Source organism: Podarcis cretensis (genome assembly GCF_951804945.1).
Source record: "Podarcis cretensis genome assembly, chromosome: 13".
NCBI classification, from domain to species: Eukaryota; Metazoa; Chordata; class Lepidosauria; order Squamata; family Lacertidae; genus Podarcis; species Podarcis cretensis.
Genome location: NC_137182.1, coordinates 33190807 through 33477657, shown reverse-complemented (window position 1 = coordinate 33477657; position 286851 = coordinate 33190807). Strand labels below are relative to the sequence as shown.

The window sequence follows — 286851 nt, the reverse complement described above, 5'->3', positions numbered from 1 at the left end:
ACTGAAAGATGTGAGGTTACAGGGAACCAGGCAGAGGGCCTCCTTGGTGATGGTGCCCACCCTGTGGAACGCCCTCCCATCAGATGTCAAGGAAATAAACAATTATCTGACTTTTAGAAGACATCTGAAGGCAGCCCTATTTAGGGAAGCTTTTAATGTTTGATGTTTTATTTTGTTTTTAATCTCTTGGGAGCCACCCAGAATGGCTGGGGACACCCAGCTGGATGTGCGTGGTATAAGTAATAAATTTATTATTATTATTATTATTATTATTATTATTATTATTATTAATTCTTCCCAATTTAAGTATGGAGGCCCCAACTTAAGAGATTCCAAAACATGAAGTCATGCATGACAGAATCACTTCTTACTGTTGTTATAGACAACACCTGTGTTTTAAAATATACACCCACAACCAAGAGGATTAGAAACTGGTTTATTTTGTTTCTGTAAATGAAAGCATATGTTTTTTAGAAATTTTTGTTTTGCACTGGTTAACAGTTTTCAGAAGAAAACTGAGAGAAGGACAAAAAAATTCTAGGCAGAATAAGCAAAAAAGGTGGAGCTAGCCAGAACCCTGATCAGAGGCAGAACTAGAACTGAGAGGGACTTTCTCCCTTGTATTGCAGCTAATTTGAATAGCCCTGCATATTGGTGTGTGAGAGAGGACCAACCCATCTGAAGATTCCCTCCTCCTTGTAGGAGAATAAATAATTCTGGAAAAGAGGTAAACACTCTGCTGAAGGCAATACATTAAATTTCCTTCCACCCACAAGACAAATGTTCTAGGTACCTGGTGTGATCTTGCAGTGATGAGGCAGACTCTCCACACCATGTTCCAGAAGGACAGGCACAATAGTATCATAATTTGGCAGCTCACTGAAAACAAAGTAACCAGAATGACTTAAGATTTCTGCTAAGGCCTTAGTTCCAAGCCAAGGTCTTGCAAAAGAGTAGTACTGCTTGCAGCCCTAGGCTGCTGATTCAGAAGCCAGCACTGCTCATGCAGCACTCCCTATGGCTATGTATGGCTTCTCTGGCATTTATTTGCTCTTGCAGAAAGTTCTATCAGGCTCCAGGTTGTAGGAAAGAAAGGCTAACGTGAGAAAAACCCACATTTTACTACTAATTTGATAATTTGCACTCCAATCTGATTACAATACAATAAGAGCAACCCTCTCCCCTTCTCTCCCCAAAACAAGGAGTGCATTTAGGCATTGGGTGGGGTAGGCTGAGTTTACACATAAAATGCAAACTAGCAGATTAACAGTGCCCACAATTACTCTTTTACCACACATGGTTATTCTTATCATCCCAGAATGGATACACTTATTTATTTTAGTCTGGAAAGGCCCACATACACGTGGCTGAGAGCAAAAAGATCTGATATTCCTTGAGGTCCCATTGCTCTTTGAAACTTTAGCTATTTCAGCCTCTGAAGACAGAGAACTAGGGACAGATGAAAAACAATTGGGTCTGAACATTAAGCAGAATGTTACTTACCAGAAGGCCTGTTTAACAATCAATGCTCTCTCGTCCAACCAGTTTTTGCGCACTTCTGCAGACTTGCCCTTTGAAGCATCCAAAACTCCTGGGGGAAATTCTATAGAGGGAAGAAATATATCTATTCCTAGTGGCTCACATATAAACTGCTAAGGTCCCTGTAGCTGGGATGTGCGCCTCTTTGTTTATGATTTCACTATGAAAAATACAGAATCTGTTAAACAGTTTTCAATTTTAATTCCTAACCCTTAAGCTTGCAAGATAACAAGGAAGTTTTTATACATAGACAGTATCTGGAAACAGATCAGGAAACAAAGGGAAGCTGAGCGTGCTTAAATATATTGCAAAGTTCCGTATCATTCATGGCTACCACAGCCCAACTTTTTGTCTTTCTCCTATTCCTTCTCCTCCATGTCTCAAAGCTTCAAATTCCACATTCTTACAAAATCTAATCTTTGGAAATAAGATACCCATTTATTTGCATTTAATTCTGACCAGTTGCAAAATACACATTACTCTTGTCCTGTGGATGGCACCAAATTCTCTACATGCAACATCCAAATGCTTGACACTGGACACTAACTATTCCCAGCTGCAACACAACACAGCTCCAACCCTCACTGCTGTACTGTATCCTGTACTCACTTTGTCCTGGAGGAGTGAGTGATGCTGCCTGGGCCAGAGCAGACAGGACAGACTGCTCTGCTAACCCAATCCTCAGTTTTCCTTCTAGTGACCTGTGATACAAGAAAAAAAAACCAATTGTAACATTACAAGGCTGGAATTGAGGGCTCTAGGAGAACTCTGTGTGTGAATGGGTCTGTGTTTGTTGGAAGCAGGGATATTAGGCGTGGGGACTGAGAAATAGGGTGGTGTGTGGCAACAATAAACCAACGGGTAAGATAGGAGTGGGAGAAATAACTTACAGTATAGTTTTAGGGAACAGAATGTTACAGGAGTGCAGTATGGAGGTGCTAAAGTGAGGATATGAGAGGATGCACACTAGAAGAAGATATATCTCACTCACCGAGCAACGTAGCGAGCCTCTGAATAGCGACAAGCAACAAACAAAGTCTTGATAATGTCAATCTTCTTGTTCATTGACTGAAAGAAGCACAAATGGGAGTTAATGTTGAGATGCATCTGGAGGGAAGGGCAACCTGGCACATACTTCAGGAACTCTTTTTAGTGTTATACAGTGGAATCCCCATTCCTCTGCCATACATGAAGCATATATCTTGGTTGCTTCAGACATCATGTGAAGACATATATTTTTGCCCAGCTTTCACTGACCTGAAAGAATGGACCCTGATGTTTCTGAATTCCTGTGTTTAACTGCTCCTCTTTTTATAATGCTGTTTTACTGCTTTTAATTGTTTTTATGCTATTTTTGTATACTGCTTACAGATTTTTAAATATTAAGTAGCTTAGAAATGCTTTTAAATGAATGAATGAAGATAGCAAGCTCACAAAAATTGTGTTCAAGTTAATGCTTTTATAACTCCCCTCCCAGATATTAGCTTATAGCTATGTTCCCTTGGGGACTCTGCAGCCTATCCTTTGTATGATTTGTAGTAAAAGAACAGCCCAATCTAAAAGTACAGAGAAAAACCCTCTGCTTTAGAATCCTTGTACTTTTTGAGTACCACACATGTATACTCCTTTAGCACAGCATTATCTGTGCTTTCTTGGAAAGTATCACATCAGATATGTTGCACCAAATGCACATTAGAGGAGAAACGCTTTGGGGGTGGTGAACTAGATTTGGATGGTGGGCCAGAATTATTATATCTCTTCATTGTGTAAGACAAATTTGGTAGGTGGGAAGGATGGTCCACCTGTCAATCATCTGGTGTTATAACATTAGCTGATCTTTGTTGCCTGCAGTTTCAAATCCAACTGTGCAGGCAAGTGCACTGGTTGCAAAGCTCCTTTCAAAGTGTTTCACTGGTGGTCAGGTATTGCAAAGCCTATTGCACAAACCATAGCAAACCTCTTTTGCCTAAGCCAGGTCTTTACATGCTCCACAGATGAGTGTGGCTTGACAAAAATGGGCTAGCAGAGGTTCTAAGTCTCTGCTTTAGGCTTAACCTGACCTCAGTCTTGCCCCTTCCCCAGATAACCCAATGCTTTCTCTTGGCTCTTGTCCCTGACCATCCGTGCCCAATCATCCATTACTTACAGAGCTTCCTGTCATACGCCCAATGGCCTGAAGTTTGCCAAAGACAGAAGCAGCATCAAGCTTGGGTGGGGCAAACATAGTACCCTGTGTAGTGCGGCTACTTTCAGCAACCAAACCCAGGTCTCCCTTTTCTGCTGCTTCTGCCTTGATCTGGTCCAAATTACGACCTACAGAAGGAAGGAAGGACCACAATGATCATGAACACCATGGTCTAGCTCAATCGCCAATTTCTTATGAATTCCTGACAGTCTCATCATTTAGATAAGGACAGAGGCAGCCATTATTACATTGGTGCTGAATGCCTGGAGATTAGCAGTAACTGTAACTGGGCAAACTCACCTGTAGCCTGAGCCAAAGCTTTCATGAGGATGGTTTTACCAATGCCCAACTCTAGGCCCTCATATGCTGGGCCTAACCGGTTGAGACAGAGGTAGACACAGGGCAGCAAGTCTTCTGGAGACAGAGCAATCACGGAGCGGAAAAGATTGCTCAGGGTCTCTATAATTTTCAACCTGGCAACATAGATCAGAAGCGTATTAGAACAGCTTGTGGTCAGATAAAATGCTACCCCCATTCATTCCATGAATTCTAGAAAGTGACCTTACCGGGCAGATTCCTCCTCAATCTTCTCAAAGGTACGAGCTACTGCCAGGTATGGTACCCTGTCAGAGGAATGAGGACATGACACTGGTTCAGAGCCATGTAGCTAAATAAGGATCAGGCAACAGAGTCAGTTGCTGCTTTCTTGTACCTTTTACATTGCCTGGCAAGGGCTGTGGTCATAGAATATGAGTATTAAAAAGTCTTAAGTCATACCAAAATATCCATCCACCTTCTGCATTGACTGAAACAAGTAAACCAAGATACACCATAGAAGAAAGCCACTTTTCCCCTCCAACCAAAGCAAACATGGAGCGACAAACCAATGACAAGAGTGCTTTTTTGGACCGTTTAGAATCTGACCTCAGGGCAGGAATTGGATTAGATGATCAATGCAGTAATTTTCAGCACTATGATTCTATGGTCAAGCATGAATGTGGCTAACATGAAAACAGACTATCCAAACAGGATGGCTAATCTTTAGCCTTCCTGATGTTGCTGGCCTGCCATCTTCCCTGACTATAGGCCATGCTGCCTGGAGTTGATGGGAGTTGGGAGTCCAACAACATCTGGGGGTCACAGGTTAACCACTTGTTAACTATGCTCTCTAGTTCTTGGATTATAAGGGGTGTATGAAGGTAGACTATGGAAACAAGGGTTGCGACTAACAGCCTTCTGTCACACAAAAAAGGCCCCCACCCTAGCAGCACTTACCTCCTGCCAGGGCCCCAACAAGCATCATTTATAGGATGATAATTTCCCTTCATTGGGTTGTAATTTGTAGGCTCAAGTGTAAGAGATGGCTTGGCAGAACTATAAAAGCAGGAAATAGGCATGCAGTTTGACTGTGACCGTCATGTATGTGTTCAGGCAACTTAGCAAATAAGTCCACAAAGGTTTCAAACCATTAACCTTTTTCTCTTAAAATAAATTAGTTCACCTGCACATGCATAATCCACTGTTACTTTGTTTACAATAATTCTCCATCTTCTGATGCTAATTTCTGGCTCTGCACAAGCAAGTGGTTATTTATAGATCTCTCCTAAAGACAGACTGATAGGATCCAAAATGGTTCAGAGTTGGTAATCTTATTTAGACAAACTAGCGCTGACAAGAGCTGAAACTTTCTAGCATTACTAAATCCACATTAGTTAGAAAAAGATAAAAATAAAATAGTCAAAACCATTTTAGACCCCACATGTGACTAGGTACTTGAGGGTGTGGAATTCAATGGCACCTTGAGAAATATTAACAACCCCAACTCTTCCCACAAAGCCAGCCAAGACCTAGGTCAACACATATTATTTCCCCAGGCATTCTTTACCCAGTCTGGGATTGGAGTTACTAGCTTTTCCTTATAATCAGTACTAAGCTAATCAAAGCTCTAGGGATAGCCTTCACAAATGTGAGAAGGAGCAGAGAAGACAACTAAGTAAAATTAGCAACTCATCAAGTGAATGAAGGGGCCAATAATGACCACAATCAGTGCTTTTTTTTTTTCAGGGAGTACTCAAGGGTACACATTACCGACACCTCTCCTTTTTTGTTTTGTTAAAAAGTGACACTGTAACAGCTTCATAGTGAGTACCAGTACCTATTTTTCTAGGGAAAAAAGGACTGATCACAACCATCAATTCAACTGTCTCATTGGACAAGGAGATTCTCAAAGTATGCCTAGTTTATGCAGGAGAGAAGATGGGTAAGAATGAAGGGTGATTGTGGTGGGATTCCTTACTTGGGAATGAGCAGAAACATAGACCAATTCCTCTATACAAACAGTGAAACAGAAAGTTCAAAGTTTGTCAAGGCACTGTCTGCCAGCCCTAACTTCTTATCACCATCATTACAGTTGTTAGAAACAACCAACATAACATGTACAATTGTGGGACTTCCATACAGTCCAAAACAGAAATATTTGAATTTATTGTCATCTATGGTGGTTTTTTTCTGTGGACAAAACACTTTACAGTCTCTCTTACTGTGCTGCTACCATTACCTTTGGTTTTCCCTCCAATCAACTCTCCCAAGTGAGCAAAAACTAGCTTGCTTCCATACAGAGTGGCTGGCAATTGTATGAATTCCTGCAGGCTACTCTAGAGTTCTAACCTGGTGGTAACACAAAAGAAATATAGTGCCTCAAATGGCACTGATCACTTGCCAGTCAGATTTGCTATTGGATTCATGGCCATTAAGGCTCTTTGGTGCAGGCATGATTCCTCCTATCACCGGCACTTCTTTTTTCTCTGTCTTCATAGAGGCTTTCCGAGGGGCTATAAGGCAGAAATGAGACAAAAGTGGCAGTTTCCCTCCATAGGCAGAACAACTATTTTGGAGTACTGATGAATCTATGAGAATTACCACAAACTTGGGAGGTACTGGGACCAAGTCTAAGACATTGGAAGCATTCTGCAGTAGGCCAGACTCTTAGCCCCTTCTTGGACTATCAACAGTGAGATTTCAGAATCACTTCTTATTTTTCCTTTTCCTTTTTTATTCTATTAAATTTGTCAGTTGCTTTATCTTGCCTAGGGCAATCCAAAGCAACTTCCAATCAAACAAATAGACAATAAACCCCACATAGATACATTGAAACCAAGATGAAAGAGGAATACATTAAAAACATCCCACTCACTTCTAAAAGACCACAAATAGTTAAAAGTGAAAAAGGCCTGGTTATAAAGGGAAGTTTTTGCCTGGTACCTAATGATATATAATAATAGGGCCAGGTGAGCCTCACTGGATAGAGCATTCCACAAATGAGGAGCCACTGCAGAAAATGCCAGTTCTTGTGTTGCTGACCTCTGGACTTCTTGCAGAGGAGGCACATGAAGAATGGCCTCAGATGAAATGTGCAGGGTCTGGGTTGGTTCATATGGGGAGAGGCGGAACTTGAGGTATTGTGGTCCTGAGTAGGCCCAGAAGCTAATAGCAGCTAGTGCAGTCGAACCAGGATTGGTGTTATATGCTCAAGCCATCTTGCCCCAGTGAGAAACCTGGCCACTGAATTCTGCACCAGCTGAAGTTTCCAAACAGTCTTCAGAGGGAGACCCACAAACCTCCTGGCATCTGTTATCTCCGTGTTATGCAGCACAGTACTGGTGTAGAAGGTATTCTTTCTTCCACACAGTTCTTTGTCAGTCCCTTTCAAATTTCCTTTCACAACCATTCTGACTATTTTTTTTTTTAAATAAAATCCTATATTTTCAAGAATCCAAAACTCTCATAATATAGTGGTTTCTAAATGGGGCCATGGATACATTCCCACACAACATTCTCAGTGGGGATCTAATAGAAGTACTATCATTTGAGCATGAATATTTGCATCTACCATATGCTCACCAAAAAAATTAGAGATGGGCTTGCTGGATGGTTTAGGGGGTGCTGGTGTTGTCTCTTCCTCTGCATCTTGCTCAATTTTTACCTGCACCACTTCTGAATTATCATCGTTCATTTCTTCTGTCTTGATGGACCCCTCATCTGGCTCCCCTTTTGTGCCTACACAAGAAGGATACATTCCCACACAACATTCTCAGTGGGGATCTAATAGAAGTACTATCATTTGAGCATGAATATTTGCATCTACCATATGCTCACCAAAAAAATTAGAGATGGGCTTGCTGGATGGCTTAGGGGGTGCTGGTGTTGTCTCTTCCTCTGCATCTTGCTCAATTTTTACCTGCACCACTTCTGAATTATCATCTTCCATTTCTTCTGTCTTGATGGACTCCTCATCTGGCTCCCCTTTTGTGCCTACACAAGAAGGAGAAGACAAGGTCTAACAGAATTCAAAGAAGGTTCAGTCTGGATATCTGGATATCATCTTGTACCTTTCTTCAGCCTTGCAACCAGGCATCAGAAAGTACTCACCCTCTCCATCCTCATTATCTCCTTTCCATCTTTTGGTACAATGTTCCTGCTGGATGCTATCATGGTTAATGACTTCTTCCTCTGCTTTACGTTTAGGGAGCTGCTTGCGTGCTGAAGGCAGAGATAAGTCTTGCTGATGGACAAATTGGCACTACAATTTTCTTAACAATTAAGATAATTTCTTGTTGGTACAAACTAAAGTAAGAGTTAGTTGTCACCTCACTAGCCCCTCAGCCAAACTGAGATATGAGACCTAGGAGCTAAATGTCACCTTAAACCTAGGTTATGGGTGCAACAATGGAATGTCACATTCACAGACATTAATGATGTTCAGGTCCTATGGGTTCTGTCTCTGCACTTGTCTAGCCATAATACCACACACTGATGTGTTAGCCTGAGGGAATTTTCCCAAAAGGGTTAAGATGGTAGGCTGCTGAAAGGGAAGTGAAATATTTTAAGGGAAGCCTTAGAGAACACCATGTTGGAAGCCTTAGTTCCAGTTTTTCTTTGCCTGCATTTACTATTTGAAAATTCTTTGCATTTTTCTAGGATTGCTATGATTGAAAACTACTTCCCCAGGCTCTGGAATCTAGTGAATCCCCTATGTGTATCTCAAACTGCAAGTTGTCCTTCTGTTCAGAGCCAAATTTCTCCAGTTAAGAGGAAACAGCCTGGTGATAAAGCTATTCTATTACTTTAAAGTGTGCAAGAAACTTTTCAACACATTTGTGATTTCAAGCTGTTCTGCTGCATCAGAAAAAGTATTTTATTGCAAGTTGTGGGTCCATCCATCCTTGCCATCTTAATTTTTCAAATGTGTAACACAGGGAAAATTAGGGAATTTAAATATGTGATGTGCATGTATGTAACAGTCTTTCCAAGCAGCTAAAAGAACTAGAAGTGGCACTGATCAATAAGCCCATATTCTAAACAGTGCATGCTTACTTAGAACTAAACCTCTCTAACTTCAAAGAAACTTACTTTCTTATGTGTTTAAAGAATAATTTCAAAACAAATGCCACTAAAGAAGTCTTACAGCAGAGAGGTGAAAGTTGTAAGATAAGAGCCAGGTCAATATTCCATTATACTATCATGTACAGAAGAAGAAAAAAACCTAAGATTTTATGGTTGCTCTTGATGACCAAATGGCTGGGTACCTACCTGTTCTACGCCGGGGAATGTAGGTGGGTGAGGGAGAATTAGAGGTAGCTGGGCTGGTGCTTTGTGAGGTGCTCTGCGCAGGAACCTTTTGCTCTGGAACACAGTCAGAAACCTAAAAAGGCAGAACTGCACAGTAAAAAGGTGTCGGCAGAAGAAATAACTCCAAATAAAAGTTGCATTCTTGGGGCTGGGCAGGACAAGAAAACTACCTGAGAATCAATTTAATGTTGAAATGAAAGAAGCACTACAAAGGATGCGGTTTTGAGGGTAAAAGGGGGATGTAGCAGTCTTTATACATAGTGATGAACCAGGGCACCCTAAATACACTAAGTTGCTGGAAACTGAAATCACACCCAAAAGACCAGGGCTGCAAGACCTGAACTACAGTTTTCAGAGATGGATTGATTTCTGCATGAATAGTTATTCGAAGATCAGGACATGTCAGAAAGGGGGCCTACCTGCTTGTTATTATCTGCCTCTGTATCCTTTTGTTTTGGTTTCCCAGAATCCTCTTCACTTTTAATAACGGAGGTGGTTTTTTGGGCTGCAGTATTCACTGGGGAATTTGCATGGTGTGTTGTACCATTTACCTGTGGTTCAGAATCTACAAGTTTCCTGAAAAGAGACAGAATGCTTAGCAACAGAACAACTGGACATATTATTATTATTATTATTATTATTATTATTATTATTATTATTATCCTCAACTTTCCTCCAAAGACCTCAAGTTGGCAAACATAGTCTTCCTCAATCATTTTATACTCACAACAGCCCTATAAGGTAGGTTAGGCTGAGAGATAATTACTGGCCCAAATTCATGAAGTGACATTTATGGCTGAATGGGCATCTGAATTTGGATCTCTACAGTCCTAATCCAAAACTCTAACCTCTATACCATACAGGCTCTCCCATGTATGCATAAGCCCATCATCCATCCCTAATGCGGACTCTTTGAGCTGGATTCATTTCAAAATCCATTTTAGTTTATGTGCCATCAGCAAAAAGCAGGAGCAAATGTTCTAGTAGAGAGGTTTAGGTAGCAATTACACTTCAGGCACACTGTGAAGAGGTAAAAAGAATTGATGGTGTGGCAAGAATTTACTTTTACACCACCTGTTACCCAGGTGAGGGGACAGCTTTTAAATAAAACACGGAACCAAGAGAATTACAGCAAGATTCAGCAGATCCAGTTAGGGACTTGGAGTTTATTAGATACTATTGCAAAAGGGCCAACTTAATGCGGCTATTCTAGTCAAACCACCACTTAAGAAGGTCTGCCATGAGAAGAATTAAAACAAGGGTTTTATAGGCACAGCACACAAAGAGTCATAAAACACCTAAGCATTCTCAAAACATAAACATCCTTCTACATACATCAAGAAAGGTTACACGACAAGTAAAACATATATGGTTCTATATATTCACCCCCGCAATCACCTTGAGATCTCCCAAGAGTGTCCTGGCTTTTTAGTCTCAAATGTTGTATTTCTATCACAATTTCCTTGCCAACCAGGCCTTCAGAAGGGTTGTTTACATTCCAGTCCCTATCTCACTTCCCTTGTCCCTGGGACATTTCAGGAAGCTTCAAGGAGATGTTTGTATTTACACTCTGATGTTAACTAGAACAACATAACCATTTGTGCCACTTTCAAGGTTAGATAGGGTCTCTTGTTTATGGCCTAGAGAGCACAGGGGTTATAAAATATAGGCACACAGGAACTACACATAAAAACTATTCAGTGATGCATTCTATCTTTCTAAACATTAGATGTTATTAATATCTGAAACATAATTAAATCAAAATGTACACCCTGGGTCTCTGATTCTTATATCAATGTCAAGGAACTTGTACATAAAAAGTGAAAAAGCAAACAGTAAGTAAAAGATCAAACTTGTTCATGTTAATAGTTACATTAAATCCTGACACTAAAACGCCTGTGAAGTCTCTCTTTCCATATTCTCCTGTTTTTTTTTCACTCTACTTGGACTACACTTGTCTACTCAGAATTAAGCCCTATGGATGGGCAAGAGTTTATCAGATTGCAGCTTTCTCCTAACCGATTCTAACTGCTTTGGAATGCTCTTGTCCATCACATGATACAGTTCCTTACCAGCCTTCTAAGAGGGTCAACTCTTTTCAGTGTTGGAATGATAAATGCTCCCACTCTATAATAATATAACAAAACCCATGACATAATTATAACAAAAATTAAAATAGCAAGCCAATAAAAATATATTTCATATTTAAACAGATAATGACCATATTGGATTGCTGAACAGTATTTTTGGTTTTCCTTTAAATTTCATTTTTAGCTTCAACAAGAAATCTGTTATCCTAAAAAGTGGGATATAAATATAATAACAGTAATTAAAGCTTCTTTGCTTCTGAGAGAGAAACATGTGGTAGAACTGAAAAGTGCTGCTTGGAAGTATAAAATTGTTTTACATTAACACTGTTCCTAATTTGTACTTCTTCACGTGTATTTATCTAATATCATTAAATGCATTTTAAATATTTTGAGAAAATACAGTGGTACCTTGGTTCTCAAACACCTTGGTTCTTAAACGCCGAAAACCCGGCTGTCGGCTATTGTTTCCAGGGCATCTGCACCAATCAGAACCTGTGCCTTAGTTTTCGAACATTTCAGAAGTCAAACGGACTTCCGGAATAGGTTAAGTTTGGCGCTTTTGTTTTTGCTATTTATTTTGCATTTTTGTTTTTGAGGCTTTTTCAGTTCACTTGTTTTTGTTACTGTGTGGAACCCAGTTCAGCTACTGGTGGATTGTGTGACTGCGGAAATGGATAAAAGCCCCCTATTCAAACAATGACTATCATCCGTGCAGGTAAGAAAAAAATTATTATTATTTTTTCATCTACGATACTGTCTTATTTATTTTATAGTACAGTATATTGATTATTGGGGATGCAGGTGGCGCTGTGGGTTAAAGCCTCAGCGCCTAGGGCTTGCTGATCGAAAGGTCGGCGGTTCAAATCCCTGCGGCGGGATGCGCTCCCGCTGCTCGGTCCCAGCGCCTGCCAACCTAGCAGTTCGAAAGCACCTCCGGGTGCAAGTAGATAAATAGGGACCGCTTACCAGCGGGAAGGTAAACGGCGTTTCCGTGTGCGGCTCTGGCTCTGGCTCTGGCCAGAGCAGCGATGTCACGCTGGCCACGTGACCCGGAAGTGTCTCCGGACAGCGCTGGCCCCTGGCCTCTTAAGTGAGATGGGCGCACAACCCCAGAGTCTGTCAAGACTGGCCCGTACGGGCAGGGGTACCTTTACCTTTACCTTTATATTGATTATTGGGACGCAGGTGGCGCTGTGGGTTAAAGCCTCAGCGCCTAGGACTTGCCGATCGAAAGGTCGGCGGTTCGAATCCCTGCGGCGGGGTGCGCTCCCGCTGCTCGGTCCCAGCGCCTGCCAACCTAGCCGTTCGAAAGCACCTCAAAGTGCAAGTAGATAAATAGGGACCGCTTACCAGCGGGAAGGTAAACGGCGTTTCCGTGTGCGGCTCTGGCTCTGGCCAGAGCAGCGATGTCACGCTGGCCACGTGACCCGGAAGTGTCTCCGGACAGCGCTGGCCCCTGGCCTCTTAAGTGAGATGGGCGCACACCCCAGAGTCTGTCAAGACTGGCCCGTATGGGCAGGGGTACCTTTACCTTTACCTTTATATTGATTATTGCTTTCATTTTATGGATCAATGGTCTCATTAGATAGTAAAATTCATGTTAAATTGCTGTTTTAGATGTTGTTTTTAAAAGTCTGGAACGGATTGATCCGTTTTGTATCACTTTCTATGGGAAAGTGCGCCTTGGTTTTGGAATGCTTTGGTTTTAGAACAGACTTCTGGAATGGATTAAGTTTGAGAACCAAAGTACCACTGCATTGTAAGAGTAAAACCAAAAGGCTCTTACTTAAAAGCACTGGTCTTCAGCAGATTTTATTGTGCATGTGTGGAATCTGATATTCTGTGAAAATTTTGCATCCTGAGAGTTTCAAACTGCATTAAAAAGGGGGAGTAGTGTACAGTTTTGTCCATATATCAGTGCATACCCCAATGTGACTTACCTTTTGGGGGCAGGCTCCTCTTCCAGGTGATTCTTCTCTGCTGCTTCTTTTCCAGGCTTCGTTTGTGCCAAGGGTTGGAAGAATGATCTGCCCAGATACAAATAAATATGGTTATGTCTGTTATCTTCCTCTACTCCTGGTGACAGAGTTCACCCACTTCTTTCAACAACAGGACTGAGGTTATCAGTACTTCTGGCTGTTCGAAAAGCCAATAGCTCCCCCCAATACCGAATAGAGTCACATATTATTACATGGGTATCTTAGGCAGAAATAGTACGCATGATGATACATGGCAAGTCAGTGGTGGTGGAGTGGTTAGAGTGGCAGACTAGGAAAGCAGGGTTCAAGTCCTCCCATGCAGTCATGAAGCTTGCTAAGTGATCTTGGGCCAACTAGTCTCTCTCAGCCTGACCTACTGCACAGGGTTGTTGTGAGGATAAAAATAGGGAGGAGAACCATGCACACAGTACTGGTGGGTTGGAACCCACTAGTGGGTTGTGGCCTGATCCAAGGTGGGTTGCTACAGGAAAACTACCACCGTGCAAATGTATGGTAAAAGATTAAGAAATGGGTCCCCAAATGCATGTCTGGGTTAAAAGTGGGTACTGGGTCTGAAAAGGCTGACAATACCTTCTCTAAAGAACGAGCACACTGTTCAGCTCAGCAAAAAATATTTGACAAGCAAACATTTCCCCAAGTTGCCAATTTCTATGTTTGAACATTTGGGGGGAAAAGTTCTCCTCATTCCCACATTCCAAGGTGATGCTTACCTTATAGTGCTTTGCATTGTGCAGCTTTGGATAAGGGTAGTACTGAACCTGCTGTCAGAATAACAACTCGGCTGGCCACTTCCACAAGGCAAAGAGAGCACAAGCGGTTGTTGGATCCTATCCTCTCATGGCCTATAGCTGATAAAAATGAAAAGAGGAAGCAGATGAACAAACAAGTCATGAATGAGTTCGAGCCTGAGCTACTCCCAGAAGTATGGCAAGACCTCATCTGGGTTGATTTTAAAGCTCAGACAAATAAAATATAAATATTAATCCATCTCAAGATGCAGTACTTTATATTTTTCATGATCTTGCTTTAAGTGTTGATATCCATTCCAAGTCATTGTGATATGACAATTAGAAATGTGTGTGTGCATGTATGTATGTGTGTGTGTGTGTGTGTATATATATGTATATATATGTGTGTATATATATATATATATATATATATATAAATAAAGGCATGACAGTGGGAGCATGCTATGTAGTAAACATGGCACCTCAAACATCCACACATACATACTTGTGCTGTGGAGGAAACCCAAAAGCGTAGTATGAATAGCTAGTCTTATGAGACACAGCTGTCTGGTTCACAAGACAGTGTCTCCAGTTACAGCTCCAGTTCCCTCCTAGGATGTCAGCTGAGAGACAATGCTGTGAGCCTCCACAACCCTTTCGCTAGGTACAAAAAAGAGGATGGAGTTGGTGAGGGACTGACAGAGGCACCTTAGGAAAAAGGAGAGCACTTCCTGTAGCATCAGTTGTCCTTGAGACTAAATTTAAATAGGAAAGGGTGGTGGGGAAAAAATGCAGCTAACTTGTGCACCCTTCTACACATAATCTTACATGTATATAGTGAACTAATCAAGAATGACTACTGTACTAGCTAATGATTTTATATCCCCCGTCACTAACATGGATTAGAACTGTTTTACTCAACTGTGCATAAAACACCCCAACTACAATTGTGTGTGTGTGTGTGTGTGTGTGTGTGTGTGTGTGTGTAAGTCCCCCTGTAAATCCCTCGTAGTACTATGTGCCACCGCCTGCCAACCTAGCAGTTCGAAAGCACCTCCGGGTGCAAGTAGATAAATAGGGACCGCTTACCAGCGGGAAGGTAAACGGTGTTTCCGTGTGCGGCTCTGGCTCGCCAGAGCAGCGATGTCACGCTGGCCACGTGACCCGGAAGTGTCTTCGGACAGCGCTGGCCCCTGGCCTCTTAAGTGAGATGGGCGCACAACCCCAGAGTCTGTCAAGACTGGCCCGTACGGGCAGGGGTACCTTTACCTTTACCTTACTATGTGCCACAGGACAGGATAGAAGGGGATGGCAGCTGCTGAAGATATGTGTGTGAAATTGGAAAGGCTTTCTTTTTTAAAAAAGAAATTATGTTGAAACGCTTCCTGTGGCACTACACAGCCAAGAGCATGTAATCTAAAAAAAGGAAAGATCTGTGATGTAAAAGGGACAGTGGAGAAGCTACATTATCTGGTGCCATGTCTTTTTCAGGGTCCAGAGGAACATCCTTGTGCTTCAGCTGCATAGCAGAGAAATGCTAGACCTCTTAAGATTCATCGACTTACAAAAAACACAGTAGGCAAAATTCCTTGCAGCTGCTACATATGTTGTCTGATAGAAAGCAGGGACAGGGTTCCTGTGCCTTTAAAAGTTGTGGAAAAGGAGAAACTTCAGCAGGAGAGGCTTTCCGCTCTTTCCTAACTTTTGAAAGCGCAGGAACCTCAGTACCCAAACAGGCGTCCATGGTGACGCTCACGTGCCCCACAGTTTTATCTAGTTTCTCGTGTCCTGCCACATTTTAAATGACCAAGAAACAGAACTCCGGATGTGGCAGGATTTGTTTCTTTCACCAGGAACAGGCTGGTTGGCACAATAGTATCTCTGCCTGCGCCCCTTAATTTTGTATGAACAAACATCGCCACACCTTCTGTTGAAGAAAGGCGTGCGGGTGAGGGAGGGGGAGGGCAGAGACAGAAATACGCCGCCCTCATAACGGCGAATGAGACAAACAACGAACGAATAAACCGTTTTTCGTTTAAAGAACCCCATCCACTGAGAGGAGCGGAGGAGGTGAAAAGTATAGGCCGCCCCCCTCAGCAGCCACCTCCAACGGAGGAGGGAAGGAGCCAAAGAGAATAATACCCGACGCCCTCTTGGGTCCCTGGGAAGAAGAGTAAGAAGAAAAAAGGGGCAGGTGAGGGGGCGCCTCCTTGGAGAACTGGGGTGGGGGGAGGGGTTGCCACATTCCCGCCATTCCCCCCCCTTCGCGAAAGGGGGGGCCCACTCTCTGTCTCGCGCTGGCCAGTGAATTCCCGCCAAAACTTTACCCCGCCCCTCCCCCCTCGTTGCGAAGGTTCCTTCAACGGCCTGCACGCGACAGTTACCTGCACGAGCCTCTGCAACGTCGATATCGCTGTCTGTCTGTCTCTCTCTGCCGCTTTGCAAACCTTTCTATTTTTTTTCGCGCGAAAATCCAACTCTGACAGGCGGAGCTACGTCACACACTCGACAACCCTCAGCACGCTGGGAAACGTAGTTTTCTGGTGGTGGTGTGGTGGGGAATCACTCTTCCCCCGTTTCCATCCTTCATTCCGTGGGCATGCTGGGAAATGAAGTCCGATCTGAGGCAGCCAAAGCGCTTTGTACTACTCGTGGTCGGGTGGCGGCATCCTAGAAAATGGATTTATTATTTTTTTTAGATCGCATTCCACTTTTTGATGTCCTGCACTCAGAACTGCTTAGTGAAGTGCGTGCTGGGAAATGTAGTCCATGTTTGTGAGTTTGGGCAAGTGCTGCTGCGGTTAGTGAAGGCACAATTAAATGATTTTATTCCAGTTTTCAGTACTCTTTATAGGACTGTGGCAGTTGCTCCTCTTATTGGGAGAAAACAGACACTACTGATTTGAAGGTGTGTTAGAACATTCGGTATTAATGTAAAATAGTGGCATATAATCATTTTAACACTTTAGATCCAAACCAAATCCACTGTTTTTCTGCTCAATCTTAAAACTGAGAAGGCTTAAGATCTTCTGATCCTGGAAACCTTTATTCCCAGTGTATTTTTCTTCAGACATTTTACCAACAATATGAAAACAGAAACACAAAATGGTTCAAAACTCTAGCCTAGCCACTAATGTGCAAATAGTCCTGCCTCGCAACGTGCCTTTTAACTTAGATCAGCCCATCCTTACCTTTTGGGGCCAGGGGGCATCTTTGAAAATCTAAAAAAAAACTGTTGTGGAAGCCACAAAATATCCATTCCACTGAAGAATAATTGATGGTGCTTGGAAACTGCAATTGGTGCAGAATGCAGCAGCAAGAATGTGGGAGCTGAGATACATTCCACATGTTCTGTACTGGTTACATTGGCTGCCTATTTGCTTCCATGTGCAATTCTATTTGCTGGCTTTGGCCTTTAAAGCACTAATGGTTTGCAACTGTGTTATTGGAAGGATTGCTTACTCCTGTTATGAGACTGCTTGAGCATTACATGTCTAGTTCCTACTCTCCAGAGCTGTTAGATTGCCAGGTATCAGAAACACGATCTTCTCAGTGTCTGTTGGTTTTTAAGAAGCTTGAAAAAAATTCAGTCCATTGTGGGTCTGAAATTTTTTAGTTGCTGCTGCCTATAAGCAAATCAATGCTTCATTTCTAATTGTTATTTTTATTTTTTAAAACTGTACATACATTTCCTTCTGAGGACACAACACAATGAAAGGCAATATATAAATCTCTGAATGAATAAATAAATGAGTGAATTTATTAGATCAGATAGTCAGATAGCATGGTATACATCCATCTATTTAGATACATTGCTTATTCCTAGGGCTCTGTGCATTTGGCTACTAGGAGAACTAATACGAGACATAAAATCCAGGTTCTGGAGTCAGTGGGCGTATTTGAGGTGGGGTAATTAAGAAGCTTAGGGGAGAGCTGAGCAGGACTGCTGTTGGTTAGAGGATGGGCTTTCAGCGACTTCCACTACTTTCTGCCTCCTCTTACAACTAACAAAATTAGAATATGCTTAACACCCTATCCTAGGCTGAGCTAGGCACACCTTTAGTCCACTGATTTCAGTAGATGGGTTCACGGAACTCTGCACAGGATTGTGCTGCAAATTGCATAAAGTAATGTATACAGAATTTAGCTTTCCTCACAAAAAAATTGAGCTACCTTGGTGCACAATCTTTATATTTTTTTTAAAGGCAATGTGTACACAGATCTGCTCACTGAAAATGGTCAGAACTTGGCTTTTTTTAGCTGTGCTTTGACTTGCATAATGAACTAGCATCCTGGGAACACTGGAAGCTGCCTTCTACTGAATAAGACGATCGGTCCATTAGTATTGGAATGTGGCAGTGCTCATGTGATGTTTTGTAGTACCCACCAAACTTTGGGCATATGGCTAGGTACTAGACGTCTGTCCAGCGACAGCTGGTCAGTAATCTGTCTAGTGCCCCAGGCTGGATCACTTCCACCCAAAGAAGTGTGGCAGCCAGCATCTTCCTCGTGCCGGCGTGGCAATTACAGAAGTGGTCACCGGGACTGTGTTCTGCCACTTTAATGGACCGGCACTTGGGCAACATAGCTAGCATTCCTCCTGGCCTGTGCAGTCTTGATGCCTATCTGGTGAGGTGGGAAGCAGGCAGGGGTCAAAAAGAGGCTCTCCAACCCAAAGGCGTGCGGCAAAGATGTGCCGGCAGGGCAGCTGGTGAGCCATGTAGATGGAACAGCTGCAAGTGGCCAGATCCTGGCTCACCAGGAAAGAGCAGGTGCTTCCCTCCAAGAGGTAGCCCTCAGGCGTGTCCTTGAGCTCATAGTGCGCATGGGGCACCAGGTCCAGTTCCTCGGCCACCAGATCAGCACTGTTGGGCAGGCAGGCGGTGTGGTACAGCTCAGCCACAGGTGCCACGTTGAACGTTGAGGTCTCCACATGCAGGGCTTGGAGATCTAGCAGGCCCTGAACGCAAGTGGCCAACACCATAGGAGGGGTGAGTACTGTCAGCAGCTTACGGCGGTGAGTGCTAAGGTGATCGAGGAAGGAACATTCCCAGTTCTTCTCAAAGGCCCAGCACTCTACCCACATGCCCTTGTGAGGGTGCCAGTGCTCCAGGAAGTACTGCAAAAAGGAGAGTGGGGCGACATCCTCCAGGTCGCTCAGGTACTGGCTGTAGACCCGCGGTGAGTCAGCATTTGCCAGGTTGAGCAACAGGTTACGGATCTGGTCCTCCTTCGGCACAGCCAGCTCGCAAGCTCTGCGGTAGAGGGCCTCCAAGACCTGCAGGCGGCAGATCTGCACCCGGGCACATGGCAGGACCTCCTCCACCGCGTCCAGCCCTGTGACCCCAGCCCCTACTGTGACCACCTTCACCCTCAACTTGATGTCCGGGGCACTCTGCACCAGCGAAGCCACAATGAATATAAGAAGGTCGGGCAGCCCCTGGCGTGCCAGGCAGTAGGCCACCTCACGCCCGCGCCCATTGGCATCTTGGCAAAGCACGGTGTAGAGCTCAAAGTCTGCATCAAGGCAGGCAGCGCGTTCCAAGAAGAGGCGAGCCGGGAAATGTTGCACAAGGTTGCACATGTGCGAGGTGGCCAGGAAGATGCTGTTGAGGACAGCCACATCCTCCTGGAAGACAAGCTTGACTTTGGCCCCTGGATCTGCCTTGAAGAGAGCGTCCAGAACAGCCAGGAGGTCGCACATGCCCTTGTCTTTGGCTTTGCTGTAGTCCTCCAGGTTCCAGATAAGGTCAGGTGCCAGAAAGCGCTTGGAGATGCTGTTGGTGATGCGGATGGGCAGCCCTAGGCTGGCTCTCAGCTGGTGCCGCTTGAAGTGATGGGCAAACTCCAGCTCTGACAGGCGGTGGTTGTGCTCCAGGTTGGCCTCAATCACCACCAAGCGGTCCTTCTTGGGGCCCAGGCGCAGAGTGATAGAAGCTGGGCAGTCGATCTTCTCACTGCTACAAAGGAGGAGATGGGGGGGGGGAATGGGTGTTTGTTTAGTAAGAAGCGATAGCACTATTGACACTGGACTCCAATGGATGCCAATAGTAACTGCTATCACTGCCAATCCCTCCCTGTCTGGGGCCCCGTCCCCCCATGGAGGAAATAGTTCACATGGAGTTGGGGAAAATAAAAATATCTCAAGCATATTGTGGATTTTTCAAAAGAAATCTTCTATGGCTTCATTTTTTGAAAAATAAAAAAATGAATGTATTGTAGTTTAGCCACCCAGAGTGGCTGCGACAACCTAGCCAGTTGGGCGGGGTATAAATATTATTATTATGACTATGACTATTATTTGCAGTGCTTATGTCAAAAAAGGCAAAAAGGGCCAACCAACTCTGTAGGTTTTATTCAGAAGAGCACGCCTTAATTCACTTGGGATTTTTAATTCAGGAGTAATTACAGCTCAAGGAATATCTTGTTCGGTGAGGCCCTATGAAGAAATCCTAGGGTTTTGCTTTCTATAGAGCAGGGATAAGCAACCTGAGCCCCACCAGAGGTTGCTGGACTACAGCTCCCATCATCCTTGCCCACTGGCCATGCTGACTTGGGCTGGTGGAACCCAAAAGCATCTGGAGGCTAAGCTATAGAAGAACAATCAGTGTCTCTTTGAGGGTCTCAATGATACTGGGGGAATGGGAATCAGAGAGAATTTTAGCATGTAAACAACTTGGAGCATGGGCCTGTGCAGCAGCATGCACACAGACAGCATTATATAATCAAACACACAATGGACTTACAGGCGGTTGCGTTGCACCGTGCTCTGCCCCACATAGGTCCCGCTGTGCTTGCAGATGAGACGCACAAAACGGAAGCGGAGTGTCTCGGCGAGGCTGGGCTGATAGTGCGGTGGGTTCTGGCGCAGTGAGATGAGTGGCTTCAGGCTGGCGATGATGAAGAGCACTTTGTGCTTTTCGCACCAGTCGTCGAAGAACGTGCTGAACTGGTGCCAGGTGTGAAACTCCCGGCCCAGGCCGAGGTCCCCCATGGCATCTGTGAGCAGAGGAGCACAGTCATTCAAATCATAAGAGAAAGCAGAAGGAGGAGGCAGTAAGATTGGCGGTTCCAGTGATAGCATTTGTAGCCAGCAATTTCCACCCAAAAAACTTCATATGTCTCTTAAGACACCTTCTGCAACCTAACCTTTCCTACAAGATGCATATCTCCATATTAAAATGCAGGCTTTTGTATTTTGTTTAGACACATTATGTAAAACACTATTTAGATTCCACAAATCTGGACACATGTTCTTGTTAAGTAGTTGAAGTTGTAATCCTATGCACACTTTTCTGGGAGTAAGTCATATAGGGAACTGGACTGCAAATTTGGTACACAATTAAGGAAGCTAGTACAGTACCTGCCAAAGTGAATATGCTTAAAGTCTTTTCTTTACAGAGATCCAGTATCCACTGGCAATCATGCCATGAAGACTTGTTGCCACTCTTTGGAGAAAAAGTAACCTGAAGAAAAATATATATGAAGATTTATAAAAGTACCAAATATGGGAATATTTTGAACTACTAGTAATTACCATGCCCATGGGAGGTTGTTGGTGCCTCTGAATTAAGACTGTAAGTAGCAAGAGATGTGATGCAGTTTTGGGGGTGCCCATTGCAAAGCTGAGGCAGGGCAGGAGATGCACTGCAGCTGTCAGATCTAAGTTGTGACAATGTTTATGTACTACAAGAAGTATGGCATGTCTGCGTATGGGTGCAAGAATGGAAAAGTTAATGGCACCTGTCACTTGGGCTCACCCAAATGGACTGAAGTTAGTAGGAAACTGAAAACAGTTATTCCTGGGCTGGCACATGATGGTTTGCACAAATCTGAGCCCGCTCACCCACCCACCCACTAATACATGCACACTCACTCACTCACACTTATTCATGCATGCAGACACAACAAAAACATGCATCATATGCTGCAAGAGACATAAATGTGTGCATTTAATCCATACAGCAGTAAATGCAAAAATATATATGCCTGTATGATGAGGAAGGGGAACATGCTTAAATGAAAGTGCACGTTTTTATGCATGCATTTTATAAGCTCGGCCAATTCGGAGCTGTGCGCTCTGGGGCCCCGACTCCCACCCTTCCAGCTTCAGAGAGCGCCCCCAGCTGTCTCTGGGAGTCCCAATCCCGTGTTACTCTTCGCACCCCCTCCGCCCGGCAAAGGACCCCGGATCGGACCCATACCTGGCCGGCTGTCTCCTTACCCCCTCCAGCCACCTTGGATCTCTGCCTGTCCGGGATGCGGCCAGAGAGCCAGGCCCGCTCCTAGCGAAACAAACCCGGGCGCTCCGTCTCCCGCTTGCTGATTCCGGCTGGGCGACGGAGGCGAGCCGCGAGCTCCGCCTGCTGGAGCTTCCAGCAACGCAGCCTGCTCCGTGGACGGCAGCACTGCGTTGCCAAGAAAGAGCAAAGTCTAGGTGGCTGGAGGAGCAGAACGGAAAGGATCACGAGGAGGGCTGACGAGGGAGGACGGCGCGCGAAGAAGAGGGTGCCTCTGACCGTGTGCAGAGTGCGTTCCCGTCTCTTACCTGGCCAACGCCAAGTCGCGCACTCGAGATTAGGAGCTGAATTTGGCTTGGAACTGGGAAGTCGCAGTAGCTCGGCAATCCCAGCGCGCCAGGTGATGACCGGGGAAGAGCTGGGTTCGAACCCCGACTTAGCGATGGGGGTTCAAGTTAGGCTAGTGACTTTCTCACAGCCTTACAGACCTCAGATAAAGAAGGAAACTGCTGCGCCCCCCTGCGCTTCTCAGAGGAAGAGCAGGGCAAACATGTCACGAATTAGCAACGCATGCACGCACACACACACACACACCCACACACCGGCTTTTTGCCGGAGGTAATGTCCTTAAATGAAATATTGTTGAAGGGAGGCTGGCTAATGTTCCCTTACTTTGCACGTGCTCACGAGGACCTCTTTATTACCGTGGCGCGAAACAAGTTTTGTAGCTGTAGTCTTCTCTACAAACAAACTAGGGGGAAAGCTGCACTTGTTGAACTTCCGCCTGAGTGTCAGCTGCTAAAAGGCACAAGAGAAAAGATGGCATGGGCGTGTTATTGTGTGGCCCGACTTTACTGAGGGTGGTCCTCTTGTTTGAAAGGCTCTCTTGCCCTCGCCTAGTTTAAAAATTGCTCATCAGCGCAGGGCCAGCCGACTGAGCGGGTACTCAAGCCCCTCCCTTGAGATGAATTTTATTTCCATTATAGAAACCATTTCTAAATGTAGGCCAGTATAAATGAGTATATCCAAATCTGTTTCCTTCCTTTCTGAATCGTTAAGTGGCCACCTAGCGCATTTAGGAAGTGCCTTCACTTTGCTCCTGGTGCAGAAGCGCTGTCGTCCTGACGCGTTGCCGCACGGCAGCTCGGACCCCACGGCACCGGGGCGCACCTGACGAGCCAGGGAGAAGTGTCCGGACTGCAGCTGAAATGAATGGAGCTGGAGCTGCCGATGGAAGAAACAGCGCGCCAGAGCCAGCGAAAGGGAGCGAAGGATGAGCCTCGCCTCCCTCCCTCCCACCCACCCCAGCGGATTGACAAGCATCTCGGCCACTCGCGAGGGCGCATTTGGGAGAAAGACGCGCAATTCTGCTCTGGCCGGGGCGCAGCTCGCCTTGGCTTCATTACTACGCGAGCAGCTCGGGAAGGTGGGCGCGTGGAGAGATTCCTTAATGGGCTGCCAGGGCTCAATCTGCGTAAGGTTGGGTGCCTGGGCAGACAGACAAGATGCCCCCTTTTGTGCCAGAGAAGAGAGAGCTGTGGTTGATGGGGGGAAATGTAGCATTTGTGCAGAAGGGTTATAGGGGTGTGTAAAGGAGAGGCTGAGTGTATGTATGGGCAGGACCACAGCCATCAAACGTGCAGAGTCCCTTGGGAAAGGCGTTTGTTATTCGTTAAAACAATTCCTTCTCTAACGCTGACAGGAGACTTTAAAATAAAACAGCATTTTTAAGGAGGAGCAGTGGCGTAGCGTGGGTTGTCAGCACCCGGGGCAAGGCAAGTAATTTGCACCCCCTAACCCATGGATTTGCGCCCAACGCGTGGATTTGTGCCCCCTAACCCTAACCCCCAGATGTTGTGCCCGGTGCGGCCGGCCCCCCCTGCACCCCCCACGCTACGCCACTGAGGAGGAGGATTTGGTAATCATCTCAATATTTCTATTCTTAAAACACTTTGGCAGCTGAGCCCCGTACAGTGCAATTCTATATGCATGCCAACTCAGACAGAAGTCCATGCTCAGTAAGTTGAGTGGAACTTATTTCTAGGTAAGGTAAGTGTATATGGAATTGGGAGTCTTAATTCTGCTTTGTGAGCTCTTTTCACGACAACAGTTATGTAACACAGGTTCTATTCATTGTCCATGGATTATAAACTAAGAGATAACAACTGAAGGATGGTTGTAGCCATGTAAAGCAGGATATGTAGAATTAAACATTGCTATTACAACATTAAACTTTTTTTAATGTGCAAACTACACAAAAATAAAGCTTTAATAAAAAATTTTTACGAAAACAATTCCTTTTTTTCTTTCTCTCTTTTTTAAAAAAACCCTAAAATTTACATATGCAGCTATAACCATTGCAGGTTTCCAAACATGCAATTTTGGTGTATCAACAGTGTTACAGGGGTTAAAACTGGTAGTGTTAGAAAGGCTTGAAATACTGAAACGTGTTTTGACAGGCTTGTACAAATAAACGGAGGCAGAGTTCCAAAAGCTACGTTAGCCATACGCAGTAGGATTTTTAAAAACTCCCCCCATCCTTTTGAATACCAGACCTCTCATTTCTTATCACAAACTACTTCTGAAATGCTTTAGTGGTATGGAAAGCTGTTATTTGAGGGGAAAAACACGAGTCCAAGGTCCCCTTGGGCATGTGAAACTATGGAGACTCTTTAATTCTTAAAAGTAAAAAAAAGTAAAAGTAAATTAATTGGGCAGGGAGAAAACTAGCGGAAGAGGGAGATCTCCTGCCACAAACTGTGAAAGGAGAAGTTTGAATGGACAACACATTTTTTTTAATGAATTGCTCCACTTCTAAACTGAGAGGCTATGAAAAAAGAAACACAAAGAAAAGTTGAATGTCAGTAAAACAAATCTCCTCCACGTTGCAATAGTGAGTATGTTTTGTTAAAGACCACCATGAAGGAGGAAGTGGTTTGAAGGCCTTTGAGGTGACACATTACCAGGAGTTTGCTCCAAACTAACAGAATTCTATGTCACTTCTTAGCCAAAATATGATTGGTTGGCACCCACCCACATGGCTTTCCAGGTCATCCAATACAGATACTTTGAGCTTGCATTCCTATTTATGATAATAAGTTATGAGGGTGAAGCTTATCTTTTCACTGCTCAGATTTCAATATTTAGACACCTATTCTGTCAGTTGAAAAGCGTGTGTGGATAAGATGCCGTTCAATCACATTGCGTTTGTGTGTAGTTTTTACTAGTTCTGCATGTAGGTCCTGTGCAACTGACACAACAGGGATCCTTGTCCATCTTTCACTCTCTTTCACAACGGCATTAGGAGGAGCAAAGATTTCCCACTGTAAATGCAGGTTGGGGCTTCTTTGCCTTCTTCCACCCCACTCCCCTCCATAAACTGACAAACATCCAAAGGAAAACAAACAAACATACAACCCATCTGAGCTGCTGAAGGCATTCTTTGCTTCGATTATGTTAAAGGTAACTATCTCATCATCAGAAGGCAGTTCCTGCTTCTAAAGAGTTCCAGGACAAAAATAAAAATAAAAAAGATCCCCTAGGTTTAGAGTATTTCCTAAAAAAAAAATTCTCTACATTCAAGTCAGCTACAATTCCCGCCTTTGCCTTCAAGTCAGCTGAAGGGCTCTTCTCTCTCCTGCATGCTCTGCTCTGCACTGAACTGCAGCCCAAAACTTTCTGTGCATTCGCAGCACCCGGCTTTCCTGTCGTGGCCCCCCTGGCCCGAATTCCACTTTGCATTCTTCCCGCAAAGTGAACAGCGGCTCGCTTCCTCCCGCAGGTGGGTTCTCATGTGGTTCACCAGGTTGAATTTGTGCAGGAACCTTTTCCCGCATTCGGTGCACTGGTGGGGCTTGACCCCAGTGTGGACCCTCCGGTGCCTGGTGAGGGTGGATTTGCGAGAGAAGTTCTTCCCGCATTCGGGGCACGGGAAAAGCGCGTCTTGCTTATTCACAGGCTGCTGGCCGTCAACATTCTGGCAGGCAAACTGGGCTGGCTGCAAGGTGGGCAGCATCCGGCTTCTCTGCTTCTTTATGCTTTCCTGTATTAGAAAGCCCCCCTCGTTTTTGGTCTGGATCTCTTCACCTGCTGGGTGGAAAGAGAAATTCCCATTTTAAGCAATCTATCAGACTGGTAGAAACGCTTGATAATTTCGCTGTTGGAAAGAAGGTGGTGTGTGTGAGAGAGGTGCTAAAAGCTGAAGGGTTGCTGCTGGAAGACATGCAATCTGATCCATAACGTATTGCTTCGCCTCCCTTCCTAAATATGTGGGAACTAGTTAAGATTCTGCATTGGCAAGGGAGGCAGAAGGTTATTTAGGGTGGTCTACATGGTTCTTCTCTATCCTTTATAACCTCTCAATTAAGCATTTTAATTGCGCACTATTTTTTTAAAAAAGGAAATACTTATTACAGATTGGTTTGCTTTATCCTGAATTTAAATGTTGTTGTTGGTTTGCTCCTGTTGTGGAGCAGCTATATAAATGCAGCAAGTGAAACAAATAATCCTGTAAAGTAGATTGGACTGAGAGCTGGCGGCTCACAGTGACATAATGAACTTCATGGCCAAGTGGGGATTTGAGTCCTATTTCAATACTATAACCATTACTGAACACTGGCTGTCAACTCTGCACATGCCCTGGAGCTGTCACCTCCAGTTAGTTACTTATTTACATAATTTATAACCTGGACCTTCAACATAAATTAATGCAACCAGGGTGGTTAACAAAGTAGCAAGGAAAGTATACTTTAAAAAATAATAAATCAAACAACAAACCATTCAAATAGACAGGAACCATCCAAAATTGTACAGTGTTAAACATGCTAAGATTAGCAGCTCTTAACAGTCTGGGGAAACAGAAATGTTTCTGCCTGGTTTCTAAAGTATAGTACCAAGGGGGCTGCCTACGGAGGATATGCCAAGGCTAGGAGCCACCACTGAAAAGGCGCTCTCTCTGGTTGCCACCCTCTGCACTTCAGAGGATGGGGGAATCCTGAGAAATGCCTTATATATGATGATCTCAGTGGACAGGCATATTGATGCAGGAAGAAGGCAATGTAAAGGTATTTCAATCTTTAACCGTGGAGGCTTCAAAGGCTAGGACCAACACTTTGAATTGCGCAAAGCGTAGAGAGAAACACTTAATATCATGCTAACACAATGAATGGTACTGGGTTGGATCCAGACTTGGGCTGCAATCTTATACCCACATCACTTGGGAGTAAGCCCCATTGAACTTAATGGGACTTACTTCTGAGTAGATGCGTATAGTTTTGCACTACAAGCTAATTGCACTTGGTTCCCACAGAAATCAAGTGGACCTAAGTCTAACTGACTAACTTTTCACTTGGCTTTTAATGGGAACTGAGTAAAACTAAGTTTGTCTGGATGCAGCCCATTACAAATATGAGTCTTAGCACTGAAAATAGGACTTCGCCTCATGATCTCTCTCAAATGCATTCCACAAAAATATGCCATTTTAGACATGAATAACTGAGGCTAAGTGTGACTTCCTTGAAGTACAGAATGAATGCACAACAGAGGTGTCACGTGAGCCTATTTTTCTCCGATCCAAGGTACTGCACAACACACTGGCTGCCTTGTGTTGATAATCCCAGAGCTGGGAACATAGAAAGGGAGGAAATATTCCAAGCGGGTGGGAGTCGGGAGAGAGAGAGAGACAGTGAAAAACAGTATAGGAGAGCAACCCGTTAATACTCTCACCTGTACTAGAATGCTATTGCAAAATCCTTACCCAACGAAGTGGCATTTTCGTTCACCTCCTCCTTGGCATCTCTGCAAAGCATCGTCTGCCTGGTGTCCAAGGGCACTTGATCAGTTTCTGGGAAGCTCACAGCCTCCTCGAGTACAAAAGGCCCCAGCACCTGAAAAAACAGCAAGGACCCCATTCAAGCCAGAGAGGGGTATGTTCATTGGAGAATTGGAAACGTCAGTTCAAAAATATAAAGGCTACAGGTTCAGTCTCCGGAGCCATCACTTTAAAAGGAGCACAGATTTGAAGGCAAGCAAGGAAAGAGCTCTGTCTGGAAAGCAACATTCAGTTGAGGAAGAGAGAGAGAGAGAGAATGTGCATGTGTACTGGGCTAGGTGAGCAGAGGCCTGATTCAGGGCTCATTCAAATGTGCACAATGAAGGGGAGGCTTGAATTAACAGTGCAGGAGTTAAGGCATGGCTCCTGTTGCTTCCTCACATGCACTGCTGTTTCATTGTGAACAAGAGAGAAATGAATCGGTTTAGCAAAGGACTTCACATTTAACAAAATGGAAGTTTCTACGTTGATGTTAGCCATTTCGTTTGCAAGCCACTTTTAACCACAGCGTACAGAAAAGTTAAAATGAAACAAACCTTCCCCACATACCCTTCCTGTGAATATAGCTTCCAAACGGGACATGATTCCACACCTATCACACAAACCTCTCTGTATGTGCAGCTTGTAGTGGTATAGTCCCTCTGTCTGTGAGGACTGCACCACCTCAGTTATGTACATTCTGTTATATTGGTGTGTATTCTGGGACTGTGAGGATGCAGTACATACCAAGTGAAAAATTTAGAATCATGAATCAGCTTATAGTGGTTTTTTTTTTAAAACTATGCGTAAACCTTACGAGATTTGTCCAATACTGAATGAAATATTACAAGCTCAAAAGAAAAGGCAGAGTTTCTAACCTTCGGAGCACAGCACATCAGCACCCACATAGCAACCACTACTTTTAGGGTTTTATATGCATTCTTGTGTACAAATGGCAAAGAAAAGCTTTTTAATAAATATAAAATTGATATTTCCCAGGGTTCTGTGCAAGCATTTCAATCTTGCAGTAGACCTCAGCAACATGATCACAACCCTGTAGCTTCCTAAAACATCCTGTTACTACTACAAAAAGTTCTCACCTGCTGATCCCACCTCTCGCCTTCCTGCTGCTTCAGCAGGAAATGCTCTGCCAGGGTCACGGCCTGAACGCAGGTCTTGGGGCGATACTCCTGAACCCAGTCCTGCATTTCCTCTGGCAGGATGGTCAGGAACTGCTCCAGGACCAACAGCTCCACAATCTGCTCCTTGGTGCGGCTTTCTGGCTCCAGCCAGCGGTGGCAGAGACCCCGCAGGCGGGCGCAAACCTCGCGAGGGCCCTCGGCCTCCTGGTAGCGGAAGTGCCTGAAGTTCTGGCGCTGCCTCTCCAGACTGACGGCATCCTCTCGCAAGATGGCGGCCTTCACTTTCCCATAATCCCCGCTCTCTCTGGGATCCAAGTTATTGTAGGCCTGGAGCGCGGCTCCATTGAGGGCGGGCATGAGCCGCGTCACCCACTGTTCCTTCGGCCACTTGCAGGCCTCAGCCACGTCCTCAAAGGTAGCCAGGTAGGTCTCAACGTCTTCCGTCAATGTGAGTTCTGGCACTTGCAGGTTCCTCCACGCAGGCGACTGAACTGGCGTGAGATCTGGGGTTGGCAATTCCTGTTGCCCCTGAATCTCCCACCGCTGGGGTGTTTCCAGCCGTTCGCTCCTGGTCTGCTGAGGTGTTATCAGCCTCAGGCCGCCTCCAGCTGTCCCAACCTGCACAATACGGTAGGTTTTAACTGAACCCTCTGATATTCCCAGTGCATCAGAACCCATTGGGTCTGGCTCCTTCTCCATTTTCACCGATGGCTGCACTCTTTGCTCCAGTGGTGCCGGACACTGGAGATACTGGGCTACCATATTCCGCTTGGCTGCCATTTTCCTCCTCATTTTTGAATCGGTTTATGTGAGTTTATGTGGCCTTTCACTAGGGTTTCCAACACCCAATTTGCCACCAGGAGAGCCTATCAGCTGCGGAAAACTCCTATGGCTGTTTCTTGATGCCAACCTGGAGGGGTGATAATCACACAAAAAATGGTAAGAATTAGAACCATTTAAATTGTAATTTCAGCAACATTATTAACAAGGCAGCAGGCTTCAATCAATCCATAGGTCAGCAAGGGCTCTAAAAATCTACCAGTTTGCTAGTCTTGTGAAAGATATTTCTTATGCTTGAAATATCATATTAGCTAGAATGAAGGCACAAAAAGTTCAGGCAAAACAAACAAGCAAAAACAATCTGATTCTGTCTTCTGAAAAGGGTGTGTAACAGCGGTATTTGAAAATAAGCAACACATTTCTTGCAAACCTCTTAGAGGTTTTACTACAGTCAATCAGTATACGTTTTGTAAAATAAGCAAGCACACATTTAGGCTCCTTCTGCATCAAAAAGCTGGCTTGGTTACATTTAAAACTGTCTTCAGAGGCAGCCCTACATATAACACATTGCAGTAATCTATCCTAGAGGTTACCAGAGCGTAGTCAACATTAGTTAGGCTATCCTTGTCCAGACAGGGGTGCAGCTGGGCCACCAGCTGAAGCTGATGGAAGGCACACTGTGCCACTGAGGCCATCTGAGCCTCAAGCAACAGCAAGGGATCCAGAATATGGTCACCAGATTTTTTTCAGTAAATCTGGGGACACTTTTTTTTGAAGCTGAATAGCAACAGGAAGCCAGTAGTGGGGATGGTGAGGCAAAAAATAAGATCCTAGGCCCAGGCACACATGCATATTGTATAAAGGTGCAAAGCCCTTCTTTTGCACCCTGTGAAACATAAATGCACAGAGTTTTTAAAAAAACTGGGCAATGGCCACTCGCCTGCAACTCCCGAGCCTTCCCCAATCAGTCAAAACAAAGGGGGAAGGGGGCAGGAGATCTGTACCGCTGGACGTCCCCGGTTCCCCTTCAGCAGTGGCAGCAGCAGTCAGCAGCCCAGAGCCAGCCTGGTAGCGCAGTTGGCTCTGGCTGGCTTCAGGAGCTGCTTGCCTCTGTGGCACCCGCCAGTTTGCCTCCCAGAAGTCCCCATATGATGAGTTTGTGTGCAACACATCAAATAGAGACTTCCGGCAAGGAAAAATGGCAGGCACCATAGCAGCGAGCAGTAAGTAGCTCTTGAAGCCAGCCAGAGCCAACTGCGCTACTAGGCTGGCTCTGGGCTGCTGCTGCCACATTACCTGGGGACAGATTTGCAAATCTGGAGACTGTCCCCAGGAACCAGGGACATCTGGTAACCCTAATCCAGAAGTACCCCCAAGCTGGGTACCCGCTCCTTCATGGGGAGCATAACCCCATCAAGAGAAGGCAAACCTATTACTTTTTTTACACCAGAGAAATCTGGGAACACGTAGTGCGATTCTGAGCCAGATCTTGGGCTACTTTCCCTCCCCCTGCCCACACACATTTGTTCCCATCAGTACCTGCAAATGTATTAACTGATACACTTGTTAGACCAACATATACTGTAGATATATATATATATATGGCAATCCTACTATGCCCTGTTCAAAAACCACTGCAATAAAATCAAACAAGAGAAGCAAAGCAGGATGAAGTCAGGAAAGGACAGAAAAATGAAACACAGGGTATTTTTTGAGGGGTGAGTGGGTAGATCTTACTGGTCTGATTTCTCACGTGCAGTGGTGCTTCTTGCCAACCAAGAAGTCCAGCGACTTCCAAGTCCACCCAAGTGTTCTCCACAGCTGCCTCAGATGGTCAATGCCTTACCCACACTTCTTGCCTTTGCAATTCCCATTGCTTTCTGGAATGGATGGCACCACTCCTCTCCGCCCTCCCCCTACCCACCCACCCTGAGCATGCTCAGATCAAATGGGCTGTGCAACTGACTAGGCCTCATTGCACCCATGTGGTCACAGACCACTTTGTATTTCCCACAAACAGTAGAGCACTGTTAAGAATGTATGCAATTGGCCGAGCATTGCAGACAAAAGGCCAGCCCAGGAGAGAGCATTGGCTTCACAAAAGAAGGCCATCAACTTAGCCGGACTGCCAGGCTCCTTTCTTTTCCAGGATTCTGCCCCCACCCATGCACAATAATCACCTTCACAAATACATGCGCATTATTATCTGCCCACAGTGCTTAGTTTCTATGGCCACATGCATACCAGAGTTTATACTTTTTTAAAAGTTGTTTAAGCCTCTAGGCAGGCCTAAAGTGTTGGGGTTTTTTTAGCCATCTATGTGCAGGGATTAGCACATTCTTAAGAACATTATCACTTAACTACAGAAAAAGATAAATTCTGTGCCTTTTAACAACAACATTAGAAGCACTTTCCTGCTATTGGGAGACTAAAAGTTTACCAGTTGACTTCTGTTGGTCATGCAGCTGTGAAATACCTGAAACATTCACTTTTAAAAAGAGGGAGTATTGTTACCACATACACAACATCACATCCTTCTACTTCACATAATTAAACCTGAGTATAAATACCAGCCTCTGGTTCCACAGGTTTAACACAGATTTAAAAAAAAACACCATTTCCCCCCCTTGCCCATAAGCACCTATTCAAAGGGTGAGGGAAATGGCAGGCTTTAACCACCCATTTTGGGATTCATAGGGGAGAGCTGCTCATTCTAAATACACTTGGGAAGGAGATGGAGGTCACCACATACAGCAGAATGAGATGGGCTATCCTGGGTCACTAGAAAGGGCAATATCATTTATGATTGTGGGAATGGGCAACATTTGCACCTCGAATAATAAGAAATATAAAAGGTCAAAACAACAATAACCCACTGACACCTGGGAAGTTGACCCAGTAGGAAATGGTCTGAGATCGGCTCCTTAAATTGCTAAGGTTTTTTTGTTTTATCTGCAGGAAGCTTGGCAGTGGGAGAGCCAACAAAAATGTCCCCACCTTTGGTCTGAAGTGGTGTAACCCACCCCACCATCTCTAGATTCTACCACCAGCTCATCCTGCCACTTGAGGAGACCCAGGTCCTAGTGACAGCCTAATTGAGTTCAGCAAAACACCTGAGAAGCTGCACACTGGCTTGGCTTGTGAGAGCTCCTCAATGATGGATGCTGCATAAAGTGCTGGAGCTTCCAAGATTCCAAGAAACCTTTCCCTCCACGCGTTGAAGTCAGCTGTTCCCCTCTGGGCTCCAGTGCTCTTAACAACTACATGACAGGAAGCAATTGAACAGGTGCAGCAATTCAGAGCCAGGGGAAGAGGTCGATAGGGAAAAGTTTATTCTGCCAAGTTTCTGCCCCTTATGCAGCTGTTGAAAGACAAAGAATGCCTGCCAGATGGTGGCTGCCCTAATGCTCAGGAAAAGGCTTTTTGCACATGTTCAGAGGCACCCTCTATAATTTTCTTCAGTAATAATAAGTACTAAATTACCTCAGCATAGCATAAGTATGATTTCCAGGTTCCAAATTTAAAGCCTGGTTTAAGCTCTGAATGTGACTATGACTGGTGGGTTAATCAGATGTATCAAGAGGGAGGCTTTATTTACAAATAGTTAACATTTTAAACTTTCTGATGGTAAGAGCTGTTCAGCTGTGGAACAGACTCCATTTGAAGGTGGTAGACTCCTGTTTTGGAGGTTTAGAAGCAGAGGTTGGATGGTCATCTGTCATGGATCCTTTAGTTGAGATTCCTGCATTGCAGTGGTTGGACTAGATGACCCTCGGGGTCCCTTTCAACTCTACAATTCTACGTTTCTATAACTGTTTGAAATATAGCATGGTTTAGCTTCTTATAAGACATTGAGCCATTAGTCAGCATATATTCCCTCTGGAAAAAAGGAACAATATTTGAGTTACATTGCATTATGGCTGAATGAGTTTTAATTGATTGTTTGATTTGCATATGAATAAAACAGTAGTTTTGGAGGGGGAAAGTATTCTTCCTTTGTTTGTATGTGACATTTTAGAAGAGGGATTAACTTCTGTGTGGGTGTGAAGGGGGAAAGCCCACCATTTAATATCTTACCCCTATTTGTCAGGGATGCCTTTGCAGCTGATTAAACTGCAGTTAGTTAATCAATTACAGATTGCAGCTTTAGCTAATATCGCAAAAAGAAACACGAAATTCTAAAACACTTTGCATGCAGTTTATAACAAGGCAGGGTGCAAAATCTCCAACCCCCTTTCTCCTTACCTCATTTCCTTACATCTACCTGCCCCCCCCCCCAGTAAACAGCGTGACTCGCTTTTCAGTGCCCAGATTTCAAAACGGAAGATACAGTAAATGATTGCCATGCTGTGAATCAATAAATAATTCTCCATACTTTAGGTGAGCTCTGCACATGTATTAATTGTAGAAAAGGACATTTTCGCAGGTGCAATTCTTCCAACCCCTTCAGTACTATTGCACCAGAACACCCTGTCCCTGCAGAAACTTCCAGTCCAAAGCTCACAAGCAATCCTATGCACGTTGACTCAGCAGGAAGCCCCACCGTGTTCAGTGGACCTTACTCCCTAGTAAGAATGTTTAGGATTGCAGCCTCAGTTTATCAAAACGCTAAACCAAAGAAAAAGTGCATGGTGTTCACTCTACAGAACACATAGATGTAGCTACCTAGTCTTCACACCTTATTAAGGCTATAGTCTAAACATATCTGCCTGGGAGCAAGTCTCAATGAACCCGAATCTGATTTACTTCCGAGCAAGCGGGCGCAGGATCAGGCTGCACAGACCTAGGCGACCGGTTTAGTGGGGCTTGGTCCCAAAGAAGCGTGCATAGGATTGCGGGCATATTTATTTAATGACTTGACTGAAGCCGCTTTCTTGCCAGCGTTACTGGCGAGCGCCCTTAACTCCTCCCATTGCTCCCGCAGGGTCATAAAACAGGCTATTAAGAAGCATTTCTAAACCCTCCTTTGACAGCCGAAATAAATTAACGTTCTGTTCCGCAAGATTTTAAGTGGTCTGGGCTAGACTCTCTCTGTCTCCCCACCCCGCTATCCTATCTCGTCAAAGAGAAGCGAGCGAGCACTTTTAAAAAGCGGCAGGTATAACGCAGGTAAATTAGGGACAGATGGTTTCCGCCTCCCCCACCCCACCTCGCTCCCCGGAGAAGTCATTTCTCCATGCAGCAAGTTTCCAGGTTACGCAGAACTCTTCGCCCGGCAGCTGATGCGCTGCTCATTTCTACGGTCTACGACTGCACAAAGCAAACGGGGGCAGAGGAGCAGGTGCAACCAGGTACCCAGAACGTTGCAGCAGCTCAGGACGAGGCAACTATACCTTTGGTGAGCCCTGGCTGAAATTAAGTTCTGCCCGGCAGCATGCACTAAACACAAATCACGGCAGGGTGGCTAAAGGGTGCAACTCTCATCTGTGTCTAGTGGTTCTGAAAATGCAACTTTCGCCAGGGCGGCTGCTGCGGCTGCTGCTGCGGGCTGTTCTGCTCGAGCTTCTGCCGGCGGTTAATTTCCAAATAATAAAAAAAGAGGTACCGGGGCTCAGAACTGCCCGGAAACCACATCCCTCTGACCTGGGAAGTCCTTCCCCCTGGTGATCCCAGATGTGTGGGAAATTGGCCGTGGTTATGCAGTGGCGTTGGCAAAGCACGTTGTCTGTGTTCAGAGGCACTTTCCTCTCGCTCGCTCTTTCATTTGTTCCCGGCGATGAGCTTCCCGGCGTTGGAAAAAAAGGCACTCGGCGCTCAGATCCGTTTCAAACGAAGCCTTAAATTTTTGCTAAGTAAGACGAGAAAGGGTTAACGGGCGGAGCTCTCTGGGTCCTAGAGCCGCCTTGATTGTTTTGGAAGTAGGGGGTTCCTTTTCCCGCTGCACAGCTGGGGAATGCAAGAGCTTTTCAGGGTGAGTTGGGGTGGCTGTAACCGGGACACAATTGGTGTGTGTGTGTGTGTATGGATAAAGAAAGCCAAACAGAATAGATAAGCTACAGCTGGGTTTTTTTGGGTTTTTTTACCAGTATGGAACAAACTACGCTCCGATTTTGCGCATATCGACTTGGAAGTTCCTCTAAGCTCCTTGGGACTTATTCCCAGTAAATGTGAATAGGATCGCAGCCTCAAAGCTATTGCTCAAAAAACAAACACACCCCTCCTTGTTTGTGCTTGCTTTGTAAGTTTGCTGCCTAAAAAGCGAATGTCCTACTTCCGTGCACCAATAGTTTTATACAGTGCAAGTCGAGTTCAGAAAGTCTGCAGATTCTACCGTTTGGGAGCTAACTTTTAAGTGGAATTGTTTTCCCACACACCTTTTTTTTCCAGGAGCAACGTCAGGTAGAATTGCCAACTTTTCAAGTGGACTCTTATGCAGCTCTGCCTTTCATAGCGACTTCCTGTGCAGACATCATCTCCTTGATGTGTTTTGGGTGCGGGCAGCCTGGGATCACCTGTTGGATTGTTAAAGGCCACAAAAACCGCCAAGGCTCATTAGTTGGTTTGCTGGTGCGAGGACTCTGGTCTGCCTAGGGAACCTGGAAGTCTCAGAATATGTAATGATCAGAACTGTGGTTGTTCAGTGGGTGAAAGAAAGGTCCTCTTTGCATGTTCAAAGATAAAACATTTAGGGACCAATTGGGAAGCTGACCCCACTTGTTTGTTCTTCCACTAGCATAATGTTCTGCTGTCACCTGCCATCCCAGTTTTGCACCGTGAATTGCAAGCAGAGGCTCTGTAAAAGTAATAATAATGATATATGCTACCCTGTTTCCCAAGTAGTTCAGGGCATCATCAACATTAATTTCATTTAACACTTCCCTTTTGCAATGAAGTCTCAAAGCGATTTGAAAACAGTGAAATACAGGATATAAAAACAATTTATAACCAGAGAAGGTTTAATCACTAGTAACAGTATACATAGAATGCTCATCCAATAATAAGTGAATAAGGATCAAGTCCTACCCACCCTACTAAAAGATGAGCACCACCACATGAGGCAAAATGAATTAACCGGAGGCCTGGGTGAATGGAAAAGTCTTGGGCTGGTGACTAAACGTTGACAGAGATGGGGCCAAGTCTGTCTCTCTGAGAATACATGTTTCCCATCCTTTAGTACAACAGGAACCCTGTGTAGTAGGGTAAACTGACAGACCATCGATCAAGTGATCTTTAATCACTCCCCCACCCCCAGTCAAGCTTCCACAGCTCTAGCCTTTCCTTGTAGGGCAGGTGTTCCAGCCTAGCCCCCAGCCCCCAAATCACTTTGGTTCTCCTTTTCTCCCCCTTGTAAGTTTTTACAATATCCTTCTTGAGATGAGGCAACCAGCACTGTACATAGTGTTCCATGTGTGGCTCATCAAAGATTAGTATGATATTGGCAATGTTCTTTACTGTTCCTTTCCTAATAATTCCTAGTGTGGAATACACCATCCTCATGGCTGCTATACATTGCACTGCCATTTCCATGGAGTTGCTTGTCACAACAGTCCCAAGATTTCTTTCCTGATCAGTCGCTGCCAGTTCAATATATGTGAAACTAAGATTGTGGGGGGTGGCTTTTCTGTTTGCTTTTTGCCCCAGTGTGATCACAAAGCACTTAGCTTGCACTGAACATCATTTGCCATTTATCTGGCTTTATTGTCCACCGAGCTTGGAGAGATCTGTGTTGGGAGCTTTTCATGTTTGCCTTGCATTTTCACTTTAAATAACTTTGTTAGCAAACCTGGTGACCTCACTGCTCACTTCCAGCTCCTGTTCAATTCCTAAGAAGTTTTGCAAAACTGAAATAAATAAAATCTAATAAAATCTCCTATTATTTACATACACACAATATTGCCAGCACTATTCGCTGTTCAGTGCAAGTTGTGCCAGTACCATACACAAGTTTCTTTTTTGACTTGCTGAGGCACAGGAATATGCATTACAAGCACAGTCCAGCTCTTACCAATGTTTACTGCACCGTTCCTATACTTCAAAATCACCTGCCAAAAAAAGCTGTAAATACACCCTGCCCGGCACCTGCCCATTAAGTGTTATTGTGGTTAATTCTCCAGGCAGTGTCTGTTTCCTTATTACTAAACAGCTGTCAAGCATTACCATTTCCTAAATATTTATATGCATGCCGGCTAGTGTGGAGAGACTGGCACAGAACAAAGGGCCCAGAGCTAGTTGCAGAGTGTAATTTGATACAGGTGCACTCGCCAAAACAGCATACCTGAGGCTGATAAAAAAGTCCTAGCTGAGTTTGGCACTGCCTCCCAGTAGTTCTAGGGACATAGTTCTTCCTTTTTCAAACTCCTCAATTGTTTCTTTGTTTTATTTATTTATCATGTGTATATTGCACCATTCCTCCAGGATTATCCCATTTTTATCCCCAGAACAACCACAAGATAAACTAGAGCATTGGCCATTGATGTATATGTTGCATTTTTAGCCCATATTTTGGGTGGCATTCATAGGACTTCCTTGCCCCTCCTCATCTTCACAACAACCCTGTAGGATCCCGATTGGCCCAAGGTCGTGCAAAGACCTTCATGGCAGGGTGAAGCTTTGAACTGAGTTCTCCATGGCCCAAATGCAGCACTGTTCCTACAGCACACTGGCTTTCAATAACTACTTGTTCAAGACCAATCAACAAGTACAGATTTGAACCTAGGTTTCACTGCTCCCAAAGTTCCAACATCTGATCTACCACAAGTTTCTCTTGCTGTTTCTTCTGCTGTTTGCATGCCTCCTGTTTGGATTTATTTCTTTTTAACACTTTCCTGCTCTAAAGCCAAATTTGCCCAGAGGCAGCTGGTTGCCATTACTGTATTAAATATGTTCAACTTTATGTTTGCAAGACTCCATCTTTAAGGGGTAGGGATGGAGGAAACTTTTATTTCTGTGGGATTTGGAAGTAGATGGGGTTACACAGCATGTGTGATGGGGGACAAACAAGAAAAGCAGATACAGTGGTATCTCGAGTTACAAACGCTTCAGGTTACAAATGCTTCAGGTTACAAACTCCGCTAACCTGGAAAAGTTACCTCAAGTTGAGAATTTTGCCTCAGGATGAGAATGGAAATTGTGTGCCGGTGGCGCAGCGGCAGCAAGAGGCCCCATTAGTGAAAGCACACCTCTAGTTAAGAACAGTTTCAGGTTAAGAACAGACCTCCAGAACGAATTAAGTTCCATAACTAGAGGTACCACTGTAGTTGAAACTGAGGAATAGGTGAATATGCGCAAGAGATTAGAAACAAAAGAATGCCCAGAGTAGAATGAGAGTAATGGAAAGGATGAGGAACATCTGCAGGACAGCAGAGTGAGTGAGCTTAATAAAGAACATTACAAAGTTAGGACTTTTTTAATTTGACAGTCATCTGTGTTAGTTTCCCAGAAAGGGAGTAAATAATCCAGGCAGGACACAGTGTGCAAGCTATCCAGGTGCAGCAATCTGTGTGCAGAAAAGGTGGTGCAAATACTTTTTTTGAATTTTATCCTCATACATTGGTGCGACATCCCTTCCTAAAAAAAAACACCAAATCTCTAAGTGTGTGCCTTGGGACTACACTGACTTCACAAAACTGGCTGCTTCCAATTGCTTCTTCCCGTGGTTTGTGAATGTGCTCTTTCACACGCAGCTGCTTAAGCGGGTTTGTGTGGCTTGCAGCCTTGCAGCTACTACGAGCCTTTAAACCTGCACAGGCTCTTTAACTTCTTCGGTGGGTGGGGGCTGAGATGCCTTCCCACAAGCCCCTGGGGCTGAACATGAGATCGCCATAGACTTGGAAGGGTAGACTGACGCGCAGGGTTCATTTCCTGGTTTAGATGCTCGGGGAAAATCTACAGACCTTCGGATGTTTGCTTTGATTGGGCAGAAATGTTCATCCCTCCCCGTCAAACGATAGTAGCATAGACAGGAACTCGCATCTCTTTTTGTATTTAAATTGTTTGTTTAGCTTTTGAACATTGAATAGGACCGCATGCCTGCATTTAAGTTAAAGGAGCGCAAGGTTTCTGTAGGCAATTAAGTGCTGGATTTGGGCTGGGAATCTGATGGTTGGTTGTTTGTTTCCTGGCTACAAATCAAAACCAACTTTAGCCCCACGTTTGGCTTGCAGTATTAATAGTGGGCTATGTTCCTCCTTGGTAACAGCCTGCCATCTTGCATGAAGTAAGAACTAAGTTAGAAAGGCACAGTCTTGTGTCTTTGCTCTTATCTTTTGTTTCTGGGTGGGCATGCTGCTTAGCAATCATGACTATACTAAAATCTTGGATTTCTTCATCACTCCTCCTAATATCAAACTCAGGTAGTGTGTCCTAACAGGGTTGGAGCTAAATGATGCCACCAAGAAGCAAAAGAGAAGTATGGATATGCTTTAGGGAACCCCAAGGTATGGAAAACTATTATTATTATTAATAATAATTATTAAGCCCCCCTCCCCCCGAGAAACAAACACAAACAGCCCAATGAAGACTGGGTAGTAACCACAGAACCTTGAATGTCTGTTGGAAAAGAAAAACCGAGTTTCTCCCCTGGGACAGTAAAAGAAAAAGATGAAACTAAAGGAACTAGGAAGTTTCAAATCTCTGTGATGGTAAAGGTAAAGGGACCCCTGACTGTTAAGTCCAGTTGCGGACAACTCTGAGGTTGCACACTCTATAGGCCAAGGGAGCTGGCGTTTTGTCCGCAGACAGCTTCCGGGTCATGTGGCCAGCATGACTAAGACGCTTCTGGCGAACCAGAGCAGTGCATAGAAACACCGTTTAGCTTCCCGCCGGATCAGTACCTATTTATCTACTTGCACTTTGACGTGCTTTCGAACTGCTAGGTTGGCAGGAGCAGGGACTGAGCAACAGGAGCTCACCCCGTTGCGGGGATTTGAACCGCCAACCTTCTGATCGGCAAGCCCTAGGCTCTGTGGTTTAGACCACAGTGCCACCCGTGTTACTATCTATTATTATTATTAATAATAATAATTTTATTATCTCCCGAGCAGAGGTGACATGATTTCTAAACCACCTATGAGGGCATAGGAATCTTGCTCTTTTTAAAAAGTGACTGAATAAGTTATAAATTGAAGGATGAGGTGGGGCCATTGGGGTGTTGCTGCAATTTCACATTTGAAATGTGGCGAGGGCATGCATGCAGGTTAAGGATTAGGCACAGTCTCTTTTGTGCTGGGTTTTGATCCAAATTCCACTCCCTGCTTTAAAATAAAAATAATTTTGGACTGTTACAGGTGTTTTCATATACACAGTACTTGCCTCCTGAGAAGTACAGTCAGATTTGTTAAAAAATAAAAATCAATTCTGCAACAAGCTGTATGTGTTTAGCTCCCTCTGGTGTTTAAGTTTTAAAATGACAGGCTGTCAGGTATTTGATGTCAACTACTGTATTTGCTGGGGACGCAGGTGGCGCTGTGGGTTAAAGCCTCAGCGCCTAGGACTTGCCGATCGAAAGGTCGGCGGTTCGAATCCCTGCGGCGGGGTGCGCTCCCGCTGCTTGGTCCCAGCGCCTGCCAACCTAGCAGTTCGAAAGCACCTCCGGGTGCAAGTAGATAAATAGGGACCGCTTACCAGCGGGAAGGTAAACGGCGTTTCCGTGTGTGGCTCTGGCTCGCCAGAGCAGCGATGTCACGCTGGCCACGTGACCCGGAAGTGTCTCCGGACAGCGCTGGCCCCTGGCCTCTTAAGTGAGATGGGCGCACAACCCCAGAGTCTGTCAAGACTGGCCCGTACGGGCAGGGGTACCTTTACCTTTACCTTTACCTTACTGTATTTGCTAAATGGGAAAAAAGTCAGATGGAAAATACATCGGAGACGTTTTCCAAAGTAAAGGTGCAAAAAACTCTCATGGTCTGATTAGCAGTGTATTATTTTTTTTTTAAATCTCTTGCAGCCACAGCTGGTCTTGGTCATGTAGCTCCATTGTTGCTCAGCCACTTAGCATCACTTCTTTTATCTTTGGCCCAGACTCCTTCTGTGAAATGTCACAACAAGCATGCACAGAGTGCCTTTTCCTCGTGGCCAAAACTTGATCTCACAATTTCAGTGGTGCTGTTTAGGTAATTTTAGACCCTGGACTCCCAAACCCTGGACTCACTATGGAGAATGCCTGCTTTTGGGGTGCTGCTGGATGATTATTTGATAATCTTGGTGATCTTTCTGGTCTTATGTGTGTGTGTGTGTGGGGGGGGGGAGGTACTTTAGGTAACTGTCAGACTTTTAATATAATTGCACCACCAACCAGAAGTTAGGTAGGCTAACATACTCAAATGAAGGCCAAGGAATACAAGAAGAACATCATAATCATTTCATTGTTTATACTCCACCTATCTGGTTGGGTTGCCTCAGCCATTCTGGGCAGCTTCCAACACATATTAAAAACATAATAAAACATTAAACATGGACTGAGGAATCTACACACGTATAGTTTTGTGTGTAGATTTTTCTACATTTGAAAATCATGATCTTGAAGGACTCTGTAACCCATCAAGAAACTTATGCATGTTCAGAAATTCACTTTGTTTGTGCTCCTCCTTCAAACCATCACAGAACACAGGAGTCACATGGGGCCAGTGACATTATTGAAAGGAGTGTTCTTTCCCATTTAAGACTCCTAAGTATCAGAAGGTGTTGATTTTTTTTGTACATTACTGTCAATGAATGTGTCTTATTGAAGCTCAAGACTATTTGAGTGTGTGGTTTAGTATTGTCCATACTGATAGGCGATAGCTCTTCAGGGTGCTAAGAAGAAGGTCTGTCTTACCAGCTTCTCCCAGATTCTTTATGTACTTCCTTGAATGAAATATACCTATGTATCTTTTGGAGCAAGAGAGCCCTGAAATTAGCTTGCAAGATGTCATTTTAGAAACAACAAACCAGTGAATAAAACATCAATTTAATATAAGCAACAAAAACAAAGAATAAGTTACATTTACCCCATCATTGCTCTATTTATTAAGCTCAGGTCATGTATCTTTCCACCACAAAAAAAGGAAAAAGTGAGGGAAGCTCTATTTTGCAAAAGGTATACAATGGAAATTTAGAGCTGACTCTTCCCCATCCTTTATTATTTATGAAGTGAACTGAATAATGCTTAGTGGACTTAGTGGACTTAGAATTTAATTTAATTAGAAGTATAATTGCTCATATATCTTCAGCTGGGAGGAAGGATGAAAGGAGTCTCTAAACTGCCAAAGAACTGAGAAGGTTCTTTACTGAGTCACTTGCAGTTTGACAGACTGCTCTTCTTCCCAGGCTGAGAGGGAAAATGGTAATATTTACTGGGTAATATTTACTGGGACAGAGTGACTCTTGCAGCTGTTGTTAAAGTTGCAAAACAATGAAGCACGGGAAGGAGCAAATGAGAAATTTCTGGAACAGTGGGATATCAGCTTCACCCAAGGCAAGACGCATAACAGCAACAACTGGGGGAAAGAAAGACATAACATCTTACAAGGACAGGAAGGAACACCATGGACAGAATAATTGCCACACACAGAAAGATATAGGATATAGTTTGAGTTCCTCACTTGTAGTTTTATAAATCATTTAATGTGTCAGCACAAATAGAAGTTATTAATACTGCAGTTGTTGTATGAGGGATTATTATTATGACTGGAATGTACTGTAATTAGAATTAATAAGATTTTGAATGCAGAAGTAAAGAAAACCATGAAACCATCACATCTAGCATGTGGGGGGACGGACTTTCTCTAAATTATATAATTTATATAATTATATAATTATCTAAATTTATATAATTTGGTATTTGAACGATTGGTATTATAAATTGGTATTGTTATAATGAGGCTGTTATTGGACTGTAATTGAAAATTAATAAAAAATTATTAATTAAAAAACACACAATTTAATTCCCAAAACATATACAGTTGTACCTTGGTTCTCGAACGGCTTTGTTGTTGAACAAATCGGCTCCCGAATGCTGCAAACCTGGAAGTAAGTGTTCTGGTTTGTGAATGTTTTTCGGAAGTGGAACGTCCAACGTGGCTTCCGCTTGAGTGGAGGAAGCTCCTGCAGCCAATCGGAAGCTGCGGGTTGGTTTTCAAACGGTTTTGGGAGTCGAATGGACTCCTGGAATGAACTAAGTTCGAGAACCAAGGTACCACTGTACAGACTGGGTTAAAAATCTCCAGTTACAATGTTTGCTGGATAAGTCTTACTGTCAAGTAAATTGAATCTGTCATGAATAACTGTCAGGATCCACAAGAAATGCACATTCTTTATGGATAATCTCACACATTGTGGTTCATCGAGGCAAGTCAAGACTTGCTTTGCTATTGGGGTTTGAGAACTTATCTGTGAGAAGTATATGCAAAATTATTCATCCATGATGCTGATGGAACTAAGGTGTGGCACTCCCTCCTCTCATCTTTCTGAACAATCTGCTTATCTTCAAACAAGGGAATACGGATTTTTCCAGCGATCTATCTCTGCAGTTACCGGGCCCATGGACAGGACAGGATAAAGCTTGTCAGGACAGAAGATACAGAAAGTGTGCAATTTACTTCTTGTGTGGACGTCATAAAAAGATAGGGTTCTGGAACTTTTCTCCTTATTTAGGAACATTCCTATATTTGTAATATTTCCAGTCACTTCTAGATGGGTCCTTGGTTTTGTCTGACCCAGTAATCTTTCCCACCATTAAGTCCTATGATCCTCTGACCCAGTAGCCATTCTCAGGACGCAGTTTTGCCTTCCTTTTTCTATGAACAGAATGAGAAGCAACCCCTAAGTCCCAATTTTCTTTTTGGCCAATTTCCACTTCCCAGTAATATTTGCCTTCAGGAAAAATGTGTGCTGCCACAATGAAGGTATGAAGGGTTAACATATCACTGTAGTAAAAAAGCTTAGAAATATTTCCTGTGACTGAAACACTTCCGGTTGTGAGGGAGCTGACTCGGAGTCGAAGACCACGTCAACTGCAAAGTAAAGAAAACAGATTTCATTAATTTGACAACGACGCCACTTTTAGCAAGCTGCCATTGTACCATGTGATAAATAGAAATTTCAATTCAACATCCCATTGCTAGGGATTTTCACTCAGAAGTAAATCCCATGGAGGTCAATGGGACATATTTCCTCACGATCTCCAAAGTGCCTTCCAGGAAGGTGTCTGCTGACTGGAAAAAGGATGCATCAGAGCAGAGGAAGGCGCTTTTGAGATTGTATAAGGATTGCGCCAAAGTTCCTCTGGGAGGCCGTTCCTGCAAGGCAGCGGTGGTGGAAGCAGCAAGGTGTGTATGGGAGCAAGCAAGTGGTGGGAGAGCAAATGGCGCTGTCAAGATGGTGGCTGGGGGAAAAGAGGTGGCAGTACAGTGTACCAGTGCATATCGCCTCAAAAAAAGCACTGATGACAAATGAAAGAAGCATCCATCTCTGAGGGCCTTCTGGCGGTTCCCTCATTGCGAGAAGTGAGGTTACAGGGAACCAGGCGGAAGGCCTTCTCGGTAGTGGCACCTGCCCTGTGGAACGCCCTCCCATCAGATGTCAAAGAGATAAACAATTATCTTGACCTTTAGAAGACATCTGAAATCAGCCCTGTACAGGGAAGATTTTAATCTTTGATCTTTTATCACGTTTTTAGTGTTCTGTTGGGAGACACCCATTATTATTATTATTATTACTAGTACTACTTTTAATTTACGTATATTTCTCCTAATTTTTAGAATCCTATCCACTGAATTGGAGAGAACATTCATGTGGTTTTAAACACAAAAGCACACACAAGCAAGGCAGATACTAGTACAGTGGTCCCTCGGATTACATACGCTTCAGGTTACATACGCTTCAGGTTACAGACTCTGCTAACCCACAAATAGTACCTCCGGTTAAGAACTTTGCTTCAGGATGAGAACAGAAATTGTGCTCCGGTGGCACGGCGGCAGCGGGAGGCCCCATTAGCTAAAGTGGTGCTTCAGGTTAAGAACAGTTTAAGGTTAAGAACAGACCCCCGGAACGAATTAAGTACTTAACCCGAGGTACCACTGTAAGATGGCACCAACCTGCATCCAGCAATTCACTATTTCACTATTTAACATAAGTGTTTTGTTGTTTTTTTTATAAAAAAAGTCTGGACATTTTCTTCAGTGCTGCAGAGGAATCTCCTCCATTTACATTTTTTAAAAAAACAAAACAAAAACAAATTCACCTGCAGCTTTTGATGGCAAATAAAAGCATTTCCTGGATCTTTATTGCATCCTTTTGGGACTGGAAGGATGATGACAAAGGAAGATTTGGGTTGTGCTTTACAGGATCATCTGAATAAGCGGCACAACACAAAGTGTGCAGAACTTTCTGATTCCCTCCCACCACTAAAGCCCATTGTCTTTGCTTGTATTCTGCTACTTATATTTACAAGTATGTCTATTGCAGAAGCGTCATCTTCCAAAGAACATGGAGGGGGCTCTGACATGAAGCTTGCTCTGTGCCTGGCTCCACATTCGGCCTCAACAGTGGGAGAGGGGCAGTCCCCTAAAAAAAAGATTGGGAAAACTCACAGAGCCTCAGCCCCCTGGAGCTGGAGCGTTTGGTTTATTGACTATTTTATTTAGGAGACAAGTGGTTCTTCCCATATTTTTTGTTTCGTTTTGTTATGTTATGGTGTTCTGTTTTGTGGTATCTCCCAAAGTACCTCTGCAAATACTCAATAAAGTCTAATAAAAGAAAGAAAAAAGTACGTTGTTCTCACGTCTGAAGGAACAGGCCTCTCAGAACTCTGTGAATAAAGGAATGAAGAAAAGTAATTCTTAGTAAGTAGTTCTTTTCACATAACAACCAGCAATGTTGGCACAAGCTATCCAACGAGCTGGCCCACAGCACTTCTCCACACACCACAGAGGTGATCATGATGGTGTGTGTGTGTATGTGTAATTTGAATGTGAATATGACGAAGACTGAGGTGAATCCAGGTAGTGGCAGGTGGTGATCAAGGGAATCTTTAAAACTCCATGCCAGCATCATCATTGTGGCTTAATTGAAGGCCCTTCACTGAATGAATGCCCACTGCTGAGCACCTTAACCCTCCAAACTGATACCTACTTTTTTCATGTGTTTTGCCGCAAACAAAGAGAAATGGAATATATGGCTATATTTTAATTGGATCAAATGGTTGTTTGAAAGCAGAAACATTTTATAAGGCATACCTTGTTCTTCCTGCAATTTTCTGTTTTCTTGTAATACTGTAGTCCTAAAAAAGAGAAATGTATATGGTTTTCATTCTAAGCAATATCACCTGCCAATCCCCTAATAGAAGGAATGATTCAGGTCCCTTGAGGTGAGTGGCATAGATATGACGGGGGGATTTCTACAAATACCACTGAGTGTGGTATAGGCATTATTTGTATATGTCTTTCGATGAATTGACTGGAAGACTATGGACTCGGCTAGATTGGTAAAGAAAAAGCGATTTGTATTCATAGTATATGCAATATAACACTGTGACACCAGATGGCGATGTGGAGTCCCGTTTTTGCTAAGCCGATTTCTCATTAAAAAGTTTACAATGCACTTAACTGAAACTTGAAGCTTCTTTGATGCATATAGATCCAGCCTGTGAGTCAAGGGGGGTGGGGCAGTGTGTGTGCATGAATTCAACAGTGCTTAGTTTCCTTTTGCTGTTTGTTAATGTTGTTAATATTGTTTTGTGGATTATGAGTGCTGTCATGCTTTGTGAATTTTAGATTATGACTTCTTTGTGGTTCTGCTGTTTAATCTGTTTTGTTAGTTATTTTGTTGTTTTGTTAGTTGTTATAGAAAGTGGTTGTTTTACTGATGAGTTGTAAATTATTTTGTGTGCTTTATGTTGTGATTGTGATGTTCTATTACGTTATTGTTTGTAAGCGACTTTGTGACTCATGTGAGTGAAAAGCAGCACAGAAATATAATGATGAATGCATGAATTACATCATCTAACATTTAATTTAAAATCTAAAAGGTACGTGAAAAACAAAGGTAACTCTGTTAGTGCATCAAAAGAAACAACCAGATCTACAATTGGGCAATACTTTCATTAAAGGTAAAGGTAAAGGGACCCCTGACTATTAGGTCCAGTTGTGTCTGACTCTGGGGTTGTGGCGCTCATCTTGCTTTATTGGCTGAGGGAGCTGGCGTACAGCGTCCGGGTCATGTGGCCAGCATGACTAAGCCACTTCTGGTGAACCAGAGCAGCGCACAGAAACGCTGTTTACCTTCCCGCTGGAGCGGTACCTATTTATTTACTTGCACTTTGACGTGCTTTCGAACTGCTAGGTTGGCAGGAGCAGGGAACGAGCAATGGGAGCTCACCCCGCCGCGGGGATTCGAACCGCCGAACTTCTGATCAGCAAGTCCTAGGCTCTGTGGTTTAACCTACAGCGCCACCCGTGTCCCTTAATACTTTCATTAGGACCAGCCAAAAAGAAATGGCAACAGCTGCAGGGTTTCTTTTGTTTTCTCAGCTGTGGACCAGAGCAGTGGACAAGGAAGTCCAAGTAGAGTAGTTATGTGGCAGTTAAGAGATCTGAATAAGAAGATGCAGTAGATACTGGGGTGTTGGTCCTTAATAGGTAAGACAGAACACCATAGAAACTATGCATGGAGTGGGGCACCCAATCAGACTTAGCTTAGTCTCTCACTACCAACAGAGAGTCACAGAGGAGTTGATCAAGGCTACATTCAGCAGGGGACAGTGTTTCCATTCAGCTATAATGATCGTCAGCAGCGAACAGTCCAGTAAGCATGGGAACGGTTATCAGTTCAACTGAGTTTTATTTACAAGCATATTCACAGAGCTGCTCTCACACACATCCACCACACATCAAAGATGTTCGAATCTGAGTCTTTCTGGTTATGTTTCCAACAAGATCCATGCCAAAACCTCTTAAGCCTGCCTCTGTGTTTAAGTTCTTCCTGTAGGTGTGCTCAACATTGGGACTTTGGACTGAGAGTGTTAATTGGCTCTCCATCACTGTCACTAGAGAGTGGTTCCGGAGTCGAGTCACCCGACCCCTTGGCAGACTGTCTTCGTCTGGGCTCTCTTCCAGCCCTCCATCTCCCATTGATAAGGGAGTGCCAGGTCTAGAAACGGGGTGTCATTTTGAAAAGACAAGCTTCCTGTCTCTTCTGGTCGCTGACTCTCCTCTCCTACCCCATCTCCTGCCTCATTTGCTGGGTCCTGGAGAGCCAGGTTTCTGACATCAGCCCCTAACCCACAAATCAGTTAAGGGAAGAGCTTGGAACACTCCACCCCAGATAATGTCCTGTGTTTAATGTTTGGCGCAGACTGGCAGAAAATGCTTCATAGCACAGGAATAATCTTGATGGTTTATTTTTTAATACAAAAATGACAAAGGCAAGCTACAAAACTGAGGGAAACCTAGGCAATGGCAGATGGTGATTGAGTGATGAACAAAACCTTCAGGCCCAGCGATCTTTAAAACTCTGTGTTGGTGTCATCATTGTGGCTTAATCTAAGGCCCCTAACTAAAGGAATGCCTGCCAATGTGCACCTTAACCCTCCAATCTTCATGTGTTCTTTCATGTGTTTTTTCCACAAAGAAAGAGAAATGGAATATGTGGTTATATTTTAATTGGATCAAATGGTTGTTTAAAAACAGAAACATTTTATAAGACATACCTTTTTCTTTCTGCAATTTTCTGTTTTCTTGTAATCGTACTAAAAAGAGAAATGCAAACAGTGAAAAGCTTATTGTTTTCATTCTAAGCAATATGGCCTGCAATCCCCTAATAGAGAGAACGATCCAGGTCCCTTAGGGTTAGTGGCATGCCTAACAGGAGGGATTTGCCCGACAGGGTTGCTTCCCCTGCTGACAGCAATCATTAGCTGCAGACACAGGACAGGCAGACATCTAGTCTGTCTCTGAATCTCCTATACTTCTACAAAATTAGAATTCCAGAATACTAGGCATGAAACCCCCCCCCCCAAGAGAGAAAAGCAGCCCCGAAAGGGCTATTTGTGCGTGCTCATAATGCTGATATTTACTGGCTGGAGTAACACAGGGGAAAGTATGGGCCAGGGAAGACATTCACGTAACATTTCTCAATCTAGACACCAGTTTCTTAACATAACTAAGGTATTCATAAACAATTAATAGAACATCAACGAGTATAAAACCAAACCAAACAATTCTTCATAAGATAAACCATCACAAGATCAACAATCATAAGATACAAAACAAAGATACAAAAAACCTCCCATGAATGGCGAAACGTCCCTCCCCAGCAACAAACCCCCCCTAAACAACACCCCAGTTCAATAGTCCAGAGTGTGAGAATCTCGTAACTAGATTTTATAAAAGGAGAAGATGGAGTTAAGGTATATCCACGTTCAGATTTCACCCTCCAGATGTGCTTTTGGCATTACACATATAATTACAAATAAGAAGAGTGCACACTCGCTTCTGTGTTCTCACTGAAAGATGATTACAAAGGAAGATTTGGGCTGTTCTTTACAGGACCATCTGAATATGCTGCATGATACAAAGTGTGCAGAAATTTCTGATTCCCTCCCACCACTCAAGCTCATTGTCTTGTATTCTGCTGATTATAACTAAAAGTATGTTTATTGGCAATTTATTTTATTCAACAGGCAAGTGGTGTTCTCTCTCTCTCTGGTGTTCTGTTTTGTGGAATCTCCTATTGTACCGCTACAATAACTTAGTAAAGGTTAAAAAGAAAGAAAGTCTACCTTGTTTTCATGCGTTTCAAAGTACAACTATGCAGAACACAACGTGTTTTGTCACAAACAAAAGGAAAATGAAATATAGGGTTATATTTTAATCAGATCAAATGGTTGTTTGAAAGCGGAAACATTTTATAAGGCATACCTTTTTTCTTCCTGCAATGTTCTGTTTTCTGGAAATAGTCCTAAAAAACAGAAATGCATATGGTTTTCATTCTAAGCAATATGGCCCACCAATCTCCTAACAGAGGGAATGATCCAGGTCTCTCAGGGTGAGTGGCCTGCCTACAGCAGGAATTTGACTGACTGAGGGACTTTCCACAAATACCATTAGGAGTGGCATAGTTGCTGGGTGTATACAAGCACCATCCTGCTTTAAGCGTAGAGTGGGTTGATGGTGTGATTCTGGAGACATTGTTTCACACCACTTTGCTCTGATCAAGCAGAGCTGATCAAGTCTCCATTCAGCACAGGGCATTGTTTCTATTCAGTCCCTAACCCATAAATCAGTTACAGGGAGGTGCTTGGACCACCTACCCGCACCCCAGATAATGTCCCAGGTTTAATGTGGGGCTCAGGCTGGCAGAAAATGCCTCTTGGTTTAGCAAAGGGGTAATCTTGATGGTTCATATTTCTCCTTTTAAATACAAAAATTGAATATGTGGCTGTGTTTTCAGTTGATCAAATGGTTGTTTACAAGCAGACAGATTTTACAAGACATACCTTCTTCTTCCTCTATTTCCCCTTTTTCTTCTTTAACACTCTGCTCTTCATTCCGTGAGAGAGTTTCCTTTTCTCTGGCACCTTGAGATGTGGGGCAGGGGTCGGGGGGAATCACAAGGAAGTCCAATTTAGCTTGGCTTCTAAGGGCACCACCAGAATAGAATACCCTAATGGATTTTTGTATTTGCAACTAACTACGGAATATAGAGCTGTAGGACTCTACAGTAAAAGTCCCAAGGCAAGGATGTAGGAGTGGATAAATTCTGTGGATTGGGGTAGTCTACTTGTGCCTGTTCAGATATTGCTGGACTCTAGCCTCAGCCAGCATCATCAGGGATGATGGGAATTGTAATCAAGCTACAGTACTGTTAAAATCACAGATTAGTCATCTGTGCTATAAGCCATTTGTGGGGGATTGTACCCTCCGTTGAATTTTTTTTGTACATCTGCAGACCTTGTGCAGAGGCAGATCTAGGGGAGCATGACTGGTTCGGCCACACTGGGCACAGAGATTCTGGGACACTGCAGCAGGTGACACAACTATGAAGTCTTACAGAAGGCCGGATTTCGGTGTCACACGGGAGACTACTGAAATGTGAAAAACCAAGGTCCACCATTGCCTTGTAATTACTCTGATCATGTAGATAAATCTCTCTTGGGTCTCTGCTTTGGCTGCAATCTTATCTGGACTCATAGGAGCCAACTCCTAGGGGCTGAGGCTCTTTGCCCCCCAATAAAATATTTGAGGGGGCTGCCCCCCAATTGGTAGGCATTGCCATGCAAATGGTGTGTGTACACTGCGTCTTGTGATCAGTTATGTGGAGAGGGGCTTACCTGGAGCCCCCAATATTTTATGCAAGTTGGCCCCACTCCACTCCTCACATGAATTCACTATTAGAGAGAGTGAGTTATACAGTACCTTTGTGTATGAATGCCCAAACAGTGACTGCAAGAGCGAGAAGAGCGAGAAGAAGAAAGACAAACATCACCCAAAAGGCAGTGCAGGAACAATAATTCTCTGAGGTACTGTTGCCTGAAAGAAAGAAATGGCAGAGAATAAGGGATGCCTTTTTATATGTTATGATAGTCAGACAATCAGGCAATATGATTAATCAACTGAAAACCTTTCCATTGATTAAAAATAGGTTTCTAATTGATCAGGCAGCAGTTATTTTAAAAATGTTAACCATTTTAAATGGAACCACTTGAGTTCTGAGATTTTTGGAGTCATTGACATCTATCCAGGGAATCAGTATCAGTTGTGGCAGCAGGAACTCATGGAGGACAATGGAGAGGACTATGGTAACACATTATTCAGAAGTTCAGCCAGGTCCTTTCTTTGCTGATTATATTATGATGTCGCAAAGAGAGTAGTGGGAAATATAGTTGTAAGGGGGCCTGTTTTCATTTGTTACCCCCCTCCCATGCCCACATGAACCAACCAAAAAAGATAAAATACATTGTGCAACTTTATAAGCATAGATGCAAATTTGGAACTAACTGCTAAAATTTAATCAGAAATAGTATCCAATTCACCCTAGTGAATAGATGACCCAGGTTCCTGCTCAGTTTGCTGAGCAGTCACTAACTGTTAATGATCAAATTCAAGGCCACTGCTTTCCCTCTTATGGCTCTTCATCTTTAAACCAGTCTTGGGCTGGGAAGCTTTTCAAAGAGAGGGTTTGAAAATAGGACTGTCATCTGTGAAGGAGAGGTCACCTCTGGTGATTTCTGTAGCTTTAAATTTTACACCAGAAATGCAAAGTTAGGCCTGAGCTATTTCCTCTGTGCCCGTCCTACTTTGTGATTCATACCTTTTGAAGATTCAACAACCAGAACAGTTTGGGTCTGAGCACCCCAGTCTTTGGTCTTGACAATGCAGCTGTAGCTTCCTTCATCAGACTTTTTGGCCATTTTCAGCATCAAGGAAACATTTCCAGTGTCCAGTCCCTCTGTGGCAAACACTGCCCTGGATTCATAGCCTTGACCAAATGTTTCCTGGCCAGTGAAAGCTGTAAACTGGTAGATGTTCTCCGTGTTGTCATCTACGGTTTTTTTCCACTGAACTTCCACGTTTTGTGGCAGAGCCCCAGAAGAGCTCTGGCATGGCAAGATGACATCTTGCCCCACATACCCAACGACAAATAGAGCAGAGTTCAGTTCAAAATGGTCTGGAAAAAAATCACAAATATTGAAGGCAACAACAGCATCACCATGTCTGAGGTTGAAAGGTTTTCCCAAATGGTACATCTTGGGGTTTGGATTCCTTACAGAAGGGGCAAATATTTTCCCTCCACATGACTTTGTGTACATGGAGGTGAGCGGTGAGATTGGGGAATATTCTGATTGAGAGGAACAGGCAGCCTTTACAAGTCTCTCACTGGATGTATGGGCCAGACTTGTCTACAGACGTTTGGTGCACTTGTACTGAATACCATTTTTAAGGTTCATTTTGAGGTTATTTGCTGATGGCTACACTATCTGATTATCATTATCGGGGAAGGTATGAATTAAATGGCCTCGGCCCAGTATACCTGAAGGAGTGTCTTAACCCCCATCATTTAGCCTGGACACTGAGGTCCAGCTCTGAGGGCCTTCTGGCGGTTCCCTCACTGTGAGAAGTGAAGTTACAGGAAACCAGGCAGAGAAGAAGAAGAAGAGTTTGGATTTGATATCCCGCCTTTCACTCCCCTTCAGGAGTCTCAAAGCGGCTAACAATCTCCTTTCCCTTCCTCCCCCACAACAAACACTCTGTGGGCCTTCTTGGTAGTAGTGCCCGCCCTGTGGAACACCTTCATGTGAAATGTCAAGGAAATAAACAACTATCTGACTTTTAGAGGACATCTGAAGGGAGCCCTGTTTAGGGAAGTTTTTAATGTTTGATGTTTTATTGTGTTTTAAATATTCTGTTGGGTGCCGCCCTGTCAGGGAACTGCCATCGGAAAGACAGGAGGTGGAGGGGCTCTCAGAAGTCAGGAGAGACCCAGCAGCGGAGGAAGGCACCAGCAGGGGGAGAATGGGTGATCAGAGAGAGAGGGAAGCGAAGGGATGGCTCAGGGAATCTTCTAGCGATAACAGCGGAGAAGTCTCAGGACCTCCCATAGGTACACCCACTCCTCGCCGGAAACTGTCGCGCCGTGAATCCAGACGACGCGTTTCCGTTAAGGAACTTTTATGCTGGAGTAGATTCCGTAGACGCCCACTGTCGGATTCTGCCAGTGATTGAAGGAGCCATGCTTAAGGGCTCCACTAAAGACAAAGCTTAGCTAAACTGAGCAAACTCTGAGGGACTAAGCTTTTACGCACAAGCAGCTCATCATCCCATCACAGCAATCCGACAGTCTCTGAAAGCAGCTTGTGCAAGGAGAGGCATCATGAGCAACCCAGCCGGAGCTGGAGCAGCGGGAGGAGCTGGAGCGGGTCCAAGCCTGGAAGAAAGGTACAGGATGTTGGAGGTCCAGCTAGTGATGCAAACGGCTAGGCTCGAGGAGAGGAGGGCTCAGGATGCAGAAAAGGGAAAGGCCACCCCACTCTCAAGGAAGGTGCCAGGATTGGTGCAGAAGTTTGGGGGGATCCCAGGAACTATCAAGCCTTTAGGACAGAGATGCAATATGCCCTCAATCTGCAGTTTGATGACTTTCCTGATGAGGAATCGAGGGTAGCGTTTGTGATTGGCCATCTCGAAAAAGGGGCGAAAGATTGGGTGAGACCCCTGATGGCAGCTAATAATGACGCCCTAAAAGACACAAGGAAGTTTTTTCGCGCCATGGATCTGATGTTTTCCAGCGAGATTGAGCAGGGAGTGGTGCGCAGACAGTTAATGGGGTGTAAACAAGGGAGCCGATCTGTCCGTGAGTACTGGACTGAGTTCACCATGCTGATCCATAAACTGGGTTGGGATTTGTCGGCGGAACCGATACAAATGCTGTTTGAAGAAGGACTATCTTCGGCAGTGAAGGATGAACTTTCCCGGGCGCCCAGGGCGGAGTCTATGGACCAGCTGACTAAATCCGCGCTGACCATAGGAACACGCCAGGAGGCGAGAGCCTTGGAGAAGCGGGAAGGGAAGGGGGAACGTTGGAGGGATTTCCGCATTCCAGAGATTCCCGAGCAGCATTCCCCGCCAGCGGAGCCGATGGAAATTGGAACAGCGCGCGCGCAGTTTCAAACCCCAGTGAAGGGCGGAAGAAGGAGGGAAAGAGCGCCAAGAAATGTTTTCTCTGCCAACAGCCAGGTCACTTTGCCAGAGTCTGTCCGTAAAGAAAGGAATGGCAAGGGATGGCGGGAGCTGTTGGGGGGGAGGAGGAGGGAGCTAAAGAGCAAGTAAAAGCCAACGCTTGGCTGCCAGCATCGGGGCACAGCAGCCAGGCCAAAGAGCAGTGAATGTGCCCACGCCGGAACCCCCAAGACCAGCGCTTGTCGTAGAGGTGTTGCTAGAGCTGCCAAACGGACACCCACTAAAGAGAAAGGCGCTATTGGACTCAGGCAGCTCCTGTAATTTTATGAGTAAGGAGTTTGCAGCAGAACACCAGATACAGACTATCCCTTTAAGTAACCCTTTGCAGGTGACCACGATTGATGGGAGGGCGCTGTTGGGAGGAGAAGTGAACCAGCAGACTGTCCCAATGATAATGAGGGTGGCAAGGCACACAGAACTGATAGCGTTTAATGTGGCCACCTTGGGAGGAGCGCCCATCATTTTGGGGATGAGCTGGCTAGCGCTACATGATCCGCTAGTGGGATGGCACCAGAGAGTAGTCTCATTTGGGTCAGCGCATTGCCTGGCACACTGCAAGGAAAGGGAAGCCCAAGTAGGAACCCAGGCCACGCTAGCAGGGGTGGAATTCCTGGGGTACCGGTTGTCAGACAAGGGATTGGCCATGGATCCTAGCAAGGTTCAAGCGGTACTGGAATGGAAGACACCGAAAACTAAGAAGGACGTGCAAAGGTTCCTGGGTTTCGGAAACTTCTATCGGAAGTTCATCAAGAACTTTGCCCACTTAACGGCACCCATCACTGATTGTCTCAGCAGCAAGAAGAAATTTGTTTGGACAGAAGAGGCGCAGCGAGCGTTCGAAAGATTAAAGAAGGCGTTTGCGTCGGAAGAACAACTTTTGCACGTGGATCTACAGCAACCGATGAGAGTGGAGACTGACGCCTCAGACAGAGCGGTGGGGGCCGTGCTTCTACAGCCGGGAAAAGATACTTCGGAATGGAGACCGTGTGCCTTCTTCTCGCGGAAGTTGAACAAATCTGAAAGGAACTACACCGTATACGACCGAGAACTACTCGCCATTCATGAAGCGTTCCGGAGATGGCGACACTTGCTGATTGGGGCGCAGCACAAGGTCCAAGTGCGGACCGACCACAAAAATCTAGAGTACTGGAGAACTGCCCGAGTACTGAACCAGAGACAAGTGAGATGGGCCCAGGAGTTCTCTAAATTCCATTTTGAAATCCGTTACGTACCAGGACCAGAGAACGTCAGGGCGGACGCTCTCTCCCGAAAACCTGAGTATTTAGAGGGGGAGGGAGCGCCTGAGGAAAGGCATATCATCCCCGAGGACCACTGGGTGTGTGGGGTGGCATTGGTGGGGCAAAGAGAACTGGTAGAGGGTACCGAGAACGATGAATATGCCCAAGCGAAACTCAGAGAACTCAGGGGGACAGGGGAGAACACAGGGGGGTTTGAGGAAAAGAACGGAGCGTTGTATTACAAAGGGGCACTGTACATACCCGATGGGGAACTGAGGGGCAAAGTGCTCAAGCAGTTACATGACAGCCCCACAGCGGGGCACTTCGGGCAGCACAAAACCATGTGGTTGGTTACCAGGGAGTTTTGGTGGCCCAAGGTGAGGGAAGACGTACGGGAATATGTTAGGGGGTGCGACAGGTGCCAGCGAGCGAAAGGGGAGAGGCTGGCACCAGCGGGGCTATTGGAACCCTTACCCACACCAGAAAGGCCATGGGAGGCGGTATCCATAGATTTTATGACGGATCTGCCAAAATCCAAAGGGAAAACAGCTGTCATGGTGGTGGTAGACCTATTAACTAGGATGTGCCATTTCATTGCCTGTTCACACGCAGTCACAGCGGAAGAAACCGCCAAGTTGTTTGTAAAGCATATTTTCAGATTGCATGGCGCCCCCTTGAGGGTGGTCTCAGACAGAGGGAAACAATTTACTTCCAGGTTCTGGAGGAAGCTAATGAGCTTACTGCACGTGGAAGTCAATTTTTCAACTGCCAGGCACCCAGAAACAAATGGGCAGGCAGAAAGGGCAAACGGGATTTTACAACAATACCTGAGGTGTTATGTAAGTGACAGAGAAAATGATTGGGTAGATAAGTTGGCCCTGGCGGAATTTGCCTACAACAACGCGGAGAATGTGTCCACAGGGATGAGTCCCTTCCTGGCAAATTATGGGTGTCATCCCAGGGCATTTCCAGGAGAAGGAGGGGAGAGGTGGAGTGTCCCGGTGGCGGAACACTTTGTTGAAGAGATGGAAGCGATCCACCGGCAACTCCAACTCAACTTAGAGAGAGCCAAGGAAGAATACAAGAAGCAAGCAGACAGAAGCAGAAGGGAAGGTGAAACCATAAGGGTGGGGAACCGGGTGTGGCTATCCACCCAAGGACTGCCGTTCAAGGGAGGGTGTAAGAAATTGAGACCCAAACAGCTGGGACCCTTTGAGGTCATACAACAGGTCAACCTGGTAGCATTCAAACTCAGATTGCCCAACCATATGAAGCTGCATCCAGTATTTCACAGGTCCTTACTGTCACCGTACCGAGAGGGGCGAGAGTGGGGAGAACGTGAGAGGGAGGTTACACAAACACCAGTCATAGAAGAAAGGGAACGCAACATGCATGTGGCAGAAATCATTGATTCCAGGTGGAAAGGGAATCAAGTAGAGTATTTGGTAGAATGGGAAGGGGAAGCGGAGTCAGAAAACACATGGGTACTGGCAGAGGAGGTCAATGACGAGGTTTTAATAGAAACGTTTCATCAACGGTTCCCGAGGAAACCTCAGCCCGTGGCACGGTTCAGGAGGGAACACTTCGGCACCTCCGATGAGGAGGGGGAGTTTGAAGGGTTCCCAGAGTCAGGGGTGGAGGAGGGAGTAGACTCCGACGAGGAAGAGGAATTAGGGAGAAGAGACGGGAGGCAGTGGCGAGAAGTGTTTGAGTCCTCGGATGAGGAGGAGTGTTCCTTCAGGGGTTTTCCATCCTCACCGCCCGTAGGGGAGGAGGCGGGAGGGGGTGAAGGGGGCCCTGGAGGGGAGGTGGATGTCAGGGAACTGCCATCGGAAAGACAGGAGGTGGAGGGGCTCTCAGAAGTCAGGAGAGACCCAGCAGCGGAGGAAGGCACCAGCAGGGGCAGAATGGGAGATCAGAGAGAGAGGGAAGCGAAGGGATGGCTCAGGGAATCTTCTAGCAATAACAGCGGAGAAGTCTCAGGACCTCCCATAGGTACACCCACTCCTCGCCGGAAACTGTCGTGCCATGAATCCAGACGACGCGTTTCCGTCAAGGAGCTTTTATGCTGGAGTAGATTCCGTAGACGCCCACTGTTGGATTCTGCCAGCGATTGAAGGAGCCATGCTTAAGGGCTCCACTAAAGACAGAGCTTAGCTAAACTGAGCAAACTCTGAGGGACTAAGCTTTTACGCACAAGCAGCTCATCATCCCATCACACGCCCAGAGTGGCTGGGGAAACCCAGCCAGATGTGCAGGGAAATAATAATAATAATAATAATAATAATAATAATTTATTATTAGAGTTCCTGTATTTACAGTAGACTCTCTTCAGCTGGCTTTTGGCCTGTTTGCACTCTTTGTCAAACCAGCTGGAAGATCCCAACGATCTTTGTGAGCCACTACTCTTGATCTCAGTTCTCAAGTGGTATTGCAATCTGTCAGTCAAGGTCTTAAATAAGTTCATAGCCTCAGCAGCAGAGGTAGCTGAGATGACAGAAGCAGGAAAAGCCTTTAAATCATCTGTATGAAGGAGGTGAGTGTGTGTAGCTCAATAGTGGAGAATGCAGGTCTGAGATCCAATCTCCAGCATTGGCAGGTAGAGCTGGGAGAGAACCCTGTCTGAAATTCAGGAGAGCTATTGTAGCACCCTGCTTGTGGTTAACGCTTAGCTGGAATGAAATATTCAACGCAGCAATAGAGAAATTAAAATAATAATTTATTTGTCAGACAAATAAATGTGAGGCACAGTGGTATATGGTTACCAAGCTCTGGCCTGGCCTCCTGCCATTATGGCCAGCACTTATATTTCCTTAATCCAGCCCCCTTGCTCCTCCTGTGGCTGCCTCTGTCCAATCAGCCTGGTTGAAATTCCTATTGGCTGTTTGCTAGAACCAATCACAAAAGATACACCCATTTCCTTTTTGCCTTTTATGGGAAACAAAAAGCTATATATTCTTCTATCTATAACTGACAAATAAGTAGTCATATATCTTACATTTGTCTCAACAAGGAACCTTAATTACCAGCTCACCTCTTGCCCTCCTTGCCCTATTGCCCTCCAAAACAGATGGTTAATAGTTTTAAATTTCTTAAACAGATGTCAAGGATCTTGAGTTCACATCATCATTGAAAGATCTCCTTCTTTTGGAGGTCTTTAAACAAAGGCCTGACAACCATATGTGTGCTCTAATGGTGTTTCCTGCTTGGCAGGGGGGCTGGGCTGATGGCCCCTGTGGTCTCTTCCAACTATATGAAATAAGAATCTAGCATAAGGATTTAACATTTCTTAGTTTCTAAATCCTTTACATAATTACATTTAAGCCAATATATTTCATACATTATCATAGATAGCTTTTTAGAAGAATAAACCTTCTTCTCCAGCCAAGCCAGCTGCTTTTCTATTTGCTCTTGGCCTTTTAACCTTAGGAAAATATGGCTCAAGTTTAATGGGAGGCACATGGTTTTATTTTACTATTTACCAACTCCTAATTATGTTTTCTTTTCAGCTTTTTTATATTCTGTAATATGTAGGGTCAGTGTAACCTTGGCTCCCAGCCTGTAATTCCCTTTTTACGACTTTGAGAATTGTTTTCTGCTATAAATCAGGGGGCCCCCTTGTCCAGGAGGATAAACATCTTGCCAAAGTACTTAGGCAGCTGGTCTTCTGCCTGGCATAAAACATTTGAAAATCTTTAAGCTCATTTTAAAATACAGGCCCTGATCAAAATATAAGCCTTGATAAAATGATAAAAATGCAGGCTATGATTAGATGCCTCACTATTGCCAGTCAGTGCAAACAATATTGAGATAGATGGATCAGTGGTCTGAATTCAGTATAAGGTTAGGCTGCTACCAAGCAAAACTGCAGTTTGCTCACTGAACTCTTCTCACGCCTCATCCGTTACTGAGACATCCTCCTGCTTAACAGTGACTGCCCCACCTTGTCTTTGAACATGTCATTGCTTACTCCTACTTGAAATGAGAGTAAGATGTAGGGAGGCAAAAAGAATTAATTAGCTGTTCTGCAGCTCCTAGTTTCCCCATGAGAATCAGTTGTATAATGAGAACACAACCAAGATGGAGGCAGACACATTTCCAAATTCTGCTACTGCTTCTCCACTGTCAAGTAGGAAAGGAGAAATTGCAAAGATCCACCAATGAGAACCCCATGCGCACATTGATTTCTGTGTCACAACATGCCTAAAAGTCCTTCTTGGCTAAGTCCATGGTAACATAACATTATGTTGCAGCTGCTTCTCTACACTTTTTACCTGATGAAGGGATCAGTGCCAGGACTACAATGTAGAAAGAACCAAGAATGAGATGGACAATTTCTTGAGGTTTATGGACCCCCATTCTTCTTTAGACAGCTCCAATCTGAAATATGAGCAACAGCACCAACAAACATAATTAGGAGCAAATGCTTTGTGTTTTGAAGCCCCTCTCTGTTACATCCCCATCTACCCCAACAAATCATAGCAATCCAGGTGTCAAAGTCAAGGAAAATAATATGTTTTAATTCTGTGAAGTTTTTGTTGTTGCTTGTTAAAAAAACTCCCTTTTGTCAATAGCTACTTCCATGTGGAAATTTAATGTAGCAGGGATTTAGAAGTCCTTCTTGCTAATATGCACAACAAGATACGTCTCTTTATCTTGGCCTTTGAGGCTTCAGATATTTGCTTTTGGGGCTGATCTTATTTTCTGGTTGTAAAATGTTTTAACTGACTTTTCATAATGCATTTTTACATTGTTGAAATCTGACCTCAGACCATAGGGTAAAGTACAAGTGGGGCGGGGCGGGGGGAGTGAAGAGAAATGTAAAATAATGATTACGACAAAAGTATCAAAATCAACGACAATAATATCTGCTGGCATTCCACAGCTAGGGAGGTTTTGGATGTTGAGGGGTTTTGAAGAAGAAATCCTGTCATGCACTTTCTGAGGTATTGCCGTGACAATAAAGGACATTACCACATGAAAAATGGTGACCTAAACAATATTTTGCAGAGCATTCCTGCCCTCTAACAGGACTGCTGCTGCTGCTGCTGCTGCTTAGGAATCCAGTCAGTCTGGAGCAAGAGCCATGTAAAGCTTTTTTTTTTTTTTTTTTTTTGCAGTTTATAGAGGGAGGGCAGCTTTCAGGAGTTGAAGCGAAATGGATACATTTTTATTTTCTGTCTTCCTGAAACCATGCAGTAAATAAATCTACAGGGATTAGGTTTGTAGTTGGTTGCCTCCCTCAATCTGATTGTTTTATTGTTATATAGTATTGGGTAGGGATGGGAGAGAAATTTGGTTTGGTGCATATTTCAATGCAAATTTACTTAATCTGCACTTGCTAAAAAGACACACAAACTGAAACGCAGCCATCCTTCAAAATTCACACTGACTCTTGTGATGCAGTTCTCCAGCCAAAACCTGTGTACAAAAATGCACACATTAGCGAGCACTAAAAGGTCCGGTTCTTGTTGGCTGTTAGAAAACATACTGTAATACAAACCTCTGCAAAGTACACATACCTCACACCAGTACTGAGAACTGCACATTCATCCATTGGGAAAATAACTACTTCCTGGATGCTTTCTCAAACGTAACTTCTATGTATTTTGCTGGGGAAAGAGAGAAACGAGAGAGAAAGAGAGCAATGCATTAAAATGCAGCATTTTATACAGGATAGATATGGATAGTGGCTAACATTGTGTGTAGACCACCTCCCCAACCAACAGGGGTAGTGTACTAGATGCAGAGGAAGTGGGGTGTGTGAATACAGCCCTCCCCTTTGGTATCTGTTTCAGTTCCTCCCACTAAAGAGTTGTAGGTAGCTCACGTTCTTCAAATCTGTTCCACATATCCTCTCTTTCATTTCTTCTCTCTCTTCTACAGGCAAATTATATATAAAACTGCTTAAGAAATTCAGAAAAAGGTAATTTGAGACATAATCTAATCACATTTTTAATCCAATTTGATTTCAGGTTAGAATATCCAAGTATACATTTAATGTTCCTGCTGACAACAATGGGGGTTATATTAGGTCAATAATTTTGACTGTATTGTGTCCTTACATTGTGTGAATGGTGAAAAAGCTCAAGGGGATGATCATGTGAAGAAATCCCACTTGCTGACTGTGATAATGCCCTTTGAATTACCCATAAAAGCAGCTATGCTGTCACACCCTTCGACAATAAAATAATATTAATTAAAAAAAAATACAAGGAAGAAGTTACCTTTTCCTGGATTTAGAAGAAATCACGATCGTGATTAAAACACTCTGTCCTTGACTACCAGAAACCCAACTGCCGTTGGTATTTGTTTCGCTTTTATTCTTGGCATGGTGAGAGCAGGTTCAGTACTGCTGAACCTTGGCCAGAAAAAACAGATAAAATTACAGATTAATTTAGGGGAAGGGCTGAAGCTCAGGGCAGAGTATTTTTCTTGCAAGCTGAGTTAGCACATGCTGATTTTATGCAAACATGTGCCCTCTTTTGCCTCTTTTCTGGTGATGTGTAGGTAGCTACCCTACATTTCTTCTGCTTCAGTTGAGCAACCACCTCCCAGCAATAAAACGTAATGTTTGCATGAGCAGAATACTTGCCAGTATGATAAATGGTGTATTGTAGAGGTAGGGTTTGCTTACTGCTAAGATCACTTAAAACTTTGGTTCACTATGAAATTCCTGCTAGTAAAGACACAGGTGGGGGTACCTCCTGACAATGCTATTTGCAAGTACAATGTTTTAACTGGAGAAAGAAAATGACAACTGCTGCAGAGAGGTTCTGCAAAAGAAGCAAATGGACAAAAAACATGCAGTCTGGGCAGGGCAGATCCCTAATTTGGAGCGTTCAAGACATTCCCTACTCATGGGGGCATATTTGCAGGCATCGGTGGTGGTAGAGGAGAAAGGGATTGCTAGGAAACCTTGCTCCGAGCACCTTGTGTATATGAACATGCCCAGTGTCCTGTGCCCCTGCTGCCCTGATGTTCACCTCAGCATGCAAGCCAATAATCAGAGCACCACCAATGATACCCCAAAAGTGTAGGCTGGCCAAAGGTACTAGATACGACCTCATTTGATTATCCCATCACTCCATCCAGTTCATGTCTTCTATAAATAAAACCAAAATTCAAAAACAGCCCGCTGCAGATCCTCAAGAAATAAGTCACAGCCTGCCTTGGACAGGTGGATCCCATCTTCCTGAAAAATGGTGGGGAAGATCAACGTGGATCCTGCCATGAGGAATGTACCCCAAACAAAGTCCTTAATCAGGCAATTCACCTTCCTGCGGGCCCTATTGTCCTTGATTGGTAGGCCACACACAAGGCTCCAAGAACTCAGACCAAACCAAGGAAAGAAAGTATGGATCTAGCAAAGACCCTTTGTAACTCGCTAGGATGTTAATTCCTGTCCATTGGATGAAATAATTCTCACCCAAATGGATGCGTAAGATGTTGGGATTCAGAACTTACTGGGTTAATTTTGTTCTGAGTTGTGCCTCCCATTCTGACGTGTGGAAGGAGGGAGGAGCTCTACTTGTTGTTCTCTCTTGGTCTCTGAGAGAGACGGACGCCATGAATGCTAGCAGTCCAGGAGACTCTGAGGAATGCTGAGCTGTAAATATTTGCTGCAATAAAGAACTGATGAATTTGGACAAACAGGTGCTTGGTGTGTTTGTCTGGATCTGAAGCAGACTGCAACAGTTTTGATCCGCTGTGTTTTTACTCTGCAAGGCGAAACCGGAGATAAGAAGGTCTGCGCAGCTTGAGACCTGGGAAGTGTGCCGGACCGCATTATACTGGGGCTAATTGGGGCCATAAAGCAATTAGCTGGCCAGTGGCAATTAAGATCTTATCACAGATTTCGTCACAGGTTATAGAGGACCTAATTACCGCTAATAAAACTGTTGCTGAAAAGTCTGCCGGTGCTTTGAAGTCAGCTTTGAAGAGCTGGGAGGACGCTAGACGAAGCGGAGGTCTGCGTTCTGTGTTTTGCCTGCTGTTAAGAGGCAAGAGAGCTGAGAGCTGAGAGCAGCTGGCTGGGACGCTGTGTTTTGCCTGATGCTGAGAGGCAGAGAGCTGAGACAGCAGCTGAAGAATCGGGTGCCGGAGAGCTGACTGGTGAAACGTGAGTACAGCAGCTGGGGCCCCGGGAAAGAGGAGAGAATGGCAGACAGCCAGGTCCTTGAGGACGTTCCGCTTGAAAAGCTCACTTTAAGAAGTTGGGCAACCTGGTCCAGAAGAGTAAGGGGTTGGTTTCTGGTTACTGGGCTTTGGGATGTAAGCCAGAAAGAGCCACTTCCCCGGAATCCAGGTCCTGAAGGGACAGACATTACAGGCTTTGAGGCTGCGTTGCCTGAAGATAGCCAGCAGAGAATGCAAAGAGAGCTTGCTATGCTGAAAGCATGCGTACATGCATCATTTTTGCCCAGTTTGGAGGGCGTAAAGTCAGCAAGGGCTGCCTGGGAGGTGCTGAGAAGTTTGTGTGAAACTTCAGCAGGAGGCCAGAGCCCTGGAGAAGTCATGGAGAGCCTGGAAATGGCTGTAGCCCCAGTCCCTGAGGTGCAAGTCGGGGGGGCTGAGAATTCCAAAGGCAAGTTTCAAAAGTTTTCCACTGTGAGTGCTAAACGCAGTTTCAGCGAGGGCAGGGCTGGCACAGAGTGCTCTTCCGGAAGAAGGGGGGCCAGGCCAGCTGAAAGGAGCCCTGAGCAGTATTTTTCCACTGGGGATTGTTGTCGTCAGCCAAAGTCAGGAAGGCTGCGGAGAGCTAGACGCTTCAAGGTCGGCCACCTGGACAAAGTGAAGATAAGGCCTAAAGAGTCGCGTGGGAACGCAGAGGCCAGGCCGGTCTCCAAGGCAACGGAGGAGGCTACTTCTACGGAAGCTGCCAAGGTCCTGAGCAAGGGGGAGTTGGTTGCCAAGACAACCAGAGAGAACTGCTGCAGAAGCCCAAAGAGAGGGGGCAGCGACACGTTTATTGCTATGGCTTTGTTTGAGAACAGCTCTGAGAGACACACGGACTTTCGCTTTGTAATCGACTCAGCAGCTAACTGCAATCTGATTCCAGAGACCCCTGCAGTCGAGATGTGGAATTGCACGGCAATTCCGGCTGGGAAAACTGTTCAGTTTGCAAATGGGACAAAGAAAAATGTGAATAATATTGCAAATGCCCTTTTTTCTGTTTTGCAGGAGCAGATGGAAGTTTGCATTGTGCCAGGAGTGCAACACTGTATTTTATCTGTGCCTTATTTGTTGAAAAAGGGGTTTAAGGTTTGCTTTGAACACGATTTTTGTACAATCTCCAAAGGAGGGAAGCAACTGGTCAGAGTTGCAAAGGGGCAGAATGATCTCTTCATTCTTAAAACGTCTCTGGAGGGTGAGGGGAAGGTTGAGAAAGCACAAGCCCTGCGTGCTACAGTTCCCACTCATGTTTCATGTTCTTGTGCGTGGCATAAGAAGACAGCACATGCTTGTCTTGAAGAACTACAGGTGCTACCTGAGGTTTCCAAAGGCTGTAGAATTGAAGAATGTGCAAGAGTCCTAGATTGTCAGGCTTGCAGACAGGCAAAGGTAAGAGGGTGCAGTTACCCCAGGGTGGAGAGGGTAACCACAAAACCTTTTGATCTTGTGCACATAGATCTGTTGGGTCCCATGAAGGAACCAAGTCTGGGAGGGGCCAGGTTTCTGCTGACGCTGCAGGATGATTTTTCGCAGAACACCTGGACACATGGTCTCAAATCCAAGGAAGATGCAGCACAGCTGATTAGACGTTGGATTGAGGAGGTAGAACTAAGGTTCTCCACGAAGGTGCAGGAAATTGCTAGTGACAGAGGTTCACAGTTTACTGGGTCTGCTTTGCAGAAGTTCTTTCACAAGAAAGGGATAAGTCACACAGTGACTTCTCCTCAACAGAGGGGGGTGGCAGAGCTCAGAAGTGAGGCTTTGGTTAAAGCTGCACAGGTGATGCTGTCAGATTCTGGGTTATCTCCAAGGTTTTGGATGGAGGCAATTAAATATGTGAGCTTCACCTGGAATCGGTCCTACAATTCAGTGGTAGGAGACACACCGTTTTTCATGCTTCACGGGAGGAAACCGCAGGTTCATTTCCTCCGTGCGTTCGGATTAACGGCCTCGGTGCCAGTGCCTGAAGCTTTGCGAAGGCCAGGTGAACCCAAGTTCCAGAAAATGATCTTCTGTGGGTATGAGCCAGTGGCTCGTGCATGGAGGTTTGCATATCCGTCAGGTGATCAGAGTAAGCTGCTGATCAGTAAACACGCTGAGTTCTGTAAGCAGGAGGAAAAGTCAAAGACCCCTGCCAGACGCGATATTCTTTCGGAATGTCTTTCTGATTCAGAGCAGGAAGGTTCTGATGAGGAGGAAGGAGAGCCAGGGGCTGAGTCTGCTGATGACGATCAGCTCACTGACCAAAGTCAGGAGCAGGATGGGGCATCTCCGCAAGTTGTAAAAAGAGAGCCCAAGAGTGAGCCTAGTTCTCCTGTGAGGGTAATGCCAAGGGTTCGAAGACGTGTTAAGTCAGAGGGGGAATCCCAGGATGCAGAGGACACACCTGCTGACCGCAGTGAGTCAGAGGCAGTGCCTGAGTTTGTGCCCAGGAGGTCCAGTCGCACAACGAAGGGAATTCCACCTGAGAGATATCAGGCCACAGGTGCGTGGGTAAGTTTCGCACAGTGCGAATCTGAGAGTTGTGAGGATGTTCCACAGATGCCTGACAGGAACGCCAGGAGAGGGCGCAAGGCATTGGGGAAGGGATTGATCTCACAGAGGTCTGCAAAGGTACATCCACAAATCACCTCAGGAATGGAGGCAAGAGGGGGTGTTGGGATTCAGAACTTACTGGGTTAATTTTGTTCTGAGTTGTGCCTCCCATTCTGACGTGTGGAAGGAGGGAGGAGCTCTACTTGTTGTTCTCTCTTGGTCTCTGAGAGAGACGGACGCCATGAATGCTAGCAGTCCAGGAGACTCTGAGGAATGCTGAGCTGTAAATATTTGCTGCAATAAAGAACTGATGAATTTGGACAAACAGGTGCTTGGTGTGTTTGTCTGGATCTGAAGCAGACTGCAACAGTTTTGATCCGCTGTGTTTTTACTCTGCAAGGCGAAACCGGAGATAAGAAGGTCTGCGCAGCTTGAGACCTGGGAAGTGTGCCGGACCGCATTATACTGGGGCTAATTGGGGCTATAAAGCAATTAGCTGGCCAGTGGCAATTAAGATCTTATCACAGATTTCGTCACATAAGATGTGGGGGAAGAACCCAGGCACCTCAAGGTGAGAAAATGTGGCCAGCTGCTCTTCTCAAGGCATGCTTCTCCCAGTTACGCCCTGGAAAGTAATATGCACAGGCAAATATAACTGCATACCAACAGCCGATGATGCATCCCTCCATTGCACACAGAACAAGAGGGATTGCTCTCATAGTGTAACTCTGGCAGCCTCTGGCAATTGGCCCAAATCTGTCTAAAGAAAGGAGAGAGTTACCAGAGAGTATCTAAAATGTAACTTGTAAACACTGGAATGCCATCTCTTGATGTCCTTGATAAGATCTGTAGGGATGCCCATCAAGCCACAGCCATGGCTCCAATACGGAATGAATGCATTCCAAACTGTCACATCATCTGGTGATGTAGGGCCTGGGAAAACAATGCCCCAAATTGAAACTGCAACAGTGCTGAGGAATCCTGATTAACCAAAAGATAAACATAAATCATAGGCCTATTGGCCAAATAAGCCATGAGGGCCATCATGGGCCATATGTACAAATGGGCAGCTATCAAGCATGACCTTGGTGCCAAAGCCTTGCTGGTCCGTCATGAACCATTTCAGCACTATGTGCCTCTATCTACCTGTAACAGGAACATCCCTAAACAGCAAGACCTGCAGGAGGTGTCTGACTGGGATGGAGGGAGCAGCTCATCCAGCCACATTTTAATAGGAAGCTTACCTGTCTGTCAGGCAGTTTTTCATTTCAGGCTGTCTGTCAGTGTACTATGTTTTTATCATTGATGTTCTGTAATGTATTTTTAATGTTTTAATGTTGTACAACACCCTGGGATCTTTAGATAAAGGGTGGTATATAAACTGAATAAATAATTATTAGTAATAATAACAATACCTAAATCTCACTAATTACATGGATTAGGAGAAAGTATGAAAGTTGTGTTGGCAAAACCCTCAGAAGGGGAACAGTAAAAAACAAACAAACTTTAGAATGTATTTTAGGCTGATTGTAGAACTGACCACATTGCTACAACATAACATTTATTTTGGGACATTCGCTCATTTTTTCTCTTCCTTTGAGGTTTTTGTTAACGTACTGTTTAACCTCTTAGCGTAATAATTTTTTTAATAGCTTTTGCAAACAGATACTATCCAGACTCATCTCTGCCTGTAATGTGGTCACTATGTCTGCAGAGAAGGGTATCTGCTCTTGCACTCTGCTTCAGCTTGTGGGCTTCAAACATGTATCTTGCGGTTGGACACAGTGAGAACAGAAAGCTAGGCTAGAAAGGCCTTTGGTTTGATCCAGCAATGCTCTTCTTATGTATCTGTACATGACTTATATAACAGTTCTTGAAAAAGGAACACTAACAGCTACATACATTGAACGATTATGATGAAGTTGAAAGAAAACTCCATGTGGCATTGGATGGAAGAGTATCAACTTCTTCAGTGGTGCTTTCTCAGGTGGACTCGGCAGAATTTCCAAAGATTCTTTTTAAAAACCTAGTTTTACAAGATAAATCCAAGCTGTGTTTTAATGTCTCATATTTTCTCCCTCACCTCAGATCCACAGACTTGTAACAGGTGGTCCAAGCAGGCTGAAAGTCTGGGTGTTCTTAATAAGGCCACAGTTGCCTTCTTTTCCAGGGAGAAAAATATGGTTGCTGCCATCATTATGCCCCCTTTCCATTATATGCTTGAGAGAACAACAGTGTTTTCACGGGGGATCTAAGAGTTAGAAGATCTGGTGCTAGTCAAGCTTCACTGAGAAGGGACATTCAACCAGGGATGCCAGCAGGATTCCCTGGCTGAGTAGCACTGCTACACAAGCATGGGTGTAGCCAGGATGGGTGTAGCATGGGGTTTGGCATTGCAGAACCTGAGTTAGTTAAGTATTTTTTATTGATTTACTTCATTTGGAGCTACTTCTATATACATACAGATCCTCCAAGAGTCCCTATTTTCCAGGGATGTCCCTGATTTAGAGAAGCCATCCCAGTTTCTGATTTGATCCTGGAATGTCATGCTTTTCCTTAGGATGTCCCTATTTTCATTGGAGAAATGTTGGAGGGGATGGAGTTATACGACCCCCGAGCTGTCTGAAGGAAATTCTGTATAGGGAAGTTTTTTTTAAAATGTTCAGTGTTTTATTATGTTTTTATATACGTTGGAAGCAGCTGGGGCAACCCAGTAAGATGTGTGGGGTATAAATAGTAAAAATTTAATTATGGAATGGGACATCCCTATTTTCATCAGAGAAATGTTGGAGGGTATGTACAGTATATATATAAACTTAGGAAAGCCTGCCTGTTGCAAAGGTAAAAGGGAGAGGGGAGAATAATTCATAGACCTTGAGCTCCTGGGTGGAAAAACAAGACATTCTGAGCACATGCAACTTCACAACTCTTGCGTGGCGAGTCCTCCCCCTCAGGTGGAAATAATGACACATGACACAATTATTAAGGTTAATGGGCTAAAAAAGGCCACAACTTTGTTGGTTACAGGTGATGAGCTTAAGCATTGGTCCTAACTGACTATATCTGACTTCAGCCTGTCCGCTTGAAGTCCGGGAAGGTTTAATCACCAGTAGAGGGAGTCCTGCTGATGCACATCAACTAGGAACTCCCCCATGGTCACTGATAGGGGGTGTGCCTTAGGCCCTCACCTCCCTAGGCTTCGTACAGGGCCACGCCCCCCGGAATCCTTTATCGGACTAATAATTCATAGACCTTGCGCTTCTGGGTGGAAAAACAAGACATTCCGAGCACATGCAACTTCACAACTCTTAGCAGAACACACTCAATATTTTGCCCTCATTGAGTAACAGAAAAGTATCATTGTTTATAGGAATTTTAACTTTATGCTTGTAATTTATGCCCTGTAATTTTATGGTTGTCTCTGCTGACAACCCCCCCCCCCCCCGCAACTTGTCACTCTGTATTAATACACCACAGTCCACTGATAACCAACTAATTAGTAGCCGCTGTGTGGTAAGGTAAGTGGTGCACTACAATATTAACTTTCCCCTCTGATTTCTTTCAAGTGTGTTATTGTTGAGTGAAACATTCAAAGCCAGCAAATTCTCTTTTACACTGCAAAGGGTTCACACTTGGGGAGTGAATGGAATAATGTGAACAGTAATTAAACAGACATACACAGGGCAGACTCTCGTCTTCAATGCAGCCTCAGGCTACCAGGAACAGCAAAGGTGCTTCTGGCGCCTTCATCATATAGTGGTATCTCAGGTTAAGAACTTAATTCATTCCGGAGTCTGTTCCTAACCTGAAACTGTTCTTAACCTGAGGTACCACTTTAGCTAATGGGGACTGCTGCTGCCGCTGCACCGCCATCGTGTGATTTCTGTTCCCATCCTGAAGCAAAGTTCTTAACCCGAGGTACTATTTCTGGGTTAGCAGAGTCTGTAACCTGAAGCGCCTGTAACCTGAAGCGTCTGTAACCCGAGGTACCACTGTACAGCTTCAAGCAAATGCTGAATACCCATTTCTTTATCCTGGTCTTTGACATTTGAGGTGTATATTTTTAGGAACCACCTCATTTTTGTGGTTGTAAGTGGTTTTAAACTGTTTTTCATGTTGTTGTTTTTAATCTTGTAACCCATCCTGTGACCTTAGGGTGAAGGGCGGGTAAATAATAATAATAATAAATAAATAAATGTTATATTTGTCATTGTGGTGTTACATTAGTCACAAGAAATACTGTTTGTAAAACTCATCTCACCACATTTTCCTAATGCTAAGAACCTAAAAGAATGTAATAAGTTTAAAACATATAGATTTCTCTTTTCATTTTTTGGGGTGAAATTTTTAATTATTATTTCATTTTATAAAATATATAAAAAAGAGAAGACAATGGTAATGAGAAGAAAACTAACATATAAGAAACATAACTATAAAATAGGCATGTAGAATGAGTAGTTGCGCATGAGTTAAAATAACAAAGTACAAGGAAAGAATATCCACGTTATCAGATCATATATATATATATATGTATATATATATAGTTCCAAATTTGATGACAGTTGTCTTGAAAATGAGCACAACCGGACACCTTCATCTGCCCCAACCGCAACAAAACACGTCTCTCCCGTGTCAGTCTCTACAGCCACAGCAGGTACTGTAACTCTCCAGCAGTTTGACCTCAACCCTGAAGGCACACACTTCAATTGTCTTTTGAGACAGATGTTGTAAAATACCTTTAAATATTTGGGAATTTACATTTGAATGCATTTTACCAGAACTCTTTGATAAAACCATCTTCTTTGGCCCTGAAAATGTTTCTTCCCAGAAGAAATTGTTGAAATCTCGGGAGTATATTTGAATGCCTTGCGAAGGCTATAGCACCTTGAAAGACTTTAAAATCCCATTGCGTATGAAAGTTAAAAGCTATAATATCAATTTGGGCTGACATAATCCATACTTTACCTTTAGGATTAACTGTCACTGGGATGTATAGGAATGTTCTCCAAAGGATTATGGCCTAGATTTCTCCATAAAACACCAGTACATTCGCTTTTCTCTTCATAATAACTTCATATATTCCCTGAAGCAAGTCTGCTGTATTCAAAGCTTTAGAGATAAAAGTGAACCCAGGGAGTCTGTTGATGAAATCAAAACAAATGCCCTTATGTAAAAATAATGGGAGTGCAATTTGCAAAAATCTTTCTCCATCATCATCATCATCCACAGCAAGGATGCTAATCCAGATCCACCTGAAATGCAGAAGTAACTGCAGAATCCCCATATATTGATGGGCTTCCTTGGGGACCATCTGGAAAGTGGGAAAAACTTGGGTTTTCTCACTCATTGCTGAAGTAGAGCCATACGAAAGCTAATGATGAAAGTGAGGAGGAGAGAAAAAGGAAAAAGTGGTGGAGAGTCAGAAAAACATTAAAAATGCAAAATGAAATCTCATTCTGTGTATGCCGCTAATAAGAGTTGTTATCTGGAACGTTTTGTTCAATATTGGTTCAATATTGGTTTGGATAATACGATCAGTTTTGGTTAAGCAAAAATGGCTATGATAGCATCCAGATTCCTACTTTCATGAGCTGTCCAGGAGGAAAAGAGGTATGTGTACAAGCCTGAAGTTCACCTAGGCTTGTTCATCTTATAAGGAACAGAAGGGAGAACATGGGACTTGCAGTCTATCAAGTTAGACAGGGGAGCTGGTCACTGACTTTTCAGTTGTATTTTTATTTCTTTTATAGTAATTGTGTCTCAATTTACATCTATACATGTAAATTGGCCCATGCACACTAATTCAAATCAGTGTGATCTTTTGTTTTTTTCCTTTTTGGGGGGGGGCAATGAATAAATAAGAAGAACAGAGTTTCCCATGTAGGAATGAACTATGATGACTGTTTTGCATCATTCTCATCCTGCTCATTTCATTCACTCTTGTTTCAGACCCCCATAACCAAATTGTAAAAGGCAAGCAAATGGTGAAATTTGTTAATATCCCCTTCTCTTCTTACCTGTGAAATCTTGTAGATTTGCAGGATGCTTGCAATGTGTAGAGAAGTTTCAGAGCTAAGTCCCCCAATGACAGCGACCAGATTACTCTGAGTGTCACATTTGTAGTTGGGCTTAAATCTGTTCAGTGTGGAAAGAAACTCGATGGTTGCATGACAGGTCCACATTGTACTGAAATAGCTGTCATAGATGTGGAACCGCAGGGTGACATTGGGTAAGATCTGGCGGTTTTCATTGATCTCCTTTACTGCAAAGGCCAAGGCCAAGACATGCTGGTAATGTTTAGTCAGAAAGCTACAATGACAATGACAGGTTATCTCAAAGGTGCATTTCACTCTTGATAAAACAATTACTGCTGTTTTGCATGCCACCAAGATCATCTGCTTTGGAGTAGGACACCAATACCACCCCATTGCTGCAGATAATTCATTTATCAGATTTATTTAAAACAGCATTGGACAATAATATGATGGACAAAATTGAACACACTTCAAGGAAGTATGCAGAAAGAGCTGTTTCATTTTTCTACGTAGCATTGGTTCCATTGCATGAGTAGGTGCTTGCTGAGCCATTCATGAACATGCACACCCAGGGCTTCCGGGTTAGCGCGATCTGGTTAATGGCAGATTCCCTCCGAGCTCCGGAGGGAATCGGCTCCACTGGAGAAGGGTTCTACCGCGACGGCGATGTGGGGACCCTCAGAAACCGCAGGCGCGGAAGCCTGCGGACTTGGTGACTCGGCGGGCACCTTAAGCGCCCCCCGACCCACGAAGAGCCTTTTTAAAGGCTGCGGAGAGGGTACGGGGAGCGGCGTGGTGCTGTGAGTGGACCGCTACTGCAGTGGAGTGAAGCCGCGAGCCATGGCCGGAGAGCGCTGACTTTTTTCCCTGAAATTCGGACTTTAATTAACCCATGAGTAGAATGGAATTTGGACTCTAAAACTTTTACCTTTGAATTCGGTACGACCAGGGGATGTGCTAAAGGGAAGTCCGCACCCCCCCCTACCTACAGAAGATTTAAAGCAAGGATCGGAAAACTAAGGTGGAGAGTTCTTTCTTTTCGGTGTGTCTTAAAAGATAATATTTCCATGAATTTGACAGAAGAAGATTTGTGCTGGAGAGTAAGAGCGGAATCTTAGAAGTTTTTGTCTAAACCCCCCCCCCCGGACCCGGGAGTGTCCTGTATGTGAGCTGGAGAAAAAGGAACAAGGAGTTTGACAGCTGTCAAAGGAGCTGTCAAACGGGCAGTGAAAGTTAAAAATCTTATTATTTAACACCTCTCTGGACTAAATTTGTTACATTTGAATCAAAGTGGTTGGGAATAAAGTAGTGAAATAACAAAGTAGCGGACTGTTGGGAAAGGACTATTAAGTAACCAGAATCCCCCTAGGGGAAACACTGAAACATTACAATGGCTGCAGATGGAAAATTACAGGCAGAGATAGAAAGAATGTTTTTTCTCGTGGGAATACTGCAGGAGCAGAGTATGGCTATGAATAAACAACTTATAACCTTGAACTCTAAAACAAGTAACTCTGCTCAATGCACAAAGGATTTGACTGGAAAAAAATCTGCAGCTGAATTAGAAGAGACATCTTTGGAACTGGAGGAGAGGGAAGAAGGAGTGGAGCAAGTACAGACGGAGAGTACCAACCAGAAGCCTACATTGCTAGAACATAAAGAAGAAGACCTTTGGATCATAAATCTGTGAAAGATGCGAAAGAGGAGGGAGGAAGCCCCCAGAACACTTGGAATATCTGAATTTAAAAGAAATAAGAAATATGATTGGGGCTTCCTCTTTGAGTATGGGAGATCAGTTGACCTTTCGCAGCAGCTGCTATCAAGTATTTTGGATGGAAGAAAATCTGATGGGACTGTGCTAGAGCTCCTTCAAGACCCGATGACCAACGAAGAGGGTTACCAACAAAATCAGCAGAGAGAGACTGACAGAGACTTGAAGGCCTCAGATGTGAGGAATCCAGGCTAAAAACTGTTTTTGTGGACATTTATTAGGGAAGGGACAGAAACCGGGGCAGGGAGGGGGGGGGAGAAAGAATTTTAAAATTTTTAAGACCTTTGTGTTTGATTATTATGATCTATTTTTAAGATAAAAAGGGGGAAATTTGTGGAAGGAATTTGGGTCGACCTTAGAAAAGGATTTAATATTTATAAGAAAATTGGATAAGTAAAATTTGGCCAAGTAATAAGAATTAAGTTTTTTTTAAAAAAAAAAAATATAACAACAATATGTAAAGGATGAGAGATATGAGCTTGCTGAGCTAATTCAATTGAATTAGGATGTATGAAGGGGGGGGGGTGGGGGGAGGTCAAGAAGTGGGGTTAGGAAAGTAAGGATATGAAATTATATATGTGTTGTCTTTGTCTTTTTTTTGTGTGTGTGTCTGTGTCTATAAAATGTGAAAATCCAATAAAAATTTAAAAAAAAAAAGAACATGCACACCCATGTCCAAAGGAAAGTTGAAATGTGGTTTTGATGGGGATGGGCTACCATTAGAATATTAAAAGGAATTCCACCCTCCCCACAAGTTTAAGTCCATGTGTTGTATTTCAAGGCAGGCACACAAGGAAGGAGCCATTCTTTGAAGAGGTTGATGCTCTGTGTAGTTACTTAGCTAAAGGAAAGGAAATGCATGTTCCCCATGATTTCCTTCCACATTTCCAGAATGTAGGGTTTGTTTGCTTTTTAACTACAGTATTGTTCTTTATTACTATTTCAATGGAGGAGATATATCTCAGCTGTAGCTTGGAATTCATTTTTGTAGTGAGAAACAAGACAATTGGAAATACCATCCCAGTTCCCGTCTGTACAAATTATTCCTGCTGCTAGTCTCCTAAACTAATGTATTTATGGAACACCTGTAATCCAGTGGAAAGGAGCAGTGGGAGGGAGAATGAACTAGAATATTGTGCAGAAGCATTTTTCATAGAATCATAGAGTTGGAAGGGACCCTGAGGATCATCTAGCCCAACTCCCTGTAATGCAGGAATATGCAGCTGTCCTATATGGGGACTGAACCTACCACCTTGGCGTTGTCAGCACTGTGCTCTAACCAAAATAACTGGAAGGCTGGAACTCTGAACACGACCCCTCCATATTTCTGGCACAATTTGTTGTAAGCACCACATGTCAGATTATATATTTCCTAAAATGTTCTTTACACATTTTTTCCCCTTACACAAAAGCAAATAACCAACAAGGGAGCATCCTTACACAGGTTCTCGATTCTGTTGTTGAATGGGGCCTTTTTCGAAAGTTTTCTTTTCAGAAAGCAGGATCATTTGAGAAACAATGCCTCCGATGATGAAATCACCTAGTTGATAATATTTGTGAGGAATAGGGATGGGCTCACTGATGGCACATTTAAGAGGACGCTGCTGGCACACTGAAGGAGGAAGCAGCGCTGCTAGCAACACTGCTAATATCACCATGCTGAGGGCAAATTTGCGCCCTTGGCAGAAATGCCTTTGTTGTCACATTATCTCAGCCAGGTTTTGAACAGCTGCTCCTTGAGTCCTCAGTTATAAAATATAACATTACTGAGATCTGATTGATGCCCTTCTTAGCCCCTAGGTCCAATTCAGAATGCAGCACATTTTAAAAATGATCATCCAGCCTTAATCACAAACTGAGCTAGTGACCGCTGGAGCTTCAGGGCGACATATATTAAATTAACATTAATCACAATCATTTTGATAATTACAAAGGAAGCCAGTAATTTCCCAGATGTGGGTTCACTGTAGCACTACTGAAGAAAACATGTTTGTCACATCTCAGATCTCCTTATCCTCTTCTTATTGGCCCAGCTAAGTGTGTGTGGCAGTGGAATGACAAATGCAAGGTAAGACCATTGGAAATTTGATAGTTTGGTCAGGAGTCAGATCAGGGTTAGCAATTTAGATACTGAAGGAACTCTGCACCAACCATCTCCAATAACTCCATCTCACCCAAATCCTGGTAAAGGGAAACACTGCTGATTTGCAGATCCTACAGTGGTTGTTGGAGAACCTAAGACACTTATCAACAGTGCCTAGCTTAAAAGTGTTGGTCAGACATTCATAACTCTCACTATCCCTAACTCTGGTGCAAAACGTAGATTGTACTTCCCCTCCTCTGTATTGTTACTGACATCTATTTTAATTATAATCAGATACCTAGAATTAGAATTAAATACAAAAAGTTACAATCAGTGGCAACTGATAACATTTTGAGTTGCCAGGCCTGCAATTTTTAATCTTCTTTTTTTCATAATGGTAGGGCTTCTAGTGTTTATTTAGTATGCATAGTTCCATTGAAACAAACAAACAAACAAACAAACAAACAAACAAACAAACAAACAAACATTTTGTGCACATATTTGGACAGGGGAAGACCGTCCATGTAAGGGGGCCCAAGTATGATTTTCAGACAAGAGTGATTCCATATATAAAGCTTAGCACAAGACATAATTTATTGAATTTGTGTCTCCCTTGTCAACAAGTTCAATACAGTGTTTTAAAATGTGCATGGAACACTTGCTTCCAGTTGCATGCAGTTCTCCTCTCTACTAAAATCAATTTAACATTTCAATATCCAAAACACTTTATCCCCTCCCTCTAGATTAAAAGAACAAAAGTCTTCCAACCAATAGATGGCACACTGGTTGAAAACCAATGGATTATGGCATTAGTGCAGCTAGCATGAGTTTAATATGAAGTATACCTCTCATGAACTGTCTCTGATGCTGGTACAAGCTCCTATCTAAGACATGACTTGGGAGGTATAGCAAATCCCTGACCCTTAACAGTAGCAGTAAAGATCAGCGTACAAATCCTTGTATTTACAAGAAAGCTTAATTGTCACTTTCCTATATGCAGGAACCAGACTTCAGACAGACAATGAAATTCTGTTTCAAAAGTGAATTTATGAATCACATGCTTTACTTGACCACAAACCAAGGAATGAGTGAGAGACACTGTTGCCTTGAAGGGGAGAACTTTACTTTTTCAAAAGGCACAGATCTCAAATCCCTCACATTGTGTTCTGCTCGCTTCTGGATCAGGAATACCCCTCCCTTTTCATTTAGTGGGAGTCTGCAGCACACAACTACACCCAGTGTCTAGTTAGGGACTCTCTTTGCTCTTTAGGATTAAGGTGTCTTTACTTGCTGTATGAAGCAGCATCAATCTGCATTGCCTCTTTTCATTTCCATGTAATAAACCAATATTTCCCTACTTCCTACTGTGACAAGTTCTTTTTGTTTTTGTTAAAATGATAATTCTAGTCACATATTGACTCCACACAAAAGGTACTAATCCTCATAGACCTGTGCATTGAGTTGCTGTGTGTGGTGGACAAGCATGTTTGCTCAGTCATATATCTCATAACACTCTTTTTACCTTCTGCCCAGTTATGAAGACATCATCGCCTCCTCTTCTTCAGACAGTTGCATACTCCTGCTTTAATCTTTAACCCAATTTCTATGTCTCCCATTCCCTCCTTTTTTGCAATCCTTTTTGTTTCCCCATTTTCACATTCGCTCTCTTTTCCCTTTCACCTTCTTTTTTATTTATCTCAACTCTTCCTTAAACACAGTTTGCCCCATTTTAATCTCAACTCTACTGCCTGCTTTGCACATGAACTCTGCTATGTAAAGGCTTTCACTTGTGTGTGTGGGGGGGGCGGCGGCGGTGAGGACCCCACTATTAGCATTCAACTCCCAACAAACTCTGTTTTTAGTATTTTTTAATTTTTTTAATTACAAATATGACAAAGGCTCATACACAAAAATGAAGGAAAATATATAGTATGGTGGTTGAGTTGGTGCCGTAAATGTACATCCATAGCAGTGGTTTTTAAAAACAAATAAAAGAAAAAGAATTGGCAAAAGCATAGCAAAATATCCATCAGTTCAATCGTGCTAGTACTGTTTCCATTATTTTACCATCCTTGTGAAGCCTGGGCATTTCATGCCAACAGTTCTTCCCTGAGAACTCTTCTTTTCTATAAGTGTTTCTTTACAAAGTTTGAAATTCTTTTCTTTAATGACTTGGGACCACTGTTTTCTGAAGCACTGCAATAATCCAGAAATGGGTACAATTTGTCCCTGGATTCAATGGGGATAGAATCTATAAGGAAACAGGAACCTCTGGAGTTATAAAATGAGATTTCCCATTTTTCTTGATCCAGTAATAAACCAATCACTGAATAAGACACATTTTGCTTCTTTTCAATCTCTTTCTCACATGGACTGGAAAAGAATTTTCCTTGGCTGCTTCTCAGAGCCCAGCAGCCTCCCTGAATGGGCTTAACAACCTTCTTCTCTCGGAATTTGTCCCTTTCAGCCTTAGTCAGCACCCCCAGCTCCCAGTCCAACCTCTCTCCCACCTCCACCTCCCAGTAGTGTTTCCCAGCAGCATAACCTTCCCCCCCCACAAAAATCTGAGTTCCCAGAGCAGTTTCTTCTTTCTCTGGGGGGAGAGTTTGAAGGCTGGCTCTTTCTTTATCCCCACTGATGCTGATTTCTGGATGTTTATAATATGAATCCAAAGTGACAGCAACTATAAGGGAAGCAATCACAGGGAGAAAGGAAACCATGTTTAGTTCAGGAGCAATAGATGTTTCAATCTGCTACAGAAAACACATTTTGTTTCATAGCTGACCAATCATAGTTACTGCACAACTTGGATACAGAAATTTCATTTGTTTGTCTATATAGAAATGCCAACACACTTGTGTAGGAACTCAGTACAATAAGAAGACATGGCTGTAGAGGTGTCGTCATCACCCCTTCCCCTGTTTCAGAATGTTTTGTTTTGTTTTTAATTTTACATTGTGTATCTGTTTTCTGCCCTGGGCTCTTTTGAGATTAATAATAATACACATGAGAAAGAGCTCAAGTGCTGACTTCTCTATACAGACAGCCACATGCAAAGTGCAGTCCTAAAGAAATCTGTTAGCTCAGTTCCTCTCTGGTCTGTGTGCATGTCAGCTCTGCACTTTCATACAACTGGAGCAAGGATAGGACAGTTTTAGACTCCCTGCTGTTGAATTCTGATTGCCTCAGACTTAATTAAAACTATGAAAGCACAAATTGAATTAATCCATTGCTGTTGTGATGTTTTCATATGAAAAAGGACCACAAGTGAAAAGTCACTGAGTGATGACATTTGAGTCATGTATGCACATCCATGCATTAAGCCTAATCATGACAGTTTCCTTACCTGCGTGTTGAAGAACTCTTCTAACCTCTAGAAGCAGAAGAGAAAATTTATCAATCATAGAGAACAGAGAAACATCTATGAAACAAGTGAACAACCCAGAATTTTTCAGAATTGAATAAAGTGATTTAGACCCAATTAACATACTAGAAAACAATACTTCAATACAGAACTGTGATGGGATGATGAGCTGCTTGTGCGTAAAAGCTTAGTCCCTCAGAGTTTGCTCAGTTTAGCTAAGCTCTGTCTTTAGCGGAGCCCTTAAGCATGGCTCCATCAATCGCTGGCAGAGTCCGACAGTGGGCGTCTACGAAATTTACTCCAGCATAAAAGCTCCTTGACGGAAATGCGTCATCTGGATTCACGGCGTGACAGTTTCCGGCGAGGAGTGGGTGTACCTATGGGAGGTCCTGAGACTTCTCCGCTGTTATCGCTAGAAGATTCCCTGAGCCATCCCTTCGCTTCCCTCTCTCTCTGATCTCCCATTCTCCCCCTGCTGGTGCCTTCCTCCGCTGCTGGGTCTCTCCTGACTTCTGAGAGCCCCTCCACCTCCTGTCTTTCCGATGGCAGTTCCCTGACAAGAACAATCATTGCCTCATCAAAAGCCATCTGCCTTACCCAGCTCATTGGAGAGTTGACCTGAAGTGAAATAATATTCCAATTAGTGATATCATTGTCAAAATATATGGCGTTGTGCATCATGACAAATTTAGTCCACATTCTCAACTTATATTTATAGCATTATTATTCCATGAATACCCCTAAAGCATCCTATAAACTGCAGTTAAGGATCCTGAGAGCTGTTAGGAGATGCCTTATAGAACTACAATTCCCATGGTGGTTTAAGCATCAATCCTCTGGAAAGTGCAGCTCTGTGAGGGGAATAATAATAATAATAATAATAATAATAATAATAATAATAATAATAATTTATACCCCGCCCACCGCCCATCTGGCTGAGTTTCCCCAGTCACTCTGGACAGCTCCCAATCAAGTGTTAAAAACAATACAGCATTAAACATTTAAAACTTCCCTAAACAGGACTGCCTTCAGATGTCTTTTAAAAATAGGATAGCTGCTTATTTCCTTGACATCTGATGGGAGGTCGTTCCACAGGTCGGGCCCCATTACTGAGAAGTCCCTCTGCTTGGTTCCCTGTAACTTGGCTTCTCACAGTGAGGGAACCGCCAGAAGGCCCTCGGTGCTGGACCTCAGTGTCCGGGCTGAACGATGGGGGTGGAGATGCTCCTTCAGGTATACAGGACCGAGGCCATTTGGGGAAAAGTGGTTGTGTGTGTTTCCTCACAACTCCCAGCACCCTTAACAAATAATGGTTCCAAGATGCTTTGGGGAAAGCCAATACTGATAAAGTGGTATAATATTGCTTTAAATGTATGGTGCAGATGTGATCTTGGTCACCCTTAGGTCCTATTGAAATTAAAGTAAGCAATTAGTCATGGTGACCTATTTGTTCCATTGATTTAAAGGTGGACTAAGTGCAACTACCTTAATCTGGATCCAACCTAAGAAAAATATATTGCTGTGTAAACTCATAATACTATTATATATTTGGAATTCTATATAGTACTAACTATACATGAAATAAATGTTAGCAAAAAATAATTCTGTTCCTAATTGCAAAATACAGTACTTTCTCCTACCAAAATGGATTTCACCGTCCTACTCCTTCCCTATTAATTCAATCCCTAATCTCTGACTCCAAATCCATACATCAAATTTTGTCTCACCAACACGGCGTTCTAGTTCCAAAACACCTATAAAAGAATGATTTGAATTAATACAATGAAGAGTTAAGAAAATAAACAAGAAGAAGTGAATGAATAAGATGTGAGATCAAGCTACACAACTGAAAATCCATATAGGTCATACGTTGCTTTCAGTGCATGCTAGATGCAAAACCCACAATGCTATTCCCCATGACCCCCTGATTCCTTGCCATTGCCAGGCATCCACCCCTTCTGCTCACCACTGCTGGGTGTTCATTTCCTCCTTCCCCACTGCAGCCATATCCCTCCAATGTATATATTGCAAACTGTTGTTATCACATATAAACTTTTATGATAATGAGTTATTTCACTGCCTCAAGAACAATGAATGATTCATCAGCACAACATCCAGTAAAGTTATTGATTTAGCAGTCAATAGGTGAGCTTGTTCCCCATGCTCTTTATTCTACTAGGAACATGGATTTGTTTATTTCATTTTCTATTTTTAAAATAATTTTAATTATTTAAATTTATTATATTTATTTTCTATTTTGAAAATAATTTTAATTAAAGATTTTCTTGGGTTATAAAAGTAGGTACATTGTCTCTATTTTCAGCTCGTAGACTCATTTTGAAATGTATATCCAACCCTTCCTCCAAAATTCCTATCTGGAGATCTGGAAGAGAGAGAAAACCCCAAGGACTCTCTCAGCTCCAACCCAAGTCTGCTGGCCTTTGGTTGTGTATCAAGGAGCTGGTAAGAATGGCTCACGTAAGTGCAGGAAAAAAGCTTGCAGTTTATCAAAGACAACAGGCACTTTGTGGCTAGTTATTCATTCAAAGGATGATTTAGCAGTCAATAGGTGAGCTTGTTCCCCATGCTCTTTATTCTACTAGGAACATGTATTTGTTGATTTCATTTTCTATTTTTTAAAATAATTTTTATTAAAGATTTTATTGGATAAAAGTAGGTGCATTGTCTGTATTTTCAGGTTGCAGAGTCATTTTGATATGTATATCCAACCCTTCCTCTAAAATGCCTATCTGGAGATCTAGAAGTTAAAAAACCCCAAGGGCTTTCTCAGCGCCAACCCAAGTCTGCTGCTGGCCTTTTGTTGTGTATCAAGGAGTTGGTAAGAATGGCTCACATAAGTGCAGGAAAGAAGCTTGCAGTTTATCAAAGACAACAGGCACTTTGTGGCTAGTTATTCATTCAAAGGATACTCACTTGCTTGTCCTGTGCGTTTCTCAGTTTCTACAACAATAAATGAAAAAGAGTAAATCTTAGCACACATGTACCCAGCTTTTCATTCAGTTACTGGGATACTTGGTGCAATTTGAGCAGAACACTAGCCTGGAGCAGCCCATCCTCCATTCATCGTAATTTTATAGCCTCTGTCCTCCTGCAATTGTGCAGATTACCTTCCTATGGATACCTGTATGATGTGTGCTATTTTCATAATAAAATTTGCTCTCAAAACCACAGACAGGGAAGCAAATTCCTTTTAATTTGGTTTGTGCCCAGCACAAAACAACCCTGCACCTATTTGTCCATAATTTGGAATATTTCTTTCCCAGAAGTACAGTACTTCTCTCATATATGCTGTTTTCATATATGCCTGTAAAACAACAAGGCAATTTATGTGACTTTTTGTTAGCTGCCTCAAACGCAAAGTCTACTCTTGCAGAAACTTTGCAGCAGGTATTCTTTTTAATTTTGGAACGATTCATCCCAACTGAATGGGGGGGGGGGCATGCCTGACAATTTCATCCAATTCTTCTTCTTCTTCTTCTTCAAAAAAAGAGAGGTTAAAGACGAAAAGGGGAAATAAGCAATGTAGAAGTTTTACACCGAGCACAGAGGACAAAAAAAAAAAAAAACAAAACCAAAAAAAACACCAACCAAAATCAAAACAAAATCTTGGGCCTCTTTGCTTGTCATTTGGCAGATGTTCTTCACCCTGGAAGCTCTGGCTGTGCTCCATTGGATGTGCTCCAAAAGGCATGTTGTGGATCTGCCCAGAGACTCACATGGGAGAGAGAGGAAAGTGATGACCAGCTCATCAGCCAAGCTCAGGAGAGCTGAAGCCATCGGCAGAGGGGAGAGGCAGTGGGGAGGGAGATGGGCTGCAATCCTGCTGGGGTGGAAACTGCTCTTCCTGACTTAGCTTCTGCACATGAGAGTTATCTCTAGCAGTGGATCTGAAAAAAGCAGGAGGCAGAAGATGGCTTTTGGCAGATCTGCCATGAAAATTACTGGAGCCAGTCAATGCTTCAGTTGTGACCATACATAGGCAGTGGCAGGGCTTGCCCGTGATGTTTTGCCACTTGAATTCCTGGTACATTATAAGGAACACGTTAAAACCAGAGCAATACATATATTATTCTCCCTCTTTTTATGCCCCCCTACAGATAAACATGATCACATTATCTCCTTCTCCTTGGCTTTCTCTTCTCTAGCTAATAGATCTAGTTTATCTTTTACTATTTTTTTGATATATCTGGAAGACCCTTATCAGCCCAACTCCAAGTTGTCAGCATTATGGAATGCCTCCAATTTGAAATGCCTCTTGCAGTTGTCAATTTGAACATGGTTCCAGGAGTAAAACTTCATAGCTATCTGAAATGCCTAGACAGGAGATGAATTAATGAACCTATACAGTGGTACCTCGGGTTATAGATGCTTCCACTAACCCAGAAATAGTGCCTCAGGTTAAGAACTTTGCTCCAGGATGACAACAAAAATTGCACAGCTATGGCGCGGCAGCAGCAGGAGGCCCCATTAGCTAAAGTAGTACCTCAGGTTTCAGGTTAAGAACGGACCTCCAGAACGAATTAAGTTCTGAACCCAAGGTACCACTGTAGTGCAGAAAGTTGGGCTTTTGAAATCCTGCAAGGAAAGAAGAAATCCTGCCAATATAAAAAAGGGACCTTGAAAAAAGGGAAACAATCTCATCTTACCTATTGCTTCGGTTATATGATTTCGGTCTGAAAAGAGTGATAGCAAAATGTTAGTCATATACACTCTATACATACAAGTAAGTATAATTAATCAAGGATTTACTTGCACCCATATAGCTAAAGGGGTATCTTTTGTGGGGAGAGTCCCTTCTATTACTCTGCCTGTTAGCTACTATTGCCAACACCACTATTTTTAATAATACAAGATATATAAAGCATTAGCTCAGGGGCGTAGGAAGATGGGGCAGAGGGGGTGGGCCACCCTGGGTGCCACTCTGGGAGGGGTGACAAGATGGCCGCTGCCTCCCCCCAACTATAGAGCATCCAAGGGCGTGCGCAGTCCGTATGGACTACACATGTGCGGCAGCCTGTATGGACTGCGCATGTGTGGCATCCCACGTGCGTGCACTCAGTACAGAATGCCGCACATGCACAGTCTGTATGGTTGCCGCCGTGCAAGCGGCCACCCATATGGACGCCATGCAGGTAGCAGCCTGTACGGACTGCGCACGCATGGAATGCCACACATGCGCAGTCCATATGGGCTGTGCCACCCCAGGTGCCAAAGAGGGTCCCTCCACCACTGCATTACCTTGACAAGGTATCTTGAGGATGTGACAGGATTATTCCTTCCTTGCTTTGAATAGCTTCAGTCACCTGGGCTACTGTATGACTATCCAGTCATATAGCTATTCCAGCTCATTAAGTTTTGCCAGGTAATAAGATCTTTTTTTTAAAAAAAATATTCTGTTGTTTACTCATTTATTGTGGTTAAAATTTAGCTATTTTTCTCCTGCTCCTCTTTACTGGGCTTTTTAAAAAAGTGTTACTGTTAGTCACCCTGAAGACAATACTGCTAGTATATGCTAAAAATATAAACAATTATGGAACAGTGCTATAGAGGAAGTGAATCTCTCTTAGAGGCATTTACCAGCTTGTGCTTCATTCTTCTGTTTTTCTGCAGAAAACAAGATGCATTGCAACATTATTCATTTATTTACTGAACATTATATGCTGCACTGTATCTGTTTAGAAAGATTCGAACACCACAATCATAAAGCTTTTAAAGTGATGCACACACCGAAACTATTGGTAAAACTCAGCTAAACTGAGTTAAAACCCACAAGACTGATTAAAAAGTATACAAACGATAAATATCACTGAAACAGAGCATAGATAATTATGTAAATATATATCTGGGGAGACTTGCTGAAATAAAGAAGTTTGTAGCACCTGTAAAAGTGCAAGTTCTGTGGACTGAAACATTCAACTTGGCATGTAAAGTGGTTCCAGAATGTTAATGGCTTTTCATACTAATAGTAATACCTTCAACTTAGCTTAGTAACAAAGCTGCAGCCAGTGCAGCCAGTATTGCAGCATTCTGCACTGACTGCAGTTTCCAGATCAACCACAAGAGAAGTCCTGTATAGAATGAATTACCAGGGTCTTGGCATTTCCAATGATTGAACTCTTGTGGTCAAGCTATCACAGTTCAGGAATGATTCTAGCTGTGGCACCTGCCCAAGTTGACAAAAGGCACTCCTAGCCACCAAGGTCACCAGGGATTCAAGTGGCAATATTTAAGGTAGGTGTCATTTCCAGAAAGAGAAAGCATGCATTTAATGCTTCTCTCCAAAACAACCAGAAATTAATTATAGCCATTGTGGATTTCCCCACTTCTTGGTTACATCTAACAAATCATAATCAAAGTAACTCACTATAATCAGTGATCTTATTTCAATTGATCCTACAGATCTCAGCAGGAAGATGATGTCTGAGCACGACTTCATCTATCAGTCCCTCCAAGTGTTCCTGTTTTTCAGGGACGCCCCTGATTTAGAGAAGTCGTCCCAGTTTCTGATTTGATCTCAGAGTGTCCCACTTTTCCTTGGGTTGTCCCTATTTTCATTGGAGAAATGTTAGAGGGTTTGGAGTTATTTGACTCCCAAGCTGTCTGAAAGCAATCCTGTATAGTTTTTTGTTAGTTTTTTTTTTTAAAAAAAGTTTAATTTTTTATTGTGTTTTTATGTATGTTGGAAGCTGCTCAGAGTGGCTGGGGCAACCCAGCCAGATATGTGGGGTATAAATAGTAAAATTATCATTTGTGGAATGGGACATCCCTATTTTCATCAGAGAAATGTTGGAGGGTATGATTTTAATTGTCCATCACTTAGAGACATCTTTGATACTCAAAATGTATCTTGATTGCCCTTCATCAGAAGATCAGATACCAAAAGTGTGAATATAACTAATTTACAGAAAATATGAATACAATTTTAAATCAACAAATAATCATTCAAAAAGGTAAATGAAACCCCAGAAAAGCTAAATAACAGAATATTCCATGGTTAGCCATAGTTGAATAATAGGGCTTGATGCTCTGTAGAGGTGGAATTAGTTTTCATCCAAGGAAAGGAAAATAGTCGTGCCAGGGAATTTGATTATGATTCTTTATACTTCTCCCAATAACATTGTAGTGAACTCCCCATCCCTTACATAAATGATATGTATAAAATATGTCATTATCAATTACTCACCACATTGAGATAACTTCTGATAATTCTCTGAAATAAATATAGCAAATTATAGAAATCAGACAATTTATTTATCTGACAGTCCTTATTTCTCGTAATACATGCATTTTTGAAGGCTATTTCTTTTAATATGATGCATTATTTTCACTAATACAGTTGTACCTCGGTTACAAACGCTTCAGGATACAAACACTTCAGGTTACAAACTCCGCTAACCTGGAAGTAGTACCTTGGGTTGAGAACTTTGCCGCAGAATGAGAACGGAAATCGTGCGGCGGCAGCAGGAGGCCCCATTAGCAAAAGTGCGCCTCAGGTTAAGAACGGTTTTGGGTTAAGAACAGACCTCTGGAACGAATTAAGTTCATAACCCAAGGTACCACTGGATATGCATTTTTTGTGTACATTTTCCCCTAATATGTTTCAGGTTGAAATAATGAATCACAAAATTCAATAAATTTGCATTTTGGTTTGCATCCTGGTTTGCTGAGTCCAAAGTAGGTAGAACCACACTAAAATGTAAACTGCACTAAATTTGCCAACTATCTGCTGGGGAAGTGACTCCGATTTCCTGAAGCAGCTTTTAAACTATGCTCATTTTAAGGCAGTTTAAGGAGCAATTACTGGCTGTAGTAAATACGTATTGATTTAACTGGTATGTATTTCTTCTCTGTATCTAAGAACACACCACTCATTTTTATAAACATGGGTACAAATAAACAGAAAGTTTCTGTAATAGTTTACATCTACAGTTTAATGAGATTATGAAAATGGCAGATTTAATACTTACGTCTGACTTTGTACCCAGCACTAACAAGAAGGCAGATGAAAAGCAACAGAATGATTAGGAAGGGTGCTAGCCAATGGGAAGTGGCAGGATAAAGGGCATCTGAAACACACATTAAAATCTCAGTTACAGCAAAACTAACCCAACCGGTTTCAAGTTGCAAAACTAATTAACCAGAGTCTGACTTTGCCACTCACCTCCATTGCCTCAAATTCTCCTGAACTTCCCATTTTGGGAGGGATTGAGCTGAAGTTGTGGCAATAGGGGTGCTTCAGCTGTGACCTGCCTGCCTCTCTGGAGAATAGTGGATATGGGAACCAGAAGACACTTTAGCCATTACCCCAGATGATAACTGATGAAATGCTGCTGAGCAGAACTACAGTTATAGATAATCTGGATAATCCATTCAAACAAAGAGCCTTGTGTACTTCAGAGGCATCAAAATGGAATAAATTTCCCAAACCTCTCTCTTCCTATATAGTACTTGTACTGAAAACACAGTGAAAGCATTGAACCTCTTGGCACTTTTGCTTCACCCCTACTCACCAGAAATCAGGATTCTTGATTCAATCTCCATCCCTAGCAGTTCGTTGATGATTTTGCAAGAGACTTCATGGTCAACTCCTGATTCTATTGTAATGGAACTGGAAACACTGAAGTTCCCTGCCTTGGTCTCTGTGACTGTAGTGTCTGACTGTTTACTTTGGACTTTCCCTTCACTGTCCAGCCAGAAAGCCTTGGGGTTTGGGTACCAACCATTGGAGCTGCAGGTGAGGCCAATCCCCCAGCCTTTATAGTCCACCAAGGCAATGCTGGGCTCTGTTCCTTTTGCTGCAAAAGAAGAACACCACATATTAATTTGCCATTGCTCCAAGTATCATAGAACCTGTCTAGAGTTTCTGCACACTGGCCAAATACCAGGAATGATGCATTATTACAGTCAGTTCTTACTGTACACATTTTGTGGCAAGCTACTGCTCAAAATTCCATTTTTGTGTCTACTGTATTGTCAAGCTACAGGAAGATTGGTCCTGTCAGTGGTGCTCATGGGTGCGAAAAGATTGAGAAGTCTGAATGAGTGAGTCACTGACCTGGGTTCTACAGTTTTAAGTTTGACAACTTGTATTTCTGAAAATGTATGCTTAATATGGCCCACAGCACATGGCGATGTCCCTGTGTCCTCTGAGGTGCTCAAGAAGAACATCCAGGAGTTAGTAGGTGGTGGAGGCAGCAAGGCTTGGCTGCTCCTGCTGCTATTCTTCATGTGCTCCTCTCGCTTCTGCAGCCATGCATCTTGTGCCAAGTGTCCATGCATACTCTTAACCCCATCCTCTTCTAGATCCCAGCCAACTTCCTTTTCTTCCTCTGCTCTCCCTCCCGCCACAGAGCCCTGGAGAAGGAGGTTAAGTGGCGCGCACACACACACACACCCCCACATATGGGGCGGGGAACAATTGGCTTCTGCGGGCTTGAAGCCTGTAAGCTTGATGCAGAGTCTTCTAAAAACATGGTATTCCCCCAAAGGTGCTCTTGCCTACCTGGAGATTCAAGTCCTCTTTCTGCACCCTGGAGTGGGGCAGGCAAACCTAGAGACTCCAGGTCAGCCCCAGAAGTTTGGCAACCCTAATAATAAGACTAATAAGAATAAACTCACCTGCCAAAAGCAACTCAACCACCACCTCCTCATACCAGTCTCCAAGGAAGACTATACAGGTGTAATTTCCTTGGTCATTCAGATGGGTTTTCTTCAGAATCAAAGACATGTTTCCTTTACTAAGACCAATACGGGAAAGCTCAGCTCGACCTCGGTATCTGTTATCCTGTGTTTCGGGCCTGTTTCGACCATAATAGGATTTCACGTCAATTTTTTCTGAGGATTTATCCAAGATCCACTGGACCTGGATGCTGGTGCTTTCTGCTATGCTTGAGGTTGTTAGTTGACATGGCAGGATAACTTCTTTTCCAAGGAAACCAACTATAGGGTTTTCAGGTGGAATGATTGTAAATTGACCTTTGGGGAATAAAAATAATAATCAAAAGTTCACCTTAAACTGACCACTACTGGCAGTGATTCCTCCATGGAATTCTTTTTTTGGGGTGGGAAGATATGGCACCCATGTAAGAAGTGTAAGATTCTGCACTCAGGCAGGAAAAACCTGGCTTGCCAATAGTACATTTTAAAAGGATCTAGGGGCTTTAGTGGACCACAATCTGAGTCAACATTGTCATGCAGTAGAAAAAAAGCTATTGCTATTCTAGGTTGCATCAACTGAAGTACAGTCATACCTCGGATTACAGATGCTTCATGTTGTGTGATTTCAGGTTGCGCACTGCGCTGAACCCGGAAGTACCAGAACAGGTTACTTCCGGGTTTCAGCACTCATGCATACGCAGAAGACCAAATCATGACCCGTGCGTGCACAAACACAGCGTAGTGGGTTGCGAACGCTGCAGGTTGCAAACTTGCCTCCCACACGGATCACGTTTGCAACCCGAGCGTCCACTGTATAATGTTCTGAGGAAGAGAAGCAATAGTCGCACTCTATTCTGCAGAATACTGATGAACTCCAGGATGGTAAGAGTTGTTCAACAGTGGAACAGATTCCCTCGGAAAGTGGTGCACTCTCCTTTATTGGAGGTTTCTAAGCAGAGGTTGGATGGCCATGTGTCACTGATGTTTCAGGAAAGGTTCCTACGTTGCAAAAGGTTGTACTAGATGACCTTTGATTCTAAGAAGCATGTTTTGCTCAGCAGTAATTTACACCAGTTATCTTCAACATTTTTTGACCCAGAACCTACTTTTAATCCAAACATGCATTTGGGGATTCATTTCTTAGTCTTTTATCACAGATTTGCATGGTGGGAGTACCTATTAGTGGGTTCTGAGCCACCAGTTGAAGACCAGCGCTTTACACACAAGGAGTAGCTCAGAGCTGAACTGCTCACTGCAGTAAACCTTACAAAAGTAGCTTGCTTACCTACAGTTAGCACATGGGAGATATCCAGAAAGATCAAGATGCAAACAGTTGTTGATGAGGAAGACATGGGTCAAAGATCTGAAGAATAGGACTATACCTGCATAATTGTTGGAAGAAAGAAATAAAATATAAAATTGCAAGATCCACTGGTCACCATTTATTAATTACTATCAACAGTTCTGTCTACTTTATTTAATTAAATATAGGCATCTTTGTACATTAATCTTCATGTAATGTACTTTGGCTTTGTTAAAACTTTATTTATGCTATATATACCAAGAATAGTATATATTATGCAAATCTGTATCCTCTTTTGCAAGTGGGTCAGAGGGTCATATTTAAAACAGTGTTTTGTTTTGTTCTTCCTGGTAACCAAGCTATATTTGAAGTTTATTTTTCTATTATGCATTTTTTTATTCTGATTATCTTGTTTTGAACTTATTATATTTATATATTTATTGCATTTATTTCACACCACTTTTCAGTCAATGCACTTGAGGTCGTTTACAATTTTAAAATGGTAGAACAAAAATGTAGTGACAGAGACCTCTCAGGTTGACTGACAACTCATGGCATTTGCTCCTGGCCTCAGCTTCCTTGCCATCTCTCAGGGCAGATGGGACTTTAATAGCCCCAGAGAAGGTGAATGAGGGCTGTCCCAGTAGTTTTCTCAGGCCACCTATCAGGAGCTGATTTGCCATGCTCCCTAGCCTGGGCATCCCAGTTTCTGATTTTCCTCAAGGAAGACGGTAGACCTAGGGACACTGGGGGAGGGGCCACCTCAATTATTCTGTCAGGTCAAATGAATAGTTTTGTCAGAAATCAATGATATGGACTCTGTAGCCTGGGCTCACTTGCTTTTATGGCTTAATATGGATAGTGATTTTTTGGTCATGCATTTGATGTGTATTTCTTTGAGCACAAAGTATGTGGGGAAATGGTGCACAAATAAAGTGGCAATGATACTGGTAAGTCTTTTTTGAAAGAAAGAAGATTGCTACTTATATAGTATACATTCACTCCAATGTCCCTGTTTGTCTATTCTTCTACTCCTTCTCCACAAATAGGTATATTTGTAATTTATTATTATATTAAATAAAACAAAGGGATTTATAGCTGTGCATTTCACCACACCAGCAGAATGCATGTGTCAACTAAAGCTGTATTCTATAGGCACACTTATCTGAAAATGAGACATGTATAGGATTTTACTTTTGTTTATATATAATACATTTTATGTTCTTACCCTATTTCAGTTTAGATCTGACAAAAGAAATATATTGCATATATACTGTAGTAAAAAAAGATGAATTCAAAAGCCATCTACTCTGTCTCTATTGTAAGTGGATGGGTGATGTTTTCCCCCACATCTTGTCAGCATTTCAGGAAATCGAACACCCTGCTCCAAAATTATTAAACCACAATACTAAATTTTAAAAGTCACAGGTAAATTGTGTTGTGCAGCACCATCTATGTATGTCTCATAGTTACTGCTTTTTCTGTCCTACACCACTCACTAATCCACTTTCCTCATGTTAATGTTGATACAGAGCTTTTCACAGCACAGCATATTGAGGTATAAGAAATATTCCCATAATGGGAAACTGCATCCTCTGAAGTGAAAAACAGGTTTTGTAGAAAGGGTCTAGAATTGGCTGGTAATACATATGTACTGAAATGAATGACTATGTGGGAGATCCATATTTAACTAAAGAGCTTGAAAAGCAGGACAAACCCTTCAAGTTGAGAGCTGGTGAATGACACCCCCAACTCAGAAGACCAGGAACTTGGTGAAAAAAGTCTGAGAAATCCCATGGCAGAGCTAACTGTGTGCCAAGGGATAAATATCACTTGCCAGTGGCAAATGGGAGTGGCAAAGAAGCATTTTATGTCCATTACAAATGAAAGAAGCAATGACGAGTATTCAGGCTTGTGTGACTAGGAAGGATCTCTGCAGAAAGGAGAAAATCACTTTCATTCTTCTTTCAAAAACACACACACATTTATATTTGTAAACTTACATTTTGCATGGAAGCCCCTGAAATTTATTATCATAAGTATATTTGCAAATGTGACTTGAAAGTTTCTACACGAAGATAAACGAATCCTATATATCCTGAATGGAAGCAAATGAAGCTTCTCCCCTTTCACCTCACCACCAATTCATCATTAAACAAACACATTCCAATAACTAAAAGAATTAAATGTAATTCTGGAAATTTTCTTACCTTGCAGGAAACTGTAAGATTTGTTCGTCAGTTACTGTACCTTGCTCCCACTTCAGGTGGACCTGTGTTACGGAAATTATTTACTTTAATTTTCCTGCTCTGCATCAAGATAAGTAACTGCCAACAATTTGCTCTATGGTTAATGGCCCTGTGACAGTCAGCACCTGCCTCCAAAGGATAGAGGAGTGTCCCGTGCAAACACTATGCTTGTCCCAAGCAAACACTAAGCTCCACCGATACTTGTAGAGCTAATGCAGTGGTGACAGGGCTTCATTTGAAAGGACAGTCCTATATGAATGGCTCTCTATCCCAAGTCTGGTTTAAAGATAACCTTAAGAAGGGAGAACAGAAACCTTGAAGTACTGCAGCAACAATTAACCTCAGGACAACAGCCCGACAGTCACACAAGTCTCCTGGTCACAGACCTCCGTTCTATGATGAGCTGTGCTGAAATTCTATTTAAAATGTAGCAATTATTTCTAAATTTGCATCTATAGGGGAAAGTGGGGCACATTGATACATCAACAATATTTCAATATCGAGGAATGTTATCTGTGTCACGGCATCACTAAAATGTGTCTATACATGTGTGAGTACAACAGTTGCGACCGCGCCGCCCACCAGCTAGCTGTTGGTGTTTGACGAGAGTAGGTGTGTTTTTAGCAAGGCCAACTAAAAAATTGTGTGAAATGTAAAAGTGTTCCAACACTGTTTTACGCCATTTAGTTAAGATTTAAAAATACCAAAGGTAAGTTATTCCACTCAGTAATCAGGATTACACGTGATTTTTAAATAAGTTCAGTGGTTTTATTAATAATTGTTAGGGTTTTTTTTTGAAAATGTCCATTGGGGCACATTGATACATATAAAAGTGCCCCAATATACAAGTTTGCATGAAATCTCTAAACTCATTAAATTTGAAAAGAAAAAAATTGCTGTTTATACATGGCCAAAGTCATTTCTAAATATAATATGACCGATTATCAAGTGTCATATCTCAGGAAAAGACCAGGATCTTGTATATTTGTCTTCCTCATTGTAGAAGATAAGGCAAGTGTTGATTTCAAGGATGTTTTGCCGTTGCCAAAACCAAATTTCCCAAAGGGCACATCTCAAAATTCATCTCTTTAAACATTTTTTTATTGACTTAAGTGGATATAATGTGCAAGTGAAACTAAACGTTAAGAAATTATCTTATTTTTTATAAACATTTTGTTTAAATTGCTATTTTTTGACTATCTAATAGTCTAATAGTTCTTAAACTTTCTAAGTTTTTTCAAAAAAAAATTATTGGATAGGTGTTTGAGGAAAGATTAATATAAGTTTTGATGTTTTGTTAAGAAAACTTGCCATAAAGTCTATGATATGTGTGAAACACTGTTAGTTTTGATACGTACAGTTGTACCTTGTTTTGCGACTGGGATCCGTTCCAGAGCCCCGGATGCTAGATGAAAAGGACACATGGCAAAGCGTGATTTAGTGCTTCTGTGCATTCACGAGCAGCAAACCCAGAAGTAACCCGTTCTGGTACTTTGCTGCGGATGTTCGATGAAATGGACACTTGACAAGGCGGACTCAAAACAAGGTACCACTGTAATTTAGATTTTAAGTAACAAATTGTAAGGCTCATTGTGATCTCTCACAATAAAAATTGTTTTTTCATTAAATTTTTGCAAATAATTACCATTCTCATACAATTTACACTTTGTATCAAAGTGCCCCATCCAATGTATCAAAGTGCCCTGCAGGTGAGGCAGAATGATACAAAATCCATTTTTTACTAAAGTCATCATATTCTTATTATCTTCTAACTTTAATGATTCTTTTGATTGCTATTATAATATCGATTAATTATGCCATGCATCAAGCCAAAATTTTTATTATTTCACTTATGAGATTGAATTTTTCTGTATCAATCTGCCCCACTTCCCCCTATGTAATGTATAAATCAGAACATGCAAACTGATGACCTCGTTTCTGGATTTCTTTATGCTAGTAGAGTTAAAGGAGGAGATTCAGCAGCATATGCACGTACACAACTCATTCATTCTAGATCACGATAGACCAGGCATTCTGAATTAATGCAGTGAATGTGCAGCTTAGCCCTGTTTATTGCCTTAATTGCTACAAATCTACTTGGTTTCTTTCTTCTCAATAATTTAATGTCATTGGCATCCACATGGAAGAGTGCGCTTTCAATGGTGAGGTCAAACTGTTGGAAAGTTACAGCGCCTGCTATGGCTGTGGAAACTGATACCAGGGACACATGTCTTCCTACGGTTGTGCTGCTGTAGAGGCTCCATGGTGTTTATTCTCTCTGTGCTCCTTCTAGCGGTTATTCCTCCTCTGGTCACTGCTGTGGAGGCACAACCTGTCTGTCTCCAGGCACTGCGGTCATCTGCAAGGGATTCCCATGTGACTGGGTTAATGTTGGCAGCCTTCATGTCACATCTACAGACATGTGATGTACACTACTACATTTACACTTAGATCCTGAGATTGAGAAATGGCATCTGTCAAGAGCACACAATGTCAAGTTCTCATGGGCTTTCCTTCAGGAGATATGTCTCATTGTGCCACCACCAACGGGTTCTTTGGAGCAGATACAATGGACTCATTTCCTACTCATCTTGTTAAAGTATTATCATTGTTGTTGTTTTGTATTTGAATTACAAACTTCATGAGTCTACACAACTGAAAGTGAAACAGGGGCACCCACATTTAAGGTATTGGCTTCAGCGCACTCTGGGACCTCCCAGGTATGCATTGTTGGTTTCTGCTCTCTTCACTGTGCAGCGAAGTGCTTGTCACGAGGCAATGTTTACATTCCACAGTCTGTACTGTTGGGTTTTCCCACGGGAAAGGGAGACTGGATGTGACGTACACTGGTTTCCTGTTTTTCACTGTTCTCACAGTGTGATTCTCTCTGTGCTTCAGAGGAGAGAGGATGCCTTTTCTGCTCCGGCAGAGGCAAGATGTTTTTCTGTAACCTACCAGCTTTGAAATGTAAATAAAGCAATTTAGAGTATGTGCACGTATTCCTCATCATTCCGCTGTGCACTGGACACTGCAAATCAACATTTTTGGTTATGGGCCCAGAATAACGCAGTCATCTGAATGCCGGAAAAAGGATCGGAATGCAAAGGGACGGATCGGACGGTATCACTGCGCGTCAAGATGATTGATGAGGTATGTGCTACTGCTCCGGGCAGCCTGCCAGCATCTAATTAATGGCTTTATGGCTGGACTTTGAACTTTTATGGCCATTTGCTGGGCACAGGCGAAGGCTATGCTGGGGAAATCGAAAGTAACTTTTTAAAGTGCTCTTGGAGTGAAGCAGCTGCAGAGAATAGTGACGCAGCACTATTTAAGGCAGCAGAGGGAAAGCACTTTTGAACTTGCCTTTGGCATGATGTTTGAGGCAGCTGCAGTAAAGCAGAGTGGCACAGGCTCACAGGCAGAGGCTGTTTTGAACTTGCCTTTGGAATGAGGCTTGAAGCAGCAGAGACGCAGCTTGTATAAAGCAGCTTGTTTAAAGCAGCAGAGATGATGCAGAAGGCTAATGCCAGAGTCATGATGGCTAGCTGCAGAAGGCTGGCTGATGCACGTGGGGAATCTGGTGCCAATCAGCCACATGCTCAGCTCAGAGTAGCTTGTGATACTGCCGTGATTCTGAATGAAGCAGATCGCCGGGGTGCTGGCTGCATGGGAAAGGGGGAGTCTTCACAGACGTCATCCCAGAGTGCAGTGGAACCACCAGATGGCGCCAAAGCTTTGAAGGCAGTGAAATGCTACTCCTATGGACGTCTAGGCCATATGAAGAGGGAATGCATTGTTGGGATTCAGAACTTACAGGGTTAAGTTGTTCTGAGTAGTGCCTCCCATTCTGACGTGTGGAAGGAGGGAGGAGCGTTACTTGTTGTTCTCTCTTTGTCTCTGAAAGAGACGGACGCCATGAATGCTAGCCGTCCAGGAGAATATGAGGAATGCTGAGCTGTAAATATCTTGCTGCAATAAAGAACTGGTAAATTTGGACTCACAAGTGAGTGCTTGGTGTGTTTGGATCTAAGCAAGAGGCAACAGTTTGTTCCGCTGTGTTTTTTACTCTGCAAGGCGAAACCGGAGAGAAGAAGGTCTGCGCAGCTTGGCTAGGAAGTGTGCCGGACCGCAATAAACTGAGGCTAATTGGGGCCATAAAGTAATTAGCCAATTAAGATCTTATCACAGGTTATGGGGGACCTAATTACCGCTTATAAAACTGTTGCTGAAAGTCTGTCGGTGGGCTTTGAAGTCAGCTTGAACAGCTGGGAAGACGCTACCGAAGCGGAGGTCTGCGTTCTGTGTTTTGCCTGATGCTGAGAGGCAGAGAGCTGGGAGAGCAGCTGAAATATCGGGTGCCGGAGAGCTGACTGGTTTTACGTGAGTAGCAGCTGGGGCCCCGGGGAAGAGGAGAGAATGGCAGACAGCCAGGTCCTTGAGGACGTTCCGCTTGAAAAGCTCACTTTAAGAAGTTGGGCAACCTGGTCCAGAAGAGTAAGGGGTTGGTTTCTGGTTACTGGGCTTTGGGATGTAAGCCAGAAAGAGCCACTTCCCCTGATTCCAGGTCCTGAAAGGACAGACATTGCAGGCTTTGAGGCTGCGTTGCCTGAAGATAGCCAGCAGAGAATGCAAAGAGAGCTTGCTATGCTGAAAGCATGCGTACACGCATCACTCTTGCCTAGTTTGGAAGGCGTAAAGTCAGCAAGGGCTGCCTGGGAGGTGCTGAGAAGTTTGTGTGAAACTTCAGCAGGAGGCCAGGGCCCTGGAGAAGTCATGGAGAGCCTGGAAATGGCTGTAGCCCCAGTCCCTGAGGTGCAAGTCGGGGGGGCTGAGAATTCCAAAGGCAAGTTTCAAAAGTTTTCCACTGTGAGTGCTGAAGTGAAACGCAGTTTCAGCGAGGGCAGGGCTGGCACAGAGTGCTCTTCCGGAAGAAGGGGGGCCAGGCCAGCTGAAAGGAGCCCTGGGCAGTATTTTTCCACTGGTGACCGTCCTCAGCCAAAGTCTGGAAAGCTCCGGAGAGCTAGACGCTTCAAGGTCGGCCACCTGCACGAAGTGAAGATAAGGCCTAAAGAGTCGCGTGGGAACGCAGAGGCCAGTCCGGTCTCCAAGGCAACGGAGGAGGCTACTTCTACGGAAGCTGCCAAGGTCCTGAGCAAGGGGGAGTTGGTTGCCAAGACAACCAGAGAGAACAGCTGCAGAAGCCCAAAGAGAGGGGGCAGCGAGACGTTTGTTGCTATGGCGTTGTTTGAGGACAGCTCTGAGAGAGACACTGACTTTCGCTTTGTAATCGACTCAGGAGCTAACTGCAACCTGATTCCAGAGACCCCTGCAGTCGAGATGTGGAATTGCACGGCAATTCCGGCTGGGAAAACTGTTCAGTTTGCTAGTGGAGAAAAGAAAAATGTAACTAACATTGCAAATGTATTTTTTTCTGTTTTGCAGGAGCAGATGGAAGTTTGCATTGTGCCAGGAGTGCAACACTGTATTTTATCTGTGCCTTATTTGTTGAAAAGGGGGTTTAAGGTTTGCTTTGAACACGATTTTTGTACAATCTCCAAAGGAGGGAAGCAACTGGTCAGAGTTGCAAAGGGGCAGAATGATCTCTTCATTCTTAAAACGTCTCTGGAGGGTGAGGGGAAGGTTGAGAAAGCACAAGCCCTGCGTGCTACAGTTCCCACTCATGTTTCATGTTCTTGTGCGTGGCATAAGAAGACAGCTCATTCTTCTGTTGAAGAACTACAGGTGCTACCTGAGGTTAGCAAAGGCTGTAGAATTGAGGAATGTGCGAGAGTCCTAGATTGTCAGGCTTGCAGACAGGCGAAGGTAAAAGGGTGCAGTTACCCAAAGGTGGAGAGGGTAACCACAAAACCTTTTGATCTTGTGCACATAGATCTGTTGGGTCCCATGAAGGAACCAAGTTTGGGAGGGGCCAGGTTTCTGCTGACGCTGCAGGATGATTTTTCGCAGAACACCTGGACACATGGTCTCAAATCCAAGGAAGATGCAGCACAGCTGATTAGACGTTGGATTGAGGAGGTGGAACTAAGGTTCTCCACGAAAGTACAGGCAATTGCTAGTGACAGAGGTACACAGTTTACTGGGTCTGCTTTGCAGAAGTTCTTTCACAAGAAAGGGATAAGTCACACAGTGACTTCTCCTCAACAGAGGGGGGTGGCAGAGCTAAGAAGTGAGGCTCTGGTTAAGGCTGCACAGGAGATGCTGTCAGATTCTGGGTTATCTCCAAGGTTTTGGATGGAGTCAGTTAAATATGTGAGCTTCACCTGGAATCGGTCCTACAATTCAGTGGTAGGAGACACACCGTTTTTCATGCTTCACGGGAGGAAACCTCAGGTTCACTTCCTCCGTGCGTTTGGGTCAACGGCCTCGGTGCCGGTGCCTGAAGCTTTGCGAGGGCCAGGTGAACCCAAGTTCCAGAAAATGATCTTCTGTGGGTATGAGCCAGCGGCTCGTGCATGGAGGTTTGCGTACCCGTCAGGTGATCAGAGTAAGCTGCTGATCAGTAAACACGCTGAGTTCTATAAGCAGGATGAAAAGTCAAAGGCTCCTGCCAGACGTGATATTCTTTCAGAATGTCTTTCTGATTCAGAGCAGGAAGGTTCTGATAAGGAGGAAGGAGAGGCTGAGTCTGCTGATGACGATCAGCTCACTGACCAAAGTCAGGAGCAGGATGGGGCATCTCCGCAATTTGTAAAAAGAGAGCCCAAGAGTGAGCCTAGTTCTCCTGTGAGGGTAATGCAAAGGAGTCGAAGACGCGTTAAGTCAGAGGGGGAATCCCGGGATGCAGAGGACACACCTGCTGACCACAGTGAGTCAGAGGAAGTGCCTGAGTTTGTGCCCAGGCGGTCCAGTCGCACAACGAAGGGAATTCCACCTGAGAGGTATCAGGCCACAGGTGCGTGGGTAAGTTTCGCACAGTGCGAATCTGAGAGTTGTGAGGATGTTCCACAGATGCCTGACAGGAACGCCAGGAGAGGGCGCAAGGCATTGGGGAAGGGATTGATCTCACAGAGGTCTGCAAAGGTACATCCACAGGTCTTGTCAGAATGCTCGGCAAGAGGGGGTGTGGGGATTCAGAACTTACAGGGTTAAGTTGTTCTGAGTAGTGCCTCCCATTCTGACGTGTGGAAGGAGGGAGGAGCGTTACTTGTTGTTCTCTCTTTGTCTCTGAAAGAGACGGACGCCATGAATGCTAGCAGTCCAGGAGAATATGAGGAATGCTGAGCTGTAAATATCTTGCTGCAATAAAGAACTGGTAAATTTGGACTCACAAGTGAGTGCTTGGTGTGTTTGGATCTAAGCAAGAGGCAACAGTTTGTTCCGCTGTGTTTTTTACTCTGCAAGGCGAAACCGGAGAGAAGAAGGTCTGCGCAGCTTGGCTAGGAAGTGTGCTGGACCGCAATAAACTGAGGCTAATTGGGGCCATAAAGTAATTAGCCAATTAAGATCTTATCACATGCATATATCCCAGGGCCAAGACAGAGCAGCGCAGCGAAAGCTCATCGCGTGGAAAAGGCCGAGGCAGAGGCAAAGGTCCGGTGTCCAGGACAATGCAGCACAAGGCAATGGTCTCACGCTTCACTCCAAAAGTTGCAGAGGTCCAGAAGACGTCTAGATCTTTCTTCGTTGTTGATTCGGCTGCAACCCATCACATGTGCAACGATAAGCGACTGTTCGTGTCTTTTACACCGCAGGAAGGTGCGATTCACCAAGCGGATGACCACACAATCCCCAGTAAAGGCTACGGAACTGTTGTTCTTCACAGTTTGGACTTATCGATACAGAATGTACTTTATGTACCAGATGCCAAACATAATCTGCTCAGCATTGGACAGATGAATGAGCGGAACATTGACGTTTCCTTTAAGAACAAAAGGTGCATCATCACAAAGAAAAATGATTATGTATTGTATGCTGAATATGTTGATCGTTTATATGTTTTGTATTATGATGATGTTGTGCAGGATGACACTTGTTGCATTGCAGGTTCTAACGAAAGTTTGCATGCAGAATGTATTCATGATTTTCATCGAAAATTTGGTCATTTGCATTTTGAGGCAGTATCTAAAATGCCTGCCTTGGTTGAAGGTATGACTATTAAACCCTGCAGGTACCACATGAAGTACAAGGCATGCGCAGCAAACAAGGTGAAAATGGCTGCGAAAGGTAAGGTGTCTAGTAGGCAAGCTACAGAACCATACCAAATTGTTCATGCTGATTTGGTTGGACCCCTAGCGCCCTCTTTGGGTGGAAATAGGTACTTCATGGTTCTCATTGATGCATTTTCCAGGTATATTTATGTGTACAATCTCAAGCAGAAATCAGAGGCTTTTCCTAGGTTCAAGGAATTCTGTGCTTGGTTGGAAAATGTGCAAGGTAAGAAGGTAAAGACTCTTTTCAGTGATCGCGGAGGGGAATTCACTTCTCAGCAGTTTGAAGCTTTTCTGACTGAGAAAGGAATTCAACACGATTTGTCTAGTCCTCGCTCGCCATGGCAGAATGGACTTGCGGAACGAGCAAATCAGACATTGCTTCAAGGGTTAAAAACCTTGCTACATGATGCAAATCTTCCAGAGAGTTATTGGGCCGAAGCTCTCTCATGTTTCACTTATAGTTATAATCACAGGTTATCTTCAGCGATTGGTTGTACCCCCTATGAGAAGATGTTTGGCAAAAAGCCATACATCAAACACATGAAAATTTTTGGTTCTGACATGTGGGTTCACTCACCACAAAACTCCAAGTTAGACAAGCGTGGTTTGCATGGTATCTTTCTAGGTTATGAGAAAGGTTCTTACAGAATAAGGATGACTGACTCTAAGACCATTAAGCTCACAAGAAGTGTTGAGTACAATGCCAAGTGGGGGGAGAATGTGGGAATTTTCCAATGTTACCCTGAAGACAGTGATGAGACTGAGGATAGTCAAAAGCAACCACAGCAACCCACACCCACTGATGAAAGTTCTGATTATGAGTCTGAAACTGAATCAGGTGATTCAGAGGATTTCAAGAGTGCAAAAGCCTCTATGCGACCCTCTGAAAGCTCTGATCAAGAATTGGAAGAACCATTGTTCACAATAGGTCACTTTTCTCCTAAGAAGGAAGAGGAGAGTGTTGAAGACCTAAGGCTAATTCGCAGGTCACAAAGAGCCACAAAAGGCAGACCTCCAAAGAGATTTGCTGATGAGTTTGCTAAGATAGCAGTAACAGCTGTCAAAAGCTCCAAGAAGGTATTTGAACCTTCAAGTTTCCAAGAAATCCAGGATTTGGATTCGAAGGAAGCTGAGCCATGGTTAAATGCCATGAAGGCTGAGCTTGATTCCTTGGAAAGGAACAAAACATGGGAACTTGTTCCAGTAGTTCCAGGAATGAAACTGCTTGGAAGCAAATGGGTCTTCAAAGCGAAGACTGATCAAAATGGCAAGATAGTCAGACACAAAGCCAGATTGGTAGCCAGAGGTTTTGCACAGCTACCAGGTGAAGACTATCACGAGACCTACTCACCCACAGTGAGGTATGAGAGCATTAGGCTTATGCTCAAGCTAGCTGCAGAGGAGAATTTACACATTAGTCACCACGATGTGAATACAGCTTTTCTGTACGGATCTCTAGATGAATCACTTTATATGCTTCCACCTGATGGCGTACAGGTAAAACAGGGATATGTTTGTGCTCTGAAAAAGTCCCTTTATGGTCTCAAACAAAGTGCACGGTGTTGGCACACAAAACTCACTGAAGTATTGTTTTCTCTAGGTTTTCAGCAAGGGAAAGCTGATCCATGTGTATTTGTCAAAGAGAAGGGGCAAAAGAAACTGTATTGTTTGTTTTATGTTGATGATTTATTATTCTTTTGGAAAGATGTCACAATGTACAATAACGCCCTAGCTCAACTGAAAGAACACTTTGACATTGGGTTGGAGGATGGATGGCGGGGTTGGAGGATGGATGGCGGCTAATGGATTGAGGTTGAATCCTGACAAGACAGAAGTACTGTTTTTGGGGGACAGGGGGCGGGCTGGTGTGGAGGACTCCCTGGTCCTGAATAGGGTAACTGTGCCCCTGAAGGACCAGGTGCGCAGCCTGGGAGTCATTTTGGACTCACAGCTGTCCATGGAGGCGCAGGCCAATTCTGTATCCAGGGCAGCTGTCTACCAACTCCACCTGGTACGCAGGCTGAGACCCTACCTGCCTGCGGACTGTCTCGCCAGAGTGGTGCATGCTCTAGTTATCTCCCGCTTGGACTACTGCAATGCGCTCTACGTGGGGCTACCTTTGAAGGTGACTCGGAAACTACAACTAATCCAGAATGCGGCAGCTAGACTGGTGACTGGGGGCGGCCGCCGAGACCACATAACACCGGTCTTGAAAGACCTACATTGGCTCCCAGTACGTTTCCGAGCACAATTCAAAGTGCTGGTGTTGACCTTTAAAGCCCTAAACGGCCTCGGCCCAGTATACCTGAAGGAGCGTCTCCACCTCCATCGTTCTGCCCGGACGCTGAGGTCCAGTGCCGAGGGCCTTCTGGCGGTTCCCTCATTGCGAGAAGCAAAGCTACAGGGAACCAGGCAGAGGGCCTTCTCGGTCGTGGCGCCCGCCCTGTGGAACGCCCTCCCATCAGATGTCAAAGCAATAAATAACTACCTGACATTCAGAAGACATCTTAAGGCAGCCCTGTTCAGGGAAGTTTTTAATCTGTGATATTTTAGTGTATTTTTGGTTTTTATGGAAGCCGCCCAGAGTGGCTGGGGAGACCCAGCCAGATGGGCGGGGTACAAATAATAAATTATTATTATTATTATTATTTGACATGAAAGATCTTGGTGAGGTAAACAACTACCTATCTCTGGAAATAGAGAGAGATCAAGATGGTAACATTCTAGTACACCAGTCACGGATGTTGGTTTCTGCTCTCTTCACTGTGCAGCGAAGTGCTTGTCACGAGGCAATGTTTACATTCCACAGTCTGTACTGTTGGATTTTCCCACGGGAAAGGGAGACTGGATGTGACGTACACTGGTTTCCTGTTTTTCACTGTTCTCACAGTGTGATTCTCTCTGTGCTTCAGAGGAGAGAGGATGCCTTTTCTGCTCCGGCAGAGGCAAGATGTTTTTCTGTAACCTACCAGCTTTGAAATGTAAATAAAGCAATTTAGAGTATGTGCACGTATTCCTCATCATTCCGCTGTGCACTGGACACTGCAAATCAACATGCATAAGTGGGTATATTTTATATAAAACATGAAATAAGGACTGAGACTATTCATTGGCTTCCAGGACCATGAAGTTGTTAAATCAGCCTCTTGAGCCTCTAACACTATAAAGTATCCTTTAGGGAGAATTACAGTGGGATGACTACCACATAAACATCAGTAAAGCTGTTCGTATCTGAAGAAGTTTGCATGCACACGAAAGCTCATACCTAGAACTAACTTAGTTGGTCTTTAAGGTGCTACTGGAAGGAATTTTTTGTCTTGACTATGGCAGACCAACACGGCTACCTATCTGTAGCAGTAAAGCAGTTAGGCTGGGGGTGGAAGGTGGAAAGGGGCTGTTTGTAACCCCTAACCCTGAATTAGCAGGTGAGTCTGGGCCCAAGTTTTGAGAATTAGGCCCTATGTCACAAGATCATGCTAGATTGCATTTGGAATAAGTTTATGCCTCTCCTTGCCCCATCATGTCCCTACCACCCCCTTTTACTCTTACACTGACTTTTGTTTCACCAGTGGGAATTTATGCTGATAAATATTTCCAGCTCAGCCAGAACAGGAAACTTAAATAGCATTGCCCTAACTCAGCCCTGACATTAGCCAGGAAAATCTAATAACAATAACAATTATAATTATAATATATTTATATGCCACCCACCTGAGTTAGTTACCCCAGTCACTCTGGGTGGCTTCCAACAAATTAAAACACAACACAACATCAAAGAATGGGAACCTTTTACAATCTATTTAAAAAGACAACAAAATGAACTGGACTCCTTGGCAGGTTTTTAATGAGAAATCAGAGAGAGGAACTGAGAGAAGTCCTGGGGGGGGGGAGGGAAGGTTTGTTGGGGAGGGGGGGAAATGGGGCGGATGACAATGAAGATGATTTGTATTGATGATTTGTTATGCTGAATTTGTTAATATATATTTTTATAAAAAACAGTACATCAAACATTTAAAACTTCCCTATACAGGGCTGCCTTCAAATGTCTTCTAAAAGTCAGATAGTTGTTTATTTCCTTCACATCTGATTGGAGGGTGTTGCACAGGGCAGGCGCAACTGCTGAGGGCTCTCTAAAGTCTCTTATTCTGGACTTCAACCACACTGCTATTTTAGAATATAGGATAATCTCCAACATTCTCATGTGTGAAGAAGAAATTGATTACTGCATCTTCCTATATAACAAACCAATAAGCAAATTACATGTGCCACGATTTCTACGCTTTATATGATACCCAAGCTGAATTCCCATGTATTTCTATTGTGTTGAACAAACAAGTACACTATTATTAACACAACAGAGTGAACATCACTTTCGTAATTCCATCTACCTGTGGTTACATCATTTAACATTTGACATTACCAATGAAATTGCAATCAGACACAACCATGAGGATATGGTAGAATTTGAAGGTTAAGTGCATATAACAGTAGGAAAACAAATAAAGGATCCTTGCATGGTTAGAGGCAGGAAAGAGTAAATAAAATAAACAGAAAATCAGATGAAAATCTTCTCAGATCTTCTGGGGGCTATAAAGCTTCCAAATTCCTCCAGCTCTAGCACTTTTAAACTTCCTCCATATCATCAATTCCCATAAATTGTCATGCATTGTGAGGATGCAGCATCAGCATGTGAAATGTTTGAGGTCTCTCAATCAGGTTGCATGCACAATGGAGTGATAGTTGCATAGGTTGTTGTTTCTATATTTCGGGATGGTGATGGCTTGGAAATTGAAAAACAAAAAAATAACAGTTACCTACTGATATTGGCTGTTTGGCAGAAGTAATTTGGGGCCAATTGTTGTTATGGCAAGAAAAACCTGTTAACCTACCCAAAGAATATCTGGAATATATTTGTAGTTTTACACAGTATTCCAGGGTCCTTGGTACATAGGAGGGGCTGTGAGTGGGCAAGCTACAATAGTCCACTCCCTTGGGTAATACCAGGCCAATGCAGAGCTTGTCTGAGTCCCAGAGAGGTAGTTTTGTTAGAATAAAGTTCTTGGTGTAAGTCCAGTGTAAGTCCAGCAGACCCCTGACACCCTGCCTCCCCCTCCCCCTAGCCAGCTTAGCCCTCTGAGTCCTGGGGCAAGTGTACTGAGCAGCCCCCTACCCATGAAAAGCCCTGGGTAATGAACTATATAAACCCCAGATTTGGCTGAGATGTTTTACTCACCACTGTTTGGAGGAGTCCTGTAAGTTTGGCATCTGAAGACAAATTCACAGTTAGTGTAGTCACACAGTACATCTTCAAAGATGTGTATAAGAATGTGTACTTCTGTGTGCAATCGTAACATGTATCAACTTTTTAGGAGTGGTTCATCCCTGATCATCAGGCTCTTTCCTGAAGCTATCATTTGCTTCAAAGACAACAATGCCCACCCAGCTCCTCAAGGCCATTGCCATCATTGACATCCCATGTCTGTTCTGCTAGTAATGAGCTTCTCCAGAAGAAGGTGTCTGAAAATCAGTCAGATACTGAGTGACACTGACACAAACACACCTCACAGGCCCCATTCACTCACCAAAGTGCCAATTTGCTTTTCCAATTTGCTTTTCCAGAGCAGAAACACCTCTCGTTTGCTATGTCAAGACTTGTTTCTGTCCTACTCTTCAAAAGGAAGAGGTAGGGTGTGTGTAGCTCCTTGGATCAATGTCCCAGCTCACACTTAGCCATACAATTCACCTGCTATACCTTTCCTCTTGCTTTGCCTGGGTATCACCCACGTCTATGCATTAAAGGGTTTGACAGAAACAGAAAGTTTGAATTCATCATCCGACAGCAAGGGTCAGGACCGGCATTTTGGCTATCCATCTGTGTCTGGATGGTTGTGCTATCCTGAGAATGCATCTGACTAAGAGGTCAGGGAGGGCAACAGAAACAGTTGTATAGCACAGGCCTGCAAAAATAGCTCTCTAGAAATGTGTATCACAATCAAATTCACCCATTCTGGTAAGGCTACATTGAGAGAAGCCTTCCAAAACAGCTATGTGGGCGTCCGTGCTTGTTGAATGCATCATGTGGGTGAGGAAAAACAGTGAGAGCGTTCTCTCCGACAGCCCACAACTTCTATAAATAAGCCCATTCTACCAAATAATGTGTTACAATTTTTGTAGGCAGGAATGAACCAGAAGCTTCACTTAACTGCAGAAAAATCTAGTTTCTCCCAGAGACATAAGGGTTTACATCTGAGCTCATTGGAATGCAGCTGCATAACAAAATAAAACCATTGTACCTTCCATTAGGTTTGGAGAGTGAAAGAATTTCTTAAAACTTAATTAAATTTCTGGTTTTCATGTTCCAGAACATAATATTTGTATCCTAAAATGAAATTCTGCCTTTCATGCAGAAACCTCCAAGGGATTGTATAGCAATACTAAAAAGTAACACCTGACTTCAAAGTTCTTAATCCTTCATTTTACAGTCACATGATTAGGTGAAATGCATAACCTCTTCCTACTTTTTCAGAGGAAACATGTATACACTCGTTTTTAGAGCATTTTTTCACTGTCGCAAAGTCTGCAAACTTAACTATTCAGACCAAAAAAGATAAAGCTGCTAAACATTCTGCAGATCCTCTGATTGTGTGCTAGACTTTGTGGTTGTCATGGCCCTCAGTCCAAAGGGAGAAAAGAATTATCTTACACTGAACTTCTTCAGAGGCCAGGTTTCTGCTGTTGTCCTTGACTGCAGTTGCTTCCCTAAGAAAAACAAGAGACAAATGCATTTGTGATGCTCCATATTTACTGGTTCTGTAGGTAGAAAGCCTTTTCTGAGAAGGGTGAGATCTGCATTCCTTCACACAACCATGAATGATACAAAATGCAGGAGATCCAAACTTTTAAACTGGGTTTAAATAGTCACATGAAGCTTCAAATCTGATAAGAGCAGCAGTCGAATTGTTTGGGCAACAGCAGAAGACTCTTGTTAGTTCATTCATATATTTTCTTCCCCTGTACTACATCTCTGATAAAAATCCCTCTGCTATTTGCGTGTTGAGTTCCACAATGCCACCCACCAAAATCCACACTTCACACATCAATTTTTGTTTAAGGTTTTTGGCATAATTTTTGACCACAACTTTATTCAAATACAAAAAATGTGAGTGGTTGCTTAGGCATTGGTTATGACTATCTGTCCTTGCCCTCAAGGACAGAGCTGGCCCTTGCGGACACCAATGGAAGCCAGCGTGGGAAACAAGTATTGGGTGAGAAATGAAGCTGGGAATCAGTCCCTCACTTCTCACCCTCATGTTCCTGTGGGGCTTGCACGGCCGCAGGTCCGACTCCGGGGACAAGGACAATTGTATGGCAAGCCCCTGGATTCCTTTAACGGAATTCCCTTTCGCATCATTTGGAGGGGTAGGCACTCCCCCGCTAGGCCTCCGGAGGCCGGGGGGGTCCCCACCCTCAGCCTTCTCACGATTCCCCAGAAGTTGCCTGAAATTAAAATTAACCAGGGAGAAAACAAAATAAAACCAACGAATAGGACGGGAGGGAGGCGAAGGGGAAAGGAATGAAGGAATAAGAAAGAAAGGGATAGTGAAAAATTAAGGTAGGGGGCTAAAGCGGCAAGAAATAAAATTTTAGCAGAGCTCAATACAACCGTCTCCGGCTGCTCCTTGATCCGGTGCAAAACGGCCAAGAGGACGTCCCAGCGTCTGGCCCCAATACTTAAAGCCTCTGACCCCTCCTCCAAATTGGAAACACTCAAAAATCCCCAGTAACCCATTTTAACCCTTAAGGGCTCGGGTTCCTTGCCAAATTTGCCTAGTCACTATAGAGTGGCCTGTTCCCCAACCTCTGTTAGGGAGAACACGCTTTGTCCAACAGTGGCAGTGGGGAGATGCAGGGACCTTGGTGGAAAACAGCTTAGGAGAAAGTGTAAAAAATAAGAAGCAAAACCCCACACATTCTCAACAGTACGGCTGAACAAAGAACATAATGCATGTTCTTTTTGCGATGTTACTATGATCTTGTTTTTGGAGTGCTTGAAATATATTTCCATTTTCTTTGTTTCTAAGCTGCTTTGAGCATGATTTTTTTGTGTGGAAAAGTGGCATACAAATAAAGTGAATGAAGAAACGAAAATCTTACACATAATCATAAGAAATGTGCTCAGTATTGGCTCTGTCCTGCCTTGAAGATCTCTGAAGACACGGCACTAAAACAAAAAAGAAGAGAGGCAAAGAAGCTGTCATAAATTAGGGCTGACATATGTCCAGATTTTCTTGAACATTACTGGGATTTCAAAGGTAGAATTGACGTCCGGGTGGAATTTTCAAAAGGTGGCACTTTGTCCTGAATCTTAGGCTATTCAATCAAAAAATTGCTTTTGGGGGGTGTTTTTGTAAAGGCAAGGGGCAGTTCCCATGCAGGACGAGTGGCCGTTGAAGCCACTCCTCTAAATGCACAGTCCTCCAAATGTATCTGAAGAAGTGTGCATGCACACGAAAGCTCATACCTAGAACTAACTTAGTTGGTCTTTAAGGTGCTACTGGAAGGAATTTTTTGTTTAGTCCTCCAAATGGATGCAAACTATTTTCCCTAATAGAATTCAGTTTTGTACTTTCTTTCTGCTAACATATGCATGTTTGTGCACAATTTCTCCCATACTCATGCACATGTGTGTGCGCGCGCACACACACACATGGAAAGTAATGACATTTTTGGTTGGAGACTTGCATTGCTGAAACTTGAAAAATCAACCCTTTTCATGGTAGATTATCATAGTTTCAGGTTCCCATCACTCACCTTTCTTTACCAAAAGGTAGATCGAAAGTACCAACACCAGAATGGTACCAGCCACACCGCCACATATAATTCCCCAATTTGGCCCTGCCAAAAAAAGAAGAGTAATCTGAATTAGATCAAAAAAGAAAAAGGAGTCTTCATTTGGTTTCCCTCACAAAGCCAAAATTTGCCCCACCTAAATCAGGCTAGGCTTGCCATATATCCAGAAAAGTCTGGACATGAAAGGAAATGGCACCCTGGGAGAATTTTTAAAATTTTATGAGATGTCTGGAATTTCTGGTACGTGGTGTTGTTGTTGTTGTTGTTGTTGTTGTTGTTGTTGTTGTTGTCTGTCATCATCCCCCCTGAGCAGCAGAATGAATGTCCCCCCCCTTACATGGGATACCCAAAGCATGCTTGCGCCCCCTGCCTCCCCAATTGCAGCAGCCCACACTGAGGAGTAGGGGAGCACAGAGGACAGTGGAAAGAGGGAGAGAGCAGCCCTGAGCTCCTGCCAGCCTCAAGGGAGGAAAATAAAGAGGACTCAGTTATCCTGCCCCTGCCATTGTTCCCCCTCGAGAGCTGCTGTGTCACTTTCTCAAAGCTGCTGCAGCTGCTTCCTCAAGGAGGAAAATTGCTACCCTTTCTAGGATGCAGAGCAGGAGACGAGGAGCCCAGCTAAAAGGGAACAGGGCACCTGTGGCTACTTGTTCAGGAGGTCCAAAGGAACTTACCTCCTCATTCCCACCCTCCCAAAGCGGGGGGAGTGTGTGGACCTCAATAAGAAATCCCCTCTTTTTTCCTTGCTAAAAGAAAAAGAATTGGCTCTTGGAAACGTGGGTTTTTAAAATTATTATTATTTATTTTTATTTATTTATTTAGCTGGGGCGGCAGGAATGTTAGTTTTTGAAATATGGCAAGACTAAATTTTCTAATGTGGATTTTGTAATGTAGTTTTGCCACAAAGGTAAAGAGGGAAAGGGACCCCTGACCATTAGGTCCAGTCGTGGCCGACTCTGGGGTTGCAGCGCTCATCTCGCTTTATTGGCCAAGGGAGCCGGCATACAGCTTCTGGGTCATGTGGCCAGCATGACTAAGCCGCTTCTGGTGAACCAGAGCAGCGCATGGAAACGCCGTTTGCCTTCCCGCTGGAGCAGTACCTATTTATCTACTTGCACTTTGACATGCTTTCGAACTGCTAGGTGGGCAGGAACAGGGACCAAGCAATGGGAGTTCACACCGTCACAGGGATTCGAATCACCAACTTTCTGATCAGCAAGGCCTAGGCTCTGTGGTTTAACCCACAGCGCCACCCGCATCCCTTTGCCACAAAAGGGGCCCACAAAATGTCCATGGCAAGTTGAAGAGGGAGACCTTATAATTTACATAATCTCTAGTCAGAATTGAACTATTGAAATACCTGCTATATAATATACATATTATCTGAGATTTAATTGATGAAAGTTAATTTTACAGTAGGTGTGAATGATTTATCTTGTGGCTGGTTTCTTTTAATCATTTTTTGCCCAGGTTGGCACATTATGTGACCCATAAGAGCAGCAAAATAGTCAGACTGTACAACAATGATGGGATAAAATCAGGCCAATTCTTTATTGACAGCAGCAGGCAAGGCAAGGGATGGCATGGCATTGGGTCCCAGGATCCGTTCACCATTTCACAATCCCCATGTTGATGGAATGGATCCACTGGGTGTTTATCACTCCAAACCTGTACAATGGGATTCAGCCCATGCTTATAGGGCATGGAATGGGGCATAAAGTGATATGGTGAAAAGCTTGCACAAATAGCAGGAAAACCAGTAAAGAGTGATGCATTTCCCTGACTCTCTGTATAGCCAACTGGCTCTTCATTGATGGCAATCATTTGTATTTGTCAAAAAGGAGAGAAATTCAGACATTGACATCAAGAGTGCTATCAAACTTTCCACAGTGGCAAAAAGATTCTATAAATGTGGCATTAGGGTATTAATGATCTTTGATGGGAAATGAGAAAAAAAAAATTCTTTTCGTGATTGTGTTTGAGTATAGATTGCATTATTTTGTCTGTCTGTTAAGATTTAAAATGGCATACTAAAACAAACAATAAGATAAATAAATATTTATATCAGAAAAGCATGGCTCATCAACACATCAAGAAACACAAAGTTCCCATAAATGTGCTCTTATCAAGGCAGAGGTGCCAAACCGAACTGTGGATCAGAACACAGCTCCTGATTGGATCACAAACTTCTCTGGATTTTTTAATGTGGTTTTACCACAAAAGGGACCCACTTTATATGTATTTTAATATAACATGTGTATTTTATTTGGAAATTCATTGAAAAGCACTGATAAGATGCATATTTTGAGGAATGCATACATATTGTGTACATTAATGTATATATTAAGGTGCATCATAACAATGGGTTAGATTTGAACTAACAATCAATGGTTATGACTAAGAGCCATTCATTTCAATGGGTCTACTCAAAGTATAACTTAGCTGAATGGAAGAATGCATATAACCTTTCAAGCACGATTTAGAAAAACATGATGTGCCAAAAGAAATGAAACAGGGTGGACTTTGGCTGATCTAAGCCCCATCCCTAGAGGCTAGACACATAAATCATGAATATTTTTAACAGGTTGCAAAAGCATCACTCTTTGATAAGCTGCCTAACAGCAATGCATATTTTTAATACACCATTAAACAGTGTCACTGGAGAAGTGTTGTCATCTCCATGCTATTGGGCAGATCCTCCAACATTGGTTGCATAGGTTCAAAACAGCACCTATTTTCATTTATATGAATATATGAATGTGCTCCAGGGAAGTCTGAGCATGCTCTGTGGGTATGATTAACTATTGTGGTAGGAGAATAGAAACCAAATGGATGGAGAATGAAATTAACTATGCTGGAATATGGCATGGCTGGCTAGCTGGAACTCTAAACAGGACTATCCTACCATACAACATTCTCTTGCAGGTCCCTTCCTAGTCTGATCATTTCTACAACCTTACCTGACTGGAGAATCAGATTCCGAGCAACACTGAGGGCAGATGTCTTCTCTTGGTTCTTTGCATCCTTCTGCTGGTAACCACAGGAATACTGGCCAGCATTCTTTGGCGATGCATAGACTAGGTATTGAACATATTGAGATGTTGCTTTCTTGGGTGAAACAGGAGCCCCATCTTTACATAAAAAAAATCTGGTCGGCACAACCTCTGATGGAGCCACGCATAGTACTGCGATAATTTCCCCTTCAGGAAACAAAGTTGAATTCCAGAATAAACCAGGAGCAGGAAGTTCACCTAGAGAATGAACGAACAAATGAATGAACGGAAGAAATAAAGAACATAAATTAATGCAGAGAGTAAATGAAAATGTTTTTGCAATGGAGGATGAACATTTGAGTAATCATGTACAATTAGATTGCTTTATCACCATTATTTTCTTACTGTATCTCTTTTTAGCACTTTTTTCATGGTTGTTTATTGTATACTGCTTTTAATTATTTCTTTTCAAGGAAAGTGGCATGCCAGTGTTCTACTCTGTTTTATTTATTTAAAGCATTTTAATGCCACCTCAATTTTTATTTAGAAATTTGAGGTTGTAAAATCTCAATTTAATTCTTGATGATGAAATGAAATAGCCCTGATCTTCTTTGATAATGAACATTTAGCATTCACCATTTGGTTTGAGCAGAGGAACACACACACACACACCAATCTCTGCAATCCTGCACACACTAGTGTACACAGACCAGCGCAGTCTCAAACTCACCTGTAGAAGTGCAAAGCTCTGAATCTTTGTCATCACCCAAACACCAGTGATTTGCAAGCAGAGAACCTGCAATAACATCCAGGCATTATGTTTATAATATGTTTCAACAAGTAAACACAAGGACAGAGCAATGATTTAATAATTCTCCTGACCTGCTATTTTGGCTGCAGCCTTTTTGGACTGGCTTTAGTGTTTTCTAGCATCCCTAGTAATTTCCAATTATGCAAATAATACACATATAGATGAGAGTCAATGTAAAGCCATATAATTGCCAAGTTTCCTATATGCCAGAACACCTCTTATTCTGGTACAGTTGTTTTTTTCTGTGTGCAAAAGGGTGCATGGTGTTTGAAAGAGATTAAACAAGCATGTGTGAATGCAGAGCTGAGGAGAAATCAATAATATTGTCTTTTCCTATGTGTTGCAGGCTGTTTCTTCTACCAGCACTTCTTTAATTTGTACATTTACATTATGGTGTGTAACCCAGTCACTCTTAAGCTAAAATCATTGGTTCTCTTGGAGATAGAACTTGAAGGAGGAGGAGGAGAGGAGGAGGAGGAAGTTAGATGTTTTCATGAAATGTCTTCCACAATTTGAAGAGGAAGGCCTTATTTCAGTTTATTTTTTAAAATGTATGTTGAAAACAGCTTGGCTATCTGCAGTGCTGGGGGGCAATCCTACCACATAATCTAAAGACATGAGCATCTTAGGATGCAGCAGATTTCTCCCTCAGCTGGGCTCACCATGCAGCTCAGACAAAGATATGCTCATCACAGCTCAGCTAGTTAAACTGAGGGCACTGTAAGTCCTCCAGAAGGCTGTTGCAGGGATGTGGCAAGGAGCAGGTGACTTAGACTGGAACCTAAGCTCATTCAAAACAGCCTTGAGTCCTGGAAACCTCACACATAACAGTATTTTTAAGGCTTGTTTTTCCACTGCCTCACTTAGGCAGAGCAGCAAAGTTGTATGATCGCCCACTCCCTGCCCTGCCATCCACCACTGCCAATCTTACTGATCCCCCTCTCACACAGGGACATGCTCCCTCACACGCGCCAGAATTTCCTGGGTGTATGGCAACCCTAACTATGAGTACACACAGTTGTCTCTATTAGAGTTGCAACTCCCCGTGTTTATTTTTAGAGTTAAGCCAAAAATTCCTACAAGGCATTTTTCTGAGAACATTTCAAAAATATGTTTTCTATGAGTATGCCTTTTCTCACTGTTTTAGTAAAAGGCCATCTTGAAGCATTTGCTTCTAGTATTTTTCAACACTTTTCTATGCTGTTTCTGTTCCCACCTGCCAGATAGCCTTAGAAATACATTGGTTTCAGGCAATGCGGAAGGATGCAGGATGGGAGCCTGGCTGCCAACTCATTTCCCAATACCGTTAATACACAGAATCAGAGAAAAGGAGATGGAAAATGAAAAGCTGTACTACTTCTGGAATGTTGGGGCATTTCTCCTCCACTTCAAGTAATTACATGGAATTCTCTCACTAGTTTCTCTGTTCACTAGTAGTATGGAGAACTATAAGAGGCCATTTGTACATAACTCTCATTACTTAGGAGCCTTTTCTAGAACCCTGCTATTTGTCCATGAAGTGATTTCCAGAAAATGTCAAAGTTCCAATCACTGAACTATTTACCCTTTCCTTTCCTTTTAGAGCAGCATTCATATACATTCACACACAGAGAGAGACACACAAACACACACACACACACACACACACAAACACTATCTTTTTTAAAAAAAATACGTTTTATTGGCGTTTATAAAGAGAAATACAAAGATTATTGTCAAATATCTATTTTTAAAATCCAAACTAAAACATTAATTCAGAGGGGGGAAAGAATGGGAGAACAAGGAAGAGAAAAAGAAAAAGAAATAATAAAGGAATTAAAAGAGAAAAAGGGAGAAAAGTTAAGAAGGTAAAGAATGTCTGATTCGTCATCTTACTGCTACATATAAACACCACTCACTTCATTCTCTCCAGTGTAACACCCAATAATGCCACCCTCCATAAACTATTTTCTTCAATCGTCAAATCCAAATGTAATTATTTCATTTTCTTTTCCATGCAAAAAGTCTGTGAGAAGTTTCCAATCTTTAGTAAATGTTAACAATGACATTGCTCTGATAAAATATCTCAATTTTGCCATCTCAGCTGAGCCCATTAATTTTAACAATGACTCCACCATTCTTGGTAATGATGAGTTTTTCCATCTTTCTCTCTCATACACACACCCCTAGGAAAGCTCTGAAGGGAATTGTGGAGTTGACTTTCCCCAAATCTTTCAAGAAGTTGACCATATCCATGAATTCCCTTCCCAGTTTCCCAAACTTACAGAGAACCCAGAAGAGATTCATCAGGGCAGAGCAGGAGTTGGCTTCCCAATCTGATGTTTGTCCCCACCTCTGACTCTCAGCTCCTTCTACTTCTCTCACAGACGAGACGAAAATTGTCACGACTTTTGCAGCATGCATGCTTCTATCCCCTCCCCTGGGGAACACCCCCACATGTGGCTGCAGATACGATTCAAGGATGTATAATGTTACACTTTTCCTTCTGGTGAACAGTTCAACGTATCTATGACCCTCAGGCACATTCATTTAAAGATAATATTTGATGGTCAGAAAGGCAACTTTTCATCTGCTACCCTGTTACCCAGCACCAGAAACCTCTCTGAAAATGAGTCCATTAGTTCACGTGATAGAGAGAAGATTCAGACATGAACTGCTGTGAAAAATTCATTCTAGGGAAATAAATAGGAAATCTCCCCCCGCCCTCCCGCCGCCGCCAGTATTCCGTCAAGATAAAGTGGATGGGACTGCATACCAGCAGCCCATGCCCAAGATGGAGCTAAAGCATATACCCACCCATGCACACAAACCACCCCCTAGGTAACATGGTCTATAAAGAGGGGAGGGTGCCTGGGCTGCATTGTGAGACCTCATGGGCCACGTTTATGCCACAGGGCCTTGATCTCTAGTCTAGCAGTTTCTGATGTTAAAGTGGAAAGAGCAACAGTTTTGTAAGGCAACTGCCCTTGGTCCTTCCTGCTGTCTGGCTACAAGTTTCATTTTATTACAAGGATTTAGCCATTCTAGTCGTATCCCCATTGAAAGGGGTTCCAGTTTCCTTGGAGATGTGGAAGTGGTAATTTCTGTGAGCCTTTAGACTTGTTTGTGTCTTGGGAGGAATGAGGTGTGTTATAAGAATGCCTTTGTGGATGAGAACTATTTAGGAGCCAGAAGGGAAGTTGCCAGAGGCTGGATTGGTTTTACACTGGTATTGGGAGCCTCCAGTCCATAGGTACACCAAGGCCCATCATGTCTGCTCCTTTTGCTGACCAAATTATGGAAGCCCAGTCCACCCATCCGACACCCAACATCCCCAGCTTGTTTCTGATTTTAACCTTTTAATATGGTTTTTGTTATATATTTTTATGTATCATTGTTGTAAACCACTCTGATATTTTTGTATGAATATTGGCATATAAATATTTTTCTAAATAAATAAAGCCAGGCCTTCAATGGAACAATTGGGAGTTTCACATGGGCCCCCAGTTGTTCCTTTGCTGGAGCAAAGCATGCCTTGCTCAAGGAGAGGGGAGAAGCTTCTCCTTCCCAGTGTAGCTCTCTGAAGCCATGTTGTGCTGTTCCTTTGAGTGCTGTGCTGTTCCTTTGAGTCCCTAGTTTTGGAGGTTGAAAGGAGTGTCATGAAGTGGCTTGCAAAACATAGGGCTGCCAACCCCACTTGCTTTGTGGTTCCCATGTTTCGATAACGTCTGAAGGGATTTTAACAGAATTATGTCATGTGATGGACCGGTGGGTTGCCCGGTCCATTTATCAAAGTTGGCTAATGGGGTTGGACCCCAAAATGTTCCCCACCATGGTCTACCAACTGTGAATCCCTATATAATTGCTTTTCTATTTTTCTACTCATTTACATAGAATGTAGTCTTTGTAAACATAGCACACACCAGGTGGATAACATATTATAGAAATACAGCACAATACAAAGCAATGCGATACCTCAACAATTTATTTGACAGAAATACAAATAATATTTTAAAACATAGGCATGTTAAAATAAGCAGAAAATAATATAAATCCCAGTAGATAAAAGGCTATCCATTGAAGATGCTCATTAATACTATGCAGACATCTTAGCTGTATTGCTTTCAGTACCTGCTGTAAAAACTTCTGGCAAGCTAACCACACATCATGAACCCAAGCCATTTATTGGAACCCTAAAAGTCAAAACCAGTACTTGACCTGGGCTTAGTAAAATACTGGAAACATTATTGTAAGAGAATAAACGGATGAGAGAAGGAGGACAGGGGGGCCACTAGGGGGCGCATTGGAAGATGGCCGACAATACCATCTCTCCGACCCACACAGGGTAATTAAGAGGCTGTTATGGGAGTAGGCAGCCTCCCTTGTTGCCCCAAGGAAATGGGGAACACTGCCCTTGCCTGCAGTGCCCATAAATCACCCCCTAATTCAAAAGAAGGGGGTGAGGGCCCTAGGCAGAATGCCCCCGTGTAGACATCGGCTCTCCTGGACGCTGTCTCTGATCGCGCACTAGTTGCAGCAATTTGGAATAATTAATTACAAAAGAAGCAAATGCACAGATTTCAAGTGAAGAAGGGGAGTGAAGTCTGCTAATTTAAGTGACCTCTGCGAAAGAAGACGACGGGCTGGAGAAACAGGAATATTTTACGATGAAGATACACTAAAGGTGGGGTACGTTGACAACGGAGCTGAATGGGGGGGGGACCTTTTTTACTTTCCTTCTATGTGATTTACAAGAACCCCTCCTCATTAGAACCATTGGTTGAACTGACCCAAGCAAGATGATTAAGGTCTGTGTGGAGATAAACTTTAACCAAAAGTATGCTTTATGGAGACCGAGACCAGCGGCTTTTGGGAATGGCGCAGCAATTAATTCGGAGTCGCCATCTTGCCAAAGGATTTATAGCCGGGAAGAAGAATGGATCTGTTTTCAGACTGCATTCCTAGTGAATCTCCTCAGAGGTTTTGAGAAAGGAGGCAGATTGGTGAAGATTAACGACGCTAAGACTGTTTTGATGTATGGAAGTGATGTTATATGGAAAACGCCGGGATATGGCTACTGGATAAAAAAATAATAATATCCACGCAGAATTACAAACTGTTCTAACCAGCTTGCAGAGACTATCAGAGGTCACAAAGAGAAAGGAAAAATATATGAAAATAACAATAAGAGATGTGGAAAAATAATAAGAAAGGACTGGATAGTACTGTGAACATCATAAGGTTAGATTTGTGGACATTAAAACAGCAGTAAGAAGTAAGAAGTTGATTGGATCCCTTCAGAGCTTGAAATATGGGTACCCCCAACAAAAATTTAAAATTTGGCTGTATAATTTGGAATCTATGTAATTTGGTTTGATTTGATGTGATTGGTCGGTTAATAAAAATTATTCTTAAAAAAATAAAAAAATTAAAAGAGAGAGAAGGAGGACAGACAAAGCACATTCTGGAGGCATTTATTTTTTTCTTCCAATGGGATTTCCTAGTTTCTAGGTCCAGCCAAGGAGCAATTACACTTCTCCATGAAATAGGTGATGATTGGTGCTGAGACCAGGAGAAGAAGCACCAATGAGGAGCAGAGAATCCAAACATAGGGAGATATTGTCTGACCTGCATTCAATAGAAAAAGATCAGAAAGGTTTGGGTGTCTATTCAGATATGACCAGCGGCAGGGAGATAAATCAACAAATAGACATTAGCAAGTTCCCTATGGTTTGATGTTTGTTGGAAGAATGTACAAGTGTATCATAGCACTTTTCCTACTCTGATTATATACTCCTATTGATTCTCTCAAATACTATCAATCAATCACTTTTTATTGTACATAGCCAAAGGCCTTTACAATGGACAACAAAGAATAAAAGGAAATGTTCATCTAAAATCATACACGTAACCTGTAGCAGTTTGCAACATATAATAAAATAGTAAAAGAAAAACAATCTGCTCAGTTTTCAACTATGCCTATTTCCTGTATACTCCATTCTATCCACCCTATGAAGGTGTTTTAGAGAAGGGGAGAACAAGAGGAAAAAGTTGACAAGTTTGGTGTTCGCTCAAAATGTCCACAACAAGGTGAAGAGGGAGACCTTATCATTTACATAGTCTCCAGTCATAAATGAACTATTGAAATACCTGCAGTATAACATATATATTATCTGAGGCTTAAAACTCTTGTTATTGATTAAAGTTAATCTTATAGTGGGTGTGAATGATCTATCTTGTGGCTGGTTTCTTTTAATCATTCTTTGCCCCATGTTGATGGAATGGATCCACTGGGAAACCCAGTAAGGTATACTGCATTTCCCTGACTCTCTATCTAGCCAACTGGCTCTTGATTGAGGGCAGTCATTTGTCCTTGTCAAAAAAGGAGAGAAACTTTAATTTATTTTTTGTTTTGGGGGGAGGCTGGGGTGTCAGGAATTTTTGAAATATGGCAAGACTAAATCAGGCAGAACTGCTTCCTCATATCTTTTGAATAAATAAACCACTTTTCTCTGTATACTGAACCGGCTCAATTGATGGCAATAATTGGTCAAAAAAAGGGGGGGGGGACAAAGATTGACATCAAGAGTGCTATCAGACTTTTTACAGTAGTAAAAAGATTCTATTAATGTGGTCTCAGGGTATTAATGGTCTCTGTTGGGAAATGATAAAAAAGTTTTCTTTTTGTGATTGTGTTTGAGTATAAATTGAATTATTTTGTTTCTGTGCTAAGATTTAAAATGACATACTAAAACAAACAATAAGATAATTTTTTTGCTTACTTAGCATTGGAAGGACAATTACCTGGTCATGAAAAAACATGGACAATATCAGAAAAGCATGGCTCATCAACCCATCAAGAACAACAAAGGGTAAGAAATGGTTGATCTCTCCCCTGTTGATCAGAAAACTCCTTGTTGATTCACAAAGTTCTCTGGATTTTGTAATGTTGTTTTGCCACAAGTGCCCACAGAAATATTTATTTTAACATATCGTGTATTTTATTAGGAAATCTATTGAAAAGTATTGTAAAAATACATATTTTGAGGAATGCATACAAATGGTATCATTTAATGTATATATAAAGGTGCATCATAACAGTGGATTTGTTTCAAATTAAATCATAGGTAAGCCCACTGAAATCAATGGTTGTGTCAGGGAACTGCTATCAGCTCAGAGGTGAGAGGTGGAATGGCAGTTGTGTTTCAGGGAGCCTCCAAAGATCTCGCGAAGCAGTTCTTCGTCTGATGAGGAGGGAAGCCCCTTCTCCAGTGGGGAAGGAACGCAGGGATCAGAAGATGCTAGGGAGAGCCCCAACACCAAGCCTGAGCAAAGCGGAGGGGAGGCAAGTCCCCCTTTGCCAACTCTGCACAGTAGGTTTGTGCACAGAGAGGGGAAGAGAAGGATGGGGGTCACACAACTGTTATGCTGGGGAGGGTATAAGGACTGTCCACTCCCAGATTTTGCTAGCGACTGAGCAGACATGGACTTGCGACTCTCTGCACTGTAAATAGTTTTGTACAGTTAATAAAACCTGGAAAAGACAGGTTGGAGTCTTGCCTGTTTGCTCTCGAGCAGCCACATAACAGGTTGCAACTAACTAGGATCTATTAATTCCATCGGGCCTACTCAAAGTATAACTTAGTTCGATAGAACAACACCTGTAACTTTTTATGCATTCTTTAGCAATGTATGCAATGCCAGCAGAAATTAAAAGGAATGGACTTGAGCTAATCTAAGTCCCATCCATAAAGGCCAGACACATAAACCAGGCACATGAATATTTTTCATACGTTGTATGTAAACCGATGAAAAACACTGTAAGGTTGAATCTCAAAAGCAGACCAGGGAGGACTGAACATGCTCTGTAGCTTTGAAATACTGATTAATTGTTGTGATTGGGGAATAGAAACCAAATGGATGGAGAATGAAATTAACTATGCTGGAATATGTTACAGCTGGCTAGCTGGAACTCTGAACAGAACTATCCCACCATACAACATTCTCTTGCAGGGATCTTTCTAGATGGAGCATTTCTACAACCTTACCTGACTGGAGAATCAGATTCTGAGCAACACTGAGAGCAGATGTCTTCACTTCATTCTTTGCATCCTTCTGCTGGTAACCACAGGAATAGTAGCCAGCATTATTCGGCAATGCATAGACTATGTATCGAGCATATTGAGATGTTGCTTTCTTGAATGAAACAGGAGACCCATCTTTACAGAAAAAAAATCTGGTCGGCACAACCTCTGATGGAGCCACACATAGTACTGTGATAAATTCCCCTTCATGAACCAAAGTTGCATTCAAGAATAAATCAGGAGAAGGAAGTTCACCTAGAGAACGAATGGAAGAAATAAAGAAAGAGCATAAATGAATACAGAGAGTATGTGAAAATGTTTTTGCAATAGAGAGTGAACATTTGAGTAATCATGTGGAATTAGATTGCTTTATAACCTTTATTTTTGTCTTACTGTATTTCTTTTTAAGCACTGTTTCCCCCCCATAATTGTTTGTTGTATACTGCCTTTATTTATTTCTTTTTGGGGAAAGTGCATGCAATGTTCAGTTCTGTTTTATTTATTTAAAGCATTTTAATGCCACCTCCGTTTTTATTTAGACATTTGGGGTTGTAAACTCTCATGAAGAAAGAAAGAAAGAAAGAAAGAAAGAAAGAAAGAAAGAAAGAAAGAAAGAAAGAAAGAAAGGCATAAGTGAATGCAGAGAGCAAGTGAAAACTTAATTGCAATGGAGGACAAATATCTGAGCAGTCCTGTGAAAGTACGTAGATTGCTTTATTGGCATTACAGTGGTACCTCGAGTTACAAACGCTTCAGGTTACAAACTCCGCTAACCTGGAAAAGTTACCTCAAGTTGAGAACTTTGCCCCAGGATGAGAACAGAAATCATGTGCCAGCGGCACAGTGGCATCAAGAGGCTTCATTAGCGAAAGTACACCTCTAGTGAAGAACAGTTTCAGATTAAGAACAGACCTCTGGAATGAATTAAGTTTGTAACTAGAGGTACCACTGTATTTTCATTCTCACTGCTTTGCCTTCCTAGCACTTCTCTTTGTGCTCTTTTATATTGCATCTTAACATGTTTATTAGTTGTACACACATATACAATCCTGCAGTTCTTTACATACTTACTGGTGTGCACAGGCTTCACAGGCTCAAGCTCACCTGTTGAAGTGCAAAGTTCTGAATCTTGGTCATCACCCAAACACCAGCAATTTGCAAGCAGAGCACCTGTAATGACATTCATGCAATATGTTAACACTATGTTTTAACATGAAATAACAAGGGCAGAGCAATGATTTAAGAATTCTCCTAACCTACAGTTTTTACTTCAGCTTTTTTTGGAGTGGCTTAAGTGTTTTCTAACAATCCCTGGAAATTTCTAATAACCATATTTGTGAATTCCCTTCCCAGTTTCCCAAACTTACAGAGAATCCAGAAGAGATTCATCAGGGCAGAGCAGGAGTTGGCTTCCCAATCTGACGTGCCACTCTTGACTCTCAAATTCTTCTACTTCTCTCACAGACGAGATGGAAATGATCAGGACATTTGCAGCATGCATGTTTCTGTCCCCTCCCCCAGGGCACACCCTCAGATGTGGCTGCAGCTACAAGTTAATGCTGTATAATTTTTACACCATTCCTTCTGGTGAACTATTCAATGTACAATGGTACCTCGGGTTACAGACGCTTCAGGTTACAGACTCTGCTAACCCAGAAATAGTACCTCAGGTTAAGAACTTTGCTTCAGGATGAGAACAGAAATCATGCGGCAGCAGCTAGAGGCCCCATTAGCTAAAATGGTACCTCAGGTTAAGAACAGTTTCAGGTTAAGAACGGACCTCCAGAACAAATTCAGTTCTTAACCCAAGGTACCACAGTATCTCTGACCCTCAGGCACATTCACTTAGAGAATATTTGATGGTCAGAAAGGCAGCTTTTCATCTGTTATCCCATTTACCCCCCACCAGAAACCCCTCTGAAAATGAGTAAATTAGTTCACATGATAGAGAAGAGTCAGACATTAATTGTGGTTGAAAATTCCTTCTAAGGATATAAAAAGAAAACATTTTTCCAGGATAAAATGAACGGGGCTGCACCCCAGCAGCTAATGCCCAAGGTACATACCCATGTACACAAACCACCCCCATGTAGCATGGCCACTCCCATGCCACAGGGCCTCGATCCCTATTCTAGCAGTTTCTACTGTGAAACTGGGTAGAGCAAGTCTGCTCACCCTTTTGGCGTGGCAGCATTGCACGACAGCAGAGGCTTCACTAAGGCCTCAACAAGGGAATTGTGACATCAGTGCCCCATCCAAATAGGTGGCAGAGGCATAAGCTCTCACCACCTATCAAGAGTCGAACCCTGGCCTGCACCCCGGATAGGCAAATGGTGATGCAGGCTCGGACATGGGCTGGGCCAGGGGGGCAGAACCAATGGAGCAGGCAGGCTTCCCTTGGGTCTGGTCCCTGGTCATTTAAACAGCCCTCACCTGGAGCCCTACCTGCTTTTCCTTTGTCGGGTTCTATCTGCCCTTTTTGACCTCGTGACCATGCCTGCACCTTCCAGCCCCCAGCCCCCCCGCCTGAGATCATTGCCGTTTGTTTCGCCTTGCCTCGTCAGAGCAAAATCACACTTGAGCTGAAATCACTTTAAGCTGAACCAATTGTGAAGTCATTAGCTGCGAAGGTTTTGAGCTCCAGCTCTGCCCAGTCTGCTGGCTTCACAAGCAGCAGAGAGTGGTGCCGGAGTGATCATCAGTGGCGTGGAGAGTGGCAGCAGTGGCATGTGCACTTGGGCTTCAGGGTAGCAGTGGTGTAATTATTTTGGCCAAGGAGCAGCAGCTGCTCAATCATCCTCAGCTAGTGAAGTCTCCATTGTGCCATCTTTGAGTGTTCAGCCCATGGGCTCAGCTGGCAGTAGTGGCGCTACTTGCCTTATCAAAGCAGGTGATTGGCGGTAAACAAGAAACAAGAAGAAAGTGTCCTGCGATCGGTCAGTGCCATTTTAGATGTTTTGATTTTTTGTTAATGACTTCTTGGAGTTTTATAGTATATTTAGTCATATGTTGTTTAGTCGTTTAGTCGTGTCCGACTCTTCGTGACCCCATGGACCAGAGCACGCCAGGCACTCCTGTCTTCCACTGCCTCCCGCAGTTTGGTCAAACTCATTCTGGTAGCTTCGAGAACACTGTCCAACCATCTCATCCTCTGTCGTCCCCTTCTCCTTGTGCCCTCCATCTTTCCCAACATCAGGGTCTTTTCCAGGGAGTCTTCTCTTCTCATAAGGTGGCCAAAGTATTGGAGCCTCAGCTTCACGATCTTTCCTTCCAGTGAGCACTCAGGGCTGATTTCCTTAAGAATAGATAGGTTTGATCTTCTTGCAGTCCATGGGACTCTCAAGAGTCTCCTCCAGCACCATAATTCGAAAGCATCAATTCTTCGGCAATCAGCCTTCTTGATGGTCCAGCTCTCGCTTCCATACATCACTACTGGGAAAACCATAGCTAACTCTGCAGACCTTTGTTGGCAAGGTGATGTCTCTGCCTTTTAAGATGCTGTCTAGGTTTGCCATCGCCTTTCTCCCAAGAAGCAGGCATCTTTTAATTTCGTGGCTGCTGTTACCATCTGCAGTGATCATGGAGCCCAAGAAAGTAAAATCTCTCATTGCCTCCATTTCTTCCCCGCCTATTTACCAGGAGGTGATGGACCCAGTGGCCATGATCTTCGTTTTTTTGATGTTGAGCTTCAGACCATATTTTGCGCTCTCCTCTTTCACCCTCATTAAAAGGTTCTTTAATTCCTCCTTACTTTCTGCCATCAAGGTTGTGTCATCTGCATATCTGAGTTTGTTGATATTTCTTCCGGCAATCTTAATTTCGGCTAGGGATTCATCCAACCCAGCCTTTTGCATGATGAATTCTGCATATAAGTTAAATAAGCAGGGAGACAATATACAGCCTTGTCATGCTCCTTTCCCAATTTTGAATCAGTCAGTTGTTCCATATCCCATTCTAACTGTAGCTTCTTGTCCCACATAGAGATTTCTCAGGAGACAGATGAGATGATCAGGCACTCCCATTTCTTTAGGAACTTGCCATAGTTTGCTGTGGTCAACACAGTCAAAGGCTTTTGCATAGTCAGTGAAGCAGAAGTAGATGTTTTTCTAGAACTCTCTAGCTTTTCCATAATCCAGTGCATGTTTGCAATTTGGTCTCTGGTTCCACTGCCCCTTCTAAATCCAGTTTGCACTTCTGGGAGTTCTCGGTCCACATACTGCTTGAGCCTGCCTTGTAGAATTTTAAGCATACATAACCTTGCTAGCATGTGAAATGAGTGCAATTGTGCGGTAGTTGGAGCATTCTTTGGCACTTCCCTTCTTTGGGATTGGGATGTAGACTGATCTTCTCCAATCCTCTGGCCACTGCTGAGTTTTCCAAATTTGCTGGCATATTGAGTGTAGCACCTTAACAGCATCATCTTTAAAAAATTTAAATAGTTCAGCTGGAATATCATCACTTCCACTGGCCTTGTTATTAGCAGTGCTTTCTAAGGCCCATTTGACTTCACTCTCCAGGATGTCTGGCTCAAGGTCAGCAACCCCACTACCTGGGGTGTACGAGACATCCATATCTTTCTGGTATAATTCCTCTGTGTATTCTTGCCACCTCTTCTTGATGTCTTCTGCTCCTGTTAGGTCCTTACCACTTTTGTCCTTTATTATGGTAATCTTTGTATGAAATGTTCCTTTCATTTAGTTATATAGTGGTATACAGATATTTTTATAAATAAGTAAATAATAAAACAATACATTGCCATTTATTATTGTCATCTGAAGTTTTATCTCTCATTCTTTATGGGCTCTGTAACTTCAGAACTGGATAGTTAACTATTCCAATACGGTTTAATGAAGAGGAAACTGGCAAAAGAGGTGGGGGGAAATTGTTGAAGAAGAAGGATGGTTGTTCTCATATTGGTAACAGGATTTGACTGATTTCTATCTATGGCACTACAAATAAGGTTTTTAAACACCAGTAATGGCTAAAAGTATGGACAAATTAGTCGTGGGGGGAAAATGGATATTAAAAACAGTTTTTCTTGCTAGAATGCCCAGCACTATTCCCACTACCTTGCCCTCCATGGGAAGTGTATTGGCTTGTCACTGCCAATTATCACTACATTGAGATACCTTCCAATAACTCTCTGAAACAAAGTACATAATTATGGAATTATGGAACTCAATGAGTTTCGGGGTGGGGGGGTAGAGATTACCAGTGGATATCACTTGTTATTCTTGCAAAGGATTATTGCATCTGAACCAGGAAGCTGCATCCTGATTCTTTTTCATACATAAGAAGAAAGGGGGGCCATTCAGAATACCAGTGTGTGCTTCTCTATGAGTATGTGTTTTACCCATAGTGAATTGAGCAGAACAGAAGGTGAGAGGTAGCAGGGTGCCAAATTATGGGTTCACACAGGGTGCTGCCAACATTTGAAAGATCGAAGTCTGCCCATGGGTCCAAGGAAGGGCTTCTTGGCATTTTTAATTTAACAATCCTAAATTGTTGTTGTTGTTGTTGTTCAAAATATAGTAATCAAATTAATAGAATTTACTATGAGTTTCCTTGTTGAACAATATACAACATTTATGCAGTCACTGAAATTTACTTTCCCTATTTATACATGCTTACAAGGAACAACTAGAATTTGAAACATTTTTATGTTTTAAATTATATTTTATTAAGTTTCAACATTTTTAACATATACAGTCAAAACACAGTTTCATGTTTTATTTTTGTTGTCATCCCCCACATTTTCCATGGCGTTGTTGTTTCTCTCCTCCTGCTGCACCCTATCTTCTACCTATCAAATCATAACCACAATATTATAATCTAATCTATTATATTTCTAATCCAATTTTGAAATCTGTTTTTCTTTTCCTTCAAGAAAAATCTTTTCAAAATCAGAACTTCATTCTATAAACACATTTTTAAGTAACTCATTAATTTCATAATATTGAAACCAATCCATTACCCATTCTGATTTCTTCAAACTTTTTCAATTTGCATACAGAAAAATACATTATGTCTCTATATCTTCCCCAATTCTCCATCATATTAAGTTTCTTTTGTGTACTAGTTTCTACAGGGGATAGCCATAAAGATGTTTCCCTTCCAAGTAGATCTTGGTATCTTGTCCACATTCCATAGGCTTTGAATTGTTTCTGCTTCTTAGATGTGGGAACATGATGGAATTTATTCATGCCATTGTGTCTACTCTGTTTCTCTCATTTTTTGGCACCTGGATTTAAGCCACTATCCTGGCTAAACGAAATGGCTTCACTAATTCTGAGCTATTCCAGGGCTAGCTGGTATGCTTTCCCATTCTGTACCCACAATCAGTCTTCCAAATTCAGTGGAAGAATCCTTAGTGGAGAACTATCTAGCTCTACAGTCACAGATCCTGTGGAGAAGAAGGGATAAAGCTCCCCAACACCAAATGTTTTATAGGTGTGCAATTTCCTATGACTGCAGACATCATAAAAAGATAAGCTTCCAACTGATTTATCTAGGAATATTCCTAATTTTGTAAGCTTTCCATTCACTTTAAGGTAGGTCCATGGCTCTGTCCGAGCCCAGTAATCTTTCCCATCATCACATCCTATGACCCAGTAGCCATTCTCAGGAGTCAGGGTGATCACCCCCTTTCTAGAAGCGGTTGCAGAGGCAACTCCCAAGTCCCAGGTTTTCTTCAAACCAATCTCCACCTCCCAGTAATGTTTGCCTTCTGAAAATCCACATTCTGCCAAAATGAATGTGTGGGAGTCAAACCGCTCCTCCCAGTCAGAAACTTTAGAAACACTTCCTGTGTTCCAAACACTTTTGCCATCTTCAGACACTTTTAGCTTTGGGTGAGCTGTCCTGGGGTCCAAGACCACATCAGCTGCAACAAAAAGAAAGACCTTGATTCAAAAGCACAGACTTAAATGAAAGATGAGAAATTGTTAGCGTATAAATTAAGTAAGGCAGTCTGTGGGCATCTCTCTTTTAAGTCTCCCGTCTATGGACCACACTCTCAACTTTATGTCAGACAGATGCATATTCCTGCATTGCAGGGAGTTGGACCAGCTGATCCTCAGGGTCCCTTGCAACTCTACAATTCTAGAATTTTATGATATGTTGACTAATACAAATATCTATTCAATTTTTTTTTGCATTGCATGATTCACCCTCTCTCTGCAACACTCTCTAAGCACATTCTGGTCACATTAATGATGGTCATCCTCACTTTTGCATGTGCTTACCTGTCAGTCCATTTCCACATTGATCTACCCTTCCCGTATACCTATTAAAACACATTGTATAAAGTGTTTCCCCTCAAAATGTGCATTTAAAAATGTCCATGCTTTTCTTAAGCCAAACAGCATTAGATAAGTAAACTAGTCCAGTAGTTGTGGATCTGGACTAAACTCCAGTCAGCCCCAAACAGTATGACCAATAGCCAGGGATGTTGGGATTTGCAGTCTAGCACCAAATGGCAGTACATAGGTTGAGCTACCCATTATAGGATGATTTGAAGAAGCCAAAATCCAATATACATTCTGCACATGATTTTGCATCCTCCTCACCTCTGTAGCAGCGGGCATCCGAGAATTCTGTGAATAAAATAATGAACAGAAAGTTTCATTGGCAAAAATGTGATGGGTACTTTTACCAGTGCTTTTTTTCTTTAAAAATGTTTGGGGTACTCTCATTTTGACTGAAGAAAATCGCCATTTTATAGTTCAAATTGGGGTAAATAAATACAGTAAATGGACAAAAATACAAAGATTCACAAAATGTTTAGGAGTATGCGTAGTACCCCTGCGTCCCCCCCAGAAAAAAGCACTGAATTTTACTCATTCTAAAACCTACAAAACAGGCACAATTTATTTTTTTGCTCAGTTACAATATTTCTCCTCTACCCTTCCATGGATCCTAAGGCAGTATACAAAAGGGTGAATAAACCTATTCACACATCACATCAATGCCATGGGTCAGATCCAGATTTAACCATGCTGAGAACATACTGTTTGAAATCAGTTGGGTTTAACTTAGTTTTGACTCAATTACATTTTTTAGATTTCAATAGGTCTTTGCTATGTATGACCCAAGCCTTCTTCCACTGTGGTAAAAGTGTGTAGTGGTTCAGGAGGTGTGTGTGTAAGCCCCACACCCCCACATCCTTGCGTTCATGGGCTCCTATCTGATTCCAAGAAAATCAGTTTGTAATCTAGAATTAGTAACAAATATTTGTACCCAAAGGACCCCTTTCACAGATGGAAGTCTTCTTCTCTCAAATGTCTAATTTATGTTTTGAATTTTGTATATTGTATATCATTGTTGATGCTTTGATACCTCTATGGGATATACATTTTATAATAAATAGGATACTCCTTCCATCAGAGGAAAGGAACCTTTGGTTCAGGTTGAGTCAAAATGGAAGGGTTTGTGGGGAGGAGGCTAAAGGGAGAAATGTTTTAGGTTTCATGTGTAAGCTCCACCCCCCCCACACACACCCTTTCAGCTGAACATACATGTAAGCTTAGTGTGCAGCTGAGAACTCTGCCTTGTTAGGGCGGCGGATTTGGATGATGTTTAATTAAATGCTCAAAGAAGCTGTCTTCAAACCATTTTCACCCCATGCACTAAGTTCTGGAAGATCCTGTATGTGGATGGATATTGTGGGTGGGTGGGTGGGCGGAGTTTGTTTGTGTTTGTTTGTTTGTTTGTTCAATAAACCACCATTTATCAAAGGACCACAATCAATACAATTATAATAATACATATTTCATTAAAAATATATATTCTAAAAGCCAAAGTTAGTGTCTACTCATCTGAGGCACAACTATAAAGCATAATATAATATATTTCTAAGATGAGGAAAATGCAGCACTAACAGCTTTTTCAAAACTCTGCACAGATACAAAATGAAATTTAGCAACTGCTCAAATCCCCTTATGTCCAAAACTGATGAAGATTTGAAAATGACAAAGTAAGAAGTGTATCTCCTCTTTGGAACACACCTTTTTTGGTTAATTCCTGGACTAAGTGCAAAGAAAACGGGGAAATGAAGTGGTTGTGGCATGTGTGGTATTTTTTATGATTCAGGAATATTTATTTTCTCAACACATATACAAAATGTTAGACTACTTGTCTTTTTCGATCTTCAAGATTATTGCAAAGGAAAATTTGCACAGCTTACAAATGAAGAACCTCATTCTGATTAAAAAAGAAAATCATATTCCAAAAAAATCAGTTTATAATGTCTTCGATTATCAAGTTATCTAGAATTAGTAACAAAGACTTGTACCCAAATGACCTCTTCCACTGACAGAAGTCTTCATCTGTCAAATGTTTAATTCATGTTTTCAAATTTGCATATTGTATATTTTATTGTTGTAAGATGCTTTGATACCTTTATAGGATATGCATTTTATAATAAATAAATAAATAAATATAATACCCCTTCATCAGAGGAAGGGAACCTTTGGTTTAGGTTGAGTCAAAATGAAGGGGAGGAGGGTAAAGGGGAAAATATTTTAAATTTTTTAAATGATATTTATTAATTTTTAACAAGAAAGAGTTACAAAACAGTAAACAAAATAAAAACACAAGAAAAAAATTACAAAAACCAGAATTTAACATAAAAAGAAGAAAAAATAAAAAAATCCCTCTTTCTGATATCTTACCACTCATTAACTTATTTTCATGACTTCCTCACACCTCCCATTTTTGTATTTCATTTGAAAATTTGTTCAGCAAATTCATACTCTCTTAATTTACCCTTAATTATTTATCCTCACATATTATATTTTCAAATTTTCGTCTAATATCAATCCATTCTTGCATATTCTTATTTTACCAAACCTTTCTGCTAAAGCCAATTAATTCCTTTCCAGCACATTCTTATATTTCATTAGTATTACACTAATTCCAAAGATAAAAAGATATATAAAAAGAAATTCTCATTCTAGTTTTATCCTACGTCCCTTCTTCCTAGTTTTGGGTTATGTCAGTCCTTTCTAACCATTATATCCTGTCCATCAATCTGGTGTTCTAATGTCCAAGGCTCTCAGGTCTCTTCTATGCCCCCCTCTGCAGGTTTTCTTGTTTGTACTTACACGCTTCCTTGACCCTTGTTGGATTCTTTCGTAGTTTCTTCCCTTTCTCCTTGGGGAGTGAGTCTCCGGGGAATTCCATACAGTAATAATCTCCATTTTCTTTCCTCAGATTGTCCCATTCCCCACTAACCCACTCCCCTGTGTTAATTTTGTAATCCAAAAAGTAGTTGTTCCAGAAATAATTATCAACTTGTTTCACAGTCCCACCAGAGCTAAGAACTTCCTTAACTCCAAAATCTTGCAGACACTCTCCAAATTCAATCTTCCAGTGTTGCAGCTTTTGGTCATGCGGGACTTTAAATCTCTGTAACTTTTGAGGTGCAATCACCACCTCTTCCATCTTCATCTGCCCTTGGACTTGCCTTATTGAGCCAGTTTCCTGGATTGGTTGTTGTAAGATTTCTTTATCTTCGTTTCCTGTTAGTTCGTGTTTACTAGCTGCAGCAGACATAAAATCCAACTTTTCATTCATCAAAGTCAATTTCTCATCCAACTGCTGCAGCATAGCATTTATTTTGCCAAGGGCAGAGAGTAAAACTTCCTCCCTGTTCATTTCTGTTCAAGGTCAAGTAGCTGATCCCACGGTCTAATTTTCACAGCTGTTATATCTTCCCTGTAGATTGCAGCAAACAAGCTGACAAGCTCCCTCTAGGGGACACAGTTTCTATTTAACGTCCATCTTTAAATGTATCCAACAAAGGAAAATTCACTTTCGATTTTCAAATACTTTGTTTCCTTACAATACAATATAAAAAAGCAGAAAGCAGCATTGAAGTTATTTTGTTTCTCTTTTGTTTCTATCTGTCAAAAATGTTCCGTTTTCAATTAATGGACATCCCCAACAATTTCTGTCCTGACGTCCCGTCCCCAGGGGACGATGGAAACTTATATTCTTTTACTCTCTCTGCAGGATTAAGAAGTCAAATTTTCTTCCCCCCTTTTCTCCTGCTTTCAAGGGGGTTTTGATGGTTATAGACGCATGAAATTTCAATCTTAGAATCAATTTTCCAGGCTATTTAGCTTGCAAAATCTTTTGCTTCAGTCTATTTACAAAAAGCGGAAGGCGGACTTCCTGTTTAGACCTTCCCGCTTCGTTGCCTAATTCATAAATTTTCTTAGTCAAATCTTCCGTTTTTACTCACGGGTGCTTGTTTAGAGTCAAATTGTCACAGGAAAGAGGACAGCGCTCTCCGGCATCACCTGTGCAGCTTCGCTCCGCAGAAGTAGCAACTGACTCTCAGCACCGCGCCAAACACCCCGTCCCGCTCCGGAGCCCTTTGCAGGGTTCCTTTGCCAATCGGGAGGGGCACAAAAGGTGCCCGCCGAGTCCCACAGTCTCAGGCTTCACCCGCCTGCAGTTTTTGAGAGGGTCCCCGCTTCGCTGTAGCGGTAGGACCCAATTTCTGTGGGGCTTTCTCCCTCTAAGTTAGAGGGAATCTGCCATTGCCGATGGCGCCGCCTCCGGAAGTCCCTAAAGGGGAAAATATTTTAAGTGGGTGCATTGCTTGCATCAGTGGTGTTTTTCTTAAGTCTTCGGTGTCAAAAGTGCCTCTTTTCCAATTTATAGAGACAGAGAGCACTGCTAACTGCCATGTCAAGACCAAGTATGGCTGTTTGGCAATCACACAACATTCATTGCACAGATCAAAACCAAACTAGACACTTGATGCCCCCATTTTCATCAGAGAAATGTTGGAGGGTATGATGTAGTTCTGGGGCATGTTCAAAGTTCTAGCAGACCCAAGCTGCTCAGTAAACATATGTGGGATGGCATAATGGAGGAAGTCACTTGGATGCCCCCATGGGGGGTATGAAAAAAGAAAGAATGACCGCTCCCCGCTTAAAACGGGGGGCGCCCTTTGCATGGACGCGTGCAGCCCCTAGATCTGGAGCGGCCCCAACAGCATAGGCTTGGCTTTGCCTTCCCCCGGGTGGGATACCTGAAGGTCTCCGCCTACCTATGTCAGTTGTCCAATCCCACCTGGGGGAAGCATTGCCAAGGAGATCAGGCCAGGTAGGGGAGGGATTACCTGCCCACACAGTAGAGGGAGGATCTTACTTGGGAATCCTCACTTGGCTCCAGAGCCTCTCCCACCCTACCCACCCTCAGTTAATGTCTTATTTTGCAGGTTAACTTTTCTTCACAGGTTTTGCAGGTTAATTTTTCTTCACAGGTATGCGGGCGCTGCTACGTTAAGGTCGCTGTTAAAGGGCCAGAAAAGAATTTCCCTGCATTGGCAGGTTTCGCCTTTCCCGTAGCAAAACATCACAACTTTGGCGGTATCAGGCCTTTGGGCGGAATCCTTTAGTCCATCTTCCTCTTTGCGGCGGCGATACCAGGGTTCCCCGTTAAAGGGGTTTTTTTGAAGGGAGGCTTTGACCATACACCGAAAGGTTGTCATTGCTCTCCCCTGCGGCGGCGGCGGCGTAACGGGGGCGGCTATCTATGCTTGAACATATGTTCTCCAGAGCCGGCCCATCCCCCCCCACACACACTGGATAACCCTGATGCTCCCTAGGTCCCCAGCTGGGGACTGGGGAGGGAGAACGTCCAATGCCTGAGCCAAGGTCTACCCACATTTGAAATTTAATAAAGTTGTGGCCAATTTAATCCTATAGCACATTGTCTTGAGTCGTTATTCCACATGACGGGGGGGGGGACTGCATGGGATCTGGGGACTCCGCCTGTCCATGCAATTACATTTCTTTTCCGATTTATAGAGACAGAGAGCGCTACTAGATGCCATTTCTCCTCAGCAGGTTATGACAAAGACTCTCCTCCCTGCAAGAGAGGGGAGTGGTTGTGGCTGGGAGCCGGACTCCACCTCAAGCAGGGGGTGTTTGCCCCCTGCCTCCCACTCACCTGTCTGGCACCCACGCCCTCGGCCAGGCACCCAACCAGGTGCCTTCAAGGGGGCGTGTACAGCAGCCTGAATTGCTGCGGCGCCAGCCTCCAGCCCTCACTTTTTGTCGTCCCGTCGCGAGTCATTGGAATAATGTGTTGTGGTGTCGAAGGGCTAGGGGTGGCCATCACCTGCGCCTTCAATTTTTGGGTATTCCATTAAAGGAATCCGGCGGTCGTGTATTCTGTCCGATGCCTGCTTGGCGGGAGGCCATGGCACGAACCTCGGTGATATCAGGGGAGAGCTTATAGTTGGATTAGCATCAACAGGCTCCACCTACTGGTGAATAACCCCCCCCCCCCGTTTTAGACTCACCCCTCTCCAAGTGGGTGGAGTCAGCTGACGTAATCCAATGCCTAAGCCAATACCTTTTCACTTGCTGTAATCAATAAAGTTGTGGCCTTTTCTTGCCCATTAACCTTATATCACGTGTCCTTGTGTTTCATTCCACTGCGCGGGGTTCGGGTCCTCGAACCACAATAGCACTGTGTCAAATCCAAGTATGGCTGCTTGGCAATGACACAGCATTTGTTGTACAGAACCAAACTAAACTGGACACGTAGTTCTGGGGCATGCACAAAGTTCCAGCAGACCCAAGCTGTTCCCTCCAACACACACACTCCTCCCACCACATAGGATGGCAAAATGGAGAAAGTCATTTCGCTTTGCATATTCAAACCTGAAAGATTTTGCCAGACTTTGCAATATTTTGCACTAAAAGCAATACATTGTGAGTACTGGGAACCATTCAAAATCAAGGTGCCTGTGACACATCAGGATTGGAAATACACTTTGGTAGAATCTACACACATCTAAAAACCATATGCTGTAGCTCTGGGGCAAGTTCAAAGTTCTAGCAGACCCAAGCTGCTCAGTAACCCTCCCACCCCACCCACATTCATAGGAAGGCAAAATGGAGGAAGCCACTTGGATTCTGCATGCCCTAAAAGGGAAAGATTTTGGAAGACTTACCAATCCTTGCCTTTAATTCATCTGCAAAGGGGGGGGGGTAGGAAAAAAGAAAGAATTACATTTCTTTTCTGATTTATAGAGACACAGAACACTCCTAACTGCCATGTCAAGACCAAGTATGGCTGTTTGGCAATCACACAACATTCATTGCACAGATCAAAACCAAACTAGACACTTGATGCCCCCATTTTCATCAGAGAAATGTTGGAGGGTATGATGTAGTTCTGGGGCATGTTCAAAGTTCTAGCAGACCCAAGCTGCTCAGTAAACATATGTGGGATGGCATAATGGAGGAAGTCACTTGGATTCTGCATGTTCAAAAACTGAAAGATTTTGCAAGACTTACCATTCTCTGCTTTTAATTCATCTGCAAAAGTGGCAGGGAGAGAGAAAAGAAAGAATTACATTTCTTTTCCGATTTATAGAGACACAGAACACTGCTAGCTGCTATGTCAAGACCAAGTATGCCTGCTTGGCAATGACACAGCATTTGTTGCACAGAACAAAACCAGACTGGACACATAGTTCTGGGGCATGCACAAAGTTCCAGCAGACCCAAGCTGTTCCCCCAACACACACCTCCCACCACATAGGATGGCAAAATGGAGGACTTCACTTGGATTCTGCACGTTCAAGAACAGAAAGATTTTCCAAGACCTACCTTTGTCTGCTACTAATTCATCTGCAAAGGGGGGGGTATGAAAAAAGAAAGAATGACCGCTCCCCGCTTAAAGCGGGGGGCGCCCTTTGCATGGACGCGTGCAGCCCCTAGATTTGGAGCGGCCCCAACAGCATAGGCTTGGCTTTGCCTTCCCCCGGGTGGGGTACCTGAAGGTCTCCGCCTACCTATGTCAGTTGTCCAATCCCACCTGGGGGAAGCATTGCCAAGGAGATCAGGCCAGGTAGGGGAGGGATTACCTGCCCACACAGTAGAGGGAGGATCTTACTTGGGAATCCTCACTTGGCTCCAGAGCCTCTCCCACCCTACCCACCCTCAGTTAATGTCTTATTTTGCAGGTTAACTTTTCTTCACAGGTTTTGCAGGTTAATTTTTCTTCACAGGTATGCGGGCGCTGCTACGTTAAGGTCGCTGTTAAAGGGCCAGAAAAGAATTTCCCTGCATTGGCAGGTTTCGCCTTTCCCGTAGCAAAACATCACAACTTTGGCGGTATCAGGCCTTTGGGCGGAATCCTTTAGTCCATCTTCCTCTTTGCGGCGGCGATACCAGGGTTCCCCGTTAAAGGGTTTTTTTTGAAGGGAGGCTTTGACCATACACTGAAAGGTTGTCATTGCTCTCCCCTGCGGCGGCGGCGGCGTAACGGGGGCGGCTATCTATGCTTGAACATATGTTCTCCAGAGCCGGCCCATCCCCCCCCCCACACACTGGATAACCCTGATGCTCCCTAGGTCCCCAGCTGGGGACTGGGGAGGGAGAACGTCCAATGCCTGAGCCAAGGTCTACCCACATTTGAAATTTAATAAAGTTGTGGCCAATTTAATCCTATAGCACATTGTCTTGAGTCGTTATTCCACATGACGGGGGGACTGCATGGGATCTGGGGACTCCGCCTGTCCATGCAATTACATTTCTTTTCCGATTTATAGAGACAGAGAGCGCTACTAGATGCCATTTCTCCTCAGCAGGTTATGACAAAGACTCTCCTCCCTGCAAGAGAGGGGAGTGGTTGTGGCTGGGAGCCGGACTCCACCTCAAGCAGGGGGTGTTTGCCCCCTGCCTCCCACTCACCTGTCTGGCACCCACGCCCTCGGCCAGGCACCCAACCAGGTGCCTTCAAGGGGGCGTGTACAGCAGCCTGAATTGCTGCGGCGCCAGCCTCCAGCCCTCACTTTTTGTCGTCCCGTCGCGAGTCATTGGAATAATGTGTTGTGGTGTCGAAGGGCTAGGGGTGGCCATCACCTGCGCCTTCAATTTTTGGGTATTCCATTAAAGGAATCCGGCGGTCGTGTATTCTGTCCGATGCCTGCTTGGCGGGAGGCCATGGCACGAACCTCGGTGATATCAGGGGAGAGCTTATAGTTGGATTAGCATCAACAGGCTCCACCTACTGGTGAATAACCCCCCCCCCCCCGTTTTAGACTCACCCCTCTCCAAGTGGGTGGAGTCAGCTGACGTAATCCAATGCCTAAGCCAATACCTTTTCACTTGCTGTAATCAATAAAGTTGTGGCCTTTTCTTGCCCATTAACCTTATATCACGTGTCCTTGTGTTTCATTCCACTGCGCGGGGTTCGGGTCCTCGAACCACAATAGCACTGTGTCAAATCCAAGTATGGCTGCTTGGCAATGACACAGCATTTGTTGTACAGAACCAAACTAAACTGGACACGTAGTTCTGGGGCATGCACAAAGTTCCAGCAGACCCAAGCTGTTCCCTCCAACACACACACTCCTCCCACCACATAGGATGGCAAAATGGAGAAAGTCATTTCGCTTTGCATATTCAAACCTGAAAGATTTTGCCAGACTTTGCAATATTTTGCACTAAAAGCAATACATTGTGAGTACTGGGAACCATTCAAAATCAAGGTGCCTGTGACACATCAGGATTGGAAATACACTTTGGTAGAATCTACACACATCTAAAAACCATATGCTGTAGCTCTGGGGCAAGTTCAAAGTTCTAGCAGACCCAAGCTGCTCAGTAACCCTCCCACCCCACCCACATTCATAGGAAGGCAAAATGGAGGAAGCCACTTGGATTCTGCATGCCCTAAAAGGGAAAGATTTTGGAAGACTTACCAATCCTTGCCTTTAATTCATCTGCAAAGGGGGGGGGGGGTAGGAAAAAAGAAAGAATTACATTTCTTTTCTGATTTATAGAGACACAGAACACTCCTAACTGCCATGTCAAGACCAAGTATGGCTGTTTGGCAATCACACAACATTCATTGCACAGATCAAAACCAAACTAGACACTTGATGCCCCCATTTTCATCAGAGAAATGTTGGAGGGTATGATGTAGTTCTGGGGCATGTTCAAAGTTCTAGCAGACCCAAGCTGCTCAGTAAACATATGTGGGATGGCATAATGGAGGAAGTCACTTGGATTCTGCATGTTCAAAAACTGAAAGATTTTGCAAGACTTACCATTCTCTGCTTTTAATTCATCTGCAAAAGTGGCAGGGAGAGAGAAAAGAAAGAATTACATTTCTTTTCCGATTTATAGAGACACAGAACACTGCTAGCTGCTATGTCAAGACCAAGTATGCCTGCTTGGCAATGACACAGCATTTGTTGCACAGAACAAAACCAGACTGGACACATAGTTCTGGGGCATGCACAAAGTTCCAGCAGACCCAAGCTGTTCCCCCAACACACACCTCCCACCACATAGGATGGCAAAATGGAGGACTTCACTTGGATTCTGCACGTTCAAGAACAGAAAGATTTTCCAAGACCTACCTTTGTCTGCTACTAATTCATCTGCAAAGGGGGGGGGTATGAAAAAAGAAAGAATGACCGCTCCCCGCTTAAAGCGGGGGGCGCCCTTTGCATGGACGCGTGCAGCCCCTAGATCTGGAGCGGCCCCAACAGCATAGGCTTGGCTTTGCCTTCCCCCGGGTGGGATACCTGAAGGTCTCCGCCTACCTATGTCAGTTGTCCAATCCCACCTGGGGGAAGCATTGCCAAGGAGATCAGGCCAGGTAGGGGAGGGATTACCTGCCCACACAGTAGAGGGAGGATCTTACTTGGGAATCCTCACTTGGCTCCAGAGCCTCTCCCACCCTACCCACCCTCAGTTAATGTCTTATTTTGCAGGTTAACTTTTCTTCACAGGTTTTGCAGGTTAATTTTTCTTCACAGGTATGCGGGCGCTGCTACGTTAAGGTCGCTGTTAAAGGGCCAGAAAAGAATTTCCCTGCATTGGCAGGTTTCGCCTTTCCCGTAGCAAAACATCACAACTTTGGCGGTATCAGGCCTTTGGGCGGAATCCTTTAGTCCATCTTCCTCTTTGCGGCGGCGATACCAGGGTTCCCCGTTAAAGGGGTTTTTTTGAAGGGAGGCTTTGACCATACACCGAAAGGTTGTCATTGCTCTCCCCTGCGGCGGCGGCGGCGTAAACAAATCTAGACACTTGATGCCCCTATTTTCATCAGAGAAATGTTGGAGAGCATGATATGGTTCTGGGGCATGTTCAAAGTTCTAGCAGACCCAAGCTGCTCAGTAAACATATATGGGATGGCAAAATGGAGGAAGTCACTTGGATTCTGCATGTTCAAGAACAGAAAGATTTTGCAAGACTTACCATTCTCTGCTACTAATTTACCTGCGAAAGAAGCAGGGGGAGAAAACAAAGAAAGAATTACTTTTCTTTTCTGATTTATAGAGACAGAGAGCACTACTAGCTGCCATTTCTCCGCAGCAGGTTATGACAATATCGCTGTGTCAAATCCAAGTATGGCAGCATGGCAATGACACAGCATTTGTTGCACAGAACCAAACTAAGCTGGACACGTTTAGGCATGCACAAAGTTCCAGGAGACCCAAGCTGTTCCCCCCAACACACACCTCCTACCACATAGGATGGCAAAATGGAGAAAGTCATTTGGATTTGAATCATCTGGAAACGGAGGGTGTGGGGAGAAAAAGGGGGGGGAAATACTTTTCCTCCACACAGAAATAAAAAGTGAAATGCACTAAAAACAACACAATGTGATTACCGGGGACCATTCCAAAATCAGGGTTCCTGAGACAGTTCAGGATTTATAGAAAGATACTTTGGTGGAATCTACACACATATAAAAACTATTCCAGAATTGCTTTTTTTTAAAGAGTTTTTTAAAATACATTGAATTTTTCATAAGGCTTACCATTGCCCTCTAGCGTCACATTGTCTATTGCACTTAAAACGTTTGATTAGCCGCTGTATAGCTGAGTCTTTATCTGAATTGGGAATTTATATTAAATGATTTTTTCTTCTATTACTATTAAACATTGTTCATTATGAAAATAATAAATATTTTTTATAAGAAATCAATGTCCCTGGGCCCCAGGTCTTGATGATATTTAATAACTATTTTAGATATTTTCATACAATCCCCACCACCACCACCTTAGCCTCTGATATATAACATGCAAAATTCCCCTGCAGAGAGGTACGTCCTCAAAACCCAGTACATTCATACCTCAAGTAATATGCTTCAGGATAAGTTGCATTCCATGGTGACTCGGAAGTAACGGAGCGCGTTACTTCCAGGTTTCACCACTCGCACATGCGCAGACGGTCAAAAATGCAGACGGGGCTCCAGAACGGATCCCATTTGCATCCCGAGGTACCAGTGTACTCTGAGAAGGTCTAGCTATATTCAATTCAGTGTGCAAGAGCCCCACACACTCTGTAGCCAAACTTTTAAAAAGAAGAAAAGAAGAAGATGAGGAGGAGGACTATGAAATACTGAAATATCCTGAAGCACAGCATTAGACTTCTCAAGTACAATGAAAAGTTAGGAAAATATATAAGAAGAAACAAGTGACTAAGATGTGAGGTCAAGCTACACAACTGAAAATCCACATTTTTTCTTTATGAAAATTCACCAACAGTTCAATCCTTATTTGTCCTAATATACACATTTTTGAAGGCAATTTCCTTTAATATGATGCATTATTTTCACTAATGTGTGTATTTTTGGGGTAGACTTTCCTCTAATGTATTTCTGGTTGAAGAAATGAATCCACATTAAAATGTAATCCACATTGAATTTCCCAACTATTCGTTGGGGAAGTGACTCTGATTGCCTGAAGCAGCTTTTAAACTAAGCTCATTTTAGCAGTTTAAGGAGCAATTACTGGCTGTAGTAAATCCGTATTGATTTAACTGGTATGCATTTCTTCTCTGTATCCAAAAACACACCACTCATTTTTCTAAACATAGGTACAAAAAAGGAAGGTTTCTGTAACAGTTCACATCTACAGTTAAATGACGTTAAGAAAATGATAGATTTAAAATACTTACGTCTCCTTTTGTGCTTAAGACAAAGAAGAAGGCAGATGGAAAGCAACAGAATTATTAGGAAGGGTCCTAGCCAAGGGAAAGTGGTAGGATAAAGCGCATCTGAAACACACATTAAAATCTCAGTTACAGCCACATATTTCTCCTGAAGAAGATTTCAAGTTGCAAAACTAACCTAACCAGAGTCTGCCTTTGCCACTCACCTTTATTGCCCCAAACTCTCCTGAACTTCCTATTTTGGGAGGGATTGATCTGATTTTGTGCTGGGGGGGGGGGCCTTCAGCTGTGACCTGCCTGCCTCTCTGCTGATTAGTGGATATGGGATAGAAGCCAGAAGACACTTCAGCCATTACCCCAGATGATAACTGATGAAATGCTGCAGAGCAGAACTACAGTGGTACTTCCAGTTACAAACTTGATCCATTCCGGAGGTCTACTTTTAACCCAAAACTGTTCTTAACATGAGGCGCGCTTTCACTAATGTCACCTCCCACTGCTGCCACACCACTGGCGTGTGACCTCCGCGCACATCCCGGGGCAAAGTTCGCAACAAGGGGATCTACTTCCGGGTTAGCAGAGCTCATAACCCAAAGCATTCGTAAGGAGGGAGGTACGTAATACAAGGTTCCACTGTACTGTCATAGATAATCTGGATAATCCATTCAAAGAGCCTGGTGTACTTCAGACGCATCAAAATCAAATAAATTTCCCAAACTTCTCTCTTCCTATAGTACTTCTACTGAAAACACATTGAAAGCCTTTAACCTCTTGGCACTTTTGCTTCACCCCTACTCACCAGAGATCAGGATTTTCGATTCACTCTCCATCTCTAGCAGTTCATTGATGATATTGCAAGAGTCTTCATAGCCAACTCTTAATTCTCTTGCAATGGAACTGGAAACACTGAAGTTCCCTGCCTTGGTCTCCGTGATTGCAGTGTCTGACTGCTTACTTCAGACTTTCCCTTCACTGTCCAGGCAGAGAGCCTTGGGCTTTGGGTACCAACCGTTGGAGCTGCAGGTGAGGCCAATCCCCCAGCCTTTATAGTCCACCAAGGCAATGGTGGGCTCTCTTCCTTTTGCTGCACAAGAAGAACACCACATATTAATTTTCCATTGCTTCAAGTATCATAGAACCTGTCTAGAACACATGGATCAAAGATCTGAAGAATAGGACTATAACTTTACCTTTACCTTTATTTCACCACACCAGCAGAATGTATGTGTCGACTAAAGCTGTTTTCTATAGGCAAACTTATCTGAAAATGAGGCATGTGTAGGATTTTACTTTTGTCTTTATATAATATATTTTATGTTCTTACACTATTTCAGTTTAGATCTGATAAAAGAAATGTATTGCATATATAGTTATATTTTTTTTTCAAAAGCTATCTGTCTCTATTGCAAGTAGACAGATTATGTTTCCCCACACACATACACACACATCTTGTCAGCATTTCAGATAATCGAATACACTGCACCAATATTGTTAAACCACAATACTAAATTTAAAAAGTTGCAGGTAAATTGTGTTGTGTAGCACTATGTGTGCATGTCACACAGTTACTGCTCTTTCTGTCCTACACCACTCACTAATCCACTTTCCTCATGTAAATGTTGATACAGAGCTTTTCACAACACAACATATTGAGGTATAAGAAATATTCCCGTAATGGGAAACTGCATCCTCTAAAGCGAAAAACAGGTTTTGTAGAAAGTGTCTAGAATTGGCTGGTAATACATATGTACTGAAATGAATGACTATGTGGGAGATCCATATTTAACTAAAGAGCTTGAAAAGCAGGACAAACCCTTCAAGTTGAGAGATGGTCAATGTCATCCCCAACTGAGAAGACCAGGAACATGAAGGGAAAAAGTCTGAGACGTACCATGGCAGAGCTAACTCTGTGTGCCAAGGGATAAATATCACTTGCTAGTGGCAAATGGGAGTGGCAAAGGAGCAGCCATTTTATGTCCATTACAAATGAAAGAAGCAATGACGAGCATTCAGGATTGTGTGGCTAGGAAGGATCTCTGCATAAAGGAGCATGTTGCCTTCATTCTTCCTTCTCTCAAACACACACACACACAAACACAAACACAAATTTATATTTGTAAACTTACATTTTGCATAGAAGCCCCTGAAATTCATTATCACAAGTATATTTGCAAATGTGGCTTGAAAGTTTCTACACGAAGGTAAACTAATTCTATATATATCATGAATGGAAGCAAGCAAAAAGCCTTGCTCCTTTCACCTGACCACCAATTCATCATTAAACAAACACATTCCAATAACTAAAAGAATGAAATGCAATTTTTTCTTACCTTCTTAGCAAACTGAGATTTGTTCGTCAGTTACTGTACCTTCCTCCTGCTTCAGGTGGATCTGTGTTACGTTAATTATTTACTTTGATTTTCCTGCTCTGCATCAAGATAAGTAACTGCCAACAATTTGCTCTACGGTTAATGGCCCTATGACAGTCAGCACCTGCCTCCAAAGGATAGAGTGTCCCATGCAAACACTAAGCTCCACAGATACTTGTAGAGCTAATGCAGTGATGACAGGGTTTCATTTGAAAGGACAGTCCTATATGAATGACTCTCTATCCCAAGTCTGGTTTAAAGATAACCTTAAGAAGGGAGAACAGAGACCTTAAAGTACTGCAGCAACAATTAGCCTCAGGACAACAGCCCGACAGTCACACAAGTCTCCTGGTCACGTCCCTCTTTTCCTGATTTGTTTATGCTACTAACGTTAAAGGAGGAGATTCAGCAGCGTATGCAGGCACACAGCTCATTCATTCTAAATCACAATAGACCAGGCAATCTGAATTAATGCAGTGAATGTGCAGCTTAGGCCTGTTTATTGCCTTGCTTGCTACAAATCTATTTCTACTCAGCTATAGTTTCTTTCTTCTCAATAATTTGATGTGATTGGCACCCACATGGAAGAGTGCACTTTCAATAGTGAGGTCAACCTGTTGGAAAGTTACAGCGCCTGCTGTGGCTGTGGAAACTGATACCAGGGACACATGTTTTCCTGTGATTGTGCTGCTGTAGAGGCTCCATGGTGTTTATTCTCTCTGTGCTCCTCCTAGCAGTTATTCCTCCTCTGGTCACTGCTGTGGATGTACAACTTGACTGTCTGACTCTAGGCACTGCGGTCATCTGCAAGGGATTCCCATGTGACCGGATTAATGTTGGCAGCCTTCATGTCACACCTACAGACATGCGATATACACAACTACATTTGCTCTTAGATCCTGAGATTGAGAAATGGCATCTGTCAAGAGCACACAATGTCAAGTTCTCATGGGCTTTCCTTCTGGAGGTATGTCTCATTTTGCCACCACCAAAGGGTTCTTTAGAGCAGGTACAATGGACAGGTGGGCACAGCCCAAGGTGTACTAGCTGCTTACAAGGTAGAACAGCACCTGAGCCCTTGAACTGGTAAGCGGTGGCTTTGCAGGATGGCTCCACTGTCCCCAATAAGTTCCACTGATGGATACCTCTTACAGTAGTCTCCTGCTGGTTACAGTAGTCTCCTGCTATTGGCTCTCTCCACTTGTTAGAATTCAGAGTCCAACATCTTCTGAAGGGTATCAGGTTTGAGAAGGCTGATTTAAATCCATATGACAGATTTAGCTGTGCCACTCTCTTATAGTTTACCAGTATATTTAAATCTCTGCTTCTAAACACACACTGTCTTTTGTTGTGGTGTAAGACTTTCTAGTAACTCCCCTTTCACTGTCCAGCTTTCAGATACATGGTTCTCAAAGTTTCCTTCAGAACTTTTATTTTCTTCACCTTTTTTGTTTAGCTCAATGGTAACATGACATGCAGCGCACCCAGTAACTAACAAGGCTTTCAGCTAAACAGCTGGTGAAATCCAGATATGTGCTTATGTAAGATTTACTATGTGTAGCTGCAGCATATATGTGACTTGTGGACTTGTTGGATATTGTTGGTGTGTGTGTATAATTACTAGAACCACATTATATGAGAATAAGAATGGACTCATTTCCTACTTGGCTTGCTAAAGTATTATCATTGTTGTTGTTTTGTATTTGAATTTCAAACTTCATGAGTCTACACATTTGAAAGTGAAACCGGGGCACCCACATTTGTTGCTGTCTGTAACCCCTATCCCTGAACTGGCAGGTGAGTGTGGGCCCAGGTTTTGAGAATTAGGCCCTAAGTCACATGATCATGCTAGATTGCATTTGGAATAAGAGTATGCCTTGCCTTGCCCCATCATGTCCCTACCACCCCATTTTAACTCTTACACTGGCTTATGTTTCACCAGTGGGGATTTATGTTGATATATATCTTCAGCTCAGCCATCACAGGGAACTTAACCAGCATTGCCATGGCTCAGCTGGGAAAATCTAAAAATAATAGCAATAATAATATATTTATATGTCACCCATCTGAGTTACCCCAGCCACTCTGGGTGGCTTCCAACAAATTAAAACACGATACGACATCAAACATTAAAAACTTCCTTATACAGGACTGCCTTCATAGTTGTTTATTTCCTTCCCATCTGATGGGAAGGTGTTGCACAGGACAGCCACAACTGCCTAGAAGGCTCTCTAAACTCTCTTATCTGGACAGATCCTGGGCTTGGACTGCACTGCTAATTTGGAATATAGGATAATCTCCAACATTCTCATGTGTGAAGGAGAGATTGGTTACTTCATCTTCCTATATAACAAACCAATAGGCAAAATACATTTGCCACGATTTCTATGCTTTCTATGATATCCATATTTATAGGCCTAGGATGTCAGCAAGCAGAATTCCCAGGTATTTTTCATAATTCCATCTACCTGTGGTTACATCATTTAATGTTTGACATTACCAATGACATTGCAATCAGACACAACCAGGAGGATATGGTAGGATTTGAAGGTTAAGTGTGCATAACAGTGGGAAACCAAAAAAAGGTTCCTTGCATGGTTAAAGGCAGGAAAAGAGTAAATAAAATAATAAACAAAAAAAATCTGATGGAAGTCTTCTCAGATCTTCTGGGGGCTGTAAAGCTTCCAAATTCCTCCAGCTCTAGCACTTGCAAACTTCTTCCATATTATCAATTCCCATAAATTGTCATGCATTGTGAGGATGCAGCATTGGCATGTGAAATGTTTGAGGTCTCTCAGGCAGGTTGCATGTACAATGGAGTAATAGTTGCATAGGCTGTTGTTTCTATATTTCCAGATGGTGATGGCTTGGAAATTTGAAAAAATAATAATAATAACAGTTACCTACTGATATTGGCTTTTTGACAGAAGTAATTTGGGGCCAATTGTTGTTATGGCAAGAAAAAACTGCTAACCTACCCAAAGAATATCTGGAATATACTTGTAGTTTTACACAGTATTCCAGGGTCCTTAGTACATAGGAGGGGGTGTGACTGGGGCAAACTACAATAGCCTACTGGCAATACCAGGCCAATGCAGAGCTTGTCTGAGGACCAGGGAGGGAGTTTTGTTAGAATAAAGTTTTTGGCATGACAGTGTAAGTCCAGCAGGTCCCTGGCAGGGTTCCCCAGCTAGCTTAGCCCTCCGAGTCCTGGAGCAAGTGTACCAGACAGCCCCCTACCCCGGAACAGCCCTGGGTAAACTAAACAGAGACAGAATTGAATAAGGTCTACTGCACTAAGACAGATCACCCCAGATTTGGCTGAGACATTTTACTCACTGCTGTTTGGAGGAGTCCTGTAAGTTTGGCATCTGAAAACAAATTCAAGTTAGTCTAGTCACACAGTAAAATTTCAAGGATGTGTATAAGTATGTGTTCTTATGTGTATGTGTACAATCGTAACATGTATCAACCTTTTTTTTTAGGAGTGGTTCATCCCTAATCATCAGGCTCCATCATTTGCTTCAAATACAGCAATGCCCACGCAGCTCCTCAAAGGCCACTGCCATCACTGACTCCTCCTGCTAGTAATGAGCTTCTTCTTCAGGGGAAGGTGCCTGAGAATCAGTCAGCACTGACACAAACACACCTCACAGGCCCCATTCACTCACCAAAGTGCCAATTTGCTTTCCCAGTTTGCTTTTCCAGAGCAGAAACACCTCTCGTTTACTATGTCAAGACTGGTTTCTGCCCTACTCTTCAAAAAGAAGAGGCAAGGTGTGTGTAGCTCCTTGGATCAATGTCTCAGCTCACACTTAGCCATACAATTCACCTGCTGTACCTTTACTCTTGCTTTTCCTGGGTATCACCCAGGTCTATGCATTAAAAGGTTTGACAGAAACAGAAAGTATGAGTTCTTCATCCGACAGTGAGGGTCAGAACAGGCATTTCGGCAGGGTCTGATGAGAGTTATAATCCAACAGTGTCTGGATGGTTCTTCTTTTTCTTAAATAAGGGAAATGTTTAAAGCATAATCTTCTGAGCTTTGTGTATAGGTTTTTACATTAATCGAACTTTTAAAGTTCACTTGTAATAACATGAATATGTCTTTTAAAATAGGTAGGAGTATAAGATTTTGTGGACTTGTATAAATAGGTATAAAATAATGGAACCAGGAGGGGTAATTGGAAGGAAGTCAATTAAGATGTATTATTTTGATTGTTGCATCAACAACAACAACAAAAACAGTGTCTGAACGGAGGAGCTATCCTAAGAATGCATCTGACTAAGAGGTCAGGGAGGGCAACAGAAACAGTTGTATACTATAGGCCTGCAAAAATAGCTCTCTGGAAATGTGTGTCGCAATCAAATTCAACCATTCTGGTAAGGCTACACTGAGAGAAGCCTTCCAAAACAGCTATGTGGGCATCTGTGCTTGTTGAATCTGTCATGTGGGTGAGGAACCACAGCAAGAGCATTCTCTCCCACAGCCCACAACTTCTATAAATAAGCCCATTCTACCAAATAATGTGTTACAATTTTTGTAGGCAGGCATGAACCAGAAGCTTCACTTAACTGCAGAAAAATCTAGTTTCTCCTGGATACATAAGGGTTTACATATGAGCAGCAGCATAACAAAATAAAACCACTGTACCTTTCATTAAGTTTGGAGAGTGAAAGGGTTTTTTAAAACTTAATTAAATTTGTGGTTTTCATGTTCCAGAACATAATATTTGATCTAAAACTAAATTCTGCCTTTCACACAGAAACCTTCAAGGGATTGTATAGCAATGCTAAAAAGTTACACCTGAATTCAAAGTTCTTAATCCTTCATCAATAGGAGTATAGCATCTAGATCAAGGGAAGTAATAGTGCCACTGTATTCTGCTCTGGTCAGACCTCACCTGGAGTACTGTGTCCAGTTCTGGGCACCACATTTCAAGAAGGACACTGACAAACTGGAACGTGTCCAGAGGAGGGCAACCAAAATGGTCAAAGGCCTGGAAACGATGCCTTATAAGGAACGGCTAAGGGAGCTGGGCATGTTTAGCCTGGAGAAGAGGAGGTTAAGGGGTGATATGATAGCCATGTTCAAATATATCAAAGGATGTCACATAGAGGAGGGGAAAAGGTTGTTTTCTGCTGCTCCAGAGAAGCGGACACGGAGCAATGGATCCAAACTATAAGAAAGAAGATTCCACCTAAACATTAGGAAGAACTTCCTGACAGTAAGAGCTGTTCGACAGTGGAATTTGCTGCCAAGGAGTGTGGTGGAGTCTCCTTCTTTGGAGGTCTTTAAGCAGAGGCTTGACAACCATATGTCAGGAGTGCTCTGATGGTGTTTCCTGCTTGGCAGGGGGTTGGACTCGACAGCCCTTGTGGTCTCTTCCAACTCTATGATTCTATGATTCATTTTAGATATTTCAAACACACATTACAGTCACATGATTAAGTGAAGCGCATATCTCTCTTCCTAGATTTTCAGCAGAAACATGTATATACTCGGTTTTAGAGCATTTATCCACAGTTGCAAAGTCTGCGAACTTAACTCTTCAGACCAAAAAAGATAAAGTTGCTAAACATTCTGCAGATCCTCTGATTGTGTGCTAGACTTGTGGCATGATTCATGATGCAAGTGTGGTTGTCATGACCCTCAGTCCAAAGAGAGAAAAGAATTATCTTACACTGAACTTCTTCAGAGGCCAGGTTTCTGCTGCTGTTGTCCTTGACTGCAGTTCCTTCCCTAAGAAAAACAAGAGGCAAAAGCATTTGTGATGCTGCATATTTACTGGTTCTGTAGGTAGAAAGCCTTTTCTGAGAAGGGTGAGATCTGCATTCCTTCACACAACCATGAATGATACAAAATGCAGGAGATCTGAACTTTTAAACTTGGTTTAGTCACATGAAGCTTTACATCTGATAAGAACAGAAGCTACAGTATGTAAGTGTTTAGGCAACAGCAGAAGACTCTTGTTAGTTCATTCATGTATTTTCTTCCCCTGTACCATGTCTCTCTGCTATTTGTCCAACAGTGGCAGTGGGGAGATGCAGGAACCTTGCTAGAAAAAAGTTTAGGAGAAAGTGTAAAAAAAAAAAAAACAAGAAACAAAAATCCTCACACATTCTCAACAATAGGGTTGAACAAAGTGCATGAAAAAAGATAATTTTCTATGTTACTATGAACTTGTTTTTGGAGTGCTTGAAATATATTCCCATTTTCTTTGTTTCTAAGCTGCTCTGAGCATGATTTTTGTGTGTGGAAAAGCAGTAAACAAATAAAGTGAATGAAGAAATGAAAATCTTACACATAATCGTAAGGAATGTGTTCAGTATTAGCTCTGTCCTGCCTTGAAGATCTCTGAAGACACGGCACTAAAACAAAAAAGAAGAAAGGCAAAGAAGCTGTCATAAATTAGGGCTGACATATGTCTGGATTTCCCCAAACATTACTGGGATTTCAAAGGCGGAATTGACGTCCAGGTGGAATTTCTGAAAGGTGGTGCTTTGTCCTGGATCTTAGGCTAGTAAATCAAAAAATTGCTTTTGGGGGGGTGTTTTAGTAATGGCAGGGGGCAGTTCCATGAAGGAGGAGTGGCAGTTGAAGCCACTCCTCTAAATGAACAGTCCATCAAATGAATATAAACTATTTTCCCTAACAGAATTCAGTTTTGTACTTTCTTTTTGCTAACATATGCATGTTTGTGCACAATTTCTCCCACACACAAATCTGTGCACACAGATATTACTCTCCAACATTTTTGGTTGGAGACTTGCATTGCAAGTGTGTGTTTTGAAGGAAAACTGTGTTTCAGTTCACATATTGTTCCTGTAAGTGTGAATTAGGTAAGGTCACTTCAAATGGGAACAGAATTTATTCCTCACCCCTACACAGTTATCAGTTTTGCTGAAACTTGAAAAATCAACCCTTTTCATGGTAGATTATCATAGTTTCAGGTTACCATCACTCACCTTTCTTCATCACTCACCTTTCTTGACCAAAAGGTAGATCAAAAGTACCAACACCAGAATGGCACCACCCACACCTCCAAATATAATTCCCCAATTTGGCCCTGCTAAAAAAAGAAGAAGAACCTGAATTAGATCAAAAAAGAAAAGGGAATCTTCATTTAGTTTCCCTCACAAAGCCAAAATTAGCCCCACCTAAATCAGGCTAGGCTTGCCATACGTCTGGAAAATTCCAGATATGCAAGGAAATTGGATGCCTAAGATGCCATCCTGGGGGGGAATTTTGAATTTTAAGAGATGTCCGGAATTTACTGTAAGTATGGCAACCTGCCCCCCCCCCCATTTTCCCCCATTGAGCAGCAGAAGGGAGACCCAAAGCGTGCTTGTGCTCCCCACCTCCCCATATGCAGCATCCCCAACTGAGGAGTAGAGGAGCATGGAGGACGGTGGGAAAAGGGTGAGAGTAGCCCTGAGCTCCTGCCAGCCTCCAGGGAGGAAAAAATAGATAGTTATTCTGCTCCCACCTTCTTCTCCCCTCAAGAGCCGTAGCATCCATAGCTGCTGCCTCAAGGACAATTGCTCCCCTTTCCAGGACACAGAGCAGGAGGCGACGAGCCCATCAAAAAGGGAACAGGGTGCCTGTGGCTACTTCTTTAGATTTATTTTTTGTTTGTTTGTTTTGGGGGGGAGGCTGGGGTGTCAGGAATTTTACCTTTAATGGCAAGACTAAATCAGGCAGCACTACTCCCTCATATCTTTTGAATAAATAAAATATTTAGCCATTTTTCTCTGTATACCAAACTGGCTCAATTGATGGCAATCACTGGTCAAAAAAGAAGAAAAAATCAGACACTAACATCAAGAGTGCTATCAAACTTTCTACAGTGACAAAAAGATTCTATTAATGTGGTCTTAGGGCATTAATGGTCTCTGTTGGGAAATGATAAAAAATATGTTTTATTTTCATGATTGTGTTTGAGTATAAATTGCATTGTGTTGTTTTTGTGTTCAGATTTAAAATGGCAAACAATCAAATAAACAATCAATCAAATAAGTATTTTTACGCACTAATGCTGCTTATTTACCATTGGAATCATAATAACCTGGGCAGGAGAAAAATAGACAATATCAGAAAAGCATGGCTCATCATCCCATCAAGAACAGCAAAGCTCTAATTGTGCTCTATCAAGTCAGTGGTGCCAAACTGAACTGTGGATCAGAATTCAACTCCTGATTGGATCACACACTTCTCTGGATTTTGTAATGCAGTTTTGCCACAAAAGGGGCCCACAGAAATATGTTTTTTAATATAACGTGTATTTTATTTGAAAATGCATTGAAAAACACTAAAAAATGCATATTTTGAGGAATGCATACAAAATGTGTATATTAATGTGCATCATAACAATGGATTTGATTTGAACTAAAAAAATCAATGGTTATGACTAAGAACCATTTGTTTCATTGGGCCTACTCAAAGTATAACTTAGCTGGAAGGAAGAACACATGTAACCTTTCACACACTCTTTAGAAAAACATGATGTGCCAAAAGAAATGAAACAAGATGGACTTAGGCTGATCTAAGCCCCATACCTAGAGGCTAGACACATGAATATTTTTAACAGGTTGCAAAAGCATCAAATAAGAATAAGAATAAGAATAAGAATATATTTATACCCCGTCCATCTGGCTGGGCTTCCCCAGCCACTCTGGGCAGCTTACAACAAAATATTAAAATACAATAGTGTGTCAAACATTAAAACCTTCCCTAAACAGGGCTGCCTTCAGATAAGCTGTCTGACAGTAATACCTATTTTTAATACGCCATTAAGCAGTGTTCCTGGAGAAGTGCTGTCATCTCCATGCTATTGGCCAGATCTTCCTACATCTGTTGCATAGATGTAGAACAGCACCTACTTTCATTTAGATAAATATATGAATGTGCTCCAGGGAAGTCTGAACATGCTCTGTGGCTGTGATTAACTCTTGTCATAGGGGAATAGAAACCAAATGGGTGGTGAATTAAATGGTCAGTGCTGAAATATGGCATGACTAGCTAGCTGGAACTCTAAGCAGGACTATCCCACCATACAACATTCTCTTGCAGGTCACTTCCTAGTCTCATCATTTCTGCAACCTTACCTGGCTGAACAATCAGATTCTGAGCAACACTGAGGGCAGATGTCTTCTCTTGGTTCTTTGCATCCTTCTGCTGGTAGCCACAGGAATACTGGCCAGCATTCTTCGGCGATGCATAGACTATGTATTGGGCACATTGAGATGTTGCTTTCTTGAATGAAACAGGAGCCTCATCTTTACATAAAAAAAAACTGGTCGGCACAACCACTGATGGAGCCACACATAGTGCTATGATAATGTCCCCTTCATGAACCAAAGTTGCATTCAAGAATAAATCAGGAGCAGGAAGTTCACCTAGAGAACAAACGAACGGAAGAAATAAAGAGCATAAATGAATACACAGAGTAAGTGACAATGGTTTTGCAATAGAGAGTGAACATTTGAGTAATCATGTGGAATTAGATTGCTTTACAACCTTTATTTTTGTCGTACTGTATTTCTTTTTAAGCACTGTTTTCCCCCATAATTGTTTGTTGTATACTGCCTTTAACTATTTCTTTTTTGGGAAAGTGCATGCCAGTGTTCTACTCTGTTTTATATATTTAAAGTATTTTAATGCCACCTCCATTTTAATTTAGAAATTTGGGATTGTAAATAGTTAGGTAAGAAAAAGTATCTTATGAGGCAATCATATATCAAGTTTCCAATAGGATGAGTATTTTAGGATACAGCAACTCTCCAGCTCCAGCCCATAAAGGTAAAGGGACCCCTGACCATTAGGTCCAGTCGAGACTGACTCTGGGGTTGCGGCGCTCATCTTGCTTTATTGGCCGAGGGAGCCGGCGTACAGCTTCCAGGTCATGTGGCCAGCATGACTAAGCTGCTTCTGGCAAAGCCAGAGCAGCACACGGAAACGCCATTTACCTTCCCACCGGAGCGGTTCCTATTTATCTACTTGCACTTTGATGTGCTTTCAAACTGCTAGGTTGGCAGGAGCAGGGACCGAGCAATGGGAGCTCACCCCGTCGTGGTGATTCAAACCGCCAACCTTCTGATCAGCAATTCCTAGGCTCTGCAGTTTAACCCACAGCGCCACCCGCGTCCCAAAATTTAGCATTAAACATTTGGTTCGAGTAGAGGAACACACCCACACACTAGTGTATACAGTCTTGCACAGTCTCAAACTTACCTGCAGAAGTGCAAAGCTCTGAATCTTTGTCATCACCCAAACACCAGTGCTTTGCAAGCAGAATACCTGCAATAACATCCATGTGATAGGTTTATAATATGTTTTAATAAGTAGACACAAGGGCAGAGCAATGGTTTAATCATTCTCCTGACCTGCTATTTTTTCTGCAGCCTTTTTGAACTGGCTTAAGTGTTTTCTAGCAATCCCTGGTAGTTTCCAATTATGCAAATAATACACATATAAATAAGAGTCAATACCATATAATTGCCAGAGCACCTCCTATTCTGGTGCAGTTGTTGTTTTTCTGGGTGCAAAGGGAGTGCATGCTGTGTGAAAGAGATTAAACAAGCATGTGCAAATGCAGAGCTGAGGGGAAACCAATGAAATTGCCCTTTCCCCTGTGTTCATGCTGTTCCTTCTACCAAGACTTCTTTATTTCTATATTTACATTATGTTGTGTAACCCAGTCATTGTTAAACTGAAATCCTTGGTTCTCTTACAGATACAAGAAGAAGAAGAAGAAGAAGAAGAAGAAGAAGAAGAAGAAGAAGAAGAAGTTGTTAGATGTTTTCATGAAATGTCCTCCACAAGTTGAAGAGGAAGGCCTTGTTTCAGTTTATTTTTTAAAATGTATGTTGAAAACAGCTTGGCTTTTCTGTAGTCCTCAGGGGCAATCCTATCACAAGATCTAAAGACATGGGCAGCTTAGGATGCAGCAGATCTCTCCCTCAGTTGGTCTCAGAATGCAGAAAGTCCCTCCAGATCAGATAAAGATATGCTCATTACAGCTCAGATAGTTAAACTGAATCCCCCAGAAGGCTGTTGCAGGGATGTGGCAAGGAGCAGGTGACTTAGACTGGAACCTAAGCTCATTCAAATCAGTCTTGAGTCCTGGTAACCTCACACAGAACAGTATTTTTAAGGCTTCTTTTTCCACTAACTCACGTAAGCAGAGCAGGAGTCCTTCTGTTGAAAATGGTTTGGATCTGGTGTATTTACTATTTACTCTTTTCTTTCTTTTTAGGACAGCATTCATATACATTCACACACACACACGTTATCTTTTTTAAAAAAATACATTTCATTAGTGTTTATAAAGAGAAATAAAAAGATTATTGTCAAATACCTATTTTTAAAATCCAAACTAAAACATTAATCCAAAGGGGGGAAAGAATTAATCATTAATCCAAACATTAATCCAAAAGGGGGGAAAGAAAGGAAGAACGAGAAAGAGATAAAGAAAAAGAAAAAGAAATAATAAAGGAATTAAAAGAGGGAAAAGTTAAGAAGTTAAAGAACTTCTGATTCTTCATCTGATGCTACTTAAAAACATCACTCATTTCATCCACTCCGGTGTACCACCAATAATGCCACCCTCTTTAAACCATTTTCTTCAATCTTCATATCCAAATGACATTATTTCATATTCTTTTCCATACAAAAAGTATGGGAGAGGTTTCTAATCTTTAGTAAATGTTAAAAATGGCTTTTCTCTGATAAAACATGTCAATTTCGCCACCTCAGCTAAGTCCATTAATTTTGACAACCACACATTCACACACTCCAAGGAAAGCTCTGATGAGAATTATGGAGTTTAGTTTCCCCAGATCTTTCAAGAGGTTGACCATATCCATGAATTCCCTTTCCAGTTTCCCAAACTTACAGAGAACCCAGAAGAGATTCATCTGGGCAGAGCAGGAGTTGGCTTCCCAATCTGATGTTTGTCCACTCTTCCCCACCTCTGACTCTCAGCTCCTTCTACTTCTCTCACAGACAAAACGGAAATCATCACGACTTTTGCAGCATGCAGCTTCTATCCCCACCCCTGGGGAACACCCCCACATGTGGCTGCAGCTACCACTCAAGGATATATAATTTTATACCTTTCCTTCAGGTGAATGTATCTATGACCCTCAAACACATTCACTTAAAGATAATATTTGATGGTCAGAAAGGCAGCTTTTCATCTGCTATCCTCTTTTACAGCACCAGAAACTCCTCTGAAAATGAGTAGATTATTTCACATGATAGAGAGAAGATTCCGCTCCTTCCTCCTGGGCCGTGTTCAGAAAGTGGTGGTGGGGGATGAGTGTTCAGACCCCTGGGCCCTCACTCTCAGGGTTCCATCCTCTCCCCCATGCTTTTCAACATTTACATGCAGCCGCTGGGAGAGATCATCAGGGGGTATGGGCTGGGTGTTCATCAGTATGCAAATGATACCCAGCTCTACCTCTCTTTCAAATCAGAACCAGTGAAGGCAGTGAAGGTCCTGTGTGAGTGTCTGGAGGCGGTTGGAGGATGGATGGCGGCTAACAGATTGAGGTTGTATCCTGACAAGACAGAAGTACTGTTTTGGGGGGCAGGAGGCGGGCAGGTGTGGAGGATTCCCTGGTCCTGAATGGGGTAACTGTGCCCCTGAAGAACCAGGGGCGCAGCCTGGGAGTCATTTTGGACTCACAGCTGTCCATGGAGGCACAGGTCAAATCTGTGTCCAGGGCAGCTGTTTACCAGCTCCATCTGGTACGTAGGCTGAGACCCTATCTGCCTGCAGACTGTCTGGCCAGAGTGGTGCATGCTTTGGTTATCTCCCGCTTGGACTACTGCAATGCACTCTACGTGGGGCTACCTTTGAAGGTGACTCGGAAACTACAACTAATCCAGAATGCGGCAGCTAGACTGGTGACTGGGGGCGGCCGCCGAAACCATATAACACCGGTCTTGAAAGACCTACATTGGCTCCCAGTACGTTTCCGAGCACAATTCAAAGTGTTGGTGCTGACCTTTAAAGCCCTAAACGGCCTCGGTCCAGTATACCTGAAGGAGCGTCTCCACCCCCATCATTCTGCCCGGACGCTGAGGTCCAGCGCTGAGGGCCTTCTGGAGGTTCCCTCATTGCGAGAAGCAAAGCTACAGGGAACCAGGCAGAGGGCCTTCTCGGTAGTGGCGCCCGCCCTGTGGAACGCCCTTCCAGCAGATGTCAAAGCGATAAACAACTACCTGACATTCAGAAGACATCTTAAGGCAGCCCTGTTCAGGGAAGTTTTTAACGTGTGATATTTTACTGTATTTTTTGTTTCCATGGAAGCCGCCCAGAGTGGCTGGGGAGGCCCAGCCAGATGGGCGGTGTATAAATATATTATTATTATTATTATTATTATTATTATTATTATTATTGCTGTGAAAAATTCATTCTAGAGAAATAAATATCCCCGAGGGCAGTATTCCCTCAGGATAAAGTGGCTGGGGCTTCACCCCAGCATCTCATGCCCAAGATGGAGCTAAAGCATGTACACACCCATGCACACAAACCACCCCCTAGGTAACATGGCCTATAAAGAGGGGAGAGTGCCTGGGCTGCATTGTGTGCATGAACATTGTGTGCGTGAAGGTGAAGTAGTCACCCTGCATGAGATAGTACCCCCGGGTTTCTCCATCCTCTACCAGTCACAGACTGTGGGTTGGGGGGGAGGGGAAGCATTGTTAATCTGGGAGGATTGCTCTTTCAGGGCTCTGCCAGCACTATCAATCTCCGGCATTGAATGTGTTGGCCTAGTGTGGGGCACCAAGGAGAGCTTGGCTGTCTGGCTGGTGTACTGACCACCTAGTGCACCAGCAGACACCCTGTCAGGCCTGTTGGCTGTGGTGGCGGGCTGGGCCTTGGAGTTCCCTAACCTACTGGTTTTAGGGGACTTCAACATCCATGCTGATGCCACCCCCTCCTCATGGGCTCTGGACCTGGTGTCTTACATGGTGACATTAGGGCTCTCCCAGTTTGTTTTGGGTCCCACACACCAAGCAGGCCACACACTGGATTTGATTTTTGGTGTGGGTATAGATGTGATCATGTCTTCACTTGTGGAAGTGCCATGATCTGATCACTATGCTCTGAAAGCCAGGATTGACTTCCCACCCACCTATTTGGGCTTGCCCGCGAAGGCTGATGGATCCTGATGGATTTCGTCAGGCCTTGCGTGACCCTGCTCCCTCTGGCAGCTCACTAGATGAGCTTGTCAAGAACTGGAATAACCAGCTCTTGGTGGCCATCAATGAGATCGCACCTAAGCGACCCCATCAAAACCAGACCCCTGGTTTCCCGAGGAGCTCCTGAAAATGAAGCTGGACCTCAAACGGCTAGAGTGAGGAGGGCGGCGCGCTCACGACGGAGCCTCAAGAACATCTTATAGGACGTTTATGAAAGCCTATGAGATAGCAGTGAAAGCTCCAAAGTTTTAGTTCTCAGCTTCCATTGCATCTGCTAGCCTTCGCCCAGCAACTTTTTAGAACAACCCTAGAAGAACAGCCAAATTTAAATACGAATTTGACCCATAGCTGTGAGGCATGTGTGAGCTTTTTTGTGGAGAAAGTCTTGCTGTTCCTCCATGACCTCCCTGCCAATTTGGATACAATAACAGAACTGGAGGCTCCTCAATTGTCCTTGGGTCCAGTATTGGACCACTTCAATCAGATATTCCCTGCTACTGTAGACAGATTCCTCCGAGCTGGAAGGCCCACCACTGGTCTCCTTGCCCGTCCTGGCTGATTAGAGTATGCCCAGACGAGGTGTGGGCCCCCCTGGGTGAGATCATCAAACAGTCCCTTGGCACGGGGACTTTCCCAGGAGAGTTGAAGGAAGCAGTGGTGTGTCCGCTCTTAAAGAAAACATCTCTAGATCCTTTAGATCTATCCAATTACCGACCGGTTTTGAATCTTCCGTATCTGGGTAAGGTAATTGAGAGAGTGGTTGCCGAACAGCTTGGTAGGTTTCTGGATGAAACATCGGCTCTGGATCCATTTCAGTCGGGCTTTCGCCCTGGTTACGGGACTGAGAAGACTTTGGTCGCCTTAAGAGATGATCTCCGTAGACAGCTGGATTGAGGCGGGTCAGGACTGCTGATTCTTTTAGATTTATCAGCAGCCTTCAATTTGGTCGAATTTGGACCACAGCCTTGCTGACGTGGGGATTCAGGGCACAGTCCAACAATCTCAGGTTTACTCCTTTATCTCAGGTTGGGGACAGAGGGTGGCGCTAGGGAGGGAGTTGTCACCGTGGCACTCCTTGGTGTGTGGAGTCCTGCAGGGTGCAATCCTTTCCCTGATGCTTTTCAATATCTTTTTGTGCCCCCTTGCCCAGATTGTCCAGAGTTTTGGGCTGGGTTGTCATCAATATGCTGATGACACCCAGCTTTATCTGTTAATGGATGGCAGCCCTGACTTGGCCCCGGACACACTGATCAGATGCTTGGAAGCTGTGGCTGGATGGCTGCGTGGGAGCAGGTTGAAGTGAAATCCTTTGAAGACAGAGGTCCTCTGGCTGGGTTGGGGCAACATGGGGTTGGGGGGCCAACTCCCATCTCTTGCGGGGGCTCAATTAGTACCAGCGCCTTCTGTCAAGAGCTTGGGTGTAACCTTCAATGCCTCCATTTCCATGGAGGTGCAGGTTGCAGCCACAGCAAAGGTGGCATTTTTCCATCTCCATCGTATCAAGTAGTTGGTCCCTTACCTTTCTCGCCCTGATCTGGCCACAGTGATCTATATGATGGTCACCTCCAGGCTTGATTATTGTAACCCTCTCTACACGGGGCTGACCCAGAAACTCCAGTGGGTGCAGAATGCCGCAGTGAGGCTCCCTACGGGAGTATTGAAAAGTATTGTAAAAATACATATTTTGAGGAATGCATACCAATGGTGCCGTTTAATGTATATATAAATGTGCATCATAACAGTGGATTTGTTTCCAACTAAATCATTGGTAGGCCCACCGAAGTCAATGGTGGCAACTAACTAGGATCTATTAATTCCATTGGGCCTACTCAAAGTACAACTTAGTTGGATAGAACAACACCTGTAACTTTTTATGCATTATTTAGCAACATATGCAGTGCCAGCAGAAATTAAACGGAATGGACTTGAGCTAATCTAAGTCCCATCCATAAAGGCCAAACACATAAACCAGGCACATGAATATTTGTCACAACAGGACTATCCCACCATACAACATTCTCTTGCAAGTCCCTTCCTAGTCTCATCATTTCTACAATCTTACCTGACTGGACAATCAGATTCTGAGCAACACTGAGGACAGATATCTTCCTTTGGTTCATTGCATCAATCTGCTGGTAACCACAGGAATATTGGCCAGCATTCTTCAGTGATGCATAGACTATGTATTGAGCATTTTGAGATGTTGCTTTCTTGAATGAAACAGGAGCCCCATATTTACAGGAAAAAAAATCTGGTCAGCATAACCTCTGCAGGAGCCACACATAGTACTGCGATAATTTCCCCTTCAGGAACGAAAGTTGCATTGCAGTATAAATCAGGAGCAGGAAGTTCAACTTGAGAACAAACAAATGGAAGAAATAAAGAAAGAGCATAAAGGAATGCAGAGAGTAAGTGAAAATCTAGTTGCAATAGAGAGTGAACATTTGAGTAATCGTGTGGAATTAAATTGCTTTATCACCTTTATTTTTGTCTTACTGTATTGCTTTTAAAGCAGTCCCCCCCCCCCCCATTGTTTGTTGTATACTGCCTTCAATTATTTCTTTTTGGGGAAAGTAGCATGCAATGTTCTATTCTGTTTTATTTATTTAAAGCATTTTAATGCCACCTCCATTTTTATTTAGAAATCTGGGGTTGTAAACTCTCGATTTATTTATTTTTAAATGTAGATGATTAATAGTTAGATGAGCAAAAAGATCTTATGAGGCAATCCTAGATAGAATGAGGATCATAGGATACAGCAACTCTGAATATTGGCCAGCATTCTTCAACAATGAATAGACTATTTATTGATCATTTTGGGATATGCTTTCTGGATGAAATAAGAGCCCCATCCTTACAAAAAGGAAATTTGGTCAGCACAACCTCTAATGGACAAACATATAGTGCGAAGCTAATTTTCACTTCAGGAGCCAAAGTTGCATTTAATATGAAAACATGAGCAGGAAGTTCACCTAGAGAATGAAGAAAGAAAGAAAGAAAGAAAGAAAGAAAGAAAGAAAGAAAGAAAGAAATGCAGAGAGCAAGTGAAAACTTAATTGCAATGGAGGAGGAATATTCGAGCAGTTCTGTGAAAGTATGTAGATTGCTGTATCGGCATGATTTTCTTTCTCATTTCTTTGCTTTCCTAGCACTTCTGTTTGTGCTCTTTTATATTGCATCTTAACATGTTTATTAGTTGTACACACACGCACACTCCTGCAGTTCTTTACATACTTACTGGTGTGCACAGGCTTCACAGGCTCAAACTCACCTGTCGAAGTGCAAAGCTCTGAATCTTTGCCATCACCCAAACACCAGTGATTTGCAAGCAGAGCACCTGCAATGACATTCATACAATATGTTAACACTATGTTTTAACAAGAAATAACAAGGGCAGAGCAATGATTTAAGAATTCTCCTAACCTACTGTTTTTACTTCAGCTTTTTTTGGAGTGGCTTAAGTGTTTTCTAGCAATCCTTGGAAATTTTAAATAACCATATTTGTGAATTCCGTTCCCAGTTTCCCAAACTTCAGAGAATCCAGAAGAGATTCATCAGGACGGAGAAGGAGTTGGCTTGTCAATCTGACGTTGCCACTCTTCTGACTCTCACGTCCTTCTACTTCTCTCACAGACGAGATGGAAATGATCAGGATTTTTGCAGCATGCAGGTTTCTGTCCCCTCCCCCAGGACACATGCTCAGATGTGCCACAGCTACAAGTCAACGATGTATAATTTTTACATCATTCCTTCTGGTGAACTAATCAATGTACAGTGGTACATTGGGTTACAGACGCTTCAGGTTACAGACTCCGCTAACCCAGAAATAGTACCTCAGGTTAAGAACTTTGCTTCAGGATGAGAACAGAAATCACGACATACAGCATTTAAAAACCATATTGTCAGGAAAGCATTGTTTAATGGCTGGATAAGATATAAAGACTTATTGGAAAATAAAACCCCAAGGTGGTTGTCGCCAATGGAAGCAAAGGCGTTGAAAAGACTCAATATGGAGGCCAAATGGCCGAAATATTGGGAAATATTGGAACAAGAGGGAGACAAATTGAAACTGCAGAGCTTTGAGAAATTAAAAGATAAAGTGCGGGACTGGCTTCATGATCACCAGATAATGGAGGCTTACAAATTGGACAGGAAAATTGGCTTCCAGGTGGAGATTGGAAATTGGAAACATAATTGTTAGAACCAAAAACTAAGATTTTGTCAAAGATGTATAATTTGCTCCTGAAATGGAATACTCAGGATGAAACGGTAAAATCTGCTATGATAAAATGGGCACAAGACGTTGGACATAACATTATGTTTGCTGACTGGGAGCAGTTGTGGACCACCGGCATGAAATTTACGGCATGTAATGCCTTAAGAGAGAATATTATGAAAATGATATATATATATATATATATATATATTTATAATAATTTTTATTAATTTTCCACACAAATAATAAAGAACAATATAAAACAGTATATCTTCAAGCTCATCGGTTCATACCCTTCTTTCTTTGACTTCCCCATACCTCCCCATCCCTGCATCCTTGTTTAATAATTCTTTAGCAACCCTTAGGTCCATTGTCTTAATTCCCTTTCATAAAAATTTCTTAAGTTTTTTTGTTTACTGCTGCAATTCTTTACTTCTTACCCCCTGACATCTTAACATTCCTCAATTTTGCAATTATTTTTAAGATATATTTTGAATTTCTTCCAGTCCTCTTCCACTGTCTCTTTCCCCTGGTCCCGGATTCTGCCCGTCATCTCGGCCAGTCCCATAAAGTCAATCACCTTTGTTTGCCATTCTTCCAGAGTAGGTAGTTCTTGCATCTTCCAATACTTTGCCAGTAGAATTCTTGCTGCTGTAGTGGCATACATAAAGAAAATCCTATCCTTCCTTGACACCACTTGGCCCACCATACCCAAAAGGAAAGCCTCTGGTTTCTTAGGAAAAGTCCACTTAAGGACCTTCTTAATTTCATTATAGATCATTTCCCAGAAAGCTTTAACCTTTGGGCAGGTCCACCAGAGGTGGTAGAAAGTGCCTTCAGTCTCATTACATTTCCAACACTTATTACTAGGCAAATGATATATTTTTGCAAGCTTGACTGGGGTCATGTACCACCGGTAAATCATTTTCATAATATTTTCCTTTAAGGCATTACATGCAGTAAATTTAATACCGGTGGTCCATAACTGTTCCCAGTCAGCAAACATAATATCATGACCGATATCTTGTGCCCATTTAATCATAGCTGATTTCACCATTTCATCCTGTGTATTCCATTTTAGCAGCAAGTTATACATTTTTGATAAGTTCTTAGTATTGGGTTCCAGCAATTCTGTTTCTATTTTTGACTTCTCTTTCTGAAATCCTATTTTCCTGTCCTGTTTAAACGTCTCATTTATCTGATGGTAGTGCAACCAATCTCGAACCTTAGGCTTTAGTTTCTCATAACTCTGAAGTTTCACCCTTTCGCCATCGTATTCTAAAATCTCGTGATATTTTGGCCATTTAGAATCCATATTAAGCTTTTTTACTTCCCTAGCTTCCATTGGTGACACCCACCTAGGGGTTTTACTTTCCAACAAATCTTTATATCTAATCCAAACGTTATACAATGCTTTCCTTACAATATGGTTTTTAAAACTTTTATACACCTTTACCTTGTCGTACCATAAGTATGCATGCCAACCAAAACTATTGTCATACCCTTCCAGATCCAAAATGTCAGTATTCTCAAGAAGTAGCCAGTGTTTCAACCAGCAGAAAGCTGCTGATTCATAATAAAGTCTTAAGTCCGGCAGGGCAAACCCCCCTCTATCCTTTGCGTCAGTTAAAATCTTAAATTTAATTCTGGGCTTTTTGCCCTGCCAGACAAATTTTGATATGTCTTTCTGCCACTTCTTGAAACAGTCCATCTTGTCCACAATCTGCAACGTCTGGAATAAGAACAGCATTCTAGGCAATACATTCATCTTAATAGTAGCGATTCGGCCTAACAAGGAAAGTTTCAACCTTGACCATATTTCCAGATCCTTTTTAACTTCTGACCAACATTTTTCATAATTATCCTTAAATAAGTTCACATTCTTGGATGTTAAGTTTACCCCCAGGTATTTTACCCTTTTTGTTATTTCCAAGCCTGTTTCATTCTGAAAACTCTCTCTTTCTTCCATTGTTAAATTTTTTTCCAACGCTTTCGTTTTTTGTCTATTCAATTTAAAACCTGCTACTCGACCAAATATTTCAATTAGTTCTAATACTCTTTTAGTACTAGTGTCTGGCTGTTGCAAAGTCAATACTAGATCATCTGCAAATGCTCTTAATTTATAATGTCTAACTCCGACCTGAACTCCTTTAACCAACTGGTCCTTTCTGATCATGTTTAACAAAACCTCCAGGACTGATATAAAAAGCAAAGGGGATATTGGGCAACCCTGTCGTGTACCTTTTTCTATAGGTATTTCTTCTGTTACCACGTTATTTACAATTAATTTGGCCTTTTGTTGAGAATATATTGCACCTATACCGTTTTCAAAACCTTGGCCTACCCCCATCCCTTGGAGATTCTTTTTCATAAAAGTCCAACAAATGTTGTCAAAGGCTTTCTCCGCGTCCACAAAAATCAAAACTGCTTTCCTGTTAATGTCAACGTCCAGCAGCTCCAAAATGTCTATAATGTTTCTCACATTGTCTGACATATGTCTACCTGGGAGAAAGCCTGTTTGGTCCTTATGAATCTCTTCTGCCAACACTCTTTTCAATCTTTTTGCCAAAATGTCTGCAAAAATTTTGTAATCCACATTGAGTAAAGATATAGGGCGGTAGTTTTTGACCTGGTTCTTCTCAGTCTCTGTTTTCGGTATAAGTGAAATGAAAGCCTCTTTCCACGATTCAGGTGCCTTTTTCCCCTTCAAAATTTCATTGCAAACTTCCTTCAATGGTTGTATCAGCCATTCTTTCAGCATTTTGTAGTATTTGGCCGTCAGGCCGTCTGGTCCTGGTGATTTTCCCAATTTCATATTTTGAATGGCACCCTCTATTTCTTGTTCTGTTATTTCCTCATTTAAGATCCTTTTACTTTGTTCTGGAATTTTTGGTAGACCGTATTTTCTGATGAATTCTTCTATTTCTTGTTCGTTGATTGGCCCTTGTGCATACAATTTCTTAAAAAAACTTTGAAAACAATTGTTGATCTCGTTGGGTTTGTGGATAATTTTTCCATCCATTTCTAGACTTGTTACAGTATTCATTTTCTGCCTTTTTTTCAATTGCCATGACAGAAGTTTCCCACATTTATCCGCTGATTCAAAAGTTCTTTGTCTCATTTGCTTTATCTTCCATTCTATTTGTTGGTTCATGAGCTCCATGTACTGCATCTGATAAAACTTTATCACATCACATCCTCAAGAACATCTTATAGGACGTTTATGAAAGCCTATGAGATAGCAGTGAAAGCTCCAAAGTTTTAGTTCTCAGCTTCCATTGCATCTGCTAGCCTTCGCCCAGCAACTTTTTAGAACAACCCTAGAAGAACAGCCAAATTTAAATACGAATTTGACCCATAGCTGTGAGGCATGTGTGAGCTTTTTTGTGGAGAAAGTCTTGCTGTTCCTCCATGACCTCCCTGCCAATTTGGATACAATAACAGAACTGGAGGCTCCTCAATTGTCCTTGGGTCCAGTATTGGACCACTTCAATCAGATATTCCCTGCTACTGTAGACAGATTCCTCCGAGCTGGTCTCCTTGCCCGTCCTGGCTGATTAGAGTATGCCCAGACGAGGTGTGGGCCCCCCTGGGTGAGATCATCAAACAGTCCCTTGGCACGGGGACTTTCCCAGGAGAGTTGAAGGAAGCAGTGGTGTGTCCGCTCTTAAAGAAAACATCTCTAGATCCTTTAGATCTATCCAATTACCGACCGGTTTTGAATCTTCCGTATCTGGGTAAGGTAATTGAGAGAGTGGTTGCCGAACAGCTTGGTAGGTTTCTGGATGAAACATCGGCTCTGGATCCATTTCAGTCGGGCTTTCGCCCTGGTTACGGGACTGAGAAGACTTTGGTCGCCTTAAGAGATGATCTCCGTAGACAGCTGGATTGAGGCGGGTCAGGACTGCTGATTCTTTTAGATTTATCAGCAGCCTTCAATTTGGTCGAATTTGGACCACAGCCTTGCTGACGTGGGGATTCAGGGCACAGTCCAACAATCTCAGGTTTACTCCTTTATCTCAGGTTGGGGACAGAGGGTGGCGCTAGGGAGGGAGTTGTCACCGTGGCACTCCTTGGTGTGTGGAGTCCTGCAGGGTGCAATCCTTTCCCTGATGCTTTTCAATATCTTTTTGTGCCCCCTTGCCCAGATTGTCCAGAGTTTTGGGCTGGGTTGTCATCAATATGCTGATGACACCCAGCTTTATCTGTTAATGGATGGCAGCCCTGACTTGGCCCCGGACACACTGATCAGATGCTTGGAAGCTGTGGCTGGATGGCTGCGTGGGAGCAGGTTGAAGTGAAATCCTTTGAAGACAGAGGTCCTCTGGCTGGGTTGGGGCAACATGGGGTTGGGGGGCCAACTCCCATCTCTTGCGGGGGCTCAATTAGTACCAGCGCCTTCTGTCAAGAGCTTGGGTGTAACCTTCAATGCCTCCATTTCCATGGAGGTGCAGGTTGCAGCCACAGCAAAGGTGGCATTTTTCCATCTCCATCGTATCAAGTAGTTGGTCCCTTACCTTTCTCGCCCTGATCTGGCCACAGTGATCTATATGATGGTCACCTCCAGGCTTGATTATTGTAACCCTCTCTACACGGGGCTGACCCAGAAACTCCAGTGGGTGCAGAATGCCGCAGTGAGGCTCCCTACGGGAGTATTGAAAAGTATTGTAAAAATACATATTTTGAGGAATGCATACCAATGGTGCCGTTTAATGTATATATAAATGTGCATCATAACAGTGGATTTGTTTCCAACTAAATCATTGGTAGGCCCACCGAAGTCAATGGTGGCAACTAACTAGGATCTATTAATTCCATTGGGCCTACTCAAAGTACAACTTAGTTGGATAGAACAACACCTGTAACTTTTTATGCATTATTTAGCAACATATGCAGTGCCAGCAGAAATTAAACGGAATGGACTTGAGCTAATCTAAGTCCCATCCATAAAGGCCAAACACATAAACCAGGCACATGAATATTTGTCACAACAGGACTATCCCACCATACAACATTCTCTTGCAAGTCCCTTCCTAGTCTCATCATTTCTACAATCTTACCTGACTGGACAATCAGATTCTGAGCAACACTGAGGACAGATATCTTCCTTTGGTTCATTGCATCAATCTGCTGGTAACCACAGGAATATTGGCCAGCATTCTTCAGTGATGCATAGACTATGTATTGAGCATTTTGAGATGTTGCTTTCTTGAATGAAACAGGAGCCCCATATTTACAGGAAAAAAAATCTGGTCAGCATAACCTCTGCAGGAGCCACACATAGTACTGCGATAATTTCCCCTTCAGGAACGAAAGTTGCATTGCAGTATAAATCAGGAGCAGGAAGTTCAACTTGAGAACAAACAAATGGAAGAAATAAAGAAAGAGCATAAAGGAATGCAGAGAGTAAGTGAAAATCTAGTTGCAATAGAGAGTGAACATTTGAGTAATCGTGTGGAATTAAATTGCTTTATCACCTTTATTTTTGTCTTACTGTATTGCTTTTAAAGCAGTCCCCCCCCCCCATTGTTTGTTGTATACTGCCTTCAATTATTTCTTTTTGGGGAAAGTAGCATGCAATGTTCTATTCTGTTTTATTTATTTAAAGCATTTTAATGCCACCTCCATTTTTATTTAGAAATCTGGGGTTGTAAACTCTCGATTTATTTATTTTTAAATGTAGATGATTAATAGTTAGATGAGCAAAAAGATCTTATGAGGCAATCCTAGATAGAATGAGGATCATAGGATACAGCAACTCTGAATATTGGCCAGCATTCTTCAACAATGAATAGACTATTTATTGATCATTTTGGGATATGCTTTCTGGATGAAATAAGAGCCCCATCCTTACAAAAAGGAAATTTGGTCAGCACAACCTCTAATGGACAAACATATAGTGCGAAGCTAATTTTCACTTCAGGAGCCAAAGTTGCATTTAATATGAAAACATGAGCAGGAAGTTCACCTAGAGAATGAAGAAAGAAAGAAAGAAAGAAAGAAAGAAAGAAAGAAAGAAAGAAAGAAATGCAGAGAGCAAGTGAAAACTTAATTGCAATGGAGGAGGAATATTCGAGCAGTTCTGTGAAAGTATGTAGATTGCTGTATCGGCATGATTTTCTTTCTCATTTCTTTGCTTTCCTAGCACTTCTGTTTGTGCTCTTTTATATTGCATCTTAACATGTTTATTAGTTGTACACACACGCACACTCCTGCAGTTCTTTACATACTTACTGGTGTGCACAGGCTTCACAGGCTCAAACTCACCTGTCGAAGTGCAAAGCTCTGAATCTTTGCCATCACCCAAACACCAGTGATTTGCAAGCAGAGCACCTGCAATGACATTCATACAATATGTTAACACTATGTTTTAACAAGAAATAACAAGGGCAGAGCAATGATTTAAGAATTCTCCTAACCTACTGTTTTTACTTCAGCTTTTTTTGGAGTGGCTTAAGTGTTTTCTAGCAATCCTTGGAAATTTTAAATAACCATATTTGTGAATTCCGTTCCCAGTTTCCCAAACTTCAGAGAATCCAGAAGAGATTCATCAGGACGGAGAAGGAGTTGGCTTGTCAATCTGACGTTGCCACTCTTCTGACTCTCACGTCCTTCTACTTCTCTCACAGACGAGATGGAAATGATCAGGATTTTTGCAGCATGCAGGTTTCTGTCCCCTCCCCCAGGACACATGCTCAGATGTGCCACAGCTACAAGTCAACGATGTATAATTTTTACATCATTCCTTCTGGTGAACTAATCAATGTACAGTGGTACATTGGGTTACAGACGCTTCAGGTTACAGACTCCGCTAACCCAGAAATAGTACCTCAGGTTAAGAACTTTGCTTCAGGATGAGAACAGAAATCACGACATACAGCATTTAAAAACCATATTGTCAGGAAAGCATTGTTTAATGGCTGGATAAGATATAAAGACTTATTGGAAAATAAAACCCCAAGGTGGTTGTCGCCAATGGAAGCAAAGGCGTTGAAAAGACTCAATATGGAGGCCAAATGGCCGAAATATTGGGAAATATTGGAACAAGAGGGAGACAAATTGAAACTGCAGAGCTTTGAGAAATTAAAAGATAAAGTGCGGGACTGGCTTCATGATCACCAGATAATGGAGGCTTACAAATTGGACAGGAAAATTGGCTTCCAGGTGGAGATTGGAAATTGGAAACATAATTGTTAGAACCAAAAACTAAGATTTTGTCAAAGATGTATAATTTGCTCCTGAAATGGAATACTCAGGATGAAACGGTAAAATCTGCTATGATAAAATGGGCACAAGACGTTGGACATAACATTATGTTTGCTGACTGGGAGCAGTTGTGGACCACCGGCATGAAATTTACGGCATGTAATGCCTTAAGAGAGAATATTATGAAAATGATATATATATATATATATATATATATTTATAATAATTTTTATTAATTTTCCACACAAATAATAAAGAACAATATAAAACAGTATATCTTCAAGCTCATCGGTTCATACCCTTCTTTCTTTGACTTCCCCATACCTCCCCATCCCTGCATCCTTGTTTAATAATTCTTTAGCAACCCTTAGGTCCATTGTCTTAATTCCCTTTCATAAAAATTTCTTAAGTTTTTTTGTTTACTGCTGCAATTCTTTACTTCTTACCCCCTGACATCTTAACATTCCTCAATTTTGCAATTATTTTTAAGATATATTTTGAATTTCTTCCAGTCCTCTTCCACTGTCTCTTTCCCCTGGTCCCGGATTCTGCCCGTCATCTCGGCCAGTCCCATAAAGTCAATCACCTTTGTTTGCCATTCTTCCAGAGTAGGTAGTTCTTGCATCTTCCAATACTTTGCCAGTAGAATTCTTGCTGCTGTAGTGGCATACATAAAGAAAATCCTATCCTTCCTTGACACCACTTGGCCCACCATACCCAAAAGGAAAGCCTCTGGTTTCTTAGGAAAAGTCCACTTAAGGACCTTCTTAATTTCATTATAGATCATTTCCCAGAAAGCTTTAACCTTTGGGCAGGTCCACCAGAGGTGGTAGAAAGTGCCTTCAGTCTCATTACATTTCCAACACTTATTACTAGGCAAATGATATATTTTTGCAAGCTTGACTGGGGTCATGTACCACCGGTAAATCATTTTCATAATATTTTCCTTTAAGGCATTACATGCAGTAAATTTAATACCGGTGGTCCATAACTGTTCCCAGTCAGCAAACATAATATCATGACCGATATCTTGTGCCCATTTAATCATAGCTGATTTCACCATTTCATCCTGTGTATTCCATTTTAGCAGCAAGTTATACATTTTTGATAAGTTCTTAGTATTGGGTTCCAGCAATTCTGTTTCTATTTTTGACTTCTCTTTCTGAAATCCTATTTTCCTGTCCTGTTTAAACGTCTCATTTATCTGATGGTAGTGCAACCAATCTCGAACCTTAGGCTTTAGTTTCTCATAACTCTGAAGTTTCACCCTTTCGCCATCGTATTCTAAAATCTCGTGATATTTTGGCCATTTAGAATCCATATTAAGCTTTTTTACTTCCCTAGCTTCCATTGGTGACACCCACCTAGGGGTTTTACTTTCCAACAAATCTTTATATCTAATCCAAACGTTATACAATGCTTTCCTTACAATATGGTTTTTAAAACTTTTATACACCTTTACCTTGTCGTACCATAAGTATGCATGCCAACCAAAACTATTGTCATACCCTTCCAGATCCAAAATGTCAGTATTCTCAAGAAGTAGCCAGTGTTTCAACCAGCAGAAAGCTGCTGATTCATAATAAAGTCTTAAGTCCGGCAGGGCAAACCCCCCTCTATCCTTTGCGTCAGTTAAAATCTTAAATTTAATTCTGGGCTTTTTGCCCTGCCAGACAAATTTTGATATGTCTTTCTGCCACTTCTTGAAACAGTCCATCTTGTCCACAATCTGCAACGTCTGGAATAAGAACAGCATTCTAGGCAATACATTCATCTTAATAGTAGCGATTCGGCCTAACAAGGAAAGTTTCAACCTTGACCATATTTCCAGATCCTTTTTAACTTCTGACCAACATTTTTCATAATTATCCTTAAATAAGTTCACATTCTTGGATGTTAAGTTTACCCCCAGGTATTTTACCCTTTTTGTTATTTCCAAGCCTGTTTCATTCTGAAAACTCTCTCTTTCTTCCATTGTTAAATTTTTTTCCAACGCTTTCGTTTTTTGTCTATTCAATTTAAAACCTGCTACTCGACCAAATATTTCAATTAGTTCTAATACTCTTTTAGTACTAGTGTCTGGCTGTTGCAAAGTCAATACTAGATCATCTGCAAATGCTCTTAATTTATAATGTCTAACTCCGACCTGAACTCCTTTAACCAACTGGTCCTTTCTGATCATGTTTAACAAAACCTCCAGGACTGATATAAAAAGCAAAGGGGATATTGGGCAACCCTGTCGTGTACCTTTTTCTATAGGTATTTCTTCTGTTACCACGTTATTTACAATTAATTTGGCCTTTTGTTGAGAATATATTGCACCTATACCGTTTTCAAAACCTTGGCCTACCCCCATCCCTTGGAGATTCTTTTTCATAAAAGTCCAACAAATGTTGTCAAAGGCTTTCTCCGCGTCCACAAAAATCAAAACTGCTTTCCTGTTAATGTCAACGTCCAGCAGCTCCAAAATGTCTATAATGTTTCTCACATTGTCTGACATATGTCTACCTGGGAGAAAGCCTGTTTGGTCCTTATGAATCTCTTCTGCCAACACTCTTTTCAATCTTTTTGCCAAAATGTCTGCAAAAATTTTGTAATCCACATTGAGTAAAGATATAGGGCGGTAGTTTTTGACCTGGTTCTTCTCAGTCTCTGTTTTCGGTATAAGTGAAATGAAAGCCTCTTTCCACGATTCAGGTGCCTTTTTCCCCTTCAAAATTTCATTGCAAACTTCCTTCAATGGTTGTATCAGCCATTCTTTCAGCATTTTGTAGTATTTGGCCGTCAGGCCGTCTGGTCCTGGTGATTTTCCCAATTTCATATTTTGAATGGCACCCTCTATTTCTTGTTCTGTTATTTCCTCATTTAAGATCCTTTTACTTTGTTCTGGAATTTTTGGTAGACCGTATTTTCTGATGAATTCTTCTATTTCTTGTTCGTTGATTGGCCCTTGTGCATACAATTTCTTAAAAAAACTTTGAAAACAATTGTTGATCTCGTTGGGTTTGTGGATAATTTTTCCATCCATTTCTAGACTTGTTACAGTATTCATTTTCTGCCTTTTTTTCAATTGCCATGACAGAAGTTTCCCACATTTATCCGCTGATTCAAAAGTTCTTTGTCTCATTTGCTTTATCTTCCATTCTATTTGTTGGTTCATGAGCTCCATGTACTGCATCTGATAAAACTTTATTTCTCTCAAAATCTCATGGGACTTTGGTTTAGACCTCAACTTCTTCTCTCCTTCTTTTATTTTTTCTAATTTTTTTTCCTTCTTCTCATTTTGTTGCTTCCTCTTTATAGAATTTTGTTGAATTAGGAAACCTCGCATCACGGCTTTGCTTGCGTCCCAGATTATTCTTTTTTCCACATCTGTTTTCCTGTTGATCTCAAAGTAATCTTTTAATGTTTTAAGGGCCTTCTTGTGGATCTCTTCATCCTTAAATAGGGTGTCATTCATTCTCCATCTAAAGGATCCAGTTGTTGTTAGTTTCATCTCCATCTTCACCGCGTTATGGTCGGAGCACGTTTTTGGACATATTTCTACTTTTTTTGTTCTTGGCGCCAGACTGCTAGAAATCCAAATTTGGTCTATTCTTGTCCATGTCATTTTTGCTTCAGAGAAGAAAGTTCCCTCTCTCTCTAGAGGGTTCTTTGTTCTCCAAATATCAATCAAGTCCATTGTTTCAGTCATTTCGAAAAAGATCTTTGGTAGTCTCCCTTCTTTTGAAATCACTTGTCTCTGTGCTTTGTCCATGTTTGTTGAGACAACTCCATTCATGTCTCCCATCATTAGGATTTTATAATCTAAAAAGTCAACTAATGTCTCATGCAACTTCCTAAAGAATTCGGCCTTCCCTTCATTTGGGGCATAAACTCCCACAATTAGTATCTTTTCTCCTTGAATTTGTATTTCAATTGCCAGGTATCTTCCTTGTTCATCTTTAAATATCAATTTTGGAGCCAACTTTTCCTTTGCATAGATCACCACACCTCTTTTCTTTACTTTGTCTGATGAGATAAATTCTTGACCAAGTCTCTTATTTATCAGTAATTTCCTATGTATCCTGGCAATATGGGTTTCTTGCAAACATATTATATCTAATTGTTCTTTCTTCAAAATGTGAAAAACCTGTCGTCTTTTCCGAGGAAGGTTCAAACCGTTACAGTTCCAACTAAGGAGTTGCAGAGACATTTTGTATTTAAGTAGCTGTTCCTCCAACTGCTCCAAGCTTCTGCTCTTCCTCCGATGGTGGTGGTAAAAGTCCAAATGACAAATTTGCTATATCAGGTGGTTCCCTCTCCTCCACGGTTCCTTTCTGCAAGTCCTCCAGGTATCTCTCCAGAAATTGTTCTTTGTCCTGAATTGTTTTTATTTTAATCTTCCTTCCTTTAAAGTTAAAGGACAATCCTTGTGGAAACTCCCATCTGAATGGTATGGTGTTTTTCTTCAGCAGATCTGCTAGGCTTTTGTAATATGTTCTCACCTCTAAAATGTATTTGGGAATGTCCTTAAAAATCTGTATCTGACAATTTTGGATCACCAATGCCTTTTGATAATGCAGATTCAATATTTTATCTCTTTCTTCTTTTGATCTCAGTGTAATTAGACAATCCCTTGGTTTTTTATCCTGCTTTCTACCCAATCGAAAGGCTGATGTTATCTCAAATTCATCCTCTTCCTCCCATTCCTCCTGCCAAAAAGTTATAATGTTCTCTGTAAGAAATTTCACAAGGTTGTCCCCTTCCCCTTCAGGCACCAATCTAAGTTTTAGGTTCTTCTCTTTACGTTGAAGTTCCAGTAAGGAGAGGGCTGCATCATGCTCATTCACTTTTTTAATAATAGGCCCAAACTTTTCCCTTGTCTCTTCAGCCGTTGTTTTTGCACTTTCTGCAATCTTTCGTGTTTCTGAATTTTCCTGAATTAATCTATTTATAGAATCTGTGTTAGATTTAACACTAGCTGTATTCACATCCAATCTTGTTGTCAACTCTGTTAATTTTTTAGAATTCTCTGTCGATAGCTTTGTCAATGCTTCCAGGGATTGATTTATTTTAAGTAGTGCCTGAGTCATAGGATCCATAGAAGCTGGTGTTTTTTCCTGTGCAGCTGGAACAGTTCCTGATATAGAGCCCCTTTTCTTCTGAGATTGTTTTGCTTTCTGCCTTGTTACTATCTCTTCTGTAGGGGCACTCATATCCTCAAGGTCGTTTTCACAGAGTTGATTCCCAAGTGGAAAATCCCACTGTTACTTTTCCAAGTGCAACAGTTTCACATAAAACCCTCTAGAGGGAGCATTCAATTGTATCCAAATGGCAAAGATAAAGAAAAACAAAGAAGCAAGGAAGTATAACAGTAGCCAAAAGTTTCCAATATCCAAACTGTAACGTCTCTATCTTCTATGTGGCCAAAATGCAACAGGGTAAATCTAAGGTCCGGTAACTTTGTTACAAACAAACCCCCACTTCGCAAAGTTTGACAGTCCACGTCCCGGTGTCTTATTTGGGCAGCCCGACCCAGGGGGATTTGGCAATGGAAGATCTTAATTTTCCAATAATTTTCCAGCAGGTTAACAACGTTTCAATCCCTTCCCCCCTTCTCCTGCCAATCTGGGGGGAAGTTTTAAGTCCGATGTCAGTTTGACAGCTTAGAAAAAAATAGAAAGGTTCCCTTTAAATGCAGCTTGATTTTCGTTGCTTTATCTCTTCTGCGGTTCCGGGGAGGCAGACTTCCTTAATTTATGCCTTTCCCGTTTTCAGCCGAATTTCTTATTTAATGTCCCGTTACTTTTTCGATCTTACTCACGGGTGCTGTGGTCAAATTCCAATTGCAGGAAGGAATCGGCGCTCTCCGCTCATGGCGACGCGGCTTCACTCCGCTAGCTGGGTGACGACTCTCAGCACCGCGCTTACCCCGATGCCGCTCAGAAGCCTTTAAAAAGGCTCCCTCACAGTGCCGGGGGGCGCGAAAGGTGCCCACCGAATCTCCTTTGTTCACAGGCTCCGCGCCTGTGATTTTAGGGGTCCCCCGCTTGCCGTAGCGGGTAAGACCCGAACTAACGAAGCAGTCCTGCCTCGGAGCTCGAGGCTCGGACCGCCATTAAGCGCTGGCGCCGACCGGAAGTCATGAAAATGATATATAGGTGGTACATGACCCCAGTCATGCAAAAATCTAACACTTGCCCAATAATAAATGCTGGAAATGTAAAGAAAATGAAGGAACATTCTTTCACCTTTGGTGGACGTGCCCTAGGATCAAGGCTTTCTGGGAAATGATTTATAATGAATTGAAAAAGGTATTTAAGTATACCTTTCTGAAGAAACCAGAGGCCTTTCTCCTGGGCATGGTCAGCCAAAGAAGGACAGAACATTTTTTATGTATGCAACAACAGCAGCAAGAATACTCATCGCAAAGTACTGGAAGACACAAGATCTACCCACTCTGGAAGAATGGCAGATGAAGATGATAGACTATATGGGACTGGCAGAAATGACCGGCAGAATCCGAGACCAGGGAAAAGAGTTGGTGGAAGAAGATTGTGGAAATATTGTAAAATTAATGAATGTTAGAATGATGTTGGACAGAAATTAAGTGGTTTCCAGCTGTAATGTTTAAGATAACATGGGATAAAAAAAAAGGTTGAGAATTAAGTGAAAACCAATGGTGAGTATTTGCTGAGCAAATAATTTAAATTGGAATACAAAAAGGGGAGGTATGAGGAAGTCCGGGAAATAAGTTAAGAAAATAAGTGATTGGAATTTTATGTGTTTTTAATTGTTTTTTAGTTTTGTATTTTTGTATTTATGTTGTTTTTTGTTTGTTTTGTTTTTGTATACTCTTTGAAAAGTTAATAAATATCTTATAAAAAAAAAATTATCCGATAGCCACACACACAAAAAAGAGAACAGAAATCGCGCGGCAGTGGGAGGCCCCATTAGCTAAAGTACCACAGGATCTTTGACCCTCAGGCACATTCACTTAGAGAATATTTGGTGTTCGGAGTCAGAAAGCTAGCTTTTCATCTGTTATCCCATTTAGCCCCCACCAGAAACCGCTCTGAAAATGAGTAAATTAGTTCACATGATAGAGAGAAGATTCAGACATTAATTGTGGTTGAAAATTCCTTCTAAGGCTACAAAAAGAAAACATTTTTCCAGTATAAAATGAACGGGGCTGCACCCCAGCAGCTAATGCCCAAGATACACACCCATGTACACAAACCACCCCCATGTAGCACGGCCACCCCCATGCCACAGGGCCTCGATCCCTATTCTAGCAGTTTCTACTGTGAAACTGGGTAGAGCAAGTCCATTCACCCTTTTGGTGTGGCAGCATTGCGGGACAGCAGACTCTTCAGTAAGGCCTCAACGAGGGAATTGTGACATCAGTGCCCCATCCATATAGGTGGCGGAGGCATAGGCTCTCATCACATATAAGGAGTCGAATCCTGGCCTGCACCCCAGATAGGCAAATGGTGATGCAGGCTCGGACATGGGCTGGGACAGGGGGGCAGAACCGATGGAGCATGCAGGCTTCCCCTGGGGCCAGTCCCTGGTCATTTAAACAGCCCTCACCTGGAGCCCTAACTGCTTTTCCTTCATCAGGTTCTATCTGCCCTTTTTCACCTCGTGACCATGGCTGCACCTTAAAAAAAAAAAACACACGAGATCATTGCCACTTGTTTTGCCTCGCCTGGCCAGAGCAAAATCACACCTGAGCTGAAATCACTTTAAGCTGAATCAATTGTGAAGTCAGAGGGCACATTCTTTCACCTTTGGTGGACATGCCCTAGGATTAAGGCCTTCTGGGAGCCAATTTATAATGAAATGAAAAAGGTATTTAAATATACCTTCCAGAAGAAACCAGAGGCCTTTCTCCTGGGCATGGTCAGCCAATTGGTGTGAAGGGAGGAGAAAACATTTTTAATGTATGCTACAACAGCAGCAAGAATACTCATCGCAAAGTATTGGAAGAATTACCCACCCGAGAAGAATGACAGACGAAAGTGATGGACTATATGGAATTGGCTGAGATGACTGGCAGAATCCGGGACCAAGGAGAAGAGTCGGTGGATGAAGATTGGAAAAAATTTAAAGTATATCTTCAAAAATATTGTAAAATTAAGGATTGTTAGAAAGATGTTGGAAAAAGAAAATTAGGTGGTTTTGGTAAAAATGATATAAAGGATTAAGTAAAAATGAGTTGATGAAATTGACAAAAGATAGGACGTTAAATTATAATATATTAAATTAAATTACTTAAATGAAAATAAGGTTGGAAGGATTTGCTGAAACAACAATTTGAACTAGAATACAAAATTGGGAGGTGTGAGGAGGTCAAGGAAATAAGTAAAGGAAGAAAGTTATGTAAAGGTTTTTCTCTTTTTTCTCCCTTTTCTCTCCTCCTCTATACCCATATTAGTATATAAGATTAACAACCTCTCAAGTTGCTTTTATCATAACATCATATTTTCATATTGCTAACAAGTTATGAGTAGGCTTGGTTATCTGAATCAAACGGGTGACAAAGGATATTTAATTTGATGGTAAAACTCCAGACTTGGAAAGTTTATAAGATAAAAGGTAAAAATAACCTGACAGATTAAGAAGTTATTTGTAAAGTGGGGGACACTTGATGTCAAATCTGTCAACACCGCCTTATGCCAAGTAAGGCTGACTTAAAGATAAAAGTGTGATTTGATAATATCGTTTCAACTTGATTAGTGGGAAGGTCAGTGTATCTCTCTTGAAAATATCAAAGTTAGATAAGATTGTGCGCCCTCCCAAGGGAGAGACATAAGAAATCAAATCTTGTGTTAAAAGTAAGAATAAAGGGTGAAAGAGGGTAAAGGCCAGGAAGATGGCGGGTAAGAATGGGAAAAAGTTAGTAGGAACACCATCAGAGAGGAAATCATCACGACAAGAGGAAATTAAAGACTTAGATATATTATGGCTGAAAATAAAGGAAGAATTTAAACAGAATGAATTACATATGGAGGAAAAATTATGAGAGATGCAGGCTTCCATTGACAAGAAGATAGAGGCTGTGGTAGGGGAATTGTCAAACAAAATAAAAGAACTAACGACTCGATCAAAGACGTTAGAAGACTCAAATAAAAAAATACAAAGAGAGATGAAGGAACAGAGAAAGGAGGCAGAAAAATTAAAAGAGAATTTTGGAGAATTGAGTAGGACTCAAGACCAGGTCATGGATAATCTAGCATTGATGGAAATGAAACAAAAACAGTTAAATCTAAAATTCAGAGGAGTAGGTGAAGAAACTAATGAGGACATTAAAGGAAAAATGATTAAAAATTGGCGAGGTGGTTAACTTTGAAGGAGGAAGAAGTTGCACAAACAATAGAAAATGCCTTTAGAATAAAAATAAAGTCTAAACAAACTAAATTGAAAAAAGTTCCAGGAGATGTTTTAGTGATTCTCAATTCGATAGAGATGAGAAACACAATCTTAAGAGAAAGCTACCAAAAGAAATTAGTAATTGAAGGCAGACCAATTATCATTTTTAAAGAAATACCAATAAGGCTTCTTCGCAAGAGAGAGGGTTACAAACAGTTAGTAAATATTTTGAAAAAGAACGGCATACAACATAGATGGGAATTCCCTGAAGGGATTTCCTTTTTTTACAAGGAAAAAAGATTCAAGATTACTGAAAGCCAGGAAGTGAGTAAATTTTTGCGCAGATATGAAAAAGACCTTGGGAAATTGGAGGAGAGATATGGAGGGAGAGGTGACGAAGTGAGGGAGAGGGAAGGCATAAAGGAAAGGGGGGAAGGGAGGGGAGAGAGGAGCGGAGGGAGGGGAGGAGGAGGTGGAGGGAGAGGGGGAAATAGAAGAAGAGGAAGCGGAAGAGGAAGAAGAAGAAATAGAAAGTAAAACTACCCGAATCTAAATTGGTAATATTACTGGTCTATCAGTAGACAAAAGCGATAATGAATTTAAAGATTTTAACATGGAATGTAAATGGACTGAATGAAAAAACTAAAAGGAATAAAATCGTAAGTGTCTTGAAAAAGAAAAAATGGATGTAATCTGTATACAAGAGACTCATGTGATTAAAAAGCATAAACACATCTTGACAAATAAGAAATTAGGAACAGAATTTATAAATTCCACGGTTGAGAAAAAAAGAGGAGTAGTAGCATATGTCAATGAAAAATGGGAGCCTAAACTGATCTACAAAGATGAGGAAGGAAGAATATTGGGGGTGCAAATCAGCTTCCAGGGGGGAAAAATAAACGTGATAAATATATACACCCCAAATTCAAATAAACTAGAATTTTTTAAGAAATTAGAACAAGTTTTATTAGAATTAGAAAGCAACAGGACGATATTACTGGGAGACTTCAATGCAGTGCCGACACCAGAAATTGATAGACAAACAGAAAAGAAAAAACGAAATCAAGGGAAGCTTCCAAAATCATTTGAGGACCTGGAAGAAAATATGGACCTAATAGACATTTGGAGACACAAGCATCCAACAGAAAAGCAGTTTACCTTTTTCTCAGAAGTACACAAAAGCTGGGGCAGAATAGACCAAATCTGGATCTCGAGGGATCTCACTTTAAGATCCACAAAATGTGAAATCCAACCGAGAACCCTCTCCGACCACAATTCGACAACACTGGAAATAAAAGGTGCATCACAGGGGGGCTTTAGATGGAGGTTGAACGAAAGTTTATTAGATAGTGAAGAAGTTATTGAAAAAGCAAAAGCAACTTTGAAAGATTATTTTGATCTGAATCTCAATGCAGATACAAATATAGAAGTAGTCTGGGATGCCAGTAAGGCTGTTCTAAGAGGTTTCTTCATTCAACAAAACATTTATAAGAAGAAAATAAGACAGCAAAAGAAGGAAGAAATTCTTAGACAGCTAAGAGAGTGTGAGAAAAAACTAACAGAAAACCCGAAAGATGAACAAAACATACAAACAATAAAAATATTACAAACACAATATTCAATGTTAACAAACCAAGAAATTGAATGGAAACTTAAGTTAATGAGGCAAAGATATTTTGAATCAGCGAATAAAATCGGAAAATTATTAGCATGGCAACTGAGAAGAAGACAAAAACAAAATGTGATAAATAAAATAAAGATAGAGGAAGAACTGACAGAAGACCCCAAAAGAATACAAAATACTTTTCTTAAATTTTACGAGAAGTTATATAAGAAAGGAGAGGAAGATCTAACCCAAATAGAAAAATATCTAGAGAACTATATAGGGAAGACTGTGACAGAAGAAGAAAGAGCTTACCTAAACAAACCTATAACATTAAAGGAAATCCAGAATGCGATAAAAAAAATGAAATTGGGGAAAGCCCCGGGACCGGATGGCCTATCTGCCAAATACTATAAAGTTTTGGAAAACCAATTAATACCAGCGCTTTGCGACACCATGAACAACATCTTAGGAGGAGGAAGAATACCAGAGTCCTGGAGAGAAGCCCATATTACGTTAATCCCGAAACCGGACACAGATAAACTGAATATCAAGAATTATAGGCCGATATCCTTATTAAATAATGATTATAAAATTTACGCAGATATCATGGCAAGTAGATTGAAAAAGTGCTTAGTAAATTTAATCCACAAAGACCAGGCAGGATTCCTCCCAAACAGGTATTTGAAAGATAATGTAAGACATATTATAAATATTATTGAACATTTGGAAATTAATAATGATGTATCGGCGGCGTTGATCTTTATAGACGCGGAAAAGGCGTTCGATAACGTTTCTTGGTCGTTCCTACTAAAATCTATGGAGAAGGCAGGGATAGAGGGCGAGTTTATGAAAGGATTAGAGGCAATATATTCAACTCAATCGGCCAAATTGATTATAAATAATAACCTTACAAATACATTTAAAATCGAAAAGGGAACAAGGCAGGGTTGCCCTCTATCCCCGCTTTTATTCATCATGGTATTAGAAGTGTTACTGAATAAAATAAGATCAATACCAAAGATTCAAGGGATTAAAGTAGGAATAAAGGAATACAAATTAAAAGCTTATGCAGACGACCTGATGCTATCCTTGGAAGAGCCGCAAGAAAGTATAAGCAAAGCGCTGGAGATACTAGAGGAATATGGTAAGCTTTCCGGTTTTAAATTGAACAAATCAAAGACAAAAATGATGACAAAAAACCTGGGAAAAGTCGAAAGAGAGAATTTAGAGAGACAATCTGGAATTAAGGTGGCTAAAAAAATAAAATATTTGGGAATATGGCTCACACCAAAAAATATAAATTTAATACAAGATAACTATTTGACAACGTGGAAGGAAATTAAAAAAGATTTAGATATCTGGAATAGAATTAAACTCTCGTGGATGGGTAGGATGGAGGCAATAAAAATGAATGTACTTCCAAAAATGTTGTTCCTGTTCCAAAATATTCCGGTAATCAGAGGTCCTAAAATATTTAAAGATTGGCAGAGAAACCTCTCAAGATTCATATGGCAGGGGAGAAGACCGAGGATCAGATATAAACTACTTACGGACCGAAAGGAGAGAGGGGGTTTCGCAGTCCCAAACCTAAAACTATATTATGAAGCTGCCTGCTTATGTTGGGTTAAAGACTGGATAACCCTAGAAAACACCGACTTACTAGATCTGGAGGGGTCTAACAACAGGTTCGGCTGGCACGCCTACTTGTGGTCAAATAAAGAGAAGGCTCACAAAGGGTTTTCAAGTCATATCGTCAGGGGACCTTTGTATGAGGTCTGGGGAAAAAACAAAAAATTGCTAGAGTGGAAAACACCTTGGTGTCTGTCCCCAACAGACATCCTAATAATTAAAAAAGCAAATATGGAAGAACAAAGATTGACATATGAAGATTTATTGATAAGATCTGAAGGCAGCTGGAAATTGAGACCGTATGAAGACCTGAAAGGAAAATTAACAGGCTGGTTACAATATCATCAAATAAACGCAATATAGACAGAAGACAAAAAAGTAGGAATGAATGAAAAGAAATCCAAATTCCAGATTGAAATAATTGAAAGCAAAACTAAGCTATTATCCAAAATGTATGATATTTTACTAGAATGGGATACAAAAGACGAAGAAATTAAGGAGGTTATGGTGAAATGGGCAATAGATCTGGGGCATAACATAGAATACGAAAAATGGTCAAAATTATGGAATGACGGAATGAAATTTACGGCAAGCGTTGCAATTAGAGAAAACCTAGAGAAGATGATATATAGGTGGTATATAACACCAGTAAAACTAAACAAGATGTATAAGACTAGTAACAAGGCCTGCTGGAAATGTAAATCAAAAGAAGGTAACTTTATACATATGTGGTGGGCATGTGAGGAGGTGAAGAATTTCTGGAATTTGATTTATAATGAGTTAAAAAAAGTATTTAAATACACATTCCCTAAAAAACCAGAGGCTTTCTTACTAGGTATTATTGGAGAAGAAATTAGGAAAGAAGACAAAACTTTATTTCAATATTCGACAGCAGCGGCCAGAATGCTAATCGCACAAAATTGGAAAAGCACAAATATACCAACGGTGAGGGATTGGCAAACAAAATTATTTGAATTTGTCGAATTGGCAAAAATGACGCAAAAAATGAGAAATCAAAAAAATACAAAGTTAATTTCTGATTGGAATAAATTTGTGGTCTATATTGAAGGAAACTGTAAAAACTTACCAACTATAGCAGGTCTGTTATAAAACTTATGATGTATAAACCAGTTACCAACACCAGCTGTAGAAAATGAAGTTTTTAAACTAAGAAACCCGAAGTCAGCAGGGAAGGAAGTCAGTCTATGTATATTAATTACGTATTTAATTTTGTTATGTATATTAGTTTTGTTCTGTTTTGTTTTTTATTTTATTTTTCTGTATTATATGTATTGGTATTTTTCTTTTAATTTATTCCTTTTTTGTGATGTATCAATTGAAATCTAATAAAAAGAATATATATATAAAAAAAAGGTTTAATCTGTTCTTTTTCTTTTTTTTAAGCTAATGCATTTTTATTTTTTCTCTGTTGTTGTATTTTTCTTTTTGTATTTTGTATTGTTCTTTTTTCTTTTTGTAACTTTTAAACTCTGAATAAAATTTTTTTAAAAAAAATCAATTGTGAAGCCATTACCTGCAAGGGTTTTGAGCTCCAGCTCTGCCCGGCCTGCTGGCTTCACAAGCAGCAATTATTTTGGCCAAGGAGCAGCAGCGGCTCGATCATCCTCAGCTAGTGAAGTCTCCATTGTGCAGTCTTTGAGTGTTCGGCCCATGGGCTCAGCTGGCAGGAATGGCGCTACTTGCCTTATCAAAGCAGGTGATTGGATGTAAACAAGAAACAAAAACAAAGCGTCCTGCAATCGGTCAGTGCCATTTTAGATGTTTTGCTTTTCTGTTAATGACTTCTTAAGAGTTTTATAGTATGCCTTTATGTTTGATTGCTGTATGTTTGTTATATTTATGTTTAGTTATTTTAGTGATATATACAGTATATTTAGCCATATACAGTGGTACCTCGGGTTACATACACTTCAGGTTAAATATGCTTCAGGTTACAGACTCCGCTAACCCAGAAATATTACCTCGGGTTAAGAACTTTGCTTCAGGATGAGAACAGAAATCGTGCTCCGGCGGTGCAGCAGCAGCAGGAGGCCCCAATTAGTTAAGTGGTGCTTCAGGTTAAGAACAGTTTCAGGTTAAGAATGGACTGTGGAGTTTGGAACTGACAGGGTTAAAACTCCGTGGTGTCCTGTATCTGGGAGGAGCTTGACGCAGAGAAGTGCGTCAGTGTTCAGACTTGCTTTCACTTCTGTCTGACACGCAGCTCAGCACCGAGGCTGCGTGTGTGTGCTTTTGGAAGCACAGAGAAATGCCGGAAAGCTCCAATGGAATGAGACTGATTTATGGCTTGTAAATAAACGCTTCTAGAGATAAGAACCGATCTGTCTTTGGACTTGATTTATCCCTCTCTCATCTCACACGGACGCAGGACCGCTGCTGTTACTCTGCTCTCCTGCCAAGTCAGCTTCTAAGCAGAGACACAGAGACACGCAGGGAAGAGCTGACTGGACGCAGGATTTGTTTACAACCCAAAAGGTTATGGGGGGTTCCACGTTTCCTGACAAGTGTGAGAAGGGAGGAAGACTGCCAGCGTTGCGTTGCTGAGAGCTCCTGCTAGGAAGGGCAGTGAGGAATGCTGGAGAGCGGAGCCAAAAGCCAAGACGGATGGCTGCTTCAGAGGTCCAGCTTGCTGGCAGACGTGTGAGTACGCTTAAAGCCCCGGTGGGTGGAGATGGCTGCTGCCCAGGCACAGCAGGGCCATGAAGGTTTTAATATCCCCTCGAAAGACTGAATGGAGCAGTGGAAGCCTGTGAGGCAGACGTGGCTGCTGCTCTGGAGAGAGAGCAAAGGGCCAGCGTTGAGGCTTGGCTGTTGCCAAAGCTCCAAGGGAAGAAGCCCTGGGTCGCGTGGCAGGCACTGAAGACGGCATGTCAGGCCACAGTGGGAGCCAGACCAGATGGGGCTAGAGGATGCCCAGAGAGTGCACCAAGCCCAGAGGGGGCTGGGACTGTTTTGGGAAGCTGTTTTTATGCTTCAACACGTCTGTGTGATGGTCCGGGAGAGAGGCTGAGGGCTGGCAAGAGAAAGGCAGTTGCAGTCTGTTCCTCAGGCAACTTGGCACCCAGGAGTGGGGGTGCAGGCTGTTCCAAGAGCTCTGAGAAAGCCAAAGTCTCCGAAAGTTGTTTGTGCTCTGAGGCGAAGTCCAACAGCGAAGGGCATTGTTCTGCACAGGCGCAGGATGGTGGAAAGGAGGCCAGCCGGCGTGGAATGTCAACAAAGCAGGTTCCCAGGGTCAGTTCCCAGCTGAGATGTGGGAAAGCAGCAGGCCAGGAGAAAAACAAAGACAAAGCGTCTTATCACCTCACAGCTGCGATGGTGTCTCTGAGAAAAGGCAAAAGCCTCAGTCGGGGGAGGCTGTGGCCATGGCAACCGGTGGGGATGCAAGCAATGCCATGGCAACCTTGGAAGACAGCCAGAGAGACGTTTTATCTCTCGTTATCGATTCTGGAGCTTCTCACAGTCTTGTAACTTCTCGAGAGTTCCTGAGGAACTGCAAGATAGTTAAAACTGGACGCTATGTCAAATTAGCTGATGGGTCTCAGCGACCATTGACTGAAACTGGGTTTTTGTATTGTTCTTTTATAGATCACGAGGTGCAAGCTTTTGTGGTCCCCGAGCTTGCACAATCTCTTTTAAGCGTGTCATCACTAAATGCTGATGGGTTTGATGTACTTTTTTCTAACAATTTGTGTTCCTTTTATAGGAATGGGAAGAAGATCTACAGTGTCGAGAGAAAGGACAGGCTCTTTCTGGTGCAAATGCCTATTGGCGATGGAGCTGGTGGTAAAATGGGACTGGTGGAAAATGGGGCTAGTGGAGAGTCCATTAAAGACGCACAAGTGCAGTGTGCAAATGTCCCACCACACCATGATTGTATGCACTTGTGGCACAGGAGATTTGGGCATGTTGGGTGGTCATATGTTAAGAAAGCCACAGAGAACACAATTGGGTGTAGGTTCAAACCATGTGACAGATACCTAGATTGTCAAGCCTGTAAGCAATCAAAGGTCACAACATGCACATATCCCAGGTCAGAGAGGAGAACCAGCAAACCCTTTGAACTGGTGCATGCGGATTTATCAGGGCCCATGCCAACACCTTCTTTAGCTGGGTCTAAATGGATTCTAGTTCTGATTGACGATTTTTCAAAGTTTTCTTGGGTTTTCTCGCTTCGACAGAAGTCAGAAGCAGCTGCGCTGATCAGGGATTGGATCACAGCGATAGAGCTGCAGTTCTCTACCAGGGTGACTGAGGAGATTTCACCCCTCCCATATCCAAGAATCTCCAGAGGAGCCTGCTGATTCTGCAGAGAGGAGGAGCAATGTTCTGCTTTCTACTTATTCAGCTCCAGCACCACATAAATGAGTCAGCACGTGAGTCAGTCAGTGAGTCAATCAGTCAGTGTATCGGAGAGAGAGAGTGTTAGAGATCGTGTCTAAAGATAAGGTTGCTGCTAAGAGCAGCTGCAGACTCTCAGTGTAGCATTGATTTATGCTTAGATCTTTTAGCTCTGTATATAGTTTTGTATCATAGTTGTAGTTATAGAATAAAAGGAAGATACTCTACAGAGCTGCTCTCCGAGTGGTTTATACTCTGCAAGACTCTACAAAACTCTGCTGCGCAACGACTGTACTATTATTGTGCAAGTGAATCCGGTGCTCTCAGCTCTAACCTTTGAGTCCACAGCACAGTGACCTGTTCCTGTGAGAAAGGTGGTCTCTGGCAGTGCTACCCAGCTCGCCTTGCCCAGTTGGTGTTGAAGTGCATAAGTCCAGTTGGTGCAATGGCTCAAGGGCGATGCTGACAGTGATTTCCTTTCAATCTGATCGCGGGGGGGAGTTCACAGGTTCTGCACTGCAATCGTTTTTCAGGCAGAAGGGTATCAGTCATTGACTGTCCGCCCCTACAGTCTGCAGCAGAATGGAGTTGCAGAGAGAAAGTTTTGCACGCTACAGGAAGCAGCGAACGCTATGTTGGCAGACTCGGGTTTGCCACAGCGCTTTTGGGCTGAGAGTTATCGGACAGCATGTTTCTTGCAGAATAGAGTGTACAATTCCAGTGTAGGCAACACACCTTTTTTCTTACTGCATCAGAAGAAGCCGAAAGTGCATTACTTTTGCGTTTTTGGCTCTGAGGCTTGGGTCCTCATTCCAAAAGCCATGCGCAGAAAGGGTGAGCCAAGGTCTAGGAAGATGATCTTTGTAGGCTATGAGCCGGGTTCAAAGGCGTGGCGTTTCGCATACCCTACTGGCAACCAGTCTAAGCTGCTTATTAGCGGCAGTGCTGAGTTTTGCTAGCAGAGTGGGTGGAAGCGTCTTCACAGAAACCCGGAAGTTCTGTTAGACTCAGATGAGGAAGAGGAGGGCGAGGCTGAAGCTGTTGCTGAGGTGCGCAGTCCACAGCCGCAGAGTCCAGAGCCGGGATCTCCAAGGGAGAGGCTCCGTATCTCTCCAAAAGGGAGTCCCAGGACCCCTCCACAGGTCTCTGTCAAGTCTGAGCTAAGGAGTGAACCATCCTTGCCAGTAGAACCAGCTGTATGTCCGAAACGGCACAGCAGATCAGAGGGGGGTGTTTCTGACACAGAGGATAGTAAGGTTGATCTAGGTGAATCAGGCGCAGTTCCAGAATTCACGCTGAGGAGGTCAGCAAGATCAACCAAAGGGAAGCCACCTGAAAGGTATGAAGCCACTAGTATCTGGGTTGGTGTGGCTAGATGTGAACCTGAATCCTTGGAGGATGTTCAGAAGTTGCCTCAGGAAGAAGCTAGCAAATGGCGTGAGGCAATGCAGAAGGAGATGAACTCAATGGAGTCTCTTGGTGTGTTCTCACTCACTCAGCTGCCGGCTAACAAGCAAGCTCTCAGCTGCAGATGGGTTTACCGTTTGAAACCCACAGAAGCAGGAGAACCACAGTATAAAGCGAGATTAGTGGCTCGTGGATTCACACAGAGGAAGGGTGTCCACTTCACAGAGGTATATTCGCCAACCTCGAGAGCGGAGACTTTGAGAACGCTCTTGGCGATAGCAGCAGAGAGGTTGGATGATGAACCACTTTGATGTAGATGTCGCCTACCTGAACTCAGATCTCCAAGAGGAGTTGTACATGCTTCCTCCTCCAGGATTTGAAGTCAGTGAGCCAGGCGTCATGTGGCGGTTGCACAAATCCATCTATGGATTACGCCAATCTGCCAGAAATTGGAATATGTGCCTACATGAAGCCTTAAAAGAGCTAGGTTTTAAGAGATCTCTTGCAGACAGTTGTCTTTACATTAAAGATTCAGGCTTGAAACAGCAAGTGGTGCAGGTGTTCGTAGATGACATTTTGATCATGGCACAGACAGGTAAGCAGGTGGAGAAGTTTGCTAAGGAGCTTGGAAAGCGGTTCAAGCTAAAGCAGCTTGGAGATGTCAAGTCCTATCTAGGCGTAGAGATCACAAGTGCAAGTGATGGAAGCTTTTTGCTTTGCCAGAAAGATAAGATTGAGCAGTTGCTTGAGAAGTTCAGGATGTCTGATTGTGCAGGTGCCAAATCGCCAATGGAGGCTGGATATGTGAAGGAGTGTCAGCAAGTAGAATGTGTGGTGTTTGAAAACACTGAACTCTTTCAGTCAGCTCTGGGTAGTCTGTTGTATCTGTCCCAGTGGAGCAGACCAGACATAGCGTTTGCTGTCAATCTGCTCAGTAGAGAGGATTCAAGTCCTAGTGTGCAGGCCTGGAATGGTATAAAGCGGGTGCTACGTTACCTGCAAGATACCAAAGACTTTTGCCTCAGGATGTCAGCTGAGGGTGGTGTCAAGCTGACCGCGTGGGTGGATTCGGACTGGGCTAACCTTCTGGACCGCAAGTCAATGTCAGGTCTAGTGGTGAGGTTTGGGGACTCAGTAGTTGGGTGGAGTTCCCGGAAGCAAAGTCTCATAGCGCTTTCATCTACTGAAGCTGAGTTCAGTGCGCTATCAGAGGTTTGCAGAGAGCTGGAGTTCTATGTGTATTTGGTCGAGGAAATCTCTGGGGAGAATTGTCTGCCCGTTGTGGTGCATGAAGACAATCAACCGTGTCTCAAATTGACTGAGACTGGGCAATTCAAGGCGAGGACCAAACATTTGGACATACGTTTTCAGAATGTGTGTCAGAGCATTCGTGAGGGGCTAGTAGCTCTGAAATACTGTCCCATAACCAAGAACCTCGCTGATGGTTTCACAAAGCCATTAACCTTCCAGAAGCACGAGGAGTTCTGTGAGGGTCTGTGTATGGGGATAGCATTGTTGACTATTGTCCCCAGATGCAGGACAAGAGGGGGTGTGGAGTTTGGAACTGACAGGGTTAAAACTCCGTGGTGTCCTGTATCTGGGAGGAGCTTGACGTAGAGAAGTGCGTCAGTGTTCAGACTTGCTTTCACTTCTGTCTGACATGCAGCTCAGCACCGAGGCTGCGTGTGTGTGCTTTTGGAAGCACAGAGAAATGCCGGAAAGCTCCAATGGAATGAGACTGATTTATGGCTTGTAAATAAACGCTTCTAGAGATAAGAACTGATCTGTCTTTGGACTTGATTTATCCCTCTCTCATCTCACACGGACGCAGGACCGCTGCTGTTACTCTGCTCTCCTGCCAAGTCAGCTTCTAAGCAGAGACACAGAGACACGCAGGGAAGCGCTGACTGGACGCAGGATTTGTTTACAACCCAAAACGGACCTCTGGAACGAATTAAGTACTTAACCCGAGGTATCACTGTAGTGGTATATAAATATTTTTATAAATAAGTAAATACTGTAATAAAACAATACATTGCCATTTATTATTGTCATCTGAAGTTTTATCTCTCATTCTTTATGGGCTCTCTAACTTCAGAACTGGATAGTTAACTAGTGAATATTCCAATATCGTTTAACGAAGAGGAGACTGGCAAAAGAGGTGGGGGTAAATTGTTGAAGAAGAAGGATGTTGTTCTCATATTGGTAACAGGATTTGACTGATTTCTATCTATGGTTCTACAAATGAGGTTTTTAAACACCAGTAATGGCTAAAAGTATGAGCAAAGTAGCAGTGGGAAACATTTTTTTTAAAATGTAAAAATGGATTTTAAAAATGCCTAAACAATTTTTCTTACTAGAATGCCCAGCACTATTCCCACTACTTTGTCCAACATGGGAAGTGTCATGCCAAGTATTATTCCTTCAGAAGACTGGATCAGAGATTCTTCCAAAGGGCTTGAGAATCTAATATGGATTATCTGCAATGGACTCCTGTATTCTGAAGGCTTGTCAAAACTACAATGTCATCTAAACTAGCAGAAGTTCTATCCACACGTTGCTTCCTGATCTGTACTGTAGGCCTATATAATAACTGCCAATTATCACTACATTGAGATACCTTCCAATAACTCTCTGAAACGAAGTACATAATTATGGAATTATGGAACTCAAGGAGTTTCGGGGGGCGGTAGAGATTACCAGTGGATATCACTTGTTATTCTTGCAAAGGATTATTGCATCTGAACCAGGAAGCTGCTTCCTGATTCTTTTTCATACATAAGAATAAAGGGGGGGGCGGGCTTCAGAATACCAGTGTGTGCTTCTCTATGAGTATGTGTTTTACCCATAGTGAATTGAGCAGAACAGAAGGTGAGAGGTAGCAGGGTGCCAAATTCTGAGTTCACAAATCTGCCCATGGGTCCCAGGAAGGGCTTCTTCCGCAGCAGCCTGTGATTGCCTGCCTACTTTACAGCCTGTGCCTTCCCAAAACCTGACATTTTAAATTTAACAATTCTAAAATTATTATTATTATTCAAAATACAGTAATCAAATCAATGATATTTACTATGAGTTTCCTTGTTGAAGAATCTACAACATTTATGCAGTCACTGAAATTTACTTTCCTTATTTATACATGCTTACAAGGAACAACATCATTTTTATCTTTTAAATTATATTTTATTAAGTTTCAACATTTTTAACATATACAGTCAAAACACATCGCCCCCCCCCATTTTCCATGAAGTTGTTGTTTCTCTCCTTCTGCTGCACCCTATCTTCTACCTATCAAATCTTAACCACAATATTATAATCCAATATATTATATTTTTAATCTAACCATTTCATCTTTTGTCTCCCATTCTAATATCAATCAATATCAATATCTGTAACCCGAGGTACCACTGTATAAACAGATTTTTAAATAACTCATTAATTTCATAGTATTGAAACCAATCCACTACCCATTCTTGGATTTCTTCAAACTTTTTCAATTTGTATACATTTCCAGAAAAATACAGTATGTCTCTATATCTGCCCCAATTCTCCATCATATTAAGTTTCTTTTGTGTAAAGGTGTTTCCCTTCCAAGTGTTTCCCTTCCCTTCCCTTCCATCTTGGTACCTTGTCCACACTCCATATGTTTTGAATCATTTCTACTTCTTAGATGCAGGATTCATTGATGCCATTGGGTCTCCTCTGTTTCTCTCATTTTTTGGCACCTGTATTTATACCACTATCCTGGCTAAATGAAAGGGCTTCATTAATTCTGAGCTATTCCAGGGCTAGCTGGTATGTTTTCCCATTCTATACTCACAATCACTCTTGCAAATTCCATGGAAGAATCCTGAGTCGAGAACCACCTAGCACTGAAGTCACAGATCCTGTGGAGAAGAAGGGATAAAGCTCCCCAACACCAAGTGTTTTATAGGTGTGCAATTTCCTTTTACTGCAGACATTATAAAAAGATAAGCTTCCAACTGATTTATCTAGGAATATTCCTAATTTTGTAAGTTTTCCATACACTTTCAGGCGGGTCCATTGCTCTGTCCGAGCCCAGTAATCTTTCCCATCATCACATCCTATGACCCAGTAGCCTTTCTCAGGAGACAGGGTGATCTTCCCCTTTCTAGAAGCGGTTGCAGAAGCAACTCCCAAGTCCCAGGTTTTCTTCTGACCAATCCCCACCTCCCAGTAATGTTTGCCTTCTGAAAATCCACATTTTGCCAGAATGAATGTGCAGGAGTCAAACCGCTCCTCCCAGTCAGAAACCTTAGAAACACTTCCTGTGTTCCAAACACTTTTGCCATCTTCAGACACTTTTAGCTTTGGGTGAGCTGTCCTGGGGTCCAAGATCACATCAGCTGCAACAAAAAGAAGCCTTGATTCAAAGGCACAGACTTAAATGAAGCATATAAATTAATGTATAAATTAAGTAAGGCGGTCTGTGGGCATCTCTCTTTTAAGTCACCCATCTGTGGACCACACTTTCAACTGTATGTCAGACAGCTGTATATTCCTGCAATGCAGGGAGTTGGACCAGCTGATCCTCAGGGTCCCTTGCAATTCTACAGTTCTATGAATCTATGATATGATGACTAATACAAATTTCTATCCAAGCTTTCTGCATTGCGTGATTCACCCTCTCTCTACAACAATTCTTCTATGTTCCTCAATATATCTCCTTATGCTTTATCCATCTACAACATGTTTAATGTGCTAAGCACATTCTGGTCACATTAATGATGGTCATCCTCACTTTTGCATGTGCTTACCTGTCAGTTCATTTCCACATTGATCTACCCTTCCTGTATACCTATTGTATAAACACATGATCTAAAGTATTTCCCCTCAAAATGTGCATTTACAAATGTTTGTGCTTTTCTTGAGCCAAACAGTATTGGATAAGTAAATTAGTCCAGTAGGTATGGATCTGGATCAGCCCCAAACAGTATGACCAAAGCAAAGGATGATGTGATTTGCAGTCACGCACCATCTGGCAGCACACAGGTTGAGCTACCCATTACAGGATGACTGGAAGAAGCCCTAGTGAACAAACAACAGTTTACAGAATTTGCTAGTTTCTCTCCAATATCCATTCTGTTTGCACATGATTTTGCATCCTCCTCACCTCTGTAGAAGCGGGCATCTGAGAATTCTATGAATAAAGGAATGAACATAAAGGTTTCATTGGCAAGAACGTGATGGATACTTCTACTCATTCTACAACCTAATCAATCAATGCCATGGGTTGGATCCAGATTTAACCATGCTAAGAACATACTGTTTGAAATCAGTTGGGTAATTTCGACTAAATTACATCTTTTTGATTTCAATAGGTCTTTGCTATGTATGACCCAAGCCTTCTTCCACTGTGGTAAAAGTGTGAGGTGGGTCAGGAGGTGCATGTGTAAGCCCCACGCCCCCCCCATCCTTATGTTCATGGGCCCCCATCTGATCTTGATGCAATGAGCATGTACGTCTAAAGGGGGCTTTAACCTGCTTTCAGCTGAACATACATAGAAGCTTTAGTGTGAGAACCCGGGCAGATACGGATCGTGTTTAATTAAATGCTCAAAGAAGTTCTTTTCATACTTTTTTCACCCCATGAACAAAGGTCTGGAATATCCTGCATGTAGATGGATATTGTGGGTGAGAGGGTGGGTGGGTGCGTGGATTTAAAAAACCACCCTTTGTCAAAAGACCACAATCAAAACAACTATTATAATAAGTATTTCATTAAAAATATATATTCTAAAAGCGTAAGTTAGTATCTACTCATCTCAGGCACAACTATAAAGCATAATATAATATATTTCTAAGATGAGGAAAATGCAGCACTGACAGTTTTTCAAAACTCTGCACAGATATGATATGAAATGAAATTTAGCAGTTGCTCAAATCTCCTTATGTCCAAAACTGATGAAAATTTGATAATACAAAACCTTGAAGTGTGTCTCCTCTTTGGAACACACCCTTTCTGGTTAATTCCTGGACTAAGTGCAAAGAAACGGGGAAATGAAGTGGTTGTGGTACGTGTGGTATTTTTATGATTCAGGAATATATATATTTTTGCAACACATATACAAAATGTTAGACTACTTGCCTTTTTCGATCTTCAAGATTCCTGCAAAAGAAAATTTGCATGGCTTAGAAATTCCAAGAAAATCAGTTTGTAATCTAGAATTAGTAACAAAGTACCCTTAACACAGATGGAAGTCTTCTTCTGTCAAATGTCTAATTTATGTTTTAAACTTTGCATATTGTATATTTTATTGTTGTAAGATGCTTTGATACCTCTATGGGATATGCATTTTATACTCATTCCATCAGAGGAAGGGAACCTTTGGTTCAGGTTGAGTCACAATGAAAGGGATTGGAGGGAGGAAGGTGAAAGGAGAAATATTTTAGGTGGGTGCATTGCTTGCATCGGTGCTTTTTCTTGAGGCTTCGGTGTCAAAAGCATCTCTTTTCTGATTTATAGAGATGGAGAGCACTACCAGCTGCCATGCCAAGATCAAGTATGGCTGTTTGGCAATGACACAACATTCAAATAGGTGGTGCCCCAGGGATGGGCTGCTTAAATGGGCAAGGGGTGGATCTAAGGAAAGTCACCCACTCTGACAGCTCCACCCTCTGGCACAGCCTGAGACTCAGCCTTCCTCCCCATTCGCTGAAGCAGGGTCAGGCTAGGATCGGGGGGGGAGTATGCCCCCACCACTTGTCAGGAAGGGCACCACTGTTCCCACTTCCCCTTTGGGGTCCCAGAGAAGCCTCTGACATCCCACAATGCCGCCACACCAATCAAATCCAAACTAGTTCTGGGGCAAGTTCACAGTTCTAGCAGACCCAAGCTGCTCAGTAATCCTCCCACCCCACCCACTTACATAGGATGGCAAAATGGAGGAACAGATAGGTAGCCGTGTTGGTCTGCCATAGTCAAAACAAAAAATTCCTTCCAGTAGCACCTTAAAGACCAACTAAGTTAGTTCTAGGTATGAGCTTTCGTGTGCATGCACACTGAAGAAGTGTATCTGAAGAAGTGTGCATGCACACGAAAGCTCATACCTAGAACTAACTTAGTTGGTCTTTAAGGTGCTACTGGAAGGAATTTTTTGTTTTGAAAATGGAGGAAGTCACTTGGATTCTGCATGTTCAAAAACTGAAAGATTTTGGAAGACTTACCATTCTCTATTATTAATTTATCTGCAAAAGAGGGCAGGGGGAGGAAAAAAGAAATAATTACATTTCTTTTCCGATTTATAGAGACACAGAACACTCCTAGCTGCCATGTCAAGACTAAGTACGGCTCTTTGGCAATGACACAACATTTATTGCACAGATCAAAACCAAACTAGACACTTGATGCCCCCATTTTCATCAGAGAAATGTTGGAGAGTATGATATAGTTCTGGGGCATGTTCAAAGTTCTAAATTGCTCCAAGCTGCTCGGTAAACATATATGGGATGGCAAAATGGAGGAAGTCACTTGGATTCTGCATGTTCAAAAAGTGAAAGATTTTGCAAGACTTACCATTCTCTGCTATTAGTTTATCTGCAAAAGAGAGCAGGGGAGAAAAAAAAAGAATGAATTACATTTCCATATATATATATATATACACACACATATACACACATTTTTATTAATTTTTAAACATATCATTTCCAACAGTCATTTAACATAACTTCTTATCTTATACAATATTTTAGACTTCCGTAAAGAATCTCTGAAGATTTTCCATTCTTTATCACTTGTTCTGCATTTCTTAGTTTCTCTATTACTTTTAATTATCATTAACTAATAATTCTCTTCATAGTCTTCCTTGCAATATTTCACATAATCCTCCTTAAAGAACTTCTTGCGGTCCTACTAGCGTAATCTGTTTATTACAATTCCTTTCAAATAGTTCAAATATTTACTCCGGTCTTCTAAGAATCTGGTCCCGCAGGTTTCAAATCCTTCCTGTTAATTTATCTAATTCTGCATAGTCCATTAATTTCATTTGCCATTCTTCCTTCGTCGGTAATTCTTCTTGCTTCCATTTTTGTGCCAATAATATTCTTGCTGCTGTTGTTGCATATAAAAACAACTTACAATTCTGTCTGTTAGTATCCTCCCCTACAATGCCAAGTAAAAATGCTTCTGGTTTTTTAGTAAATGTATATTTTAACATCTTTTTCATCTCATTGTATATCATCTCCCAGAACTTTTTCACTTTCTTACATTCCTACCACATGTGGTTAAAAGTTCCTTCTTTTTCTTTACATTCCCAACATTTATTACTTATTTTATACATTTTAGCTAATTTCACAGGGGTGATATACCACCTATACATAATTTTCATTACATTTCTTTGCATTGCGAGCAGTAAATTTTAATCTTTCTTTCTACAGTTTTTCCCAATCTTTTAACTGTATATTATACCCAAAATCTTTGGCCCAATGTATCATAACCGACTTTACCTCTTTATCTTTCAAATGCCATTTGAGCAGCAATTTATACATTTTAGACAAAATTTTATAATCATTATTCAATATTTCTATTTCAAAATTTTGATTTATTATAATCAAATCCTTTTTCCTTCAAAACCTGTTTAAACATTTCATCGACTTTGCAATAGTGCAGCCAATCATATCCTTTAACCTCTTCATAGGGTTTCAGTTTCCATTTACTTCCTTCCTTTTGTATTAATTTTTCATACGTGACCCAATTTTTACTCATATTTGTCTGTTCTACTAGGTGTTTATACCTATTCCATATTTCAAATAGAGATCTTCGGAATATATGGTTACCAAATCCTTTATGTGTAGCACCCTGCTTGTGGTTAACGCTTAGCTGGAATGAAATATTCAACGCAGCAATAGAGAAATTAAAATAGTAATTTATTTGTCAGACAAATAAATATGAGGCACAGTGGTATATGGTTACCAAGCTCTGGCCTGGCCTCTTGCCATTCTGGCCAGCACTTATATTTCCTTAATCCAGCCCCCTTGCTCCTCCTGTGGCTGCCTCTGTCCAATCAGCCTGGTTGAAATTCCTATTGGCTATTTGCTAGAACCAATCACAAAAGATACACCCATTTCCTTCTTGCCCTTTTATGGGAATCAAAAAGCTATATATTCTTCTATCTATAAATGACAAATAAGTAGTAATATATCTTACATGTGTCTCAACAAGGAATCTTAATTACCAGCTCACCTCTTGCCCTCCTTGCCCTATTGCCTTCCAAAACAGATGGTTAATCTTGAATTTTTATCTTAAGCATATGTCAAGGATTTTGAGTTCACATCAACATTGAGAGATCTCCTTCATTTGAAGGTTTCTAAACAAAAGGCCTGACAACCATATATCAGGAGTGCTCGATGGCGTCTCCTGTCTGGCAAGGGGGGGGGCTGGTGGCTGACTTAATTTCAGGATAGTTACAACTCTTACAACTATATGAAATAAGAATCTAGCATTTCTTAAATCCTTTGCATAATTATATTTAAACTAATATATTTAATACATAAATAACCTTTTAAAAGGAAAAGAAATCTTAAAAGGATCTTAGTTTAAGAAAGAAACAGCTTTAGAAAAGACTTCCCAAAAATGCTCTGTTTCTGCCAGCCAGACCAGTTGCTTTTTCACTGCTCTTGACCTTTTTAACCTTAGGAAGAAGATATGGCTCATTTTACTATTTATCCACCCTTAATTTGTAGGGTCAGTGTAACCTTGGCTCTCAGCCTGTAATTCCCTTTTTACGACTTTGAGAATTGTTTTCTGCTATAAATCAGGGGGGCCCCTTGTCTAGGAGAAAAACATTGCCAAGGTTCTTAGGCAGCTGGTCTTTTGCCTGGCATGAAACATTTGAAGATCTTTAAGCTCATTTTTAAAATACAAGCCCTGATTAAACATATAAGCTTTAATAAAAATGCAAGCTTATGATTAGATGCCTCATATGGACTTTTGTCTTGTTATACCATAAATATGCGTGCCAACCAAATCTATTATCATAACCCTCCAAATCCAACAAATCTGAATTTTCTAACAACATCTATTCCTTTAACCAATAGAGGCAAGATGCTTCATAATACAATTTCAAGTCTGGCAGGGTGAAGCCCCCTCTTTCTTTAGCATTTGTTAACAACTTACCGTATATTGAATTCTTGGTTTCTTCCCCTGCCAGATATAACTTGAAACCATCTTCTGCCATTCCTTAAAAAATGCTGCCCCCTTGATTTTTGAAATTGCTTGATATAAAAATAACATCTTTGGTAGCACATTCATTTTAATGTCAGAAATCCTTCCCTATATTTCCAGGTCTCTTTTAATTCCATTCCACACCAGTGTATAATTATTCTGGAAAAGGTCTATATTCTTTTATCTTAACCATATTCCTAAATATTTAACTTTTTTGACAGCTTCTATGCAAATCTGTTGCTGCAACATATCCACCAAGTCTTGTTTCATATTTTTAACTACCATTTTAGTTTTCTTTTTGTTCAATTTAAAACCTGCTACATGCCCGAATTGTTCTATCTCTTCTAATACTTCTTTAGCACTGGTTAACGTTTCTTCTATTGTTAATACCAAGTCATCTGCAAAGGCTTTCACTTTAGTTCCTTTCGACCGACTGAAATTCCTTTTATTTTTTCATTTCTCCTTATTGTCCTTAGGAAGACTTCCAGTACAAATTTGAATAATAATGGTGATAGTGAGCACCCTTGTCTTGTACCTTTTGTAATTTCAATATTTTCTGTTATTAAATTGTTTACTATCAGTTTTGCTTTTTGTCCTCCCAAAGGACAGGTAGACCTCCTATTCCTTCCCTCAGCCTTGCCCCAACCTGGCTCAAAATGAGGAGTGTGCAGCTGCACAGGTACAAGCCCTCAGTCAGTATGGACTTGGGAATTCATAAAGCTGAAGAAAACAAACCGGCCTGTGGTTTGCTTGTCTTCAATATGCAGCAGAAGCAAGAGAGGCAGTTCAGCCGGGAGGATAATATGTCCTGTGCTGTACACCATCCAATTCCCTCCACTAAAGTTCCTTTCATTGGCAAGAGGAAATTCCCTCATCAGCACTAAAATGCCTGAGAGGATTTGGATTCAGAAGGTGTACTGTGACGAACAACGTTGGTCTGGGGAGATTGGATCAGGTGCATCTGAATCATTGCCTGCTCGCCCCCAGCCCCCTTCCTAACCACAACAATTCCTCTGCCTTTTTTTCAGTACTAATCCTCCTATCCCTATAACACTTCCTTGTAATGGTACTTTCTTTTCAAATCTGAATGGAAGTTTGCATGCACAGCTTTGCTTTAGCTTTAATCACTGTACAACAGTGCTGGTTTTCAGTGCTTTAAAGCATAAATGTACATGCATAAATATCCAGAAGCAAATCATTCGATTAACTCAAGCAGGAACCTCACCTGGTATTATTCTTCTGCTTTCTTCACCATATCTACTTTGTGAATTCTTACATTTCTCTGGAAAAGGAACACAGAAAGGCAATGCATGTTTATGGGTGAAATGGGCTCTATGTTTTCCATTACTAATACAGGATGAGAAAGTAGCTATTATTATGCTATATTTTTAAGAGTGTGTGCCACATCTGAGAATCCTGGTAGTCTAAATGCAGAAGAGCAAAGGGAGGCACATTTCTCCAAAAGTGGTAGAGAAAAGACAGGTTAGCCATCCTATTCCTCCCCTCAGCCTTCGCCCAACCTGCCTCAAAATAGCCAAGGATGAGGGTTGTGCAGATGCACAGGCACAAGCCTTGGAGTTTTAAAGCTGAAGGGAACAAACAGGCCTGTAGTTTGGTTGTCTTCAGCATGGAGCTGAACTGGGAGAGGCAATTCAGCCTGGGGGATATGTGGACTGTAGGTGTAAGGAAGGGGCAACAAGGCGAAGTGGGACTGAGCCACAAAGCTCCTTGAGGGAGAATCAGAAACAAATACCAAACAGGGATACCAGATACCGTATTTTTCGCTCTATAGGATGCACCAGACGATAGGACACACCTAGTTGGGGGGGAGGAAACAAGGGGGGGGGGAAATCTGAATCCCAGAAGCCAGAACAGCAAGAGGGATCTGGCTTCTGGGATAGCCTCTTGCTGTTTTGGCTTCTGGGATAGGTGCTGGGATAGCTGGTCTAGCTTTGCGCGAAGCCTCCGCAGGGCAAGGGAAGCCTTCATCCCCGTGCCCTGCAGAGGCTTCTGGGACAGCCCGCCAAGCCTCCAGAGGGCGGAGGCTTTACGCCACTAACCCCAAGCTAGAACAGCGAGACGGAGCGCTGCGCAGCTTTGGGGACAGCCTTTGAAGCCTCCGCAGGGCAGTGGGGTAAAGGCAGGGCAGTGGGGTAAAGGCACCCCGCTGCCCTGCGGAGGCTTTGCACAGCTAACCCCGAAGCCTTTGGAGCACAGCGTGAGGTCCCGCTACGCTCCAAAGGCTTCAGGGATAGCCACCCAAAGCCTTTGGAGTGCAGCGGGACCTCGCACTGCGCTCCAAAGGCTTCGGGTTCCTTTCGCTGAAGCTGGGAGAGTCTTGCGCTCCCAGCTTCAGCAAAAGGAACCCGAAGCCTTTGGAGCGCAACACGAGGTCCCGCTGCGCTCCAAAGGCTTCAGGCGCCTATCCCTGAAGCCTGGAGAGTGAGAGGGGTCGGTCCAGGTTTCAGCAAAAGCAACGCGTAGCCTCCGTAGTGCGGAGGGAGTGCTCCCTCTGCGCTTTGGAGGCTTCACGTTGCTTTCGCTGAAGCCAAGGAGCCTGCATTCACTCCATAGGAAACACAAACATTTCCCCTTAATTTTTGGAGGAGAAAAAGTACATCCTATAGAGCGAAAAATATGGTAAATATTTGTAATTGAAACTGAGTGGGAGCTTACAATACTTTGCAAAACCGGGTCCTTCAAAATAAGAGTCATTGATGTATTTTAAAAATCAGAGAAACAATGGATGACACAAATGCACCTAAAACAAAAGCGTTTCCTTATTTTCATGAAATATTTCATATTCATTAATTTTGCTGCACAGGTTGAGCCAAATCTGAGAAGCATTTTGACCAAGCTCACAATGCAACATGAATGAAAGGGACAAGATATTTGCGAGGGGAGTCATTTTGGCAAACCAATAAGTGAACTGGAATAGGAATTCCTATCCCAGCCCCTAGCTTCAGAACATCTTTTAAAAAAGAGAGGCAAGTTTTAAAAGAAGATGCAATTTCCTCATGGTGAATACTTCTGCATTCTCCCTCTGAAACATTTATGGCATCATTTTGAGGGTTCGTTAACAACTTCTGAAACTAAACTTAAAGACCTAACCATGATTTCCCACCTGTAAACAAAGGGGAAATTGAAGAAATCCCACTCCTTTTATCAAACATATATTTACCTTTAATTAAACAAATCAATGTGGCAATGAAAGCAAAAATAAATATGATGGCTACTGCAAGCAGTGCCCAGGAAACAGAGGTCCAAGCAGAGCAATATGAGGGAGAGTTTTCTGCAAAACAGAAATGTCAAAAAAGTTGTTATTATTATTATTATTATTATTATTATTATTATTATTAATTTATTCACTCATTTATACCCTGCCCATCTGGCTGGGTTTCCCCAGCCACTCTGTGCAGCTCCTAACAGAATATTAAAAACACAACAAAGAAGGTACGTAGTAAATGAATTACATCTTTCTAGGCTGCATTGCCCCATATTTTCATTTTCAGTGTATCAGTTATATGGGACACTTAACAGAGTATAACAGCTCGGCCCAGGCAGAAGCAAATGTCTTTGCTGAGGACTTAGCATGCTCATCCCAATAGATTTTACCATGTCTCACATTTTGGGGCATTGCATGTTTAAATATGTGGACCGTGGCTAATGACAGACTCATGTCTCTTAGTTTCTCATTTCTCATTTCTCTAATCTCCCATTTGGCCCATTTTCTCATCAGTTTGTTTTGGAGAACTAGAGATATATAGATAGATATTCAGCACACGAATTTGTGCAGATTCTTGTGGATTTTTCCTAATACACATATTTTTCCTTACAAAAGCTGGCCTAGTATAATCTATTTATTATCTCCAGGTTCAATTCCTTTTCAAAGTATGGGAAGGCCCTATCAGAATGGGTGTCTTGTGGCCCCTTGTGATATGTGGACTCCATGTGAGTTGCAGAGCAGTCTTGTGAGGTATTGTGGGCCTATCTTACTGCAGTTGCTGCAGTTGGCTTCAGTTGCTGTGGCCAGCAGTTGTAGACAGTTTTGTTTTATCTGTCTGTTGGGCTCAGCTCCAGATCCTTGCCCTCTTCACTAATTCTAACTTGCTGATGGTTGGCTGTAGGAAATGTCTTGCCTTAGATATTTCTTTTCAGGTTGTGTTCTTCATATTTTTTTACCCCCAAAAAAGTTCAAAATGAGGGTTTTTTTAATTCTGTAAATAATGCAGCCATGTAAATAATCCAGAATGTGCTCTAGATCAAGGACTTCAAAACAGTTTATCCTTGAGTCCCCACCCCTCCCATTGGTGCTGTTTGTTCCTGAAGATGCTGCAAAAAACACCTTCAGGTCTGGTTGGGAAGGAGTTGGCAAGTCCTGTTCCCTCCCCTCATAATCTAGATTGTGATATGAAACACTGCAGCTGCTTTGTCTTCAGATGAAATGAGGCCTGTATAAGCTCAAGTTTTGAATATGTTTATGTGAATAATGTAGTTTGTATTTTGTCTCTTAATGACTTCAACAGGAAGTCACAAATAAACACTTTTTAAAAAAAGTTTAAAGTTCCTGATGTGTTTTAATGAGATTTAAAGTTGATCCTGAACTACAAAAAGGTATAGATTTAGTTGCTTGGATACCCTTAGCATCTGTAATAGGTGCATAGCCCTGAAAGCAGTCACAGGTTTCCTGATTCTGGTAACCTGATATATACATGTAAGGGTTCCTTGATCAGAATTATGGGAGGTGGGGGAAAGGCCCATTAATTTGTAGGAATCCATCAGCTATGAAGCAATAGGAGCCTCAAGCACATATGAAGTTCTGGTTCATAGCCTGCATTTAACTACGTTACCAAGTCTATGACAACACAGCACATTTCTGGTGTTTCTCTGAACCTTTTACCTAATAAAGACATTGGTGTTCCCAGGATTACAGCACAGAAGGAAGCAAAAATTGTACATTCCGTGAGAGCCAAGTCTCTTGTTCCTCTTCAAGCTGTTCTGATCTGAAATAACAGCAGCAATGCCAGCAAAAATAAATATGTGCCAATAACATGAAATGGCTTTCTGTAACATTCATGCAAATGCAAAAACAGCCCACCTGATTCAAAATTAAGGAAGAGCACATTTAACCTGTTTTGTATAACTGTAACTACCACAGCTATCTGCCTTTCTAACAGGCTGTTTCAGAGGGATCAAAAATTTCTGGGACTGACCTTTCACTGAGGATGAACTGCTATAAGAAAGGTGGGGAAAGCTTTTTTTATATAAAATCACCACCATAATCTCAATCATCTCCATCTTTTAAGAAAATAGTACAGTGGTACCTCGGGTTAAGAACTTAATTTGTTCTGGAGGTCCGCTCTTAACCTGAAACTGTGCTTAACCTGAGGTACCTCTTTAGTTAATGGGGCATCCCGCTGCCGCCGCACCGCCGGAGCACAATTTCAGTTCTCATCCTGAAGCAAAGTTCTTAACTGGAGGTACTATTTCTGGGTTAGTGGAGTCTGTAACCTGAAGCATCTGTAACCCGAGGCACCACTATATAAGCAAAAATAAGACAAACACAACCCATTTTACAAACAAGAGGTCACTGACACAAATAGTGCAACAAGGCTGGTACACATCTGATGATTACTCTGCAGCCAGTGCACTCCCACAGACGGTGTGAAAAGCCGTGTGCATGAAACCTTAACCACAAAATAGATCTACCCTGAACTTCCTTATGAAAAGCTGCATTTTGATGTGTTTTTTTCCCTCAGACCAGCTTCAAACTGAAATGAGAAAAAGAATGACATAGCTGCATTTTAAGGCAGTGATGCGTATACAACCAGAGTATATAACCATAACCACATTCAGGGGCGCCGACTTATAAAAAATATTGGGGGGGTGGGGGCCCATACCGACTTATAAAAAATATTGGGGGGGCCCAAGACCTCCAAACCGCTGCTGCTGGGGGAACGAAAGGGGCGAGCCCCGGGCTGCCCCGACCTTAAGTGAACCTGTGAGGGCCCGCCCTTTGCGACAGCCGATTGGCTGCCGCCGTGGGCGGTGAATATTAATGAGCTAGGGGGAATGCCCGCTTCTCGTGGGGCTGACGCCAGCCCCGCGAGATTGTTGATGGGTCGAGAGCCCGCTCAGGCCCCATGGAGTCGGCGCCTATGACCACATTTAACAATTTTCCCAGTAGAATTATAATACAATCTATTACCTTGTCAAGTGCTAAAAATGTACCTTGCATTTTTTATTGAAACCATGGTTTTTTGAGTCCCAGAAACTACCAGGAGGGGAAAAGTTCAATCAGTGACACAATTTAATATCCAAGGGTGTGTGAACTAATTTGCATATAATGGGAGGGAGACAAAGAAACAGGTCAGAATCCAAAAATATTTCATGAACTGCTCACTGCCCACCCCACTTTTAAACCATATATCACCCATTTTCATATTACTTGGAAAGAGAAAAGCAACAAAGGAAATGTACCTTTTCTTGAGCATCAGAAGTAATCCCAAAGTTCAGTCCCTGAAATGAGAATTGCATTTGACACGCAGGTTGTTGTGGCACAAATGAAAGTGAGAGTAGAGAGATCATAATGTGCAACATGACTTGAACATTGACCAGGAAAACCTAAGGATTAGTTACATATTAATCATCCAGCTATTGTACAAATACCTTTGTTTGCAAGAACTCCCTCTGACACACATGAAACTGGTTTGTAACTGAGAAAATATGCTAGCAGAAACCACCTGTCATTCTGTTGGGTAGCTTGTGTTTGAACAGAGAGCTGCCTGGGCCTGTGTGCACATTTGCAAATTGCAGACACTGTGCTGTGGCTCTCCACATGTTGCAGCAGTTCAACTTTCATCAGTTCCGGCCAGTATGGATGATGATGATGAGAATAGTTCAGGAACAGTTAGAAGAACCTAAATTAGTTTACCTAAGGGGTCCTTTTTTCTAAGGATTGGATCTGACCCTTGCCCCAACTCTCCAGATATGTTATCCTCGTGTCAAATTGTACTCAGTAGTTTATCAAGTACATTGGGACATTTTTGATAACTTGTTTTTTTAATTGATTAGGAGTAATATTATATGGAGAGCTGGAAAAAGAAATTTAACTTGCCATTTTCTCACTGCAACACTACAAATGTAGAAGGCACTGTTACTCCAAGGCTCTCTTCAAACTTCCTCACCTGCCAGGAAAACACTGTCCCTGACTGACCATGCCTGAGGCATGAATGTTTTCTTGTGCCCTCAGAGACTGCCTGGCTTGGGCAGATGCAGCCAACCAGCCCAGGACAAGAAACCCATGAAGCAGAAGCCAGGACAGCATCAAAGAACATTCTAATGTTATCTTCACTAATATATATGTATTTGTATTCACACTTTACCTCAGTGTTAGCGTTTTTGTACACATTATTTGTCTGGAGAATTGCATGGCAAAATTTGGAGCAGTGTGAATTTCAAAGGATGCCCGTGCTGTGGTTCTGACATTGTTTCAGAAAGCATGAATTTGGTAGGTTCGCCTTTAAATACAAATTGAATTGAATTCTTCCGCCATTCCTAGGCAGGAATCACTAGGCCAAGGTGCTCTATGGCTGGCCTCTTCCATGCACCTTCTGCTTTCTCCTCATTATGTTCCCCGTTCTCTCCTCCTTACCCCTGACCTCTCCCCAATTCTCCCCTCACTCCTTTATTTCTCACACATGTGTTCCCCCAATCCTCCACTTCCTAATGTGCTGCTGCTTCTTCCCTCTGAGGCTCTGACTCCTCTGCCAGCAAAAAACATCGAGGGGGGAGTGTTTTATGTGCATTTTCTGGTGTTTACGTTGCTGGTTTCCCCTAAACAGCTCCCCTCCATTTAAAAACGGAAGTGTTTCTTTAAAAGGAGGTTATCTCTTTGCTTGCTTCCTGCCCCACTCCCTGTGATAAAAAGGCAGAGATTAGTTGGATGGGGGCTTTGAGATGGGCTGCTTCTGTGCCACAATAGGAAAATGGAAAGTGGGAAATTTAACTGGCCACCTTATGATGAAATGGGAGGTTGGGTCATTGTGCCTAAACTGCTACCTATCCTAAAACTTTTATCTCAGAGTGCCACTATACCCGAATGGGTGAGTTCTGCATTATACCAAACCTTGAAAGTGATTCCTGTTTTTGTGGCGTGAGAATGAGGGGGAGGGGGAGCTTGTCGGTAAACAGTGCAAGCAAATGTGTATTTTGGTCATCGCTGCTGGAGAGGCGTGTGTGGCAAAACTGTCATTGCCCTATTGCGATAAACAAAGGCAGGAAACTATTGTACCGTTTGGTGGCTCATAGAGTGGTAGCACTGAATGGTCGGGTTATCGAGCACCCCACCATTAAGTTCAGCAAGGTGTCCCTCTACCGTGAAGATGGCATGCATCTTTCCAATGCAGGAAATGATGTTTGGCTGGATGATATAATTGATGGCATTAGGAATTTGTTGCAGGTGTGAGGGTATTGGCAGTGAGCCTTTTGGCTCGAGTGGCAGTTAGGCATTGGAATATTTCTGGAGAAGAGAAGAGGGGAGGTAGCATCATCACCTGCCCCGCATATTGAAGGGTATTCCATTAAAGGATTCAGGGGGGAGGCCCTGTCTGAAGCCTAGGGAGGTTAGGGTCTAAGGAACGACCCCTATCAGTGACCCCTGAGGGAGCTCCTAGTTGATGTGCATCAGCAGGACTCCCCCTACTGGTGATTAACCCTTTCCAGACTCCCTGCAGACAGGCTGGAGTCAGATATAGTCAGTTAAATCCAATGCCTAAGCCAATACCGCTCATCATCTGTAACCAATAAAGTTGTTGCCTTTTTTAGCCCATTAACTTTAAATACTGGTGTCTTTATTCAACCGGGGGGGGGGAACCTTGCCATGCGATGAGGAGGAGGGGGAGCTTGTCAGTAAACAGTGCAAGCAACTGTGTGTCCATCCACAAGTAAGCAGTACTGAATTCAATGGGGCTTACTCCCAGGAAAATCAAGGATTCCCACATGGTGGGGTCAATGTTGCCATCCTTCATGCCATGTTTGCAGACATCTTTGTAATGCAGAGTTGGTCTGTCAATGGACCTGGTGCCTGAAGACAGCTCCCTCCAGAGCACATCCTTAGAGATACTGCCATTTCCATTCTGTAGACGTGACCAAGCCAGCGTAGATGTCTCTATTTTATATGTAGTTGGCAAAGGTTATTGTGTGGTACAGGGCATATAAACTGCAGATCCGTATTAAGTGTACTGCTTCTGTTTCAAACTTTCATGCAAATTAGGAACAGGGAATGCTGTGCTACGCACAAAGCATCTCATTCTGAAGCGTAGGAATTGCTGTGTGAGCAGCAGAAACCTCTGTCCGGTTTGCACAAAGAGGAACTGCTGCTATATGTGTAATGATACTTCTGCTGGGGGTCTGCCTTTGCTGTGAGTATATTAAGGGTTAACAGGGAATCCATTTAAAGTGGAGTGGTTTATAATATAATATAAAGAATCATTTTAATTTATCTAGCCAATTGGTGCTTGGAGCATTTTAAAAACTGCAATTATATAATAGTCGGGATTATTATGAAAAAAGAACCACTCTTACAGAGTTGCTAAATTTCTTTCCCATCGTTGTCAGTCATCCAAGGACTTGGATACGAAAAGCAATTGCTGGAAAATTGTGAGTGGAGATTCCAAAAGTGCTACTGTAGTGAGGAGGTATTTAACAAAGGATGGGGAAAGTTTATAATTTATTTGAAAAGCTGTTGTAAACAACTACATACATTGGTAGGATTGACAAAAAACTTGTAGTAACAATTTGAACTATGGATTAAAGGATTTATAAAAATAGAGTTATGATAGAGTTGCAGAGGGGGAAATCATTACATTAAGATCCACAATGGGGAGAGGGAAGTCAGAAGGGATTGTATGGTTTTTTAAAAAATTCATTTTTTATGTAAAATAGAAAATACAAAAATAAAAATTATTTTAAAAAGTGCTACTGTAGAAATGGGACTTTGACTCTCCTCTCTTTGATCAAACATTCCAGTGTCATATTCCAAACTCCCCCAAATGTTCATATTAATTTTAGTGCATAGTAATGGGAAATAATAATGGGAAAATAAATGATATCACAGTATTTTTGCATCATATATTGAGTTGTGATTTCAGAGTAATGTAAGTCTTTATTTGTAGTGCAAATCTAAATATTCTCAAGGTTTCATGCATCTGAATGACACTGCTGCCTTTCAAAGAGGTCAAAATCAGTATTTCCTTGCTACTGAAAGCTTACTACAGTATGTTCACTTTTAAAGGTATTCATCTCACAAGGCAAGAGACTTGTCCCACCCCAGGTAAGTGTTGCTCTCATTGTGGGAGGTGTTGCCCTTTTTGCAAAAAAAAAAAAAAAATGCTTTTTCCACCTCACTGCTATTTCCACACCACCTCTTTGCCCCTATTATCCTGTTAATATAAGTGTGGGAAGTTTGGGAAATGGGTGCTGCCTTCTTAAAAGGGTAACATGTGACTTGGACCCTAAACAGACAGTCGGGAAAAACAGCTTTAGTTTTGTAAGGATTGTTTTTTGGTTTGCAAATAGCTCATCCAGTAGAAGTATATTTAAAGGGCCTTCCCTCTATGTAGATATTTAAAGGCAGCTAAGAACCAAATTATATGTACACATGTTTAACAGATTGGCACACTTCTAGTTTAGGCTAGAGAAGCTTGTTTATGAGCAGAATTATGTGCAATGGTGTAGCATGGTGGGGCACAGGGGTGGTTGCCCCAGGCACAAAATTGTTAAGGGCGCAAAATTCCAACACCCGGTACTGCTTCAACACAGCTGTGTGCTTCTATCACTGGGCTCCATTGAAAACGGCTTCTCCATGCGAACCAGAAGTGACCTCTGCTGAAAATGGAATGACTCTTCTTATCTCTGTGGCTGCGATCTCCTGGGTGATGTGGATGCCATTAGGCGGCTGAATGCACAGGTGTACTCCATCTATTTCCATCTCTCTACATGGCCCTGGGACCTGGCAACCCATGCTATGGCACTGACTATGTGAACCTCTAACAGAGTGGAATCTGAATATATTATCTATCTAGGTGTTTGTGGAGCACAGTCCACTTCATCAAGCACATGCAGTTCATACTGCTCTTGTCCTTCTGACTTGCACTCTTTATAAAGATTGGAGAAGTACAGTTATCACTCCTCTATTATTGTCCATTCCTGGGGACCCAACCACTGTTATAGTGTCCTTTCTCTTGGCAGACCAAGATAAGCAGCTGACAGCAAAGGTTGCAAGGTTTTTAGCTGGGGCAATTAGAATAAGATCCATTATTTGACTATTTACCTTTATCCTCTGTAAACCACATTTTGTTTGTTTTATTGCAATGGCTGGTGGCTGATGCAAATAAAGATTCATTCATTCATACTGCTGATGGCAGTGCAAGAGGTTATTAGAAACACGTGACTAGTTAGTATTGATTAATAAGAACTCTTGCACCATAGCTATATAGGTGAATGCCAATATACTATTAGAGGAGTGCTAGTAATATCAGCTGTGTCCTAATTCAAGGTACACAATCATACTCAAGTTAAAAAAAAAAACCTAAGGTATTCATCTCACAAAGCAACAGACTTGTCACACCCCAGGTAAGTGTTGCTCCCATTGTGGAACACAGGGAGAAGGAGTTTACCCTTCTGCCCCATCATGGTCCCAATATCACTTAGCAAATAGCATAGCTGCTATTTGCATTAGAAGCTAATTTCCATTTGGTATGAATGGGAACTTTCTTCCTGATGCAAATAGCAGCTCCAGAGGAATGTTTGGGAAGAGAACAATGAGAGGAGCTGCTCACCACAGTACAAATCCTGACTGGAGTCCCCATTGATTGGAATTTTGCAATTTCAAAACAATATGCTGTGTTATGTTCAACAATATCATGAGTTGTCTGGAAAAAAATATACACTGGCTTTAATGGATTCCTGGCACAGGAAATGGACTGAAAATTATAAACTAGTCAAATGCTACACAAACTTTCATATGTGTATGCAATTAAGTGGGTTGTTTTCTCATTCCTACAGGTACTCTTACCAAACCAAACATATTTCTGGAAACCTCACCCAGTGATGAAGCAGATGAAGTTTTGGTTAAGTGTCAAATACCACCAGTCTCTCCTTTTACCAGAATTATTCTCTGTGAAGACGGGGTAGAAATCAAAAGTCAGAAGCAAAAGGATGCAATATTTTTATATAAATTCTCTTATAAAATATTGAGAGCAAGTACAAGACAGCTTTCTTGCATGTACCAGAACAAGGATAAAAACAACCAGGTGAATAATTCCTCTCCAAGTGATGCCATGAACCTTTATGTTTCAGGTAAGAAAACTACAAATGAAATAGTTTTTATAGAAAACTGTAATTTTCTTGGTGAATCAAGAATGGAAATTTTCTATTGTGATACATTAATGCTACCCAAAATGCTTTGAGTTTATTTCCTTCGGACTTCAACTACTTTGATTGCTGCTGATTCCTCCTCCTCATTTCTGGTTTTTTTTTATTTTTTAGAAAGGGGGACTTGGAGAACAGGCTTCAATGAAGATTTTAGGATACATGCAGGTAATTATGCTAATTAGGCACTCTCCTCTCAAACTGAGCCATGGCAATCCTAGCTCCTTATTAGAAGGAATGACTGTAACAAGTGAGAAGCCACAGCAAAGAATCTAAGGTAAACCTCTCCCCTAACATTAGGCTTATAGTGCTGTTTAGGGCTTGTGAGTAGGAAAATTACACCTTTGTATTTCTCATCCTTCAGAATGCTTAGGTTCAGGGGAAACAGCCCCTGTCTGTTACCCGCAGCCCTGCCTTTACTGCTGTTTATGTGGGAACAGTTTCTGCTAGTCATCCCAGCATAATTCTCCCTACAGGATACTTTAAAGTGTTAGGGGCTCAAGAGGCTTTGACAGCCTCATGGTCCTGGAAGCCAATAAATAGTCTCAGTTCTCATTTCATGTTTTATAAAAAATATACCCACTTCTGCATACCTGGGAAGTCCCAGAGTGCACTGAAGCCACTACTTTAAATGTGGGTGGCCCTGTTTCACTTTCAAAATATGTAGAATCATGAAGTTTGAACTTCAAATACAAAACAATGACAATGATAATACTTTAACAAGCCGAGCAGGAAATGAGTCCATTCTTAACCTCAAATAAAGTGGCTCTAGTAATAGATAAACACATATACCCTACCAACAATATCCAACAAGTCCACAGGTCACATACACGTTAGAGCTGCCTATTGTAAATCTTACATAAGCACATAGGCTGGATTTCACCAGCTGTTTAGCTGAAAGCCTTGTTAGTTACTGGGTGCGTGGCATGTCATGATACCATAGAGCAAAGGTGAAGAAAATAAAAGTTCTAAAGGAACCTTTGAGAACCGTATATCTGAAAGATGGATGGTGGAAAGGGGAAGTTACTGGAAAGTCTTGCACAACAACAAAAGACAGAGTGTTTTTAGAAGTAGAGATTTAAATATACTGGTAAAGTGTAAGAGAGTGGCACAGCTAAATCTGTCATACGGGTATAAATCAGCCTTCCCTAACCTGATAGCCTTCAGAAGTTGTTGGACAAAAGCTCCCATCATCAGTGAAGTTAACCTGGCACCGTCATTAACATCCATTTGTTTTTGGGATAGAACTATTCCCCCAGGTATTTGATAGAGTCTTATGATTCTGCTGTTTATTGATTGTATAGGTAAGTAGGTATAGTAGGTAAGTAGGTATAAGAATGCAACCTAAATTAGTCAGCAACTAACCCATTATGTTCAGTACCTCCTATGCAGAAAGCACAAAGGGCATTTCTTTCCTTCAGCTGCTCTAAATGATATTGTAATAAATGTGAATCATTTTTAACACCTTGGCTGATCTTCAAATAGGCAGTAACTCCTATGTGATTATACCTTTGCAAGCACCATAGAAATAGAGTGAATTCTCAGCTACAGCAGAAGTGGTAAGAAATGCAATTACATCTTTCACATTTATAAAGTTATGCACTTTTATCCAATTCACAGGTGCCTCAAATAATGCAGGTTCCTTAGGTAAGTGAGTTTTTACTCTAAAACCTAAATGCCACAGGATTCTTGCTGTAAGAATCCTGTGGCCTTCTTTGACTTTTGGATGAATTGATGTTCTATCACTGGGTGAAGATGCAAAAGTCCTGTGAATCACAGAGCCCAGCAGGCACTGCTATCTATTCCAGGGCTCCTGAAAGCCACTGAGAAGTCCCCATGCAGAATCCCTTATGCAATGATACTCTAGCAGGAAGAATCGGAAGGGATGATTCTCATCTCAAAAGGAAAGAAATCATATAGGTCATTTTGAAGCCATAGATTATACAGTCATATCTCGAGTTGAATGTGCTTCGGGTTGAGCACATTCGAGTTGCGCTCCGCGGCAACCCAGAAGTAACGGAGTTCGTTACTTCCGGGTTTTGCCGCTTGCACATGCGCAGATGCTCAAAATGATGTCACGCACATGCGCGGAAGTGGCAGAACGTGACACACGCATGCACAGACGCACCATTGCGTCTTGCATTCCATTCGGGATGCAAACGGGGCTCCGGAACGGATCCCGGTCACATCCCGAGGTACCACTGTAAAACCTAAGTGATCAGAGACTGGGAGATTGCTTATAAATTTGTAAAAGGCAATACAAATTGAAAAGTAAAAAAAAAAGAGAGAGAATTTTTGTATAACCCATTTGCTTTCAATTCACAGGTTTTGAAATTTCCTTAGGTAAGTAGTTTTTAATCTATTCTAGGGTTGAATGTGGCCATATGCCCTTTGAGGCAACTTTTTGAGGGTCACATGCCATTGGTGGGTGAAACCAGAAGCAAAAGTGGGCAGAACAACACATTTGGATTTTATCTTTCTATGCACACACACCTGACTCTACAACCAAGGCAGACAAGAAGCATTAGAGTTCAGTAATACATTCCAGGCAGCCAAGAATCACTCAAGGGGGTGCAAAGCAGGGCTGGCGAGGGTTGTGGCCTGGGGAACACCCCTAGGGCTAGACATTTAGCCCTTGCACCTGAGGTTTCCCCAACCCAAAGCCTAGTACATCTATTACTTGTTACCAGACTCTTACTTGCAAACCTCCCTTTTCCCATGAGTTGCTCTGTTATAAGTTCCACAGCAGCAGACACACTGTATCATAAGCATGTTTCAGTGAGCATGTCTGAAATCACAATAATCAAACTTTGGGTACTCCATGCCACATTTCAGAAATCTGGACAAATCAGCTTCTTGTGAACTGCCCTGAGATCTTTTGATGAAGGGAAGTATATAAATCTAACAAATGAAAATAAAAACTGTTCTTTTTAGCAATTCAGACTTTCAGGGTTTACTATCATTGAATGTTGCTTGATGTATCCACCTTTACTATGCATGCACCATTGTATAACGCATTTCCTTTTGCTGTCTTAGCTTTTCCATCCTTTGAATAAAGTGGATTGATGCATTCATTATTTTTTTCCTGCCCTTGGCATTAGGATTTGGAATTACAACTGCTTCCATCTTTATCTGTGCTGCACTGTTTTATGTGCTGGAGAAAAGAGGTAATGTTCAAGCAAAATATAGCAATCATAATTAAAACTAACTACTAAAATAACGCAGGTGGCGCTGTGGGACGCAGGTGGGACGCAGGTGGGACGCAGGTGGCGCTGTGGGTTAAAGCCTCAGTGCCTAGGACTTGCCGATCGAAAGGTCGGCGGTTCGAATCCCTGCGGCGGGGTGCGCTCCCGCTGCTCGGTCCCAGCGCCTGCCAACCTAGCAGTTCGAAAGCACCTCCGGGTGCAAGTAGATAAATAGGGACCGCTTACCAGCGGGAAGGTAAACGGCGTTTCCATGTGCGGCTCTGGCTCACCAGAGCAGCGATGTCACGCTGGCCACGTGACCCGGAAGTGTCTCCGGACAGCGCTGGCCCCTGGCCTCTTAAGTGAGATGGGCGCACAACCCCAGAGTCTGTCAAGACTGGCCCGTACGGGCAGGGGTACCTTTACCTTTTACTAAAATAAACCCTCTGCGATCCTGCCTTGCTAGGATTTATGTTACAACCAACTTACTTCAGTATAGTCTTATTGCACAGTCTATTTCTCTGACAGTGGTGGGTGTGGATGATGCCTCTGTCTTGACACTGTGCACACGTTCATTTTATTGCTTGATTGCACCTGGATGGGCAACATATGCATAATAATGTTCCTGCATGCTGTCTGCATGTCCACTCCAGCAATCACACTGCAAGGTGTGTGCACATATAATGAACAAATGTCATGTTGAAGGAATGACCGCTACTGTTGCTGATATTGGAGGAACAAGTGGGATGATGTCCCAGGGAGGGGCAAGTTTTGAATAGCTGTCCAGAATTTTCCCCATTTATGTCTGCCGCCTTATGGTTCAGTGTGTCTTATAATTGTGGTGTTATGTCATAGCAGCTATGAAGAGATTGATCTAAGATGATCCAATGTACACTGTATCTCTCTCTCAGGTATAATCCAATGGAGAGCAACCAGGTAGGTGTAATGAGACTTTAATAATTATGCCTTCAATTCAGTAAAGTGTGATTCTATATGCAGGAAATATAGTAAAGCACCTTTGTTCTTTAGAACAGCATATTCTGGGCAACAGTTTCTTTGCTGGATATCGGTCATGCCTAAACTTGCTTCATATCGTAACTGGAACTAATGCTTTCATATCTTCTCCTGGGTTAAATAGAAATTAGGGTACTCATTTGCAAGCAGAGACAACTTCCTCTATTCCTCACAGTAATAAAATTGGAGAAGAAGTAGCAAAACCTGATGGGTAAATTCAGACAGTCATTTTTAAAAATGAGTTAATATAGTGAAGCGCCTGCTCTTTTAAGAAGGGTCAGACAAGATGTTGTATGGGGGCAGTTTGTTCTCCACTTGAGCTGGGGCTCTTAAGTTTCTTTCCACTCTTTAATACTTGTTTTGTGAGCACAACACCCATAGGTAGATTTAGGGAAGTGTGGGAAGCTGATTCTCCATGGGAAGAGAGAGAATTTGGCTTTAAATGAAGTTGCCTGCTGGAATGTTATTGCAAGATACATTAAGATACCACTGTATTGGTACCTCGGGTTAAGTACTTAATTTGTTCCGGAGGTCCGTTCTTAACCTGAAACTGTTCTTAACCTGAAGCACCACTTTAGCTAATGGGGCCTCCTGCTGCCGCCGCGCCACCGAAGCACGATTTCTGTTCTCATCCTGAAGCAAAGTTCTTAACCCAAGGTACTACTTATGGGTTAGCGGAGTCTGTAACCTAAAGCGTATGAAACCCAAGGTACCACTGTACTGCTTGATTATAGAAAAAACCTCAAAGGAGTTTACAAAAGAGATAAAACAATAAAATTTACAGCAATAATTTAAAGTATACAAAAAGTTAAAACAGTAATAGATTGAAGCTAATTAAAACTCACACCAACTCTCTAAACTTTTTATGTCTGTCCACATACACATTTGAAACTAAAGAACTTCTCTCTGCCCCTCCAGCTTTATATATCTCACAAATCTTTGCTTTCCACAGACATCCAAAAAGAGAAAACCAAACACGTAAGGATATGCTTTATCATCTCTCTCTTTCTCTTCCTGTATTGTCTAGACTGGAGCATGTAGTCAAGTGATGTGAGGTCTAACGCTTGCTCACAAGCAAGCCAGCTGAATCTACTGTGCATTTCCCTTATGTCTTCATGTTGCAAAGGGAAGCATGAACGGGCAGAATTGTGTGGTAGGGAGCTGTGGCTCTCCAGATGTTGCTCTATGATCATTGACCATACTGAACTGGATTGATGCAAGCGGGTGTTCAACCATGTCAAAACTTCCCTAATAAGCTTGTGAGCCCTCCTTGCCACTACCACTTCCCTCTCTCATAAGAAAAAGGAGTTAACATGCAGTGGGAAAGAGCATGGTTCCTATATTTGATATCCCCACCCCTTCCAATGCGGCCAGTACATGCCAAATTGAAGAGGGCCTGCTCTTTAAAATCCAAACATGGGTTCTTGCATGGTAGAGCACCCTTCCTTGAATTAGTGTGCCATCACTGGTACTCCTGTATCCCTGTTATCCCTGTTACAATCTAGGCTGAGGGGGGAATGAGATTAGAGACCACTGTTTGGGCAGGGTCAAAGATTGTTTTATAGTTTTCATCCTAACTATTACTGCTAACCCCAGTATTGCTTTTCTCCCCAGAAGGACAACCAGTTGGTTCACTGAATGATGAATCAGAGCAGAATCCCTTGCATGTTTACTCAGACATAAGCCTCAGTCCGGTCAGTGGGATTTACTGCCAGGTGAGTATGCGTAATGTTGCAGTCTTGGTGAATTGCAGAGCAATTCTCATCAGACCGATCCCCCAAACCTATAACAGTATTTTTCAGACCATTTGGTACATTGTGGGTACTTCCGTATGTTTCCATCTCTTTTAGCTCCAAACTGGACTTGACTGAGCAGCTGCATTTGTTTATGACATGCATCTACACATTCACATAGAAACGGTGGATGTTTCATTTTTACAACTCTTGTGAATTTAGGTTGTGATCCTGTGTGCATTTACCTGTTGTCCATCCCCACTTGGGACATGTATAGGATTGCATTCCAAATCTGCATGCTGGCATGCTCCTGTTTGCTGGTGGTAGTTTACCTCTCACTGGTTACTCCTCCTCTATGTCTCCCCCATCCCCAACTCACACACACCATTTGGTGTGTTTCAAAGAGGAGAGCACCAATATAATCTGGCACTTTTTCCTCCCAAGGCAGAGGCACCCAAAGGAATTTTGCATCCAACCTATAGCCATGTAAGCTTTAAGAAGAGACAGGAAGCTCATCCTGCTCTGGGAAGGTTCTATGAGGTCAGTATATACTCAGATCATGCCCTAAAATTAATCTATATGTATGAATTTTTAACACAATTTATTTTTGAATAGCTGTGTGTTGATCTTGGAAAGCTCTGTATGCAATGCTTTGCAGGTGTTGCAGAGCCTGGCCTTTATCTGCCCCACACCTGACGTTATATATGATGTCAGGTGTAGGGCATATAGGAAGGACTTGGGGGCCTAATAGGCCCATAGATAAGAGATTCGGTAACACTGTTATATCCTATTGTGAACATCTCTAATTGAGTCGGTGCAAAGTTGGTGTGTGGAAATCACGTGCTGATGTTTTATCCACATGCCTGAGATTTTATTTATTCATAAGAAATATGTATGGCAGAGTTTCATTTTGTGCTTTTCTTTTCTGTTTTGCTTCCTAGGAAGAAGTATGATTTCCAGATGTGGGGCTTAACTAATACAAACTACTCCAAAACCTAAATCTCAATATCCTGAAAAGTATTCACATTTCTACGGCATGGAAGATTCTGCATGTTGAACTTATGCATGCAAAGATTACCAATTCTTTACAGCAGATTCTGTGAGGCGTCTTACAGTTTTTGAATTTTTCATGTTGTTCATTGTTGTTGTTTAGTCGTTTAGTCATGTCCGACCCTTCGTGACCCCATGGACCAGAGCACGCCAGGCACTCCTGTCTTCCACTGCCTCCCACAGTTTGGTCAGACTCATGTTTGTAGCTTCGAAAACACTGTCCAACCATCTCGTCCTCTGTCGTCCCCTTCTCCTTGTGCCCTCCATCTTTCCCAACATCAGGGTCTTTTCCAGGGAGTCTTCTCTTCTCATGAGGTGGCCAAAGTATTGGAGCCTCAGCTTCACAATCTGTCCTTCCAGTGAGCACTCAGGGCTGATTTCCTTCAGAATGGATACGTTTGATCTTCTTGCAGTCTATGGGACTCTCAAGAGTCTCCTCCAGCACCATAATTCAAAAGCATCAATTCTTCGGCGATCAGCCTTCTTTATGGTCCAGCTCTCACTTCCATACATCACTACTGGGAAAACCATGGCTTTAACTATACGGACCTTTGTTGGCAAGGTAATGTCTCTGCTTTTTAAGATGCTGTCCAGGTTTGCCATCACCTTTCTCCCAAGGAGCAGGCGTCTTTTAATTTCGTGACTGCTGTCACCATCTGTAGTGATCATGGAGCCCGAGAAAGTAAAATCTCTCACTGCCTCCATTTCTTCCCCTTCTATTTGCCAGGAGGTGATGGGCCCAGTGGCCATGATCTTCGGGTTTTTTTTGATGTTGAGCTTCAGACCATATTTTGCGCTCTCCTCTTTCACCCTCATTAAAAGGTTCTTTAATTCCTCCTCACTTTCTGCCATCAAGGTTGTGTCATCTGCATATCTGAGGTTGTTGATATTTCTTCCAGCAATCTTAATTCCGGCTAGGGATTCATCCAGCCCAGCCTTTCGCATGATGAATTCTGCATATAAGTTAAATAAGCAGGGAGACAAAATACAGCCTTGTCGTTGTTACGATAATGAAGCAATGCAGCTGCAAAGTCCTAGCTTGAAGTGTAAACATGATGGGAATGTTGGGACTGCTGTGAAACCTGCAAAGGCTTTGATGGCACTAAAAGCCACACCAGAAGTGGAAAACGCTTTTATTTTGGACACTGGAGCAACGCAACACATGACATCTCACCGAGAACTGTTTTCAACGTTTAAGAAGCAAAGCTTCACTGTGAAACAGGCCAATGGCCAGGAGCTGGAAGCGACCGGATTTGGAACTGTTTATCTTGAAAGTCTGAACTTGACTATTAACAATGTGTATTTGGTTCCTGATTTAAAGTTCAATCTGCTGAGTGTTTTTCGCAGATCACAAAGAAAGGACTGACTTTGTCCTATGATAGAGAAAGCTGCAAAATCTACAAAGATGGAGAGCTGTATCTTTCTGCCAAAGAGAAAGATGGACTGTATTTGTTGACTTTTGATCAAAATGATTGCATAAAGTGTGATGCATCTGAATCTAACATGATCTCTCTTGCAGGTATGGCGAAAGACGTCCAGAAGGCGACGAGAGTTACCAGTGCATTTCAGCGATTGTATGCTGATATGATTGGTCCTCTAGCCCCATCTAGAGGCAATGCAAGATATTATCTTGTGTGTGTGGATTATTTCACTCATTATGTATGGATTTACATATTGCAGAAACCACAAGAAGCCTTAGAAAGGTTTAAAGAGTTTTGTGACAAGGTTAAAACTGTTCATGATGCTAACATTGATTGTCTTTTCACAGATGAAAAGCCAGTTTTTCTTTTACAGGATTTTCAGGATTTCCTGGATAAGAAAGGAATAAGGCACAAGACTGCTGTTTCAGCAGAAGCATGGAACAAAAGTGTCTGTGTGCAAGTGAACAAAGAATTGCAAAAAGGGATGAAGGCACAATTGCTGAGTTCACATTTGCCACATGAGTTTTGGGCGGAATCGCGAATGTGTTTTTGTTACACGTGGTTGAGAAAGGTTTCAAAAGGTTTGGGATGTTCTCCTTTTGAAAAGCTATTTCACACAAAACCTTCTGTAGCCCATTTTAAGGTTTTTGGGTCCCAAGTCAGGACTGAAGCTCCAGGTGGAGTAAAGAATGCCAAAGGCATTTTTGTGGGTTATGAAAAGGGTCTCTACAGAGTAATTTTGTCTGAATCTGGTCAGGTGATTCTCACAAAATTTCTAGAGAGTGCTCCTGAACAGGAGAGAGTAATTGTTCACACATTTCCCACTGAGGACAATTCAGATGATGGTGATGATTTTACTGACTACAGTGGTACTGAGAGTGACAGTGATAGCTCAAAGAGCTCAGTTGACAGTCATTGAGAGGAAATCTCACACCTTAGACCTTCACAGGTGGAAGACGAACCACTATTTACTATTGGAACTGATTCTCCAAAGAGTCCTGAGACTGAACCAGTGAGCAGAGAGGATCAGCAACTCATACGCAGGTCCGAGAGAGTTACAAAGGGTGTACCAACCAAGAGGTATTCAAAAGAGTTTGCTAACTCAGCTGTCGCATGTGTTACTATTGTTAACAACTCAAGACAGGTTGAAGCTGTGTCTAAGTCAGAGACAAAGACACAACAGGGAGTTGCTAAGCGTAACACTACATTCCCTAGCCAAGGTAATGCAGATGCACTCATTCCTTGGAAGTCAGACAACCAGAGAGGTACACTGGGGAAACCAGTGGCGGGTAGTTCCAAGGGTGGAACTGAAACAACAGGGGAGTGTTATATGTATAACAACTGTTTGTTTTCTTCTCTGGATCAAGCTATGTTCGCAGCGCACATTGATTCTTATGGGGGAGGATGTTACGATAATGAAGCAATGCAGCTGCAAAGTCCTAGCTTGAAGTGTAAACATGATGGGAATGTTGGGACTGCTGTGGGAACAGAGGGGCAGTCATTTCACAGTGCGCAGCACCGGAATTACCTCAGAGTGTAATATGAGCTGTACAGGATGTACAGGAAGTTTTAGTTTCAACACTGCTGGAGTATGGAGAGAGCAGTCATGATTTCTGTAACGCTGCAAAGACAGAAATAAAAGCATGTAAATACGTTTCTATCTCTTTCCCCTGCCTGGGGGAGGCAGGAAAGAGGGGTGTGTTCTTCTCACGTTTGAGAAGAATCGCCGATCGAGACCTTGCCTGCGTCTGCTGGGGAATGCAGCCAGGGAGGTCAACAGGAATTCAAGCTGGGTGCCTGGACTGCTGCCAGCTTCTCGTGAGAAGGGCTTGAACTTCCAACAGTCGTACTCCTTTCCCAATTTTGAACCAATCAGTTGTTCCGTATCCAGTTCTAACTGTAGCTTCTTATCCCACATAGAGATTTCTCAGGAGACAGATGAGGTGATCAGGCACTCCCATTTCTTTAAGAACTTGCCATAGTTTGCTGTGATAGACACAGTCAAAGGCTTTTGCATAGTCAATGAAGCAGAAGTAGATGTCTTTCTGGAACTCTCTAGTGTTGTTCATTATACAGATTCATTATGTTAACCAGAAACTTTGTATGTTCCCAGGAAGGAGAGGCCCACAGACATAAACTACAGACATAAGCTGTTAATTAAGAGTAAGGGGTTTGTCATAACCTTAAGTAATATAACTGTTCAATTAAAATTATTTTGATTTGGGCTTCTTGGTGTGTTTCTTCAAGGAAATTGCGTGCTCAGGCTCCACCTACCCTCCCCCTCCCCCTACCTCCACATAGAATAACCAGACAGGACAACATATTTGGGGGCAAATAAGGCCATGACTTTATGGATTACAGATGTAGAGGTTTGGTATAGGCATTGAGTATAACTGTTGACTTCCAGCCCAGAAGAGTCCTATGACATACATCAAATAGGAATACTGCCGTGGGATCGCCAATTTGAGAAGTGCTGTGGCCCAAGCCCCCACCTGGACCTCTGGACAGAAGCAAGTCCTCCCAGATCCCTTTAACAGCATACCCTCTCCTTTGGAGGGGTAGGCAAAGGTTACAACCTCCCCTCCAGCCAAGACTAAGATTTATTCAATGCCTAAATTGCCATACGTTGTGGCAATTTCTATGAGGTAGGTGAAAACCACCAAACGGGAGCCAATTGGCCTGGTAGGAGAATTCCTGTCCAGGACCGAAAATGGAAACCAACAATATCCAAGTACCAAACAAGCTTAATAATGGTGAGGAGGTAAATCTGGTGGTCCATCCCCCAGGAATGTCCTGCTTCCAAGCCTGCTTGCGATTGTCTGAATTTTCAGACGGGCTTGGATTCCAACCAGTGAAGAGAGCCGATAGGCTTCTCCACCAGCAGGAGACTACTGTAAGAGGTATCCATCAGCGGATCTCATTGGGGGCAGTGGAGCCATCCTGCAAAGCCACCGCTTACCAGTTCAAGGGTTCAGGTGCTGTCTGTAGATGTGACATGAAGGCTGCCAACATTAACCCCGCCACATGGGAATCCCTTGCAGATGACCGCAGTGCCTGGAGACAGACAGGTTGTGCACAGCAGTGACCAGAGGAGGAATAACCAGTAGGAGGAGCACAGAGAGAATAAACGCCATGGAGCCTCTACAGCAGCACAACTACAGGAAGCAGAAGTAGGGTAGAAGTAGTATTGTAGCAAGCAAGGCAATAAACACATTCACTGCATTAATTCGGATTGCCTGGTCTATCGTGATTTAGAATAAATGAGCTGTGTGCTTGAATAAGCTGCAGAATCTCCTCCTTTAATGCTAGTAGTATAAACAAATCAGGAAAAGAGGGCATCAATTTGTGTGTTCTGATTAATACATTACATATAGATGCAGATTTTGAAACAATTGCTATATTTTAAAGAGAAATTCAACACAGCTCATCACAGAACGGAAGTCTGTGACCAGGAGACTTGTGTGATTGCTCGGGCTGTTGTCCTGATGCTAATTGTTGCTGCAGTACTTCAAGGTCTCTGTTCTCCCTTTTTAAGGTTATCTTTAATCCAGACTTGGGGTAGAGAGCCATTCATATAGGACTGTCTTTTCAAATGAAGCACTGTAGTCAATGCATTAGCTCTACAAGTATCGGTGGAGCATAGCGTTTACATAGGACACTCCTTTATCCTTCAGAGGCAGGTGCTGAATGTCACAGCCATTAACTGTAGAGCAGATTTTTGGCAGTTACTTATCTTGATGCAGAGCAGGAAAATGAAAGTAAATAACTCCCGTAACAAAGGTCCACCAGAAGCGGGAGCAAGGTACAGGAACTGACGAACGAATCTCACTGTTTGCTAAAAGGTAAGAAAAAATATTTCCAGAATTATATTTAATTCTTTTAGTTATTGAAATGTGTTTGTTTAATGATGAATTTGTGATCAGGTGAAAGGAGCAAGGCTTTTCCTTTGCTTCCATTCAGGATATATATAGGATTAGTTTACCTTCGTGTAGAAACTTTCAAGTCACGTTTGCAAATATACTTGTGATAAAAATTTCCATGCAAAATGTAAGTTTACAAATAGAAATGTGTGTGTTTGAGAGAAAGAATGAAAGCGACTTGCTCCTTTATGCAGAAATCCTTCCTAGCCATGCAAGCCTGAATACTGGTGGTTGCTTCTTTCATTTGTATGGGACATGAAATGGCTGCCTCTTTGCCACTCCCATTTTACTCTAGCAAGTGATATTTATTGCTTGGTGCACAGAGTCAGCTCTGCCATGGGACGTCTTAGACTTTTTTGTACCAAGTTCCTGGAACTCTGAGTAGGGGATGTCATTAACCATCTCTCAATTTGAAGGGCTTTTCCTGCTTTTCAAGATCTTTAATTGAATATGGATCTCCCATATAGTCATTCATTTCACTGCATATGCATAACTAGCCAATTCTAGACCCTTTCCACAAAACCTGTTTTTCACTTTAGAGAATGCAGTTTCCTATTTTGGGAATGTTTCTTATAGCTCAATATGTTGTGTTGCGAAAAGCTCTGCATCAACATTTACATGAGGAAAGTGGATTAGTGAGTGGTGTGGGACAGAAAGGGAAGTAACTGTGTGACATGCATACATCGTGCTGCACAACACAATTTACCTGTGACTTTTTAGATTTAGTATTGTGGTTTAACAATATTGGAGCAGGGTGTTTGATTTCCTGAAATGCTGACAAGATTTGGGGGAAAACATCATCCATCCACTTACAATAGAGACAGAGTAGATAGCTTTTGAATTATTATTTTTTACTATATATGCAAGAGATTTCTTTTATCAGATCTAAACTAAAATAGGGTAAGAACATAAAATTATTATATATAAACAAAAGTAAAATCCTATACATGCCTCATTTTCAGATAAGTGTGCCTATAGAATACAGCTTTACTTGACACATACATCTTGCTGGTGTGGTGAAATGCACAGCTATAATTCCCTTTGTTTTATTTAATATAATAATAAGGAGTAGAAGGAGTAGAAGAAAAGACAAAGGGGGACACTGGAGTGAATGTATATATTTAAGTAGCAATCTTATTTTCAAGCTGCTTCCAACTCTAGGGGAAAGTGAAGAAAGACTTACCAGTATCGTTGCCACTTTATCTGTGTACCATTTCCCCACACACTTTGTGCTCAAAGCAATACACATCAAATGCATGACCAAAAAATCACTATCCATATTAACCCATAAAAGCAAGTGAGCATAGGCCAGAGAGTCCGTATCATTGATTTCTGACAAAACTACCCAATTGACTTGACAGAATCATTGAGGCAGCCCCTCCCCCAGTGTCCCTAGGGCTACTGTCTTCCTTGAGGAAAATCAGAAACTGGGATGCCCAGGCTAGTAAGCATGGCAGATCAACTCCTGATAGGTGGCCTGAGAAAACTACTGGGACAGCCCCTCATTCACCTTCTCTGGGGCTATTAAAGTCCCATCTGCCCTGAGGGATGGCAAGGAAGCTGAGGTCAGGAGCAAATGCCATCAGTTGTCAGTCAACCTGAGAGGTCTCTGTCACTACATTTTTGTTCTACTAGTTCAAAACAAGATAATCAGAATAACAAAAACACATCATAATAGAAAGATAAACTTCAAAAATAGCTTGGCTACCAGGAACAAAACAAAACAATGTATTGAATACAGTCCTTTGACCTACTTGCGAAAGAGGATGCAGACTTGTATACTATATACCATTCCTGGTATATATAGCATAAATTAAGTTTTAACAAAGCCAAAGTACATTACATGAAGATTAATGTACAAAAATGCCTATATTTATTTAAATAAAGTAGACAGAACTGTTGACAGTAATTAATAAATGGTGATCAGTGGATCTTGCAATTTTATATTTTATTTCTTCCTTCCAACAACTGTACAGGTATAGTCCTATTCTTCAGATCTTTGATCCATGTGTTCCTCATCAATGACTGTTTGCATCTTGATATTTCTTCAGATCTCCCATGTGCTAGTTGCAGGTAAGCAAGCTACTTTTGTAAGGTTTACTGCAGCGAGCAGTTCACCTCTGAGGTAATACTTGTGTGCAAAACACAGTAAGAGTTGTTTAATGAAGGACAATCCACCACTTTCTGAGGGAATCCGTTCCACTGTTTAGCAACTCTTACAGTCTGAAAGTTCACCTGAACATTATACTTCAGTTGATACAGCCTAGAATAGCTGTTTTTGCTACTGCATGACAATGTTGACTCATGTTCAGATTGTGGTCCACTATACCCCCTAGATCACATGTGCTATTGGCAAGCCAGGTGCTCCCCCTCTTATATTTGTGCAGCTGGTTCTTCCTGCCTAAGTGCAGAATCTTACATTTGTCCCTATTGAAATTCATTTTGTTAGTTTAGGCCTAGTTTTTCAATCCATTATGGTCAACTTAAAGTTACCAGATGTTCCCGTTTTCCAGAAAAAGTCCCCAGATTTGCAAATCAGTCCCCTGACAAAATCCATCTATTTAGTAGGAAGTTGAAAAGTGTCCTCGGATTCATTGAAAAAAATCTGGTAACATTAGGTCAACTTGAATCCCAATTCTGTCTTCAGTGGCATTATCTACCCCACCCAGTTTGGCGTCATCGGCAAATTGGACAAGCATCCTCTCAATTCCTTCATCCAAGTCATTTTTAAAGATATTAAACAACAACAGACCCAGGATTGAACCCTATGGCATCCTACTTGTCACTTTTTCCAGGACGATGAGGAATTATTAGAGAACACTCTTTGGGTTCGGTCCATCAACAATCCACCTAACAGTTACCTCATCCAGCCCACATTTTATCAGCTTCCTCACAAGATTATCATTGTTGAAGTCTTGGCTAAAATCAAGGTACACTACATCCACGGCATTCCCCTGATCCACCAAGCTTGTAACTCGTATCAGAAAAATAAATGAAACTTAGCATGACTTGTTTTTGAGAAACCCATGCTGGATCTTTTATTTCATCACCCTATTTTTAGGATATGAAGATAGAGAGCATTTCTTATTTAGAGTAGGAGTTGCACAATCGGGGCAAGGAACTGGATATGCTTAGCAGTAGGGGCTACCATGGTCCTAGCTGTTGGTGATGGGTGCCATATCCTTCCAGCCCCAAAAAAGAATTCCATGGAGGAATCACTGCCAGTAGTGGTCAGTTTAAGGCGAACTTTTGATTATTATTTTTATTCCCCAAAGGTCAATTTAAAATCATTCCACCCAAAAAACCTATAGTTGGTTTCCTTGGAAAAGAAGTGCTCCTGCCATGTCAACTAACGTCAAGGGTACCAGAAAGCACCAACATCCAGGTCCAGTGGATCCTGGATAAATCCTCAGAAAAAATTGACGTGAAATCCTACTATGGTCGAAACAGGCAAGAAACACAGGATAACAGATACCGAGGTCGAGCTGAGCTTTCCCGTACTGATCTTAATAAAGGAAACATGTCTCTGATTCTGAAGACAACCCATCTGAATGACCAAGGAAATTACACCTGTATGCTCTTCCTTGGAGACTGGTATAATGAGGTGGTGGTTGAGTTGATTTTGGCAGGTGAGTTTATTCTTATTAGTCTTATTATTAGGGTTGCCAAACCTCTGGGGCTGACCTGGAGTCTCTAGGTTTGTCTGCCCCCTCCAGGGTGCAGAAAGAGGACTTGAATCTCCAGGTAGGCAAGAGCACCTTTGGGGGAATACCATGTTTTTAGAAGACTCTGAATCCTCCGAAGAAGCCAAATGCTATATTTTGCATATGGAGGGGGGGGTGCCACTTAACCTCCTTCTCCAGGGCTCTGTGATGGGAGAGAAAGCAGAGGAAGAAAAGGAAATGGGCTGGGTTCTAGAGGAGGATGGGGTTAAGAGTATGCATGGACACTTGGCACAAGATGCATGGCTGCAGAAGAGAGAGGAGCACATGAAGAATAGCAGCAGCAGCAGCCAAGCCTTGCTGCCTCCACCACCTACCCCTAACTCCTGGATGTTCTTCTTGAGCACGTTTGAGGACACAGGGACATTGCCAGGTGCTGTAGGCCTTATTAAGCATAGATTTTCAGAAATACAAGTTGTCAAACCTAAAACTGTAGAACCCAGGTCAGTAACTCATTCATTCAGACTTCTCCATCTCTTTGCAGCCAAGAGCACTACTCACAGGACCAATCATCCAGTAGCTCAACAATACAATACAATACAATACAATACAAAAAGATTTTTGAATGGTAGCTTGGCACAAAATGTGTACTGTAAGAAGTGACTGTAATAAAGTATCATTCCTGGTATTTGGTCAGTGTGCAGAAACTCTAGACAGGTTCTATGATACTTGGAGCGATGGCAAATTAATATGTGGTGTTCTTCTTTTGCAGCAAAAGGAACAGAGCCCACCATTGCCTTGGTGGACTATAAAGGCTGGGGGATTGGCCTCACCTGCAGTTCCAACGGTTGGTACCCAAAGCCCAAGGCTTTCTGGCTGGACAGTGAAGGGAAAGTCCAAAGTGAACAGTCAGACACTACAGTCACAGAGACCAAGGCAGGGAACTTCAGTGTTTCCAGTTCCATTACAACAGAATCAGGAGTTGACCATGAAGTCTCTTGCAAAATCATCAACGAACTGCTAGGGATGGAGAGTGAATCGAGAATCCTGATCTCTGGTGAGTAGGGGTGAAGCAAAAGGGCCAAGAGGTTCAATGCTTTCACTGTGTTTTCAGTACAAGTACTATATAGGAAGAGAGAGGTTTGGGAAATTTATTCCGTTTTGATGCCTCTGAAGTACACAAGGCTCTTTGTTTGAATGGATTATCCAGATTATCTACAACTGTAGTTCTGCTCAGCAGCATTTCATCAGTTATCATCTGGGGTAATGGCTAAAGTGTCTTCTGGTTCCCATATCCACTATTCACCAGAGAGGCAGGCAGGTCACAGCTGAAGCACCCCTATTGCCACAACTTCAGCTCAATCCCTCCCAAAATGGGAAGTTCAGGAGAATTTGGGGCAATGGAGGTGAGTGGCAAAGTCAGACTCTGCTTAGTTTTGCAACTTGAAACCGGTTTGGTTAGTTCTGCTGTAACTGATATTTTAATGTGTGTTTCAGATGCCCTTTATCCTGCCACTTCCCCTTGGCTAGCACCCTTCCTAATCATTCTGTTGATTTTCATCTGCCTTCTTGTTGGTGCTGGGTACAAAGTCAGACGTAAGTATTTAATCTGTCATTTTCATAATCTCATTAAACTGTAGATGTGAACTGTTACAGAAACATTCTGGTTTTTTGTACCCATGTTTATTAAAATGAGTGATGTGTTCTTAGATACAGAGAAGAAATAGGGAACATACCAGTTAAATCAATACATATTTACTACAGCCAGTAATTCCTCCTTAAACTGCCTTAAAATGAGCATAGTTTAAAAGCTGCTTCAGGCAATCAGAGTCACTTCCCCAACAGATACCGTAGTTGGCAAATTTATTGCAGTTTACATTTTAATGTGGTTCTACCTATGTTGGACTCAGCAAACCAGGACACGAACCAAAATGCAAATTTATTGAATTTTGTGATTCATTTTTTCAACCTGAAATATTGTACCCATGTTTATAAAAATGAGTGGTGTGTTCTTGGATATAGAGAAAAAAATACATACCAGTTAAATCAATACGTATTTACTATAGCCAGTAATTGCTCCTTAAACTGCCTTAAATTGAGCATAGTTTAAAAGCTGCTTCAGGCAATCAGAGTCACTCCCCCAACAGATAGTTGGCAAATTTAATGTGGTTTTCATTTTAATGTGAATCTACCTGCTTTGGGCTTAGCAAACCAAAATGAAAATTTATTGAATTTTGTGATTCATTTTTTCAACTGGAAATATATTAGGGGAAAGTGTACACAAAAAATGCATATATTAGTAAAAATAATGCATCATATTAAAGGAAATAGCCTTCAAAAATGTGTGTATTAGGAGAAATAAGGACTGTCAGATAAATAAATTGTCTGGTTTCTATAATTTTCTATACTTTGTTTCAGAGAGTTATCAGAAGTTATCTCAATGTGGTGAGTAATTGACAATGGCATATTTTATACATATCATTTATGTAAGGGACACACAGTTAACTAGAATGTTATCAGGAGAGATATAAAGGATCATAATCAAATTCCCTGGCACGTCTGTTTTTCTTTCCTTGGGTGAAAGCAAATTCCACCTCTACAGAGGATCAAGCCTTATTCAACTATGGCTAACCACGGAATATTCTGTCATTTAGCTTTTTCTGGGATTTCATTTGCGTTTTTAAATATTTATTTGTTGATTTTAAATTGTATTCATATGTTGTGTGAATTAGTTATATTCACACTTTTGCTATCTGAACTTCTGATGAAGGGCAGTCAAGATACATTTTGAGTATCGAAGTTGTCAATAATAATAATAATAATAATAATAATAATAATAATAATAATTATTTATTATTTGTACCCCGCCCATTTGGCTGGGTTTCCCCAGTCACTCTGGGTGGCTTCCACAGAGACCAAAAATACACTAAAATGTCATACATTAAAAACTTCCCTGAACAGGGCAGCCTTAAGATGTCTTCTGAATGTCAGGTAGTTGTTTATCACTTTGACATCTGAAGGGAGGGCGTTCCACAGGGTGGGCGCCACTACCGAGAAGGCCCTCTGCCTGGTTCCCTGTAGCTTTGCTTCTCACAATGAGGGAACCGCCAGAAGGCCCTCGGCGCTGGACCTTAGCGTTCAGGCAGAACGATGGGGGTGGAGATGCTCCTTCAGGTATACTGGGCTAAGGCCGTTTAGGGCTTTAAATGTCAACACCAACACTTTGAATTGTGCTCGGAAACGTACTGGGAGCCAATGTAGGTCTTTCAAGACCAGTGTTATGTGTTCTTGGCGGCCGCCCCCAGTCACCAGTCTAGCTGCCGCATTCTGGATTAGTTGTAGTTTCCGGGTCACCTTCAAAGGTAGCCCCACATAGAGCACATTGCAGTAGTCCAAGCGGGAGATAACTAGAGCATGCACCACTCTGGTGAGACAGTCCGCAGGCAGGTAGGGTCTCAGCCTGCATACCAGGTGGAGTTGGTAGACAGCTGCCCTGGATACAGAATTGACCTGCGCCTCCATGGACAGCTGTGAGTCCAAAATGACTCCCAGGCTGCACACCTGGTCCTTCAGGGGCACAGTTACCCCATTCAGGACCAGGGAGTCCTCCACACCAGCCCGCCCCCTGTCCCCCAAAAACAGTACTTCTGTCTTGTCAGGATTCAACCTCAATCCATTAGCCGCCATCCATCCTCCAACCTCCTCCAGGCACTCACACAGGACCTTCACTGCCTTCACTGGTTCTGATTTGAAAGAGAGGTAGAGCTGGGTATCATCTGCATATTGATGAACACCCAGTCCAAACCCCCTGATGATCTCTCCCAGCAGCTTCATATAGATGTTAAAAAGCATGGGGGAGAGGACGGAACCCTGAGGCACCCCACAAGTGAGGGCCCAGGGGTCTGAACACTCATCCCCCCCCACCACTTTCTGAACACGGCCCAGGAGAAAGGAGCGAAACCACTGAATAACAGTGCCTCCAGCTTCCAGCCCCTCTAGACGGTCCAGAAGGATGTTATGGTCTAAGTGACGGACAATTAAAATCATACCCTCCAACATTTCTCTGATGAAAATAGGGATGTTCCAATTCTTGATTATTTTACTATTTATACCCCAGACATCTGACTGGGTTGCCCCAGCCACTCTGGGCAGCTTTCAACATATATAAAAACACAATAAAACATTTTTTTTTTTTTAAAAAAAACCCACCTTCCCTATACAGGATTGCCTTCAGACAGCTTGGGAGTCAGATAATTCCATACCCTCTAACATTTCTCCAATGAAAATAGGGACATCCTAAGGAAAAACAGGACATTCTGGGATCAAATCAGAAACCAGGACAGCTTCTCTAAATCAAGGACATCCCTAGAAAATAGGGACACTTGGAGGAACTGGTGGATGAAGTCATGCTCAGACATAGTATACCTGCTGAGATCAATAGGCTCAACTGAAATAAGATAATTTACTATAGTGAATCTACTTTGATTATGATTTGTTAGATATAACCAAGAAGTGGGGGAAACCATAATGGCTATAATTAATTTCTAGTTGTTTTGGAGAGAAGCATTAAATGCATACTTTCTGTTTCTGGAGATGACACCTACCTTAAATATTTCCACTGGAATCCCTGGTGACCTTGGTGGCTAGGAGTGCCTTTTGTCACCTTGGGCAGGTGCCACAGCTAGAATCATTCCTGAACTGTGATAGCTTGACCACAAGAGTTCAATCATTGGAAATGCCAAGACCCTAGTAATTCATTCTATACATGACTTCTCTTGTGGTTGATCTGGAAACTGCAGTGAGGGCAGAATGTTGCAATACTGGCTGCACTGGCTGCAGCTTTGTTACTAAGCTAAGTTAAAGGTATTACTATTAGTATGTAAAGCCATTAACAATTTGGAAACACTTTACATGCCAATTTGAATGTTTCAGTCCACAGAACTTGCACTTTTACAGACGCCACAAACTTCTTTATTTCAGCAAGTCTCCCCAGATATATATTTACATAGTTATCTATACTCTGTTTCAGTGATATTTATCTTTTGTATACTTTTTAATCAGTCTTGTGGGTTTTAACTGAGTTTAGCTGAGTTTTACCAATAGTTTGAGTGTGTGCATCACTTTAAAAGCTTTATGATTGTTGTCTACAAATCTTTCTAAATAGATACAGAGTGGTATATAATGTTCAGTAAATAAATGAATAATGTTGCAATGCATCTTGTTTTCTGCAGAAAAACAGATGACTGAAGGACAAGCTGGTAAATGCCTCTAAGAGAGATGCACATCTTCTATAGTACTGTTCCATAATTGTTTATATTTTTAGCATATGCCTCCCCCTATCAGTATTGTTTTCAGGCTGACTAACAGTAACACTTTTTTAAAAGCCCAGTAAAGAGGAGCAGGAGAAAGATAGCAAAATTTTAACCACAATAAATGAGTGAGCCCCATAATTTTTAAATAAATAAATAAACGCTCTTATTACCTGGAAAAACTTAATGTGCTGGAATAGCTATATGAGTGGATGGTCATACAGTAGCCCTGGTGACTGAAACTATTCAAAGCAGAGGTTGAGTTGAGCAAGGAAGAAATAATCCTGTCACATCCTCAAGATACCTTGTCAAGCTAATGCTTTATGTACCATAACTTGTATTATTAATAGTAGTTGTGTTGGCAATAGTAACTAACAGGCAGAGTAGTAGAAGGGACTCTCCCCACAAAAGATACCCCTTTAGCTATATTTGTGGAAGTAAATTCTTGATTAATCATACTTACATGTATGTATAGAGTGTGTATGACTAACATTTTGCTATCACTCTTTTCAGACCGAAATCATGTAACCGAAGCAATAGGTAAGATCAGATTGTTTCCCTTTTCTCAAGCTCCCTTTTATATATAGGAAGGATTTCTTCTATCCTTGCAAGATTTCAAAAACCCAATTTTCTGCAGTATAGGTTCATCGATTCATCTCCTGTCTAGGCATTTCCTATTGCTATGATGTTTTATTCCTGGAACCATGTTCAAATTGACAAGTGCAAGAGGCATTTCAAACTGAAGGCATTCCATAATGCTGACAACTTGGAGTTGGGCTGATAAGGGTCTTCCAGATATATCAAGAAAGGAAAGGATGAACTAGATCCATTAGCTAGAGAAGAGGAAGCCAAGGAGAAGGAGATGTGTGATCATGTTTATATGTTGGGGGGAATAAAAATAGGAAGAATAATATATGTATTCTTCTGGTTTAAACGTGTGACTTATAATGTACCAGGAATTCAAGCGGTAAAACATTGTGGGTAAGCCCTGCCACTGCCTATGTATGGTCACAACTGAAGCATTGACTGGCTCCAGTAATTTTCACGGCAGATCTGCCAAAAGCCACCTTCTGCTTCCTGCTTTTTTCAGATCCACTGTTAGATAGATCTCTCTCATGCAGAAGCTAAGTCAGGAAGAGCCATTTCCACCCCAGCAGGATTGCAGCCCAATTTCTCTCCCCACTGCCTCCCCCCCTCTGCCCATGACTACAGCTTGGCTGGTGAACTAAAGTGGTCATCACTTTCCTCTCTCTCCCATGTGAGCCTCTGGGCAGACCCATAACATGCCTTTTGGAGCACAGCCAATGGAGCACAGCCAGTGCTTCCAGAGGGAATAACAGCTGTCAAATTACAGGCAAAGAGGTCCAAGATTTTGTTTTGATTTTGTTTTTGTTTTTTTGTCCTCTGTGCTCGGTGTAAAACTTCTACTTTGCTTATTTCCCCTTTTGGTCTTTAACCTTTATTTTTGGAAGAATTGGATGAAATTGTCAGGCATGGTTTTTTTCCCCCATTCAGTGTTAATGAATCCTTCCAAAATTAAAAAGAATACCTGCTGCAAAGTTTCTGTAGACTTTCCGTTTGAGGTAGCTAACAATAAGCCACATAAATTGCCTTGTTGTTTTACAGTCATATATGAAAACAGTGTATATGAGAGAAGTTCTTCTGGGAAAGAAATCTTCCAAATTATGGACAAATAAGTGTAGGGTTGTTTTGTGCTGGGCACAAATCAAATTAAAATAAATTTGCTTCCCTGTCTGTGGTTTTGAGAGCAGTGATGTTAGTATGAGAATAGCACACATCATACAGGTATCCATAGGAAAGTAACCTGCACAATTGCAGGAGGACAGAGGCTATGAAATTATGATGAATGGAGGATGGGCTGCTTCAGGCCAGTGTTCTGCTCAAATTAAATCAAGTATCCGAGGAACTGAAGGAAAAGCTGGGTACATGTGTGCTAAGATTTACTCTTTTTCATTTATTGCTGTAGAAACTGAGAAACGCACAGGACAAGCAAGTGAGTATCCTTTTAATGAATAAGTAGCCACACAGTGCCCATAGTCTTTGATAAACTGCAAGCTTTTTTCCTGCACTTATGTGAGCCATTCTTACCAGCTCCTTGATACACAACAAAAGGCCAGCAGCAGACTTGGTGCTGAGAGAGCCCTTGGGGTTTTCTCTTTCTTCCAGATCTCCAGATAGGCATTTGGGAGGAAGGGTTGGAAATACATTTCAAAATGAGTCTACGAGCTGAAAATAGAGACAATGTACCTACTTTTATAACCCAAGGAAATCTTTAATAAAAATTAAAAATTAATTAAAATTATTTTCAAAACAGAAAATAAATATAATAAATTTAAATAATTAAAATTATTTTAAAAATAGAAAATGAAATAAACAAATCCATGTTCCTAGTAGAATAAAGAGCATGGGGAACAGGCTCACCTATTGACTGCTAAATAAATAACTTTACTGGATGTTGTGCTGATGAATCATTCAATGTTCTTGGGGCAGTGAAATAACTCATTATCATAAAAGTTTATATATGATAATAACAGTTTTCATGATATACATAGGAGGGACATGGCTACAGTGGGGCAGGAGGAGATGAACAGCTAGCAGTGGTGAGCACCAGGGGGTGGATGCCTGGTAGTGGCAAGGAACAAGAGGTCATGGGGGGTCACAGGGAGCAGCACTGTGGGTTTTGCATCTAGCATGCACTGAAAGCAACGTATGACCTATATGGATTTTCAGTTGTGTAGCTTGACCTCACATCTTAGTCACTCGTTTCTTCTCATATATTTTCCTAACTCTTCATTGTACTAATTCAAGTCATTCTTTTATAGATGTTTCGGATCGAGAATACAGTTTTGGTAAGACAAAACTTGATGTATGGATTTGGAGGCAGGGATTGAATTAACAGGGAAGGAGTAGGACAGTGACATGCATTTTGGTAGGAGGAAGTACTATATTTTGCAATTTGAATCAGAATTATTTTTTGCTAACATTTATTTCATGTATAGTTAGTACTATATAGAATTCCAAATATATAATAGTATTATGATTTTACCCTGCAATATATTTTTCTTAGGTTGGATCCAGATTAAGTTAGTTGCACTTAAAGGTAAAGTAAAGGTACCCCTGCCCATACTGGCCAGTCGTTTCCGACTCTAGGGTTGTGCGCCCATCTCACTTAAGAGGCCAAGGGGCCAGTGCTGTCTGGAGACACTTCCGGGTCATGTGGCCAGTGTGACGAAGCTGCTCTGGCGAGCCGGCACCAGCGCAGCTCACGGAAACACCGTTTACCTTCCCGCTATAAAGCGGTACCTATTTATCTACTTGCACTTAGGGGTGCTTTCAAACTGCTAGGTGGGCAGGAGCTGGGACCGAAAGACGGGAACTCACCCCACCGCGGGGATTCAAACCGCCGACCATGCGATCGGCAAGCCCTAGGCGCTGAGGTTTTACCCACAGTGCCACCCGCGTCCCTTAGTTGCACTTAGTCCGCCTTTAAATCAATGGGACAAATAGGTCACCATGACTAATTTCTTAATTTAATTTCAGTAGGACCTAAGGATGACCAAGGTCACATCTTCACCATACGTTTAAGACAATATTATACCACTTTCTCAGTAGTGGCTTTCCCCAAAGCATCTTGGAACTGTTATTTGTTAAGGTTGCTGGGAGTTGTGAGGAAACACACACAACCACCATTCCTTTAAAGCCCTAAACGGCCTCGGTCCTGTATACCTGAAGGAGCGTCTCCACCCCCATCGTTCAGCCCGGACACTGAGGTCCAGCGGTGAGGGCCTTCTGGTGGTTCCCTCAATGCGAAAAGTGAGGTTACAGGGAACCAAACAGAGGGCCTTCTCAGTAGTGGCGCCCACCCTGTGGAATGCCCTCCCATCAGATGTCAAGGAAATAAGCAGCTATCCTATTTTTAAAAGACATCAGAAAGCAGCCCTGTTTAGGGAAGTTTTACATGTTTAATGCTTTATTGTTTTTAACACTTGATTGGGAGCTGTCCAGAGTGGCTGGGGAAATTCAGCCAGATGGGTGGGGTATAAATAAATTATTATTATTATTATTATTATTATTATTATTATTATTATTATTATTTTCCCCTCACAGAGCTGCACTTTCCAGAGGATTGATGGTTAAACCACCATGGGAATTGTAGCTCTATAAGGCATCTCCTAACAGCTTTCAGCATCCTTAACAAACTGCAGTTCCTAGGATGCTTTAGGGGTAGTCATGAAATAGTAAAGGTAAAGGTAAAGGTACCCCTGCCCGTACGGGCCAGTCTTGACAGACTCTGGGGTTGTGCGCCCATCTCACTTAAGAGGCCAGGGGCCAGCGCTGTCCGGAGACACTTCCGGGTCACGTGGCCAGCGTGACATCGCTGCTCTGGCGAGCCAGAGCCGCACACGGAAACGCCGTTTACCTTCCCGCTGGTAAGCGGTCCCTATTTATCTACTTGCACCCGGAGGTGCTTTCGAACTGCTAGGTTGGCAGGTGCTGGGACCGAGCAGCGGGAGCGCACCCCGCCGCAGGGATTCGAACCGCTGACCTTTCGATCGGCAAGCCCTAGGCGCTGAGGCTTTAACCCACAGCGCCACCTGCGTCCCTAGTCATGAAATAATAATGCTATAAAAATAATTTGAGGATGTGGACTAAGTTTGTCATGATGCGCAACCCCATATATTTTGACAATGATATCACTAATTGGAATATTCTTTCACTTCAGGTCAAATCTTCAAGGAGCTGGGTAAGGCAAATGGCTTTTGATGAGGCAATGATTGTTCTGTACTGAAGTATTGTTTTCTAGTATGTTAATTGGGTCTAAATCACTTTATTAAATTCTGAAAAATTCTGGGTTGTTCACTTGTTTCATAGATGTTTCCCTGTTCTCTATGACTGATCAATTGTCTCTTCTGCTTGTAGAGGTTAGAAGAGCTCAGCAATACGCAGGTAAGGAAACTGTCATGATTAGGCTTAATGCATGGATGTGCAGACATGACTCAAATGTCATCACTCAGTGACTTTTCACTTGTGGTCCTTTTTCATATGAAAACATCACAGTAGCGATGGATTAATTCAATTTGTGCTTTCATAGTTTTAATGAATTCTGAGGCAATCAGAATTCAACATTGGGGCGGATAAAACTGTCCTATCCTTGCTCTAGTTGTATAAAAGTGCAGAACTGACATGCCGACAGACCAGAGAGGATCTGAGCGAACAGACTGAGAGGACTGTACTTTGCATGTGGCTGTCTGTATAGAGAAGTCAGCACTTGAGCTCTTTCTCATGTGTATTATTATTAATTAATCTCAAAAGAGCCCAGGGAAGAAAACAGATCCACAGTGTAAAATTAAAAACAAAACAAAAACGTTCTGAAACAGGGGAAGGGGTGATGACGACACCTCTACAGCCATGTCTTCTTATTGTACTGAGTTCCTACACAAGTGTGTTGGCATTTCTATATAGACAAACAAATTAAGTTTCTGTATCCAAGTTGTGCAGTAACTATAATTGGTCAGCTATGAAATAAAATGTGTTTTCTACAGCAGATTGCAACATCTACTGCTCCTGAACTAAACATGGTTTCCTTTCTCCATGTGATTGCTTTCCTTATAGTTGCTGTCACTTTGGATTCATATTATAAACATCCGGAAATCAGCACCAGTGAGGATAAAAAAAGAGCCAGCCTTCAAACTTTCCTCCCAGAGAAAGAAGAAACTGCTCTGGGAACTCGGATTTTTGTGGGGAAAGAAGGTTATGCTGCTGGGAAACACTACTGGGAAGTGGCGGTAGGAGAGAGGTTGGACTGGGAGCTTGGGGTGCTGACTCAGGCTGAAAGGGACAAATTCAGAGAGAGAAAGGTTGTTAAGCCCTTTCAGGAAGGCTGCTGGGCTCTGAGAAGCAGCCAAGGAAAATTCTTTTCCAGTCCATGTGAGAAAGAGATTGAAAAGAAGCAAAATGTGTCTTATTCAGTGATTGGTTTGTTACTGGATCAAGAAAAATGGGAAATCTCATTTTATAGCACTGGAGATGCCAAATTCCTTATAGATTCTATCCCCATTAAATCCACTGGCAAATTGTACCCATTTTTAGATTGTGGCAGTGCTTCAGAAAACAGTGGTCCAAAGCCATCAGAGAAAAGCAAAGTTTCAGAAAACAGTGGTCCCAAGTCAGTAAAGAAAAGCCTTACAAACTTTGTAAAGAAACACTTATAGAAAAGAAGAGTTTTCAGGGAAGAACTGTTGGCATGAAATGCCCAGGCTTCACAAGGAGGGTAGAATAATGGAAACAGTACTAGCACGATTGAACTGATGGATATTTTTCTTTGCTTTTGCCATTTCTTTTTCTTTTATTTGTTTTTAAAAACCACTGCTATGGGTGTACATTTACAGCACCAACTCAACCACCATACTGTATATTTTCCTTCATTTTTGTGTATGAGCCTTTGTCATATTTGTAAATAAAAAAATTAAAAAATACTAAAAACAGAGTTTGTTGGGAGTTGAATGCTAATAGTGGGGTCCTCACCCCCCACAAGTGAAAGCCTTTACGTAGTAGTGTTCATGTGCAAAGCAGGCAGCAGAGTCGAGATTAAAATGGGGCAAACTGTGTTTAAGGAAGAGCTGGGATAAGTAAAAAAGAAGGTGAAAGGGAACAGAGTGAATGTGAAAATGGGGAAACAAAAGGGATTGCAAAAAGGAGGGAATGGGAGACATGGAAATTGAGTTAAAGATTAAAGCAGGGGTATGCAACGGTCTGAAGAAGAGGAGGGGATGATGGCTTCATAACTGAGCAAAAGGTAAAAAGTGTGTTATTAGATATATGACTGAACAAACATGCTTGTACACCACATACAGCAACTCAATGCACAGGTCCAAGATGATTAGTACCTTTTGTGTGGAATCAATATGTGAATAGCATTATCAGCTAAACAAAAACAAAAGCAAAACTTGTCACAATAGGAAGTGGGGAAATACTGGTTTATTACATGGAAATGAAAAGAGGCAATGCAGATTGATGCTGCTTCATACAGCAAGTACAGACACCTTTACCCTAAAGAGCAAAGCGAGTCCCTAAGTAGTCCCTAAGTAGTTGTGTGCTACAGACTCCCACGAAAAAGAAAAGAAAACGGAGGGATATTTCTGATCCAGAAGCAAGCAGAACACAATGTGAGGGATTTGAGATGTGTGCCTTTTGAAAAAGTTAAGTTCTCCCCTTCAAGGCAACAGTGTCTCTCACTCATTTCTTGGTTTGTGGTCAAGTAAAGCGTGTGATCCCCTTCATGGATCACTGCCTTGCCGTGGCGAAGGGGCTTGAAGAACTCAGAGAAGCTATGAACTATGCCGAGCAGGGCACCCAAGATGAACAGGTCATAGTGGAGAGTTTTGACCAAACGTGATCCACCTGGAGGAGGAACCGGCAAGCCACTCCAGTATCCCTGCCAAGAAAACTCCATGGACAAAGACAACAGGCATATAAAAGTTATGACGCTGGAAGATGAGCCCCTCAGGTCGGAAGGCGTCCAACATGCTACTGGGGAAGAGCGGAGGGCAAGTACAAGTAGATCCAGAGCTGATGAAGCGGCTGGGCCAAAGCCGAAAGGACGCTCAGTTGCGGATATGCCTGGAAGCGAAAGGAAAGTCCAATGCTGTAAAGAAAAATATTGCATAGGAACCTGGAATGTAAGAACCATGAACATGGGTAAGTTGGAGGTGGTCAAAAATGAGATGGCAAGAATAAATATTGACATCCTGGGCATCAGTGAACTAAAATGGACGGGAATGGGTGAATTCAGTTCGGATGACCATCATATCTACTACTGTGGGCAAGAAACCCGTAAAAGAAATGGAGTGGCCCTCATAGTCAACAAAAGAGTGGCAAAAGCTGTACTGGGATGCAATCTCAAAAATGATAGAATGATCTCGATACGAATCCAAGGCAGACCTTTTAACATCACAGTAATCCAAGTTTATGCACCAACTACTGGTGCTGAAGAAACTGAAATTGACCAATTCTATGAAGACTTACAACACCTTATAGAAGTGACACCAAAGAAGGATGTTCTTCTCATTATAGGGGATTGGAATGCTAAAGTAGGGAGTCAAGAGATAAAAGGAACAACTGGCAAGTTTGGTCTTGGAGATCAAAACGAAGCAGGGCAAAGGCTAATAGAGTTCTGTCAAGAGAACAAGCTGGTCATCACAAACACGCTTTTCCAACAACACAAGAGACGACTCTACACATGGACATCACCAGATGGGCAGCATCGAAATCAGATTGATTATATTCTCTGCAGCCAAAGATGGAGAAGCTCTATACAGTCAGCAAAAACAAGACCTGGAGCTGACTGTGGCTCAGATCATCAGCTTCTTATAGCAAAATTCAAGCTTAAACTGAAGAAAGTAGGAAAAACCACTGGGCCGGTAAGATACAATCTAAGTCAAATCCCTTATGAATACACAGTGGAAGTGAGGAACAGGTTTAAGGATTTAGATTTGGTGGACAGAGTGCCTGAAGAACTATGGATGGAGGCTCGTAACATTATACAGGAGGCAGCAACGAAAACCATCCCAATGAAAAGGAAATGCAAGAAAGCAAAGTGGATGTCCAATGAGGCCTTACAAATAGCCGGGGAGAGAAGGCAAGCAAAATGCAAGGGAGATCGTGAAACATACAGGAAATTGAATGCAGATTTCCAAAGAATAGCAAGGAGAGACAAGAAGACCTTCTTAAACAAGCAATGCAAAGAAATAGAGGAAAGCAATAGAATGGGAAGAACCAGAGATCTGTTCAAGAAAATTGGAGATATGAAAGGAACATTTCGTACAAAGATTTCCATAATAAAGGACAAAAGTGGAAAGGACCTAACAGAAGCAGAAGACATCAAGAAGAGGTGGCAAGAATACACAGAGGAATTATACCAGAAAGAAACGGATGTCTCATATACCCCAGGTAGTGTGGTTGCTGACCTTGAGCCAGACATCCTGGAGAGTGAAGTCAAATGGGCCTTAGAAAGCACTGCAAATAACAAGGCCAGTGGAAGTGATGGTATTCCAGCTGAACTATTTAAAATTTTAAAAGATGATGCTGTTAAGGTGCTACACTCAATATGCCAGCAAGTTTGGAAAACTCAGCAGTGGCCAGAAGATTGGAGAAGATCAGTCTACATCCCAATCCCAAAGAAGGGCAGTGCCAAAGAATGCTCCAACTATCGCACAATTGCACTAATTTCTCACGCTAGCAAGGTAATGCTTAAAATTCTACAAGGAAGGCTCAAGCAGTATGTGGACCGAGAACTCCCAGAAGTGCAAGCTGGATTTAGAAGAGGCAGAGGAACCAGAGACCAAATTGCAAACATGCGCTGGATTATGGAGAAAGCTAGAGAGTTCAAGAAAGACATTTACTTCTGCTTCATTGACTATGCAAAAGCCTTTGACTGTGTCGACCATGGCAAACTATGGCAAGTTCTTAAAGAAATGGGAGTGCCTGATCACCTCATCTGTCTCCTGAGAAATCTCTATGTGGGACAAGAAGCTACAGTTAGAACTGGATATGGAACAACTGACTGGTTCAAAATTGGGAAAGGAGTACGACAAGGCTGCATTTTGTCTCCCTGCTTATTTAACTTATATGCAGAATTCATCATGCGAAAGGCTGGGCTGGATGAATCCCTAGCCGGAATTAAGATTGCCGGAAGAAATATCAACAACCTCAGATATGCAGATGACACAACCTTGATGGCAGAAAGTGAGGAGGAATTAAAGAACCTTTTATTGAGGGTGAAAGAGGAGAGTGCAAAATATGGTCTGAAGCTCAACATCAAAAAAACGAAGATCATGGCTACTGGTCCCATCACCTCCTGGCAAATAGAAGGGGAAGAAATGGAGGCAGTGAGAGATTTTACTTTCTTGGGCTCCATGATCACTGCAGATGGTGACAGCAGCCACGAAATTAAAAGACGCCTGCTTCTTGGGAGAAGGGCAATGACAGGCCTAGACAGCATCTTGAGAAGTAGAGACATCACCTTGCCAACAAAGGTCCGTATAGTTAAAGCTATGGTTTTCCCAGTAGTGATGTATGGAAGTGAGAGCTGGACCATAAAGAAGGCTGATCGCCGAAGAATTGATGCTTTTGAATTATGGTGCTGGAGGAGACTCTTGAGAGTCCCATGGACTGCAAGAAGATCAAACCTCTCCATTCTGAAGGAAATCAGCCCTGAGTGCTCACTGGAAGGACAGATTGTGAAGCTGAGGCTCCAGTACTTTGGCCACCTCATGAGAAGAGAAGAATCCCTGGAGAAGACCTTGATGTTGGGAAAGATGGAGGGCACAAGGAGAAGGGGGCGACAGAGGACGAGATGGTTGGATAGTGTTTTCGAGGTTACCAGCATGAGTCTGACCAAGCTGCGGGGGGCAGTGGAGGACAGGAGTGCCTGGCGTTCTCTGGTCCATGGGGTCACGAAGAGTCGGACACGACTAAACGACTAAACAACAACAACAAAGCGTGTGATTCATAAATGCACTTCTGAAACAGAATTTCATTGTCTGTCTGAAGTCTGGTTCCTGCATATAGGAAAGTGTCAATTAAGCTTTCTGGTAAATACAAGGATTTGTATGCTGATCTTTACTGCAACTGTTAGGGGTCAGGATATTTGCTATACCTTCCAGGTCATGTCTTAGATAGGAGCTTGTACCAGGGTCACAGATACTTCATGAGAGATATATTTTATATTAAACCAATGCTAGCTGCACTAATGCCATAATCTATTGGTTTTCAACCAGTGTACCATCTATTGGTTGGAATACTTTTATTCTTTTAATCTAGAGGGGAGAAAGTCTTTTGGATATTGAAAAGTAAAATTGATTTTGGTAGGGAGGAAAGCTGCATGCAACTGGAAGCAAGTGTTCCATGCACATTTTAAAACACTGTATTGAGCTTGTTGATAAGGGATACACAAATTCAATAAATTATGTCTTGTGGTAAGCTTTATATATGGAATCACTCTTGTCTGAAAATCATACTTGGGCCCCCTTACATGGATGGTCTTCCCCTGTCCACATATGTCTCAAAATATTAATTAATTAATTAATTACAATGGAACTATGCACACTGAATAAGCACTGTAGAAGCCCTACTGTGATGAAAACAAGAAGGTTAAAAATTGCAGGCCTAGCAACTTGAAATGTTATCAGTTGCCACTGATTGTAACTTTCTGTAATTAATTCTAATTCTAGGTATCTGATTATACAGTGGCACTTCGGGTTACATATGCTTCAGGTTACAGACTCCACTAACCCAGAAATAGTACCTCGGGTAAAGAACTTTGCTTCAGGATGAGAACAGAAATCATGCAGCAGCAGTGCAGTGGCAGCAGGAGGCCCCATTAGCTAAAGTGGTGCTTCAGGTTAAGAACAGTTTCAGGTTAAGAATGGACCTCCAGAACAAATTAAGTACTTAAGCCGAGGTACCACTGTAATTAAAATAGATGTCAGTAATAATACAGAGGAGGGGAAGTACAATATACGGTTTGCACCAGAGTTAGGGATAGTGAGAGTTCTGAATGTCTGACCAACACTTTTAAGCTGGGCACTGTTGATAAGTGTCTTAGGTTCTCCAACAACCACTGTAGGATCTGCAAATCAGCAGTGTTTTCCCTTACCAAGATTTGGGTGAGATGGAGTTATTGGAGATGGCTGGTGCAGAGTTCCTTCAGTGTCTAAATTGCTAACCCTGATCTGACTCCAGACCAAACTTTCAAATTTCCAATGGTCTTCCCTTGCATTTGTCATTCCACTGCCACACACACTTAGCTGGGCCAATAAGAAGAGGATAAGGAGATCTGAGATGTGACAAACATGTTTTCTTCAGTAGTGCTACAGTGAACCCACATCTGGGAAATTACTGGCTTCCTTTGTAATTATCAAAATGATTGTGATTAATGTTAATTTACTATATGTCGCCCTGAAGCTCCAGCGGTCACTAGCTCAGTTTGTGATTAAGGCTGGATGATCATTTTTAAAATGTGCTGCATTCTGAATTGGACCTAGGGGCTAAGAAGGGCATCAATCAGATCTCAGTAATGTTATATTTTATAACTGAGGACTCAAGGAGCAGCTGTTCAAAACCTGGCTGAGATAATGTGACAACAAAGGCATTTCTGCCAAGGGCGCAAATTTGCCCTCAGCATGGTGATATTAGCAGTGTTGCTAGCAGCGCTGCTTCCTCCTTCAGTGTGCCAGCAGCGTCCTCTTAAATGTGCCATCAGTGAGCCCATCCCTATTCCTCACAAATATTATCAACTAGGTGATTTCATCATCGGAGGCATTGCTTCTCAAATGATCCTGCTTTCTGAAGAGAAAACTTTCGAAAAAGGCCCCATTCAACAACAGAATCGAGAACCTGTGTAAGGATGCTCCCTTGTTGGTTATTTGCTTTTGTGTAAGGGGAAAAAATGTGTAAAGAACATTTTAGGAAATATATAATCTGACATGTGGTGCTTACAACAAATTGTGCCAGAAATATGGAGGGGTCGTGTTCAGAGTTCCAGCCTTCCAGTTATTTTGGTTAGAGCACAGTGCTGACAACGCCAAGGTGGTAGGTTCAGTCCCCATATAGGACAGCTGCATATTCCTGCATTACAGGGAGTTGGGCTAGATGATCCTCAGGGTCCCTTCCAACTCTATGATTCTATGAAAAATGCTTCTGCACAATATTCTAGTTCATTCTCCCTCCCACTGCTCCTTTCCACTGGATTACAGGTGTTCCATAAATACATTAGTTTAGGAGACTAGCAGCAGGAATAATTTGTACAGACGGGAACTGGGATGGTATTTCCAATTGTCTTGTTTCTCACTACAAAAATGAATTCCAAGCTACAGCTGAGATATATCCCCTCCATTGAAATAGTAATAAAGAACAATACTGTAGTTAAAAAGCAAACAAACCCTACATTCTGGAAATGTGGAAGGAAATCATGGGGAACATGCATTTCCTTTCCTTTAGCTAAGTAACTACACAGAGCATCAACCTCTTCAAAGAATGGCTCCTTCCTTGTGTGCCTGCCTTGAAATACAACACATGGACTTAAACTTGTGGGGAGGGTGGAATTCCTTTTAATATTCTAATGGTAGCCCATCCCCATCAAAACCACATTTCAACTTTCCTTTGGACATGGGTGTGCATGTTCATTTTTTAAAAAAATTTTTTTATTGGATTTTCACATTTTATAGACACAGACACACACACACAAAAAAAGACAAAGACAACACATATATAATTTCATATCCTTACTTTCCTAACCCCACTTCTTGACCTCCCCCCACCCCCCCTTCATACATCCTAATTCAATTGAATTAGCTCAGCAAGCTCATATCTCTCATCCTTTACATATTGTTGTTATATATATATATTTTTAAAAAAACTTAATTCTTATTACTTGGCCAAATTTTACTTATCCAATTTTCTTATAAATATTAAATCCTTTTCTAAGGTCGACCCAAATTCCTTCCACGAATTTCCCCCTTTTTATCTTAAAAATAGGTCATAATAATCAAACACAAAGGTCATAAAAATTTTAAAATTCTTTCTCCCCCCCCCTCCCCGGTTTCTGTCCCTTCCCTAATAAATGTCCACAAAAACAGTTTTTAGCCTGGATTCCTCACATCTGAGGCCTTCAAGTCTCTGTCAGTCTCTCTGTGCCGATTTTGTTGGTAACCCTCTTTGTTGGTCATCGGGTCTTGAAGGAGCTCTAGCACAGTCCCATCAGATTTTCTTCCATCCAAAATACTTGATAGCAGCTGCTGTGAAAGGTCAACTGATCTCCCATACTCAAAGAGGAAGCCCCAATCATATTTCTTATTTCTTTTAAATTCAGATATTCCAAGTGTTCCGGGGGCTTCCTCCCTCCTCTTTCGCATCTTTCGCAGATTTATGATCCAAAGGTCTTCTTCTTTATGTTCTAGCAATGTAGGCTTCTGGTTGGTACTCTCCGTCTGTACTTGCTCCACTCCTTCTTCCCTCTCCTCCAGTTCCAAAGATGTCTCTTCTAATTCAGCTGCAGATTTTTTTCCAGTCAAATCCTTTGTGCATTGAGCAGAGTTACTTGTTTTAGAGTTCAAGGTTATAAGTTGTTTATTCATAGCCATACTCTGCTCCTGCAGTATTCCCACGAGAAAAAACATTCTTTCTATCTCTGCCTGTAATTTTCCATCTGCAGCCATTGTAATGTTTCAGTGTTTCCCCTAGGGGGATTCTGGTTACTTAATAGTCCTTTCCCAACAGTCCGTTACTTTGTTATTTCACTACTTTATTCCCAACCACTTTGATTCAAGTGTAACAAATTTAGTCCAGAGAGGTGTTAAATAATAAGATTTTTAACTTTCACTGCCCGTTTGACAGCTCCTTTGACAGCTGTCAAACTCCTTGTTCCTTTTTCTCCAGCTCACATACAGGACACTCCCGGGTCCGGGGGGGGGGGGGTTAGACAAAAACTTCTAAGATTCCGCTCTTACTCTCCAGCACAAATCTTCTTCTGTCAAATTCATGGAAATATTATCTTTTAAGACACACCGAAAAGAAAGAACTCTCCACCTTAGTTTTCCGATCCTTGCTTTAAATCTTCTGTAGGTGGGGGGTGTGTGTGCGGACTTCCCTTTAGCACATCCCCTGGTCGTACCGAATTCAAAGGTAAAAGTTTTAGAGTCCAAATTCCATTCTACTCATGGGTTAATTAAAGTCCAAATTTCAGGGAAAAAAGTCAGCGCTCTCCGGCCATGGCTCGCGGCTTCACTCCACTGCAGTAGCGGTCCACTCACAGCACCACGCCGCTCCCCGTACCCTCTCCACAGCCTTTAAAAAGGCTCTTCGTGGGTCGGGGGGGCGCTTAAGGTGCCCGCCGAGTCACCAAGTCCGCAGGCTTCCGCGCCTGCAGTTTCTGAGGGTCCCCGCGTCGCCGTCGCGGTAGAACCCTTCTCCAGTGGAGCCGATTCCCTCCGGAGCTCGGAGGGAATCCGCCATTAACCAGATCACGCTAACCCGGAAGCCCTGGGTTTGCATGTTCATGAATGGCTCAGCAAGACCTACTCATGCAATGGAACCAATGCTACGTAGAAAAATGAAACAGCTCTTTCTGCATACTTCCTTGAAGTGTGTTCAATTTTGTCCATCATATTATTGTCCAATGCTGTTTTAAATAAATCTGATAAATGAATTATCTGCAGCAATGGGGTGGTATTGGTGTCCTACTCCAAAGCAGACGATCTTGGTGGCATGCAAAACAGCAGTAATTGTTTTATCAAGAGTGAAATGCACCTTTGAGATAACCTGTCATTGTCATTGTAGCTTTCTGACTAAACATTACCAGCATGTCTTGGCCTTGGCCTTTGCAGTAAAGGAGATCAATGAAAACCGCCAGATCTTACCCAATGTCACCCTGCGGTTCCACATCTATGACAGCTATTTCAGTACAATGTGGACCTGTCATGCAACCATCGAGTTTCTTTCCACACTGAACAGATTTAAGCCCAACTACAAATGTGACACTCAGAGTAATCTGGTCGCTGTCATTGGGGGACTTAGCTCTGAAACTTCTCTACACATTGCAAGCATCCTGCAAATCTACAAGATTTCACAGGTAAGAAGAGAAGGGGATATTAACAAATTTCACCATTTGCTTGCCTTTTACAATTTGGTTATGGGGGTCTGAAACAAGAGTGAATGAAATGAGCAGGATGAGAATGATGCAAAACAGTCATCATAGTTCATTCCTACATGGGAAACTCTGTTCTTCTTATTTATTCATTGCCCCCCGCCCCAAAAAGGAAAAAAACAAAAGATCACACTGATTTGAATTAGTGTGCATTGGCCAATTTACATGTATAGATGTAAATTGAGAAACAATTACTATAAAAGAAATAAAAATACAACTGAAAAGTCAGTGACCAGCTCCCCTGTCTAACTTGATAGACTGCAAGTCCCATGTTCTCTCTTCTGTTCCTTATAAGATGAACAAGCCTAGGTGAACTTCAGGCTTGTACACATACCTCTTTTCCTCCTGGACAGCTCATGAAAGTAGGAATCTGGATGCTATCATAGCCATTTTTGCTTAACCAAAACTGATCGTATTATCCAAACCAATATTGAACCAATATTGAACAAAACGTTCCAGATAACAACTCTTATTAGCGGCATACACAGAATGAGATTTCATTTTGCATTTTTAATGTTTTTCTGACTCTCCACCACTTTTTCCTTTTTCTCTCCTCCTCACTTTCATCATTAGCTTTCGTATGGCTCTACTTCAGCAATGAATGAGAAAACCCAAGTTTTTCCCACTTTCCAGATGGTCCCCAAGGAAGCCCATCAATATATGGGGATTCTGCAGTTACTTCTGCATTTCAGGTGGATCTGGATTAGCATCCTTGCTGTGGATGATGATGATGGAGAAAGATTTTTGCAAATTGCACTCCCATTATTTTTACAGAAGGGCATTTGTTTTGATTTCATCAACAGACTCCCTAGGTTCACTTTTATCTCTAAAGCTTTGAATACAGCAGACTTGCTTCAGGGAATATATGAAGTTATTATGAAGAGAAAAGCGAATGTACTGGTGTTTTATGGAGAAATCCAGGCCATAATCCTTTGGAGAACATTCCTATACATCCCAGTGACAGTTAATCCTAAAGGTAAAGTATGGATTATGTCAGCCCAAATTGATATTATAGCTTTTAACTTTCATACGCAATGGGATTTTAAAGTCTTTCAAGGTGCTATAGCCTTCGCAAGGCATTCAAATATACTCCCGAGATTTCAACAATTTCTTCTGGGAAGAAACATTTTCAGGGCCAAAGAAGATGGTTTTATCAAAGAGTTCTGGTAAAATGCATTCAAATGTAAATTCCCAAATATTTAAAGGTATTTTACAACATCTGTCTCAAAAGACAATTGAAGTGTGTGCCTTCAGGGTTGAGGTCAAACTGCTGGAGAGTTACAGTACCTGCTGTGGCTGTAGAGACTGACACGGGAGAGACGTGTTTTGTTGCGGTTGGGGCAGATGAAGGTGTCCGGTTGTGCTCATTTTCAAGACAACTGTCATCAAATTTGGAACACTATATATATATATATATATATATATATATATATATATGATCTGATAACGTGGATATTCTTTCCTTGTACTTTGTTATTTTAACTCATGCGCAACTACTCATTCTACATGCCTATTTTATAGTTATGTTTCTTATATGTTAGTTTTCTTCTCATTACCATTGTCTTCTCTTTTTTATATATTTTATAAAATGAAATAATAATTAAAAATTTCACCCCAAAAAATGAAAAGAGAAATCTATATGTTTTAAATTTATTACATTCTTTTAGGTTCTTAGCATTAGGAAAATGTGGTGAGATGAGTTTTACAAACAGTATTTCTTGTGACTAATGTAACACCACAATGACAAATATAACATTTATTTATTTATTATTATTATTATTTACCCGCCCTTCACCCTAAGGTCACAGGATGGGTTACAAGATTAAAAACAACAACATGAAAAACAGTTTAAAACCACTTACAACCACAAAAATGAGGTGGTTCCTAAAAATATACACCTCAAATGTCAAAGGCCAGGATAAAGAAATGGGTATTCAGCATTTGCTTGAAGCTGTACAGTGGTACCTCGGGTTACAGACGCTTCAGGTTACAGGCGCTTCAGGTTACAGACTCTGCTAACCCAGAAATAGTACCTCGGGTTAAGAACTTTGCTTCTGGATGGGAACAGAAATCACACGATGGCGGTGCAGCGGCAGCAGCAGTCCCCATTAGCTAAAGTGGTACCTCAGGTTAAGAACAGTTTCAGGTTAGGAACAGACTCCGGAATGAATTAAGTTCTTAACCTGAGATACCACTATATGATGAAGGCGCCAGAAGCACCTTTGCTGTTCCTGGTAGCCTGAGGCTGCATTGAAGACGAGAGTCTGCCCTGTGTATGTCTGTTTAATTACTGTTCACATTATTCCATTCACTCCCCAAGTGTGAACCCTTTGCAGTGTAAAAGAGAATTTGCTGGCTTTGAATGTTTCACTCAACAATAACACACTTGAAAGAAATCAGAGGGGAAAGTTAATATTGTAGTGCACCACTTACCTTACCACACAGCGGCTACTAATTAGTTGGTTATCAGTGGACTGTGGTGTATTAATACAGAGTGACAAGTTGGGGGGGGGGGTTGTCAGCAGAGACAACCATAAAATCATAGAACAAATTACAGGACATAAATTACAAGCATAAAGTTAAAATTCCTATAAACAATGATACTTTTCTGTTACTCAATGAGGGCAAAATATTGAGTGTGTTCTGCTAAGAGTTGTGAAGTTGCATGTGCTCGGAATGTCTTGTTTTTCCACCCAGAAGCGCAAGGTCTATGAATTATTAGTCCGATAAAGGATTCCGGGGGGCGTGGCCCTGTACGAAGCCTAGGGAGGTGAGGGCCTAAGGCACACCCCCTATCAGTGACCATGGGGGAGTTCCTAGTTGATGTGCATCTACTGGTGATTAAACCTTCCCGGACTTCAAGCGGACAGGCTGAAGTCAGATATAGTCAGTTAGGACCAATGCTTAAGCTCATCACCTGTAACCAACAAAGTGGTGGCCTTTTTTAGCCCATTAACCTTAATAATTGTGTCATGTGTCATTATTTCCACCTGAGGGGGAGGACTCGCCAAGCAAGAGTTGTGAAGTTGCATGTGCTCAGAATGTCTTGTTTTTCCACCCAGGAGCTCAAGGTCTATGAATTATTCTCCCCTCTCCCTTTTACCTTTGCAACAGGCAGGCTTTCCTAAGTTTATATATATACTGTACATACCCTCCAACATTTCTCTGATGAAAATAGGGATGTCCCATTCCATAATTAAATTTTTACTATTTATACCCCACACATCTTACTGGGTTGCCCCAGCTGCTTCCAACGTATATAAAAACATAATAAAACACTCAACATTTTAAAAAAAACTTTCCTATACAGAATTTCCTTCAGACAGCTCGGGGTCGTATAACTCCATCCCCTCCAACATTTCTCCAATGAAAATAGGGACATCCTAAGGAAAAGCATGACATTCCAGGATCAAATCAGAAACTGAGATGGCTTCTCTAAATCAGGGACATCCCTGGAAAATAGGGACTCTTGGAGGATCTGTATGTATATAGAAGTAGCTCCAAATCAAGTAAATCAATAAAAAATACTTAACTAACTCAGGTTCTGCAATGCCAAACCCCATGCTACACCCATCCTGGCTACACCCATGCTTGTGTAGCAGTGCTACTCAGCCAGGGAATCCTGCTGGCATCCCTGGTTGAATGTCCCTTCTCAGTGAAACTTGACTAGCACCAGATCTTCTAACTCTTAGATCCCCCGTGAAAACACTGTTGTTCTCTCAAGCATATAATGGAAAGGGGGCATAATGATGGCAGCAACCATATTTTTCTCCCTGGAAAAGAAGGCAACTGTGGCCCTATTAAGAACACCCAGACTTTCAGCCTGCTTGGACCACCTGTTACAAGTCTGTGGATCTGAGGTGAGGGAGAAAATATGAGACATTAAAACACAGCTTGGATTTATCTTGTAAAACTAGGTTTTTAAAAAGAATCTTTGGAAATTCTGCCGAGTCCACCTGAGAAAGCACCACTGAAGAAGTTGATACTCTTCCATCCAATGCCACATGGAGTTTTCTTTCAACTTCATCATAATCGTTCAATGTATGTAGCTGTTAGTGTTCCTTTTTCAAGAACTGTTATATAAGTCATGTACAGATACATAAGAAGAGCATTGCTGGATCAAACCAAAGGCCTTTCTAGCCTAGCTTTCTGTTCTCACTGTGTCCAACCACAAGATACATGTTTGAAGCCCACAAGCTGAAGCAGAGTGCAAGAGCAGATACCCTTCTCTGCAGACATAGTGACCACATTACAGGCAGAGATGAGTCTGGATAGTATCTGTTTGCAAAAGCTATTAAAAAAATTATTACGCTAAGAGGTTAAACAGTACGTTAACAAAAACCTCAAAGGAAGAGAAAAAATGAGCGAATGTCCCAAAATAAATGTTATGTTGTAGCAATGTGGTCAGTTCTACAATCAGCCTAAAATACATTCTAAAGTTTGTTTGTTTTTTACTGTTCCCCTTCTGAGGGTTTTGCCAACACAACTTTCATACTTTCTCCTAATCCATGTAATTAGTGAGATTTAGGTATTGTTATTATTACTAATAATTATTTATTCAGTTTATATACCACCCTTTATCTAAAGATCCCAGGGTGTTGTACAACATTAAAACATTAAAAATACAATATCAGTATTAAGAGACTGTTTGACTTAAACAGGGGACAGAAAGTACAATTTATAAGTGGGAAACACTCAATGAACTGAGGGAGGTAAAGAAAGGAAACTCCCTCTCTAGGCAATTAATGAGCAAAGAGCAAAGAACAAAGCCAATGAAAGCGGAAGAGAAGGCTCCGACGCCATTACAGAAACTGAAGCGTGGTGACTAACAGCTTCTAATAATTAATGTACTCTGATAGCCTGTACTAAAGTAAATTATTCCTACTCACCAGCATATGAGGGATTTCCCTGAAACGGGGTTTCAGTGGTGTTTGACGGAGACAGTGTGGAGACTTGAAAGCTCCCGTCGGAAACCCCTCCTCTCTTTTACAAACTTTACAAAATCTGCTATTAGAACAGAAGACATCTAGTGGAGTGAACACAACACTGCAACTGGTTTTACTTTTTGTCCCTCTTTCCTTCCCCTTCACAGACTTTATCTATTTTTGTGACTTTTGTGGCTATGGTGATCCACCTGCACCCTCATATGATGCTCAACTAACAGGACCACACCTAATATTTAACAGACAGACTTTACCTTGATACCAGCGTTTTGTATGATTACTTTAAGTCTCTTTTTCTCCTTTCTGGATTGGGAGGAGGAAGAAGACTGAGCTAACACCTGGAATAGCCTGAATAGAGGCAAGAAGAGGTGCAAGAAGGCTGCTGACCTACTGAAATATTATTGGACCATATTGGTTATAGTGTTATTATTTGGTTATAGTGTTATTATTTGGGGTCGGTGTAAATTTAGGAGGTGTGTTTCCTGTCAGGATATTTGATAGTGTGCAGTGCGTGGATTTTGTAATTGTATTTTGGTGAGAATGTCGAACACAGCAAAGAGGGGGGAGGGGGGAGACACCTTCTGAAAGAAAGGGATCGAAGCAAGAACAAGACTTCAAGGCAGACATACTAAGAATGTTTGCGGAAATCAAACAAAGTGAAAAAAATTTAGAAGTAAAACTAGAACAGGTAGACAATAGGATAGGGAAAATGGATAAAAAGATGGACGAAACAGTCAATGAATTAAAAGGTCAAATAAAGGAAGTATTTAGGAGAACTCAGGTAACAGAAGAAGGGTTGAAAAAGACGAGAATAGAATTGAAAGAGGTAAGACGTGAGGAGGAGAAGATCAAAGTAGAGCTATTAGAACTAAGCAAAGCGCAAGAAGACTTGAAAGACATAATTGCTTTGAATGAACTAAGATTAAGGGAGGCTAACCTAAGACTTAGAGCTGTGCCAGAAAGACAAGGAGAAAATATTAAAGAGAATTTGATTGTAGAATTAGCCCAATGGATGGAAATACCAACAGAAGAGATGGCAAAATCAGTTCAAACGGCATTCAGACTAAAAATAAAAACAACCAGAGCTAAAAAATTTGTAGGAGATTGCCTGATTATATTTAAAGAAAAGGAAATGAGAAATATGATTTTGCAAAGAAATAGAGAAAAAAGATTGTGCATTAATGGGAATTATATAATAATTTTCAAAGACTTACCAATTAGAATTCTGAAACGTAGAGAGCCGTATAAAGCATTGGCACAGACGTTGAAGAAAAATAATATAGAGTTTAAATGGGAATATCCGGAGGGCATCTCATTCATGTATAGAAGCAAGAGGCATAGATTGGTTAAACCAGACGAAACTAGCAAATTCCTAAGAAAATATAAAGAACTGAGACTAGAAAAAGAGGAAGACAAAATAAGAGAGGCAGCAGGGGGTGCTGAGGAAGAGATAGAGGAGGTAGCAGAAGAGTTAAGAGGAGAAGAAGAAGAACAGGAGGAAGAAGAATTAGCTGAAATATAAGAAAAGAAGTAATTTAGGTAGGTTCAATCACCATGGTATTAAAGATTTGGAGTTGGAACATTAATGGGATAAACAAGAGAAAAAAAGGGAACAAAATCCAAAAAATCTTGAAAAAAGAAAATGTAGACATTATTTGCTTACAGGAGACCCATATAACAAGAAGACATAAAAGAATTCTGATAAATAAAACACTGGGAAATGAGTTCATATCATCTGATAAAGTCAAAAAAAGAGGTGTGGTTATTTATGTTAAAAAACAGATTGAGGCCCAGCAAATCTTTAAAGATGAAAACGGAAGGATAATGATGGTACAAATTAAATGGCATGGACAAAATGTAATTATAGTAGGACTATACGCTCCAAATGATAATAAATCCGAGTTTTATAAAACCTTGGAAGAAAAACTAGCTGAATACGTAGATCAAAAAATGATTATACTCGGCGATATGAATGGGGTGGTCTCATTAGAAATGGACAGACTAAGAGATGGGGGGGGTAAGGAAGGGAAGCTGCCCAGAACCTTTTTCTCATTGGTTAAAAACTGTAACCTAATAGATGCCTGGAGACTTAGACATCCGCTGGAAAAGCAATTTACATACCACTCTGAGCCTAACCAATCACTGTCCCGAATAGATCAGATCTGGGTCTCGAACGAACTAACACCAAGAATTATAAGGGTAGAGATTCAGGCCAAAATAATATCTGACCACAACCCAATAAAGATGGAACTGAAAGGTCTGGAAGAAGGTACTTTTAGATGGAAACTGAAGGATTATCTCTTAGATGACCAAGATATAGTTGAAAAAGCGCAGAAAAGGATGAAAGAATTTTTTGAGGACAATATGAATAAAGGCACCAAAACTAAAGTGGTATGGGATGCGGGCAAGGCAGTGATGCGGGGCTTTTTTATCCAGCAGAATGCTATTAAAAATAAAGGAAGAGATAAAGGGAAAAAGGACATTCTGAAACAGATAACGGACTTGGAGGGGAAATTAGTTAAAAAACCTAATAATAAGAGAATAAAAGAAAATATTAAAGTACTGCAAGCCCAGTATGCAACAATAATAAATAGGGAAGTAGAGTGGAACATAAAAAAACTAAGACAAAGAACGTTTGAGTTTGCGAACAAGTCAGGGAAGTTTCTGGCATGGCAAACCAAGAAAAGAAAGGAACAAAGCACAATAAATAAAATTGTAGTGAACGGAGAAGAAATAACTAACCCCAAGGAAATAAGGAAAGTTTTTCTGGATTATTACAGAGGATTATATAAAAATAGAGAGAGATTTAACCAGAGAAAAATAGAAAGATTTTTGAAAGATAAGCAGGTTCAGAAGATCCCAATAGAGAAAAAAGAGCAATTAAACACCTCAATAGAGATAGAAGAAATAAAATTAGCAATTAAAGATTTAAAAAGAGGAAAAGCCCCGGGACCAGATGGCTTCACGGCAAGCTACTATAAAGAAATGGAAAATACTGTACTGGCACCACTGAGAGAAGTAATGAATAATATCTTGAAAGAAAAAGAAATACCAGATACTTGGAAGGATGCTTTTATTACTTTAATCCCAAAACAAGACTCAGATCTGTCGCAAGTTAAGAATTACAGGCCGATCTCGCTGTTAAATGTTGATTATAAAATTTTCGCAGGAATATTGGCAAGTAGAGTTAAAAACATATGGTCAGAATATATCCATGGAGATCAGGCGGGCTTTCTGCCGGGCAGGCAAATGAAAGATAATATTAGAAATATAATAAATTCTATAGAATACTTGTCTGCCAGGTATGATAAGCAAGCCATAATGATGTTCGTGGATGCAGAGAAAGCATTCGATAATATAGTTTGGGACTTTTTACTAAAACAGCTAGAATATATGGAGGTCGGTATGAACTTCTTCAACGGAATAAAGGCAATCTATACGGAGCAAAAGGCCAAATTGATTATAAACAACGTGGTGTCAGAAGAAATAATGGTAGCGAAGGGTACAAGACAGGGTTGCCCACTCTCCCCGTTGCTATTTATAATAGTACTGGAAGTACTTCTGAACTCAATAAGACAAAATAAGAAAATAAAAGGGATTAGAATTGGTCAAAATGAATATAAAGTTAAGGCGTTCGCAGACGATTTAGTAATAACAACAGAAGACCCGCTGAACTCAATAAAAGAGATATTGGAAGAACTGGATCAATTTGGTAAGGTGGCTGGTTTTAAGTTAAACAAAAGAAAGACTAAAATAATGGTGAAGAATTTAGATTCGAAGGCAATCGAGGAATTACAACAACAAACAGAAATAGAAGTGGCCAAAAAGGTAAAATATCTAGGAATATGGATAACCCCGAAAAATATAGACCTATTTAAGAATAACTATGAGCAGGTATGGAAAGAGATAAAAAAGGACTTGGAGAGGTGGGGGAAGCTGAGATTGTCATTCTGGGGTAGGATAGCTTTAATCAAGATGAACGTTCTCCCGAGAATGTTATTTCTGTTCCAGAACTTACCGATAATCAAGGGCACTAAGATATTTAAAGAGTGGCAAAGAGGAATCTCAAAATATGTCTGGCAGGGCAAAAAACCAAGGATTAAGTTTAAATTGTTAACAGAAGCTAAAGAAAGAGGGGGATTCGCTCTGCCAGATCTGAAATTATATTATGAGGCATCGTGCCTTTGCTGGGTGAAAACGTGGATAAAATTGGAAAATAAGGAACTATTAGACCTGGAGGGGTTCGACAACAGAGCAGGATGGCATGCGTACCTATGGCAGGGGAAGAGGAAGCACAAGGGTTTCGCAACGCATATTTTTAAAGGCCCCCTAATGGAAGTTTGGGAGAGGAATAGATTTTTACTAGAACCTAAAGTACCACACTGGCTATCCCCATTGGAAGTTATGAGTGTGAAAAAAGTAAACATGAGAGGTGATTGGATAACTTATGAACAATTGTTAACAAAAGTAGGGGGGACATGGAAACTGAAACCATATGACCAGGTTAAAGAAAAAGTCTATGATTGGTTACACTATTTCCAAATAAACGAAATGTTTAGACAAGATGTTAAAGAGAGAGGATTCACGGATAAAGAATCTAAATTCCAGACTTAAATAATAAACAATGATTATAAAATTCTTTCTAAAACGTATAATATGCTATTAGAGTATAACTTGATAGATGAGGAAGTGAAGTCTGTGATGATTCATTGGGCAAGGGACATCGGCCATAATATATACTACGAAGAATGGGAGAAACTCTGGGAAAAAAATCTTAAATTTACAGCTTGCATAACGTTAAAAGAGAACCTCATGAAGATGTTTTACCGTTGGTATATAACACCTGCAAAATTAGCAAAAATATATAAAACTTGTAATAAATGCTGGAAATGCAGGGAAAAAGAGGGATCCTTCTTCCACATGTGGTGGGACTGCAGAAAGGTCAAAGGCTTTTGGGAAAGTGTATATAATGAAATGAAAAGTATATTAAGATATAACTTTGGGAAAAAGCCGGAGGCTTTTCTGCTAGGCCTAGCAGGAAGTGATATAAAGAACAATGATAGTAAATTCTTCCAATATGCAACAACGGCCGCAAGGGTCCTATTGGCCCAAAATTGGAAACAACAGAACATACCGACGCTTGAGGAATGGAGAGCAAAACTACTAGAATACGCGGAGATGGACAGATTGACGGGGAAAATTAGATATTTAAAAGACCAAAGGTTCATTGAGGATTGGGGGAAATTTGTGGAATATCTGGAAAATATAAGTGAAGGTCAGATAACGCTAGTTGGGTTTAAAAAAGCTCTGTGAAAAGGTTGGAATATTGTCTAAAGAGAAAAAGAAGGAAAGAGAAAATAATGTCAATATAAGCTAGGATTTGTGTGAATTTGTTAAATTAGCGTATGGATGATTTCAGGGGAAGCTGAAGGAAGTCTTATAGAAAGAAATCTGTGATAACAAGGCGTAAATTGTTTTATTTTCTTGTTTGTTATGATTTAAAAAACAATAAAAAGTATGCAGGAAAAAAAAATACATTACAGAACATCAATGATAAAAACATAGTACACTGACAGACAGCCTGAAATGAAAAACTGCCTGACAGACAGGTAAGCTTCCTATTAAAATCTGGCTGGATGAGCTGCTCCCTCCATCCCAGTCAGACATCTCCTGCAGGTCTTGCTGTTTAGGGATGTTCCTGTTACAGGTAGATAGAGGCACATAGTGCTGAAATGGTTCATGACGGACCAGCAAGGCTTTGGCACCAAGGTCATGCTTGATAGCTGCCGATTTGTACATATGGCCCAAGATGGCCCTCATGGCTTATTTGGCCAATAGGCCTATGATTTATGTTTATCTTTTGGTTAATCAGGATTCCTCAGCACTGTTGCAGTTTCAATTTGGGGCATTGTTTCCCCAGGCCCTACATCACCAGATGATGTGACAGTTTGGAATGCATTCATTCCGTATTGGAGCCATGGCTGTGGCTTGATGGGCATCCCTACAGATCTTATCAAGGACATCAAGAGATGGCATTCCAGTGTTTACAAGTTACATCTTAGATACTCTCTGGTAACTCTCTCCTTTCTTTAGACAGATTTGGGCCAATTGCCAGAGGCTGCCAGAGTTACACTATGAGAGCAATCCCTCTTGTTCTGTGTGCAATGGAGGGATGCATCATCGGCTGTTGGTATGCAGTTATATTTGCCTGTGCATATTACTTTCCAGGGCGTAACTGGGAGAAGCATGCCTTGAGGAGAGCAGCTGGCCACATTTTCTCACCTTGAGGTGCCTGGGTTCTTCCCCCACATCTTACGCATCCATTTGGGTGAGAATTATTTCATCCAATGGACAGGAATTAACATCCTAGCGAGTTACAAAGGGTCTTTGCTAGATCCATACTTTCTTTCCTTGGTTTGGTCTGAGTTCTTGGAGCCTTGTGTGTGGCCTACCAATCAAGGACAATAGGGCCCGCAGGAAGGTGAATTGCCTGATTAAGGACTTTGTTTGGGGTACATTCCTCATGGCAGGATCCACGTTGATCTTCCCCACCATTTTTCAGGAAGATGGGATCCACCTGTCCAAGGCAGGCTGTGACTTATTTCTTGAGGATCTGCAGCGGGCTGTTTTTGAATTTTGGTTTTATTTATAGAAGACATGAACTGGATGGAGTGATGGGATAATCAAATGAGGTCGTATCTAGTACCTTTGGCCAGCCTACACTTTTTGGGTATCATTGGTGGTGCTCTGATTATTGGCTTGCATGCTGAGGTGAACATCAGGGCAGCAGGGGCACAGGACACTGGGCATGTTCATATACACAAGGTGCTCGGAGCAAGGTTTCCTAGCAATCCCTTTCTCCTCTACCACCACCGATGCCTGCAAATATGCCCCCATGAGTAGGGAATGTCTTGAACGCTCCAAATTAGGGATCTGCCCTGCCCAGACTGCATGTTTTTTGTCCATTTGCTTCTTTTGCAGAACCTCTCTGCAGCAGTTGTCATTTTCTTTCTCCAGTTAAAACATTGTACTTGCAAATAGCATTGTCAGGAGGTACCCCCACCTGTGTCTTTACTAGCAGGAATTTCATAGTGAACCAAAGTTTTAAGTGATCTTAGCAGTAAGCAAACCCTACCTCTACAATACACCATTTATCATACTGGCAAGTATTCTGCTCATGCAAACATTACGTTTTATTGCTGGGAGGTGGTTGCTCAACTGAAGCAGAAGAAATGTAGGGTAGCTACCTACACATCACCAGAAAAGAGGCAAAAGAGGGCACATGTTTGCATAAAATCAGCATGTGCTAACTCAGCCTGCAAGAAAAATACTCTGCCCTGAGCTTCAGCCCTTCCCCTAAATTAATCTGTAATTTTATCTGTTTTTTCTGGCCAAGGTTCAGCAGCACTGAACCTGCTCTCACCATGCCAAGAATAAAAGCGAAACAAATACCAACGGCAGTTGGGTTTCTGGTAGTCAAGGACAGAGTGTTTTAATCACGATCGTGATTTCTTCTAAATCCAGCAAAAGGTAACTTCTTCCTTGTATTTTTTTAAAATTAATATTATTTTATTGTCGAAGGGTGTGACAGCATAGCTGCTTTTATGGGTAATTCAAAGGGCATTATCACAGTCAGCAAGTGGGATTTCTTCACATGATCATCCCCTTGAGCTTTTTCACCATTCACACAATGTAAGGACACAATACAGTCAAAATTATTGACCTAATATAACCCCCATTGTTGTCAGCAGGAACATTAAATGTATACTTGGATATTCTAACCTGAAATCAAATTGGATTAAAAATGTGATTAGATTATGTCTCAAATTACCTTTTTCTGAATTTCTTAAGCAGTTTTATATATAATTTGCCTGTAGAAGAGAGAGAAGAAATGAAAGAGAGGATATGTGGAACAGATTTGAAGAACGTGAGCTACCTACAACTCTTTAGTGGGAGGAACTGAAACAGATACCAAAGGGGAGGGCTGTATTCACATACCCCACTTCCTCTGCATCTAGTACACTACCCCTGTTGGTTGGGGAGGTGGTCTACACACAATGTTAGCCACTATCCATATCTATCCTGTATAAAATGCTGCATTTTAATGCATTGCTCTCTTTCTCTCTCGTTTCTCTCTTTCCCCAGCAAAATACATAGAAGTTACGTTTGAGAAAGCATCCAGGAAGTAGTTATTTTCCCAATGGATGAATGTGCAGTTCTCAGTACTGGTGTGAGGTATGTGTACTTTGCAGAGGTTTGTATTACAGTATGTTTTCTAACAGCCAACAAGAACCGGACCTTTTAGTGCTCGCTAATGTGTGCATTTTTGTACACAGGTTTTGGCTGGAGAACTGCATCACAAGAGTCAGTGTGAATTTTGAAGGATGGCTGAGTTTCAGTTTGTGTGTCTTTTTAGCAAGTGCAGATTAAGTAAATTCGCATTGAAATATGCACCAAACCAAATTTCTCTCCCATCCCTACCCAATACTATATAACAATAAAACAATCAGATTGAGGGAGGCAACCAACTACAAACCTAATCCCTGTAGGTTTATTTACTGCATGGTTTCAGGAAGACAGAAAATAAAAATGTATCCATTTCGCTTCAACTCCTGAAAGCTGCCCTCCCTCTATAAACTGCAAAAAAAAAAAAAAGCTTTACATGGCTCTTGCTCCAGATTGACTGGATTCCTAAGCAGCAGCAGCAGTCCTGTTAGAGGGCAGGAATGCTCTGCAAAATATTGTTTAGGTCACCATTTTTCATGTGGTAATGTCCTTTATCCCCTTCATGGATCACTGCCTTGCCGTGGCGAAGGGGCTTGAAGAACTCAGAGAAGCTATGAACTATGCCGAGCAGGGCACCCAAGATGAACAGGTCATAGTGGAGAGTTTTGACCAAACGTGATCCACCTGGAGGAGGAACCGGCAAGCCACTCCAGTATCCCTGCCAAGAAAACTCCATGGACAAAGACAACAGGCATATAAAAGTTATGACGCTGGAAGATGAGCCCCTCAGGTCGGAAGGCGTCCAACATGCTACTGGGGAAGAGCGGAGGGCAAGTACAAGTAGATCCAGAGCTGATGAAGCGGCTGGGCCAAAGCTGAAAGGACGTTCAGTTGCGGATATGCCTGGAAGCGAAAGGAAAGTCCAATGCTGTAAAGAAAAATATTGCATAGGAACCTGGAATGTAAGAACCATGAACATGGGTAAGTTGGAGGTGGTCAAAAATGAGATGGCAAGAATAAATATTGACATCCTGGGCATCAGTGAACTAAAATGGACGGGAATGGGTGAATTCAGTTCGGATGACCATCATATCTACTACTGTGGGCAAGAAACCCGTAAAAGAAATGGAGTGGCCCTCATAGTCAACAAAAGAGTGGCAAAAGCTGTACTGGGATGCAATCTCAAAAATGATAGAATGATCTCGATACGAATCCAAGGCAGACCTTTTAACATCACAGTAATCCAAGTTTATGCACCAACTACTGGTGCTGAAGAAACTGAAATTGACCAATTCTATGAAGACTTACAACACCTTATAGAAGTGACACCAAAGAAGGATGTTCTTCTCATTATAGGGGATTGGAATGCTAAAGTAGGGAGTCAAGAGATAAAAGGAACAACTGGCAAGTTTGGCCTTGGAGATCAAAACGAAGCAGGGCAAAGGCTAATAGAGTTCTGTCAAGAGAACAAGCTGGTCATCACAAACACGCTTTTCCAACAACACAAGAGACGACTCTACACATGGACATCACCAGATGGGCAGCATCGAAATCAGATTGATTATATTCTCTGTAGCCAAAGATGGAGAAGCTCTATACAGTCAGCAAAAACAAGACCTGGAGCTGACTGTGGCTCAGATCATCAGCTTCTTATAGCAAAATTCAAGCTTAAACTGAAGAAAGTAGGAAAAACCACTGGGCCGGTAAGATACAATCTAAGTCAAATCCCTTATGAATACACAGTGGAAGTGAGGAACAGGTTTAAGGATTTAGATTTGGTGGACAGAGTGCCTGAAGAACTATGGATGGAGGCTTGTAACATTATACAGGAGGCAGCAACGAAAACCATCCCAATGAAAAGGAAATGCAAGAAAGCAAAGTGGCTGTCCAATGAGGCCTTACAAATAGCGGGGGAGAGAAGGCAAGCAAAATGCAAGGGAGATCGTGAAACATACAGGAAATTGAATGCAGATTTCCAAAGAATAGCAAGGAGAGACAAGAAGACCTTCTTAAACAAGCAATGCAAAGAAATAGAGGAAAGCAATAGAATGGGAAGAACCAGAGATCTGTTCAAGAAAATTGGAGATATGAAAGGAACATTTCGTACAAAGATTTCCATAATAAAGGACAAAAGTGGAAAGGACCTAACAGAAGCAGAAGACATCAAGAAGAGGTGGCAAGAATACACAGAGGAATTATACCAGAAAGAAACGGATGTCTCATATACCCCAGGTAGTGTGGTTGCTGACCTTGAGCCAGACATCCTGGAGAGTGAAGTCAAATGGGCCTTAGAAAGCACTGCAAATAACAAGGCCAGTGGAAGTGATGGTATTCCAGCTGAACTATTTAAAATTTTAAAAGATGATGCTGTTAAGGTGCTACACTCAATATGCCAGCAAGTTTGGAAAACTCAGCAGTGGCCAGAAGATTGGAGAAGATCAGTCTACATCCCAATCCCAAAGAAGGGCAGTGCCAAAGAATGCTCCAACTATCGCACAATTGCACTAATTTCTCATGCTAGCAAGGTTATGCTTAAAATTCTACAAGGAAGGCTCAAGCAGTATGTGGACCGAGAACTCCCAGAAGTGCAAGCTGGATTTAGAAGAGGCAGAGGAACCAGAGACCAAATTGCAAACATGCGCTGGATTATGGAGAAAGCTAGAGAGTTCCAGAAAGACATTTACTTCTGCTTCATTGACTATGCAAAAGCCTTTCACTGTGTCGACCATGGCAAACTATGGCAAGTTCTTAAAGAAATGGGAGTGCCTGATCACCTCATCTATCTCCTGAGAAATCTCTATGTGGGACAAGAAGCTACAGTTAGCACTGGATATGGAACAACTGACTGGTTCAAAATTGGGAAAGGAGTACGACAAGGCTGCATTTTGTCTCCCTGCTTATTTAACTTATATGCAGAATTCATCATGCGAAAGGCTGGGCTGGATGAATCCCTAGCCGGAATTAAGATTGCCGGAAGAAATATCAACAACTTCAGATATGCAGATGACACAACCTTGATGGCAGAAAGTGAGGAGGAATTAAAGAACCTTTTATTGAGGGTGAAAGAGGAGAGTGCAAAATATGGTCTGAAGCTCAACATCAAAAAAACGAAGATCATGGCTACTGGTCCCATCACCTCCTGGCAAATAGAAGGGGAAGAAATGGAGGCAGTGAGAGATTTTACTTTCTTGGGCTCCATGATCACTGCAGATGGTGACAGCAGCCACGAAATTAAAAGACGCCTGCTTCTTGGGAGAAGGGCAATGACAGGCCTAGACAGCATCTTGAGAAGTAGAGACATCACCTTGCCAACAAAGGTCCGTATAGTTAAAGCTATGGCTTTCCCAGTAGTGATGTATGGAAGTGAGAGCTGGTCCATAAAGAAGGCTGATCGCCGAAGAATTGATCCTTTTGAATTATGGTGCTGGAGGAGATTCTTGAGAGTCCCATGGACTGCAAGAAGATCAAACCTCTCCATTCTGAAGGAAATCAGCCCTGAGTGCTCACTGGAAGGACAGGTTGTGAAGCTGAGGCTCCAGTACTTTGGCCACCTCATGAGAAGAGAAGACTCCCTGGAGAAGACCCTGATGTTGGGAAAGATGGAGGGCACAAGGAGAAGGGGGCGACAGAGGACGAGATGGTTGGATAGTGTTTTCGAGGTTACCAGCATGAGTCTGACCAAGCTGTGGGGGGCAGTGGAGGACAGGAGTGCCTGGCGTTCTCTGGTCCATGGGGTCACGAAGAGTCGGACACGACTAAACGACTAAACAACAACAACAACAATGTCCTTTATTGTCACGGCAATACCTCAGAAAGTGCATGACAGGATTTCTTCTTCAAAACCCCTCAACATCCAAAACCTCCCTAGCTGCGGAATGCCAGCAGATATTATTGTCGTTGATTTTGATACTTTTGTCGTAATCATTATTTTACATTTCTCTTCACTCCCCCCGCCCCTCCCCGCCCCACTTGTACTTTACCCTATGGTCTGAGGTCAGATTTCAACAATGTAAAAATGCATTATGAAAAGTCATTTAAAACATTTTACAACCAGAAAATAAGATCAGCCCCAAAAGCAAATATCTGAAGCGTCAAAGGCCAAGATAAAGAGACGTATCTTGTTGTGCATATTAGCAAGAAGGACTTCTAAATCCCTGCTACATTAAATTTCCACATGGAAGTAGCTATTGACAAAAGGGAGTTTTTTTAACAAGCAACAACAAAAACTTCACAGAATTAAAACATATTATTTTCCTTGACTTTGACACCTGGATTGCTATGATTTGTTGGGGTAGATGGGGATGTAACAGAGAGGGGCTTCAAAACACAAAGCATTTGCTCCTAATTATGTTTGTTGGTGCTGTTGCTCATATTTCAGATTGGAGCTGTCTAAAGAAGAATAGGGGTCCATAAACCTCAAGAAATTGTCCATCTCATTCTTGGTTCTTTCTACATTGTAGTCCTGGCACTGATCCCTTCATCAGGTAAAAAGTGTAGAGAAGCAGCTGCAACATAATGTTATGTTACCATGGACTTAGCCAAGAAGGACTTTTAGGCATGTTGTGCGCATGGGGTTCTCGTTGGTGGGTCTTTGCAATTTCTCCTTTCCTACTTGACAGTGGAGAAGCAGTAGCAGAATTTGGAAATGTGTCTGCCTCCATCTTGGTTGTGTTCTCATTATACGACTGATTCTCATGGGGAAACTAGGAGCTGCAGAACAGCTAATTAATTCTTTTTGCCTCCCTACATCTTACTCTCATTTCAAGTAGGAGTAAGCAATGACATGTTCAAAGACAAGGTGGGGCAGTCACTGTTAAGCAGGAGGATGTCTCAGTAACGGATGAGGCGTGAGAAGAGTTCAGTGAGCAAACTGCAGTTTTGCTTGGTAGCAGCCTAACCTTATACTGAATTCAGACCACTGATCCATCTATCTCAATATTGTTTGCACTGACTGGCAATAGTGAGGCATCTAATCATAGCCTGCATTTTTATCATTTTATCAAGGCTTATATTTTGATCAGGGCCTGTATTTTAAAATGAGCTTAAAGGATTTCAAATGTTTTATGCCAGGCAGAAGACCAGCTGCCTAAGTACTTTGGCAAGATGTTTATCCTCCTGGACAAGGGGGCCCCCTGATTTATAGCAGAAAACAATTCTCAAAGTCGTAAAAAGGGAATTACAGGCTGGGAGCCAAGGTGTGTTGTGTTGTGTTGGCAATAGTAACTGTCAGGGAACTGCCATCGGAAAGACAGGAGGTGGAGGGGCTCTCAGAAGTCAGGAGAGACTCAGCAGCGGAGGAAGGCACCAGAAGGGGGAGAATGGGAGATCAGAGAGAGAGGGAAGCGAAGGGATGGCTCAGGGAATCTTCTAGCGATAACAGCGGAGAAGTCTCAGGACCTCCCATAGGTACACCCACTCCTCGCCGGAAACTGTTGCGCCGTGAATCCAGACGACGCGTTTCCGTCAAGGAGCTTTTATGCTGGAGTAAATTCCGTAAACGCCCACTGTCGGACTCTGCCAGCGATTGATGGAGCCATGCTTAAGGGCTCCGCTAAAGACAGAGCTTAGCTAAACTGAGCAAACTCTGAGGGACTAAGCTTTTATGAACAAGCAGCTCATCATCCCATCACAGCAGTCCGACAGTCTCTGAAAGCAGCTTGTGCAAGGAGAGGCATCATGAGCAACCCAGCCGGAGCCGGAGCAGCGGGAGGAGCTGGAGCGGGTCCAAGCCTGGAAGAAAGGTACAGGATGTTGGAGGTCCAGCTAGCGCTGCAAACGGCTAGGCTCGAGGAGAGGAGGGCTCAGGATGCAGAAAAGGGAAAAGCCACCCCACTCTCAAGGAAGGTGCCAGGATTGGTGCAGAAGTTTGGGGGGGGGGATCCCAGGAACTATCAAGCCTTTAGGACAGAGATGCAATATGCCCTCAATCTGCAGTTTGATGACTTTCCTGATGAGGAATCGAGGGTAGCGTTTGTGATTGGCCATCTCGAAGGAGGGGCGAAAGATTGGGTGAGACACCTGATGGCAGCTAATAATGACACCCTAAAGGACACAAGGAAGTTTTTTCGCGCCATGGATCTGATGTTTTCCAGCGAGATTGAGCAGGGAGTGGTGCGCAGACAGTTAATGGGGTGTAAACAAGGGAGCCGATCTGTCCGTGAGTACTGGACTGAGTTCACCATGCTGATCCATAAATTGGGTTGGGATTTGTCGGCGGAACCGATACAAATGCTGTTTGAAGAAGGACTATCTTCGGCAGTGAAGGACGAACTTTCCCGGGCGCCCAGGGCGGAGTCTATGGACCAGCTGACTAAATCCGCGCTGGCCATAGGAGCACGCCAGGAGGCGAGAGCCTTGGAGAAGCGGGAAGGGAAGGGGGAACGTTGGAGGGATTTCCGCATTCCAGAGATTCCCGAGCAGCATTCCCCGCCAGCAGAGCCGATGGGAATTGGAACAGCGCGCGCGCGCAGTTTCAAACCCCAGTGAAGGGCGGAAGAAGGAGGGAAAGAGCGCCAAGAAATGTTTTCTCTGCCAACAGCCAGGTCACTTTGCCAGAGTCTGTCCGCAAAGAAAGGAATGGCAAGGGATGGCGGGAGCTGTTGGAGGGGAGGAGGAGGGAGCTAAAGAGCAAGTAAAAGCCAACGCCTGGCTGCCACCATCGGGGCACAGCAGCCAGGCCAAAGAGCAGTGAATGTGCCCACGCCGGAACCCCCAAGACCAGCGCTTGTAATAGAGGTGTTGCTAGAGCTGCCAAACGGACACCCACTAAAGATAAAGGCGCTATTGGACTCAGGCAGCTCCTGTAATTTTATGAGTAAGGAGTTTGCAGCAGAACACCAGATACAGACTATCCCTTTAAGTAACCCTTTGCAGGTGACCACGATTGATGGGAGGGCGCTGTTGGGAGGAGAAGTGAACCAGCAGACTGTCCCAATGATAATGAGGGTGGCAAGGCACACAGAACTGATAGCGTTTAATGTGGCCACCTTGGGAGGAGCGCCCATCATTTTGGGGATGAGCTGGCTAGCGCTGCATGATCCGCTAGTGGGATGGCACCAGAGAATAGTCTCATTTGGGTCAGCGCATTGCCTGGCACACTGCAAGGAAAGGGAAGACCAAGTAGGAACCCAGGCCACGCTAGCAGGGGTGGAAATAACAGACAAATGTAAGGTACCACGACAATACGCCGACCTGGCTAACGTCTTCAGCGAAAGGGAAGCATACAAACTGCCCCCGCACAGACCCTTTGACTGTCAAATCAACTTACTCCCAGGAGCACAATTGCCAGTGGGCAAGCTGTATGCAATGTCAGACAGGGAGATGCAGGAGTTAAGGGAGTTCATTGACAAGAATCTCAAGCGGGGTTTCATCAGAGAGTCACGAGCGGTGGGGGGCAGCCCAGTGTTCTTTGTGGACAAAAAAAATACTAATAAACCCAGATTGGTCGTGGACTTCAGGGCCCTAAATGCAGTGTCAGAACCAGTGACTTTCCCCATGCCCAGAATCGATGACATTCTGACCCGGGTGAGGAAAGGGAAATTTTTTACCAAGCTGGACCTAAGGGGGGCGTATAACCTGATACGTATGAGAAAGGGAGACAAGTGGAAAACCACTATGTTCACCCCCTTGGGGGCCTTTGAGTACCTCGTTATGCCCTTCGGTCTACAGGCGGGCTTGGCCTGTTTTCAATCGTTCATGAATCACGTCCTGGGACCCTTGCTTTACAAGAACTGCGTAGCGTTCTTAGATGACGTCCTGGTGTACTCAGAGAATGAGGAGCAGCATGTGCGAGATGTAAGAGAGGTACTGAGCAGACTGCAAGAAAACCAGCTGTGGGTGAAACTGGAGAAGTGTCAGTTTCATACCAGAGAGGTGGAATTCCTGGGGTACCGGTTGTCAGACAAGGGATTGGCCATGGATCCTAGTAAGGTTCAAGTGGTACTGGAATGGAAGACACCGAAAACTAAGAAGGACGTGCAAAGGTTCCTGGGTTTCGGAAACTTCGATCGGAAGTTCATCAAGAACTTTGCCCACTTAACGGCACCCATCACTGATTGTCTCAGCAGCAAGAAGAAATTTGTCTGGACAGAAGAGGCACAGCGAGCGTTTGAAAGATTAAAGAAGGCGTTTGCGTCGGAAGAACAACTTTTGCACGTGGATCTACAGCAACCAATGAGAGTGGAGACTGACGCCTCAGACAGAGCGGTGGGGGCCGTGCTTCTACAGCTGGGAAAAGATACGTCGGAATGGAGACCGTGTGCCTTCTTCTCGCGGAAGTTGAACAAATCCGAAAGGAACTACACCGTATACGACAGAGAACTACTCGCCATTCATGAAGCGTTCCGGAGATGGCGACTGTCAGAGCTGCCTCTAGGTCCCAGCTCACAGAGGACCAACGCTAGGCTGTTGTAAGGTATAAAAGTCTTTATTGAAGTTCCGTTTCCATTTCAAAGACCCAGCGTGCAGCCCTACGTCTTAATCCCTAGATCGGCGAAGTCCCGTCTGAGTCTCCACCCCTTCCACACCAGTTTAAGACTCTCGCCTTGCTCCACCTCTTCCTTAATTCCTTTCTCCTCTGGGCCCTCCTGCCCGATGGGGTTTCATCCTTTCTGGACTCTTCTGACGCTGACCCCCCTGATTCTTCCCCCTCCTTCCGGCGGGCTTTAGGACCTGGTTCCCTATCCGGGCTACCTGCTGTGCCGCTCGCCTGTACATTTGAACTTGGTGCGCGCGCCCAGCCGGCAACCTTCCTCTTGACCGTTCCCTCGCTCTCCGATGGAGGCGTGGCCAACCCTGACTCATCTTCTCTCGCTGGTGGTGAATACATTGGCCCTGATACCTGGGACTCCTCCCCCCCACTACGCTCTGGTGGGGAAGCTGGTCCTGATTTCCAACTGCTGCTCTGGGAGTCCCCGCTGGCCCCTTGCTTCTGGGGTGTCCCCCTTGGGGCCCCCCTTGCCCTGGCCATAGGCGCCCCCTTCTGTGAATCTTCCGATTCGCTGGAGAGGCTCATGGAATCTCTTGGGCTGCTGTCATCTTCTCCTACGCTGCCCTCGGATTGCTCCCCCTCGCTCTCCATCTCCTCCCCTCCCTGCGCTCCTGCTGAGTCCCTGACAGCGACACTTGCTGATTGGGGCGCAGCACAAGGTCCAAGTGCGGACCGACCACAAAAATCTAGAGTACTGGAGAACTGCCCGAGTACTGAACCAGAGACAAGTGAGATGGGCCCAGGAGTTCTCCAAATTCCATTTTGAAATCCTTGCTTCTGGGGTGTCCCCCTTGGGGCCCCCCTTGCCCTGGCCATAGGCGCCCCCTTCTGTGAATCTTCCGATTCGCTGGAGAGGCTCATGGAATCTCTCGGGCTGCTGTCATCTTCTACGCTGCCCTCGGATTGCTCCCCCTCGCTCTCCATCTCCTCCCCTCCCTGCGCTCCCGCTGAGTCCCTGACATCCATCCCCCCCTCGAAGCCCCCCTTCCCCCCTCTTCCTCTTCTGGCGTGGGTTCCGGGTGCTCCAATGCTGTGGGGGTGCATGCCAGATACAGTTCTTCCCCCCTGGCATGCTGCCAGTCCGTGACGGGTACATCGACGTCGATCTCCTCCGCTTCCATCTCTTTGCCGGTGTGCTCGAACCCAGGGTCCTCCCCCAACCCGTCCATGCCCTCCTGTCCCCCCATCTCCTTTGGGGAGTCTGCGTGCCAGGGCCCTCTTAGCAGTTCCCTGCGCCACTCCTCCTCGGGTTGAGTGTCCCACCAATAAGAGCGGTCCGTACCAAAGCCTGAGATCGACCCCTCCGGCGAGGTAGTCTCTGGCGCCGTCTCCTCAGCTGAGGAGAACCCCTGAAACGTGCTGGCTGAGAGTGTGGGGGTGAAAAGATATTCATCAAAATAATCTGCCGGCATGGGTCTGTGCGGGAAAAGTGCGTGGAATTCGTCTTTGAGCCATTGCTCCTCCACTGCATACTCTGGTACCCACCTGTTGGCGCTGGCCGGGGTGTGTTCCCTGGCGAGGAGATATTCAATCCCTTCCTCCCCCCATCTCGAGTCTAAAATCTCTGTGGCCTCGTTGAGTGGCGCCCCCCTCGGTGACCCCCCCATCGTGGGCGCTTCCCTGAGTGGGTCTGGTGCTGTCCCTGGCGCCTGAAACCTGTGAGGTGCCTTGTAGGGCGTGAGCACTGATCTATGAAAGACCGGGTGCATTCTGGATCCCTCCGGGAGTGTCAACCAGAAGGCCACTGGATTGATCCGTGCCTCGACTTGGTAGGGGCCTAGCTGCTTGTGTCCGAGCTTCTTCTTAGCTAACGATCTGGCCGGTACTGCCTGGGCTGCTAACCAGACCCAGTCTCCCACCTGTATGTCTTCCCCAACCCTTCTGTGCCTGTCCGCCTGCATCTTGTATGCGTGTTTCGCTAGTTCTAACTGCCTTCGGAGTTGCTCGTGGACCTCTTGTAACTCCGTTGCGAAGGCCTCTGCTGCCTGTGGCTCCCCCTCCCCCACTCTCTCTAATCCCGGGAAGGTTCTGGGATGCCTCCCATTGTTGGCGAAGAACGGTGTCACTCCCGTGGACACATGCTTCGTGTTGTTGTAGCCGAACTCGGCCAGCGGCAGGTAGTCCACCCATGTCGTAGGCTGCTGATTCACGTAGCATCTCAGGTACTGCTGCATGATGACGTTGACCCTCTCCGCTTGTCCGTTGGTCTGCGGGTGTCTTGCCGACGCTAGGTTGATCTTGACGTTCAGGATGCCCATCAACTTCTGCCAGAAGTTCGAGATGAACTGGCGCCCCCGGTCGGACAGGATAGACCATGGTAGACCGTGCACCTTGAACACGTGGTCTATGAACAGCTTGGCGGTCTGTTCCGCTGTGGCCACCTTCGCGCACGGAATGAAGTGTGCCATCTTGGTGAACATGTCCACTACCACAAGTACTGCTGTTTTGCCCCGCGAGCTGGGCAGATCCGTGACAAAGTCCAGGGCCACTCTCTCCCATGGTTCGAGCGGTGTCTGTAGTGGTTCCAGCAGTCCCGCCGGCGGCCTGTGTACTGGCTTGGCGCTTTGGCATGTGTCGCACCTCGTGACGTAATCCGCGACTTCCCCCCTCATCTTGGGCCACCAAAAGTCTCTGGCTACTAATTCCACCGTCTTCTCTTTGCCGAAGTGCCCCGCGCTGGGCGCGTCGTGTAACTGCTGCAGTACCTTCACGGAGGTCGTCCCCCGGCACGTAGAGGGCCCCTTTGCGGATGAGCAGGCTGTCGCGTATCTGGAACTCGTCGTCCTTCGCTGTGCCGCTGCGCACCTCCTCCATCTTGGCTCGTGCGAAGGAGTCCGTCTGCAGTGCGCGACGTACCGCATCCAGATCCACCGTGGCTGAGGCGCATGCCCACGCTTTCGGTGCGAAAATGTGCTTGTGAAGCCTCTGGGGGCACTCTTTTGCCATGTGCTGAGCACTGTCACAGATGTAACACTTCCTGTTTCCTCTAGGAGGCTTCGCTTTGACTGCTCCCGGTGTTAGGGCTCCGGTAGCTGACTGAGCCTTGGCACCACCTATCTCCATCGGCTCCTCTCCTCCTCCCAGTGGAGGCGTGGATTGAGCGCGCGCTGTGTCCCTGGGAAAGGAAGGAGGTGCTCTTGCTGGCGTGCATCCCCAACGCCCTTCGTCTTTGCTCCAAGGGCGTTCTTCCAGACGCACCCCAATCGTCAACGCTCTCTGGACCACTTCTTGAGTGCTCTGGGGTCTCTCCCCCCTTGCAATTTCGTCTTTCACAGACCCGTTCAACCCCTCCCAGAACAGGTCCCTGACGGCAGCTGAATCTTTTTCCCATCCCAGCGTGTTGACCAATTGAAATGAATATGCCCAAGAGAATCTCAGAGAACTCAGGGGGACAGGGGAGAACACAGGGGGGTTTGAGGAAAAGAACGGAGCATTGTATTACAAAGGGGCACTGTACATACCCGATGGGGAACTGAGGGGCAGAGTGCTCAAGCAGTTACATGACAGCCCCACAGCGGGGCACTTCGGGCAGCACAAACCCATGTGGTTGGTTACCAGGGAGTTTTGGTGGCCCAAGGTGAGGGAAGACGTACGGGAATATGTTAGAGGGTGCGACAGGTGCCAGAGAGCGAAAGGGGAGAGGCTGGCACCAGCGGGGCTATTGGAACCCTTACCCACACCGGAAAGGCCATGGGAGGCGGTATCCATAGATTTTATGACGGATCTGCCAAAATCCAAAGGGAAAACAGCTGTCATGGTGGTGGTAGACCTATTAACTAAGATGTGCCATTTCATAGCCTGTTCACACGCAGTCACAGCGGAAGAAACCGCCAAGTTGTTTGTAAAGCATATTTTCAGATTGCATGGCGCCCCCTTGAGGGTGGTCTCAGACAGCGGGAAACAATTTACTTCCATGTTCTGGAGTAAGCTAATGAGCTTACTGCACGTGGAAGTCAATTTTTCAACTGCCAGGCACCCAGAAACAAATGGGCAGGCAGAAAGGGCAAACGGGATTTTACAACAATACCTGAGGTGTTATGTAAGTGACAGAGAAAATGATTGGGTAGATAAGTTGGCCCTGGCGGAATTTGCCTACAACAACGCGGAGAACGTGTCCACAGGGATGAGTCCCTTCCTGGCAAATTATGGGTGTCATCCCAGGGCATTTCCAGGAGAAGGAGGGGAGAGGTGGAGTGTCCCGGCGGCGGAACACTTTGTTGAAGAGATGGAAGCTATCCACCTGCAACTCCAACTCAACTTAGAGAGAGCCAAGGAAGAATACAAGAAGCAAGAAGACAGAAGCAGAAGGGAAGGTGAAACCATAAGGGTGGGGAACCGGGTGTGGCTATCCACCCAAGGACTGCCGTTCAAGGGAGGGTGTAAGAAATTGAGACCCAAACGGCTGGGACCCTTTGAGGTCATACAACAGGTCAACCTGGTAGCATTCAAACTCAGATTGCCCAACCATATGAAACTGCATCCAGTATTTCACAGGTCCTTACTGTCACCATACCGAGAGGGGCGAGAGTGGGGAGAACGTGAGAGGGAGGTTACTCAAACACCAGTCATAGAAGAAAGGGAACGCAACATGCATGTGGCAGAAATCATTGATTCCAGGTGGAAAGGGAATCAACTAGAGTATTTGGTAGAATGGGAAGGGGAAGCGGAGTCAGAAAACACATGGGTACCGGCAGAGGAGGTCAATGACGAGGTTTTAATAGAAACGTTTCATCAACGGTTCCCGAGGAAACCTCAGCCCGTGGCACGGTTCAGGAGGGAACACTTCGGCACCACCGATGAGGAGGGGGAGTTTGAAGGGTTCCCAGAGTCAGGGGTGGAGGAGGGAGTAGACTCCGACGAGGAAGAGGAATCAGGGAGAAGAGACGGGAGGCAGTGGCGAGAAGTGTTTGAATCCTCTGATGAGGAGGAGTGTTCCTTCCGGGGTTTTCCATCCTCACCGCCAGTAGGGGAGGAGGCGGGAGGGGTGAAGGGGGCCCTGGAGGGGAGGTGGATGTCAGGGAACTGCCATCGGAAAGACAGGAGGTGGAGGTGCTCTCAGAAGTCAGGAGAGACTCAGCAGCGGAGGAAGGCACCAGCAGGGGGAGAATGGGAGATCAGAGAGAGAGGGAAGCGAAGGGATGGCTCAGGGAATCTTCTAGCGATAACAGCGGAGAAGTCTCAGGACCTCCCATAGGTACACCCACTCCTTGCCGGAAACTGTCGCACCGTGAATCCAGACGACGCGTTCCAAGATTTCGAAAGCCCAATTTTCTGCAGTATAGGTTCATTGATTCATCTCCTGTCTAGGCATTTCATATTGCTATGAAGTTTTATTCCTGGAACCATGTTCAAATTGACAAGTGCAAGAGGCATTTCAAACTGGAAGCATTCCATAATGCTGACAACTTGGAGTTGGGCTGTTAAGGGTCTTCCAGATGTATCAAGAAAGGAAAGGATGAACTAGATCCATTAGCTAGAGTAGAGAAAGCCAAGGAGAAGGAGAAGGAGATATGTGATCATGTTTATATGTTGGGGGGGATAAAAATAGGAAGAATAATATATGTATTCTTCTGGTTTTAACATATGCCTTATAGTGTACCAGGAATTCAAGCGGTAAAACACTGTGGGCAAGCCCTGCCACTGCCTATGTATGGTCACAACTGAAGCATTGACTGGCTCCAGTAATTTTCACAGCAGATCTGCCAAAAGCCATCTTCTTCCTCCTGCTTTTTTCAGATCCACTGTTAGATAGAACTCTCTCATGCAGAAGCTAAGTCAGGAAGAGCCGTTTCCACCCCCAGCAGGATTGCAGCCCAATCCCTCTCCCCACTGCCTCTTCCCTCTGCCAATGGCTACAGCTGTCCTGAGCTTGGCTGGTGAGCTGAAGTGGTCATCACTTTCCTTTTTCTCCCATGTGAGCCTCTGGGCAGATCCACAACATGTGTTTTGGAGCACAGCCAATGGAGCACAGCCAGTGCTTCCAAAGTGAATAACACTTGCCAAATTATGGGCAAAGAGGCCCAATATTTTGTTTTGATTTTGTTTTTTGTCCTCTATGATCGGTGTAAAACTTCTACTTTGCTTAGTTCCCCTTTTGGTCTTTAACCTTTATTTTTGGAAGAATTGGGTGAAATTGTCAGGCATGGATTTTTTCCCCCATTCAGTGGGGATGAATCCTTCCAAAATTAAAAAGAATACCTGCTGCAAGGTTTCACCTTCCCCAAACAAGGGTAGTCCAGTAAAGGATTCTGGGGGACATGGCCTTGTCCTAAACCTAAGGAGGTGTGGGCCCACGGCACACCTCCACGCGTTGACACTGTGGGAGGTCCTAGTTGACATGCATCAGCAGGACTCCTCCCACTGGTGATTAACCCTTTCGGCTTAGAGCCGGTTAATAGTTAGGACCAATGCCTAAGGCCAATACCGCTCAATTCCTGTAATCAATAAAGTTGTGGCCTAATTCGACCCATTAACCTGAATTCTTGTGTCCTGTGTCTTTATTTCTTCGGGGGGGGGAGGCGGGAACTTGCCACGCAACCTTTATTTTTGGAAGAATTGGGTGAAATTGTCAGGCATGGGTTTTTCCCCCCATTCAGTGGGGATGAATCCTTCCAAAATTAAAATGAATACCTGCTGCAAAGTTTCTGTAGACTTTCTGTTTGAGGTAGCTAACAATAAGCCACATAAATTGCCTTTTAAAGTCATATATGAAAACAGCATATATGAGAGAAGTACTTCTGGGAAACAAATCTTCCAAATTATGGACAAATAGGTGCAGGGTTGTTTTGTGCTGGGCACAAACTAAATTAAAAGGAATTTGCTCCCCTGTCTGTGGTTTTGAGAGCAGATTTTATTGCGTGTTGAGGTCCCCAATCCACCCCCCAAAATAACTCACAAGGGACACGTAATTTTTGTTTAAGATTTTTGGCATGATTTTGGCCACAACTTTATTAAAATACAAACTGTGAGTGGTTGTTTAGGCATTGGTTAAGACTATCTGTCCCCCCGCCTGGGGACAGAACTGACTTCCGGGCACCACCGAAAGAAAGCAAGTCGGGGAAGAATTGGAGCTGAGACACAGACCCTCAACTCTCACCCGCCTGCTCCCCGAAGGCTTGCCGGCCCTAGTCCCATTCCAGGGATTGGACGAAAAGATGGCAAGCCCCAGGATTCCTTTAACGGAATTCCCTTTCCGCAGCAACCATGGAGGGGCAGGCCCAGCCTATCCTGAACCCCTCCATGGAGGGGTAGGCCCAGCCTATCCTAACCCCTCCTCCACCAAATTTATAACCAATGCCTAACCACAACCTTACAAGTTGTGACGATTTGCTACGCAGTAGGCAAAAACCACCCAGCCAGCCAATTTGCCAGGTGGAAAAATTCCTACCAGGCCCCTGCTCAAAGGCAGACAACCCCATGACAGGCATAGCAAGGTCAACGCAACAACCCCTTATTCTAGGGCGGGTGGGCGGGTGATCCGTTGCACGCAGCAAAAGAGAAAGTACAAGGCTGCGTGCAGAGTATTTAAACCTTTTACCCCTCCCACCAAAATTGCAACATAACTTTTGCCCCAGCAACTCGGCAATCCAATCAATGCCCCCTGGCCATCTTGGAGAACTTACCCAGCAACAAAGGGGTGGCTCAGTAGACCCCACCGCAACACGTGCTCTCCCTGAAGGAGAACACGCTTTATGAGAATAGCACACATCATACAGGTATCCATAGGAAGGTAATCTGCACAATTGCAGGAGGACAGAGGCTGTAAAATTACGATGAATGGAGGATGGGCTGCTCCAGGCTAGTGTTCTGCTCAAATTGCACCAAGTATCCCAGTAACTGAATGAAAAGCTGGGTATATGTGTGCTAAGATTTACTCTTTTTCATTTATTGTTGTAGAAACTGAGAAACGCACAGGACAAGCAAGTGAGTATCCTTTGAATGAATAACTAGCCACAAAGTGCCTGTTGTCTTTGATAAACTGCAAGCTTCTTTCCTGCACTTATGTGAGCCATTCTTACCAACTCCTTGATACACAACAAAAGGCCAGCAGCAGACTTGGGTTGGCGCTGAGAAAGCCCTTGGGGTTTTTTAACTTCTAGATCTCCAGATAGGCATTTTAGAGGAAGGGTTGGATATACATATCAAAATGACTCTGCAACCTGAAAATACAGACAATGCACCTACTTTTATCCAATAAAATCTTTAATAAAAATTATTTTAAAAAATAGAAAATGAAATCAACAAATACATGTTCCTAGTAGAATAAAGAGCATTGGGAACAGGCCCACCTATTGACTGCTAAACAAATAATAGCACAATACATTCAGATGAACTCCTGTTTCAATAACTTTGCTGGATGTCGTCTGAAGAATCATTTATTGTTCTTGGGACAGTGAAATAACTTATTATCATAAGAATTTATATGTGATAATAATAGTTTTCAATATCTACATAGGAGGGACATGGCTGCAGTGGGGAAGGAGGAGATGAACAGCCAGCAGTGCAGAGCATTAGGTGGTGGGTGCCTGGCAGTGGCAAGGAACAAGGGGTCACGGGGGGTCACGGGGAGCAGCACTGTGGGTTTTGCATCTAGTATGCACTGAAAGCAACATAGGACCTATATGGATCTTCAGTTGTGTAGCTTGACCTCACATCTTAGTCATTCGCTTCTTCACGTTTATTTTCTTAAGTCTTCATTGTTCTAATTCAAGTCATTCTTTTATAGGTGTTTGTGAATTGGAACACCATGTTGGTGAGACAAAATTTGATGTATGGATTTGGAGGCAGGGATTAGGGATTGAATTAATAAGGAGGGAGTAGGACGGTGACATGCATTTTGGTAGGAAAAAGTACTGTATTTTACAATTTGGCTCAGATTTTTTTTTTTTTTTGCTAACATTTATTGCATGTATGGTTAGTACTACATAGAATTTCAAATATATAATAGTATTATGAGTTTGCCCTGCAAAATATTTTCCATAGGTTGGATCCAACTAAGTTAGTTGCACTTGGTCCACCTTTAAATCAATGGGACAAATAGGTCACCATGACTAATTTCTTACTTTAATTTCAATAGGACCTAAGCGTGACCAAGATCACATCTGCACCATACATTTAAAACAATATTATACCACTTTATCAGTAATGGCTTTCCCCAAAGCATCTTGGAACTGTTATTTGTTAAGGGTGCTGGGAGTTGTGAGGAAACACACACAACCACTATTCCTTTAAAGCCCTGAATGGTCTCGGTCCTGTATACCTGAAGGAGCATCTCCACCCCCATCATCCAGCCCGGACACAGAGATCCAGCGCCAAGGGCCTTCAGGTGGTTCCCTCATTGCGAGAAGTAAGTTACAGGGAACCAGACAGAGGGCCTTTTCGGTACTGGGGCCCGCCCTGTAGAACACCCTCCCATCTGATGTCAAGGAAATAAGCAGCTATCCTATTTTTAAAAGACATCTGAAGGCAGCCCTGTTTAGGGAAGTTTTAAATGTTTAATGCTGTATTGTTTTTAACATTCAACTGGGAGCCTCCCAGAGTGCCTGGTGAAACTCAGCCAGATGGGCGGGGTATAAATAATAAAGTTGTTATTCCCCTCACAGAGCTGCACTTTCCAGAGGATTGATGGTTAAACCACTGTGGGAATTGTAGCTCTATAAGGCGTCTCCTAACAGCTCTCAGCATCCTTAACAAACTGCAGTTCCTAGGATGCTTTCAGGGTAGTCTTGGAATAATAATGCTATAAATATAAGTTGAGGATGTGGACTAAGTTTGTCATGATGTGCAACCCCATATATTTTGACAATGATATCACTAATTGGAGTATTCTTTCACTTCAGGTCATCACCGCAATGAGCTGGGTAAGGCAGATGGCTTTTGACGAGGCAATGATTGTTCTGTACTGAAGTACTGTTTTCTAGTATGTTAATTGGGTCTAAATCACTTTATTCAATTCTGAAAAATTCTGGGTTGTTCACTTGTTTCATAGATGTTTCTCTGTTCTCTATGATTGATAAATTTTCTCTTCTGCTTCTAGAGGTTAGAAGAGTTCTTCAACACGCAGGTAAGGAAACTGTCATGATTAGGCTTAATGCATGGATGTGCATACATGACTCAAATGTCATCACTCAGTGACTTTTCACTTGTGGTCCTTTTGCATATGAAAACATCACAGTAGCAATGGATTAATTCAATTTGTGCTTTCATAGTTTTAATGAATTCTGAGGCAATCAGAATTCAACATCCGGGTGTCTAAAATGGTCCTGTCCTTGCTCTAGTTGTATGAAAGTGCAGAGCTGACATTCACACAGACCAGAGAGGATCTGAGCCATCAGATTTCTTTAGGACTGTACTTTGCATGTGGCTGTCTGTATAGAGAAGTCAGCACTTGAGCTCTTTCTCATGTGTATTATTATTAATCTCAAAAGAGCCCAGGGCAGAAAACAGATACACAATGTAAAATTAAAAACAAACAAACAACCAAAAACATTCTGAAACAGGGGAAGGTGTGATGACAACACCTCTACAGCCATGTCTTCTTACTGTACTGAGTTCCTACACAAGTGTGTTGGCATTTCTATATAGACAAACAAATAAAGTTTCTGTATCCAAGTTGTGCAGTTACTATAATTGGTCAACTATGAAATAAGATGTGTTTTCTACAGCAGATTGAAACATCTACTGCTCCTGAACTAAACATGGTTTCCTTTCTCCCTGTGATTGCTTCCCTTATAGTTGCTGTCATTTTGGATTCATATTAAAAAGGTAAAGGTACCCCTGCCCGTACTGGCCAGTCTTGACAGACTCTGGGGTTGTGCGCCCATCTCACTTAAGAGGCCAGGGGCCAGCGCTGTCCGGAGACACTTCCGGGTCATGTGGCCAGCGTGACATCGCTGATCTGGCCAGAGCCAGAGCCAGAGCCGCACACGGAAACGCCGTTTACCTTCCCGCTGGTAAGCGGTCCCTATTTATCTACTTGCACCCGGAGGTGCTTTCGAACTGCTAGGTTGGCAGGCGCTGGGACCGAGCAGCGGGAGCGCACCCCGCCGCAGGGATTCGAACCGCCGACCTTTCGATCGGCAAACCCTAGGCGCTGAGGCTTTAACCCACAGCGCCACCATAAACATCCAAAAATCAGCATCAGTGAGGATAAAGAAAGAGCCAGCCTTCAAACTCTCACCTCAAGGAAAAGAGTAACTGCTATGGGAACTCGGATTTTTGTGGGGAAAGAAGGTTATGCTGCTGGGAAACACTACTGGGAGGTGGAGGTGGGAGAGAGGTTGGACTGGGAGCTGGGGGTGCTGACTCAGGCTGAAAGGGACAAATTCCGAGAGAAAAAGGTTGTTAAATCCTTTCAGGAAGGCTGCTGGGCTCTCAAAAGCAGCCAAGGAAAATTCTTTTCCAGTCCATGTGAGAAAGAGATTGAAAAGAACCAAAATGTGTCTTATTCAGTGATTGGTTTGTTACTGGATCAAGAAAAATGGGAGATCTCATTTTATAACTCCAGAGGTGCCTATTTGCTTATAGATTCTATCCCCATTAAATCCAGTGGCATATTGTACCCATTTTTAGATTATGGCAGTGTGTGGTGATCACACAGGGTCCCCAGACGTTTGACGGTCTATTGATCCCTGTGCCACCACTGTGATGGCTTTCTTCACTGCCACCAACCCGTTTCTCTCAGGTACACACCGAGTCCAGACAGTTGTTAACATTAACAAATAATCAAGTTTATTTTTATAAGCAACTTCAACTTCCTAACAACTTTAAACTGATTATCCCAACTATCTGACTCCACCTAACAGTTCCTCTCACTCTCTCACCACACAACTCTACCAACCCACAAACTTATCCTCCCTCTTCCTTCTCTAACTCTCCACTCTCCACTGACTCCCACACAATACCGACTCTAACTCCTCTTCTTGGGCCAATCACATCCCACTCATTTAACCCTTTCCTTATGACCCACCTAGGAGGCAAACGCCACACAGTGCTTCAGAAAACAGTGGTCCAAAGCCATCAAAGAAAAGCAGTGTTTCAGAAAACAGTGGTTTCAAGTCATTAAAGAAAAGTGTTTCAAACTTTGTAAAGAAACACTTATAGAAAAGAAGAGTTCTCAGGGAAGAACTGTTGGCATGAAATGCCCAGGCTTCACAAGGAGGGTAGAATAATGGAAACAGTACTAGCATGATTGAACTGAGCGATATTTTGCTTTGCTTTTGCCATTTCTTTTTCCTTTGTCATATATGTAAATATTTTTTTTTTAAAAAAACAAAACTAAAAACAGAGTTTGTTGGGAGTTGAATGCTAATAGTGGGGTCCTGACCCCCCCACAAGTGAAAGCCTTTATGTAGTAGAGTTCATGTGCAAAGCAGGCAGCAGAGTCGAGATTGAAATGGGGCAAACTGTGTTTAAGGAAGAGTTGAGATAAGTAAGAAAGAAGGTGAAAGGGAAAAGAGAGCGAATGTGAAAATGGGGAAACAAAAGGGGTTGCAAAAAAGGAGGGAATGGGAGACATGGAAATTGGGTTAAAGGTTAAAGCAGGGGTATGCAACGGTCTGAAGAAAAGAAGGGGATGATGTCTTCATAAATGAGCAGAAGGTAAAAAGAGTGTTATGAGGTATGACTGAACAAACATGCTTGTACACCACACACAGCAACTCAATGCACAGATCTATGAGGATTACAGTCATACCTTGTGTTGCGTTCCGCTCTTGTTAAGGACTTTCAGCTTAAAAACGCTGCCCCCCCGGAAGGGTTTACTTCCGGGTTCGTCGCATGCGCAGAAGCGATTTGCTTGCTTCATGCCTGCGCAGAAGTGCTTGATCACGCCGCACAGATGCAAAGAAGAGGCACTCTAGTTGCTGACTTTTCAGGGTGTGAATGGCACCCCGAAACGGATTACGTCCGCAACTAGAGGTACCACTGTAGTACCTTTTGTATGGAGTCAATATGTGAGTAGCGTTTTCATTTTAACAAAAACAAAAAGAACTTGTCACAGTAGGAAGTAGGGAAATATTGGTTTATTACATGGAAATGAAAAGAAGCAATGCAGATTGATGTTGCTTCATACAGCAAGTAAAGACACCTTAATCCTAAAGAGCAAAGAGAGTCCCTAACTAGACACTGGGTGTAGTTGTGTGCTGCAGACTCCCACTAAATGAAAAGGGAGGGGTATTCCTGATCCAGAAGCAAGCAGAACACAATGTGAGGGATTTGAGATCTTTGCCTTTTGAAAAAGTTAATGCAACAGCGTCTCTCACTCATTCCTCGGTTTGTGGTCAAGCAAAGCATGTGATTCATAAATTCACTTTTGAAACAGAATTTCATTGTTTGTCTGAAGTCTGGTTCCTGCATATAGGAAAGTGACAATTAAACTTTCTGATAAATACAAGGATTTGTATGCTGATCTTTACTGCAACTGTTAGGGGTCAGGATATTTGCTATACCTTCCAGGCCATGTCTTAGATAGGAGCTTGTACCAAGGTCACAGATACTTCATGAGAGATATATTTTATATTAAACCAATGCTAGCTGCACTAATGTCATAAACCATTGGTTTTCATCAGTTAGTTGGAATACTTTTGTTCTTTTAATCTAGAAGGGAGAAAGTGTTTTGGATATAGAAAAGTTAAATTGATTTTGGTAGAGAGGAGAACTGCATGCAACTGGAAGCAAGTGTTCCACACACATTTTAAAACACTGGTGTATTTAGCTTGTTGACAAGGGATACACAAATTCAAAAAAATATGTCCTGTGATAAGCTTTATATATGGAATCACTCTTGTCTGAAAATCATACTTGGGCCCACTTACATGGATGGTCTTCCCTTGTCCAAATATGTGCACACAATTACCGGTATTTATTTATTTATTTCAATGGAAATATGCACACTAAATAAGCACTGTAGAAGCTCTACTGTGGTGAAAACAAGAAGGTTAAAAATTGCAGGCCTGGCAACTCAAAATGTTATCAGTTGCCACCGATTATAACTATTTGTATTTAATTCTAATTCTAGATATCTGATTATAATTTAATAGTTGTCAGCAGCAATACAGAGGAGAGGAAATACAATATACGGTTTGCACCAGAGTTAGGGATAGTGACAGTTCAGACATATACTTTTAAGCTGGGTACTGTAGGATTTGCAGATCCTACTGTGTCTTAGGTTCTCCAACAATCACTGTAGGATCTGCAAATCAGCAGTGTTTCCCTTTACCAAGATTTGGGTGAGATGGAGTTAGTGGAGATAGCTGGTGCAGAGTTCCTCGGTGTCTAAAATGCTAACCCTATAATAACTGTTGATCTGACTCCTGACCAAACTATCAAATTTCCAATGGTCTTCTCTTGCATTTGTCATTCCACTGCCACACACACTTAGCTGGGCCAACAGGAAGAGGATAAGGAGATTTGAGATGTGACAAACATTTTTTCTTCAGTGGTGCTACAGTGAGCCCATAACTAGGAAATTACTGGCTTGCTTCGTAATTATCAAAATGACTGTGATTAATGTTAATTTAATACATGTCGCCATGAAGCTCTAGTGGTCCCTAGTTCAGTTTGTTATTAAGGCTGGATGATTATTTTTAAAATGTGCTGATTAATCACAATCATGATTTCTTCTAAATCCAGGAAAAGGTACCTTCTTCTCTGTATTTCTCATAAAATCTCTATTGGAAGAGTGTTCTACAGGACTGGGCCAATGACTAAAAGTCTTGTTTGCTTCTTGTTGTAAATGAACCCCCATCAACTTGGGAATGACAAATAGCACTCCTGCAGAAAATCTCAGTGAACAAGCTGGGCTATAAGGGTTCAGGTCATCCCTCAGGTACCCTGGACATAAGTTGTTCAAGGCTTTGTAGATTGATACAAGAACCTTGAACTTGGCTTGGTAGTAAGCAGAAATCTAGTGCAGCTGTTTTAACAATGTTGTCATGTGTCATCAGCCAGTCAGCTTTCTGCATTAGCTTGAGCTTCCAAATCAGACTCAAGGGCAGCCCAACATAGAAGGCATTACAGTAATCCAGCCTTGAAGTTACCAACACATGGACTCTAGTGATCAGGTTATCCCTAGAACAGCTGTAGTTGGTAAACCACACAGAGCTGGTAAAAGACACTCCTAGTTACAGAGGACACTTAGACTTCTAGTGACAAAGGTGTGTCCAGGAGTACAGAGGGAGTGCAACCCATCCAGAACATGCAACTTGCCAAGTTTCCAAATATGGAAGTGATCCAAACAAAGAACCTCTGACTTCCCAGGATTCAAGCCCAGTTTATTGGCCATCATCCAGAGCACCTCTGTGGACATCATGCAAAGACAGACTTCTGGACAAGATATTTAGAAATATCCCTATTTGGATTGCTCTGATTGGGTTCATATGAGGATTTTTTTATACTACAATTTTTAATACTGATATATGTCAAAATTAGTTATACAATAGTCTAAAGAATGAAAACATGTATTGAATATTCAATATATTTATTCATTTTGAAAATGTATAACCAACTCCTAACATGTTATCAGAGTGACTTAGAAATAATTAATCAACAACAAAAACCAGATCAAGAGTTAAAAGCCTGAGAAAATAGATGAGACTTGAACACTTTGGTAAAGACAAAGACAATACATGATTTGTCTCATTTGTTGGGGCTGTGCACAGATTCAGCAAAGTCCTGAGACAAATCAGGCCTGTTTAGAAAAATTCAGGTATCAAAGACATAAAAGATATATTTGCTTTTCATATTAATTTTAAAATGAAAATTTTATCAGCAAGAACAGCATGGGTTAACTCAGCGGCCAAACACTGTGGGTCAGGTTGGATGGCCCAGAGTGATCCAGGGCTGTCAGGGGGCAAGGCATCAAGCTGGAAGAGGAGCAGGCATCATTTCAGAAACCCCACAAAAGGCAAAGATCTAGCTGCCCACTGTCTGCACCATACTAGAAAAAGGAAGATGCCACCTGAATCTCTTTCTTGCCTAACTGTCCTTCTTTTCTGAAGACTTGCCCTGCAGGATTGCTCCCCTTGCTTGACAACTTTTGAGTGAAGACAGCAATGCTGCTTTGCCATCAGAGAAGACACTTAATAAAGGTGCAGAATTGAACCCCAGTTTTCAGATGTAATGTCTCCCTCACCTGTCATCCTCCC

The 286851-nt window shown here is 42.6% G+C and overlaps 10 protein-coding genes and 1 long non-coding RNA gene across 34 annotated transcripts in view; 2 read left to right on the top strand and 9 right to left on the bottom strand.

Annotated features, from left to right (window-relative positions):
• The window catches only part of LIG1 (DNA ligase 1), a 19449-nt gene extending 5195 nt beyond the window's left edge, over positions 1-14254 (bottom strand). Inside the window, exons 1-16 of the mRNA XM_079950690.1 lie at positions 14153-14254; positions 13383-13469; positions 9772-9928; positions 9314-9425; positions 8153-8263; positions 7880-8035; positions 7625-7780; positions 6444-6555; positions 5000-5098; positions 4291-4347; positions 4025-4197; positions 3686-3852; positions 2531-2607; positions 2149-2240; positions 1504-1603; positions 794-879 (exon numbers count right to left, since the gene is read on the bottom strand). Coding sequence (XP_079806816.1) covers positions 794-879; positions 1504-1603; positions 2149-2240; positions 2531-2607; positions 3686-3852; positions 4025-4197; positions 4291-4347; positions 5000-5098; positions 6444-6555; positions 7625-7780; positions 7880-8035; positions 8153-8263; positions 9314-9425; positions 9772-9928; positions 13383-13469; positions 14153-14169 — 1759 coding nt within the window. The 5' untranslated portion in view covers positions 14170-14254. The remainder of the gene's footprint in view (positions 1-793; positions 880-1503; positions 1604-2148; positions 2241-2530; positions 2608-3685; positions 3853-4024; positions 4198-4290; positions 4348-4999; positions 5099-6443; positions 6556-7624; positions 7781-7879; positions 8036-8152; positions 8264-9313; positions 9426-9771; positions 9929-13382; positions 13470-14152) is intronic.
• Positions 14255-17908: 3654 nt separating this feature from the next.
• On the bottom strand, positions 17909-23726 carry ZSWIM9 (zinc finger SWIM-type containing 9). 7 transcript variants are annotated; one of them, XM_079950670.1, is made up of 4 exons: positions 23083-23726; positions 21534-21636; positions 20917-21169; positions 17909-20130 (listed from the first exon to the last, which is right to left on the bottom strand). In XM_079950670.1, exons 3-4 carry the CDS (start codon positions 21162-21164, stop codon positions 18759-18761), a joined length of 1620 nt encoding a protein of 539 aa, XP_079806796.1. In that variant the 5' UTR covers positions 21165-21169; positions 21534-21636; positions 23083-23726; the 3' UTR covers positions 17909-18758. The 7 variants fall into 7 exon arrangements, with proteins under 7 accessions (XP_079806796.1, XP_079806795.1, XP_079806793.1 ...); XM_079950669.1 differs by lacking the exon at positions 23083-23726 and adding an exon at positions 22719-22997; XM_079950667.1 differs by lacking the exon at positions 23083-23726 and adding an exon at positions 22375-22661.
• A 597-nt stretch (positions 23727-24323) lies between these two features.
• LOC307201445 (uncharacterized protein) lies at positions 24324-35924 on the bottom strand. 2 transcript variants are annotated; one of them, XM_079950675.1, is made up of 4 exons: positions 35725-35924; positions 29320-30271; positions 28166-28295; positions 24324-26496 (listed from the first exon to the last, which is right to left on the bottom strand). In XM_079950675.1, the coding sequence occupies exons 2-4, from the start codon at positions 30151-30153 to the stop codon at positions 26024-26026; spliced, it is 1437 nt and encodes a 478-aa protein (XP_079806801.1). In that variant the 5' UTR covers positions 30154-30271; positions 35725-35924; the 3' UTR covers positions 24324-26023. The 2 variants fall into 2 exon arrangements, with proteins under 2 accessions (XP_079806801.1, XP_079806800.1); XM_079950674.1 differs by having other exon boundaries at positions 24324-26499; positions 35725-35907.
• A 7087-nt stretch (positions 35925-43011) lies between these two features.
• On the bottom strand, positions 43012-63354 carry LOC307201447 (uncharacterized protein). 5 transcript variants are annotated; one of them, XM_079950680.1, is made up of 11 exons: positions 63256-63354; positions 62551-62640; positions 61303-61408; positions 53368-53724; positions 52473-52586; positions 51554-51634; positions 50976-51015; positions 49766-49804; positions 47295-47338; positions 46830-46867; positions 43012-45071 (listed from the first exon to the last, which is right to left on the bottom strand). In XM_079950680.1, the coding sequence occupies exons 3-10, from the start codon at positions 61385-61387 to the stop codon at positions 46860-46862; spliced, it is 768 nt and encodes a 255-aa protein (XP_079806806.1). In that variant the 5' UTR covers positions 61388-61408; positions 62551-62640; positions 63256-63354; the 3' UTR covers positions 43012-45071; positions 46830-46859. The 5 variants fall into 5 exon arrangements, with proteins under 5 accessions (XP_079806806.1, XP_079806803.1, XP_079806804.1 ...); XM_079950678.1 differs by having other exon boundaries at positions 44970-45071; positions 46841-46867; XM_079950677.1 differs by lacking the exon at positions 46830-46867.
• A 16124-nt stretch (positions 63355-79478) lies between these two features.
• Positions 79479-81137, bottom strand: LOC307201456. The gene is made up of 2 exons (XR_013832719.1): positions 80974-81137; positions 79479-80310 (listed from the first exon to the last, which is right to left on the bottom strand). It is a non-coding gene; the product is annotated as an uncharacterized lncRNA (long non-coding RNA).
• A 3834-nt stretch (positions 81138-84971) lies between these two features.
• LOC307200441 (butyrophilin subfamily 3 member A3-like) lies at positions 84972-162954 on the bottom strand (the record flags this gene model as incomplete). Its single annotated transcript, XM_079948986.1, has 11 exons — positions 162911-162954; positions 123074-123364; positions 94183-94244; positions 91955-92051; positions 90631-90987; positions 89523-89807; positions 88980-89078; positions 88196-88222; positions 86590-86616; positions 85659-85685; positions 84972-85033 (listed from the first exon to the last, which is right to left on the bottom strand). Exons 4-11 carry the CDS (start codon positions 92019-92021, stop codon positions 84972-84974), a joined length of 951 nt encoding a protein of 316 aa, XP_079805112.1. The 5' UTR covers positions 92022-92051; positions 94183-94244; positions 123074-123364; positions 162911-162954.
• LOC307201451 (uncharacterized protein) lies at positions 106561-117395 on the bottom strand. The gene is made up of 8 exons (XM_079950687.1): positions 117311-117395; positions 114966-115031; positions 114203-114493; positions 111204-111287; positions 110547-110613; positions 109096-109151; positions 107626-107657; positions 106561-107172 (listed from the first exon to the last, which is right to left on the bottom strand). The coding sequence occupies exons 1-8, from the start codon at positions 117330-117332 to the stop codon at positions 107101-107103; spliced, it is 690 nt and encodes a 229-aa protein (XP_079806813.1). The 5' UTR covers positions 117333-117395; the 3' UTR covers positions 106561-107100.
• Positions 128765-206185, bottom strand: LOC307201449 (butyrophilin subfamily 3 member A1-like). 3 transcript variants are annotated; one of them, XR_013832713.1, is made up of 10 exons: positions 206080-206184; positions 204500-204602; positions 202781-202891; positions 200825-200881; positions 196954-196974; positions 196605-196625; positions 195526-195546; positions 194551-194577; positions 193044-193783; positions 128765-129241 (listed from the first exon to the last, which is right to left on the bottom strand). XR_013832713.1 is itself a non-coding variant. In XM_079950683.1 (9 exons), exons 2-9 carry the CDS (start codon positions 204510-204512, stop codon positions 129448-129450), a joined length of 816 nt encoding a protein of 271 aa, XP_079806809.1. In that variant the 5' UTR covers positions 204513-204602; positions 206080-206185; the 3' UTR covers positions 128765-129447. The 3 variants fall into 3 exon arrangements, 1 of the variants encoding a protein (XP_079806809.1); XR_013832714.1 differs by lacking the exon at positions 196605-196625; XM_079950683.1 differs by lacking the exon at positions 193044-193783 and having other exon boundaries at positions 128765-129992; positions 206080-206185.
• Positions 147577-157421, bottom strand: LOC307201450 (uncharacterized protein). Of its 3 annotated transcripts, XM_079950684.1 has the most exons (9): positions 157322-157421; positions 155659-155724; positions 154533-154823; positions 153476-153493; positions 152411-152494; positions 151730-151796; positions 151109-151167; positions 148764-148795; positions 147577-148290 (listed from the first exon to the last, which is right to left on the bottom strand). In XM_079950684.1, exons 1-9 carry the CDS (start codon positions 157341-157343, stop codon positions 148219-148221), a joined length of 711 nt encoding a protein of 236 aa, XP_079806810.1. In that variant the 5' UTR covers positions 157344-157421; the 3' UTR covers positions 147577-148218. The 3 variants fall into 3 exon arrangements, with proteins under 3 accessions (XP_079806810.1, XP_079806811.1, XP_079806812.1); XM_079950685.1 differs by lacking the exon at positions 153476-153493 and having other exon boundaries at positions 152411-152497; XM_079950686.1 differs by lacking the exon at positions 153476-153493.
• A 2419-nt stretch (positions 206186-208604) lies between the features above and the next one.
• LOC307201715 (uncharacterized protein) lies at positions 208605-222658 on the top strand. Of its 9 annotated transcripts, none has more exons than XM_079951029.1 (13): positions 208607-209021; positions 209894-209932; positions 211666-211959; positions 212149-212199; positions 213652-213678; positions 214357-214374; positions 215127-215198; positions 216128-216152; positions 217183-217208; positions 217845-217945; positions 218408-218503; positions 218905-219110; positions 222511-222658. In XM_079951029.1, the coding sequence occupies exons 1-12, from the start codon at positions 208991-208993 to the stop codon at positions 218914-218916; spliced, it is 792 nt and encodes a 263-aa protein (XP_079807155.1). In that variant the 5' UTR covers positions 208607-208990; the 3' UTR covers positions 218917-219110; positions 222511-222658. The 9 variants fall into 9 exon arrangements, with proteins under 9 accessions (XP_079807161.1, XP_079807155.1, XP_079807160.1 ...); XM_079951034.1 differs by lacking the exon at positions 208607-209021 and adding an exon at positions 218081-218149 and having other exon boundaries at positions 209128-209932; XM_079951035.1 differs by lacking the exon at positions 209894-209932 and having other exon boundaries at positions 208605-209021.
• A 1129-nt stretch (positions 222659-223787) lies between these two features.
• On the top strand, positions 223788-239829 carry LOC307201589 (butyrophilin subfamily 2 member A2-like). Its single transcript, XM_079950870.1, has 11 exons — positions 223788-224276; positions 226331-226427; positions 227630-227983; positions 228789-229073; positions 229514-229612; positions 230435-230461; positions 233839-233865; positions 234841-234908; positions 235165-235339; positions 238267-238293; positions 238960-239829. The coding sequence occupies exons 2-11, from the start codon at positions 226361-226363 to the stop codon at positions 239556-239558; spliced, it is 1728 nt and encodes a 575-aa protein (XP_079806996.1). The 5' UTR covers positions 223788-224276; positions 226331-226360; the 3' UTR covers positions 239559-239829.
• Positions 239830-286851: the final 47022 nt, after the last annotated feature.

What these genes read in the sequence shown, in the direction of transcription:
- ZSWIM9 (XM_079950670.1), bottom strand. Translation starts at nt 21,164, where the DNA reads ATGGGGGACCTCGGCCTGGGCCGGGAGTTTCACACCTGGCACCAGTTC. An exon ending in ACGGTGCAACGCAACCGCCT is followed by an intron (nt 20,131 to 20,916) that starts GTAAGTCCATTG and finishes CCTCCTTTGTAG; the next exon opens with CAGTGAGAAGATCGACTGCC.
- LOC307201445 (XM_079950674.1), bottom strand. Translation starts at nt 30,153, where the DNA reads ATGAGGAGGAAAATGGCAGCCAAGCGGAATATGGTAGCCCAGTATCTC. An exon ending in GCGAGAGGTGGGATCAGCAG is followed by an intron (nt 28,296 to 29,319) that starts GTGAGAACTTTT and finishes CTGTTTTTTCAG; the next exon opens with GTGCTGGGGCCTTTTGTACT. An exon ending in CGAAAATGCCACTTCGTTGG is followed by an intron (nt 26,500 to 28,165) that starts GTAAGGATTTTG and finishes CTTTCCACCCAG; the next exon opens with CAGGTGAAGAGATCCAGACC.
- LOC307201447 (XM_079950677.1), bottom strand. Translation starts at nt 61,387, where the DNA reads ATGGGGGTCCATAAACCTCAAGAAATTGTCCATCTCATTCTTGGTTCT. An exon ending in TTGGGCATTCATACACAAAG is followed by an intron (nt 51,635 to 52,472) that starts GTACTGTATAAC and finishes CCACATCTCAAG; the next exon opens with GTGCCAGAGAAAAGGAAACT. An exon ending in ACATTGCAGGAAGAAAAAAG is followed by an intron (nt 49,805 to 50,975) that starts GTATGCCTTATA and finishes TTCTCTTTTTAG; the next exon opens with TACGATTACAAGAAAACAGA.
- LOC307201715 (XM_079951027.1), top strand. Translation starts at nt 209,812, where the DNA reads ATGACACTGCTGCCTTTCAAAGAGGTCAAAATCAGTATTTCCTTGCTA. An exon ending in AGATTTTAGGATACATGCAG is followed by an intron (nt 212,200 to 213,651) that starts GTAATTATGCTA and finishes TCCAATTCACAG; the next exon opens with GTGCCTCAAATAATGCAGGT. An exon ending in AAAAAGAGAAAACCAAACAC is followed by an intron (nt 217,209 to 217,844) that starts GTAAGGATATGC and finishes TTTTCTCCCCAG; the next exon opens with AAGGACAACCAGTTGGTTCA.
- LOC307201589 (XM_079950870.1), top strand. Translation starts at nt 226,361, where the DNA reads ATGTGTTCCTCATCAATGACTGTTTGCATCTTGATATTTCTTCAGATC. An exon ending in TCAGAAGTTATCTCAATGTG is followed by an intron (nt 230,462 to 233,838) that starts GTGAGTAATTGA and finishes CACTCTTTTCAG; the next exon opens with ACCGAAATCATGTAACCGAA. An exon ending in GAAACGCACAGGACAAGCAA is followed by an intron (nt 235,340 to 238,266) that starts GTGAGTATCCTT and finishes TTCTGCTTGTAG; the next exon opens with AGGTTAGAAGAGCTCAGCAA.
- LOC307201449 (XM_079950683.1), bottom strand. An exon ending in TAAATTAATAATAGAGAATG is followed by an intron (nt 195,547 to 196,604) that starts GTAAGTCTTCCA and finishes TTTCTTTTGCAG; the next exon opens with GAATCTTGAAGATCGAAAAA. An exon ending in AATCTTGAAGATCGAAAAAG is followed by an intron (nt 194,578 to 195,525) that starts GCAAGTAGTCTA and finishes CTTTATTCATAG; the next exon opens with AATTCTCAGATGCCCGCTTC.
- LOC307201450 (XM_079950684.1), bottom strand. Translation starts at nt 157,343, where the DNA reads ATGAATCTCTTCTGGGTTCTCT. An exon ending in AGAGCTTTGCACTTCTGCAG is followed by an intron (nt 154,824 to 155,658) that starts GTAAGTTTGAGA and finishes TTTGTTCTCTAG; the next exon opens with GTGAACTTCCTGCTCCTGAT. An exon ending in CACATTCCTTACGATTATGT is followed by an intron (nt 151,168 to 151,729) that starts GTAAGATTTTCA and finishes TGTTTTTCTTAG; the next exon opens with GGAAGGAACTGCAGTCAAGG.
- LOC307201451 (XM_079950687.1), bottom strand. Translation starts at nt 117,332, where the DNA reads ATGAATCTCTTCTGGGTTCTCT. An exon ending in GAATCTGATTCTCCAGTCAG is followed by an intron (nt 111,288 to 114,202) that starts GTAAGGTTGTAG and finishes TTTTTTTGGCAG; the next exon opens with GGCCAAATTGGGGAATTATA. An exon ending in GGCCTCTGAAGAAGTTCAGT is followed by an intron (nt 107,658 to 109,095) that starts GTAAGATAATTC and finishes ATTTGTCTTCAG; the next exon opens with ATGCCAAACTTACAGGACTC.